This window comes from Seriola dumerili, unplaced genomic scaffold, assembly GCF_002260705.1.
Source record: "Seriola dumerili isolate Sdu_G_001 unplaced genomic scaffold, Sdu_1.0 BDQW01000129.1, whole genome shotgun sequence".
NCBI lineage: Eukaryota > Metazoa > Chordata > Actinopteri > Carangiformes > Carangidae > Seriola > Seriola dumerili.
Window position 1 is genome coordinate 1,081,261 of NW_019174384.1, and position 266,323 is coordinate 1,347,583.

The 266,323-nt window shown below is 42.5% G+C and overlaps 10 protein-coding genes across 13 annotated transcripts in view; 4 read left to right on the forward strand and 6 right to left on the reverse strand.

Annotated features, from left to right (window-relative positions):
• myo3a (myosin IIIA) overlaps window positions 1-38,755 on the reverse strand; it is a 47,326-nt gene extending 8,571 nt beyond the window's left edge. Inside the window, exons 1-32 of the mRNA XM_022748761.1 lie at window positions 38,579-38,755; window positions 36,136-36,270; window positions 28,471-28,575; window positions 27,915-28,014; window positions 23,593-23,669; window positions 20,754-20,899; window positions 18,442-18,507; window positions 18,149-18,304; window positions 17,717-17,758; window positions 16,685-16,811; window positions 15,553-15,669; window positions 14,998-15,102; window positions 14,724-14,807; window positions 13,977-14,179; window positions 12,816-12,914; window positions 12,614-12,728; window positions 11,320-11,446; window positions 10,613-10,823; window positions 10,259-10,406; window positions 8,637-8,790; window positions 8,192-8,280; window positions 7,953-8,082; window positions 7,489-7,571; window positions 7,207-7,248; window positions 5,674-5,754; window positions 5,379-5,584; window positions 5,174-5,285; window positions 4,626-4,788; window positions 4,455-4,541; window positions 4,254-4,377; window positions 2,846-4,163; window positions 2,614-2,758 (exon numbers count right to left, since the gene is read on the reverse strand). Of these exons, the coding sequence (XP_022604482.1) occupies window positions 2,614-2,758; window positions 2,846-4,163; window positions 4,254-4,377; window positions 4,455-4,541; window positions 4,626-4,788; window positions 5,174-5,285; window positions 5,379-5,584; window positions 5,674-5,754; window positions 7,207-7,248; window positions 7,489-7,571; window positions 7,953-8,082; window positions 8,192-8,280; window positions 8,637-8,790; window positions 10,259-10,406; window positions 10,613-10,823; window positions 11,320-11,446; window positions 12,614-12,728; window positions 12,816-12,914; window positions 13,977-14,179; window positions 14,724-14,807; window positions 14,998-15,102; window positions 15,553-15,669; window positions 16,685-16,811; window positions 17,717-17,758; window positions 18,149-18,304; window positions 18,442-18,507; window positions 20,754-20,899; window positions 23,593-23,669; window positions 27,915-28,014; window positions 28,471-28,575; window positions 36,136-36,270; window positions 38,579-38,746 (5,065 nt within the window). The 5' untranslated portion in view covers window positions 38,747-38,755. The remainder of the gene's footprint in view (window positions 1-2,613; window positions 2,759-2,845; window positions 4,164-4,253; window positions 4,378-4,454; window positions 4,542-4,625; window positions 4,789-5,173; window positions 5,286-5,378; window positions 5,585-5,673; window positions 5,755-7,206; window positions 7,249-7,488; window positions 7,572-7,952; window positions 8,083-8,191; window positions 8,281-8,636; window positions 8,791-10,258; window positions 10,407-10,612; window positions 10,824-11,319; window positions 11,447-12,613; window positions 12,729-12,815; window positions 12,915-13,976; window positions 14,180-14,723; window positions 14,808-14,997; window positions 15,103-15,552; window positions 15,670-16,684; window positions 16,812-17,716; window positions 17,759-18,148; window positions 18,305-18,441; window positions 18,508-20,753; window positions 20,900-23,592; window positions 23,670-27,914; window positions 28,015-28,470; window positions 28,576-36,135; window positions 36,271-38,578) is intronic.
• Window positions 38,756-55,354: 16,599 nt separating this feature from the next.
• On the reverse strand, window positions 55,355-62,055 carry LOC111224351 (coiled-coil domain-containing protein 106-like). Of its 2 annotated transcripts, none has more exons than XM_022748806.1 (5): window positions 61,887-62,055; window positions 56,756-56,973; window positions 56,428-56,640; window positions 56,125-56,331; window positions 55,355-56,043 (listed from the first exon to the last, which is right to left on the reverse strand). In XM_022748806.1, the coding sequence occupies exons 2-5, from the start codon at window positions 56,961-56,963 to the stop codon at window positions 55,664-55,666; spliced, it is 1,008 nt and encodes a 335-aa protein (XP_022604527.1). In that variant the 5' UTR covers window positions 56,964-56,973; window positions 61,887-62,055; the 3' UTR covers window positions 55,355-55,663. The 2 variants fall into 2 exon arrangements, with proteins under 2 accessions (XP_022604527.1, XP_022604529.1); XM_022748808.1 differs by lacking the exon at window positions 61,887-62,055 and adding an exon at window positions 59,986-60,051.
• Window positions 62,056-63,350: 1,295 nt separating this feature from the next.
• Window positions 63,351-69,933, reverse strand: LOC111224358 (annexin A13-like). 2 transcript variants are annotated; one of them, XM_022748816.1, is made up of 11 exons: window positions 69,763-69,933; window positions 68,501-68,576; window positions 68,279-68,373; window positions 67,941-68,108; window positions 67,809-67,842; window positions 66,354-66,433; window positions 66,058-66,126; window positions 65,865-65,966; window positions 65,537-65,612; window positions 65,291-65,403; window positions 63,351-64,783 (listed from the first exon to the last, which is right to left on the reverse strand). In XM_022748816.1, the coding sequence occupies exons 1-11, from the start codon at window positions 69,775-69,777 to the stop codon at window positions 64,664-64,666; spliced, it is 948 nt and encodes a 315-aa protein (XP_022604537.1). In that variant the 5' UTR covers window positions 69,778-69,933; the 3' UTR covers window positions 63,351-64,663. The 2 variants fall into 2 exon arrangements, with proteins under 2 accessions (XP_022604537.1, XP_022604536.1); XM_022748815.1 differs by having other exon boundaries at window positions 67,941-68,111.
• Window positions 69,934-86,891: 16,958 nt separating this feature from the next.
• Window positions 86,892-140,516, reverse strand: gpr158 (G protein-coupled receptor 158). The gene is made up of 11 exons (XM_022748789.1): window positions 139,472-140,516; window positions 127,216-127,321; window positions 111,660-111,762; window positions 108,578-108,804; window positions 106,804-106,872; window positions 96,461-96,570; window positions 94,647-94,885; window positions 92,799-92,937; window positions 90,337-90,442; window positions 89,433-89,579; window positions 86,892-88,772 (listed from the first exon to the last, which is right to left on the reverse strand). Exons 1-11 carry the CDS (start codon window positions 140,347-140,349, stop codon window positions 86,892-86,894), a joined length of 4,005 nt encoding a protein of 1,334 aa, XP_022604510.1. The 5' UTR covers window positions 140,350-140,516.
• A 4,243-nt stretch (window positions 140,517-144,759) lies between these two features.
• ptchd3 (patched domain containing 3) lies at window positions 144,760-149,805 on the reverse strand. Its single transcript, XM_022748811.1, has 4 exons — window positions 149,086-149,805; window positions 147,666-147,787; window positions 146,523-146,668; window positions 144,760-146,347 (listed from the first exon to the last, which is right to left on the reverse strand). Exons 1-4 carry the CDS (start codon window positions 149,803-149,805, stop codon window positions 144,777-144,779), a joined length of 2,559 nt encoding a protein of 852 aa, XP_022604532.1. The 3' UTR covers window positions 144,760-144,776.
• A 7,006-nt stretch (window positions 149,806-156,811) lies between these two features.
• thnsl1 (threonine synthase like 1) lies at window positions 156,812-159,876 on the reverse strand. Its single transcript, XM_022748805.1, has 3 exons — window positions 159,799-159,876; window positions 158,210-159,609; window positions 156,812-157,921 (listed from the first exon to the last, which is right to left on the reverse strand). Exons 2-3 carry the CDS (start codon window positions 159,581-159,583, stop codon window positions 157,118-157,120), a joined length of 2,178 nt encoding a protein of 725 aa, XP_022604526.1. The 5' UTR covers window positions 159,584-159,609; window positions 159,799-159,876; the 3' UTR covers window positions 156,812-157,117.
• Window positions 159,877-160,412: 536 nt separating this feature from the next.
• Window positions 160,413-162,651, forward strand: enkur (enkurin, TRPC channel interacting protein). Its single transcript, XM_022748800.1, has 5 exons — window positions 160,413-160,619; window positions 161,066-161,211; window positions 161,320-161,543; window positions 161,798-161,944; window positions 162,266-162,651. The coding sequence occupies exons 1-5, from the start codon at window positions 160,540-160,542 to the stop codon at window positions 162,443-162,445; spliced, it is 777 nt and encodes a 258-aa protein (XP_022604521.1). The 5' UTR covers window positions 160,413-160,539; the 3' UTR covers window positions 162,446-162,651.
• A 235-nt stretch (window positions 162,652-162,886) lies between these two features.
• On the forward strand, window positions 162,887-172,362 carry prtfdc1 (phosphoribosyl transferase domain containing 1). Its single transcript, XM_022748759.1, has 10 exons — window positions 162,887-162,917; window positions 163,074-163,177; window positions 163,660-163,766; window positions 163,858-164,041; window positions 165,578-165,643; window positions 167,856-167,873; window positions 168,636-168,718; window positions 169,060-169,106; window positions 169,814-169,890; window positions 171,779-172,362. Exons 2-10 carry the CDS (start codon window positions 163,145-163,147, stop codon window positions 171,824-171,826), a joined length of 663 nt encoding a protein of 220 aa, XP_022604480.1. The 5' UTR covers window positions 162,887-162,917; window positions 163,074-163,144; the 3' UTR covers window positions 171,827-172,362.
• A 39,319-nt stretch (window positions 172,363-211,681) lies between these two features.
• On the forward strand, window positions 211,682-254,830 carry arhgap21 (Rho GTPase activating protein 21). Of its 2 annotated transcripts, XM_022748809.1 has the most exons (25): window positions 211,682-211,993; window positions 215,803-215,991; window positions 219,516-219,537; window positions 229,687-229,779; window positions 230,682-230,760; window positions 231,540-231,594; window positions 234,166-234,189; window positions 235,849-237,859; window positions 241,625-241,771; window positions 241,886-241,988; window positions 242,259-242,295; window positions 242,650-242,769; window positions 243,100-243,399; window positions 244,517-244,581; window positions 244,716-244,864; window positions 245,317-245,459; window positions 245,607-245,765; window positions 246,135-246,213; window positions 246,361-246,434; window positions 246,616-246,705; window positions 246,790-246,915; window positions 247,011-247,052; window positions 247,328-247,433; window positions 250,126-250,157; window positions 251,886-254,830. In XM_022748809.1, exons 1-25 carry the CDS (start codon window positions 211,682-211,684, stop codon window positions 253,587-253,589), a joined length of 6,261 nt encoding a protein of 2,086 aa, XP_022604530.1. In that variant the 3' UTR covers window positions 253,590-254,830. The 2 variants fall into 2 exon arrangements, with proteins under 2 accessions (XP_022604530.1, XP_022604531.1); XM_022748810.1 differs by lacking the exons at window positions 211,682-211,993; window positions 215,803-215,991; window positions 219,516-219,537; ... (2 more) ...; window positions 231,540-231,594; window positions 234,166-234,189 and adding an exon at window positions 234,849-234,949.
• An 833-nt stretch (window positions 254,831-255,663) lies between these two features.
• On the forward strand, window positions 255,664-259,376 carry LOC111224348 (apolipoprotein D-like). Its single transcript, XM_022748803.1, has 5 exons — window positions 255,664-255,729; window positions 256,752-256,867; window positions 256,976-257,097; window positions 257,920-258,005; window positions 258,867-259,376. The coding sequence occupies exons 2-5, from the start codon at window positions 256,757-256,759 to the stop codon at window positions 259,097-259,099; spliced, it is 552 nt and encodes a 183-aa protein (XP_022604524.1). The 5' UTR covers window positions 255,664-255,729; window positions 256,752-256,756; the 3' UTR covers window positions 259,100-259,376.
• The last annotated feature ends 6,947 nt before the right edge of the window (window positions 259,377-266,323 follow it).

Consider the following 266,323-nt stretch of genomic DNA (forward strand, 5'->3'; position numbering starts at 1 on the left):
TTTTTTTTTTTTGGCGACACATTTCCCCCCCTTCAACTTGGATTGTCTTATTTCCTATATTTACCCAGAATGCCTTTCGAGAGGTGTGAAAATGCATGTCAATTAAAGGTGGGTTTTTGAATACTAATAATACATAATTATATTATTGTATTTTATGTTTCAGGTATAAGCAATGATGCCACTAAACAGTAGCTCTACATTTTATTTGTCACATGCAAAGGTAGTTTATTTTTAGGAAGTTGCGACACACAGTCGGCGCCTTTTAACCCTTTGGCCGTCAGGACGCACAAGGGCTGATTTTTCCTAAATTTTCAAGACATGTTTTGTCCCTTTTCAGCTTTGAGACGAAACAAACAAGCCGTCGTCTTTCGACTCTCTGTTTGGTTCAAACCCTCCGTCCATCGCGCCTCAGCTCTAAGTGAGGTTGGTGATGATCTCTGCAGAAACCTGAGCGCCTAAATAAGACGACGTGACGGTTAAAGAAGGTTAGGCCAACATATGACACACCCGCATCCAACAGCAGGTCAGTGTTTTTCCATCTTGCTGAAGGAGCCAGCTTGTTGTGGTCATTTGTGCGGCTGCTCATCACGAGCAGATGGCCGGAGAGTCGGTGGAATCGATGCACACGGCCGACTGGATTACTAAAGCGACTGCTGAGCGTGATCCAACGCCACGCTACACTTTGACTTTGTTGTGCTTATTGAGCGGCCCTCCATACGTACGGTAGCTTAACCCTGAGGCCTTTGGCTGATTTGAATTTTCCAACAGAGATTATGTGAAACAACCTTTGACACAAAGAGCCCTATAACTATGTAATGACCCATGTTCACCTATTGAACATAAAGCGGGAGGCGTGTGTTTGTGACCGGCTTGACTTCTTTTTTACATGCATGACGTCTTCCATTTGTCATGAGCTGATATACTGCAATTATAAACATATTACAATGACCTTTGCTTGTTGCTCATTATTAATCAGCGTTCACGCCAGGGTGAAGAACACGTGGCGAAAACCATCCATCACGTGCAGAAGCTCTCAGGTAAAGGAGATGAAAAGTTTCTGATATTATTGAACGAGTGGCTCTAAAAGGTCACTCTGTGTTGCTCAAACAAAGTAAAGCCAATTTCACGCACCCTCTTTTTTCTTTTTTTTTAATTCCTGCCACAATTGCCGGAAACGCTCACTCGCAGTAACGTGATTAACATTTGATGACCTTTCCCATGAAGAACATTGTGACTGGCGTTCCTCCGGTTTTATTGTCTGTGTCACAAATGATTCTTATGAAGTTTTATTACGTCAATTAAATTCATGAGGACGGCTTCGGCCTATCGATGGAGAAATGACCTAGTGGGGCTGAAAAGCATCACTTTACAGGGAGTTGCTGTAGCCCTCGGAAATAACACAGATAATTCATTCTGCTTTACTTCAGGCAACGTGCTGTGCTCAAGAACAGCCTGTAAAGGGCAAACATGTCTGTTTATTTGTGTGTGTGTGTTTGTGTGTAAAAATGTTCATACTTCATACATACACTTAATTTGTCATTAAAACGATATGAGGGGGAAATCCAAACAATGCTAGCTGTTTCCCCTCTGTTTTCAAGTCTTTATGCTATGCTAAGCTAAGCTAAGCTAACCGCATCCTGGCTAAATCTGGGCAAGAAAGCAAATATGCCTATTCCCCAAAACCTTGAACGATCGAACACCACATAATGTGTGTGTGTGTGTTAACTAGGTTAGGGTAAATCATGTTCAGGGTAAATAAGCGATTAATAGTTTATAGTGCGACTAATTAAAAGACGAAATGTCACAATAATTATTAGAATTCGACAAGATTCAAGAGACACTGTAAACCTACGCTCTAGATTCTGTAATAAACCTTAAGAAAAAATCCACAAAAGATCAAATGGATTACAGAATAATCACGATACCGTCCAAGAAACTCATTGATCTTATTACATAATTACTTCATTATTTCATCAAGACACCCGAACCTGCGACGGCGGTGACATTTCAGCTGCCATCTCTGATTTCACAGAGACAGTGAACTTTCAATTTGCACCCCCGCCACAAAAGCAATTACACCTATCACCTGCGCAGATGAAATTTTTTTTTTTATATTTGATGACACATCAGGTAGAGAAGGCGCTTCCTGTTTTGGCACTTGACTTTCCCAGGTTTCCTGACCTAATCAAGACGCACGAGAGAGAGAGAGAGAGAGAGAGAGAGAGAGAGAGAGAGAGGACGCCGTCCCTCTGATAACATCACGAGTACGGACAGATTCCTTTCCCCAGATCCTGGATATTTCCATTTAAAGTTTGAACGTAGCCCTGTTTCCCTTTCTTTCTTTGTGCGTCAGGAAATGACTCAGTTCCACTCTGAATCATGTGGGTGAATGTAATCCTGAACTCTCGCTTGATTACCTTGATGATTCAGGGTTTAAAAAAAAAAAAAAAAAAAAAACAGAACCAAAACTGCACATTAACTTCAGGTTCATCCGAGCCCACACTCTGCATTGCATGTATCACCTTTTTATCATCTGTTTTTTCCCCACACACACACACACACACACACACACACACACACACACAAACAGTGAGTCTGTCTCTCTTATCTTACTTGATTGTTGATTCTGGGGAGCGAAGCCATTCATTGCTTTCCCCCTCACAAACATGCCGTTGTTCGCCGGGTTTGATTGATGGGCCTGGATGATTTCATTCAGCTTCTGCTGCAGGGCGCCGAAGTCCTGAGAAGTCTGCGCGATCTGTCGAAAGAGATTAAACAGAAATAATATACGAGTAGGAAAAAAATTATAAGTTGGGGAGGTGACTGGGGAGTAAAGTGGCGTGACCTGTTTTGAGAAGCTCTCTAGTTGCTGAGCTTCATTCTGTGCCGTTTCCTTGTTGGCCTTCAGGTTCTTCCTGTCCTTGTACCCTCTGAAGTTACTCTGGATCTTCACTGCCGCCTGTTCCTCCTCCAGTCTTTCTTTCTCAGCCTCAGTCTCCTCTTTATGTTCAATCTCCACATCAGTAACATCCAGGACCTCCTCCTCGGCTTCCTCTCGCTCCTCTTTACTTCCCCCCTCTGCATCGTTGGCGGCCTCTTCCGTCGCTTTCTTCTGAGCTTCTTTCTCTGCTTTCAGCTTCTTTCGGTCCCGGTGGCCCCTGAAGTTACTCTGAAGGACGGTAGCAGCTTTCTCCTCGTCCAGTCCGTCCACGTTCTCGGCAGATGCGTCCTGCTGGGAGTCTGGCGCCGATTCTTCTGTGTGCATCACCTGTTCTTCCTCTTTTGGAGGTCCTGGTGTAACCTTCGTCTTCTTCTTCTTCTTTTTCTTCGGGATCTTTCCTTCCTCCTCCAGACGTTTGCGCTCCTTGTGGCCGCGGAAGTTACTCTGAAGCACCACCGCTGCTTTGGCCTCGTCTGCGTCCTCTGACTTGGCGTCGCTACGAGAAACTTCTTGAGCTTCTGCTGATTCCTCTTTTTCTCCTTTTTCTGTGTCTTCACTGCAGATTTCCTCTGCCGGTGTCGGAGCTTCGGGAAGTTCTTCCTCCGTGGTCGCTGCGGCTGCTTCTTCTTCTTCTTCACCTGTCGGGCTTTTTCCTTTCTGTTTCTTCGCTGGGATTTTGCCTTCTTCTTGCAGCCTCTTCCTCTCTTTGTGACCTCTGAAATTACTCTGGATCACAGTGGCTGCCTTGGTTTCCTCCTCTAAGTTGACAGCCTCTTCCCCTGCAGCATTTTCCTGTCCATTTCCCCCCGTCTTGACCTCTTCCTGCTCCTCTTTTCCAGCTTCTGCTGCTGGTGCGTCCGAAATCACCGCTTCATCCGCCACCTCTGTATGTTCGTCATCTTCTGGCACCTGTGTGTGATCGCTGTCATCATTTTCCTCGGCTTCATAAGTACTTTCTTCATCCTCCTCATTCTCCTCTGTCTTTGCCCCTTCTTCCTTACCCGTAGGCTCTTCCCCGCCTATTTCCTGTTCCTCTTCCTCCACTATGTTTGGCGGCAGCTCTAGCTCGGCCCCGGCCATCGTCTTTTTCCTCTCCTTGAACTTTTTCCTCTCTTTAAATCCCCTGTAGTTGCTCTGGAGAACCACAGCGGCTTTAGTCTCGTCCTCCTCGTCCTTTGCTTCTTTAAGGGCCTTCTCTGCTTTCTCTTTCTCTTTGGCTTCCCTAGAAAAGAAAATGGGTACATCTTTGTCAGTCAAACAATTCAACATCTTTTTTTTTTTCCAGGGGTATATTGTTTGGATTTTCCCTCACCGTTTTCTTTTGAAGCTTTTCCTTTCCTTGTGGCCTCTGTATCGAGCCTGAATCTTGGTCGCAGCCTTGTTCTTTTCGTCCATCAACTCCTTGTATTTCTTTTTCGCTAGGTAGCCCCTGCAAACTGAAGAGGGAGACAAACAAAACATAAACCAGCAGAACTCACACCAAGCTCGGATCGTGTAGAACGACTGTTCTCACCGGCCTGAAGCTGGGTGATGAAGGCCTCAAACTTCGCTTTGATCTTGTCTTCGGCGACCCTCTTCCGAGCTTTATGACCTCTGTAAGCTGGAGATTAAAGCGTGAATTAGCGCAGCTGCTCCGTGACTCATTCATATTCCGGGACACTGACAGAGCGTGCGGATTACTAACCCGACTGTAGCACCAGAGCGCTCTGTTCCCGCTCTCTCAGTATCCGCCGGTAGCGCTTGGCTCCCAGCCAGCCGCGAACGTACGCCTGGAGCAGGATGATGCGTTGTGTTGCCTGCTGCACCATCAGGTTCAGGTGTTCAACGTGGTAGTACTTCAGGAAAACCTGACAGCCAAGACAAAACACTTTATCGATCCCAGCATCAATGAAGTCATCATTTCAGTGTGTTGCAGTCATGTTCTCCCCCTCCTAGCAACAGCATTATAATTCGCCTGTACAATCACGCCAAGCTGAAATGGGTTTTATTTTGACGTCAGTGCAGTGAGGAAGCCAATGCACCCAGTTAGTGAAAGCACGATGTTCTGATTTGACAATAAAACACAGTGTTTCTTCTCTAAACTTTATCAAACTGGGCCTCAGTGTCTCGTTTAAAGGAGCACGCCACTGATTTCACACCACGCCTCGTGCTCACTATACCAGGCTGCTGCACGAGATACCGTGACGGGGAATACCAACTACCAACGCCACTTCAAACGCAAACACTACTCACCTTAGTCTTCCCCATTGCCCAGCTCTCCAGCTTGGCCTTCTCCAGTATTGCAGCACACGTCTCTGGAGTCCCAGCCGGCTCCTCGTGAGCAGGGAACGCCAAGATGTAGTACCTGCAACAATCAGCGTCATCAGCTGGACACGTCACACACTGACTTTAATCAGCTGTTTCCTTCCTTTTAAAACTGGAGCGAGAACCTGCTGACCTCTTTATGAAGTTGGCAAACAGGATGCGGTGAGAGTAACCCTGCCGCCTGATCTTGGCGGTCTCCAGAACGCCGGTGTAACGCAGCTGAACCAGAACCTTCTCCCGGTCGAACTTGCTGGCCTGGCGATCGTTGTTGGGTTTGATGCAGCGCACAAAGTGAGGCTGCCCCGCCACCATCTTGGACAGCAGGTCCATCAGAGAGTACTAGAGAGACCACGAGAGCAGCGAGGGAATAAAGAAAAACTGTTGCACTGACACGTGAGCAATTTAAAAAAGAGAGAATAAAGTCTTACTCTGAAGTAAGAGGCCACCGTCTGTGTTCTCATGTTGGTGGTTTCTCTCGGGTGGTAGGGCGTGTCTCCCTGTTCGCCCGGCTGAAAAAACATTAAACGTGTCAAAAACCAATATAATTCAAACTGTACTGCCTGGTTTCACTACTCTCTACACTACTAATGCCTTTATTTTTACAACTTTATGGGATAAATGGGAGCATTTTGATAACAGTGCACATAGGCCAACAGAGTAGTTGAGGATAAGGGAGCAAAATAAAGACACTGTGTCAGCTGCAGCCCACCTGTAGATGATTCACATCTTTAAAAATCATAATGGAGGACATGTTTCCATTACAATTCTCAATGCACTTTCATCATGTTGTTTTGTTTTGTTGTTGTTGTTGTTGTTTTTTTGTTTTTTTTTTAAAAATCACCAATCACCGTTTTCGTTTGTACTGTGTCATCGAGAGGCACATCAAGCAAGATTTTTTTTTCAGGCTTGAGCTTTAACTCCAGAGAAGGCTGCAAAAGAGATGCATAAAATAAAAATAAAAAAGTGCCAAATCAAGAGCACGGTCTGCATAAATACAACCTGTCTGAAGCTACAGTCGTACGTTATTTCATAATCAAACACAAGTTATACGATTAAAAACTGCTAGAATTAATTAGGCGTTTACAGTATTTGCTCTCATAAAGACAACACAGACAGCTACATCAACATGAACATCGTCAATTACACACACAAATGTATTAACCTGCTTCCGGCATATATTTGGTAACAATTTAACAAGCTCTAAATCTAATTCTCAGCACAAATACACTGGAGGGAGGGAGGAGGGAGGGAGGGAGAGAGGGAGGAGGGGAGGAGGCACCGTTACAGCAAGCCGTCAGCCTAAGACTGTTTGTAGCGTTTAAAAAGCTCATTGTTGCTTCTTAAGAGCGAAAGCCTTTGATGAGCTTTTTTTTATTTTTTATTTTTTTTTTGTCTAACATATGCAGATGAATGGAAATAAGATTCAAGAACTCATCAAAAACAGTTCATTTGAATGTAGCTACTGCCGATTGCTTTTAGGGGAGCAAACCGCCTCGGGTTTTACATTCAGGCGCCGAAAATCGTGAACTTCCACAGTGTAAACTAATTTACTGAAGAGAGGAGTGTAATCAAGTTGCCAGGAGGAGTTTTTATTTATCTTTATTTATTTTTTATTTGGCCACCAGCAGCCGAAAGAGACTCACTCACTGATTACTGAATGCTTTTAATGCAAAAAATGGAAAGTTTGAATACTTGGCATAAGGTCCTACGTCCAGAAGATGGAGATGCTCGTTATTCATTTAGCGTTTTACAAAGCAAGGTTGCACACACACACACACACACACACACACACACACACACACGAGCTCACGGACATGCACACACACTGTATGCATTAAGGGGAAAATAACAGGCATTAACTGAAACTGGTTCTAATAGAAACACAGGCCACAAGGAGTGAGTGAGGGTCGTACCGAATTTGGTAAAATACGACACAAACTACGTGGAAATATGTTGATTACCTCACTGAAAGAAAAAGAACTGTATAAGGTTAGCACTCCCATCTTTTATGACAGAGATGCAGAGAAAGAGAGAGCGATGAGGAGAGAAGAAGACAAAAAGAAAGGGAAGAAAATAAGAAGCTATAATTACAGTTGGGTAAAACAAAAAGGCAGGAACAGGAGAAGCTGTATTGTAATTAAAGAGCAGCTCTTAGGTGTTGTGGGGTGGGGGGGGTGGGGGGGTAACTTTTTCAGGGGAAGTTCTTGATGCAGGAGATATTACAGTGATAATACAGACAGTACCTTGGTGAAGTTGATGGTGCGTGTCGGGGTCCGCGGGCTGCGCATTGTGTTTATGCCTTTACCCTTGGTGTGGGCAAGGTTGCCTGTGGAAGAAGCAAAGAGGGGATGAGGCTCAGTCGTCTTTCCCTTTTCAACGCCAGTTACAGCTCATTAGGTCAGCGACGACAAAACCGGGCACGCCGTCACGTGACGCCGACGCTTCACTTTAAAAAGAGCGATTATGTGATTATTGGCTTTGCGGTTGGATTTTGACGGAGCCCGCTCTGCCAAGAAGGGGATGCCAGGGCCGGCAAATGCCTGGCAGACAAAAGGGAGGAAAAGCCCTGCTAAGAGGAGGAGTTACAATAGCCTGTTGTTTCACTTCACTTGCATTACTGCTGATTAATTAAAAGGGTCGTGGCAAACAACTTCCTTCTTCTTCCTTAGAAGGTAAAACTTCATTTAAGAGCCGACATCCTCCGTACCCGTTTTGGTGAGCGGATGGGTGACTAGTTTCCGAACCAGCTCGTTCTCCGACGACCTGAGCAGCAGGACGATGTCGGCCGGGAGTGTGTCTCTGTTCTTGGCCAAGAAGCCTGCGGCGTTGTAAATCACCTTGGGAGTGAAAAAAAATATATAAATGATTTGAGTTATATATGAGAAGCCAACACGTGTTAACTGGCTTCAGTTTAAAATGAATGAATCATCATGAAATGTCGATTACCTTTCCGGCGTAGTGGTGAATCCCAAAGCCGAGGTCGACCCTCTTTGGTCTCCAGAAGCTTTTGGTCTTGAGATTATCATCAAATTTCTCTAAAATACCAAATTGTACATCATTTAATTATCGTCCCGACTGGAGAAAGCATAATATTGTTTTTCTCTGCCAGAAAAAAAAAGGGTATTAGAGTTGGTTTCATCCCTTCAGGTGCTGGAACACTTAAATTTCAGACAACCCCTTGAGGTTTGCTTCTCCTCCATCGTCCTTCTCAACAAATTTTGGTTGAGGAAAGTGAATAAAAACTCTCTTTTTGGTACTTTAGAACTTGTTTACGATTGTTATTGAGAAAGACTTTGCACACTTGGTCGGTAATTCCTAGACAAATACAGGCTGTAGACGGTAAATCCACCCAAAAGCAGCTTTAGTTCCCACTGCGGCTGAAATCACTGACCTACGAGGGTCTGGTCTGTGGCCTGCGGGAAGCGACTCTCCTCATCCAGCAGCGAAAGCATCCCCATGGGCTTCTGCAGGAAGAGATCCAGGAGGGGCCGGTTGTCCTCATACTCAATCATCCGAGCGTCCACGTCCTCGTTCAGGTACTCATCCTGCACAGAAAACGGCACACACCTTTTTTAAGACGCTAGATTTTCTTCCTGTTTTGCAAAAGTGACATCCTGGATGTGAGTTTTCTGTTTGATTGTGGTCTGAATACTGAATAAAGTTTAGTGGAAACATGATTTCATAATCTCTTCCTTCCCATCTCTGATTGTTGTTGTTGCCCCTTCTTATGGGAGAAGTTGGGAGACACTGATCCCTAAACTAACGCAGGGAAAATGACACCAAGTTGACCTTTTTTTTTGTGTGTGTGGAAAAACATCTGTCACAAAATAATCGAACCTAAAGCAGAATATCATATCAGACCAGGTTGGATTGAATGTGCAGAGGTTATAAAAGAGGTTAAACAGTTTTTCTATCCAGGCTCTTTTCTGCTGCAGCATCAGACAGATTAATACTGGAAGCATCTGACAACACAAATTACCCAAACTCATCCCTCCAGAATCCAGAGTTAAATCCAGAACTTGTTGCCCTGTTGTGTGTGTACTTACAAACTGCTCTTTTCCCTATTTGGATAACTCTGGTCCGGGGGTGGGGGTGGGGGTTGGGGTGCAAAGCAAGCGTAGCCCTGCACTGTATCTTGAGCTAACCTGATCACATCAGGTTGACTGACTCTCGGGGCTGCTAGCATGACTCAGCAACGTTGCCGGCGACTTCTACTCCGTGAAGAAAAAGGACAAAGTGGGAACAAACAACATCAAATCAGCGTGCCTGTTCTAGCATGAACGGCACGCTGTGAGGTAAATGAAGCACATCAGGAAGTCGGCGAGGATGGAGATAGATTGGGATAATATGTAACTGCATGTGTAAACATGTATGGAAACACAGTGGTGTGAGACTTTTGGACCCCATTGTAGATGAGGGAGTAAATCCATATGAATTAGTGATGCAATGATGCTGCCTTTAATTTATTTCACTCTGGATGTGACAAGGTAGGAGTGCTGTGCTTATTAATCTTCAAGCACAGTGCAGTTCCCTTATGCTCTGTGTATATAAGTATATATATGTATATATGTACATGGTGGCAGTATAGGACAAATGTATTTCTGGGCTTGGTGCCAACAATACCCAAGAGTGAGTTTAAGTCCAACGCTAACTGTCTTCAACTCTTAATTGACCCTCGTTTGGGATGATTTATAGCTCCTCTCCATGGGTGAGACCAAATCATTTAACATTAGCAAACTGTTCTCTGCCCAGCCACCCCCACCCACCGCCCTCCCCAAGGCAACACCCCCCCCCCAACGAGGCCGCACAAGGGGAAAATCGTGAACCTCATTCTCCCGTAAATAAAGACAGCAGCATATTTCACCCTCGCCGTCTCTCTTAAAGCGCAGGGTGACAAATGATGACATGTTATCGCCATTTAGATGGAAATGAGGTAGCACCAAGGTGAAAAATGCACACAAAGGAGGGATTCAAGCGCTCTCTGATTGCGGCGGCGGGGTCGGCGGACTTCACCTGTTCCCAGGCGAATATGTGCTGGTTGAAGTAGAACTGGATCTGCTCGTTGGCGATGTTGATGCAGAGCTGCTCGAAGGAGTTCTTCTTGAAGTTCTCGAAGCCGAAGATGTCCAAGATGCCGATGTTCAGGCCCTTGTCATCCTCTCTGGAGGGTGAGAAGACATGAAACATCAGGCCTTTAAATTCATCCTTCATTTCTTAATATATCTATATATATATATATATTTTTCCAGCAAGTTCTTTTTTATTCTTCGCATACATAAGTAGGAACTCTGCGAGATGACCTCATTCTGCATTCACGACGCGCACATAAACGCACACACCATCACACTCCCCGCTCCTGAATCTCACCCCAGGTGGCTGTCGGGCCGCAGCAGCGAGTTGATGCGGTTGACGATCCAGCTGAAGAGGCGGCCGTAGAGAGCCTTGCCCATGGCGTCCCTCACCTCCGCCGCTTTTTCCACCGTGTTGGGCCTGACGATCGTCTCTCCCCGGGCCACGACACAGTGGGAGGTCAGGGCTTCCTGGAGCTCGTCGGAGCGGATGCGCAGCAGTGAGGCCACTGAAGGGGGACACGAGATGAGGGATGGGATGAAAGTTAACACTCCTAAAGTAGAAGTGAGTGCACGAGTGTGCAAACTTTAAGTGCCCTCACTCACACTCAGGGAGGAGGATGATGTTCTGGGTTCAGATTAAAATAAGTTCCCATCTGGACAGCTTTGTCAATGACCCGTCAGGACAAATGTTTAAATTTAGAAAATATAACGCCTGAGGAAAGTCCTGTCCGGTGAAATCTGCCCATTGCAGATGTACGTTTGGTAATAATGTCTCTGGAACTCTGCACTAGCCCGTCTGTACTGATGGATGATTTATTTCAGAACAATAGTTTCCTATATTTAGCTCCACTCCACCTGGAGCTCTGCGGAGTTAATGGAAAGGAGCAGAAGAGGGAGGAAGAGGAGGAAATTCAGAGTCATGTTTGGTTTTACGTCATCATATACTGAAGTGTAACCATGGCCCCCCTCTCCCCTCTCTCTCCCTCCCTCCTCCCTCCTCACCGTTCTCGAGGACAGAAATGTTGGAGATGTTGCTCTTGTCTGTTTGATGCTCGGTGGCGACCGGAGAGAACTCGATGTCCCCGGAGTTGAGGATGGCGGCCAGGGTGCTGTAAACGCTGCCCAGCTCCTGCAGAGACGATAGACTGTCGTTAGAAAACTGATACCAAATACCGTAACACCCTAATCTCTTCTAATCTTATATACCTCTCAGCTGTGTAGGGATTTGGAGGTTTTGTCTGTTTTTCTATTTTTTATCATCATTATCAACTTATGTAACACAGAAGCGCTTGAGGACTCAGACTAACAAACTCAGTCCTGCCACTTTCATGAAGGTTTGTAGGTGTCGAGTCATGCAAAGCCTGAGAGGAGGCAGAAATGTTCAGCTGTGTAAGGCACAACATGCACTCTAGTTAAATGGAAAGCTGCTGAATCATAGCTGAAATTTCTGCTCTCACCTGCAAAATCATCTGTCCATAATTGGCGAGGTATTGGTGGTAGAGTTTTTTACTAACTTTTGTGCACAGTTTGTGTTCTGACTTTTGCTTTTTAAATTACATTTTCCGTTGTCAAACCAAATGTCCTTTCTGTGCTCAGGATGTCATGTTTTGTTAGCAGCCACAGAAATAGCATGAGCAGCGTTAGCTTCTATAGCTAAATGTCCAACAAACACAGCGCCATTTAACGAGTCTTAATTCAATTTACAAAAACAGACGTTTAAAAATCATCACATCACCAAAAAATGACAACAAAATACAGTAAGAAGCTACTTTTAGTTTAGGAAATAAAAATAAAACCTGTTGGAAATAGTGCTTCTAATAAAAAAGCTCCTAATGCGGCAGTTTGTGTCTCGAAACTGTGTCGAAATAGATAAAAGTGCCTCAAAGATAATCTTCATAATCTTAGTACACATTCTGTGATTTCATGCAAGACAGGACGTACTATAGAAAAGGAGGCTGTTCCTCCTTCGGTGCCAAGCGATTACAGGATAAGTGCTACTGACGTGCAGATCCCAGAGGCAATCAGCTCTTAGGGCCTCATTAGCCTTCACAATGCCAACAGCTGACTGCCTAACATGTGCCTCTGTAGCTCCGTTCCCTATCAGAAGACACCTATAGAAAACCACCTATACACTAGTTTTAAAGCTTATTTTGTGGATTTTTAAACACTGACTTTCATACATTACAGGTATAATACAGGAGTGTAGAGATCATGTCTGTATGAATGTTAGGATCAAGGTTATCGTGGTCGAGACACTTTCAGCTTTTTGCCCAGTGACTGATGCAGTCGTTTGTACCTCCAGGGTGAATCCAATGACTTTGAAACACTGCTCCACTGCATCAAACTGCTCCTTGTAGAAGGTGTTGCTCACTATGTCAGGCCCTAATTTAACGTGCTCGTTACACAGATACCTGCAGTACAAAGAGGAAGCAAAGATCAGGATCGGGGGGGGGAGGTGTTGGCAATAACAGCGTGGGGCCGAGAAATGGCAAACCTACTTAGGTGTTTTGCTGTCGGAGAGCTTGTAGTGGGCTAGCTTCTTCCTGTCAGCCAGGCCGGCGTAAATGTAGTAGAAGATGTGGAAGTTCCTCTCCCCTCTGTCGAGACACACACACACACACACACACACACACACACACACACACACACACACACACACACAGACGTAGCTCAGAAAGCGTAAAAGCATAAGACTGATAAATGTGACTTTGTTAGCGTGTTACTCGTTTGATGTCACCTGTTTTGCTAATGTATGACATGTATGACTGCAGACGTCTGACAAGGCTCAATAGTTACTAGTAGTTTTTACTGGTCGTAACCTACGGAGGCCAAAAAGTGACTAAATGTAGTGAACAGTTAACAGACCGGTCCTTTGTTAGGTAAATAATTATGCTAGCTAGATCACATCACGGCGATATTATTTTTGGATGTGTTGATATTGACATTTCATAAAATAATAAATCATATTTTTGATTTTTCTAAGAAACTTTTGCCACATTTTGTCAGTTTAGTGGCTCAAGTTTTCACAGTCATAAGCTACAATGTCATGTGTTTAGTATTTTATATGTGCATTCTGGTTACTATCCTCCTCACAAATCTGAAAACATCCCTGAGGAAGGGAATTATGAACGAATCTTTTGAAGTACGATTTTTGAATGAATGTGGATCCGTCTTGTTTGCTGTTCTCAACAATTAGTATCTAACAGGCTGAAGAAAAGTGCAGCTACACACCGTGTTTTCAGCCTGTCTGACCCATGCGTCTGGTCTCTAATGAAATACTTGAGTCTGCCTTTGAAGTTCCAGTAAGGACACTCGCAAGACCGCAATCTTTGATCAAACAGGAAATAAGCTAGCCCCTCCACTTGACCCCCGGTCCGCTCCCCAGACACACGATAAGAAGAAAAGGTGGATTGAATGAAAGTGCTGGGTTGAAGGCAAATGCCACCAGTTTGAGATGGAGAGGCAGAGGTGAAAGGAAGAGAGACAGAGTCCATTACGCACTGATCCCCTGACAGCGAGCGGGGAAAATAACCTCAATGTTCTTTCACAGAACAAGAAGAGACGTGATTTACATATCTATGAATGTCACTGTGAAATGACAGCAATGAGCGTCATGAGGTTTCTTACATTAGAAACAAAAAGAAGGAAGTGATATTTACACGGCCTGGTGGATGACTCTGGATTTCTCCAGCAGATACTCAGATATCTGCGCTCCCACCACCGTTCCCCCGCAGGTGAACTTCATCTCCAGGTACTTGCCGAAGCGGCTGGAGTTGTCATTGATGACCGTGCAGGCGTTTCCGAACGCCTCCACCAGGTTGTTGACCAGCAGGATCTTCTCCTGCAGCGTCCGATTATTGGCCTGAAATGAAACGCAGTACCGGTTTAGGTAACGGGGGAAATCAATAGCAGCGGAGGTGATCGTGCTTTTGTCATGAAATGATGCATGAAATTCTGTCGTCTGCCTTTTCTATTCATGTTGTTCCCATCAAAAGTGGCACTGCCAATCGTTTATTTTACTATTCCACTTATAAAAAAGCGAATTGAACTGAAATGGAAATTTCTTTTCAGTGAAGTCGCAAATCATGACTGGCACCAGCTGGAGCTTCAAACAAACTGATAACAGGATGTTGAATTTGGAGGACACCGCTGTTGCCAAGTTTAAAACTGTGATTTCTAATTTCTTGTCATTTCTTTGAACAGTAAACAGTTTTCATTGTTTACCCTTTTATTTACAATATTATTTCACTGCCTTCCTGATGTTTATATTTGGTTTGGTTTGATAGCTTTTCGTAAATTGAAAAAACATTTGCAACCTCAGGCAAAACTTTGTGAAACGAAGAATAAATGGGAATGGGAAGGACATGTCAATGTGATGTTGTGTTTATTGGACCATTATAACTCACCTTCCCAAGAACAGTCAGCTGCTGCACTAACAGATGAGCACTCTCCGTTTTCCCGGCTCCACTTTCTCCGCTGATCACAATACACTGCACACAGGAAGTCACAGAGATTACCATGAAACTACTAATAACAATAATTCCACCCCGTTAATGGAGAAATCTTGATAATCTGACTCCAAAACAAGCGGAAATAAAAGCAACTTTCTGCCCTCAGGACAATGTCGCAATGACAATATAATACTTGTGTCGTGTGTGATGAAATGAGCACAACATTTACCTGGTCTGTGTTGTATGACACCATGGACTGGTAGGCCACATCAGCCACAGCAAAGATGTGCGGCGGGTTAGCCGTACGCTTAGCTCCTATGTACATCTTAGTGTGCTACAGAGAGAGAGAGGAGCGTTGACAACAAAAAGAAAAAGACGTATTTAAAACATGCACAAGAATGTAATGGATGACATACGGTAGATGTTATTTAGAATAAAAATGAACGTTTTCCACCTGTGAAAACTGTCATACATTATATTTTTGCTCTGGGAGGAGAGGAATGAAAAATAGCGACAAACTTGAGGCAAAGACAAACGTGATGATTGAGAGGAAAATACAGTCAGTGAGCTATGGAAGAGGCAGAGAAACAGGGGCAGTGTGTGTGTGTGTGTGTGTGTGTGTGTGTGTGTGTGAAGGTGCAGTTAAATGGGATGCAGCAGACTGAAGAACTGCAGAGGCGCTAATGAGATACGCTGGGCTACATTCGGTGCATTATTGACCAAATGTATTACGAGCACACGTGCGTAAAGAAAAACAAACAAAACAAACAAACAACCCACAGACCTGAGGAGCATATATCTCCATCTTATGGAAAGGATTGACTGCGATGAGGATGTCTCCCACATATGTGTAAATCTGGTCTTTTCCATAGCGACTCTGAAGCTGCTCCGTGACGGTATTCTGGGGGGAAAAAAGAAACCTTGATTTTCAGGTATGTCATGTTTCCAGCTACTTATTCCTGCCTAGATGTCTCATTATAGGGAGATAACTGCATTACAATCATTATTACAACCAAGCAGTCCTTTAGCTTATGTCCTGCCTCAAGTCAAGGCCTGTGACGCCTGTTACGTCAATGTATTATCTTCGTGTCACGCGGTGATTAATCCTCCTGTCTCCGCGCTGCCGGGACGGGTACATCACCGGCAGCGGGGCGGCACAGCCTCCCTCGTACCGGCAGAGCTGCTCATCTTGAAGGATGGGTGGAAATATCCGCCGGCAAACTGAGGCCGGTTGTATCGTTCAATACGTCAATGCGGCGCTCACGTTTGATGGATTGCTCTCGGTGTTATTTGGGCAAAAGATGCCACTGTGCATTTCTCACTGTGCTTCATCAACAGACCAACAGGGTTGATCGTTGTAGTTAACGGAGGGAGGGAAAGAAATCACCATATATATGTAATAATTCTGAATTTATGTGACTATAAATCACAAAATATCTCTGTAAAATGCATGAAAATGTGTTTTGAACAATGTAATAACGAGTTTTTACAGGATATCATAGATCTGTTTCAGATGTAGTACATGTCGTTGTTATGGTATATTTAAAAACAAATAAACAGTTGTCAAAACAATCTCACCACATGGTCCATTTAGTAGCTGTTCTGGAGCTTTTGATTGTTTCACACTACAATGCTTATGTTGATATTTTCATTTTTCAGAGCTGTTGTTGGCTTAAAGGACAAACTATGAACCTCAGCTTTGAAACTCCATCTGCCGAGGAAGCTCATGTAATATCGTAGAAAGCTCCAGAAAAGCTACACAAAAAAAAAAAAAAACCTCATGGTGAGATTATTTCGAAAACTGAACTTCAAATCTCATTATTTTGTTGTTTGTTATTGAGATGTGTATTTATGTCAATCATCATCAGAGAAAACAAAAAATAAATAAAAAACAATCAGAGTTTGGACTTCCTCACCTCATCTAGCACTTCCAGGGTGGCGAGGTCGTCCACCTCGTCGGGGTCAGTCTGTGTCTTCATGTGGCTTCCTTTTTTAGTGTGGATGCGCTCATGCCTGGAACAGGTCGCACAACCAAGTCTTTTACTAAAGCAGTAATGTACGCGACTATATCGGTAATCTATATTCAAATTCAGTACATCATGAAAACATACCACAGTCCTGCCGCTGTTATTCGCTAAGGCAAAGAAGAGCATCTCTTCATTTTAAACAAACCTTAAATAATGTAAATGTAATCACACCTTCAACTAGATAAAAGATTTACATGTAAATATAATACGCTGTAACATAAATGGTGAAAATAAAAGGGGCATCAGTATGCAGCTCACTCCGCCCTCCATCCTCCCTTTGCTCCCTACACCTTGAGATTGATGTTTATTTTTGCATGAAACTGTAAATTATAGGGGAAATTGTACCATTTTAAATATTTACTCCTACAGACATGACTCCTGAACTTTACGGACTGATATCTGTTCACTGTGATAAATCACTTTAAATACAAGCTAAAAGAAGTCTGGACGTATCAAAATGCACCACTATGAATAAATCAGTTTCCTCACATTATGTGTCAGAAATGTATGATTACATCTGATTACCAGCCACATCCGAAAGGATTTATCATTATTTAGCTGATGATGACTGCAATTAATCTCCGCTAAAACGCCATTTGTCTTGAGAGTTAATAACAAACGTCGGTGAGGTTTCGGAGCTCATCGACTGCGCTAGGTTTGGTGTCGTGGTCCTACAATGACAGGACGTTACAGAAAACACAGGAAATAGATATAACAACGTAAAACAGACGACAACGTAAACAATGGCAGCATGTAAACAATCTAAAACCAGCTCATGTAGCTGAACGCAAGTACATGTGCCTTCACAACTACAACAAGAGCTCTGGCTGAGACAAGAGCAACACTACAACAACAAAAAAAAAAAGCCAGTTAGCATCTACTCCTACTGAGGCTTAAAGGTCATATATATGCATGTGTTACCTGTCATTACTGTCTGTGCCTCTGTCTGTCTTTCCATGATGGCTTAAAACGACAGAAATAGGATTAACATTTCATGACTGTACTGGGTGAAACACTTTTCTGGGCCAACGTGTCTTGGCTCATGTGACTCACGTCGCCAGCCTCCATGTCAAGTGAAGCCGGAGCAGGATTGAGCAGTTGTTTATGTGAGGGTGACAGGGCTTGTAAAGCATCCAGCGAGGGGTGGGGGTGGGGGGTGGGGGGGTTAATTTGGATTACACTGCCTGCAAAAGTTAAGCTGCAGCCCTGCAAAGACAACCCTCTGACAGGGAAGAAGTTTTTGTTCTTTTTTTGCTATCGAACACTTTCTGCACGACTTCCGCCGTGTCACAAAACATACGTGGAAATGTGAGAGACATCGGGGGGGGGACACGCGTACAGATAGGAAGGTACCTTGTTTTTTCAATGACTCCTATTTGTTGGTTGAGATCAATGAGTTCAATCAATTGCTTCTGCAGTATTTTCTCTCTGCCGACAGTCTGTTTGATGAACACATGCTGGAGCAGGTCTAGCACGTTTGGTCTCAGCTCGAAGTCCTTAATCAGACATCTGTTAGGGGAGGGGGGAGGGGGGGGGGAGGAAATGCATTTCTCGGATTTATATTCAAAGCGTATGGTTATGTTCTATCAGTGGAATTATTTATTATTCACCCAGGCGTAACAAAACACACTGGCCTCCACACTCACTTGCAGATGAAGTCATTAAAGTCGTCTGACCAGAGCTCCGGCTGGTGGAGAGTAGGCGGAGGGTTTCTGTTTAAAGGAAAGGAACGGGGGGGGGAGAGATAAATGGAGTGATAAGATTCAATGAGATTTTACACGGCAGCGGCCAGAGAGAACAAAAGGCCGAGGTGCAGAGTGGAACAATGGAGTGAAATATTAACACTGGAACCATCAGTAATTGAAACACATCCAGAGATGTTTTCTGCGATGGCACGAGGCAGAAAGCAACAGTCGGCAACATTCGATACGAAAACATGGAACCGGATCTTATAAGCTGGAGGCGTCTTCTCCTGTCAAAATCACATTCAAAAGACACACTCTGGGTTAAGAGGTCAACAGTAACAAGGCCTCACAGCTGGGGAACAACTCAGCTAATTTGCTATAACTCCTTGTCTACTGTAAACCTCTTTACAACAGCGTTCCTGGCAAGTGGTAGGGAAGTCAATGCCGCCTGCTGACGCACCAGGGCCTTTTTCACGCCGCCTCTGACAGCAATAAATTGTTCTAATGAGAGGCCATACATCTCCTTTTTAATCACACAACACGACCAATACAGACGGCAAATGCATGAGCAACTTAAATTGTACAACTATTTTGTTTTTTTTAAGTTTTTAATTCCCTGGATACAAATATGAGGACATATATCAATTATGATATCCAAGTAAATTTTGTGTTTGCCCACCTGTCATAAATTCACTTTACCCGAGGCAAATGCAAATCTTCTCTGTTGCACATAATGAAGGATAAGAGCTCACTACTTTACATGTGCATAACGAGGAAAATTAATCTTTAACCTGCTCCAGAGTGCGACACTGTCGTCCCTGCCTTTCTCTGTTTCTGTCTTTATATTTGTCTGTGATTCACCTGCAGTCCTGTCCACCACAGTTCAGGTTGACATAAGACCTGGAAACATCAGGCTCAAAATAATGCTAAGGCTTGCTAATTCAGCTAATAAAGATGCTTTTCATGACACTGTGTCAGAGAGATGGCAAACTCCGCCACACGCTCAAACTTGTGATGTTTTTTTTCCAGCAGGAACAATGTATGGGATTGTATCACACCATATTAGATTGCTTTACAGTATACGGTGTTGTATTGAGCATATCTGTATCTGTATATATGGTAAAATTCAATTCACAGCGCCGACGGAAATCAAATGTATTTGGGCATTTTAAAGACCACATCAAAATGAGGGTTTTTCCTGTGATGATCCTCAGTTTCTATTCGGCCAGCCTGAATTAAATAAGACAAGGTGTGGTGGAATCGCTGCCTTCATCATGTCTCTTTCCTGAGAGAGAGAGAGAGAGTGAGAGTGAGAGAGAGAGAGAGGTGGGAAGTGAGGAGTGTGAACAGTGAGCCTGAAGCTCTGGCTACAGCAGTCACATAGATTCAGGGAAGGCTGTGTGATGGCTCCTGTGGAGCACGACCCCGGAGCAAACACACAGGACAGCTATGACACAGGAGCTGTTTTTGTGTGTGTATGTGTCTGTGTGTGTCAGGCGCACACACACACAGACACACACACACACCGTGCAGTGACGGACAAAGTGCTGTGCCGTTAAGATGACAGTGGCGGTAAGTGCTTATGCGGCTCGCACACTGGAATCAGGAGACGACAAACAATTATATTTCACCTTCAGCCCACAACAATACACACAGATGAGAAGAGGGGTGGCTGTACTCTCACCCCCTCCCTCCCTCACCCCTCCCTCCTTCACCCCCCTAAACCCAGGACGAATGGGATCAGTGCCAGGAGGGGAGGGGCTTACGGATAAGCCCCTGCCAGCAAAAAAAAAAAAAATCCATTTGAAATGAAAGGACAGTACTTTGTGTGGTGACAGTCTGTATAGAGAAGCGAATCACTGCATTGGGGAGCAGGAGATGGCTTTTCTGGATTGCAGTACAAGCACTGAATTACCCTGTCTTTACCCTCCTCTCTGCCTGCAGAGGAGGGATGTAATGAAAACACACCCGCCGCTGTCTGAGGTTTTTTTTATTTTTTATTATCAGTGTCTATAATCACTTGTTTTAGCTCTGCTGCTGAAAGAAAGCTTGTACGTAGATGCTGACGTGGAATATCTCACCTTCAGTCTCATCAATCATCCGTCTCAATATAAAGATAGGAAATACATCTGGTTAGTAATAAATGAAAATAAATGTTCAATTATGTGTTGTCAAGTAGTATAAACCTGTATTTAAAGATCAATGACAGTGCTGGGGGGGTCAAACTCTCTTAACGATGATGGCAGGTTGTTGTAGGTGCGATGGCGGCTCACCTGGGTATTTTGAAAAGGGCTCTCATCGGGTGGAGGTCGGAGAGCGGCGGGTCTCCATCTCCCAGCTCTATGGCAGTGATGCCCAGGGACCAAACGTCACAACGGGCATCGTAGGTGGAGTCCAGCTGCTGCTCGCACGCTATTACCTGGAGCACAGATCGATAAATGTTGAGTAAGACGCCAATTACAATTCTGTTAATTGTCAAATTAAGGCCAGTAAGTAACACAACTGTGACAGCACCGACAAAAACTGTTTTCAAAAGCACAAAGTTAACCATCAGCAAACACCTCTGTGAATTGTCTTGGGGGTTACAACATCCATTAATCCCTTTGCCCTCAATGGCTTCACCAATTATCAGATCAAAACATTATTACACCTTTGTTTTTGGAGCTCACTGTGTTAAGAAAATCTCTATTTCCTTCATCTCTAAACCAGCAGAAGATCAGACGCTGAGATGAAAGGCCTGTTGTCCTGTTGTCCTGTTGTACTCAGCAGACTCCTGGATTTCTACGGAGTGACGACTAAAGTTGTGAAGTTTGGGGCCTAATTCCCCACGAGGGAGTCAATATTCATGTATTGTTATTGGATTTTGTTATTTTGTCTGCCTTTGCACACACACACACACACACACACACACACACACACACACACACACACACACACACACACACACACACACACACACACTAAAGTAAAGAAGCATGTAACAGTGCAAAATGTCATTTATGGAGTTGTCCAATATCAAAGACACCGATTATAACAGAGGTGGAGTCTACACATCATCTGCTGCAGGCAATACAGCAAAGACACACACACACACACACACACACACACACACACACACACACACAGTCTATCATCAATGTCCTCAGGGCAACATGGCACCCAATCAACAATATGACTCATCTGAGTGGGTGGCATGTGCACATACACATGCACATGCACATACACACACACAGACACACACGCACACACACTATTAGTGTCAAATGTCTGAAATCAATATAGTTTGTGTTGCCAATTCTCAGTATTCTCAGTGGGCATGTATTTATGTACGTAGACAAGACAAGCAGAAAAAAATCATTACCAGATCACGAATACAACATCCTAATATCGTAATACACAAGTACACACACACACACACACACACACACACACACACACACGAAGACAAAATGAAAAGTCTGTCACTATTTTGTCAATGTATGTATGATAACAAAGAAATTCAGTCGTCGTCATGATATCAGGCGAAAAGAAAAGTAACTTTAAATTGTGGTAAAATGTTTCAAGAAAAGACAAATATACACTATAACAGCCTAAATCATCAACGTGTAACCATTCGATATACCTAAAAAAATATATTGTATATGTATATTGTATAATTGTATATGACTCAACTTACCCCTCAACTCAAAGTTACATAACCAAATCTTCTTTAGCAAGAAGGTGAGACCGTGTCTGTTTTTTAATCCAGTGCTGTTTATTATCCAGTCTTCAAGTCTCTGTGTTCACAAAGAACCTCTCAAAAAGAAATAGCAGAAATAACAACACCGTAGATAATTGTTTACAGATCTCACTCCCGACATGAAAAAGCCTCCGGAACCGAAGACTTTATAGTCTAGAGTCCAGCCGAGACTCGTCTCGTTCTCACAACTCTTTAATGAAGAACATCTTACACAAATGACATTAAAATCCTCCAGGTCCTTGTGTCCTGAACACGTCACGCTGCGTTTATTCTAAAAGCGCGAAATTTGCACACAATGCAAAGCTCATGTAAAAATGTCCATTTTGATTGGACCAGTGAAGGTTATTTACTGCAGGGAGGTCGTACATTCAAAACTGGTGCAGGTGCAATGGATACAGAGTGTAGCTGTGTAGAAGAGTGTAAAGTTACCAGTTATCCCTACAATGTAATCTTGATCAGCGTCGAGGTTGCAGATGGGATCGCGCTATGTGTTCACATTTAATCATTTCACTACACAGCCGAGACATCAGGCAAGTTCGGCTGTCGGTTCAGTTGTTATTGGCTTTGTGGGCTTCTTTCATTGCTCGTGAGTCCATGAATTATCTTTAAAATATTGTTTTAATCACCTGACGGTCAGACAAAATGTTGATAATGGATGATACAGATTTCTTTACAACTTACTTTTACAACTACAAATTTCAAATTGTTGTTTTCGGTCCTCTAGCTGACTGTTTATTAGACTTCCGCAGATCATTTTGGAGCCACAGAAGATATTATTTCACATATGCAGAAGCTCACACTTCTGCTTGCAGTGGAAATAAACACCGGCACTGGATGTAAATCTGCTTTAGGATCTTCAGCTGTGTAATTCTGTGTAATACTAGTACAGAGTTTTTAATTCAGACTTATACGGACGTGTTTGGACATTTTGTAAAATAAATACTGGACCATGTTTGTAGAAAATGAGGCAACAAATGCAACTACGTCCCTGTTGTAAACCTGAAGTGAGACAACAGAGAGCGAGGGACCACCTCACTTTATATCATCCCTTATACAACGCAGTTGAAAAAGTTAACCTACCATAAAAAAGTAAAGGATAACGGGATGTGACTGTGTACTGGTATGAATGATCACTTCCTGATGTGTACTATTTTAGAGGCTCTATGCAGTGCCGGTGCAGCGAGCCATGATTAGATAGGAGATGAATGATGGAGGCTGCCCATTCCATTTTCTCACGAACATCCTATTTGACAGTGTTATCTCTTCGATGATTATTAACTGTGGCCCGCCGGGATCTGCTCCAGGCTAATGTAGTGGAAAGGGAGCAGGCTGCGGGAGCGTTTATAGGCCGTTTTTATTTTTTTTTACTGTACCTCAGGAGCCATCCAGAAGGGAGTTCCAACGGAGGTGTTCCTCCTCAGACGGGTGTTCGTCAGCTGAGCAGAAACACCTGCAGGGAGGAGAATTCACAGTTCAGCCATTTTAGCCTCTCGCAGGATCCAGTGCGGACAATTTACACTATCTCAATAACTTCCTTTACATGTGTTTTTTTTTTTCTTCTCTCAAACATCACACTGGCTGTGCAAAGGGAAACAGTAAACAGAAGGGTGCTGCTCAGCTGATATGGGGCTGAGTGGATCTCGTATGCCTCTGATAGAGCTGTCACTATACTGACAAGGAGAAAAAACAAAACACACACATGCACACAGCAACATCAAGCTGCTATGCTTTTCTTTTTTCTCTCCTACAAATGATAGATCGCTTTGAATTACAAATTCTTGTGTCACTGCAGGGGATGTAGGTTTGCTGGGCATTTCAAGAACAAGATTTGAATACAATTCAACTGTAAACAGGCTGTGGCAGCTGGAGACGACATTTCACCCACTCTCAGAACAAGATATTATATGATTTATTAGCTCCATGTTAGCTTTATCTGCCTATATAACAAGAGGACAGAGTCATCCCTCCGACAGTCAAGGCGGAGGTGGATGTATTCAGCAGAAATGGGACTGCAGAGAGAGAGAGAGAGAGAGACAGAGAGAGAGAGAGAGGGCATGTGTGTCCGTATGTGTGCAGTAAAAAGCCTGACAAGGAACACGCTGACCCACAATCGTGACTTCAGTCCAGTCCAGACAAATCAGCGTTACGCCACGCTGCGATGTGTCCCGGGGCTGGCTCAGCCGAAGCAGCCGGCCAGGACAAAACAAAAAAAAAAAAAAAAAAAAAAAAAAGCACAGCCTCTGGACAAAAGCGGCCACCAACAAATAAAAGGTGATCCGCTGATGCAGGGCACGCAGCCGCAGAGAGCACTGTCTTATGAATCTGGAGTGTAGAGTTTGTGCAGAATTTAACTCTGCGGAAGATGTTTCAGACGTGCAGCATAAGAACCGAGAGGGAACGAAGAGGTCGCTCGTGTGAAATGTGTTCAAAACGTGAAACGTGTGCAGACGTGTGCACAACAACAGCGTCAGCAAACTTGTTTCTTGCAAAAAAAAAGCTGTGCATCGCTGTCGGTACAGTAAACACAATGACTCTCTGTTGGTGCTGGTGGGTTTAAAGCCAGGGGCGGAGAGAAACGCCAATGCAGAGGAAAAACGGTTCTGTGACAAATCATCAAAAGGGATTAGAATCATGTGCAGGTGGGGATATATGCATAAGGCTGACACAGACACACACACACACACACACACACACACACACACACACACACACAACCACACTCGCATGATCACACGTCACCAAACCACTACACAGTAACACAAACCCATAGTTCTGCTTGGATGCAGGTGTTTATACAAAGAAACAGGAAACCAAACTGCCAAGGAAAACCTACAATGATCTGATCAAACTTATGGTTTTACACACACACACACACACACACATACACACGTCTTCTCCAATATATTATGGTGAGGATACAGAAATAAAGAGCCCCCTATTAAAGCTCTCACTGCCCCTCTCTTTCCACTACATTAGCCCCGAGTGGAGCCTGGTGGGCCACACTTAATAATCATCACAGAGATAACGCTGTCAATTAGAATATTCATGAGAGACCCATGAACGAGCGGCTCCTCTCATTCTTCCGCCGCTCTTTTTTGGGTCCATCTCTTTGCTATTTTGTTTCTCTGCTGGTGATGAGTCACTGCGGGGGTTTTATCTCCTCAGCTGCTTAGTGTAGCGTGCGCCCCTCCACATGAAAAACCATTAATCCCAGCGTGACGCAGTGCCTGCGTGTAGCGCCGAGGAAGGCACGAGTCGGGCAATTTTTTTTTTTTTTTTTCTAACCCTTCTTCGTCACTCTGCAAGCTTTTACACAAGTTGGGCTTATTTCTAAACTGCTTTCTTTCCTTTTTTGATGATGTCATAACGTATCTGGTACAAACTCTGGTACAGACTTGCAGCCATCTTTTGCGCCTGCGGTTCTCCCGCTCTGCACACGAGCTGACACAGACTCCAGGACGGACCTTTGCTCTTTCAGTGCTGCCAAATTCTAAAGCAGGCGAACACTTCACCGGCCAATGATTACACAGGAGTCCACGTCTGATCTGCTCCAGTTTGCTGCCACCTTGGTTTCAGGTGACTGACATGACATTTATTTAAGAGTCACAGAAAGCTGAGAAATTCAAATTTCTGCATTTAAATGCAGGTTACATACTGTGTGTGCTGCATGCATCATTTTACTATTTTGTAGTACAAATCAGAACTGACAGCCATGCAAGAAGCTCTGTGACGCTTTTACTGCAGGCTAAATGCTAAGATCGGCATGCTAACATGTTCACAATGACATAGCTAACATGTTGATGTTTAGCAGGTTAAATAATTATCATGTTTATCATTTTACTTTAGCGTGTTAGCATGCTAATGTTTGCCAATTTTTTAAATTTTGAGACGTGTTTTGTTCAAAACCTCAAATGTGAATCACATGTTGTTGCTAGAGGAAAAATCAGAGGAACGCCAAAGTGAGTATGAGTCGTCCTCTGGGGGCCATGAATGTCCGTACAAAATTTCATGAGAATCCATCCAGTAGCTGTTGAGATATTTCAGCTTGGATCAACACGACGTGGGGTAACAGAGAGGGTTTGAGCTTCCACTTCACCAACAATGTTTACATGTAATAAATTCTTTCCACAGACACTGTACCTTTTTTTTCTATCTTTCATATCTATTCATTACAAGTTTAGCCGCAGAAAACTGCAGATGCTTGATAAGATGTTCTGAAGTAAACAAGAATCACTAGATTGCAGGAAATAAAAAGGTGAGATGTTGTTTGTGATGCCTGGTTTCCAATCACCTGAAATGAATAGACTCATGTGTGCAATAACTTCTGTGAGACCTTTTCGCACTTGAAACTTACCATAGTCAAAGTTTCTCTTTGTTTGCCGTTTTTATACACACATTTTTTTACTTGTTTACTTTGTTACCGGGAAAAGATGGTAGGCATCTTTTCAAACTTCAAAAACATTTAATAAATAATCATTATAATCATCACTGAATACCACTTCTAACAAAATACTAATGTAAAAGTTACACTAAACGTGTGTGTGTGTGTGTGTGTGTGTGTGTGGGTGTGTGGGTGAAGCCTGTGTCTCCACATCACCGGTGTGTTTGCTCTCCAGTGCGGCGGTGACCATTGGTTACATAATATGTTCAATTATTCAGATGTGTTTGAGCACAGTTATGCTAAACAAGCTCAGAACTGTATAACGTCTAAACTTATCTTGTATCCTCGTTTGACGAACTATACTTGCTCAGATATTGTGTTTAACGTGGGTATGTAAGAGTCTTTACATTTTATTCTTAAAGTCTTCACATCTTCATATTTTCACATTTGACCTTAGATTCAAGGCCACGTATTCAGCTTCACAGGAAGTAGACTAAACATTTAAGAAAACATTTTGAATTACATCTCTAACGTCTTCCTCCGTAAAGACCTCGGGGCTTTACTCTTTAAAAACTGGTGCAATAAACAGGGGTCGAGAATCTCTATGTGACAGTCTTGTGAGAATGGAAAGCAAAAGGTGGCCCGGCTCCATATTAGCAACTTCACATTCACATATTAAGTGATTCCATTAATGCCCCCCCCCTCCCTCATCCTCCTCCCTATATAAGAGCTGTGCACTTCACTTTTGTGCTTCATGGTTAGAAAAGGCTTTTAAGAGAAGCCCGCAATTAGCAGACTAAATGCAAACCTACACACACACACACACACACACAAATACACATGAGTGGGGATTTTATTTGTAATGAAAACAGGCAACTGAAGAAACCTGGGGGGAGGGGGGTGAGTCATCCCCCTGGAAATAGTCAGAATCACTTTGCCTATCATGAGCCTTCAATCCAGGAACTATGTTGCGCCGCTCTGAACGCCTCATTTGGTTAAGAAAACCCAAAAGCAAATCAGGGCAAACACACGATGAATAGCAACAATGTCCTCTGCCGTCTGCGGCAGAATGGAAAAGATAGGGTGAAATGGAAAAGTATAATCGTCCGCCACCTTGTCGGGTTGTGTAAATGTATTCCAACCTCTCGAGGAAACTAATTAGTGGCACAATATATTTGGCAAGCGGCTGAAGGTAAATGGATTTGACCCTCTTCTGTTAAACAGCCATAACATGATTTTCACTGATTAGACGAGGACGGTGCTGAAAAAAAGACACGATGTTAAAGCACATCTTTAAGATGACACATCGCCTACCGAAATCCACAAGTTTGATCCCTCCGTGCGTCGTCAGCAGGATGTTATTGCCTTTGACGTCACGGTGGATGGTCTTGTTGATGTGCAGGTGTTGGAGGCCCTTTGGGGAAAAAGAAAAAAGGGGGAGGTGGGGGTTAACAGCTTTTTCTGGCAAGCACCTGCCTCTAAAATTATCTCGTTTAAAAAGGAGCTATTTGGAAATTTTCTCTGCCGCCAAATGTGGTTTCCTGCCAGGGGGGGTGGGGGGTGGGGGGGTGGTGGTGGTGGTGATTGTTGCTTGACTAGAGCTTCAGCCATTGTTGCGTTTACAACACAAGGGGTTATAATACGTACGCCCCTCTGAGCTGCGCTGCGTCTTCAGGGCAGATTGGAGGGGGCTAGCTGGTTAGCATGCTAACTTCAGTGAGAGAAAAGAAGTGATAGAGACAAGAGTTAACACTGGCGTTGCTCTCGGTGCAACTGTTAATGCTAACGCCGGCTGTGTAGCGATGGCAAAACTTACAAATAGCTCCTTTAGCCTGTTTTCATTGAAGCACTGTCTCTCCTCCTGACTTACCATGAGGGCCTCACGCAAGATATAGGCAATGATGGCTTCATCCATCCTGTCTCCTCTCCTCAGCATGCCTTTGGCCAGATCCGTCACTGAGCCACCGTTGCAAAGCTGCGACAGAGAAAAGCCACAAAGAGCGGAAAAACAATGAGCAAAAACCTCAACATGAGTCAGCACTTATAGCTCGGCTTACACAATGTGCCGGAATCTGGGGCAATCTTAGATACGAAGAATTTCACAGAAGAAACAGCAGAGGATGAAAATGTTTTGATCACCAGATTTCACAGTGAGAAAAGGGGGATGCTGAAAGTAATTCTGTCAATCTCTAGCGGCTTATCTTTCTGAGGCAGCTTAGTGGGAGGTGAGAATCGTGCCCGTGCAGAGAATGTACATTTTGTGAGGAGGGTTTTAAATCTACGCCGTGATGACTAAGCGCGGTAAATATTAAAGACTTACAAATCATCTACAAATTAAGTACATCCCCTTATGTTTTCAGACAATGCCAGGAAATCACACAGCATTTAAAGGCCGAGTGGAAACAGAACGTACTCAGGTGGAAATCAGCATCTTTCAGCTTCTTCTCCTTCACAGAGAGAGAAACATTTCATTTCTGTGTTTATAGGTGTTTTCTTGTGGTGTACTGCATCTAGACATGGACTCCACCGTCAATAGCAATCCCTCTTGGAAAATTACACAAAATTACCCAGTAGGTTGCCAAGGCAACAATAATAACCCTTAATTTGGGCCTTTCTTTGGGAGATGCCAGAGGTGTAGGAGAAAACGAAGAAAAAAAAAGAAGCGCTAAGATGTCAATCACAGTGCAAAAGGCTGGAAATGAACAGAAATTGTAGATACTGCATATGAGCGCTGTTTGTAAACACAGACCTCGTCACTCTGTGTGGTGAAAGACATCATCTACAGACGCATTAAAAACACACACGCATCCCTCCTTCTGCATTTTGTTTGCGACTTGTGAGTGTTTTGCATTTCAACTCGCAAGCGTTTTGTATTAGAGAGGAAATTTCCATCGCAACTCTTTATGTATTAAACACTTGTTCTTTTATAATGGCACTAATTTCCCCACACTTGGAAAATGAAAGCTTAATTAGGCAATAGACGTGCAGTGGTGTGTGGTTACCGAGGATAAGAATCAGTCCCCTGCGGCGATCGTGCTAAAGAGATAGTGCAGCACATATCAGAAAAGGTTAGAAATAAATAACTTTTACAGCACAGCGTTAATACGACTGTAGTATTTTTTTTTTTTCAGTGCACGTTCAAAATGACAAAGCAAAACACAGCACCGGGGCTGAAAATGCAGCATGGTGGTTATGGAGGCAGGATGTTCACTCAATGTAAATCCATGATTTTGAAAATTAAAAAAACATGTTGCATAATGGAACTGTGCAGGAAAACGATGCAATCATTGTGTAGCACGTATGGCTTCCCGTGCAATCCTAAGCAGAGAAGTGCTGACGGGTGCAACAGCAGAGTCATAACTCACATGTAATATTTGTTGTTCTGTGCACCAAATCTCCAAACAGGGACCCATTTTTGTCTTGGCATTATGATTCCACCCACAGGGCTCGACTGCAGTCTTTCTGTGCTACTTGCTGCAGCTAATTGAGCAAACCACAGGAAGCTATAAACGGCTTTGTCCAATTAAAGCGTACAGTGAACACTTTTAAAGATCCTCTCCAGACATGTTTTAAACTATATCAGAAATACTCTGTCATGATTTATAGTTTAGTTTAACGTGATTTTCCCACATTAAAGTGAAAATAATTTTTTTTTAAAAACTGAGGCAGTAAGCACATCTACTCTTACTTCCTCATTGAGAAATTTGGATTAGGTTTTGTGCCCCGCCCAGCACCACTGCTTGCTCTAGGTTGACAGGTGAAAGAGCAGTGCATAGGCAAGACGGTTAGAGGAGGAAACATCGGAGAGACTCAGCCACATCTTTGAAGTCATAAGGTGAGCGCAGTTAATTAGTTATGTTGATTGTTAGTTTGTAACCGGCACTGGCTGACGCACAATCCAAACTCTCACTCTCCGTATACTGACAAAGTTTCGGTGACTGTTGGAAGAGCAGAACGTTTACTCAGATGAGGAGTCCGTTGCGACTGAAATCGGCGACTGGCAGACGGATCAGAACGCTTAGCGTAGTTAGCATCTTTTATTTGTTGATGCTGTTTGTTTGTTCACTGCTTATTTCACTCATGATATGTCTTGTATTATGTTCAAAAATACCATATGGATGTTAAAAAGGTTAAAAACTTAGTAGACTTCATGTTAATCACTGTAGGCACATCCATTTTTGCTTAATAAAAGTCAAACAATGTGTCTCTTTGTTGTAGTTTTGAATCTCTTTGTGATCATTTTGTGCCTGAAGTCATTCGATTGACTTTCTAACGAGATGTGAACAGTCACTTCCGACAGAAACTGTTTCGCAGGGGCCCCATGACCCCGTGGCTCCCTGGGCCTGTGCCTGGTAGTGCTGTTCAGTAATCGGTAATTCTGAGAGCGAATCACAGTCTTTGACCTTGACGAAGCACTGGCATAAGTTTTCAACACTGTGCCCCGTGTCTGTTTTCTATCGGCCTATCAATCTGCCTGTCCATCAGGAGCCCAGAGTGCTGTTGCAGGATGGATGGCGTGTATCTCAGCTGCCACATGGGGAGTTTAATCACTCCTCCTCTCTGCTATCGGACGTGCAGACAAACTGCAGTTAAGCAGAGAATCCCGCCGAGGCTTTTTTTCGCAGACAGCGCTGTGCTCTGACAATGAGCTGCGCCTGACGTCAGTCCACATCTCTGCTGCCATATCACCTGTCATCATTAAATTACACAGGGCAGACAGACAAATCCATATTAATGAGAGGTCCGGTGTCCTAGATTTAGCCCAGCTAAACGCTAGCACTCTCACCTTAGCCACAGAGCCACACATCCAGAAAGTGATGCTCGACATGAACATTAATTATTTGACATGTGATGAAGACTCAAACCTCTGCAGGGTGGAAACGATACGTGAAACCCGGTTTGATTTAATTCTTGTACGGATTAACCAGACTTCCTCTCTATGAAATGAAAGTTTGAGCACAGATGTGGAGACACAATTAGCTTAAGTTCCATTAGACTGCACCACAAATTGTACATTTCATGATGATATACAGCGCCAGTCAAACTTTTGACTGATACTGTACATTATAGTAGCAGCTATGTAGAGATGTTTATGTAATCCATAGTCTGAAAAACATTTGAATAATTCCCTCTGCGCCATAGATCACTCAAGAAAAACACATATACCATCATTGTGAAGCGAAGCAACTACTGATTTTCTTTGACTGATGTGTTTTCCTGCCAACACAGCTTCATCAAAAATAAATACAGCACGTTTGAAGAGGAAAGTCGAAGCCAGTTTGACTGTGTCGGATCACCCACGTACTACAATGTTACAGCGATTCATAGTAAACAGCACAAGTACAAATTAAAACTTTCAACAAACACGTCAATAATATCCAACTATACATATAAAAGCTGAAAGGAGCTACCCACTAAAATGTTAAATACATAGTATGGCTGGTAATTATTTTTGATAACAGCAATTAATGCCACCTAATTAATTCTGAGGCAGTTTGATCTGCCATAAAACAGGAAGTGGCTGCAGTAGAAACTTTTAATATAAAAGACTTGTTAAGATTCACATCTTTCAGCTACATCCTGCACGCGCACGTGAGTTTTCACAGAACGATCAGTTTTCAAAAGAATAACCTGAATACACTGAACGCCTGAGAGGCATACTCTCCATTACAAATGAGGTCAGGTGCTCGTTTAGTCATGCAAATGAAAGTAGTCGATCAAAGACGAGCAAAAGAAGTGGATGAAACAAACGTAAAGATGAAACAAACGGGTCGGTGAGGGAGAAACCCACACAGGTGCTGACTTCAACTATCTTTGATGCGCCTTTTCCTGCAAATATAAACACGCGTTGTGTTTTTATTTGGGGCTGCATCATGTCCGCAGCACTGAATGAAGCGTGTGAGTCCGTGTGAGTCCCTGTGTGTGTGTGTGTGTGTGTGTGTGTGTGTGTGTGTGTGTGAGACGCATTGGATCATCTCCAGAGAAAAGCATTCCCATTGTTGCCGTGGCCTTATCGCTTACAGTGCCATAAAAGCTGAGGTGTCTGCTTTCCGGCACAGTTTATTGAAAAGTCCGAACAGGGAATGGCGTTTTAAACCTCATTGTAAATTAATGACTGCAGAGGTCAGGATGAGTCGGGACAGAGACTGATGGCAGTAAATGAGGTTTATTTTTGACTTTCAGAGACTGTCCGTCACGGAGGCGAAGAGAGAGGACGAACAGCAACGATTGAAAATCGAAGCATCTGGTTTAACTGGAGATGTTGCAATATAAAGACAATGCCAAAAACAAATATAACTACAAATATATCCTTTCAGTTCTTTAAAGCCATTCTGATTTTTGGTTTCTCGAGTTTCTTCCATACTTGCCTTCAGATTCAAGGACGTTCAGGCCTGCATGTGGATCGCCTTTCTCTCAAGTAACTTTAGCTTCATTCACGAGTTTCTCACTCACGACCAAATCCCCAAAACCTTAATGTTTTTATCGCCATTAAATTCTTCTAAAAGTACAAATTTGACAAACTCTGGGCGGGCTGTCAAGTGGTGTTTTTATTCAGAAGTGGCTCCTTTTCTGCATCTCTCCCACAACGACATGTTTAATGTGGCGCTGCAGAGACAGTTTGACAAATTCTTCCAATCTCTGCACAAACTCTCGACGATACCAACGTAAATTTGGTCCTTACAAAAGGCCCTTCATGCCCAGTTACTTCTTCCATTTCCTGTAATGACTGAGCCCATGAATTTTTAAATACTTGATGAGCGCTTTGCCTGTACATAATTCTCTGTGGACTGTCAGAGCTTGTATTGACAGGTTTTCTTTCCTAAATACTTTAATTTAGTTTTCAACAGGTAAAAGCGGTAATTCGGCAAAGATTTCAGGCACCAAAGCAAACGTTAAATGGATCACTGAAATTATGTTTCACAGCAGAGATTAGAAGCTTTTGGCCAAGTATATAAATAGTTTTTTCAATATAATTTTTTCCCCACAAAAATAAATACTTACTTGCTTCTCAGGGCTTGTTTTCATAGATGAGCAAGACATTTTTTATTCACTTGCCTTTCAGAGCTTCCATAAATATGGGCACAAAGTAATGCAATTTCAATTTAGCATTACAACATCGTGACTTTTCATTTTTGCATAATAGAAGATGAGATACATCTCTGGATGATGAGCTTTTAAAAGGTTGGACTAAGCACTGGCCTTCATTTAACAGAGCCTCTGGATGAAACGTGGGAGCTCACAATTGAAATGTGCATCCCCCAAATCTGGTTTTTATTTCCAATTAGAGAATAAAAGTCACTCCATCGTCGCTATCTTTGAAGTATTTTTAAGCTCTCTGGGAGCAAATTTAGACCGTGACACATGAAAGCTCGCTCTTCTCTGCCCATATTCGAACCCATAGAGGAGCACACTACAGGGGCAAAGCCAAAAAGCTTGCACACTCCAATGAGGGGCTAACAAAGTAGAGGATGCAATTTGTATGAATTCTGCTCACAATGAGAGGTCTGCTGTCAGCACAGGGCAGAGAAAGGCTCCTCTCAGCAGAGCTAAAGGATGGAAAATTACAGTTTAGAAAGGAGGGACAGTAACCATGGTGAATGACCACCACCACTCTCTGCTTTCCTGTCCCTTCACCCCTAAAAACCCCATGTGCATCTACTTCAGACCACACAAACACACACACACACACACACACACACACACACACACTCAGCTCCACACAGCCACTTGCTAAACTGTCAGGCAGGGATTTCAGCCTCAGGATTAGCCACCAGATTTAGATTGCTGGCTGCAGATTTTTGCAAGGGAAATGTTGAAAATGGATGAGCGAACCACGGAGGGGACAGGGAGTAAACAAAGTAGCAAGGCTGAATGCAATCCGCAAAGACAATATTTCTATTTTTACTCATAGAAATTGAGTCCTGAAATGTAAAAAAAAAACAAAACAAAACAAACAACTGGCATGATATAAATCTACCAATCAGTACAGTGCAAAACAAGAACTACCTTATCAGATACAGGCCTTTGTTTTCCTGTGCTCTGATTATTCATCATCTTAGATCGTACTTGATATCCGAGCAAAGTCCTCCACAAAAGGTCAGGAGGAAGGATGGCGATGAAAAGTGAAGGAAACACAAGCTGGAGAGGTGAAAACTATCTACTGGGTTAGCATAACACTGCTGCTGTTGATGCAGAACCATTGAGCTTGGATTACAGAAATATGGGCGCTGTGTTCTAGCAGTGCTGTACCTGATAATGGAAAAGGGAACAGGTACACTGTTGAACTGATGGTCACTGCTTTCTAAGTGGAGTCAGAAAAAGTTACCTTGAAACCAAAGACAACACGTGTGTACGCAATCCACTGAGGGTTAGAAATGCCGCATAACTAGACTGGATATTTCAAGATGAACAGAAATGAAAATGTCTCTTTATTGTACCCTTTATGCTTTATATATATATATATATATATATAAACATACACATTTTAAAACTACTTGAAAGACCTCATGGACCATAGCTGTGACACATTTCCTGCATTCTTTTTCCTATCAAACCTCCTCAGGTTTCCTGCCGGTGTTTACCAGACGTCTCCAGGTTTATACTGCTCGCTATCAAAGCAGGAACACAAAATTACACAGTGAAAAAGTCAAAAGGCAAAGAAAAGTGACATCCTCCACTGCGTTGGACCCCACAAACACTTTTCCTTCCTCTGAGGTTGACCTCCATTACATGTTTGTCTGGAAGCTGACATTTCAAAAGGGGCTACAGCAAGCAATGACATATGAAAGATGAAGAACTGGGGACCTGGAGGCAAGGCGGCTTTTTTAGATGAACATAAAGTAGCAGCAGCAGCACCAAGGTCCCCTTGAACTTTTGCATAAAATATCATAAATTCACACCTGCATGTAACCATTGCTGTTCAAGAGCAGGTGCAAGAAAAGCAGTCTAAAAGTCAAATGCAGTGTTGTTTCTGCTCAATCATTCAGTCACCAATTAAACATGGCAAATTGAGCAGTTTAAATACGAAAATCTACCAACCTCAAACAATGTCCTATTATTTCCACCATTTCATCTTATTTTACCCAAAATCCAAACAACAGAAAATAGACTTGTTGGCCTCTGCTCCAACCTATCATTTGTATAAACTAATTCACTGAGACAGCCCCTGTAAACAGAAATCCCTGCTCTCAGCAGGGCGTCTATGACACACAAGCTAACCCCCACCCCCAACACCACAACGATGCTAACTGGCCCGCGACCAAATCCCCCAGGTGGCCTATAAGTAAACTCCTAGACTGCCAATGGTGGCTTAAACTGTAACATAATCCCTGGCCAGATTTGGTCACCACTGCATATACCTGGTGAGACATGCAGTGAGAAGTACAATCGGACCTTTAATTTGCACTTACACGCTCTTTGTCTGCACGGTACGGCCATGGTATGCACACAAATGCTGTTTAAGTCCTCAGTCAAATATATGGGTTGTAACAAACACACAATGGGTTTTCTATTCAAATATGATGAGCGCTCTTACCTCCAGCACCAGCCACAACTGGTCCCCACATTTCACATCCTTCTTGTAGTACATCCCATAGAACTTGACAACATTGGCGTGGTCGGACAGAGCTTTGAGGATGTTGTACTCTGCTTCGATCTCCTCATCTATATCCTGCAGAAACAAGGACACAGATCAGTTTAAAATTGCAATTTTACAAAAGTCATGTTTTCTCTATCTAAAGCTTTTTGCCACTGACGTGTCATATCATAAAAAACTTTTTTTTTTCCTGTTAGCTCTGGACAGAACCAGGCTGGCTGTTTCCCCTTGCCTCCAGTCTTTATGCTAAGCTAAGCTAAAAACTTAGCTGAGAACAGAAATGAAAGTTTTTCCCATCTTGACGTCTAACTCTCACAAAGAAAATGCTGAACTATCTTTTTTCTTGCAGCCGCTACTTCAGGGCAGCATGTCGAGCCTCCATCACTGACAGTGTGGGCGAAAAGGGCAAATCCAGGACATCTTGATTATAGCAATCATGAGATACTCCACCGCTGTATGTTGCACCCACACTGTGTGATAAAGACTAACAAGAGGACAGGACTATCTTACGTAGAAATCTAGCTGATATACATTTAATGTACCAAACTAAGTCAAGCTTTATGTCTGTACAGTTGTATCACATCCTGCAGTGACGATGTACAGTATATTAGATTATCATTTGAGTCTCTAGGAACTGTTCTCTTTACAGTTTGCAAGATAAAACAATATTATACACTATAATTTCTGTAAATGTTCCATCAGTGTATTGAGGTTTATTGAGTTTATTTATAAGAGGACACGTCTGTTGTAGCAGTATAATACATGGTACTCTACCACAGGGATTGCAAGCCTTTTTTTTTTTTTTTTTTGGTTGTCATGGTTTTTATGGTTTTAATTCTCTCTGATTCATCTTGCAACTGCTTTGTGGGGTCATGATCCCCTGGTTGGGAATCACTGCTCAACCCCGAGGCAAAAATACTTCTTAACACGGTTCTTATTCAACACTCTTGAACACACTTCACCAAAAATGAAACTGGCAGGAGAATGAAAATCACAAGTGCTTCATAATCCTGAAACCAAGGATACTCTGGCACATGAAGGGACTTTTCAGTGTAGATATACTCTATTTTTATAGATCTATACATGAAATAATCAGCCCAGCAATCAAAATGGTGGTAATGACGGTCCTCACAGACTAGTGGTCTGCAGATAATCATCTCTCAATAATGAGAAACAGTAACAAATTTATAAAAAGTCTAATGAGACTTTCATTAAGGCGAAGGCTGGATTTAATATATGAAAATAGCTGCTCATTAGAGCTGCTAAATAAGCCATACAGTTCACTGTGCCTTCAAAACAGACAACACAGAGGTCGTTATCTGTCTATACAGGATAGATACACAGTGACAACTTATCAATAATGGCAGTTTTGTTTTATAACTTTACAACAGCTTGGCAAAAGAAAGCCTTTGTCTTTAAAGTCATACAGTAGCTAAACAGTGACCTGTGCTTGTGTTGTATTTCAGAAGACGACAGAAAATGATCTAAATAAATGCTCCGTTTCATTACTGCTCAGAAATGTCTTCCTAAGTAACGTTCACCAACTGGAAAATATTGTCGCTCTCTCCTTTGAAGGATGAATCCCTCCCACACTATCATGTAGTAACATCATGCATCTCTGCTATATGTCAACTTGTTCTTTGCTTGAGGCCAAATTTTGCTGCAAATATGTTTTGGCTCAACGCTAAAGCCCTGCACAAGCAGAGGAGATGAAAAATGATCAGAGGACTGCTGCATATGCACGATGAAGAACAATTCATCAGAAGCAGTTTGCTGAGATAATGCGATGGTAGAAGAATAGTTAGAAGAAATCTCCTCTCTATACGCCCTATGCAGAGAGTAGAGCACAGCAGCATGATGTTTATCTTGTCAAGGGGAGGGCTAATGAATCGGTCGCTATGTTGATGACGTATCAGATCTACCAGAGATTAATAAGCAAATCCCATCTGACGTTGGGCGGCAGGCAGGGGACACACGCGACAGGTCACAGGTCTATCACATATAGACATATATATAGCCTTACACCTTGCAACCTGTGAGCCATTCTATCAAATTTACAGAGAGAAATACTGAAAGTAAAAAAAAAAGGAAGAAGTAAAAATGTTCTGATTTAATCTGTGTTGGTGTCTAAAACTCTAAAATACAGATGCTATAAATGTGACAGGTTTAAGGCCACAAGACAGCAACATGTCCTCCGTGTGCCTCCACCAAGGGCATCAACAAAGCACGAGCTTACAGCTGCTTTAACAAGCACTGACTGCAACACGTGTGGCACACAGTAAGGCATTATGCAAAACAAGTGAAGTTCAGACTAAACTAAGAGAGAGAGTAGTAATACATAAGAAAAAATATCATTCATATTGGACATTCAAAGTCAACTTACATGGATGGGATCCAGTATCTTCACCGCTGCTTTACTTCCATCGATTTTGTTGAGCACCTTGTAGACTTTCCCGTAGGTCCCTTTCCCGATTGTCTCGATGATTTCCCAGGTGTCAGTGGGATCCGGAAAGTTGTCAAAGACAATCGATTTCCCTGATTGTGGAAACATCTTCAGGAGAGATCTCCTTTGAAAGAAAAGCACATGGGTCACTGTTAGACAGGGGGAAGGCGGCAGCTGGGAGAGAGCATTGCATGTGGCCGGTGTGCTTATACTGTTATTAATCAATGTCTGAACAAACATAAAACACAAAGGAACGCAATTATATTGATGCAATAAAATAACTGGTCCACCAGATAATGTTTAACACAGGTCAAACGGCAGGTTAACGTTTGATAATGACAGTGGGGAATGAGTTGGAAGAGCTGGAAATGTGGAACTAATTCAAATAAAAGCTGAATAAAAAGTTGTAGCATGGTCATGCGGTTGTATTAGCTGGATCTCAGTTAGTGGAGACAGACCTCCAAAGATGCTGGTTAGCACTCAAGACAGAGTGTGTGTTCTCGTGCAACGAAACAGACAACCATCTCTCAGCACAAAGACTGTTTGTAGTTATTTGTAAGGCCGATGCTGTGTTATTATATTGGATTTAACACGCTGGAGCTGTAGGTGCTGGGTGCAGATAAACAATACAAAGGGATTAGACTGAGGGATTACAACGTAGGTTGATATTATGACTTTTTTGTATTAGGACTGAGTCATGCTGAAATAAAAAAGGTTTATTTTCAGGACATTAAAAGGCTTAATTATCAAAAATGTAATCTTAATGATCATGGCAATCAGTAATCAGAATCTATAGTTTAAGGTTTGTCATTTAAAGCTTGAAGATTGTCTTTCAAAAGGTGCTAAATTGGGATTTTAAATCATGTTTATACATTAAATTTTACATTAAGTGTATCTGATGACTGAGAACTTGAATACATCTCTTGATGTCAGTTATTTGGTAGAGGGGTGTGCGTTTCCTACTTTCAGGGCCAATCAAAGCAGAGTCTCAATTTCAAAAGCCCATATCAGTTGTCCCGTCTTGTTTTTCTTTCTGCATTTAGATCACAGACGTAACATTTATCAGACTATTTCCAAAAAAAGACAAGGTAATAAATGCACTGTCATTAAATGCAGTAATAACAGGATTGTATCTTTACATGGAAATGTGCAACAGAAAGACAGTAAGAGCCAAACAAATAATGATTAAAAAGGAAACACTTTTAAATTCCACACAAACACACCTTTCATAAATCCTTCAAGTTAAAGGGGGGGGGGCCTGTTTCTGCCTCCACAGTTTTGCAAAAAATACAAACATCACCGAAACTAAAACAACAACAATAGCAGAATGAAGTAAAGCAAACTTACATTGTTCTCTAAAAAAGATGTAGGACATTTTTTCAAAATATGATTAATCCATTTCTGTGCAAAAGGTTAACATGGAAGCAGTGGTAGGCTAGCCTGGCCTGGCTGTGAGTGTGACCCACAGAGGAGGAGCTAACGCCAGCTAATCTCACTAGCTATTCCCCCTGCTCCAGGGCTGCCATTGGAAACCATTGCTAAGAGGTAGGAGATACGCTGGGATTAGCAGGAATTAGCCACTCTTGCAGCATGAGCCTTTCCCTATATAGATGCCCATTCATACACAAAGGAAAGCTGGTTAGAGGCCTTTAGTGCACAGTGCTGCAGAGAGGGCCATTCCTCTTTTTATTATCAGTGGTCACTTTATTTATGTTCAGGCCGGATTGCTACCCAGGGTGCTATCTTAGATTCACTTCCCTGTAGTTATTTTATCTAAACTAGTTATGATCATTTTGATGATTTAAATCAGTTTGACTGAGTTACTGTGAATAAATCACCCAAGTGCAAGATAAACCTGGCAAACACCATCATTATTTTTAGAGATATTATCAGTCATCGCCTATGCAGAGCAATTAGACTCCTATACATGCATCCAGATGTAGGTAATTGCACTCATGTTTGCCTAATGTACAGTGCCTAAGTTACCTGCAAACGTCTTCAATAATACATCACTGCCTCTGTATGTGACAACATGCTGTGACACATGAGACAGGAGGGCGAAACCTAAGGACTCGCACTGGACACCTCCAACAGGAGCAGAGGCTGCAAGGAAATAACCCCTTAGAGAAGACAGAGTGAGTGAGTGTGAGTGTGTGTGTGTGTGTATGCGTTGGGTTATCTAACCTTGTGTAGCCTGGAGCGCTGGCTGGCTGTCACTTTTAGTTAGTTGTATAAGGATGTGGCATTAACCACAGTCTGCGTACAAGTGCACAAATAATGAACTGTATCATGGATGTATAACTGAGCATGTGTTTAGTGTATGAACAGATGCACTACTGTGGTTTTGAAAGAAACAATATGGGTTTTTACAAATGATCATTTTACATTGTTTACATCAGAAACTAAAGATAAATGACAGTGAAAGACTCCTAAGTGGAAATATACTCTTTGATCTGAGCAGAGGTTTAGCCATTTGAAGCTCTTAGTGGAAACGGAGGATCCATTTGGCAAAAAGTGGACACCAACTCGGACTAATCTGTGACACTGATGAGTGGGTTAAAGTTTCGGCTTAACCTTGGCTCAGGAAGACAGCAGGTCTACAAGCCAAGGTAATCTTCCTCGATGGACACATCAATGTCAAAAAGCGAAATACTTTCAATTAGAGTACCTAAACCAAGACAATCCTGTGATAACAGGTGTGTACCTGGCTTTGCCAACATACAAACACTAATAAAAGTATTAAGAGCTCTTTAATTGATAACATAATTTGTTCAGGATTTAGGTTTAGAAAAACTAGCCAAAAATCACAGCCTACATGGTCCAGATAAAAATCTTAAAAGCCAACTATAGCAACAACTAAATTTTAATATTTACCTTTACTGACCTTTGATGGCTGATGGTGAGAGGGAACAAAGCGAACAGAGACGCATACTGTATGGTAAGGATAAAGCAAAGATTTACACACATGCACACACATACATATACTGCACATACAGCTAAAAACACAAAGTCCAGTGTGTTGAGCCACTCCCAGAGTTTGCAAATAAGAAACCCAAATGAAGTACCCACTTTTGCATTTTGTTAAGGCAAGGCAGAAAATAAAAGATTAACACATTTTTAGGCCAGGCAAGAAAATACATGCAGTAAGTTTTTAGTTGTTAGTATTAGTAGCATTAGTGACATGAAAAAGCCGAAAGTCATCATCATACTCACTCTTAAGTGCATTTACATGCTTGGGTATCAGTTGTGGATGATAGCATTAGCAGGCAAGAGTAAAGATGTAGTTCCTGCGTGCCCCAACCTCCTCTGCTATGTATTATACATCAGGAATAAGGAACACAATATTGCAGCGCACACCAAAGTTATTAGGCTCAAGTTATCAGTTTAAGTAATTAATTCTAGGCCAGAGGACGTCCAGTAGCCAACAGCCGATGAGTCTGATAGTGTGATAAATTAGCCCGGAGAAGACAAGCTAACAACAAGCGAGTGCATGGTCTAGAGGAGCGAGTCAGGTGTAACAGGCCATGACTGCACTGGAGCGCTCTCAGCATCGTTTAGCAGTGTCCCATTACACAGCCGCTGCTGGGGAAAGAGCTGCTGTGGGGCTGAGCCAGAGCTGGACTGAGAGTTCAGCTAAGTGCTCTGGTGGTATCTAAAACCCTGCTTCAAATGAACTCAGTTAGATGGAGCATTTTCGCATCAACAAATCATTACCGTTGGCATTTTGAGATATTGGCAGAATTATTGCCAATAGACACAACAATAGCTGCGAAGATCAGCAGTAACTGACCAGTGGATCAGGTTATGGCACAAAAAGCAGTACATGTATGACTAGTAGAACTAGCTAACATTTCGGTTGCTAGCTTGGGTTGTAAAAAACCGCCCTTATCACTCTCTAGTTACACACTTTCTTTGTATTATTAGATCTAATTCATCCCTAAAATCCTCGGTAGAGATTTAACTGTTTAGCTGGCTAACACAGGAGCTCTTGGCATGCTAAGTTGCTGCATAAAACGCAACGTTGGCAGAAAAAGAACAGAAAACAGATAAGAACAGAAAAAACATGCGTTATTACAAGTTGTTACCACATTATTCCAAGGTGGTTAGCCCAGTGCTAGCTAGCTAAACAGCCTATATTAGCTACTGTTGTGTTTCGCCTTTGTAACAGGTAGTCAAAAGACAGGGGCTACAATAAAACGAATAGCTCCTACAAAATGAACTGAATGGATTGTATTTGTGATAATATTGGCTTTTATTTTAATGTAACTGCCAGATGCATTTGCAGCCAATGGTGTAGTCTCCTTTATTTTTAGCGGGCATTCTGCGGGATTGCAGTTGTTTACATGCTATTCAGCTATGCTAGCTTCTTTAGCTTGGCTGTTAGCGTTAGCTTCTCCCCTTCTCTCTCTCTTGCTCGGTGTGTCTTAGATCAACAGGTGAACTTGTTCATCAGAGCGCGGTGTTGTTGTAACTTCAGTGTAGAGGATTGTGACGTTTATTAAAGTGATGTCTGCTGTCTTACCTTAGACACACGGCTCCGGTCGCTAACCGGAGCTGCTCTTGTCCCGTGACTGTTTGTGTACACAGCAGGCGTCGGCGTTGATAGGCTAAGTCTCGTGACCTGTAACCAATCAGAGGGTGCTGTGGGCGGGACACCGCGAAACAAATTTTTTGAGTTTACTGTCAGATCTCCCGACCCGTTTTTTATAAAACCTAATTGCAGAATTGCGAGTTCCCTCACAAAACTATGTTGTTACGTATCCTCCGGCATTTTTAAGTGGTTATAGGAAATTCTGGAGCTTTCTTTGTGTGTATGCGGCTTATACCTACGTATCACGTAGACTACACCACTGTTTGCAGCCATTCTATTTTTTTCACCAAGTGGGAGATGTAACCGCCTCGGAATTACAAAATTACGAGGCTGACTTGAATTGTTTTTTCTCATTCTGCTGCTCGTAATTATGGTTTAAACAAAATAGTACGAATGTGGCGTATTTTCACACCTGTTTACAAGGCTAACATGTAAGTTATAGAAAGCTGAACTCCCTATTTCCACACCTGTTTAGGTTGCAAACAGCTCACGCATGTCGCTTGGTGAAACAGGGTGTTGTAAGAAACATTGTCAGGCACACATGCAAAATATGACCTCTTATTAAGTTATATCCTTAACTGCCACTATGCTAATGATGTGCAAAACAGCTCATTATTTGTCTTATAACTCTTTGTTTACATTGATAACACCTCTGAATTGACAATGCACTCAACACTGTAAAACTTGGCCTAATTGCATCCTTTAACAGCCTCTTCATTGAGTGGAAAAGTGCGATTTCATGCGGCTATGACTTACTCTGCAAATTATTGATTCTGCTCTAACTGTCAGAAACTAATTGCTCTAGCAGTGAGCCTGTTAATTTATCATACAGACTAGCAGATGGCACAGGGATTGTTTTCCTCATAACACTCAGAGGCATGTATCCATCAGAGAGAGAGAAACTCACTGAACAGAAAATCTAACATCAGTGTATTCATCTAATTGTTGCATCAACTTAATTCAACATTTTGGATACACATGGGGAAAAGTTCAAAATGGCATCTAGACCTTTATTGTCACTTTTTTTTAAATACCAGAAACATTAAAATTAGTGTAATTGAAGAAGCCTTTGTATGTCCTGCTATATAAAATAACAAGTTCCCTTGCCTTGTATATCTTTAGAATAATAAGTGGCTCACCATTGACTAAGTTTTTGGTGTCCTTAACAAATAGTTGTGTCCATTTGGTCAGTCTGTTAAAGTCACCCATGCTGCACCTGCACAGTACAGTGGAACATGACCCCATTTTGCAAGAATGTGTGTAATAGCAGGTTGAACTCTTGGGTGGCTCCACACTTGGAGGCCTCATATAGCTGAAATATTGATGGCAGCTTCTCAGCTCAGAGTAACAAATATATGGCTGCTCCTGTTCCACCGCTCTGCTTTTTGCCCTTTCCCTCTGGACAGGAAACAATTTATTATAACCTTAACCTTTTTTTTTTCTCCTCTTTTTTTGGAGTAAGTGTGTGATTTGGCAACCAGAGGCAGTAGCTGGAATATGTACAGCATTATGAATAGAGGGGCTGTTGACCTGAAAAACAACAGATAAACTGAGGGCAAACTGCTCTTGCAATTGATGCTCATACTGTATTTCAAAAGGGAAAGAGAAGAATTAGAAGAAGATATAAAACTCTATGAAATGGTTGAGAGGATCTAATTTTTCATTTTCAAAAGTGGAACCACAGTAGCTCCATAAAACCTCATTCTGTTTTAGGGGCCTTAATAAACCTAGGGCCCATTGATGTCTCTGTCCATTACAAACACACAGTGAATCTATGTCACCCCCCCCCAATGGATGACCCCCACGCTCTCTGTCTGGGAGAGACCCCGCGTGATCACTGTGCCGACTTGAATGTGGCACATCCTCCAGGCTTGGACGACGGCAGCAAAGCAAGCTCATTTCCTGCTCCGCTGCTTTACAAATGACTCCTGGAAGCTGAACCAAAACCAGGGATGGAGATGCACTGATGGCCATAATAGCCGTATGATTAGAGCGGGCAAAGGTCCAGCTCAGTGTGCAGACCGGACACACTTCCGAGCCATTGGACCAATTTCAAGACAGAAAAATAAAAATGATGGAATATATCTATACAAGGAACTCATGAAGGAAATGAGTCTCTAACAATAACTGTGCAAAATTATTGATTTTGTGATCTCTTTTGTGGCAAGCAGCCACAAAATGAGCGGCCTGTAATTTCATTTTCCTAGGATTTACATTTTGTATTTTATCTCAAAATCTACAATATGGTTCGGCAGAAAATTGTGTAAAGACGTTCATGGTTCCCAGATGACGTATCCTAATGACTCTGTGGATCCCTTGACTTTTAGCTACACCATTAAGTTCACAACTGTGGTTTTGAATGAAAAATTTGTCACCTTCAGAACGGATTTGTGACTCCTTTTCATCTCCTGCCATCATTAGCGCAAAATTTGAATATATCGCTTGACTTTTACACCTGACTATAACATCATCCTCAGTTCTACCTGGTGTTAACTGCTTGTCTAAGATGGTAAAAATGGCAAATGTTACCTGCTAACCCTGCATATTAGCATTAGCATGTTATCATGCTACCCTCAGCTTCTATTAGCATTAAGCTGAAAGCACTGCTGTGCCTGCGTAGTAGGTTATCATGGAGTTGTTTGCATGGCTGTATACGGAAGCCGAGAAAGGCCATTCTCGCAAATATTCTTTATATCCTGTTATCTCAAGATAACAACCCATAGCTGTATACTGTTGTCATGCTACTTTTGCTAATGGCGTGAAATTAATTTCCTTCCTCTCTGTAATAGTTGAGACACTGTGTGGTTAGACAAAGCAGAGGTAAACCTTGACATGGACGTATATATTTAATCATCACTGTGTTGTCTTTGATTGGAATATGGATATTTATTATATGAAAATGTCACATAGCATTACATTACTGAAGCCAACATGGAAACAGTCACGCTGTCACAAAACTACAACAACCTATGAATACACCATCTTCTCTTTACCTAATGCCACATATGAAATATTGGATGAGAACCCAAGTGCCACACACACAGCCAAATGTGTGACGTCTTACATAAGGAGTTAATAGGCTTAATTTCCTGACAGGTAACCTACATACTTCTCTGCTGCACGCCGAGCCTCTCACCGACCGATCAGCCGCTATGGTCTCAACACTGTGAGGAATCGTTCTCTCTGACTGACACCGTACTGACGGAACATCTCATCCTGTGAAACACTCATCCCATGAAGATGGCTGCCTGATCGAATAATCCTTCTTACACAGTGCACAGAACTGAACGTTCTCCTAGTTTGATTTGGCTCATGTGCTTATTTCAGTCTTCTCGGTTCATGCCTGTTTCGACAGTGTCAGAATAAAAAGCATAAAAATGAAGACTTTCCAGTGACTTTATGGTTAGAAAATTGTATCCATTTCCATAATTATGATGTAAATGTGTTAAACCTTAAACATATAAACACAACAAATAAACATTCAAACACTTATGTAATCTGACTGGGTGCACAAAAGCTGATTTCCATTGTTTTTTGCAACTGCTTTTTCAAAGCTGCAAAGCTTTTTCTGTTTCCTTATTCATTAGCGAATCATGAAGGAATCCAAATAATTGTTTCTATGCTTATCCTCAGCTACTTGACACAACAACTAATCCATACTTATGTATAAAATTCGAATTAGAAAGATTTAATTAACAAAATGTCTTACCTGAAATTAAAGAAGCTGTTTTCAGACATGTTTTCTGAGCTTCTCCGCTGACAGATAATTTGTGAAATGTTGGGATTCAGAACAGTATAAGGGGTTCAGAGCAATTATGTTGTTGAGAATGAAGTGGCACTAGAACGACAAGCAAGTCATTCAGCTTTGTCTCTTGTAGCCCACTCGTTAAACTCTGCCTGCATTGTTATTGTGAATATGTCTGAACAGTGTCATAAACCAAGGGAATTTTCTTGATTCAGACAGAAATAAAATCCACATTTTATATGAAAGCAGAACTAAACTTGAGTTAATACAAGATATTTTACATTACAGCTGTAACATCTTAGTGAAACTGACTTTTACTTCACTTTTACACTGCACAGAAAAAGCAGGATAAATTTGCATGAAGTCAAAACTTTTTATTCTGATGTTCTGACGGTTTTAGAAAGTGCTGTTCATGTGGATTCTTTCGACTGTGTTTTTGCAGCACTGGTGACTGGTCTGAAGGACAAGCGACAATTCATGAGGGTTGATTGATTTATAGAGGTATTGATTAACACGGTCTCTCACTCTTTGTGTGTATGGACATGTGGGAATCAATGTCCTGACGCCATCTACGCTGCAACCAAGCAGACCCCACTGTTTCCTGCTTGTCTGAATGACATAACTTAATGAATTAATGTTTTGTCCTCCCTTACTGTGTCCTGCAACCCTCAATTTTGAGGTCACATGTAAATATCTTGAATGTCTTGTGTATTCAGACCCACACAGACAGTTGTTGACAGTTGACTCAAAACCTTTGCCCACCACTACTGCTCAAACAGTGCATACAACAGATTAACAGTATGCCACTGTGCCCTTCCTCCCCTGCACTAATCACGTGGTGATCCTCGAAAGCGCTGAGTGGAATAATGGCACGGTGTCCGACACAATCAGGCGAAATCAGAGATCACTTCAAGGAGATTCAAGGGGGGGGGGGGGGGCTCTGATTGTTGACGCCTCTGTGATGCAGATCAGCGGATGGCTGACTGGGTCTGCAGCACCCGAGGTGACTCCGTCTGCGAGGACTGATTGAATAAGGCTACTGATGAGGCTATTGTGGCCGTAGGTACGTGGTGTGAATGCCTGACAGGCCCGTGGCTGGCGTGAATGACTGGCTGCCATTGTAGCCAACCACTGGGCCGTGACTTCCCCAGCTGTGGTATAGAGCATATCATGAGCCACTTGAGTGAGTATTGGGATTGTGCAGTTGATAGAAGTATCATTAGGATATCATTGGCACAACCAAATGCACAAAAGCTCCACCTCTTTTCAGCTGACCCGTAGCTCATTATAACGTTCATGTATTTGGGGACGCTGCTGCTGCTTAGAAGAAGAGTGAAATGACAGAACACAATTTGTATTCTCATCCATTTTTGTTTCTGTCATTTGTGCAGAGGACACCGCAGTGTGAAGCTTGCAGTTTGTTGATTATTTAAGCTGTGTAAATTCAAAAATGCCTTGAGCTGAAATCAGATGAAAAAAAAAAAAAGTCAGCCACATAGCTAATCTAATTGTGGAAAACACAGGAGTATCTTAGGAGCTTTGCTTCCCATGTGATGTTAATGAATTTGTTGCGGGTTGTGTGATGTGAGTCGGGTGAATGACTGTGTATTTATAGCTGCCTTTGATATACAAAAACATGAATTCTCATTTAGATCTCTATAATTGCAGATCTCAACGCAGGGCTTCTTTGAGACGTGTGTTCCCTCCACTCTGCACGTTAATCTGACGTTCACTTTGTGGTTAACTATTTGTGTTCTACAAATGTATAAAGCACAATAACCGCTGTGTTTACACTGAAGAAATCTATTTAATCAGTTAAATGTTTTTGGTTTTAATTAATTTATAAACCTGACAGTGTTTGTTTTTTTTCCAACAAAACATAAACAAGATTAACAGTTAGCACGGTGGTGCTTTGAGCTAGACGCTATCGTTAGCATGCTAACATGCCCACAATGAACAATGAACCAGAACACAAAACTAGCAATAAAAACTACAAAAGCTCAACTGAAAATCCATAAACAAGCCCAAGTGTCCATGTTTGTACAGTTGTACCTTCAGCTAAATGCTAATATCAGCATGCTAACATGGTCACTGTCATTAGTTGAGTGTGTTAGCAAGCTAACCTTTGCTAATTAGCACTAAACACAGAGTCCAGCAGCAGTAATTTGACGTAAAATACTGGACAATTTAAGATTTTTGACTTGATGGCCCTAAATGAGAAGTTGGGAATTACCAGTGTGATTAATAGAAATTAATCCTGTGAGGGACATGAACATAACACATCCCAAGGTAAACCATCCAATAGTTGTTGAAATATTTCTGTTTGGATCAATTCACAGACCTACACTGGCATCCCCAGAGCCACCTCGTTAGCACTGGTACTTCAGTAAGTAAATAGGTACATAAAATACATAATGTATGATGTGAACAACAAACAGCATTTTACCCAATCCGCCCACTCCTCTGCAATCCCACATGAGCACAAACAGCAGGGTTCATGACATGATGCTGAGTAGTCCCAACAGTGACTCATCTTCAAAACAGACTTTGTCCTCTTCCCCAGTGGAGAAGAGTTGTATAACCTGATGATGCAAATGCCCTCTGCTGCTCTTCTGTATTCATTTCCCCTCCCCTGATTTTATGACCGCGTCTGTTTGTGTTTCTATCTTTCAGTTTTTGCATGGAAGTTCTAGCAAAAGTGCTTGTGTTATTAGGATTGACTGCGTCCGGACAAAAATTAATTGGGTGTTTCCAGGGGTTTGGACAAAAAGCCAGTAATACTCACACTTACATAAAAACATGTTTGACTCTTCGGTTAACCTCTAGAGTTTTACTTTGAGGTTTCCCTTCCTCATCTTATTTTGCAGAGCTGGAACTCCCCGATAGAGCAAAACATATTGAATTTAGGATTTGGCTGAATCTGCTTTTTCTCCATATGGCCACAGACATGGTTTTCTCTGTTTAGCACCACTGGCAGCTGCAGCTGATATTCACAGCCATAAATACACCCGCCCCATCACACATGGTCATACCAACAAAAAAAAACAAAACATCCGTAACACAACAGAATACACAAGAACGTGTATTTCTTATGACTACAGAATTCACTGAAACCCAGTAATTAACAACTGTTAACATAATAGAGGTCAAGTAATAGAGAATACACAGAAAAGCCCAGTTTCCCCTAATCTGACAGAATCCCTCGCTCCCGAAATAAAAAAAAGAAAAGGACAAGACTAGATCGGGGTTATCAGATCATCACAGAGACAGTGTGCGGCATGAAATCTCCATCGTACTGCAAAACACGTCTTTCTCACCAAGCGTCTTTCCTTTACTTGCATTTTTTTTTTTCAATAACCCAGCTAGAGGTGAAATGATGGATATTAAATACTTGGGCATTGACAAAATCCACGTCTTCTCTGGTTATCATGCAAATATTCTCCAACATAATGCAAATGCATTCACATTCTGAGTTGAGTGTCTGACTGGATCCGGTCCCCTTCACATGATTTTTTATTTTTTATTTTTCTTGTTTCAGGTCAAAGATTTTCTGGTTCGTCCTGCGTCACTGGACCAGTAACCAACAGGATTTGAGGGTGGGGTTGGGGTTCCTTCATGCTGTCAGCTTGCGTATTCCTCTACGTCACGTACCATCATCTCCTCTGTGTCCAAACAATGCATTCATCAACGTAGCTGTCGTTACTGGGGGAGGGAGAGAAAACAGCCATATTTACAGATGCATGCCTGTGCAGTTCTGCAGTTAGATTTTTAAAAATTTTAATTTCTTTTTCTTTTTACTGCTTACCTTTTTTGTCTTGATACCAATACAATGTACAGTTGGTCAGATATTAAAAACAACCTTCTAGAGCCTGGAGCATACATCCATTTATCATTTTCTGCTCTTTCATCTCCCATGAGTCAGTCTGAGGACACCTGGGGGAGTACAAACCAAAAAAACAGTCAGTGCCTGTGACCCTGAAAATAGAGGTCGTACCAGCTTTACATATTTCCCTCAGTGCAAAGAGAGCAGGCCATGGAGGTGCTAGCCTGTACACAGAAATAGATGAACTCCAGTGCAGCAGCTCAGCCACGTAACACGATCACAGTTAAATGACCGGATCAGTTTTGATTGTTGCACTGTGAGCGCGCGCCTCACACGTTGCGGCCCGAGCGCAGCCATCTTGTTTCTCCAGGAGCGAAATCACACTCCAGGCAAATCATGACTATGGCAGCATGATGTCCCCACCCCGCCTCCAAAACCCCCAGTGGCTATATCGCGGGGGCCGACTATGCATGAATGTGCCTCATGTGATGGGAGGGTGGGGGGGCTTGGTTTATAGGGTCCTGTTTGCCGGATTCCCCCAGAATACATTATGCCCCCCCCCCTGTATGCTTTTAAGCCTGTGAGACTATTATCCAGCAGCCCCCAGTAAGTTCTTATCAGTGGCAGCCAGATGGAGAGCGCACCAGCAATACCTTAAGACTTGTTGATCGAGCGGCGCTGGCAGAAAGGCTGTCATTGTGGAGGGGCTCTTTGGTTTCAGATTAGCATCTTTGCTTTTTTCTCTATTTTATAATTGTCAAGAGAAGTCTCATTAATGACTATTATTTCCTTTGCTGGATTTATCTGTCAGTCTGGACGGCTTCAAGAGATAAAAAAAGAAAAAAGAAAGAAAAAACTGCAGGTAAAAAGAACTGACATGCAAAACATGACGTATGTTTTCCTATCCATGTCTGAAGGCTGTAATAAAAAAAACAGACCCTACACTGTAGTAGAAGCTTTTTGTTCTTCACCCATCAGACTGAATCTAATCAGCGGTGTGAGAGCAAACTGTGCATTGAGGGGTGTTTGCATGATGTGTCAGACGGCAAACAATAGAACATGACAAGAGTGTATTGGATACAACACTGTCCTCTAGTGCCTCTTACCGCTAGCAGCTCCGTGGCGTGCTACACTGAAGCAACCCTGCTGTTATCCAGTGGTCTCATGCAGTAAATAAGACGGAGGATTAGACACTGTGTCAGGGAGAACAAGAAAATGTGCACGTGTGTTTTCTTTCTTTTTCCTCTCGATAAAAGGCTGAAGATGAGACTATGATTGCACGTTGTTGACCGCTCCACCAGTCATCACATGTCACTGCAGGAAAAAGCACAGGGATAGGCATCCACCAGTGCGCAGACTCCGGCCCCCACCTCAATTCTACCACAGGGGGAAATACCCATAATGCACCACTTGATGCTTTTGTATTGAACTGGCATCGCATTGGCGCTCTGACCCACTTTTTTTTCAGCGGTGAGCAGGTTATTTTTGAGATTTTCATTTGCAGGAATACCAAGGGCAAAAGAAAGGTGAAGAATCTCACACACACACACACACACACACACACACACACACACACACACACACACACACACACACAACCTGTCTGTTCGTTTTTTTGGGGGGAATTCAAATCTGTCCGAGCACCTGTCAGTGCTGTTTCTGTGCAGCCCGCCTCCCACCAAAATAAAACAAAAAACGCCACTGGTGTTTAAGTGTGTGTGTGTGTGTGTGTGTGTGTGTGTGTGTGTGTGTGTGTCTACATGAGTAACTGTGATGACTGCTGGTATGTTGTCGAGTCCTCTTGTTGTGAAGACGTCGTTTTTGCTTAGGGGGAATGTATCATTGAACTTAAAGGTTGATCTCGTCTCCACTGCTGTTCTGAAACACTAGACGCACCCTGCAGACAAACTGAAGATATAAACCAATTTAAATACCATGAGTGAATCAGATCACTCATTAATCTGACTCAGTCTATTCTCAAAACAAAAACTGATCTAAAAAAAAAAAAAGTAATGAAGGTCTGAAACAGCGGTGGTTTAAAGAAATAATCTGACATTTTGGGAAACGTGTTTAATTTCTTGCTGAGAGTTACAGTATATGGTGAGACTGACATCACTCTAATGTCTGTATGCTAAATATGAGGCTATAACCAACAGCATGTTAGCTTAGCTTAGCACAAACATGAGGGGAAACAGCTAGCCTGTGTCTGTGAAACTTACACTGACAAATTATGTTTAGTTTGTTTAATTTGTACAAAAACCTACTTCTTGTCAAATTAAGGCGACTGCAGGTGCGCGGTCAGACTAGCTGTTGTCCCTGTTCCCAGTCTTTGCGCTAAGCTAACTGACTCCTAGCAGTAAGTTTCATATTTATCATACAGATATGTGAGTAGCATCAATGTTCTCATCTCACTATCTACAAGACGACTGTCATGAATTTAAAATAGGCAGCAGTTTAACAAGAAAACAATGCAAAGAACATGTAACACTGACAAACGTGGTGCTACATGCACAAAAATGTCACTGCACATCATTAATATTTGCAAACCAACCAGGAGCCCAAGGAAATCCCGACACAAGCTGAGCATTGTTACTCAATATCTTACAGTAATCTCAGTGATTGTGAAAAAGTGACATTACACTCATTGTTTTTCAAGCCAAGAGCTACGTTCCCCCAGAGAGCATTTAAATCAATCGCTCAAGTCTGAGCTCTTTCGCTCCATTACAGGCCCTGTAATCTTTTTGTCTGAGGCGTTTGTTATGCAGCAGGTCTGGCACACGCTGCCAGTATAACAAAACATAACCCCATTCCATTTGAACTCACCAGTTCAAACACATTTTACTTGCACCATTAAGAGGGTGATTGGTGGTTATTACAAGCTCCTGTCTGTGAGAACGTCCAGATGCTCTTTTTGTCAAGGTCAGAATCAAAGCCGGACAGGGAGGAGGAGGAGGGGGTTGAATTTTTGTACCCATCAGGCACTTGGAGCCTCTGCAATGACGCGGCACCTGCAACCAGGAAAGGCACAAAATGGAGTCCCAGCTGGCCCCCTGCACCGGTGTGAGTCAAAAGGCCGGGGGAGGAGGAGGAGGAGGAGGAGAGAATGCTTCAGGCTCGATTAGCTCCACATCCTATCTCCATCTTCAGCTCTGAGCTTCATCACCCTCAATCATTAGCACCAAATTCACAGCTGCCACTCTGGTGTATTAGCAGGTGGGGGCTGCATATTTGTTGTTGCCTTATTTAGGAACATGCTGACCAACAAGGGTGGTGCACAAAAATTAAATAGTCAATGAAATCCTGCACCTTTCTCTAAGTGTCACCTTTTTTTTTTTTTTTCTATTTCAGGATTTGCCCAAAAACCTTCAGTCTTCACTTCATGTTCTGGTGACAGGAGAGCAGAACTGACATTTGCATGCATCAGTAGGTGGGAAGAGATGAGAGCTGGCAGAGATACACCCACCCCTTTTTCTACCGCATGCTGCTGAGCAGACCAGCGTGCACCTGTCCCCTCTGGCTGTGAACAGGCTGCAAGGAACTTCAGGTTGTTGACGGCCGCCTCTGGTGGCACGAAATGTTTCCTACACTATCACAAAAACTCCCGAGCCACCTTCTCCGCCTTCATTGCGGTTTATTCTGGGTTAATAGATGAGACAAAAAGAGATGGAGAAGTGATAGGTAATGAGAAATGACTGAATGAGTTCATAAGAGAAGAGGGTGGAGGTTTGGGGGAGGAAGTGGATGGAGACGGACTGGGGTGTGAGAGGGAACGATAAGCAGATAGCTGGCGTGTGAATGGGAGTGACAGTGACAGAGTCCCATGCAAAGATAAACAGCCCGGGTGCAGCCTCTGTAATGGCTGTGCACGAGTAATTTGTCACTCCACGTGAAAAGCAAACAGCAGGGAAGGCAATGCCAACACTTTGCACTGACACTTACCATCGCCCAAGGATGTCTTACCAAGCTTTCCCATCCGTCTACACAACCGGTGCTGCCCCCTCCTCTGGTCAAGAGATAGTCTAAATATAAAACCATACACAGCTGCATCACGTTTCATCTTACAGAGTTTAACAGAATTATATTCAAGATCTGGGAGTTGATGTGTTATTTTCAGGGCCTTTTTTTCCCGTCCTTTGACCCGGGATCAAGTGATTATGACTCCTAGTCTGAAAGGTTACAGATTCAGTAGCTCTATTAAAAGGCCATGTGCAGAGGTATGCTGTCACATTTTGGTACATGACACTTATAAAACCTCCCTAGATAAAAACAAAAGGAACAAAACTGTTTTTTTATTTATTTTCATTCGTTGGCAGTTCAGGAACATTAACTTTGCATTGAATGCAGCTTTTAAATCTCTCGGTTCAATTACAACCTTTTAATCACAGAATGATGTCAACAAAATGATTTTTTTAATATATAAAGTAAAACAGCTAGTCCTGGAGAATTTTAAATTGACTATCCACCATTTTGGATTAAATGAGAATAGGAGTGATTGGTAAAAAAAGAAAAGAAAAAGATCTTATGTGTGAGCACTGCCATCTTGTGGTTGTTTCTAACACTACACACACATCTTTTAAATAATAATAAAAAAGATCCATTATTTCCAATATTTAAAGCAGCTGTAAATAAATTTCTATGGCTATCAAGTACAAAATATACATCCTAAATGTGTAACTGCTAAAATGCATATTGATATACTGAAAATAATCCAACTTTCTGGTCCCCTTGAGACATAAAGCAACTTCAAGATATGCAACAATAAGACATAAAACATTTAAATCCAGCAGTTCAGACTGAGGGAAAACAAACAAACAAAAGAACATTATTTTGTGAAGGCCCGTAATGTTTCAGGAAATTAAATAATCATCAACCTATTAAAATGCTTTCTGTAGCACCCCCCAGCTGCTGGAGGTGAGAATGTAACACCCTCGGCCTTTTCCCTGAGATGGGCAGAAGCTCGCCGTTGGCTTTCATCTCGTCTATCCTCCTGGACAGGTCGGCGTCGCTGTCGATGACCAAGGTGCACCTTTGGGCGTAGCTGACCAGAGTCTCTTCTCCCTGGCGAAACATGCCCACCAAGGGGACCATGTCTTTGCCGGCCAGGTGCAGCTCGGCGATCGACGCCGTGTTCGCGATGGTGTTGCGGTCGATTCCCAGGTGGCGGAAGGCCTCGCTCATGCTCTTCTTCTTGATGAAGGCGGTCAGGACCTGTTTGTAGCGGTGGATGACGTACTGGACACCTGTGGCTGGTGGAAAGAAAGGACAGAGTATGAGCTTTCGTGCTTGAACGTTTTGAATGTCTGCTTCATGACACGGTGAAAGATTACCTCTCTTTCTGCTGTAGTCCTTCCCTTTCTTTGACCGTTTCTTGTCCTTGTGGTGTTTCCGCCTTTTGTGTTCACTCGAGGCCGCGGACACTTCGGATGAGTCGGACGCTTCAGAGCCGCTGTCGCTGGTGTCGGACGAACTGGAGGAAGCTCTTTCTCTCTTGCGAGATTTGTTTTCTGAGTGCTGCACTTTGCTGGGTTTACTGGCTGTATGATCGACGGAAAACAAAAGATGCGATCAACGAAAATAAATAAAAGCGGCGACTAAATGTACATATGAATTCAGACAGTAGTCTCACCGACCTTCCGTCACTGGACTGGGCGAAGCGAACGTCGGCATGGAACGGTTGCTTGTGAGGTTTTCGATCTGGCTCCTCAGGAACTTGCGGTCCTGCATCAGGTCCTCCACCTGTCTCTCCAGCGCAGCAATGCGCTCCTGTTTGCTCTCCAGCATGCACTGCAGCTTGGTGATAGTCAGCAGCACCCTTGGGGGCAGGCTTTCTACATGTGAGGCAGCTAAAGACAAGGGAACGGGCATGTGGAGAACATTACAACACACGGGTATAAATCCTATAAATCATCTGTAACGTGGCGCGACAACGTGAAAATTAATGCCGACACCGCTGCTCACCTGACATGGCGCTGCTGGGTGTGTTGTCCTGGACGGCGTCTGTCGAGGCTCCTGACTGAAAATTCTCCCACTTGATGATGCGGAGGTCATCCTGCTCCTGCTTCAGCCAGGCCGGAGAGCTGAGCCTGTCCTTGGTCCTCACGGAGCTGGAGTCGATCTCTACGCAGGGGGAGTAACCCGACGGCTCCTGCTGCCACACGGACGACATCTCTTCAGACCTGGGAAAGAGTCAAACAAAGGGAGTGTTAATGTGTCATATCGTGGAGAAATCTTCTCGGTTCAAGCGCCACATTCGTGAAAGGTTTTCCATATTGTAGAAGGTCAAAAATGAGGACTGATACTCCCTTTTGATGGAATGGAAAGACCTATGTATTTTAATTTTAACCCCATCCCTATCTATTTGTATTTCTAAATATATAGCATTAGTAAAATCAAAACTAAAACCTTTCAACTATTATTAACTCCTCTATGCCCTCAACATTTCCATATATATATTGGCTATACGTAACTACAAGTTTATACAGCATGTAATATAGAAATATAAAATATGTTGAGTCAAAGGAACGAGCTTGTTTGGTACAAGCCCCGACAATAATCACGATTATCTTTTTTAAATCTAATTCAGTGAAAATGAAAATGTAAAAACAATCATTCCAACTGAAATCATCACAATCCCTGCCAAAATAATCACAATAAAAAAAAAAAACCTTAATTATAATATAATAATAAAAAACCTTAACAATTACTTAATAATACTTTCCACCATCTTTTTCAAATTACAAAGTGAAAAGGGTGAAATACTGAGTGTAATTCCTTTCAGGACTTTATTTGTTTTCTGTACAGCACACAGATAATTAACAATTGTCAAAGACAGACAGGTGTCATTGGCAACAGGTGTTGGCAGACTTGTCACCTGTCCTCTCTGTGAGGTGAACTCAATATAACAATAAAGCCTGTCGTAAATACACGAGGCCTCACCTTGCCAACATGTTGGTTCAAGCTTAATCACTTTATTGTGGCTGGCGATTCAGAAGCATCAGCAAGTAAGAAACAGTGACTTCCTCTGTGTGAGTCTTCAGTAACAGTCGAAGTGCAAATCCCGGTTCCCACAGACCATGTCGCTGTTTCACACAGACGCATCAACGTCACACAGACATCTCATGCTGCCGCAACGTTTGCCGTCAACAGCTGGCGGCAACTAAACTTGGGGCTGGAGCTGTCTCCGTGGCAACAAGATGCAGATCTCGTAATTATGAGATCCTGTATCTAGTCGTTAAGAGATAAAGACGTTATAATTATGAGATCTTTTCTGAAATATCAAAATTACAAGACACAGAGGTCGTAATTACACGACAACACTGCCAGTTTGCTTTTCTTTGGTGTGTGCAGCAAGTTCCTACACAAAATAATTCAGTAATGCTAAACTGAAGAATGACTCATCGTGTTTTAAAGCATGAATAACGTTTATGTAAGATTTCACTTATTGCATGAATTAGTGCGTCGTGTTACATGAGATCCTGTCGCTCAATATTAAAATAATAAGCGTTACTTCACATGATTATTTATCATGCAGTGGACCATCAAGTCACTGACTGTATGTGTATGTAAATGCAGCTCCTTGTTTCTTTTCAGATCCACTGGTCCAGGGAGGTTTTTATTTTTCACACTTCAACTGCTTCACAATGAATTACAGGTTACACGAATAAACACGTGACGTACCCTTCATATATATAATAAAAGAAGCGGAGACTGTGTCTCGTAATTAAAACTGTCATAGCTCATAATTATGAGAACAGGTGTTTTTTTTTCCCACTGTAAACATTATAATTAGACTTTTACTATAGTTGTTTTGATAGTTATCAAACATGGTGGTATCTGATATCGCCATAACGCCTTGAGGGAACTTTGGCAGAAACATTCACTCAGACTTAAGGATGAACTAATTAGAGTTTGGTGGTCAAAGGTCAAAGGTCAAATGTCAAGGACACAATGACATCACGGTCTTGACCTTGTGAACGAGATATCTTGAGAATTCTTCATGGGAACCCCTTCACATTTGGCACAAACATCCACTGGGACTCAAGGATGACCCCATTAGATTTTGGTGGTCAAAGGTCAAAGGTCAAGGATCAGTGTGGCAGCACAAAGCAACTTTTTAGACATTACTCATGACTTCACTCAGCAATTATGACAAAATTTCACACAAATGCTTCATATTTTATACGACTCTGAATGAACAGGGATGTAACCTGAAACTAGTCTGAGTGGCGGAGGCAGACGACCACGAGGCGGTAATTCTAGCTCTCATGATTATGAGATGGTAAGTCAAATTACAAGATACAGAAGGCATAATTAGATAGATGCAGCCTTCAGTTTTTCTGTTCTGGTTATTGTAATGGGCTTTTATACTTTACAAATACAAGTTCATAAGTTTGTAATATACAAACAACAGGAGTCGGTAAACCAGCTATCTGCAAACTGATATAAAACCAAAAGATTCATTCCATAAAGGCTCATTACGCTGCATTAACTGCCATTAATTCATGCATTCATTTCTGCATGGGAAAAAAAAAAAGATCATTAATTCATGCATGTGATTCTTCATGAATTATGGGAAATGCATATATAAATACATCAACATCAACTCATGCAAACTCAAACACATGAGTCAATGCAGGAGCTGAGGTATTTTATAATAAATGAACTTATAGCCAGCGTGTTTCACGTGTTTCACGTCTTCCTGTGATAACGTGATCACTCAGTTCAGTTAATGACAATCATTGCTGGGTCTGTTTGATTTTTATGACCACAGCGTGCGACGCTTCCACCTTTGTACTTAATAATGGCAGACGAAACTAATAGCGACCTAATCATTTATTAATCCAGAGCCACGTGAGTTCATGATATATCACGCATGAATACATTCATTAGGACACAATGAATCATGCATTAGTTGAGCATTAATTAAGCATGAGCAGTGGATTTTGTGCCCACATACCAAATTTGTTTTAGAAGCAGGCCTCATGCTTTTGTTTTTTTTTTTTTTTACACTGCTTTGTGGTGTGAATAAAGAAACGCTGTGTTTCCCTATCCATTAATATGCTCTTACCACTGGACACATGAATCAGAGTAAGATGATGTAGAGAAAACATTTCAAGTCAAAGTCGAACCTCTGTAGGAAAAATCTCATTAAATGGACGTAAAAGTGTGAAAAATGGCAGTGAACTCACCTCTTCAGTCACTACCACTGTTCGAGACCAGTGCTCGATTTAAATTAGATTTAAAATGCACATGAATTTGCATCAGCAACAAATCCATCCAAACTTTCAGGCCGGATAAAAGAAGGAAGGAGTTATTTCACACCAACAGAAAAGTATTCCCCCTCTTTAAATGTAAACATCAAAAAGAGGCTCCATGCTGCAGAGAATAATTCATAATTCACATTGTGTTTGTGAAGCTGAAGATTGTTGACAGCTTCTGCTTCAAAACTGCAGTGGAATCAAACATCAGAGCTTGTAGCGCGTAGAGACACGTACCCTGTAATTTTCAAGACTTTCATTTGTGCACTTTGTTTTCTCTTGAAACCAGAGCAACTGTAACAGTGGGAAGGTTTAAAAAAAACGATGCAGTTTGGTAAGTAATGGATAACTAACGCTCGGGTCATGATGATGATTTAATGCATGAACTAATACAAGATGTATCATTAGTTAATCCTTAATGGTTCACGATTGTATGCCACTGAATGATTAGTCATTAATGATTAATCCAGTTACAGAGAAAAAGGCCATTTCGACCCTGTGCATTTTGTTCGGCCTCTGAAAGCAGATTCTCATTAATAAATTAAGTCATTTTACAAGAAAAGTGGTGGCACTTATGTATTTTCTTATGATATTTTTCATTGTTGTTGAAAGAAGTGAAGTGCACCTCAAAGGACAATGGTTGACAATGACGATTTATCAGTTAGTCGATCGACAGAAAAATAATCAGCGACTATTTTGATAACTGATCAATCATTTGAGTCTTTTTTTTTTTAATTATTTTTGAGGATTTTCTCTGATTTTCTATATGATTGTATATTGACTATAAGGTTCTGACTGTTGGTCGGACCAAAAAAGAATCATTTGAAAATGTCACCTTGGATTTCTGGAGGATTTTGACAGGAATTTTTCAGTGTTTTATGACATTTAATATACTTTTATAAACGATTAATCAAGAAAATAATCTGATTATTCAATAAATAAACAGTTATTTAAAGTCCTCCTAAACTTCATGTGTAAAATAAGTGGAGTGCTCCTGTAACCAATCACATAAACTCATAGTTACTTGATAATTTCTGACTGGTGAGCAACAGGAATCAATAACACATCCTCCTTTAATTAATGAATCAAATCATCATGAGTACATACATTTAATAGGAATCACTTCAGATGAGTTTTATAACCTTAGTGGAACCTATTCTGGTTGGTGGCTGCAGAGAGAAGCGGTGCATTCAGGTGCTTGATACCTGAATGCAGGATTTCAACCAGATGAGGAAAAAAAAAACAAAACAGTATTTTGCTGGTTTTTGTTGCAGGAAGTGGACATCACTGTTTTATTTAATGTTTCCATGGAGATGATGATGGGACTCCTCTCTTGAACATGTGCATGCTGCAGTATCCAAACACAAGTGAGGAGTGAGTGCTGCAGTGATTAATCTGCTCCCAGCACCTGACATAACGTGTTAACATGAGAATTACTCTCATGTAAATGAACTACTGCAGTCTGAAAAAACATTTTTACATTTTTCAGTGACAACAAATGGGGTTTAAATACTAATAAAGTGCAATAATTCCACACTAAAGTCAGCAGGTTTATTATATCTATCACAAATGATTTATTGCAGGAATATAACCGTGTGTTAATTGGTGGGAATTTAAAAAAAAAAAGAAAGAAAGCATATTTGGTTTAAAAGAAGTTATAAACCTCAAAGAACATACAAAGCTGTGATGTTTAGAGGGCTTAAAGGAGCCAACCATTTCTCCTTGCAGTGCTGTTAATTAGCTCCTACCAAGATGGATGCTAATGACTGTAATTACCAGGGAAAAAGGGGAAAAGGAGCAACAAAGCCAGTGAAACGCACAGAACAACGTACCTTCAAGAGAGTCCAGTGAACGGGGCTGACGCCGGTGATGTTCCTCCGTTTGTTTGGCTCAACGCCGGGAACTCACTTCGTCTAAAACGTCCCGTTTTTCATAAATATAAACAGAGACGAGTAACAAAAATGCGGGACCACAACAGGCATGTCTGAGGGAGGGGCGGTGCCACAGAGCACTGACGAGACGGGAGCACTACGGTGCCTTCAGGTGCTGGACGGAAACTCGTACGTTTCATAACTATATTAAAAGGAAAATCCCTACGTGATAAGCGTTTCTGATAAAATACTTGCTATTTGACATCACTCCCTGTGCACACTGATACCACATTGTGTGTTGCCTGTAAATATGAGTCTTTGCCATTGTTATGCAAACTTGATATGACTTATTCAAATATTTTCAGTTTTATTTATTCAAATTTGTCTTTATTGTTGTTAAATGCTATTTTATTTTAATGTTCTATTTTGCATGTATTTCCATGTGTCTGTGAAGCACTTTGATTTCCCATGTGTCTGAATGGTGCTACTATATATAAATGCCTTGCCTTGCCTAAAGGGAAAATCCTTTTTTAAGCCTCAAGCAGTTACTTATCCCTTAAAATACTTAATGAAACAAAATAAATAGTTGAAATAATTAATAAGACAATCTTAAAGTTACTTTAAAGGTTGTAAACTGTATAATACAGCATTAACATTCATAGCCACATGTCTGGTTGGTTATTAGGGCGATAGGGGTCAAACAACGAGGTTAGTCCAGCCTCAACTTAAAAAATGTACATATTTCCGATGGTACCTGAATGCAGCAAAAGAACGGAGATAAATTTAAAGGGGGCGTGTCCTTTCTCAGACCGTGCAGTGATATAAAAGATAATTTCCACTCACACCTGTGGTGGTTGTTTGGATTAAACACTTTTGACAGGACACATTGTGTTTCATCGGGTTGTCATGGAAACCACATTGACCTGCGCCATGGGTGGGTCGAAGTGCTGCCATGACAACTGCATCATTATGCATTAAGACTTTCCATGGCAGCTGTTATGATTATTCCAACTTCACAAAACCCTTTCACCTGACTCGTCCACACAATGATCGTGGCTTTCATGATTTTATGTGGTTAAATCAGGATGGTTTGACATTTTCATTATTGATCAGTTGTTATCAATGCACCACAGCTTAGTTATCAGTGCAAGGTAACAGTAGAACTTCTTAGACAGGGCCCAAACAAGCCTACAATTAAAATGTTGAGAAATTGGATTATAAATAAAGAACAGTAATTGCAGTTTCTTGAGAAAAGGTTGAACACATTGTGCAGAGTTTAAATGCACAATTAACACTTCATTTTCTACTTGATTCAGTTATTTGTAAAAGGTGTGACAGTGGATGGATGTATTAAAAAGGTCACAGATTCTCACTGAGGCTGCGTATGTTATTTATGTGCAGTGTTAAACACAGTCGGAAGCATGATGACGTTATAGGGAACTTTATTTGCAGTTAAACTAAACTTCTTTGGCTATAGAGAGACAAACACCATATTCCCACGACAACAGCAACGTCACCATCGAATGCCCTGCAGTTCACTTGAGTATCTGCTCGGCTTGTTGCCATACGATTGCAACAGTGGTAATGTTAACAAAGCTGCCTTATAGAGACACACAAATGACAGACATCACTGTCCAGGTGTTAAATGTTTAGCTCACATTAAAAGATTTCCTCTCATATAACCTCTGGCCGACCTCCAACTGGCAACTAAATAATGCTATATATTAATCACTCTATTGTGTTAGTCATACAATACAAACAAATATATAACAAGGTGAGGTGTATTTGGATTTGTCAAGTTTTTCTAGTTGTACTGGATTTTTTTTAAAAAAATGCAACATACTGTAAATCAACATATAGTTTTCTTTCAATAAGCAACTGATAAAATACAATAATCTCTTTTGTGAATGAGCCGTGACGACGATTCAGGGAATCCATTCACATAACATTGCATAGCCTTCATGACATCAGCTCAAATCCCTTCATGACAAACTTTCACATTTCTTCTTTCACAAACTTTCAAGCCACACGGAGTGATTGCATTAGTTCAAACAGCGGTAAAGTGGATCAGGACGAGGAGGGTGAAAGATAATGGCCCAAAGAGCAAAGAATTACTTGATCTAAAACAGAAACAATAATACGTATATGATGATAATGATATAACACTATTGTCTCACGGCGTTAGTACGTGCATCAGCAGAACAACGCACTTATAGCTGACTTGTAAAAACATGTCTTATAATGTGATTATCCTATCAGGTCTCAAACCACCTGATCACATAACTCTCCGTCAAATTGCCTCCGTGTGATCACAATTGGCTCCTGTGAACGTTGGAAATGTATAAATTTTGGTGCTTGTTTCCAGTGACTGAAAATGACTGGCCGCTACTCACAGTTAATGCTGGTAAAAGATGTTATAAGAACCGAATCTAAAAACGGATTCAGAAACGGGCAGTGTTCGACAGACACGGTTTCACACACTGGTTAAGTCCAGTTCAATGTCTGTGGGAAAAAATTAGTTAAAAAGTTAGTCAACCACGTTCACAGTAACTCAGTTTGGACAAGACATGAGCCAAGTTAATTCTTTGATCACTTCCACCCTCCTGCTCTACGACATAATGTCACATGGAGAGACTGTGTAGTGTTAGTTGGTTAGACAGAAAACAGCAGTGCTCTCGGTATAAACGTACTCCGCTGTCTCTGTCCTCCACCTTCGCCACCGCCCGCCTCTCCGGCCCTCAGTGGCAGATAGCCACGAGGAGACGTTTAAAGTCGCCGCTGCACTCGTCCTTCAGGGCGTCCTTCAGAGACACATCATACTTCTCCAGGTACATGTCCTTGATGGTCTCCAAGTCATACTGTCGGCGTAATGAAAAAGCATTAGAAGAGTTCAAGACTGGCGAAACCTACACTAAAGATCGAGTGCCGCAGATTTTCCTTGTGTACTTCAACCAAATGAAATAAACCCTGTGCATACATCTGCGGCTACAGTGAATCGCTATCGGAAAGTGATGAGACAGGCCGGGGCTAGCTGGTTAGCATGCTAACTTCAGTAGAAGAAAAGACGTGATAAGAGACAAGAGTTAACATTGGTGTTGCTTTCCACTGCTGGCGAGTAAAGGAATGAAGTTTAATACTGAACTCGCAACATTTCCTCTACATTACTAAGTAAACAGCTGTTAATGCTAACGTTAGCTATGTAGCAAAAGCAAAACTTACAAATAGCTCCTTTAAATACTGATGAAATAACATAAATGGTGGACATCACCAAAAATCTGATGCAGAAAACAATGGGATTTTGGTTGCACCGGTCGTATTGAACTTTAATTTTACTTATTTATAAAAAAGAAAAGTGATTCCATTACCTCAGAGCGACACACGATGATACGTATAAGGGTGTCCTCATCAGTGCCCGCTCCTTTCATGGCCTTGTGAAGACGCCTGGCAAAGTAGAGCTGAGGGTTCTTAGCGACTCTCACTGTGAGGGAGGGAGGAAAGGTTTTCATTAGGGTCCCACCATCAGCTCCTTTTCTCCTATAACACTAAATAACCTCCATACAGGTTCACATTCTACGATGAGATATATTCAACACTTTGCATTTCATACTAACCAAGAGCGATGTAGCACTTCCTCAGTGTCCCAGAAGTCTCATTCTCGATGGCATCCAGTATTTCAGTTCCAGAGAGCTGTGGAGAGAAAATCACTGGTTAGAATCCGAGCGCTGGCAATGACTTCATGTGGTAACGTTTCAGCTTCCAGGTCCACATTTTCCTCTAGATTTGGTTATAGTGACTAGTGTTTGACTTAAGGTATGTTCAGGACATTTAAAGTCCCGGGAAAATACTGTATAGTACACCAGGGTCATGCAAGATACCAACCCTGATCACTTCACATGCTAGCTGCAGACGACATATCAACTGATACGCAGTATCACCGACCTGCTCGTAAATCTTGAAGGTGGCCTGGAGCTGCAGGTAATTCCTGGAGGCCAGGATGTGGCTGAAGGTGGACTCATCTGTCCCAAAACAACCCTCGCCGGCCTGCATCGGACAATAACTGTTAATTTTCAGGATGAATGAATCTGCTTCGAGACGTATTTTGAAGACGTATCGCAGAGAGAGAACGCAGTACCTCAAACAAGGCAGTAGCATCTTGTTCAGCCAGATCGTCGTCCACGTCGTAGCTCTCATCTCTGTTGCCCTGAAAGAAGCAGATTAAGAGGATTTTTTTTTTTTTGCTGTGCAGAGAGGCCTTTGTCTGACCCAAGCAACCGTATCTGGTCTGAGTGTGTGTGTGTGTGTGTGTGTGTGTGTGTGGGTGTGTTTATAAGCATACTTGGGCACAGGGAGAGTGAGCTCGATTTCAGTCCAGGGACAGATGGGAGGACTTCAGTTACTGGAGTGGAGTAGAAACACGAGGCCACTTACCTCCAAAAGAGCCATGAGGAGGTTTCTTACATCCCCGCTTGTATCTCCCTCGATATCTGCTTCTAGATCCCTTTCATGCACTGAGAGAAACAAAACACAGTGCACACAAAAAGGACAGTCATACATAACTCAGTATATCTCTGTATTTAAAGGAGGTCCACCCTTAGATATTCTTGTACTGCAAGATAAGTTTGACACATTCAGTGCATCCTGCTTTTAATTCGAGTTGATTTAAGTTTCTCTATCAGCCCGCCCTGTCCTACATTTCCAAGTGTGGCCTGTTTTCCTTCTTAAAAGTCCTGATGGATTCCAGCCTGTACAACACAGAATTGTGAGTCTAGTCTTTGACTCTCAGACACCAAAACCTGACATTTTTAGATAACCAAGAATTCAATTGTTCTTCTGCCCCTCACTCGTAAGTGTAGGTGCACAGCTATGCAGCTTCCAGTAAAGGTTTAGTAAAGACGGTGGATTGTTTTTACTGGAAGTAACTGTGAAAAACACCGTTGGATAATGGTGACGATAGCGATTACAGAAAACAGCGAGATTCCATAAACAAGAGTTAAACCAAGAGTATTATTAAAAATGAATTACTATAGCAACAAGGATGCTGGATTCCCAAAAGTATCTATCACCAGTAAAGATCAATATTAAGTCCCTGCAGCAAGTACAGCACATTGATTACTCTAGAAGACGTACACAATGAGTGAAAACTAAAAAGAGTAAGTAATTCAGAAGTTAGCATCGCAAGAATGTCGCTATAGCAACACGTTAGCCCCAGAACACAGCTAACTAGAGGCTAGCTTGGTTAGCAGGAAGCATCTGAGAAAATGATAAGACATAACAATGTCGGTTAAATAGCAACTCGTTCATTTCATTTCAACACAACAGGGTGATCACATTGTGAATAAATTAATTAATAACCATAAGTGAATATAATGAATATAGTGGTTATCAGTACATGTGGTGAAACGTGGCAAAAGTTGGGTGAGTATTTCTATTGAAGCCAAATATTAACGTTAAATTATTCTTTTTTTGAAAAACTATATAGTACATTAGCAGTACTAGAAAGTGAAAGTGAGAAACTGGTATATTTTAGAATATGTTCAAGAATTTATACGGTTCCTTCCACACATTTAAGGCAAGGATGAGAAATTAAGTTCCAGATGTAAACTTCAGATGTTATCACAGCAAACAGGAAGTGGCAGCAGAGTGGGCCTTGACTAAACAACATGTGACTGTACATTACGTGACTTAAGGGACAAGAATAGTACAGTATGTGGTGTGTGTTGGTCCAAATGAGTCACGCTCAGCAGTTTCCTCCAGAGTTCATGATACCAGGAAGCGTAATCGTGACATTTAGTAAGTTGGTGGTTTAAAAACTGCAAATAATGACTTGTATTTCACAATAAAAATACCCGGTGTTATTTCAGGCTTCACTGCTTATCGGCTTACCCTGAAAGTAGCATTCCTTGAACAGTGCGATGTCCTGTTGAAAAGATGAAGATAGAACAAACATAAAGTTAGAATATTTTATATGAAGGAACTCAAACTTCAGTACATTTCTTAATTTTTACATCAACTCACAGCGTTGGTGGCGGTGCAGAGGATTTCCACCAGGACGTCTTCATCAGTGCCCGCTCCCTTCATGGCCTTCCTCAGCTCCTTCACGGCGTAGATGACGGGCGGGTCCAACATGGCGAGGATGGCCTTCTCAAAGTTTCCAGACAACTCGCTCTTCAGCACGTCCACCAACTCCTGTCACAGAGAAACACAATTTAACTTTAATTCAGGAGAAAGGAAAAGAAACTGAGGAGGAATAATATATTTTAAAGCCGAAATATAATCAAAATTGTTCTTAATATAAAAATTATATGTTAAATGACATATAGATATTATTGTGTGTGTTACTGAATGACACTCACATCGTCATACTTGTCAAAATAGGCCTGTTTAATTTCCTGGCGCTGATAAGAACTGCGGTTTGCCAGGATGTCAATAATGGCCTGTTCATCCGTTCCTGAAAGAAAAACAATAAAAGAAAACAGATGCAGCACAATCACAAACAATGTCATTTGTGAGTACAACTTACAAGGACTCTTCTAGAAACTGAAAACAAACATCACTCCCCCTCCCCTCCAACTCACCCAGGCCTTTGCAGGCTTTGCGGATGGCCTTGATGTCGGCTACAACATCAAAATCCTCATAGTGCACGATCGTGGGCTGAGAAAAAAACAAAAGGAAGACTGTGACTGCAAAGCTCATAATGACTTCTCCTGACACATGGTGACGACGTCAAACTAATCAGCGTTTAAGCAAATGCAGTTCATGGGGAATTCATGATAGCGAGCGATTTCAGGAGCAGATGGCGGAGTGGGGGGAGGGGAGGACTGCTATACAATTGCCTTGGTTGAGGAATTCGGTGCCAGAAGTCTTTAAACAAACTTAGTGGGGGCTGTATGGATGCCAGCAGCAGGCAAAGAGCGATGCAGGGGCTCAACAGGGGCCTGAAAAGAGGTTTGAAAATGTCCCCACAGTGGGAATATATATCAGCCTCAGCACCTTTACTATAACAAGTACAATGTAAAGTATTTCATTCTTGTATTGGTTTGTATGAGTCAAAACTTCTATAGACCTCTGTGTTTTGTTATGTAATCACATCATTTTGTGTTGGACCAACACTTTTATTTATGTTCTGAATAAGAACATGGCTGTAATTTGACACTTAAAGCACTTTAAAGTAAATATCAGACTATTATGTAACAATAATATAAGAAAACACTGTAAAAATGTGGATTGGTGCAATTGAAACTGCAGCTTTAAAACAAATGAACACAAAAGGAGAAAGGTGACAAAAAACAACAAGGTCTACAACAACACATACTGTAAAGCTCCACTCATTCATACAGGCTACGCACTCATCTAACGGAGCTGTGCCGAATTCCGCAGGGGAGTGGCTCTTTCCTCTGCGTAAAGCCAGACACGGTTGTCTGTCACACGGTGTCATTTTACTACATTTTGCATCGTCTCGTATTTAAAGAAACACCAGATATAAATGAATGTGGAGCCTTTACTGTGAAATTCAGTCACAATAACGCAGATTTAGCATGTTGGTTGTTTTTTGTTGTTGACGCTCTGCGCAGTAAACTGACGCTGAACGGAGCCACTGCACCGTCCGAGCCACCGTGGAGAGTGAGCTGCTTAATTACACGTGATAATTAAATTTAACATTAACCGTGAAAACACCGGATTTTTAACATCGATTCTGGAGTTTGAATCAAAAATCTTTGATCTATTCATCAACCCTAAACTGCCGCTCGCACTCCGATCGAAGCGCAGTCTGCTGACTGTTGAGATTTGTTTTACTTCTTATTTACCAGTGAATAATAAAAGACATCGAGTCACTGACCTGACAGTTTCCCATCGTGTGGACGTTGGATGATCCAGCAGCTGATGATCTGTTGGGGGGGAAAAAGTCGTGCGGCGGGGATTTTTCTTTTTCTTTTTTTTATTTGGTAGGTGGATGTTTGTCCTCTTCAAACCAAACTGCGGCCCAAAGCGGTAGGAACCAGCCCGTGACGTCACCACGGACCGCTACACCGTCGGGTTAACCATTTACATCCGGTCACTGTTTCATTAACAAACGCTTTCTGTCCGTGGTTGTTATAATCAGACTTTATCCTATGGTGTCACTTAGTAAGATAAATATATCACACCACTGTGTTATTAGTTCCTTATATACATTTATTTATATTTATATATACCTACATTTATATACAGACAAATATACACTCACTTTTTTGAATTCTTTCTACTGTATTTACAATATTTACATGTTAAGTGTGTATCTCAATCATTTAATTAATCATTTTCAGATTAATACATATGACACCAGACGTGCTCATGATTTACACCTTCCAGGATCTGTTAATACTCTATCAAATAGTGTTGCTAAATACCATAATATCCTCTCTTATAAACTTGACATTCATTCTCATTTGGTGAAACAGACGACTTGAGTTTTGTATCTTGTGCCTTCGTTTATCTGAGTATTTTTTTGTAGCAGCTGTGGCATCATTTACTTTTTTTCTGTTTTCTTTTGTATGTTGTCAGAATGTGTTTAGTTTTTGTTTTTCTTAATTGATAAACTGTGATTTAGATGTTTTTATGATAATATATTTTATAATAATAATAATAATAAGAGCAACACAAAATACTCAAAGTTTCCACCAGAAAACTGGCCATTAGAACTGCAATAGGCTAAAAGCTTTAATGTGGGACTGCTGTATCAGACTGCACCATCTTATGAACTGGAAAATGAGTGTAATTCACCAAAGGGTTTATTGGGAATATAAAAGTGATGAGTCGGCATAAAGCCGGCTTCAGTAAGGTCACCACCGAGTCTGAGAGAGAGCATGGAAATTAGTGGTCAGAGTCCTTCAACCAGAGCTTTCAGACATCCTGCAACTCGACTGCACTTTGCTTTAACTCGTGTTGCTGGGGTGATGTGTTGTTGTTTACCATGACCTCTGACCTTCCTGGTTGAGGGGTGCTGCTGTTCCAAATGCTGGAAACGTAAAAACGTCCGAAGTTTACGCTGAGATGAGCTCAAGCTCCTCATGGACTCACCGAGGAGACGATGAACAAAATCTATTTTAAAGCTGGGTGTACAGCTCATTGTACAGAAGACGAAACTAGAAAGAGTAGATGAACCAAAAGGTAGATCCTCTGTGTTCCACAGTATAATTACCAACCTCAGCAGCCTACATCCCTACATTATAATTATTCTCCCACTGAGATGGAAAGCTGCCGCTGCCCTCTGCAATAAGGCCCTTATCCTATAAAAACTAAATACAATCACTCAGTGTGTGCGTAAACTGTTCCAATTAAGAGCCCGCTAACGTCACGCTAACAAAGCCATGCAATTAGAGGGGATGAGTCATCGCTCCTCACAGTGTAATTATCTGACGACTACCTGGTAGATCAATCAGGGAAAAACTTTTTGGACAAATAATTCAAAGTATTCAAGTCGAGGCTGTTTGTTCTTTATGTCCAACACTATAATGAACAAATCAGCGACGTATTCCGCCACGATACGAGTCATTTACAGCGAAGATATATTCACAAACTTTTCTCAGACCTGTGTAGGCCGATGTCATCTCAAACTTCTGCAAGCTCAAACTCTCCAGCAAAGCAGAATCAATCATTTGTGCGTGTGTGTGTGTGTGTGAGCTGCTGAGTCAAACTTTAACCTCCTCGGTCACCTCCCTCTGGCCGTTTTCTGATATAATGCATTCACAACAACATGACATTGACCTCTGACCTTTGTCCACCAAAATCTAATCAGTTCATCCTTGAGTCCAAGTAAATATTTGTGCCAAATCTCAACAAAGAGATACGACATTCAAGAGGCACAATACCGTGTTTTGTGAGGTCACCTCCACCTTGACCTTTGACCTTTGACCACCAAAATCTAATCAGTCTATGCTGGAGTCCTAGTGAATGTTTGAGCCACATTTGAAGAAGTTCCGTCAAGGCGTTACAGAGATCTCACGTCCACAAGAATGGGATGAACAGGCAACCGGAAAACAATATGGCGGCTCTGGCTGTTGCAGCTCCTCAGTTAAAAAATGAACCGCTGTTTAACGCACAGTCAGTTTGGCGCCTTCTTAAATGTTTGCACAGCAAGTTTATTCTGTATTGTGCCGTCAGAATCTGCTGCTGAAAAAGCCCAAATTCCTTTGACGGCTACAAAATTAACATTGCTTGAGGAGTAGGAAGTCCGAGGGGACAATTAGCCCCTCAGTTGTCTCAGTTTGGGGATGTTATGGTCTTCATGTCACAGGGAGTGGAAGGGGATCCCACAGAAGCCTTTATCACGGATCTGTGACGGAAACAAAGAAGAGCTTTCAGAAGCGCCGGCCGCAGAAACGGGCTGCAGTGTCATGCTGGCACCCGAACCCAGACTCATGTTATGACCTCAAACAAAACTTGTTTAGAGTCTGAACGGCTCCCACTGTTAGTAACCACAGACGGAGGTTTGAGTTTCAGCTGCTGCGAGATGAATGCAATATGTGGAAAAGAGGTCAGGTCGGAGTTTTACTTAGGAAAATATTTTGGGGCGGCAAAGTTCGGCAGGAGGTTTAAGGCTCACTGGGAACGTTTTTTAGAGCAAAAGTAAGAAGAAATTTGTCAGGGAGACGTTGACTCTCTCCTAGCACTTGCTCTTTTTGCTATTTCATACTCTGCTTAAGGTTTAATTTAACTTTGATTTTAGCTTTACAATTGGTGATATGATTAAAATAAAATACTGAGCATGACATGATGCAGCAGATATTTGCATTGGACAAAAGGCTGCAGACTGTCTCTCAGTTCTTTCCCATCAAAGCCAGACTGATGTGATCAGGAGACCTTTCTGAGGACACTAGGCTTTTGTTGCACCGAACAATGCTCGGTTTACAAACGCCGCATTGTTCACCTGCTCTTGGGGTAAAATCCCGGCGGTGCAGAGGCTCTTGGTCCGTCTCACTGTGCCCAGGTGGTAGTTCGGTGCACCGCTTCCTGGCCTCCCCCAGACGGAGCGCTGCAGGGTCTCATTGTGCTGCAGATGGCAGGAGAATAGTGAACACTACAGTAGGAATTTTGAGCTCAAACGTGTGATTACTTGGAATGAGAAGCACTAAAACTACACACATTCTCCTTGTGATGAAGTAACTAACTTTCTGTTCGTCAGTGTAATTTCTCCTCCTCTCTCTCTCCGTCTGCTGATGTCTCTCCTCTACCTGCCTGCAAAGGTCGCTGTAATACTGCTTTTTGGTCTCCTAAAGAAAAGAATAAAATACATATCTCACTATTTTTTTATATTTCTTTCCCCCCTGAAATAAAAAAGGGACTTGAACACAACCTGTTTGCTCTGTCTGAGCTCATACTATATGATACTGTGTGAGCAGCTAAAATCACTTGCTACACACGGATCCACGCCTCCATCTAGTGGTCATATTCACCACCTACAGCTTCAAATTGACTTGCAGTAAAAGGTGATGTACGTTTTTATTATTCTCAATAAATCAAATGAAAAGACAAATATACATATTGTGTTGTCTGTCTCCAAAAAGTTCTGATATTACGTATTCCTACTGTTTTCCAAAAACAGTGAGTCCCACACACACACACACACCACTGCTCCAAAAAAATACATTATTCACTCCTGTAAAAGTGCACAACAGTTCCACAGCTGTTTGAGGAAATGATTCAACCTTTAAAATAAATGAAACTACAAATCTGTGAACTATTTTTTTTAAATATTACATATGCTCATGATGCTGCCACTGCCCTTAAACCACAGGATGGTGTCTTCATTTACAAGGTGTTGCTGCCTAAGCTGATAGATGTTATAGTCCTTAGGTAAGTTAAGAGCTAATAATGAAACCACATCAGAGGATGGACTGGCTTTAGTTCCTCATCCCAACTCTGGTTGAAAGATTGAAAAGTTTCACTAGCTTAAATGTGTGATTGTAGTTTAATCATAAATGTATATTTAATTTAAATATAATATGTAATTAAGGCAAGTCAGAAAGTAAAGAGAGACAGGCTAAAATGTGGTGTAATTGGCTTTTCATAAGATTTGTTGACAAAAAAAAAAAGAAAAATGGCAGCGAATTTGTGATAAACTTACAGTGACGGATGCGTGAGCTGGAGAGGTCCTTCTGTGGTCAGAAGCTGCCAAACTCACAGTTCCTCTCAGTGTCAGTAACGGAGGACGGGCTGGGAAAGAAAAAACAATTAAACATTCAACCTCTACAGAAGTAAAAGTACAGTATTGTATTTGATCTATTCACTGCCACAGTACCGTCTCTGTCTATCCATCTACATGTGGTGAATCTGAACAGCCTCAAAACACACGACTTGAATCTAAATTCCACTTCACTGAAACATATTTCGTGGCCCAGAGTAAGTGAGGGCTCCATTTCACTCCCAGAAAATAAATCAATAAATCTGCTTTGTAACCCAGACAGTCTCTTCCACTGAAAGAGAGAGAGAGAGAGAGAGAGAGAGAGAGAGAGAAAAAAAGGCCTTTGTATGAGAGCCAGAGTTATCCATTTAGCTCCCACTGTAGTGAAGCCCACTCATAATAAGTTGTACTATCAGGCTGACTCACGTTCGCTTTCAGGCTTTGACTGCTAAACTCACCATCTCCCCCTCCAGGCCTCCCATGAGTGGAGAGTGTGTGTGAGTGTGAGTGTGTGTGTGTGTGTGTGTGTGTGTGTGTGTGTGTGTGGAGGGGTTGTACTGTCATGAAGGCAGTCATTATAACATTAAGGAGTCTCAGCCTGATGATATAACTAATTCACTGCGTCTGCAATGTGGATTTAATTCAATCTCTTGTTCTTCAGCCATAAACACCTGTCTTCTTTGTTGCACTTTAAACACACAGCAAGCACGATACAAAACATTATTAATGTCAAATCATATTAATTTTGATTAATCTTACAGTCACTGAGCTGATTTTACTTCTAGTCGAAGCAACTGTATCTGACGAGTGAAACTCCAACTCGTACTGTTTCACAAAGCTCATTCTTCACCTTGGAAACAGCAGTCGAGAAAATGACCTCATGACAAGGTCCATTAAGTGGCTGTTCCGGAGCTTTTGATCATATTACATGACAAAAAAAGTGGAAGAAATCTGAAACATATCTGTCTATCTATCTATCTGATTGAACATTGAGTGGACAGTCATATTTCATCACCTTAGAGACGATACACACATTTCTGGAAACAGCTCGGTTTACAGAGGCAGTGGCATCTCCGATGTCCATTACCAATAAACGTATTTAAATCTACTTAGAAAACTATAAAAAGGAGATTTCTTATAATCACAAGCCTCATAATCATCATGTTTAGATGTTGTTTTTAGAATCAGAAGTCAGGAACAGCCACATACTTTTGGCCGCACACTCTTGTTCATATCATAATAGTTTTATTGCCTTTTGAGGCTTCTAACTTTGTAAAGTTTCATTTTATACTTTATCTTTTGAGCATTGTGAAGCACCATGAATACATCATTACACACACACACACACACACACACACACACACGGTATGATTCAGAAATTTCCATCACTGATGCTCGAGAGTGAATGACTAACAGTGTGTAAATGATCTCACATTGGTCCCTGAGAGAGGCCGCCTCGTTCCCATCAATCAGCTGCCTGCTCGCTACCTGGAGGCAGAAACGGCGAAGATAAAGCACAGTTACCTTCTGGAAATTGCTATAATTGAGTGATTAAGACCGATGACGTCAAATGAAAGCTTTTTTTTTTTTTTTTTTTAATTTACAGACTGAACGTTCACTTAGCCTCCATTCACACACATGTCGGCATGACTGTGACTCACCAGCGTCCTGGCCTTGGGCTTTGTGTTTGGCATCTGTGTTTGTGCTGCAGCAGTCCCTGGTGAAAGAAAGAGTGATGACGCTGAGTCAAAAAGGCTGTTTTTTTTATTTTTTCTTTCTTTCTTTCTGTCTTTTGCACCTAATGTAAAATCAAAACAAATTGGATTATTAGATGAGTGGACCTGCCTTTGTCCTCTCTGCGCTGGATGTCCTTTTGTGATGCCTCCACTTTTGCGTAAACAGCGTCCGGCCCACGATTGTTGTCAGAATCATCACTGTAACGATGATGAGCCCTGAAACAATGACATCCACTTACTGAGCTGGATTTCAAGAGGAGCTTCAGTGAATGGCAACTTTTATTTCTGTTAGTCACTTACACGCAGGGTTCACTGTCGTTAGAAACGCAGGAGAAAAGCTTGACTGAGATTTTGGGTTCGGATGTTTTCACCCCCAACGTCAACTCAATCCTCTCATTTCCTGACTTCTCTCTTTTCCCCTCCACATTTCTCCTGCCCTGTTGAAATCAGATGGATTCTCACAACAACACACACTTTACACTGGAGTCAAAGTCAGGCAACAAAAAACAAAAACTATTGTGAGTTGTCTTTTTAGTTAGATTTAATTCTTTCTTTTTGCAATAATGTTCAAGTTTCAATGAGCAGAACTGTGCCGTAAAGACAGAGCAACTTCGAAACTCAGGAAGTGAAATTGAATCCTTTTTTTTAAACTTCATCATATGATTTTAATGGTGTTTATGTGAACTTTTCTATTAAGGGCTTTGATTTTATTTATACTTTACAAACCTTTACTGAGCCAGCTTTGCACTGCTGAAGATGTGCTGGTGACTCCTCATCACTTTCCATGGTGTTTCTAGATAGATAGATACATAATTTACTCAAGTACTGTACTAATCCAATAAATAATGAGTACATTTACATTTGCTTCCTATATATTTCTACTTTTACTTATAGATAATATATTAAATTCAGAACTTTTACTTGTAACTAACAAACAAACAGGCCACACAGTGAGTGAGTGGGTTAATTAAAGCAAATTCCACCAACGTCTTGCTTCGTTTGGTGTCGCTCTTTGGGGATATTTTCCCAGCACCGTGTGATAGACGTGTCCGAAAATAAACATTACTTTTAAATACAGGTAGGTTACATCTAATTAGCCTGGAGTTTAGCTTAATTACCCCCCCCAAAAAACACTCAGTGACACGTTGTATTGAACATATTTACCTGGAAAGTGACGGGTGGTAAATGGTGGGTTGAGAAGGGAGGGGGGCACAGGAGCAAACAGGAGATAAAATGTGGAGGGGCAGAGCAGGCGGTGAATGGAGGGTTCAGTTTGTGCACATTTAAAATCAGCAGAATGAAGCTAATGAGGAAGCGACGTCACCTCAGGACGTCATGACGTAGGGTTCTATCGCCACTAGGGGGCGGTGCGCAGCCGAGCGAGCGCCCACTCTCCCGCCTGCAGCAGGTTAGCAGGTGGTAAAGCCACACAGAGAATGACATGAGTACAGGTTGGGTACATACAGTATATAGGCCAGTACAGGAGGAATGGTAACAAAATGAATCAATAAATAAAAATAAATACCAACAATAATAATAATAGTGATGGAAAATAATATCAAAAATTGTTCAAATCAAAAATTATCGACCAAAAAAATGTGATTAAGGACACTGGACCGGATTTACATAGGCTACAGCACATGAGCCTGAGAGACTGTGAGTTTATGTGGTAGAATTTAATATATTTGTTTATTTGTATTGTGTTTTATGTGTTTTATATTCAAGTCTGTGTGAGTTATGGCTGCAAATTCCCCTATATATAGTTCAAATTGAAGTTAAAATGACAGTTAAAGTGCTGTGCACCTTTGGTAGAAAAAACCCCCCACAATCTTTCTCTGAAGAAATAAAAAGTAAAACACAACTTTACTAAATTTAACACACAGAGGAGTGGGTGAAGCCTCCTTCTGGTCTGGTATGACCAGCAGCTCATAGTGGCTAATGTTAGCTAATGTTAGCAAACTTTAAAAAGAGGAAGAAAACATAATATCTCTGTGGAAGACATGTTTGGCTGCTCTTGAGCAAAGATAACACGGTCTTGCTTTAAGAGGAGTTTGGTCGGCCTAGTTTTTTTCCAGCAAAAAAGAAACTGCAAGATAAACCATTAGCTCTCATAGATGAAACACATGCTCAATCAACAAATAGGAGGAACACACAGCACAGACAAAGCTAGAAACACACAGGCTTCAAGTACAATCTCACAAAGATATGTTGGAGGTTTGGGTGTGCGCGTGACAGGAGCAGGAAGAGGTATTTCTCTGAGAAATGGGCCTCTCTAATTGGGCGAGGTGTCATCGGGGCCCCGGCAGATAATAACAACAATGTCAGGAGAGAATTGCAGCCGGGGAGGACTCATCATTTCAGAAAACACTCTCCCTTTTTCTCCTACAAGGTGTAACTCCAGGAAATTCACAACCTCCTGTCACAGCTACAGGCAACGTAATTGACACTGAGCCTAAATCATCATAATCAGTACACAGAGTGTTTGGAGATAATTGATGGAAAAAGTGTATTCTCACAATGGGATCCGTGTGTCTCTGTTGCTGGTATCGTTTGACTTGGATAAGCTAGATAGTTTAGATATAATTTGGCTCATAAATATCTAATGCACTCCGGTTGTGGAGGAGGGGCCCAGTGAGTGATGACCTCTCTGGTTTCAGTAACACTAATAACAACATTGATTGCCAATATTTGAAGAAGAATTTCATCTCCAAAAAATACTGTAAATCATTTTGGGCCAAAGCCGCTGTTTAAATTTAGTCATTCAATATCAGAGCGCAGTGAAAGTGGCCTCATCCTGTCAAGCAGGGAGATAAATTGCCTATTAGCCTTTTGGGTGTATGATAATTTTGTGCAATCAATCATATTGTAAGAATAGGTGCCAAACGGCTCAATGGAGGCTAATTTTAGAATAATAAAAGGTTGAATTTATAAGGAGTGTGTGTTTTCTTTTTTATTGAATGTGTTATGAGTTATTCCATCAGTATTTTTATTAGTGTTTTCAACACTGTCAGGAAACTGCTTCATCTCCACAGTTGTTCCCATCTGATTACTCACCCTGTTTACCCATGAACTAACCTTTCGCCACGTTTAGACCCCGTCATTGTTCTCCCGCCCACCTGTCGTCCTCGGTGTTCCCGCCCCCTCGAGTCACCAGATCCTCCACTTACCAACACGCCTCGCGTTTATACCCCTGTTGACCCAACAGCACACACCCGCCTGATTCCAGACTCGCTTTGTTTTCTTGTTTCTTCCGCTTCTTCTTTTTCATCCTGATAGTTTTTAGACTCTTAAACGTTTTTATCGTGCGGCTCATGTCTGCTGAGTCTGTTTGTGGGTCTCAATCCAAAACTGTCACACAAAGCAGTCTGCAAACAGGTTTTATTCTTTATTTTTTGTCAGAGCAATAGTCAAAAACCCAAAGAGATTCGATTAACAAGTCTGTAATTAGCAGATAAAGTGGGTAACTGCCCCGGCCCGGGGGTGTTAATTTCTTACATGCAAATATTTAAACGTATGCTTTTAATCGTGACTGTAAGCAGATTAATACATACACACATACACAGTGGACACAAAGAAAACAAAAGATTAATCTTGCCCTGAATATCTGCCTCTGTTAGTTTACAGTAATAAAAGAGACAAAGAAAAACAGCAAATCCAGATATTTGAAAATCTAAAACCAACAAGAGGGATAAAGTGCTTACAGAATATTCATAAAATTGTTTCTGATTCATTCATTCATAACACGAAGCTTAGGCTGCCATTGTTTAAAAAGAAGGGGGGGGCTGTATTCTATTATATAGCACATTGATCCTCCTGTACGGATTCTCAGTACTGAGTAAAATGTGCAGAAGGTGAGAAGAAAGGGTGTGAATGTCAGTTCGGCTCGGATGAAGTCAGTTGCTCATGCATGTTTATGGATATTTTCAAATGACATTAATCTGTCAGTCCTGCAGAGGTGCGTCAGCGGCAGGAGATGTGACGCCGGCTTCAAGGTTTTTTGATGAGCTGTGCTTCCAGTTGTTCGTCTCTCCCGCAGTCAATGGAGGACAATCTTTAACGGGGGCATGAAATTACTCACCGGATGACCTATTCATTATCTTACACACGCATGAGTGCGTAAGTGATCGAACTGTGAGCGTGTGCGCCTTTGAATGCTGCATTTCGAGTATGTAAATGTATTAATGTGTTGTAATGTGGATCATCTGCCAGCCCTCCAGTTGTGGAGGTGGTTAGTGGTGGCGGTGGGGGAGCGTAACAGAGGCTCTCTCTGTGAGTCATGGGTGCTCACATCACCAGGGGCTCCTCTAATGATGAAGCCACCATTGAGGCTGGGGAAAGCTGTGTAGGAGTCCAGACCTCAGTGTGGCTTCAGAGGATGGAGGAACAGGAGCCATGTGGGTGGGTGATCTGCCTACTGGCTGTGGTCTCGAACAAATCAAACACAACAGCTAGGTGCTGCAGTAAAATCACAGGAAGGAATTAGAATTGAGAGCCGTTCTGGTTGCAGAAGAGTGATTATTAAAGGGCCAATTCACCCAAAGTCCAGAAAGAAAAACACAATCTAAGACGATCTAAACTCAAAGGCTGATGAATGTGGCTAGTGAATGGATTTTGAAACAAATACATTTAGAAAATTAAACATCAAGAAAAGGTGTTGCAGCAAATTCAGAAACGATGCAGATTCAAGAACACACGCGAATATACGAAAAACAAATACAACAACGGAAACGTGCTGCAAATGAAAAGACTCGCCGCAGGACGCCAAAACAAAACCATGAACAGCAAACACGCTGCAAATACAGAAACCATGCAGAAAGAAAAACAAAAACACACGAACCTCCAAGCAGCACAACGCAATTTCCTCCAGGCCTCTAGGGGGAGCTCTAAGTGGAACACCTTGAGCTGAAGCTGGAGCTTTGCCTCCAAGAGGTCAGACCTATGACCGGACCTTTGACCTTTGACCTTGGACCAAATGAGAGAATATGTGGAAATGAAGAAGAAGTGACTTTAAACATGTTTGTTTGTTTTTTTACATTTGGACGTTGTTTTTACTATATTGTAAAAGAGCAACAGATAACATAGCAAGCGTTACCGTGCTTACACACAGTCTCTGTTGAAGACAGTGGCAACAGATAGACAGATAGAAACTCTGCTTTCCTGGATACCACGTGGGATAAATGAGAATTTGAGTGAACTGACCCTTTAAAACTTACCACCACATTAAAATGACTGAATGATAGAGACGTGTCCTCACCTGCTGAATGTCTTTCAAATGTTTGGTACAGGAAGGAGATGAAATGAAAACGACATGATTTCTGGGTACTGAAGTCCCTCTGACGTTGTTTGGCACAATATAATAATAATAATAATAAAAAAAAAAAGATGTGAACACTTTTAATTATGTCGCACAGCTTGTGTGTTTCCGCGTGTGTCTGTCTTGTGCTCATCTCTCCCCCACTAGCTGCACCCCACGCACACAACCAACCCCTCTTTGTGAGTCATGAGTCCACCGCGACACATGAGATGTCCTCGACATCCCACACCCTCCCACACCCTCCCTCCCTCCCTCCCCCACCCCTCACTCCTGGCCGTCCCTGCCTCTGAGAGACAGATGAGTCAGCGACGGAGCACGCTGGCTTGTGCCAAGTGATCAGCTTCCTCTCATCTCCCGTCCATCCGAAGCGCCCCCCCCCACACATCTCTGCCCACATGGCCTCACCGCGAAAAAAAAAAGAAAGAAAAAGGCTGTGATTCACGTACCAATCGCCGTCTGAGGGTTTAAAAATAAGTCCTGTCACGCCGGAGGATGCGTCCCGCTGTCCCACAAAGACAACAAAGAGGCGCACAAACATCCAACTGTGATCCTCACATGCGCCACAGGAGATCCAGTTAGTGAGATGCTCAGTTAGTTTGCAGCCAGTGTTGAATGTGTCTTTTGCAGCCACCTCACTGAGAGTTCTCGTCCTGTTATTGTTGAGGTTTTAACCAAAATGCTCAGGTCACATAACAGTCTGATTTATTTTTGGGCAATCTGTGGTTAACTGGGTGGAAAAGAAAGGAGAACTTGAGTCTCCTCCAAGTGAGTGGTGTTTTTAACGGGATTAATAATATTATAGCCTATACAATACAATATTTTACACTAAATGTTTAATATGGAATAGAGGTAAAAAATGATCCAATAAAAATACAGCAGATTTCACATAAACATCATGATCATCATCCTTGAAATGTTATACTTACTCTTTTTTTTGTGCGTGACTGTGATGAATATCAAGTTTCTGTATCTGCCCGTCACAAGTTATTTTCTCACAGTGTTTTTCTCTGATGTTTGTCTATTTTAGTTCCCTGCAGCCGCCTGTATTGATCTTCTATTTATTAGACCGGCTCAAAAAGTGCTCTTGTAAACAGGAATCGATGCTAACATGTTTGCTTTTACACAATACCCTTTTGCAATGTTATTTGGCTGCATCACCGCCTGTGTATTCAGAGATATAAGCACATAAGGGACATAGACACTATGCTCCATGGGTTCCTCCTTAGGCAGAATTTATGGGGTTAAAAAAAATTGATGGATTAATAGAGCAGGAAATAATTTTTCCTTTGGCTCAGGGAATAAATATAATATCCCCTTGGCCAGTAATTATTTTGGAATTGGAAAGTAATGACGCTCAGTTTTTCTGCAGGAGTCTGGAGTCAGCATTTGATACCATCTTGTATCTCCTGCTTCCTGCAGAGTCCCCATTGATCTCTGTTCAAAAGACCACAACAAGCCATGAAAGCATTTCAGGACAGTCGCCAGGGCGCGCATATCCTAAAGTGGTTATGATGCACGAGGCTTTTAAAGGCCAGGGTTTCTCCAACTGCATGTCTACATGAGGAATAAGCAAACAAACCTGAGACAGGGATGGTTACTAGGCAGAAATGCATCATGGGAGCGTCTTGTATCAGCTTCCTGTGGGATTGGAAATGTTGTAGTAGAAATTAAGAATGAAAATCTTTGTTTTCTCAAGGTTTTTCTTCTTCTAGCTGGAACAGCAGAAAAACAATTAAAAAAAAAACAGTGAACACAGTTCATTTTCATATAAATATTTATTGCAGAGGAGGTATCTTTTATGTACATGCTATCACAATATAACACAATATAAATCTACCAAATATTCCCATATATTGATGCTATAAGCTTGTCATAGAGCAATAGTTATAACAAGCACATAATACAGTGGGTTAGGGACAGTATCACTCACTATACAACTTGTAACAGTCCATAAAAGATCCATTTTTTTTCTTTTTTTGTTCTATCAAGGGCAGTGAAACATCGGTCCTACTAATTTTTCTTGAATTCATGCAGAAGCCACAAGAGCAAGATTTACGACGTTACAGCATTGAATAGTAGTAGTAGCAATAGTAGTAGTTGTATTTGCCATCGGGTGACTTGGTTTGGTCACAAGAGAAGAGAGAGAAGTCAGGTTTTTAAAAATTAAAAAGAAAGCAGCTAGCCAAACAGAAGTCACCGTGGTCGAGATCCCACCGGTGGACAAACAAAAAGAAAAAGAGCTACGGGACACAGTGTCGTCTATATGTCGAGATGGTACAAGAACAACGGTGTCACACACACACACTACACACCGGGTGAACCGAGAGGAACGCTACAGCACAAGCACACCACCTGAAGTTATGCTATTCAACAACAGAGTAGGTTGATTGTTGATTGTTATGCAAAAAAAAAAAAGAAAAGAAAAAGTGACGTAATCCTTCGTATAATGGCGGGATATTGCACTGTGTAAGTATTTTATAAGACTATTTTAACTATAATTGTGTTTTTCCTTTGTGCTCCCACCCTTCACCGATCTGTAAAATCTCACGGGCCACGTGTGTAAAAGTTAAAAATCAACATCACTGAATAAAAACGTGTAGTGACACATTTCTTTGCTTGAAAATGCTAGAAAATATTGCTTGTACTGGCGCTTTTATTTAAATAAATATATTGAATTTTACCCCAATCACAGCTGCTTCAGAGCCTGTATGAGCTCAGTCTGAGGTCGTGAAGAACATGTGGACTTTTCCTACAAGGACAAAACAAAAAAAAGAGGCTCGATTTAAAAAATATACAGCATATTATTCATCACCCAGGGCAGTAAAATCTAATGCGGCAGTGATTGCGAAAAGACTGGAGTCAGTTTTTACAGAAAAAACAGAAAGAGTTTTTTTTTTTTTTTTTTTGAAACGGTGCTGTTGTCGCACCAGAGGTCAGGAAATCCCAAATAATAGGATCCCGCATCCGCCACCAGGACGCATATGATGGATGACGCCTAACATCCGGTTTCATAAATATCACATAGATCCACCGAGGCGTCACAATCCATCCACGCGCGGCGGCAGTTCTTCTCAGACACTGTTCCTAAAGGAGCTCATAAAGCAGAGGTGATGACAAATCTCACGCTGAAAGGCAAACACTCCACATTTGAAATATCTCAGACTGGGCCCCACCCTCCCCACCGACCCTCCCCACCTACCCACCAGCGCAGCTCAGCGGCAGGGGTAATTTCTCAGTCGGTGGAGGCAGATATAAGACGTGGCGTCTAAATCACGTTTATGGAGTCTAGCTGTAGAGCACGTTAAAACAAAGTCGGATAAGAGCAGCTACAAATATTTGTCACTGGATCGTTTCTGTGCTACAGAAATTTAGAGTGTTTAATCAAATGAGGACTTGGTTAAAATTCTCACTGACGAGCACTGATTTTTTTATTTTATTATTTTTTTTTAATCACAGTTAGTAAGGACTCCTACAGAGCTTGTATATTTTGTCAAGAGGAATTTGACATCAAATACAGATAATTACAATCGGTGACGACACTCAGTGATACCATGTAAATCTCACGAGATACCATAAAGTACTGTAGATGCTATATTGATACATAGTTCTCCTCACACTGCTGCAAATATTGTCAGCTGTTCAACAGGTATTATTTTGAATATAAGTGGGAAATTATTATTTTTTTCTCACTGTAATCCCAGGATGGATAGTGCATGATGAATATTTAGACATTTTGATACAAAACACTGAACAAATCAAAACCTTCAAAAGGTTTAGTCAAATTAGTAATTGATAACCACATTGCTAAGTCTACTTCGAAAGTTATTAGCATAATCGATCAGTTGGGTTTCAGCCTAGTTTGCATTAAACAGGGAAGAACATGCATTATGCTACTTGTGAACTCTCAATTCAAAAAGGAAAAGAAAAAAAAAACAGATGAATTAACAGCAGATTAATACTTATTCTTGAAATATGAGGTTTTTTTTTTTTCCAGTTATGATATCATTGTACTCACCAAAGTAACTGCTTCAACAAAATCTGACAAGAAAAGAAAAATATGATTGGTGTTTAAAACAAAACAAGCCAATATCTTACTGGCTTTATTTAGAGTCTTGTCCCACCCCCCATTGGAGAAACTATCGGCCAATCAGATCTTTAGAGGCGGGATTAAGAATGGGGAGAAGCTTCAGAGTAATGGCCACAAACACATTGATGCAGCTGTAATTGGTGTTGTCAATCAATTAACAGAAATACCAAACTCAGGTCTGAGCATTTAACTTGATGAGTACAATGTCACTGTCACCAATAGAAATAAAAACCCAAGTTGTAATAAACCACAATTATTCTTTTAAAACAGCGATTTCTATCCGCTGATTTTAAACTGAAATCGGTGGCATGTTCATCTTCGACTTTGGTGTTTGAGACAGAGAAGTTTTACTTTAAATCCATGTACACAGACACACACACACACACACACACACACACACACACACACACTTGATGCAAGCCAAACACATAGACCCATGCTGGATTCATAAACAAAGCTGGTGCAAATAATTTTCCCAGTAGCCCGTCAGAATTTCTCTGTCCCTACTCTTTTTTTTTTTTTTTTTTTAAAACAGTGTACACACGAGTCATATTGACACACATTCAAGTTACTGCTGCTGCTCATATGATCTTCACCGCCCTGAATGAGCTTCGGGAAACATGAAAGCAGGAGAGTGAGTGACTCTGGCATTCAGAAAAGAAAAGTAAAACAACATTATATACTCGTCAACACGTTAACTGCCTTCGTTGACAAGCCGGTTATGGTCCGACTACTCTCCACACCTGGCTGTGCATGCTGTTTATATAATTCACCGTCACAAAATGCTGAAGGTGAAGCCACTTGCTTTTACTTCAGACTAATACAAGACAATGCTAGTTAAGTTAGGCACATACAGTACATCTCAGCAGACTTGGAAGCATTTTTAATCTGCCGAGAACTACAATTAAATAGATCTAAACAAAAAAAACGAAAAACAAAAAAAAAAAAACATGTCTAATTTTGGTTGGTGTGGTGTGACATCCTGCGTGATTATCATGCCATGAAGTTGAAAATAAGAAGACGAAATGTACAAGAAGAACAGAGTCTCCCGTCCTCCGTTCTTAATTAATGGGGCTGGCTAAAGTGCTATAGATTGATTTCCCTTCTGTGTCCTTGCCTCTGCGCCAAGCTTTGGACACAAACTAATAAATTAACTTTACCGCCTAAAGACCAACATCCCTCTTTGTAAATGTTCCCTTAATCTTTGGCTTTCACTTCTGTAGTTTAGTTTACTTCTTATTCTTACACAAAACAATATTTTTTATTTCTCCTCTACAACTTTCTAACGTCACGTCGCGTCCTCGTCCCAAGGAGTGATGATGTCGGTGATGCTGAGAACCATGTAACATGAGATAAAAGTCGCTCGTGAAGTGAAAAGGCTGAATCAAAAGTTGCATAATTCGTCTACAATTTATCTTCAGGATTTTCCTGGAATAATCTGGAATGCTCGTCATGACTTTTGTTTAGTTTTTTGTACATTTTACTTATTTTCAAAATAGGTAAAACCGGAACAAAAACCTCGGAAAGGAAGGCAACTTGTGGAATCTGATCAACTTTTCTTCCAAGTCACCGCACTAATAATAGTAAAAGGTAATATTTAACGATTTCAAAGTGGAAAAAAAAGTATACATCAATAACTATAATTGCAGTGGTCCATTAAGGTTTAGTGTCATGCCTTCTTGCTTGATGTGCTATCCTCAAAGTCCCAGGGACAAACATCTGCCTTTTTCACGGCGCTGACAACCCCGCCTTTGGGATTCGGACTGCTCTGTTTCACTGCAGCAGCACTTTTGTCTGTACCTTTCGTATCCGACGTCTCCTGATAATCCCACGGACACACTTCAGCCTGTTTCACTTTGGCTGCTCCAACGTTTGCGCTTTTCCTTTTTTCTACCAACGGCACCTCCTGGTGACCCTCGACATCCCACGGGCAAACATCCGCCATTTTCTGTTGGCTCGCGTGTTTCTCCGAAGATTTGCTCTTGTCCTTAGCTTTTGTTCTACTTTTCTCATCATCAGCGTCTTTTGATTTCTCTGTCTCAAGCGTTCTTGTGGAAAGCGTACCCTTCTTTTTCGAAGGGGACTCCGTGGTTTTGGAACCTCGAGAGGGACTCGGCGTCCTCTCAGAATTCGGAGATACCGCCGCACTGTCGTAGTCCCAGGGACACACATCAGCTTTTGGAGGTGGTAGCTGGAGTGAGGCTCCGATTTTGGATGAATCCGAAAGGGAACTTCTTCCTCTCCCATCCACTGGAGATGTACCTTTTCTCTGCTTTGTCATATCCGGCGAGCGAGCCAACTCTGTTGTCTTTTGAGCCTCTTCGAAGTCCCATGGACAAACGTCTGCCCGCTGGGTTTTGGCGCTTTCTACTGCAGAATGAGGCGGCTGTGTTTTAGCCTGCTGGCTAGCCTGACTGGATACCTGTTGCTTTGACCCTTCCAGTTGACTAGCATTACTCTCACCTGCATCCTCCCACGGACATACGTCAGCTCGAACAGCAGTCGTCTTCTGAATCTCCTTTGAATTCCTTCCACTTGATGGCGACTGATCGGACGCTCTCTGCTTCTGCTGCTGAGATTTGCCTCCCTTGGTGCTTCCTCCGTGAACCGTTGTGGTTTCCTTCGGCGCTATAGATACGTGCTTTTGGACCTTGTTTTCGGACGGAGTCGGGAGATCTTCCACTTCCCAAGGGCACACTTCCGAGAGGTCGTAGAGGTCCTTTCCCTTGACTGGATCGGAGCAGATTGAAGGCTCGCTGCCGCTCACCGGCTGCTTCATGATCCTACCTTTCGCCGCACTCTGTTTGTACTCAACCGACTGGCTAATAATCATCTTGGGTTGGCATTCATTATCCAGCTCTGCACTGGCCCTTGTGTCTTTGCTCTTTGGCTGACTCTTCTTATTGCTGTCCTCTGCACTCTGGGTCTTTCCTGTCAAGCCCAAAGTCCTCTCTTTGGCACTGGCGATGACACTGAGCGACTTCTGCAGCATGGACGCTCTGGGATGAATCGGTTTCTTGTCTGCGGTGAGGTTATGGGCGCTGGCGGACTTGCAGACCAAAGGAACCGATTCTGTAGATTCACTCGGGACATTTATATTCTCACTAGATTTCTTCTTGACCAGCTTCTTGCCCATGAGTGTATCCAGGAGGGAGCCTTCAGCTGTGGTCACCTCCATCTTGTCTGTTGCCGAGCTGTTGGAGTCTTCACTCTGGTCGCGCACGTGGTCGTAGCTACTGTGGGACTTCTTCAGGGAGAAAACCTTGTTCTTCAGCGTCTCCTCCTTTGCCGGTTTTCCTGGGTGAGGCGGGTCGAAAGGGTTTTTCTTCAACATGCAGATGCTGTTACGATTGCTCCCATGTTCCCCGGCCTCCTTGTCTTCGCGGCTGCATTGCCGGTGCACAGATTCGGGAATCTCGGTGATGCGCCTCATTAGCGAGCGACCCAGCCCTTTCTTGGAGCTGCGCTTCTTCTGGAGATGAGGGTTGTTTGCCAGCATCTTCTTCCTCTTGTAAATCTCCAGCTGTGAGTAGAGTTTCTTCAGCTCCTCCTACACAGTCACGACAGAACAGAACGAAGAAGGGAAAGACAAAAACAAAAGTGATCAGTCTCTTGTAGAAACTCCCGTATCGTTACAGGGTAATTGCAGCACTGTTACGAAGAAGCACACATTCTACTGCACAGAGAACATGCAGTACAAATCCATGACACGTGACTACAAACAGCTGTTGAATGATGCACTATGGAATATCACATGCGTGCTGAGAAAATAAAAGCAGACAGGACAGTCCTGGACAGCGTCAAATAAGGAAACGGAGTGTGTTTTAATGTTAGGTCTGAAACAGCCTCTAAGCTCAGGTCTTTAAATTTATTGTATTTCTGTCGCTATCCCCATCCGATACACTGAATGCTCATGATGTCATCATAACACCACTCCCTCTGGTAAATAGGGGTGCCCAAATCTTTTTGGTAGAGAGACTTCTTCAGCTCTAACAGACAAACGGAAATCTCTGCTCACGTTGGTACGTTTTTCCCAAAGACTGTCACAAGATCTTACGCCACAGCCATTAATAGAACTGAGATGGCCCATTTCGTCTGGTGTCTGCAATGAAGAACTGCCATGGCTCAGTATTTTTGGGAGGATTCAAAAAGAAGGTATCACCAGTGTTATACAGTGGAGACGGAAAAGGCAAACGGAAACGCCTCTTACCCGAATGTCCTCGGGGTCCAGACTGTGTTCGCTCCACGCGGACGTTATGCTGCTGTTTAGATACGACCCGGATCGACCCATGTCCAACTCGTCCTCGTAGGCCTCAGAGGCGATGTCATCTCTCATGTGGGTGCCAGCGAACAGGAACTGGTGGAAAGACATAAAAAAAAAAGAAAAAAATAGAAACTGTTTTCAGTTGAGGACTAAAACACATTCTGTGCAATATTAGGTTTTTACAGCAACAGGATAGTGTGTGTGGGATTGACCTTAAATCAACTACGGTGATCTAAAGTTCACACTTAATATCGCACTCTCACTCTCTTTACTTTAAATCAATCTATTTTACTATTTATAAGAGCAATATATACCTTTAAAAATAGTTTATAACAAGCACCATGACACAGTTATAGGCAGATATTAATGTTTATCAATGTATATGTCAACAAATATAATCCTTCTTGTAGGCGTCCATAAGTGGAGGCTGGTGTATTAGTATATAAATATAAATAATATGAAAGATGATGAATGTCAAAAGAGCAAGTCATAGTTGTGGAAATCTAAATTATGTGTTCAAAGAAGAATTTATAATTATTGACCAATATTTTAAATGTTATATATACCCATATATTGGCTTATAACTACATTATTGTGTTTTATAAACATTTATAAAATGTTCTTATAGTACTTAAAGTGCAGTACCAAGAGGAAAAAAAAAATGCATAAATTACAGTGAATTAAAACGAAATGAAATAAAATTTATTTGGAAATATGAATACCACAATCTAATTTAGCATTTGTTTAATTATAGGGTTGTATTTACTAGCATTCTGTCAAAAAAAAAACAAACAAACAAAAAAGAAAATTTAACTTCGCATTTAGGCAAAAGTAGAAAAATGACTTTTACCTTAGGAACGAGCAGCAGACCCAGTGTAACTGTTACAGTTAAGTGTGTGTGGGTGAAGAACAGTAGGAGCATCCAGTCTGGGTGGAGCTCAGGAGCGAGAGTGAACCTGTCAGGGTGCAAGAAAAGAAGAAACTGAATCCACATAGTGCAGATACAAGAGACATCCAGATGTTTTGTTAATAAACACATCCTAAAACCCCCCCCCCCAAAAAAACCCTTATAATGGCTGACTGTCCAATTGCACGTGTGCACACGTTAACTAGTGTTGAGTATGACTAAATGATGTTGTGATATTCTTACTGCAGTCAAACTCTGGCTGAAAACACATTAAGCCTGCTGGTGTCTGTCTCTCTTGGCTCCAATCTGAATCTCAAAGTAGATTTACACACTGTCTTCTTCTGGGCGTCAAGTCCAATGCCTCATATAACCCTCCACTCGAGTGATCCTTTTGCCAGCAAGGACACAATATTTCCCTCATTCTTTCAGTCGGATTCACAATAAAAAGGGAAGTGACCTTGATCTGGTCACAAGATTCAGCCTATTTATACATCAGACAGTAATACGCGGGGCTGGCTGTGGCGCAGCAGTTGGTGGAAAATGAGATAATTACCAACAGAAACAATAGTGGTTTGAAGAGTAGCTCTAGCCTTTTATTCAAAACGAACTAACAGGCTTTCAGCACAGCAAGACCTCGTGCGCACTAAGGATATGAAGGCGAGTCCTGTCAGATGCTAATTCAACCGCTGGAGAGCCTCTATCCAAGCAAATGTCATCTAGCAGGCTCATTACGTCGTTGAAGTTGGCAAATGGCTAATTAACGAACAGTTACTGTGGTAATAGCTTCGAGGCATGAATGACGGCAAAGGTCCAGCACATGAAATGTCCCGAAGCTTTGAAGTCTTCCCTCCTTCATGTTTTGTGAGGAGTTTCTGTGCAGATGAGGATTTAATAACCTTGGCGTGCTGAATCCTCTCAGGCTGCGGCGTCTCGCCATCGCTCATGCAAAGACTCCCAGCGGATACATCCCCTGCATTTTCTCTCGACATCCCCGTTTGCACCTGGACCCGGCTAAAAACCTGACGCCTATCACGGAGAAAGAGGAAGCCTGAGCTTTAACTGGCCACCGTGGGATCAAATAGCAGGTTGTGTGAGTAACACAAATGGACGCCGGATGCCTCTAACAAGCCCCGGTGTACGGCGTGGTCTCTGGTGGCAGCCAGTCAGAATCAACTCGCCACACCAGGCAACTGTCCAATTTATTAGCGGGTCTCGTCTGCAGAGAGAGAGGCCTCACAACAAAGGCTGAAGAGGCCCATTAAAGGAGATGGCAGAGTAATCACAAAGAGCCAGATGTTCAACATACCATCAAAACTGTTAGAAAACTCAGATTTATTCCAAGAAACTATCCGGCTATACGTCGACGATAAGCAATTTATTGGCAATGGATGTTAATTTATAACTGGAATATGGCTGCCAATAATTCTAGCTGTTTATGCGGTCTTGAAAAATACATAAATCATTCTGACATACTTCATTAGTAAATAATGTGATGGAGCTGAGCTCTCATTTAAGTGGGGGACTCCTGCTAGGAATGGCTGTGGCGGTGTCAGCTGAAACGTCTCATTTATAAACTGCACGGTGCAGCTATTTGACATGAACACAGGAGGGAGAGGGCGGATTTCACTACACACTCCCAGATGAACAGAGGGGTTGAGCATCACGCTCGAGCCTGTATGTGATGCAAATGAGACAATCTAGCAGAGGACATAAACGTCAGAGTGACAACAGCGAGAAGAGACGGCGATATTAAACATGAAGCTGGTGAATGTGACAGCATCTTTATATTTTTATTACTTTATTTGACAGGGACAGCGCATATTATTAACATCTGTATGTTGAGGAGGACAGATCTGTTGGTAATTACGTTTTATCTTCCTTAGAGCAGGTGGATGTGGAGGTTACTGCACCAGGTCTATTGAGATATTGCCAGGAAGCAACTTACACAAAACAGCCTCCCTAGTGATATCTAAATGTTTGTTTTTCTCTCTTATATATTTGTCTCCACATCAAAACTCAAAATCAAGCAAAATTGATGAAAATTATTAAAAACAAAACATTATATTAACAAAACCAGAACCACAAATGAAATTCAATTCACTTGCAGCAGAGATTTCAAACATCAGGGACAAACTTTAACACCCTAACAAGCCTCACTAACACTTCTTTACTTGATCTCCTTGCACTTATTAAATAGATGTAGTACTTATGCAACGCTTTAGTAATATCCATCACTTGTAAGTCACTTAGGATAAAAAGCGCCTGCCACATGAGTAAATGTAAATATAAATGTAAATGTACCAGTTTGTAATTTCAGACGAACCAGCCCTTTAACTCACGTGTCATTTTAATTCACATACGCCCCCCTGAGGAGTCCAGATGTCTGTGGGGGCAGGAGGTGTTACCTGATGACGTAGAATATCGCCGTCAGGACGAGCTCGTTGTGAACAGCGATGGCCATGTAGCGAGGCTCGTGGAACGCCGACGGCACCGTCCTCACAGCGTAGCACAGGTACACCGCCCACAGCAGGAAGAGGAACTCAGCTGTGAAGCAAGGATGAGAGAGAAGTGGTGAACAACACACACACACACACACACACACGGGCCAAGAAAATCATTTCGATGCGGTGCACACAGGCTTTTCAGGCCCCCACCAACCAGCCACTTCACAGTTCAATGCTCTCATGGAGCTGGGGCAAATACAGGTTTGCAGGAAAATGCCCCCCCCGCTCACACAAAAGCTATCAAACTCATTCGTAACAGCTGCGGTTGTATTCTCCGGACAATAGATGAATCCCTGTGCACCGCCATGGCAACCCCATGTGACGTCTCCCAGGTAGCCGGCTCCACAGCAATAAACATGCTGCTTCTTTTTTTTTCCTCCAATGAAAAACCTGTTGCCAGTATTTTGACATTTATGGTGTCGTGTGCTTGAACTGTGGAGCCGTCGGGTCTCAGTGAATCACACGTGCTGCTCACACTGGGTACAACAATGAGCATCAGACGCAAGTGGCCATTAACAGAAGAGTTTGTTTTTTTTTAATGTGGATATCACAATATGTAAAATGAAGGAAAAAAAATCTGCATCGAGAAAATTCTTAAATATTCTTATGTTGAAAATCTGAAATCTATTAATGTGTAATAAATAATTCTTATGTCCTTATTCACATCTGGAAATTTTAATGTCAGCTTCACATTTAACAGATGACTTCTGCTGATGACTCAATGTGAAACCTCTTATTAATTAATAAGAGGAAAGAGGATGATGAAGACCAGCCAATGTAATTCTTTTACAACACTACAACCCCACCGTTCTTCTTACTGCTCTTACTGAAGGCTTACTCATCTATAAAGCATTAGTAAACAATACAGTCATTAAAATGAGTTGACCAAAAAAATAAGCTGTTAACAGAAATATGATTAAGTCTAATGTAATATTCTAGATTAAATGAACAGTTTTGTTGAGGCATTAGTAGAAGAACAATTAATCTTTATTAGTTTCAAACTGTGCTTTCACATGTTGTTTTTTTGAAGACAGTAAAATGTTTCACAATCAGAGACCTGACCGAGTGTGTGCAGGTGTGGATTGTTAAAGCCGAAAGATTTATTGCATCGTGAAAGTGCGCGTTAAATTTATGACCTGTGCGCAAGGTGACGTCAGAGCCGACCCACGTATCCCTATTACCAACCTATTTTTACTTCCTAATGAACAGAGAGAAAATCTGGCCTCAGCATACAGTATCGCAGCACGGCGGCTCGGCCGGGGGTCCATCTGTTTTCCCAGAAGTCAGAAATGGCCGCGCTTTCTCTCTCATGAAGTCTGAGTCAGCAGGCGTAAAAGCAGCATGCAGATTTCCTCAACGCCGAGATGCGGCTCCCCTCCAAGCGTCTTTGATTTCCTCATCCGTCTTTATCTGCCGCTGGTTGCCCTCTCCGCCACGCACAACACAGGAAAACGTCCAAAAGTGTAGCACCGGTGGAGAGGATTAATGTCTTCTTTTGGGAAACATGAGAACATTGCCAAATGTGGATGGAGGCAAACTGTCTTACTCATCCAACTTCTCCTCATCACTCACTCTTCCTCACTCGCTTTGAACTCCAAATGTATCACGCCAGACAAATCACTCTTGATTTTATGCCATGAATACCTCAAATAACCCTTGTTTTCTCACTGAGGTGCACACACAGACTGCAGCGTATATTGATCTAATCACAACACCCTATGGAGGCAGAGGGAAGCTACGGGGGCTTACCAACAGCCATCATGTAGTCCCAGCGATCCAGCAGGCAAATGCTGAACTGCAGCCCGTCGGGCGTGTAGCCCACGTCGATGAGAGCCGACTTCCTGTCCGGGTTCTGACAGACGGCAGATGTCCACGCCACCAGGAACCAGCACACGATGAGCAGGATGATGCCCAGCAGACGCAGCACTCTCCAGCTGGTCATGTAGGGGATCCTCTGGGCTGTCCGGGAGAGGAACACCTTCAGCACCCTGCGGGGCACAGAAGAGAAACTACACTGTCGACGTTGTGGATTATGGCATTTTAAAGAAAAACTGTCAGAACAGGATTCATGAGAGGGAAATCTCACCCTTGCTTTGTCTTGCATTGTTAAGGATCATCAATGATGCAACCTGCCTTGATTGCACTTAAAAGATTTTTTCCCCTCTAACCTTAAAGAAGTTCTTTCTTTCAACCTGGCTAAACCAAACCAAATAATACGGTACGCCCGCGGACAGGTCGTAGGGTAAAGGGACAAGCGACCTACACGAGTGATAACAGGCACTGGAGAGAAAGAGGAAATCTATTTTAAGAGCTCTTACTAAAACACAACAGATACAGATACAGAAACTGCCATCTTTGATGTCTAACCACATTATTGTAGAACATCAGTATGAAAATGGTGAATCTGCAGCGGGATTGTTCTGTGATCGTGAGGGTCTGACACCGAAACGTTGAGACTGTTCCCACCAGAAAAACAGCAGCAGCTTCGGTCACATTTGCAGAGACTTAAAAAGATCTATCTTTATGTTTTTCAGACAAGGAGCTTTTGTGGTTGTGCAAATAATGACTTCTGTCTCCGAGAAGCAAAAGGAGGAAGTAGTTCGTCATTGTTATCGGCGCTGACTAACTTCTAAAAGAGCAGTTTGCAAAAGAACGTAAGTTTTTGAGTCTGGATGTTTGTTTTTTCTTTCAGTCTTTGTAATGCAACGCAGCAGAACAGTTCAACTATCAAATGCATCGTAGTTTACAGCGGTTACTCTTCGCTCTTCTGTGTGACACAGCTATTCTTAGGCTCTGCCCTTCACGCACATTGATGAAGTGTCCACTGCGCTCCCCACTAATGAGCCCCCACCCCCCACCCCCACCCCCCCATCAAAAATTGATCTGAGCAATATGTTAACTCGCACCTCTGAGGGTTTACTCGGCTCTCGCTCGCATTAACCACATCCTCTTAATCAGCATCTTCATTAGGCCTTTTTTTTTTTTTTTTGACAGATTCACCTGACAAAAAGACCCACAGATGAACAATTTCAAGCGCATTACTTTAAATACAGCAAACCCGCTGTCTCATTATCGGCTATTCAGTGCAGGATAAGCCCCCCCCCCCCCCCCCTCATACGCCCCACTGTATCCTGCGGCGGTCCCTTCCCTTCCTCTGCTCTCACACATTCGTCTCCTGGTTTGTCTCTTGCCAACCATGATTACTACGTTATATATGCAGATCATTCGGGGGCAAAGCAACCTGTGTGGCACTGTGTGTGTACAGAGCTTCCGGCGTAGGTCACCTAGGGCGCCACCAGCTGGTTGGGGGGGGGGGGGGGGGAGGGGGTGGCGCCAATCAGAGGAAGAAATATGTTGTAATTTGCTCCTGATCTACTTTTAAAAGTCTGTCACTGCTCGCACTGCAATAACCACACAGTGAGTAAGAATCACGCGAGTAACCAGGTAACTCATGTTCCATGCAAACATTACATGACATGGTACACGCCAGAATAAACCACGGGACACGGATAATCCTGTACGTGTGCAGGTGTGTCCTCAGAGTTGGTAGGTGTGTGTATTACCTGTACAACTTGAGAGTCAGTGTCCCGTAGACAGTAGCGAAACCCAGCATTCGGACCCATCGCAGCAGGATGCATCGGAAAACACTCGGCTGGAAATAAAGAATCCCGACCTGCAAGAGGACAGGAAAAGCTTTAAATAACAAGGTGGTGTAAATACGGAAAGCAAACATAAGTCAGAGAGACGCCCAACTGAGAGCGTTTTCCATCTGGACGACAACGGGCCGCTCCATCATTTGGAAATTTAAAACAAAGTCATGGGAAGTCGCTGCTGGATCGTGCAGTTATGTACAATTCTCTTATATTATGTTAGCTTGCTGAGAGGGTTCATGCTGTTTAATTCACTGTATGTCCAATCACTTATTAACTCACTCCGTCTTCAGATACCTGCTTCTGTTTTTTTCACTCTCTTCCTCAAAACCTACTTAAAAAGTTGTTTTCCACTGATTTCATCAGTGTGTCCCACTTCCTGTTCCTGTAGTCTCGAAATATCAGTTTGACTAAAGTCCCAACTCACTGTCTTCTGGAGCTTTCAGCTGCATCACACTGTCCTCACTAGCTGGATGGTTACAATTTCCTCCTTAACACTGTGTTCTGTCAGGCTGCGGTTTCTTAAAGAGAAACTCCTCTCGACTTTACTCCTCTTGCTGTAAATACATCGCCTGTGTGCAGCCACTGCTGTGATGTCCTCACGAGTCATACGAGTAAACAAGTCCTTAATGAAATGTGCAGTCGGTGCATAATACAGCAGTTAAGCATGAGAAACACTGGCATGTGCTGTGTGTGATGTCTCAGATGTAATGGAAGAAACACTAATGAGATACCAGTGCAGCCATGACTATACCATCACTAACATTAATGGCGGCTGAGCCACTTTCTAAAGGAATTTAATACCTGAGGAAATTCATGAATTGCATTGGCCATTATAGTTAAAACAAGATATGATAGAAGTGCAGTGACATTTCATTACCATCCTTGGCGTTACTAAAAAAAAAAGCAACTCCATCTGACGCTGCTAACATCACAGAAAGCTTGCCCTTGAGACAAGGAGGAGGGCATCCGCCCGTGTTTGCTACAAAGACCTAGAAACACACTGAGATGTTGCCCGTCCATACCGACAAAAAAACAAAAAACAAAACAGACAAAAAACACTGATCGTCTTCCAAAGACATAAAAAGCGCCAAAACAAACACAAAAAAAGAGAAAGAAACAAACATCTGAGGCAACATAATTATCTGTCCGTTGCAGATGTGCAGCGATTTCCCCTGTGGGATTGTTAATGTTAATCGGATTAGCCGAGGCATTAATACGTTCCCTCAGGCAGCGGCGAAGACGCAGGCATGTGGATATTTTTGCTCACTAGGTTCGAGTCAGTTAAGGGACACGGAGGACCCCATGGGAGACAGGGTGGCCCACATCCTCGTGTCTGCTGGAAGACGCCCGGCCGACCAAACACAGAAGAAAAAAAACAACAACTTCTGACTCAAACAAAGCTTGCTCCAGTTGATTCAGCTTTGCAAAGGGGAATGTGGTACAGCAGCAAATAACGGAAAGATGAGCGCTCAGTTGTTAATCTTAAATGCACACAGGGTGTTTTTTTTTCTTCATCTCTTCGCAGGATGGAGGAGCCTCTGAAAGCCTCGTTTCAGACCGTGCAGGAACAACAAAACTCGCCTCAAGCAGAGAGGTTAAAGAAAATATCTAAATAACAATGTGTGGCTGCTCCTCAGTGTATTCATTCTTTTTTTTTTTTTTACAAAATAGAGAGAGGAGGCGATAAAGAGATAGCAGGCCGGGCAGGCGCTGAGCAACTTGCTGACGCACATTTGGGTCCACGGGGACAGAAGAGGGCACAGGAAGACGAGTAAAAACGCACCAGGGAAAAACACAGCTCATGACTCCTTTTTAGATAAACTACAAAATAGCAGCTGGATCTCCGTCACGTGCCAGTTTAAAGCTGGTGTGTTGTTTTGTGAGGAGACAGAAACAGGGAGGGTGTTGTCCCCTCGAGGCCCAGTCCCAAACGATGCGAATGATGTCTCACGGAAAAAGTTTTCAACACGTTCACCAGTTTAGGCACTGAAGGTACCATACCCCAAAAAACACAACCTGTCCCCGGTAACTAGGAAGTACACACCTGCCTCTGACTGGCATTTCTGTCACCTGTCCTGAGAAATAAACCTGCATGGTGGTAAAACAGCCACTAAAGAAGCTCAAGTTCTAGTTCCAGTAACACAAAACCAACAATGTGCTCGCCCTGCACTCTCTGCTCTCCCCAGCTCATCTGATACAATAAGGTAAATTCCCATCCCTCCCTTTGTCCTCACTGATGCTCAAAGCAATGTCAATACTTTATACTTTATTACTTCATTTATATTTTAGTGCATTTATCATTGTCCTCAAACACTGCTACGACCCTCAGACCACGTGATGCTGAGGTAAAATTCATTAGCCACTCGCTCTGGCGCTGCACTTTCTATCGGGTTGGTTTCTGGGAAAAGTCTGGCCCTGACCCTCCGTCAGGTTTCTCTTAACGCCAGCGTGCATAAAAAGTAAGATCAGTTTCTACCCCTCCTCCCCTCCTTCTCTTTTGAAACCTTCCATTAATAATCAATGCTAAGTGCTGGGAATCTAGGGTTCAGCGCTGTGGGAAAGGAAAAGGATCGGGTGTTATTCTCGTACGTGTGTGTGTGTGTGTGTGTGTGTGTTGACGTGCATCCAAGAGTGTGCAGGAGTGCCCGTGAAGGGATTGAGAGGATCAGGGTGCTGCGTACCTCTCTAATGGACATCAATATCCAGGAGACAATTATCAACACACTTACTACTCTTCAGCCTGCCTCTCTCCCCCGTTTGTCTCGTCTCAGTTACAGCATGAGTAAAGGCTTCTGGAAATGCTGAGTGAGCGCTGCTCGCAACCTACCACCATTTAAAACTTGATGATTATTCAGGGTTTCAACAACATCAGAACAGTGGGATTTACATGTAGGAATGTTATTTTTTATTCTCAAATTTCAAGTGTCTCCAATACAAATTAAACAAACCACACATGACGTGTTCATTACAGAGCTTTGTAGGTGCTGGCAGGTGGAATTTAACACCTCTGGACAGTTAAGATAAGCTAAGCTAAGCTAACTGGCTGCAGCTTTACATTTACCACGGAGGCATGAACGCTTATGGATCATGAACAACTGGTTCTCTCTGGAAGTTCTAGTTGATGTTTTCTTTGATTTGAGTCGCCATTTTCTTAACGATGCGCACGGACTGCTGCAGGAGAGACATTAACCTGACAGCAGATGCTATAACACACACACATCAGAGGCTTCAGTAATGCTCTCATGAAGAGCGACTTGTAGGACAGTGACGAAGAAGGTGGGTGAAGGTGAAGTGTTTTGTTTGTGGACAACGACGGGACGCGACGGCTGCTGACGGGAACATCAGCTCCTCTCAGTCAAGTCAGGACACGTCACAGAACAGCTTGACTGAGAACAGCAACAGGTGTCCCGACAGGTTTACGTCTTTAACATGCAGGATCCAACGTTTTAGGATATCTAACGGTGATCAATGTTCTGCTGAAATAAGGAGTCAAAAAAAACAAAACAAAACAACAACAGACAAACACCCACTTACACGTTCAATCAACACTCGGTCACTTAATTTGCAGTTATCTTTCATTCCTAATCATCTCTCATTTCAGTGCCCACCAGCTGGCTCCACACACACACACACACACACGCACGCATGCACGTACGCACACACACACACAGCGTCAGTGGGCTGGTTACCCGCGAGAGAGTGTGTCCCTGTTGGTGCGACGCTGACGAAAGCCAGCCAGCTGTGGTGCGAGCAGCAGCTTTCCTGAGAGCTGTTCTGATGTTGGCTGCCTCTGAAGCTGTGTTTTTAATTTGGTTTTCAGTTATCTGATTATTTTGTCCCTTTGCAAAGGATTGTGGACAGTCTCCGCCCCTTATTGTTCCTTTTATACTGCAAAAAAAAAAAACTACTAAGGAGACAGAGAAGGGTTCGAGAGTAAGTGTGAAGTCAGCTGCTATGTTGTTTCACACTAAACTGACTTGTTTTGTTGCATGGTTACTACTTACAACTTTATTTAGTCGACCATAATTTAAAAACATTTTTGCCGAGAATTATGTTTCATTTGGAGAAAGAAAGAGACGTATAAGTTTTATTAAAAAAGATAAAAGACAACCTGTTATCATATTAACAAGCTAGCATCATCGCTCACTGCTATCAATAACATTTTACTGAGGTAAAGCTGGTTGTACCACACATAAGTATGGTCATAAATAACGACAATATCAACAAGCAAACACTTGTAGCACCATAGAGCAATGTTATATTATAATAATAATGCAGGTTTCAAAATTTTCAAAGATGTAAAAAAAAAAAAATAACTCAAATAAAAAATATTTTATGAAGGAGGGAAATAGATTCAGCACTTTTCTCAGGCCTCAAGGAAGCACAAAATGCCTTTTAGTGAGTATAAACACTGAATGTGAATTTTGTTTGTTTACAAAAAAAAACTCCCGAGGGCACCTTTAAAGTTTCTCAGAGAAGAAATTCCCACATGAGAAAAAGCAGCATAAAATCAAACACGTATTGATGTGTTTTAGTAATAACGATTACTGCGAAGCATGATAACTGACTGCGCCTGCCAGCTTCCTAATAAATGACGAATTTTTCCACAATCAGCGCGTGACACTTTCCTGACGAGCAGCTCAACGGTTTTTGTTTTGTGTTTGTTTTGCACTTGACTCATGTGAGATCAGCAACAGTCAAGGTCGAGATTTTTCAGGTTTTTGACGCACGCCGGCGGTTTCTTCAGACAATGGGCCGACAAAACGACCGAGATAAACGACCTTAACTGGAGTACGACGAAATGTAAACACAGCCGGCGTTAGTGCCTCAAACTTCAAAGTAACAAAAACCCAAACTCTGCCGCCTTCGAGTCCCCAAAGGCTTCATGTGAGGACGATAATACACCCACGACCAAAGTACGACGCCCATCCGGATGCTCCACAGAGCACACACAAATCATTTTGTGCTAGACTGCTTTAGATAATTAGCTCTCGCTCCAGGGCAAACAGGAGATATTCAAACAATAACACTTTAAAAAAAAAATAAAAAAAGGAAGTGGGTGGACTCTTTTATTAGAATAAAGCAGTTAGCAGGATCACACCAAAAAGCTGCCGTGTGTAATTAACTCGTAATGTGTAGACAATAAAAATGTAAATGTGTGAGTGCAGCGACGAAGAGGGTGAAAGCTTTAGGGATTGATCCCCGTTAACAGCGAAGGTCAGGGACTCGCAGGTTATCGATCACGCAGGATGTGAGACCTGTTTGTAACCTAAACAAATAATAAACAACACAGGTGAAATACACATTCGGCTCCTACAGTTGTGGTCATTTGATCCAGGTTGTGACAAATCACTCTGAGTTCCTGTTAAAAAATGTTAGACCTTTGTCATTTTGTCATCTCATATCAGTGCTGTACTGTTAATGCTAATGTTTTTAAGGATTTAGACCATGTTTCCCATAAGCCCTGCAACTTTCGCACTAATTTTGAAAACCTTCATCTGTCTGTTTTGTGACATAAAGCCATTTCCTGTTGAGCCCCCAAAATGTATTTTCCTGCTGAATCACACCTGAAGGTAGCCGCCACTTAACTTGCTCACATTCATTTAATCTATAAACAGATGTGGTCAGAACTTAATAAAGTTAAGACACTGATGCTGTGACCCAAATGGTTTTAATGCCTCTGGTAGATTTTCAAAATTAAGGTTTGAATGTTGAATTATTATCAGGGTTGGCAGCTGTGACGGCTAGAGGCGCAACCTCATACTAATAGAGCACTTACTGGAATGAAAATGTCAAAATAAAATATCATATATTAGTCATCTGTCTGTGATGCAGTATAAACACGTCAGTTTGTAGATCTGAAAACAACTAAAGCCCGAGTGCCGGAGACGTTGGCCGGCACCAGTCAGGAGAACAGACGGAGCTGAATTTCAGCCTTTTGTTATCACAGTTTCTTTGGAAACAGCTTCCAGCTAAAAAGGGGAGAAAAATGACTTTCAGCCATTTAGTGTGTCTGTCTCCATCTGAGTGGAGAATGGGATGGCGCAGCCTCGGGAATCATTCTGTCACAACAAAGCTCCCGTGCTACTTTTAATGTTTTGACATGAAATAGTGACAGCCATCCGGTCCGCCCATGCCCCGCTTTTTCTGGTCATCATCCTCCTGCTCTTCTTCTTCTTCTTCTTCTGCTTCTTTTTTAAAAATCTACAAAACACCTTCAGTATGAGAGAGTGGGAGGGAGCGCTGGTGAGTGGTGGGAGCAGAGGAGAGGTGGGGTGTTGTAATAGCAATGGATCCATTTTTATATGAAAGCCGACACTCACTGCCACACGGGAAGGGCAGCTTTCTGGAGGGAGGTAATGGTTTCTTCTCCTCCTGCCGCTCCCCGAGGTGAGCCGGGTGTAAATTACATCCAGCTTGGCCCTCTGCACAGCGAAGACCAGAGCTCGCCTCCCACAATCCCCCCCCCTCCTCATCACCAACTAGATCTTGAGGGATACACAAACGGACGTATCAGAGAGGGAATAACCTGCCTACATGTGTCGATGCTATCTCTCTCTCTCTCCTTCCGATCTCTTCTGCTTTTTCCATCTCCCGGCTCGTGTAGACAAGAAGGAACACTCCAGCTGCAGCAGTGCATCCTCAACTTCAACTCGGTGACCGTATGTTTTGGGAGACTCTTCAGCACTTTGCAGAGGGAGGAAAGGAAGCAGATGGGGGGAGGCGGGGGGAGAGAGAGAAGGGGTTGCAAATGCACACAGAAACCCTCCAGATCCACTTAAGTCAGATTGAAAGTGTCAGAACAGCTTGGATGGAAGGCAGAGCAGAGCAAGGGAGAGAAATGGCTGGCAGACTGTGTTTCATGGCCTGTCAGGTCAGGATACATTATCCCCTGGCCATACTGTTTCTCATTAGCCCCCTGATGTGCTGTGAAGCCCTGCCTGCCTGCCTGCCATGCATGGCGACGCCCCGCGTTGGGCTGAAGTGCCACCTTGGCCCCAGCTTGGCACCAAGACAATGCTGAGAGTGGACAGGTGGAAAGACACGGACGGAGGGACGGGGCAGGGGGGCGGGATAGCACCCCTAAGACTACTGGTTCGAAAAAAAGAGGTTTTTATTGAGCAGGACGCTCGAAGGATTAACAGAGGAAAACACTGCAGCAAAGACGCTTACAGCACAAAAGGTGCGGGCGGAATTAAAAATAGAAACTTGGCGATTACCACTTTCGCGTATGTGTTAACTTTTATGAATGCACAAGCAGCAGAGCGGGAGGCGTGACATGTCTCACAGGGGGAGAGCATGAAGGGAGAGAACGACGACTTAGTGGCGTCTCTGGGGCAGACTGCACTGGTGCACACACAGATGGGTTGGGAAGGAGAGAGGAGGAAGATAAGTCTCGTACGGTGTGTTTACATGCATTTGAATAGCCTGGTTGTTACAGGCTCACTGCAGCACCTTGACTACACATCAAATAAATGACAAACTTGATCTGGAGTTCTGCCGGAGAAACCTGAATTATTGGTTTATAATGTTCTGTAACACTGAACGTCACATACAAAAACTAAAATAAATACATTTCCACAGCCTTATTCTGTTTCCTGCCATTAACCTTTTTCTTGAATACGTACTCAAAGTAAAGGTCTGTCGGATACGGGTAAAGCAAACACGAGTAATTGGACTGTAACTGTGAGAAAAGAGGACGATTTTGTCTCTTCTCCCAGCTACTGTGACACATGAGCTGCAGTTTAAACAAAATGAGTAGAATCATGTTTAATTAAACCCCCTTTTTGTTTAGTTTTTTGGCATTTTCCACCAATCAGAGTGTCTTTTGATAAGTTGATACCAGGTGGCACCACAATGCAACGCCTCGTGATTCATCACCGTCGCCCGACCGTAAGGGGGCTGGTGACATCTGAAAAACAAAAAACAGGTAGCAATAGCAATCCAAACTCTGTCACTTAGCTCCAATCTGAGCTCCGAGCCTCGGACCATGACGCCGCAGGAGGGCCGATCCCACGATATGTACCACGGGTGCCTGACATGAGGCCAAGTCCGACCGCCCGCGCGACTAAGGGGGATGTTTTTCCGGCTTGATTATGAGCGTCAGCCCACGTATAGCGCCTCTAGGTCCCCCCAGCAGCGTCAATAAGAAGCTGCAAAGAGACAAACGCAGGGCTGGCGAGCTAATCCCGGGATCACATTGTGAATCACAAATGTGTGTCCGCTCTCCCTCTCTCATCTCCACAGCCAGACGGAAATAGCCGGCTTTGGCACTGCCATAATTTTGCCTCTCTCTCCTTCTGCACTCCCTGCACCTCCGTCCTCCCCCTTCATTTCAAAGCAAGGAGGGTGAGGAGAGAAGCGGGGAGGGGGGGTGGGGGGGTGGCTGAAGTTATTGCATGTGACACACTCGGGAGAGAAAAGGAGGGGAAAAATTGCATTACTCCACAAAGCAGAATGCCATGGGAGCAGGATGAGATGTATCTCCTGCTGCTTAATAACAGTGGAATTATTTAAAATAGAAGCAGCGGCGGCGGTGGAATATTTCTGAATCTATATTTAGATTGGGAGTGATGCGTCTCACCCTCGCAGCCGCGGCTCATTCGCAGGGGAGACATGGAAATGCATCAGGGTGGAGATCAATCTAGCGCGCCGCGCAGAGGCATGCAGGGAGATGCTGTTTTCACATGATCAGGCCGAGATGTTTTATCAAAACGAGATCAGTCGTGTTTCACGGCGACCCGTTTCTGCACGGCGGTACAGAGTAATCCAACACTCAGCAGTGAAAGTGTAATCTCTAAACAAGGCAGGGTTTAGAGAGTAACCTACAAAGTTAGGTTCCCTTTGTACAACCTCTATTTTTAGCATCCGCTGCCATCGCCACAACAGCAAGATACAGGAATATCATCTCCTATTCATTCATTCACTAACCGATAACCTGACTCCCCAGCTTACCTTCACTCTGAAGATTTCAAACATTATTACTTTCCAGGACCTTGTCGCAGCAAATGGCATTGATTAGCCGGCTCTAAATCAGTTGGCTTTAATTACACGTAGCCTGCATTGCTTTGCTAAGCATATAGCTCCACATGATTGCAGCTAAATTGCAATTAGCCGATGCCCCCCGAGCGCCGAGGAGGAAGACGTAATGGTGGATTCATGTAAATCAATGGCATGTGGGTGTTGGACAGAGTCTGGTCAGCTGCAGGAATAATTAGCTGCTGCAGAAGATGGTAAACAATGTCAAGGTTTCTGTTTGTTTTTGTTTTTTTTACTGGTGCAAAATTACACTGATTGATTTTCACTGATTAAAGTAGAGAATTACATAATAATGAATTGAACTGATCTATTACACTCTATAATCATCCATTTTTTGGTGCATTAAATGGAGCAAGAATCTCAGTGTCGAATAAAGTGAAACTATCACGATGTAAAACCTTAAAAGGCTGCTAGTATGAAAAGTGCATGTGTACTAATATATGTGTAACATGATGGTTCCATTTTCATTGAAGGATCATTTACTTTCCTGGTCAATTGATTTTTTTGCTTGATAAGTCATTAATCAATTATGTACCAGCAGGTCTGATGGAGTTTGTGTCGAGGATAGACAAATGTTCAAAAGGTTAAGGATTTAAATTTTAATGGAGTTTATTTTCCGCGCCGGTCTGAATGAGCGCGGTCCGTATGAAGCAGCATGAGTGGCTGGTCAACAGATGGTCGTGTTGACAGGCTGCTGAGTTCATTGGCCAGCTCTGTGTACAGTTAGCAGGGGGTCACCAACAAGCCCTTGGATGTTTGTCTCTGCCAGTCCTGTTTCATCACACGTACACCTTGACTGTGAAAACCCTGCTTATCACAGCTCCATACTGCTGTCAAAAAAACCCCCCCAAAAAACCCCCCAAACGGTTTGATTTATGAACCGAGGTTTGCACTATCTGACAAGGCAAACAATCCTGCTCTGTGCCGCTGCTGCAGATATGAAACTTTGTTCGGAGCTCTGATTCTGTTTTAGATGAATGAGCGACAGTGTGAACTGAAGGTCAGACTGAATGCCAACCTTCAGTCAAGGAGAAGAATTTTTTGTTTGTTTTCGATGCTCAAAAGGAGCGCGGCATGAACATTATCAGCGAATACGTCAAGAAATGAGCACATGAAAGGATGAGAGTCTGCGCGAGCGTAAGCACGCTAGCACGCACGCACGCACGCACGCACACACACACACACACACACACACACACACGAAAGTGACATACCGGAAAGTAGAGAAGCAGAGCTCCACACAGGATGGCCTCCAGCAGGACTAGACCTGATGCTCTGATACTCTGACAAAAAAGAAATAAACAACAAACATTACACCTCTAATTTATCCATCATATCTTAAACATGCTTTAATTGATTTGTTTGGACACTTGTTATTATGCAAACGTGTTAGCAAACAGTTGCTTATTTACACATCCAGCAAATACGGAGCAACACTGGATCCTAAAACCAAAACACATTAGCTGAAAGACACTAAAACACATTGTAAAGCTGAGGAGAACTTCAAAGTCAGGTGATAATTCCCTGTGGAGAAACATCACAGTTTACATCACAGTTAAGCATTTGATCCATTGTTTATATAAAAACATTGATTAGAGCAGCTTTGATTTATATGTTCATGTATGTATGTAAGATCTTATGCAGAAAGTCCGATTTTTTTAAAGTATAGAAGATAATTCATGGTGTTGGTTTGCAGCATTTTAATCTCCAAAATCTATATATGTATCTTAAAGTGCCCGTCATACTGCAGGAGGTTTAAACAAGTCTAAAACAGCAGGATATTGTAATAATCCTGGAGGATTTAAAAGGAGGGAATGTAGCTTTCTTCTTCGCTGGTTGAAAGAGAACAAAGCACAATGAAAGCTCCTGCCTCGAGGACTTTTTATAGCCGGGTTCACCATCTCAGGCGCTATCTGTGCACCTCTTGTGGAAGATATTTAACAACGAATTCTCCTCTAATTGACAAGATGCTTGAGGGGGCTTTCAAAAGGGCAGAGGACAGCTGTGCCAGCCGTTTAAAAATACACACAAAAGGCAACACAAACCACTAGCCTCATGTTAATCTTGTTTAAAATATGAAAAGAATAAATTAAATCTGCAACCAAAATGAATTTGTTTAAGAAAATGAAGTGTTTTTATTTATCAGAAAGTCTGTGAAGAGCTCTGAAACTAAGCTCTTAAATTTAGTTTGACGAGATTAATGGGGATTACATGAATGGTCTCTAAATTATAACAAAACCCTGGAGTATCTAAAACGCTCATCTGCTTTATTAATGGGAGCGAGACTTTGTTTGACTCGGACTGATATAATGGCAGCGTCTTCAGGTGTGTGTGTGTGTGTGTGTGTGTGTGTGTGTGTGTGTGTGTGTGTGGGTGATAGAGCAGCGGGACGATCAATGAATGACATCATCAGCCAAGTATGAAACTACAAATCAAATCAACCTTTCTCACTGACACATTTCACAATAAAGATAGATTAGATAAATAATATGATATGAATGTGTTATCTTGAGAAACTTGTGTGTCTTTGTCTAAACCGTAAAAGTTGAATTGGTCAGTGGCCTGATGTATGAATCAGAGTTAAGTGCTTTTCACAGTCGTTGTCAAGGTGCTGACGTTGAGTTGATCTGTGGTGTCTGAGCCGTTTGAAATTATTTCAAAGCTTTATTGTGACCACCCACATATGGATTCGCTCATTTATTCATCCAAAAGGCTTTGATGACCATATGGCCCAGAAAACATCAAACACACAATGACACGATGTTGTAACGGTGAATTGGATGTGTGTAGGTCTCTCGTCCGCACTGCTGAGTTTCTAAAACTTTTGCTCTTTATGGTGACAAAACAAATCCCCTAAAAGCTGAACATGGCTAATGCAGTAATACAAAAGAAAAACCAGAGCCTTAGTGCTTCAGTAACAAGTCGAGTCCTGACTATTACTGACTATATATATGTTAATCTCTGATATGAGCGCGTCATACCGCTTACCTTATTCCGGCGAAAATGGTAGATGAGCACCATGCTAATGAAGACAATCAGCATGCACAGGCTCTGGAAGGAGAGCACCGCCATGCGAAGAGCGCCGTCCTCTCGTGCAACACAGGGGGTGTCGTCCTTACAGTAGGCGCAGCCCTGCTGGCACGGCAGGCAGTCGCTGGAGGACCCCTCGTCCGCGTTGGGACCGCTTTCTGCAGCTTTTCCCTTTTTCCCAATCCCTGTTAAAAGTGAAGAATGTGGAGTAAATAAGGTGTTTAATTCCAAACATTCAAGGCGAACAATCATCTGCAGATTTATTTTAAGGTTGTAAAAAGGTTGAGAAAAGGTTGGAAAAAAAGTTATCTAAAAGTAATGGATGTACAGTTAAAATGCCCAGCTTCTACTTTTATTCTATTAACATCAATTATAAAATTAAATCATATGAATTTGAAATGTGATTGATGGTGTCATTGAAGTGGTATTTCAGTCCTGGCTTTGGAACGACACGACTCTGGGGCAAATAAATCCTACTTACTGTCACCTTTGAGCCGTGAATCATCTCAAGACCTTTTCCTTATAGAAAACTTTTCTGTTTCTTTTCTGACCTTTAAATCTGCAGTTCCAGACACATATCGTATCACATGTTGTCATGCAGTTTCTATTTTTTCCACAATGTTAATTCAGTCTTTGTTCATCAAGTTTTATTTATTTATTTATTTTTTACAGAGAATAGAAACAGATTGTAAGTTTCCATGTTTCTGAATTTTCCTCCGGCTCTGTTGAGTCCTGTATTAAAAGATAAAGGAGATCAAGTTCTTCTATGACAGGCTGAAGCTTCCCGAGTATATATATACGCTCATCCCTCCCTGACCTTACAGGGATTCATCGACATTGTGTCAACACACGGGAGATGGATCCATATGTGTGAACATGAAAAGTCAACACCGCTACACCTCGTTCAGTCACCGGCATATCATACAAGGCTGATGATTGTGGGAAAAAAAAGCAGAGAGGCATGTCTGCACTCAGTTATTTTATCCTGACAAGGACGGGGACGATGCGGGAGTCTATATACAGAGCTGATTGGCTGAAATCCTTAAAAAAATAAAAAAATAAAAATCGAAGGCCACTAAACCACCGACTGCTCCTAAAGGAGTGACAAGTGGAAGAGTTTGGTCACACTGACTTACGGTAAACTAAGGTAAAAATAACAAATAACCAGCCAAACTCAGGGGACAGCAAGAAGCTAGTGGACTTGTTATTGGTTTGTTTAGAAATCCCCTGAGAGATGCCCATATGGTTGGCTAGATAACAAATGGTGGACGTATATATGGAGCTTTTATAGAGGCTTTATTGGAAACAGCCATTGTCTCAGAGATTTGCAGGGATTTTTGCCTTTAAAAAGAAACTGGCCTATTTTTCAAAGCTATGACTCTGCACATCATTGATCCCTTCAAAAGGACTACTTATCTCCGTAGCTGTGAGTCATATCCTTTAGCTCATTCTCACTGGTTTGTGGCACCAACATCTGAGTGACAGTCAGAGGAAGCTTAGATGCAGCAACTTCTCTCTCTCGTATTTATATGCAAGATCCACAGTGGAAGATCACTGGGAGACAAAAGGAAAGTGAGTTGCACTGGTTTTCTCTGCAAAGGAGTGTCAAGGATGTCCCCTTGTGGATTAACAGGCTTGTTATTGGCCCCATGGTGGGCCAGACTGCAGCAGTACGCCTCACTAACAGGCTTGCCTCTCTTCTCTATTATTGTGCTCTCGAATACACACACACACACACACACACACACACACACACACACACACACACACACACACACACACACACACACACACACACACACACACACACACACAATGAGCTTTCATGCAAACTTGCACACACGAACACGCAGCTCAGCAAACAGCACAAGCTGAGGAACAAATTGTGGAGCCTTTTTGCTTCTCTGCGCATGAAGGGGAATATTTTAGGGTTAAAAAAAATAAAATAAAAAATGGGCGCAGTAAAAATAAAAAAAATAAAAAACGATGTAAAAATGAGGAAGTGAGGGGGGAAAAAGGGGCGAGAAGAGGGTAAAACTGAGATAGACACAGAGGAACACGGTGTATGAGGTGTGAGTGGGATGAGACGGGAGGGAAAGTGGATTTAAATGAAAGCACGGCGGAGAGAGTGATGGAGGCCAGGTGAAAACCACTGGGGTTCTGTGTCTGCAAAAGCCTTTTTTAATTAACTCACAGCAGACAGAATAAACTGGGAGAAGTAACTACCATTAAAAAGATATTTCCCATCTTGAACCTGATTAGCCTCCCCAGGTACCGAGGCTACTTCAATTTACAGACAGGGCAGTAACACGCGTCCCTTTCATTAGCACAGTTATAAAATTGGGATGTTATATAATGTAATACAGGAGGTGAAGATATGGCTCTGCTGCCAACAGCTGATGGTCAACTTTGAAGCTGAGTCAGAAAGGTGATCTCATAGCATTCTGTGAAACGAGCTCAAATTAATTTATCTCAAATTAGTTATAAATTTGCACCACTGACGCACATTATCAACTATTATAGGTCCTCCATCTTCCATCTTGTAGACCCTGTGTCAAAATCTAATAATCAATTGATTGTGAATTTTGGCAATTCGGCTTAAATAATTATTTTAAATTATTGATCAATTATCAAGATTTTCTGTAAAGTGCCTATTCAGGACTCTACAGTACTGGTTGGTTTGTGGATGCCTGGGGAAATAATGCAGCTGTCGGGGTTTAAGGTATTTGCCAATAAAAACAAGAACAGTTTGACAAAATAATAACCGAAGGCTCATTTACTAGGTGTTTCCAGGGCTTTCAACCACACCGCATGGACTTCATCAACAGAGTGGACCCTTTAAGTGTAAACTGTTTTGTCAAAGCCAGTTCAGTTTTCCTGGTGTCACATGATCTTGACATAATCTGCTTTCAGGCACATTGATGGAGCCTGAAATTGATTATATATATAAAAAATGGTTAGCACTTTATAACGACACAGTGATAAAATACTATTGTTTACCTGTGATCAATAAAACGTCATTTATTTGTCGTTGACTCACGTGTAAAGCCGTTGACAGCCACTCTGTTGGGGTGGTAGAATCCTTTCTTGCAGTGGCACTTGTACTTGTCTAAGACGAATCCATGACCGTGGATCGGCAAACACTGTGAGGAGGAAGAAAACAAACAAACATATACATCAACGACACAAAGACGAGAAAATGCAATTTATACTCGTATTTCCTTGATAATAAATAAGCCACTTAAATCCAACATTAACACTGAAAGGATTTCAAACTGACTGATAAGAAACCATAAATATTTTTTAAAAAAAGCAATTAAAATATGCCAACACTAAACCAAAAGTACAGGCTGTAGCTGAAATTCAGTGAGCAGGGTGTGAGATCAAATGTTTTGTGAGAGGGACAAGGGTTCAATAATTATTTAAGTTGTGAGATTCCTCGCGCCTTCTCGCCGTTCAATATTAAATTAGCGAAGCCTCTTCCATTCGATTGAAAGTCTGATAGGAAACAGACTGAGGGCTGCTCAGGAAAAACACAAGGGGTGTCGGGGGGCAGCCATGGGCAGACTTTGCGTGCTGCTTGCCAAATTACAAGATATAATTAATGTCTAAATTAAGAACAGACTTCTTTGCATGATTAAAGCGGAACCATTAATTCGATTTCTTATGGGAAATGAGATTCCATATTCTCTTCTGTAGGAACACATTCAGGTCATTGACACAAACCTTCAATTTATTTTTTCTCACTCGTTCTCTGTTTCTCAAACTATATAACAGTCTTCTTCTTTTCTTTTTTTTTTCTCCCCCCCCCCCACACAACGTGAGCAAGTTTTTCTAAGCGGAGATGATAATGACTTATGAATCCCAAGGAACGAACGAAGGGCCCAGAATAGCAACGGTACTTCAGCTGACACTTGACACGCTATGAAGTGTTTGTGACCTGACTGCGAGATCTCGAGGCGAGGCCAGTGGCGGTGTCTAAATGAAGCACCAGTCACTGTGATGCTCTTCACAGCGGACTGGACTCTGCACATCTTAAGAGGCAGCTATTTCTGACTGTCTCTCAAGGTCCTTGGTGAGGTCTGAATGTGTTTTTCAGTCTGAGAGAGTGTAGCCCCCCCCCCCTTCAGTCAAAGCCTTGGAGAGGTCGGCCGGGCCTCAAAAGCACAAGGTAATTACCAGGTTACTATTCAGCGAACAAGTTCCTCAAACAAATTCCACCGAGGAGAACGAAGCATTTAAAGTGGCACTACAGTAATCTGTCGGAGACGCCTCCTCCTTGACTGCCTTGAAAAGGATCCTTTTGATCTTAAGATCGTAAAACCTGTGCACTTTCCCATCTCGACTTTATCAGTGTGTCATCCCTACACCACCTAAAAGACAAGAGTTTTTTCATTGTATGTATTTAAAATATATCATATATAAAGATGTTTTGAATATGTCCACCATCAGATTATATCACTCATATCGACAATGGGGCAAAATACTTTGTGTAATGTAAAAGAACAATAACCTTGAATGTCGTTCTCACTGACCGCTTAGGAAACAGTTTACAACAGGCAGCTGTAATTCAACACATCCTGTGGGTGTCAAAGTGTGGGCTACATGTTATTTGTGCAAATAGGAAGAATGTGCAGAATAGATGGTCCACTCAGTTTGATTTAAACTACTGACATGTGCATTCCTTCATATAAAAAAATAAAAAAAGCTTTAAATGAGCACTGTGTTGCAACGTGAGTCAGGTAACTGATTTCATGTTTGATTTCGCAATAGCTGTCTCCTCAGGACAGGTGGAGCATGCTGCAGCTACTGCCTGCCACTGTTAATATGCCCACCGCACAGAGACACCAGGACAAACAGCCAAAGACAGGTGTGTGTGTGTGTGTGTGTGTGTGTGTGTGTGTGCGTGTCTGTGTGTGTATTTTTCATGTGTGTGACAGGGAGAGCCAGGAATAGCCCTGGCAGTGCATCCTGCACTCCTGCCTGCTGCGGTGATTGATGCGACGACTCGGACGTGGACTATGTTGAACGGGGAAGCAGCCAAGACGGCGCAGCCCTGCCTCCCAGCTACCTGCCATCAGTCACATGTGATCTCAGCGGCAGCGGTCCAGCCTGGAGCCAGACTCATATCAATGGGCCATAAAATGAAGCTTCTGAACCAGACCTGTCTCTGAGGATGTGAGGGGACGTGTAGTAGTGGGGCTGCATGAATATTTCTGTTTAGAGTTAGTTTCTTTTCACAGAAAGTTCTCCCAAAAATATTAATTAAAAAAAAAAAATGAAAATACTTTTTTTTTAATCTTATAAAGGAGCCAATTTAAAGATACCCTGGGGAATCTTTGACTGCTATAAGTGCAAGTATGTGAGCAATGTGATTCACATTCCTCCCAATAGCGTCATATTATTCCACAGTTTAACAAGATGCAAGGAGGAAAGAAGCTGCATGCTCCCAAACACGGATGTAAACAATGTAGGTCTTAAAGAAAATGCATCCAACTTGTTTTATAAGGCTGCAAACAAGGATTACTTTCATTATTGATTAATTTTTACTAATTATTTTGTTTATTAATCTATTAACCATTTGGTCTCTGAAACTTAACCAGCATCATTATAAAATACTATATAGGTCTAATATGATACTTTACAGTAGATTTCAGTCAAATATACACAACATACAGCTACATCTGTTCTGATTGCAAGACAACCTACTAGTTTGAATAAAGCACACACAGGCAGTGACCTACTTCTATATGCCTGACATATGCTATTAATTATGTTTGATGATGTTCTGTTGATAGCTACTCGGGCGGCCATATTGTTCTTTCCATAATGAGCTGAAGGCGTCAACTGTGCTGGCAGAGAGCAGAAATCACATCGAATTAACTGATAATTAATTAGGTCTATATGATTGGGAATAATGCGTTTGACTGCACACAGTCTCTAACGGTTGCTTCTGATAAGGTCTGACATGGTTGCCCTTTAAAACTGATAATTTAACTGTAACATGATGGTGTCACCCACATCACCTGTGGGTGTGGAGGTAAGTAAATGCAATCTACATCATTCATTCTTTATGACAGTCACATGTGAGAGAGACACCCAGAGTTTGTACTGCGGTGTCTCCGGCACCCCAGGTTTCCCCACCAGCACCGCTCGTTGTTGTTTACATCCCAGCTGTGGCGGCTGTCAATCACACACACACTCTGACATGCTAATTGCCATGGTGACGTGTGTGACCGCGAGCGAGAGCCTTTTTATCGAAGTGCGTCACGCTGTCAGACCAGCATGGTCTGCCTGCAACAGAGCACTTACACCAGGCCGCAGGACTCAGAAATAGACACAACACACACTCACTCTCTCTGTCTCTCTCTCGCTCTCTCTCTCTCTGTCTCTGGCTTGTATGAAATCTCTTACACCAGTGCTGTTTGTAACATGAAATCAGATTTTAATCATTAATGCTGTCTTGGTGACAAAGCAGGAACCAGAACCCCAATTCTGCACTGATCTGAAGTAAGTAGAGGAGGGAATAAAACATTGCCAAAAGTATACGGACACCCCGGTCCCAGTGTTTACTCTTCACCTGGGGCTGTTTCTCATAATTTGGACAACACCCTTTATAATTCCAATTAAGGGAAATCTAGTGACCCCTTAAAATCCACCCAGGTTGTTCCATTTGAATTATTTCTACGTGGCTAAATGTGCAAAACTAGATATTAGAAAAAACAGAAAAACACATCTTGTATAACTGAACTACATTCTGCTACGTTTTTTTTTTTTTGCCTTTCCTATCCTGTGAATCATCTCACTTACCCTCAGATTCCTCCTGTGAGCCACTGCTCAACACAATAGTGTGCTTCCAACTTTGTGCCAAAAGTTTGAGGACAGGCCTGTAACTAAAATGTTGGATGGGGAAATGGGAAGTGGCAGTAGAGAGATGACAGGAGGTGAGGAGAGAGGGTGGCTGGGTGTCCACATACTTTTGGCCTTTTTAATTATAGAATCAGTGAAATCTAAATGCCTCCTCTTTTACCATGGGTATAGACTTTATAATATACATTTTAATATGTTTTCTAAATCTTTCTGTGCCATCTAATTTTGTAATGTTTTTGTAAATAGAGGGGAAGTGAATCACTCTACTTTCATTCATATTCATTTTGCTGTATTTGATAGAATGAATTAGTTTGACCCCAGATGACACTAAGAATTTAGAAGCAGACCATCTTATAGTCATTGTAGTTTATTGGTGGTGCTGTTTGAGTGATGGCTACTAGATTCCAATTATTGGCTCCCTTTTTTTCGTTATAACTTGGGGGCTATTCTGGGAGCCATACCATTGACCCTGACCCTACTGTGTGACCTCTGAACTCCACATTGACAGTGAATGTGGATTAGCTTTGAGCATGGAGAAGCCTGGGACATTTTTATTTACTCAATTTGGTGCAGCAGTGTCACTTTCTTTGTGGTTGATGAAAGGTTTTATTTTGGAAAATACATTTCCTCTACTGTGTCGTGTACTCGTGTGTGACAGATGTCAAACCGAGCTAAATTTAAGCCGTGGCTCGTGCATGATATTACATCATGAGATACAGATTAAATTCAATGTAGCTACATATCTACAGTGCATCATTGCATTAATGTACACGAGGCTGCGGGAACGACTGCACACGCTCTTCGTTTTTTCTCTTTCTGCCGACATCAAACACAGCAGTTCTCCTCCATCACCCCTCTGTGACACGAGGCAGGGGAATAAAAAACCAACTCCGAGAGCAGCACTAATTGATGCAGAGGCCAGGCGTCTTCCACCTGACCAGGAAACTAGGAGCTAGCTCAATTCTTCAGGCTAATTAGGGCCTGCCGAGGACTCTCCCTCTCTCTCAAATAAGCCCACGCTCTTCCGGTCCAGCACAGTGCCTAATCAACCACTAATAGGCCTCTGTAGATATTTCCAATGATCCTACAGAGTGCAACATAAACCCCGAGGAAAGCTTATCATCCAGTAATTACAGATTGAACTATAGGATGCACAGAAAGGAGGTTAGAAGGAGAAGACTTGGCTGGAGGGCAATTTACTCTGCACATACAGTGCAGTTGTGTCTGTGCAAGTGTTTGCATGCGTGTGTGCAGTGTGCTGTAAACTGCCAGCTCAGGATCTGTGTGAAGGCACCAGGGAAATTAGACGACAAGCTGGTTTTGTTTTAAAGGGAGAGAGAAAAACACGACGCGCTGTACATGTTGTGTTAAACACTGAAACACCCTGTTGCGATTCTTTCCATGACACTTGGCCCAGTGAAATTTGTAAATAAATAAATGAAATAAATGCTTGTGTTACATTAAGATAATATAATATAGGAGCTGTCCAAAAAGTACCCTCAGAATGGTTGAATTTTATTTCTAGTTTATTACTATATCCCAAAATCCACAACTATATCTAAACAAATAAATAAACTCCTGGTTGGACGGCCACTCGCTGCATGTCCAGAAGTAGTAGTGGAGAAAAAGAATTACCACATTAAAGTGCATTATAAAGTGTATTAAGTCTTATATTAAGTAAATGACATAACCTAACCCTGTCCTCTGACTAACTGCCTGTCATTGAGAATATAAAGAGTACAGTAGGTCCCAATGGTTCACCAGTTAATGCTTCATGATGGATGGGCCCATAAGTTAGAGGAGCAAGACCGTGAAAAGTATATCACGGTTTGTGTGAAGCTGTGTGTGTGAGAGAGAGGGCGAGAGTGAACGTGACAGAAAGAGGGAATGCAGGGAGACTTTTGACGTCAAAATATCTGCTTCAGGCTGGGATCGTACTGATTTTTTTCTTTTTTTAAGATGTCAAGCAGGGACTGGGATAAATAAATTGGTCCTGGGTCTGGCTTAAACCAGAATTGCAGCCCTGCGCATCGCTCTCACTCAGTCATACAGACAAAAACACACAGACACAGCCTATACACAGTGAGAGCAGAGACACTGCAGAGAGCTGGATGGCTGTGTGTCTGCGCTCAGAGGGACAGCGAGACAGCCAGCCAGGCCTTTAAACGAGGTCAACCAGCAGGAGTTAGCCGGAGCAGAGCTGCCCGGGCAGTTGGGCCTCGCTTTGGGCGCCGTCCAAAGACCAGAGCCTAAACACCAGTGAGATAAACACTCGGGCCTAGAGGGAGCTTAACATTGCCATCAAGCTGGGACAAGTAAACACATACAGCTCCTTAGTGCACACAACAGACGCCGCTGGGATATTGCTTTCATAATCATTTTCACAGCTTATGTTAGTGTCAAAGTGAACTGGCCGTGCACATATTTATTCCCTGCACACACAAATAAAATGCACAGTAACGCTGACTCTCGCAACTTGCAGTGGCCGGCAAAATAGACGCACACCACTCATACGCATATGAGCGTAATCGTGCACAAAGTTTTAAGACATCCTCAGAGAAGCGACCGGGGAGCAACGTGTCACGGGTGATGAAGGACGGTCCGCTGACCCTACACTTCGACTCTCCTCATATACAGCAAACTGCAAATAACCATTTTTCTTCTCGTTTGTGAGTTCATAGTTCAGACTAAGGGTGTCATTTTTTATTCGATACACAAACTACCCTTTGAATGTGGGAAAAAGTTAAATATTCCATCCTTAATAACCTGTTCACATCTCAGATTCTCCATAGCAAGCCAAGACACCTGAAGAAGCTCAGACTAGGACTGACGACTCTTTCATCTGATCCTCCTGGATACCTCCCTGTGGAGACATTCCTAGACAAGTCCAGCTGGGAGGAGACCCTGTGGGCAGACCCAGAACACACTGGAGGGATTATATATCCCAACTGGCTTCAGGATCTCCCTGGAGGAGCGAGAGGATGTGCCAGAGGAGAGGGATGCCTGGGCCATCATGTTTATAGCTGCTGCTACCGTGACCTGGATCCAAATAAGTGATGTAAAACGGATGGATGTTCCAACCCGTCTTGTTTTAAGCACCTTGGGTAGACAGCAGGGTGAAGCCAGGTAACTTCTGTGACAGTAAACATAGCCGCTATTAATCTCTATCTTTTTGTCGGTGTCCCGCGCTCTTTCTTTGCCTATTTCTATCCTCTGTAAGCACGCTGCTGTGCTCATTTTACATCCAATCTCATGGGTCCCTAGACAAATGTTACCTCTACATTCCTCTCTTTTCCCATCCTCCCTGGACCGAGTGTTTGCTTTCTGCCTCGGTTTACGGTGTGCTGCTGCTGCTGCTGCTGCTGCAGCTGGGCAGAGCGGATGTAAGACTTTGCCCGGGGGCGAGTGTATTCAAGTCTTCAAAGTGTTTCCATGTAAATTCAGAGTTTCACCATTATCCACAGAGCCAATTAGCGGGACAGTGGTTAAGGAAGGTTCTGCACTGCCAAGGGCCGGGAGCCAACGTTAAAACCAGAAGTGTCCTGTGATCTATCGTCCCTCTGCGATATGGCCAACAGCCCGCAGCCTTGATGTTTCCATCTCCAACAACCCTGAGGAGGCCGGGCCGCGGGACACGGAGCATCGTCGCTGTGTCCAATGGGAATTTTGTATATTAGTGGTTTCATGTATTGGAAAATGAGTAACATGTATCCTTGGATGACAGCATATTTTTTTTGGGTACTGAATGATGAAACAGGAAGTGTTACATAAAAAATATTCTCAAGTATTGTGACCCAGACATGACATGCTACTGTTTGTGTTGCTACAAAAACATTTAAAGGTCCCATATTTTAGATACTGTATATTTGTGGATTTTAAGAACCAAAAATGCCTAAAAATCTCAGAGTAGTTTTACATCTCCTCTCTCAGGCTTTTCTCCGGAGCTCTAATAACAACAGGTCGGTGAGCCAATCAGAAGAGAGGAGGCTCCAACAATGAAAACTTTTACAAACTGTTTCCAAGATGTATCAGTCCATCCATCTGCCATGCTGCAGACGTATCTACATCCCTCTTTATCCTTGAGAAACTCATTAATCTTTCTTTCTACAGTGGAAAGAAATCCACATTTATTGCCTTTTTTCTTTTTTTTCCCTGAGTAGATCTTACTTCCTACCCGAGGAGGGTTGAATCGAGGCTTTGCTGTAGATGGATGAGAGGTGAAATGTCTTCATCTACAACCAAGTCCAGTCTCTCGATGCAACCCTTCTTGGACAAGCGTGACCTGGATGACTGAGACAGCTTAATCACTACAATGCTGCGTAATTCACCCAGCACAAAAGGATTTGCTAAAATTGAAGGGTGAATTTAAGTCTGCTGGTGCACAGCAGTATTCTATTTCCTTCCTATCAAGCACCCTTATCAGCTCTGAAGCATAATCACAGCTTTGGTGCGATCACTGTAGATAATTAGCAATTACCCTATTTATAGGCTCCTGAACATACTCTAATAGGCAACGTAGCAAGGAACGTAGTTAATTAGGATGCTTCAAGCCCTCTCTCTCCACCCAAATCGCTGCAGCGAGATCAGCTGGTTGCAAGGGTCATGGGCTTGGTGTGAAACCATTCTTGACACGTGGTTCCTCATGGGAATCCCTGTTGTGTTTCTAACAGGGGGGGGGCAGGGAGGGGGGGTGGGGGTAGGAGTGGGGATTCCCAAGATCCTAAAAAGACTGCTATTTTTATCAGCGACTACGGCGGCCAGGCCTCACAGATGAAGGGGTAAGCACTTTTTTTCTCGAACGAGTGTAGAGGGAACACTTGGATGGGGAAGCTGTCAGAGAAACAAGCAGATAAACGTTACTCACCATTGCTCAGCTAATGTATCACATTGCAAGCGGGGGACTCGGGGAGTTTTCTGAGCAAGACGGCATGTCGAGTGAAAAATCAAGTCCTACAGTGAAGAGTGACGTGTTTGGATGTGACACGAAACTATGCGTTATCTGAAGAATTCGTGTGTATGACTTTGAAGAAAACACAGCAAATCGGTACATTAAAAAATGAAAATAAAAAATCAATTCCTTGAACACCGTAAGTTTTAAGAAGCCGGTAACATTAAAGATGTGAAATCTCATTCTCTCGTTGTTTTGACAGGAACTTCACCACAGTGTTCAGCAGACGTATAAGGGCGATTAAACTCTGTGAAATACCTCGAGTGTAACTGACCGGAAAGATCATATGGCATAAAACTATAGGGCAATCATTAAGCTGCGGAAAGTAGAGGGATCCAACTTTCCTTAAGTATAAGAACAAGATTAGGAGAACACTTTAAATACTTAAATGAACAATCTTAAGTTTTTATTTTAAGGAAACCCTAAGTAAGACTTAACTTAATGTATTTTGTGCAGCCGTCCCCTGATATTCATCGCTTAATATTTAACAAGGACGCACTTCTTATTCTCCTTTTTGCAAGAAAAGACAGTAATTAACAGTTAGCTTAAGTTTCAAGAAATTAATAATTTAAATTCAATTCAATCTGAAACAGAAGGAAGGTCCTTTTATAGGAAAACTCTGGGACACATTCTTACCCTCAGATGAGGAACTGGTTCAAAAGCATTTAATTATATAAAGTAAATATGAATATAACATTTAAGAGCATGTGTTATTGCTTTTAATGTTGTACCCAGAGTGCTTTTCATTAAGGGAATACTGGCAATAGCGTTTCAGTGAATCCACCATTTGGAAAAGTCAGTTTCTCACAGAAAATGATTTCTAACAGCTCATTATGGGGTCGAATGAGGCCTACAACCTTTGCATGCAAATGAAGCAACATTTCTGATGCTCCAATCAATCTTCGTCCTGTGACACGCTGATGAATGAATTCCAGCGTGGCAGTCTGTTTTCAAAGTGTTTTAAAAATGAATCCCATCAATTCAGCGCGTCACATGTCTTTCTTAGGTTAAGTGAATGAAGCGAAACAAGGAAAAGAGGTGCCGGCAGTTGTACATTACGCTCTTTGTGCCGGCGTCGTGGAAAAGCATGTTTCTCTGCAGCCACTGGCGTCCGGATAAAGGACTTGTTATCATGGCTGCCAATACAATACACGGCCTTTGTCTGATCTTTCTAAATTGAAGGCAGCTGCAAAGTAAAGATTGTAGGACAAAAGACAATGAGATGTAAATCACAGAAACAATGCGTGACGACATGAAAGGCTCAGGTTGTAGGTCACCACTGGGGTCAATGCCAATCATCTGTTTTTCTTTCTTTCTTTCTTTTACCCCTGTCATACCTGTTCATATGTGTATGCTTCCCTTTGTTATCTATGGTAGGAAACTGAATATCTTTGGTTGGTTAAACAACAAGACACCTGAAGATGACATCAATGGGCTGTATGGAAATTATAACAAGCATTTTTCACTATTGTCTGATGTTTTTATAGTTAGAATAAATAATCGATTGATAAAGAAAATAATTATTTTAGTTACACTGCAGGGACACAAATGTAAATCTCTTCAGTCAAATACACACAGTCTTACAGAGGGGACAAAACTCAGGTTGACAAACATTGACATCTTGGGGATAAAAAAAAATCTGCTTGTGCACCTGAGGAGAAATGCTGGTCCCCACAAGGTAAACAGATTGTTTTAAGGGTGAAGACTGACTGCATACAAACATTGTGGGAATGAAAATGAACAGTCTCATGGGGACAAAAACAATCAAAATGTGGTCTCTACCGGGTTAATTATTTATGGGCTTGGACTAGAAGAAGTGTTGGAATCAGGAATATACAGTAGTGTTCATGGTTTGAGCTCGGGTCAGCCTCCAGGGAATGAACGCAAGTTAAAATTATGTCCTAACAAAGAGGACAACAACTGTGTGCGGTGCACACTTGCCTGTTTGCAAGTAAGAGCGAGGCAGAGAAAGTAAAAAACCAGAATGAGAGGCGGAGGGTGAGAGCAGACGCAGCAGGAGGCGGCGGCAGTTGTTCAACACTGATGGCGTTATTAATTCAGCAGCACAAGGTACACGGCGGAGAAATCAGCGTGTGATTGAGATGATAGCGGGCTGGGCCAGGACAACCTTGAGAACCAAGGTCAAGATGTAACCGTGATTCAACAGACAGAGCTGGAATATCCACTTCAGCTTTTCAGCAGCGGAGAGGCAGAAATAAACCACACCAACAACATCAAACGTCCCGCTTTCATGCAGTGGTTTTGAGTGTGTGTGTGTGTGTGTGTGTGTGTGTGTGTGTGTGTGTGTGTGTGTGTGTGTGTGTGTGCATGTGTGTGGGTGTCGTCCAAACAAAGTGTTTTGGAGTGGACAGTCAGACCTTTGCAGTTGTTAGCTTTAATGCTCCAATGACTGACATTTCGATTTGTACTGCTTCAAATTTGAAAAAGTTTGAATCCAAAAAATACATTTTACAAAGTGAATTTTTCATAAATGTATTCTGAAAACTGAATCAGTACTTTATTGTCAGGCAACTGAGCAGCTCACATACCAACATGTTCACAATGACAATGCTAACTTGCTGATGTTTACCGGATGCAATGATTACCATGTTCACCATCTTAGCTTAGCCTGTTAGCATGCAAATATTTGCTAATTAGCTCTAAATGCAAAAGGAAAACATAAGCATGTTGCTAGATAGAAGTCAGTTCACTCAGGTTATTACAATTCATTCTGACAGAAATGTCCCTTTCTAACTTCATAGCAATCCATCCAGCAGCTGTTGAGATATTTCACTCAAAATCACAAATGTCGACCTCATGATGGTGCAAAAGGAGAAGTCAGGGGTCACCAAAGGATTCGTCCTCTGGGGGACCATGAATGCACCAAATTTTATGGCACACCATCCGATAGTTGTTGAGATATTTCAATCATGACCGAAGCGGTGGAGTGACATCGTCATCCCCACCACTGCAAACATTCGATAAAGTTAAAAGTTCACAGCACTTTCCTGTGTTTATGATCAAACGTTGAAATGTTCACTTCTATACATTGACCCTCGCTCTTCTCACTCAGCAGCCCTCGACAAGAAACAGCGCAGAGTCAGGAGTCCTTGTCGTGCCAGCTGGAGTAATCATTCAGGTTATGTGTCACTGCCTTTCACGGGCTACAGTCCCCCAGGGTCCCACCACTTGTTCTGAGCAATAAGCTAATTGATTGAAACATTCATCATCATCCACAGCCACATTCTCGTATGAAAGGTGCCCCCAGGGCGGCAAAGTCCTCGACTTTTGAAGAACGGTGAAACACACTAATGGAAGTGCCATTAGTGAGAGATGAGAGACGAGAAAACGTCAAACCTCAAACAGCATGTATACACCTCTTCAGCGGGAAATTATGTCAAGATTGTAGCTGATAATCCGTGGGCTCCATGTTTGGCTATGTAATGATTTATCTAGATTCAGCATGATTGGTATAAGTCAGAGCCGTGTACTTAATCAAAGAAATACAATGTTTGCTCTCAGCTTAAATCATGCAGCGACCCGTCTGCAGTCAGAGCTGATAATAACATTGATTACTATATATTGTCCTGGACAGGAGCGTGGGCTGGTTGGTTTTCTCCACTGCATGCAAGTTCCTGTAATTTGATGGTAATATATACAGTACCTATTTGCAGAAACGGCTGATTTACAACAACATGGAAATGGTATATATCTCCGCTCTGACAGGCTCCTAAGTTTCACACAAACTCACACATATCACGCTACAGATCTGAAATCTTACTGGGTTTGGGTGTGACTTTTCTTAGCTTAGATTGACTATGGCAGCACAGGGAAAAAAAATTAAATAAAAAGGGGTTTTGTAAATACAATTAGTGGGGAAAGATTGATGGAAAACTGTACAACAGTTGTTGGGTTTTAAAACTGCATCGCCGGGTGTCGAATAGCCACGCTGCTGGGTTATTGTATTTTTCTCGTCAACGGTCCGAACCTCGTTTTGTTTCGCCTTTCTCTGCTCGCCTGGTGAATCAGTCATCCATAGCATCTGCCTCCATCTAAGTTTGGGCTGCCTGCATGCTTGGCTGGGCAAACAGCAGCTTGAGAGGCAGCATGTAAGGGGAGGCCAGGGAGCCGACTCTGACTGGCTGACTGACTGGCTGACTGGAACGACTGCATTTTGTCAGATCCAATCGCTGGAATTGTGGCACTTAAATAAATAAATAATAATAGAAAAAACGCTGCTAAGACGAAGGAAAACAACAGTGGATGTGTGATGAAAGGAATTCATAGATGTTGGATAAATCCTGACGGAGTTGCGCATGCAAAACATAATGCGGAGTCCAAGCGGAAGGTGCAGTGTTGCTTGCGAATGCTGTTGTAAAGAGCATCCGAGGGTGGAATGGAAATGCGAATACGTCAATGAAACACTTCAGTAACTAAACTGCTCCAACACCAACTAAAACAACTGCTTTGTTTCCAATAAAACAAAGAAACGACTCTTAACACGGATCTATAGCAGCTTGAAATGATTGTCTTTTTTATTTAAATGGCCCCAAAGAAACCCATTAACCGACAAATTTGTGCACATGCAGAGGGAATACCTGACTGGGAAAAAATACAGCAATAAAACTAAATGAATCCCTGTTTGCAAATGCAGGGCATCCCTCTCAATGCTGTTTTTATCACATTACCACACAGATACAGCCCTACAAGACTTGATTACACCGCTGTTGGGCTTTCTATTCATAGCTAGTGAAACAACAGCCTCCCACATCACCTCTGATTTACCTGGTTGTGCACTCTAAGGCCAGGAAGGTAGGTTGTTAGCTGTAACGGATACGAAGATGGCATGCTGTAACTCCTATTTGTGCAAGACTGATATTATGTGAGGGGGATCATGTGTTATTTATGAATTATGATACAAACTCCGCCATACACGTTCACAAAAGATAACAACTAGGTTGAAATCAGTGTTGGTCAATGTATGTTCCTCCCTCTGTACCTCTCCCTATCTATGTTGTTTCTCTAGCACATATGATGGTAATGAGCACTCCCTCATGATAAAGCTGTCATGCAAGACAAGACGTATCCTGCAACATGCCATGACCACGACAGCTTTCATCATTCAGCTGTGAGCAAGCATCCTCCTAACACACTCCTGCACTGTAAGCACACAGAGATCATTATTTTGTAAACCAAGCTAAAAATCTATACCAGTAACAATGTGTTTGTCGTCTTGTTGCCTCCCAACACACACACACACACACATATACACACACACACACACACACACGCGTAGAGACACACACACTATGTCAAATGTCTCTGCCATCGACTGTCCATGGAGAGGTGGAAGTACTCAGACAAAGAGAGTGATTAATTATTCAAAGAGGCTCAGTGCAATCCATTACATCACATGCATTATGAAGCAGTCTGATCTACAGCACCTCTTCAGAATCTATCACTCTTAACGATGGAGCTGAAACAGCAGGTAAGAAGTCATCGACCAGCGAGCTAGCTGCTACCGTAGCTACACAGCAGAAAGGTTACAATGGTATTAATAATTAGTGATTTTAAAAAATAAAAAAAATTTAAAAGTTTGTGCTGCCAATTCCCTTATAACATGGTACTACAGGTTGCTAAGCTAACGGCTAATTGTTGACGGAAGCGGAGAAGATTAGCTTCTCTCAATTAATTTTTCTTTTCAGGGAATGCACATCCATAAAAGCAGCTATGATCAAAATATTTACACCAACAAAGAATCTATTTGTATATACAGTAAAACAGGTCACCCATAGTGACAAACTCACAAAGAATTATCACCCGCTATTACGCGTTATAGCATCTTTTAGCTAACTGTCTGGTTCCATAACTTTACTGTTTTGGCTCAGCTTCAAAGTTTCCCCATCTCAGAATATGAGATGTGGTTATCGTCTTAAAAATAGCAGAGCGCTGAGAGTTTTATCATCTTCTCCACGAGCTCAGCCTACATGTTCCAGGACCTTGAGACAGGCTATTTTTCATCTGTATGAAAATTGCCGGGGCTATTTTCTCCTGCCAGTGTCCAACTCTCCAACATTCACATCACTTACATTTTAAATTACATTTACTTCTTGACCTTGTAGACAGACTCTTGAGATTAGGAACCAAGTCTTTAGACTGTATCTCTGCTAGCTGACTAATGAGTAAAACGATGATGGTGAACTACAAAAAACTACAAATTAATGGGCCCAATTGAACCCATTTGTCCACTAAGTATCACGCAAAGCTGTGCATTCGGTTTCAAGAGACAAACGCGTCATATTTCATAAAAAAAATAAGGTAATAACTGAGAGACGAGGTGCAGGTGCAGTGACCTAAACTTACTTCTTCACATCCTTGACAAGGATAAATTCATAAGGTTATTCTTTACAAAGAGATATAACTATCACTGTATATATTTCTTTTAATAAAAACACAAAAAATAAGTGTAACTATCAGTTTTTGCAGATAAATATTGATCTGCTTTGGAAGCAAGTTAAATAAGCTGAAAAGAGATGCTTAAAAAGGCATTTTCATGCACATAAATTTAAAAGCCTATAGTGTTTAGTTAAGTGGTAGCAGGTCGTAACAGTGCCATTAAAGAAGAATCAGATCACCGTCCATCCATCACAAAACAGTACAGATTTAGTGCTTTTCAATTTACTGCCTCGTGGACATGTGACTGAACGCGTGTACGTTACAGTTCAGTTTTCCAGAGCAAATCAATCCTGTGTCTAATCCGCACGTTCGACACACTCACCTCCATAGTGGTCAGGTTGCATCGATGGGTTCCAGCAAACCAGCCGTCGGTGGAGCACTGGTCGATATCAACATCCTGCAGATTAATGTCCACTCGCACCACGCCCCTGCAAGACAGGAGGACATCATGAGGACGGCTGCTGAAGAATTAAGAACGTCAGGGAAAAGTGTATTTGGAGGATATTGGATTTTCGCAGCTTGTACTCTCTTAAAAGTTTTTGAAAAATTACAATATTCTTTTCAGGTTTCCTCAAATACAGACTTTTACGAATTAACTGTTAATATAAATTTGATAGGCACATTATTGGTTGTCAATACTGTGGTAGAAAGACGACGAACAAATCTCAAAAAGAGTGATATATGCTGAAAAACTAAAGAAATCAATAACTAGTGACAGACCAGACAAGTGTGAGATTTTTGCAATTTAAAAAAATTAATAATCAACAATAATATCTCACTACTACAACTTCTAGCAGCAGTGCTAATATAAACAAAAGCCACTGAACTAGTGAGCACTGACATGAGGCCAGAGACAATGTAAGGCTCAGTGTCTGGTTTCATTCAAGTACTGACATAAATAGAAAACCCCATGTTTCTATTTATGCTACAGCGTAACGTATATAGAGTATCTTCTGACCACGGGTTTTCAGACTTGGAGAGTTGAAGCGGGGACACGGAGGGCGACATATGAGGCAAATATGAGACCTTTAATGGTGTCAGCTTGTCAGAAAAAAAATTATGTAAACAAATATAGACTAAAAAGCAGAGGGTTAAAGTTGTAGCCCACTGCTGACTGACTCCATGGAAACAATCTGCTTCTGTTAACCCCCCCAGGAAGGTGGTTGTACAGTAAATGATATAGAAAAATAGCTAAATATATACACATAAAAGGCTATAATGCAACTTAAGGCAAGAATATGGATGCATGAGCAAACTGTATACCAAACGTCCTTTTTTTCTCCTCCTGCTCATCTGAAAGTCAGACAGAAAGACTGTAAACTGCCGATAGATTACTTAACACAACTAAACACTCAGCGAAGGTAGCTGAGGAAGGCGGGAGTCTTTCGGCCAGCTGAGCCAGGCAGGAACTTCTAACAGGGCTGCGGAGGATTTACACTTACTTAAGCTGCCTAAAGGTCTATGAAGAGAAAGGTCAGGATCTGCGAATCTGAAGGTCGGTCTCTCTGATTCGGATGTCTTTTCTACCCAACAGCTGCAGCACGCAGGACAAACCAACAGCCGGATACAGTATACCGTATACTGCATGTGTACACAAGAGAAATAAACAAATATACAAAAAAATAAATAAAAATCTTATTGTGTTTGGTTAATGCATTTCAGACATGTGCAGCTCAACAAGAACCTCTGCGCTGTCTCTCAGCGACCTCAGCCCACGTTCAGGCTTTCCCTCCTGGAAGACTTAAAAATGGAGCACAGCCTGAGGCGACGTGTTGTTAGAAAATCTATACTGGCTTTAAACTTCTTGGAAGACACGCTGTACGACTCTCCAGAGTTACAGCTCTGGAGGACGAGTGTCATGACACCCAGATAATGTGCAGCGATGAGAAAAAAAAAAAAAAAGATCTGATCCAGCATTCACTGTGTGCAAATTTCTCGCAATGATCTCATCATCTCATGCAGATACAAAACATTTGTTCAAAGAGCAGCCGAGACAAACGTGTGACACAGAAGGAGAAGCTGCATGTTTTTGTGTGGTTTAGGACAGAAGTCACCAAAAATACCCTCGGACGGTTTGATCAGCATGATCCTCTCCAAATCGAGCAACTGAATCACTGCTGTAATCTGTTTAATCAGGCAAAACCTGCAGCTGCTTCACTGAAAATAAATCAGTGGCTGACTTTGTAAAGACCTTTAACTCTTGTGATGCTTGTTTGAACATCGACATCCACATGGGTTTTATTTTGTTTTAGGATTAACGGAGAGCAAAGAGAAAAGCTGAGTACAGTCACTAATAACTTTGGATTTATATCCCAATTAAAAGCACTGAGGGAGGCCTGTCTAGACCTCTAGTCTTGAAGTACAGTAAGGATATATGCCAGTCTTGTTTCAAGGATGATTTCCCCTTTTAGCTCCACAACTTTCTACCAGCGATCATTGACTAATAAGGCTTCAATTAGGGTGCGATGATTTGTATTATTAATGGATTTTGCCCCGGTGCGGCTTTGTTAAAGAGCCCTCAGTGGTCTCACCAAGAAATTAATGGAGACACATTATTACCTGGGAAATATTCTCGAATTAACGGCCCTATTCACATCTCATTCTACTCTTGTTGCAGTTTTGATGGATTGGATAAGTGCATTGGGCAATAGTTGTCAACGGTCCACTATGGTCTTCCATCATATCACTTAGTAGATCTGTACTGATCACTTGTAACTATGAAGATGTTATACACATATAATATAATTTAGGCGACGGTCGCAAACAGCCAAGACATGCTCATAGGAAGTAATGTGTTTACAACTCAGTACAAAAGTGTAGCTGCAAAGAACAAATTAGCATGAGCAGCAAAAGCACAATCTCAAACTTCATCCAAGAAAAAAAACATTATATCATTACCCAAACAATCAGGCATCACATCCATTTAAATAATTAAAATATCAATTTTTATCCAGAGTAATCCAACAATGAGTTGGAGCTGTGACACTGAGGCATGTAAACACCTTGTCCCATCTACTGCTGGATTTTGTGAGCAGAGAGAGTGTGGTTTCCATAGTTACGCCTTAGTCAAACCATCTCTTGTGGTGACTAAACAACACACAAAGCAGAAAGTGGCAGAGGATGCTGTCAATGTTGCTTTATCGGTTTGGGGAAGAAGAAGAAAAGGAAGAAGAAGAAGAAAGAGGCAGAGTTCATTCTTATTGTAATTGGAAGAAGAGATGACAGAAAACTAAAACTGAGAATGTGACAAACTGTGAAATTATAAAAGCAGAAGGTTACTAAGGATAGTAAAAAAAAAAAGGAGCACGACTGATCTATAATAGGCCTTTTTTTAATGGCAGACATTTTGACAAGTTATAGCAGGAAAAGCACAGGTGTAATTAATAACATTAATCACAAGGCCGTGAGCGAGCATGCTACAGCTCAGGCTTGCTAATCGTCACGGCTTAGGGACGCTGAGATAGAATGAGGACACGATTAGTGTTATTAGTTACACCTGTGTGTTTGCTGCTATCACAAGTCAAGATGTCCATAAAGCTGCGTTGATGTTGCACAGTCTGATATTTCTTAATAAAAACCTGCCTCTGATTGGCTGCCAGGTGTCTGTCAAAACCGTATAACGAGACACCACAAATATATTCCTCCAGTTAAGAGTTTAACCTGCTCCCTAATTAGCAGGTAACCATAGTGACAGTTTCGTGGCCATATTGCCTGCTAATGCTGACTGGTGAAATAGACGCAAACAAAGCTTAAGCTGACAAGAAACAAACTTTAAACCACTGATGGTGATTTGAACACATCGTTTCTTTTTGTCTGTGGCAAATAAAAAATGGTATAAGTAATAATAAGTATAAACTGACAACTGAGTTTATATTAGTAATTATCAGTTGTATGCTCAGACTGCAAAATGCCTGACTGGAACTAATTGGTTGATTTCGGTGCTGTCCTCACCTGTGAACTGATACACCTGGCAGCCTAAAGATGCTCTTTAATTTAATGGTTTTATCATATATTATTATTTTTATCACCAAATAAGACGTTTTACTCCTCCCCTTTTAAAATGCAACAGGTTTACTCAGAGACACTTGTATTTTTGTCTGAGAACATTTTTACACAGTGATTTTACTTTACTGTCTTTTCATTGACAGTAGTTAGAGGCTGTTGACGTGCTGACGTCAGTGTAGTGTCTCATCTCCAGTCTCTGGAGTTTCAATTACTGGTAGCATTTATTGCTGCTCGGTCTGAACACACTTAATGCTGTTGTTTTCTTCATCACAGTGACAAACTACCTGCTGTACATTTAAACTTACACTAGTTTTGCTTCAGCACTCACAGCTCTCTGCTCCTTTTAGCGACTTTTTACTAATTCAGCTGCTGTTTATGTGCTATTCAGATAAGCTAGTTACTTTAGCTTAGCAGTTAGCGCTAGCTTCTCCCTCTCTCTCTCTCTCTTGCTCGATGTGTCTTGAATCAACAGGTGAACTTATTCATCAGAGTGTAGTGTTGTTGTATCTTCAGTGTAGAGGATTGTGGTGTTTATTAAAACTTCAGTGACGTCTGCTGTCTTACCTTCGACACACGACTCCGCTCGTTAACCGCAGTTGCTCAAACCTGTGACCGTCTCTGTACACAGCAGCCGTTAGCGTGATAGGCTAGTACTCGTGACGTATAACCAATCAGATCGTGCTGTGGGCGGGACTCTCCGCCAGACCACAAGAGTGCTGACTACAGACCAATAGAGCCAAAATAGTGCATTTTTAAATTAATTTATTTTTATCGGTCGTCGGTTAAAGAAAATAACAATATTGATAATCGGAAAATGCTGAGTGTCCCTACTTTATAGTTATTTTTTAAATGTTGGGATGAAGAGGGACGATTTGGTGGGGCAGTTGGAGCATTTGGTGGGGCATTGCTCTAAACTTAATATGAAATAAATCAGCATTATCCAAGTCCAGTTACTCCAACCTAGATCTCCCCTTGTGGGACATTTGGGCCCCCCTGTAGGTCTGGGACCTTTGGGTTGTTGCCTGTTTTGCCCAGCTGGTGATCCAACCTTATAATCCATATAATTGGCTACTTATTACCATGTATAAAAGGAAGAAAAAAGGTATACTGCAGATCACAATTGAGATCCAGTATATGAATAAATTATTTAACTATAAGGCTTATAGCAGATTCATTAAGGTGCATATAAACCCACTGTAGCACTGGCAAATTATTATATAAAGAAACATCTTGTATTATATTGACAAACATTTCAAAAGGCTACCTATTATTGTTTAAAACATGACACAAAATACCATCATGACATCATTTAGTGGTCTATATTTATCCAGCTCTCACTTTCATGCACTCACGAACACTCACATCTACAAATACTGCTGGTGTGGCATGTTCTCTAGGTGCACAGGAGCTGGTTTACTGTACCTGGCTCCCAGCGGACACCGGGCAAGTGCAACGCTCTCTCTGCCTGTACTTCTGTTATTAATAACTGCTGCTCCGGTCCTGCCTTGGGGCAAACTGACCTCGCTGTTTTCCACTGCACTGCCGGTTGTTTTGTTGAGAAATTACCTCCGTTTCAATTCTCCTCTTTACGTAATAAGGGCAAGAAAGAGTCCATTGCAACACACGACACAAGAATGTAACCGTTTGTTTATGATGGAGGATTCATGAAAATGTATGTTTCAATGGCAGCTCAAGCATTAACATTTGCTGGTTTTTTTTCTTTTGCAAAAGTGAGAGTCTATACAACAAAAAACTCTCTTTTTTTCCACAATAGCCTCCTCTTTTTTTCTTCTGCTTCCAGCTCTCCAGGCAATCTTTAGCATCCCAGCCAAAGTGGACATATGGCGTATAAAATAGCTTGTGAAAAAAAAAAAGAAAGGAAGAAAAAAGAGCAAGTGTGCTGGGTCTCAAACAAAGGTGGCGACTTAATAAGCGTATGACACAAAGACCAGATCGCAATTTGAGAGTGGCAACGAGGAACATGGGCAGAGGCATCATGGTGGCCATCAAGGCCCTCGGGCATAAAGACAGGATTATCACAGAGAGCAGGAGATGGTGGTGCCCCAGGAAACAGAGTGCTCTCTCCTTTCATCCTCCATTCTTTGTGGGTCTAAAGGCCAGGGCAGAAAAAAGAGGAGCATCCCACCAACAGGGGCTGGGGTCTGTCTGACAGACCTGTCAGACTGCGCTAATGTTAGCCGCAGCATTATGAAGTTGACTGTAGATGTATCTGGCTAATTGCTTATAAGCTACAAAAGGATATTCATGAAAACATGCTCACGATGAAGGCCTCCATGTGTCCTCTTTGTTGCGAGTCACTCTTTAATGTATTCATGGATGAATTCTGAATGTCAGGTCTATACGCTTTGAGCTGTATGTCTCTATTCAGGCCCAGAAAATGGACTCTGAGATTGATTAGCCCATTTAGCCTCTGCACAGCACAGGGAGCTGTGCTAAAGTCTGAATTTCAACTAAGCGTGGCACCAAAGAGACATATAAAAATACTGTGAGGACAGATATTTCATACTTTTGTCATAGTTCATTTCGTAGTAAATCCATTGCTGTGGCACAGTGGTTAAGACTAATACCAGATCAAGTACAGAATAAGAATCTGTTCTACTAACAGCTGTTGTAAACTATCTCACACAAGACTACAGTGTGATAATATGAGGCTGATATGAGCAATGTAGCTAATCAGTTTGTAGTGCTTTCCATATGTAATACCATTTATATTAAACCCCCCCTCCAATGAAATCAAGTTTTTAATCTTGTTAACATCCACATGATGTTTTTTTATATCAAACAAGCCATATGCTGAGTATTTCCACTTTGGAGTTGCAGTGAACCAATGACAATCTCATAAAAACGGATTCAGACAGCCTGGGTTTCATACATCACAAACTTAGAGAACCAATCCTGTCAACTCGCTAACACTGTGTCAGGTACTGCCAGTTGTGAGCTAACAAGCAGCATAAACAAACAAAAGATGCTACCTATGCTAACTGTTCTGATATGACTAATATTACAGCGTTTAAGTTATAATTATTTTTGATGGAAATTTCCACAGGTGTCACATGACTGACAGTAACTAGAGCATAGTGTTAATTAATGACACAGTAAATTGTCAAAAATACGGCACATAAGTTATAAAACAGAGTCGTCTGCAAGGCTATGTAAAGATTTCATGTGTGTAAGTGGATTTACTGTATATGGTGCATGTTTGCATCCAGCGGTTTCTTCTGAAGCAAAAGCAATAAGCTCTGACATCTCCAGTTACACTGACCGTGTGCACATAAACCAAGAGTAATGTAAAGGAGAGGTGAACATGGACGACTGGCACAAGCTTAAACAATATCCTCCAGCTTATCCATGTAGCCAGAAGACCTGCACGCCCAGATGAACTTGCATGCACATTCCTCCTGCCCCAGTGTCTCGACAGGAACACATTGCTGTCCTTTTAGAAGGGCACAGTTCGCGCATTATGTCATGGAACAATCACAATGCAAGGACCGTGCAGCCCGTCCAAGGAAAATGTCTCTTATGTGATGGAAATGCATTAAGCTGACAGGACGAGCAGAAGCTAATGTGAGTCTAGCCGCTGGGCAGGATGCTGCTTGTCTACCAGCGTTTCAGTGCAACCTGGGTCATTTTATTGAGTTCTGTCGCTGGTCATCAAAGAAGACACAGCGCCTGTAGCGAGGCAGCTGTCACAGAAAGTGAATAAAGACTTTCTTTTTTTTCTTTTGGCGAGCTGGCACTTTCTGTCACAGTTTTGGACTCTTGACACTCTTGTCATTAAAAGCACTATTCATTGATTTGAGCTGCTGACAAAGGAAACCTGACAGTTTCTGTGGCAAACGTTAGCTGATTTATTTTATTTTATTTTTTTTGACTGGAGCTGGTGACAAGTAAGTCACATAAATGGTTCTCGTTTAATTCTGAATGCAAACTAATGCATGCTCTTTAATCATCTCCACCCTATAATGTCCTAAACATCAATAGATTCATCTTACAATTCAACTGTCCAACTTTACCCTGAAAGCGGGTTTGCACCTACTTTCCATATTAAAGTTGCATTCAAATTTGCTTTGTTCTGTATTTTGACTTCATTTAAAAACTAAAAATCATCCAGTAGCTGCAGGATAAGATGGAACTCTATCCCTCTATGGAAATATTAGAGCAAGATACTCTGAACGGACAAAAGGACACAGGGATCTGTGTGGTATTAAGTTACAAGGCTGCATTGTCCTTATGTGTGCTGTATGTTCTTATTTACAATTTTGATTTTATGTAATATTTTGCACTTTGAAGGTTTAGTACAATTTGGGAGATGACAGTGAGTTTCTCTGTCTTTTGCAGACACCTTTTGTCCACACACAAAAAAATTAAAATTAAAAAATTAAAAATTAAAACCCGAAAATAGAAAAATAAATTCCTTTTCCAAAATCTTTTCTAAACTTTCCAAACCCAGCACAGCACAGAGGCGTCATCTATCATACCGCAGCACCAGATTACTAAAGGATAAACCTACAGTAATGATACAGATTTATAATCCTTTGAGAGGCAACTGGATTGCATCAGTATAACACTATGAAATCACAGAGATTATTCCCATCATTAGCTGCATTATTAGGAACATGATATCACTTTAAAACTGCCAGAAAGCCTGTGTAGTTGGATTTTCTGTAACGCTGACATTTACTGGCTGAAGGCTTCGTATTGACAGGTCACCTTACTGAGCAGCGGAGTCCCAGTGACGTCAGCAGTGAGAGAGGGAGCACCTTGGGGATCTTTAACCCTCGCTTGCTTCAGGTTGCACTCAGTGGAAACCAATCCTTCCTGCTGTGAAGTCAACGCACTGACTGTTTTAGCTCCAAATCTCCACTAATTTTCCTCTTGGATGCCTTTTTTTCCCCCCTCCTTCTCTCTTTTTCATCTCAGTTTAGCATCATATATTATCGCACTTAGCCCCGGGAATTGTGGGGTTTCCTTCCTATTTATTTCTGGATGGTGTCCATCTAAGCAGATGCTGCTGGCTCCTCCTAGAGCTCCAGGCCTCCCGCTCTGTTAGACGGCTGGGCGTCCCACAGCAGTCAGGCTGCCCTGACTCTTGCTGCTTGTAGAGCAAAACGGGAAGCAAAGCCAAGCGTAAATGAAGAGGAGTGTGCCATCTAATTAGAACCTGTTCGGCCTTTGGAGAAATATGCTGAAAAATACATGTATTCCTTTACAGTTTTTTAGATAGTTTCAATTAGTTTGCCTTGTTATTCTGCTGCTGCCTGAGTTTCAGCCTCAAGGCAATTAAGGTCTGTGTTGTGAAAGGTGTTTGTTCACCCAACACACACACACCACCTCACATTCCTTCCCTTTTGTTTGCTCAAACTGGCTTTTGCATTCGTGTGTCTGTGTAGGCACGAGTTTCTGTTTCTGAAGTTGGAGTGATCTGCCAATTAGGACGGTACAGTATCATCCAGAAGAATGTCTCAGCCTCCAACAATGGCACAACACACACACACACACACACACACACAGATACACACTGCACACTTGAAAACAGCCAGTCCTCTGTGTGTGGTCTAAGCTGCCTCCCCTGTGCCTCGAGTGCAGCTGAAGAGACAGACGGGAAGAGAAGAGATGAAGTGTGAGAGGTGCGATTTCTTACACCTTCACAGAAACAACAGGTCGATCTATCGCAAACACATGTCCACACACTCCTGCTCTAACAAGTCACTGTAGTTGTTTAGCGCCTGCGTGTTCAACAAACACAAAAAAAGGTAGACAGACTCTTTTGTTTTTGTTCCCATATGCATGATGCATAAAAACTCAAAACAAGTCACCTTGCCTCTTGCAGCACTGTGTCGCCAAACAGGAAGTGGCTGAAGCGTTAAAAGGCTGGAATCAAAATGGCCCATGCAGGGTTGTTGTTCGACATCTTTCATTATTAATTCATTCTTGTATTGATTGTGTATTCATCTGGAAGGGAAACGGAGGAGAGCTGATGTCTGAGGCAGCTATATTAGCCTAGCGTTTCCCCTCCTCTCCTGTTTCCTATCTGGAAGGCTGCTGGGGCACAGGGAGGACGCAGGATCAGCTGAACTGCTACTTTGATACGAGCGTATCAAACACGGCTGATGAGAAAAACAAACTGGCAGAAAGGACAAGAGGAGGTGCCGACAGATGTTTTATGTGACCTTAAATCATTGTATGTGACCCTATAAAGACAAGAAGCTCAGTAAAAAAAAACTAAACATAACTGCACACTAAATATGAAGCCTCAGCCAGCAGATGGATAGCTTAGCATATCCTGGTTCTGCCTACCACCACCTCCACAGTTTGTCTGCTTAATCCACAGAAAAAACCTAAGAGTGAAAACGACAAAGTTGCAGCAATATCCTCCTGGAGTCCTGCACCAAAGCTGAAGTAGAGCCAAGCTAGCTGTTTCCCTAGTCAGCAGACTTTGTGCTAAACTAAGCTAAGCTAAGCTAAGCAGCTTCATATTTACCTTGCAGACATGAGAGTAGTAACGATTCTCTCTTCTGACTCTTACCAGAAAGGAAACAGCATGTTGAACCACTTTACTCATGTGTTTAAAGGTGGGAGGGGCTCCACTATATGGTTTCCCCAATATCTGTGCAATATTTCACTCAACTTTTTTTCTTTTATTTCCACTATTTTTTGATTTCCTGATTGGCTCGTATTAATTTATCCTCCACTTTTGTGACTTGACATGAAAGCAAGAGTTTTGATATTTACTTTGTTAGAGTTAGATGAGAAAATTGATACCACTCTGCTGTCTGTATGGTAAAAGCCTGTTAGCTTAGCTTAGCATAACGTCTAAACAGAGGAAAACAGCTGGCTCTGTCTAAAGGTGGAATAATCTGTATACCAGCAGCTCTAAAGCTCACTAACTGACACCTCATATCTTATATCTGTACAAAAACTAAGCGACTGAGTCAAGCTGTTTCCAGTATTTTTGCTAAGCTACGCTAACTGTCTGCTGGAAGTAGCTTCATTTCTACGGTATATACACATGAGCGTGATATTATAACTCCCAGCAAGATAGCAAATAAGTGTATTTCCCAAAATGTTGAACTATTCTCTTAAATACTTCTTGCACTGGTCTTATATTGGTGTTATTCTCTCCATATTTCATTAGTAATAGATCTACAAGAATAATGTCAAATGTCCTTATTTGAGTGGAGGAAGGAAAGTAAATCTTGAATAGATGTCGCTCCTTTGAGCACAGTGGGTTGTTTCTTTTAGTGCCACTGAACAGACCACTCCACAGGGATGTGAAACAATACAAAACGCCCATGCATGTCACACGTTCGATCTTTTGGAGGGAGGAGGGGAGGAGGGGTTGAAAATGGACAGTGAAACTGCTCCTTTGGCAATGCTGTGAACGCTTCTCCAACACAATCCCTTCAAATCTGCAGCTGCTCGACCAAATCATGAATTTGGCCTCATAAATAAACTCTAAACTGGAGTTGTGGTGTATAACAGATGAGTGTATGGGCTAATTTGCTATCAGATTGCTTCACCGGGAGACTGAGAGTGTGTGAAGCTGCTCTGAGAGGCTTTAGTCTGGGATAACACCAGGTAGCTGATAGCCTGTTACTGTATAATCACTGCAGGTTTTGACTCATTTGCAATCCCTGCCTGCCTGTGAGCGACTTGAGTGTATCAATTAAAGATTCATCGGAGGCAGTACACACACAACCAGAGATCTGGATTAAATATTCATTGGGAAGATGTTGGTCAGGATCCTATGGAGCATTAACTCTTAACTATTCCAGTGCATATCAGGGCCGCTGGCATAAACATGGCACATTATACCAGCAGGCTGCAGCAGGGGTGGCTTTAGGACATGGACTGTATAAAACAACCGAAACATCACACACATTTCAGCATTTCTTCATCTGCTGAAATTGGCTGCTTTTGCCTTATCCTTAAAATTGGCTTTGTCTCATCTCAGGGAGGTTCTGACTCATCGCAGACCTTGCAGCCTCCCATGGAAAAAAAAAAAAAAAAAAATGAAGAGGATAAGAAAGGACACACGACATTTCCTGAGTAGTAAAGCACGCAGCCGAGTGAGTTTGAAAAATGAATTAGGGCCTGTAGCCAGAGGTTTCCACCACTGCTACATCAAGTAACATCCAGAGTTATTTTTAGCATCCCGCCGCCTTGTCAGACTGGAGGAGAGAAGAAAATCCCCCCCCTCCTCCTTTAACAAGAGGAGGCCAGTGGGAGGCTGCGGTATGTTTGGGGAGTGAAGAGAGGCAGGTATGATCACCTTACCGAGCCCTATATGGGTTTATGTGCGAGGACTGAGATGTGGTGGTGGTTAAACCCCCCTGAACTCACCTTTACACTGACATGAGCCGTTCTCACATGAATCTTAAACACAAGTAACAGCATCACAGGTGTGTGTGTCAAGAGGGTTTTTTTCATGGCGAGAAGGCAAAAATGATGATTTGCTGAGCTTGTGTTTGGAATTTGGTTCCTATTACTTTTGTTTTCCAGCCTATCTACCACCAAACCTCTGCTCAGATCTCAAACATCTGTGTGCCTACCTGAATTCAGGGGCCAGGTTGGGCTTCAGGCCATAGAAAGCAGCTGATAAGGTCAAAAGCCACCGGGGAACAAAATTCCCATTTTCACACTCCAGGTAGGGCGCAGACCATTTGACATGTGTCTTGTCCGGGATAAAACTCTCTCCTCTTTTTAAAGAATTGTCAACTGATGTGAAGTCTTGGCTCAGCACCCTCTTATGGAAGCCGGGCTTCTTCCTCTCTTTAACTTCGTGGTACCACTCTGTGTCTGCTGTGCGGTTGTGCAGATAGTGGTGGGCAGTGCTGGACAGGTCTTGGAGGACTATCTCTCCACCGGCCCTGGTGGCTTGGAGAAGCACCGAGGGCCCCGTCACGGATGGATCCGCGCTGAAAGTGACAACCGCCCGGTGAATCTTGGCGTCTCCCTCCAGTATACTCCTGACTAAGGCATGGTACCACTCAATGTCTCGCCGGAGACTGTGCTCCCTGGACCTGTTGGCTTGCAAGATCATGTTGAGGAAGTTTGTGGCGTGCAGCACCGTATCCAGCACGCTGCCCATGGAGTAATGCGGAGTGGCGTGTGACCTTCCCCGCAGAGAGGTGAGCTCGTACCTCCGCGAGCAGTTGGCGTGCTTTAAGGTGGTCGAGTCCCCCGTGTGAAGAAAAGCGGTGACCACCCTGGGGAGATGCTCCTCTATTTTTTGCGCCAGCTCCGCCGTCTCCCCGGGTGGGTGAAGAGGCGCACGGAGATGCGCCAGCTGCCGACGGTGCGTCTGAGCGCCGTAAATCGCCTCCTGTGTTCTGATATCTTCCCCATGCGCGGACCATTCCGCGTATTTATGGTTTGATCCGATCACAAATCCCACTTGCAACAGCAACGACAGCCGGAAAACAGCCATCTCCCACCAGAGAGAGCGTCCACAGATGTTTGTGGGATTGCTGCTCGGAATTACAGTGTCGTCGGGCGGGCGTGCTGTAAAAAAAATAAAAAATCTACCAAATTGCTCCGCTAAACCATCGCTTCACCACTTGTAGGATATTCTTGCAAGCTCCACGCCTCTGTTCTGGAAACCAAAGAGAAAAACGTGAGGAACCCCCTTGCTGTCCTCGTCAAATCCCTTCTTCTTCTTTACAGATGCCTCATACAGCTTGTTGATGTTGAGTATCCGCTTGCAGCTGTTTCCCCCCACCTCTCTCTCTCTCTCTCTCTCTCTCTCTCTCTCTCTCCCTCTCTCTCTCTCTCACTGTAGACAAGACTGTCTTGGCTTTGCTGTGCGGCGGACGTTCTCCTTCTGCGTGTAGGCTACATAGACTGAATCAAGCCGAGGAGGAAGGGAGGGGTAAGGGAGCAGGTTATTATTATATTTATATATATATTTTTTTTTAGGAGGCACCGAGTCAGGGAGCTTCTCACTTGGTTGACAAACGCACTCCGCCCTCTTCCGACCACAACAAGCATTAAGTAAGCCTATACAAGCCACGAAGAGACGCATCGGGAGCCGAGCGCCCTTAAAGCCCGTCTTCCTCATCGTTTCATAGGGCTCCAGAAGCGCCATTGATCCGCGTATGGCCGCTTCTTCTGTCAATCACGGAGCAGCGTTTGGTGGAGCGGTGAGGGAGCTGTCCGGTGCTGAAGCTGATGAAGCGGTTAAGGAGCTGTCCAGTGCTGAAACTGATAGAGTCAGCCTCGGCTGGTTTATCCGAATTAAGGCTTAATTTAGATCAATCGATCGAAGTCTCACATCGGTATTTAAAAGTCGTTTCCCTCTGTTGATCACGTTGAAAACAAACCTTGAATTTTCCAATCTATAGGTGCTAATAATAATGGGCTTAAGCATGTATTCTTTTATATTAGACATACTACACTATGTGGCCAAAGGTATGCGGACACACATGTCCATGTACTTTCATGTGCTTTGTTCTGGGAAACCATCAAAACACAAAAGTAAGGAACAAAATTAAAGAAATGAGATGTGTTTGTCTTATTTAACTGCATATATGACAACAAGATATGTAGTCAAAGGTTTGTCCATGTGGTTTTTGGTCGGGGCTGTTTTTTCATGGGCTGAAGATTTGGCTTCAAAGCTTAAGCATCTTTCTGAGTCATCACTACTGTGTGGGTGTTGGTTTGATCACATTTGATTGACAGTAACCAAACAACAAAACAACAATAATCAGGTTCTGAATCAAATGTTGCTAAATCCCGATTGGTGCACACAAGAACATGACATCACCTTTTTCCAACTGAGCCTCACCCCCCTTCAAAACAGAAGAAAAAAAAAACATAATTTAAAGTTGAGAAATATAAGCATTCAGGGCATTTAAGGCAAATCGTAGTGCTACAGCACCTGGTGGCAACAACATTCCTATGTGAATGTGACAGCACCCCCTGACATAAGGCAAGAGCTACAAAGGAGAAAGGTTTTCTGAGAGTGTTGCGGAAAAAACTTCCCGACCTCAACCCCATCCAACACCTTTGGGAAGAACTGGGACACCAACAGCGAGCCAGGCTTCATCAACATCAGTGGTTGACCTCATGAACACTCTTGTAGCTGAATGGGAGCAAACCAAATAAGCTGAAGAGAAACAACAGAGCAGTGGATGTTTTTATATGTTTGTAATGTTCGGGTGTCTACAGAGTTTGTTTGGAAGTTAAGATACTTTCTGTTTCATCAAATGCTGTGTAACAAAAAGAGTTAACCACCAAGCAAACTATAACATACCAATCCTTAATCATGGTACTAGCATAGTAGTCTTTGTAGGCAACCAAACCTCCATATCCTGATGGCAAGGTGATCTATTTCTTTACTTTGTCACCGAGCTATCAAGAGTCTTTCTCTCTCTCTCTCGTTCTTGTTAGTTCAAGCTCTTGGGTTGTTCTCTTTCTCTCTTTCTCTCTTCCTCTCTTCCTCTCTCTCTCTCTCTCTCTCTCGCTTTCTCTCCTGGGTGTAGGGGCATGTCACGTCACGCTGTGTGGGCTTGAGGCATCTCGTCCTGGAAGCAGGGTGAGGGAAGACAGGCGTGACGAAGGGTGACAGAGCTGGGAATCGGCCTGCACGCTGCATGGGCCGTCGGGGGAAGCTGCGAAGTTGGAACTTGAAGACCTCCTGGATTTCTTGACCAACCTACAGCCGCATCAGACGCTGTTTGCTTGTCTTATATTGAAACCTTGATATGTGCAAGCAAACGGCCCGAGACAGGAAACCCAACAGTTGCTCTACTTGCAACACTCTGAAGAAAATAATTGGGAAAACTTTGAAATTGACTCTGCACTTCTGTCCGTGTCTGTCTGACAGCATTCATAAGTCAGATTGCTCGCGGTGCAGAAGGAGTGGGCTGCATTGTGGAAGAAATAAAAGTGGCTGCTTTCAATTTTGGTCAGTCAGCGCAGAGCTCTGCATCAGTAGATATCAGAAGCATCAAACTCATATGTGCATGTTTGCAGACATTAAGAATTGGAGCTTATTAATAATTAAATATGCATGTGTGAATTTAAAGTGGCTCTCTCTGTAGCTGATTTTGATACACCACAGCATTCTTATTCCTGTCTCTCATTGTCATTGCTGTTCATGTCTCATTAATCTTGTGCCTATATACGCCTGTTGTCGGTGAGCATGTATGCTTATGCGTTGTAAGGTTTAATATGACAGGATCCATTTATTTCCTGCCTTGTCCATCAAGAAAAGCACCAAATATTGTGTAGGAAATATAATATGGCGATCATTCCTGCCAAAATGACTCAGAGAACAAAAATTAAACCCCTGTGAAATCCTAAATAATCTGTAAGTCAGGATGATGATGATGATGATGATGATGAAGGTAGATATAGCACCTTCTTTTGAGGTGTGAACCATCTGCAGGGACAGTCGGTTCTTGATGTTAATACGCTGCCAGTTGGAGACTATGATGAATGTGTAATCATGACTAGTTCCTGAAATTGAGAAATTGTGATGCAGCTTAATTACACACAGTTTGAAAAAAACCGGAAGAGACTATTAGATTATTATTGCCACAAGTTTATAAAAGTTTTGATTAGTGATTATTGTGGGAGATCTGCTCTTCACGGATACACATTATCTGGATGAGTTCATATAAAATATAAATAATATTCTTAAAAAAAGGACAGATTCGAGTTCGTCATTGGTACGTTAACTTGCATTTTGTATTAAAATAATCAGTGCGATTTTCTTTGATGCAACCCATTCACACATTTTATTGTTAATGCTCATGCTCATGTTGTCATTATAATCATTTAATGAACAGTTCAAAGAGTAATTGACTTCACAGTATGACTTTATGAGTCATCTCCATAATCATCAGTGATCAATTGCTCACACTGCTGCCAATAAAAATACAATACCATTACTTATAAAAATTGCCCATTTTATTATGATTGCAGGTTTTTGGGGGTTGAACAGTATATTAAAGGAACTATTAGTAAGTTTTGCTATTGCTACATAGCCAGCGTTAGCATTAACAGCTGTTTACCTACCAATCTTAGCAAGAGCTTCAGCCATTGTTGTGTTTACAAAATAAGAGGTTATAATACGCCCACTGAGCAGCACTACTTCTTCAGGGCAGACTGGACGCTACAGTGACTCAGTATTGGAAAGTGACAAAACGGGCTAAATGGGCCAGAGCTAGCTGGTTAGCATGCTAACTTGAGAAGAAGAAAAGAAGTGATAGAAACAAAATCTTCAACAAAAGGAATGAAGTTTGATGCTGAACTCGCAATGTTTCCTCTAGACTGGTAAGTAAACAGATGTTAATGCAAAATTGGTTTGATTGAATTGATTTGATGAATTGAAATGCCAGTTTCATACTATAAGCTTAGCAAGAGCACACAAAGTAGTCACACAATTCAGTATAAAACAAGACTTTATTGTCATATATAAAACACTAAGCGCTCCATTGAACCATAGGTTTATTATGACATAACCTACAATTAACTATGATTGAAATACACAGCACTAAATAAGTAAATAGCTTTTTACCGCTTCTCATTCCATTCAGCTCATCAATAAAGACAAAGACAAGAAAATGAATATAAAAAAGGATAACTTGCATTATACTATACATCTTCATCTACTATAAATATTTTAACTAAAGGCTTAATTTAATTTGAGTTCTTTGGTATTAAATTCAGATTTTTAACGTACAAAAACTGTAATATGTTTTATACTTTAAAACCTATTTATACTCACTTCTCAACAGCTGACACTTGATGACACTTGATTTGAAAAGTGTCATTCTGAAAAAATGTTTTATTATGGGATCTGCAAGTAACTACCTACTAAAATGCCTGACTACTAAAGCATGATTGTTGTTATAATTTGCTTATTTTCAATTTCTTGTCTTCGCTTTCGTCTTTATCTGAGCAGCACGAGATTGATGTCAGAAATACTGGGATGAAAACGAGGCCGTGAACCATCCCAATAAACATGACAAGAAAGAAGAGCTTAAAGAACGTTCTGAATGTGTGAAACTTGGACGTAGCCAACACTGACACCCCTAAAATGGTGGACAAGGCGCCTTGGAGTATGGGATAGCCTAGATTGGAGAGAGCGTCCACAGCCTTGTCATCGGGACTCTGTTTGTTACTGGAGACGAAGGCGTAGGAGATGTGAGCTGAGAAATCGACAGTGAAACCGATGCAGACGGTAAAAATGATCATGGATATGGAATCAAGACTGACATCCCACAGCACCATAAAACCAGTCACCCCCGCAGTCACTGAACCAATCGAACAAGTCACCCATAATGAGCAGATGGGGTTGGGAATCAGCAGGAGAGAGACGACCAACATCACAGCTGTGATCACGCCGACGTTCTTAATCGTGCTACTCACCACTACGTCGTACTGGTCCATGAAGATGAATTTTTGGTTATAGACTGATAAAGACGCTGCATGGCATCTGCCTGCAGTGGTTCTAAGAACGTGAAGCATTTCCATTTCCATGCTGGCATTGGCAATATCAACAGTCTGGATGAAGAAGCGGGATGCGTAGATGGCATCTCCGGTGAGGTTCACATCTTGCTTTAAAAAAGGATATAAATCAAAAAAATGAGAAAGATTTTTCAGAAATACATCTTTATCATCAAGGTTTAAATGTCTTTCTTGTCCATATGACAAATAAGAGTCCAGCCAGGATGTGTAGACATCTTTATCTACAAACTGAAGCCGTGCGAAGTCCTCTATGCATCCCTGGAGTTGGAACCTCCTGGTCTCGTCCCAGTATGGGAATTCCTCACTTACAATAACCATCACAGATGGACCGTAATCAGAAAAATGCTGCCTATCTTTCCTATTGAAAATTGTAACGTGGGACTTATCAGCTGCCAGATCGTAAAGCTCAATCCCCTGCTGTACGTGGAAACACCCATAAATACTTATGGTTAAATATACCAAATAAAGGAAGATTACAGCTGCTTTGACCCAAGGTTTGATCAAAAATGGGCCGTAGTAATCCTTGAAGAAATTACTCGCCGGTTGTTTTTTTTCTGCTCCAGTGTTCTTATCATAGTCGCCTCCCACGCAGCAGATGTTGTACATCTCAGAACAATCATCAGGATTGTCTGATGGTATTTTCACGCAGGTCAGCCAGTGTCTGTTGCTGGCTTCCCGCCTCCCGTTCAGAGCCAGGAAGGCTCCGAAGAAGGTGATTGTGTAGACGTAACAAAACATGATGGAGGCGCTGGTGTACAGGCAGAACGACTGCACCGATGGGAAGTCGGACTTGACGCCTATGGAGAACTTGAGGACATCGGTCACGGCTGTGATGGTGATGGACATGATAGCTTCTTTGTAAGTGTGAGCCATCCGCTTCGGCACTGGGTCTTCCACGTTGGTGTGCTGCCAGTCAGACACCATTATGAACATGTTGTTGAGGCCAATTCCTGGAAAAAATTGTAAAAGATTTAAGCTAAAAGTTAGTGGTTAACAATTTAAAGCTCTACAAAAAACCACTGGGGCGTTTCGTGTGCACTTAATTTACTTGATGGATGTTGCCGTCCAATCTACAACCTTAAACTACATTATGAAACAAAAAAGGCCAAGGCCGGTTTTTCTCACCGAGTATTAGGAAAGGAGAGTTTGCAACTGTAATAACAAATGGCACTCCGATGTAAAGCAACAAGCCAAAGGAGGAAAGTACAGCCAGCCCAGAGGAGAAGACGCCGAAGACAGCCACCCACACCTTGTTCCTCACATTGTCCAATCTGTCAAGGAAGTAAAGATAGGATGGTATTCTTAAACAGACACGTGCACGTACATAATAAAGATAACAGCATACAGTAACCAATGGACTATTTTTCCAGAATTTCATCTCAACTCATTTTTGGATATCACAAATGAACGAACTTGATGTGTGGTCGGCTGTGGTCAGAGGTGTGCTCTGTTGCACCTTTAACCACACCCAACAGTGATGTCACAGCGTCCTGACACACCCTGCGCAGAGTACACTTATACATCCCCACTGAACAGTGAGAAGTTTAACTTTTGCTTTTAATGGTAAAATGCACTGATAGCCAAACAATCAGCAACATAAAATAAAGACTGTGAGTTACACAGCAACCTCTGTGTAAAGTTTGCTAACGTTAGCGAACACTATATCAAGTAAAACTGTAGCAGTAAAACTCCTGAGTGTATTGAATAGAGCAAGAGCACATTTTGTTTTCTTATGAATTTAACTTTTCATTTGCAAGAGGGTTTAATGTGCCATTTGTTCTTCATAGAGTAAAATAGCTTTAAAACCCACCATCAAATCTTTAATTTACAGTAATAAAAACAAGACTTCTGGGAGCAAAATAATAGCAAGACCTGTAATCCAGTTTAATAGTGTCATTAAAACTACCTACCGTGTGTGAAACTTAATGTTCAAGTTATTGCACAACTCTGTAGTTTATGATACGTTCACAGTCGAGCTGTTGCAGACAGCAGACAACAACTGTATATGAAATGCTCTAATCTACACCTTACAGAAAACTAAATATAAACCAAAACCTCTAAATCTACTTTAAATTTTAAATAAAAATGGAGAATTTTTAAGTTGGAATAATTGTGCTAATGCTAAAAATTGGTATATCACTACATGTGTAACGTGTATATGGCTTTCCTGTATCAAGTCGCACTGATAAACAACATCTATCTGTGTCCCGGACTTGGCCTGCAGTCAGGAAATCGCTCACTGTCTGACAGCCACTGATCACTTCTTACCTCAGGCAGGATATCACCGAGAAGGTGATAGCACTGGCATAAGTGATGAGGAATAAAGGGAAGCCATCTGTGGTGTGACTGTCAATCTCCTCCTGCTTGGATTTGGAGGTGTAGTAAGACACCTACAATAGAAAGAGGCCCAACGTGAGCACTTGAGTCAGAGAAAAGTGTTTACACATGGATGTCATGACCGCAATAAAACCAGCGTGACACAGCTTGGATTTCATGACAAAGCAATGTGCTTGCAACCTTGCCAGCAACATTATCTCAAAAAGGAAGTGTAAAGACCCAGCGGGAGCAGGAAGGCCATAACTAATATGTATAGAAAATGCATTTGTATCATTTTGTTACACTCTACTTATTATAGAGACTCAGCTAATATTGTCCATTTTTGTGGTGTAAATATAATCAACGTGTTATCTTTTTTTATCTCATCTACCTCAGTTGGTTATTTTCTCCAATTCCCCTAAAGACTTTCCACACACCTGAACATATTGTGTTTGGATAAGGGAGTGTGTGTTTGTTGAACATAAACTCCCCCTCAGGTGGATAAAACCCCACCACATTCCCAGAAGCAATACAAAAGAAGACATAAACTAGGTCAATGACTATATTGTGCTGGTTATAGATTTTACACGCAGATGCATAGAGCAAAAAAAAGAAAGACATAAAACAGGCTCATTCTGTAGATACAGACAAGGGACATAAAACAGAGCAAGAGGAGTTTTCAGGTCAAAACAACTATCCAAATGCCTTGTGGCTGCATTGCATTGTGGTATAATGAGGATAAATGCTGATATTTGCTAATATTTTCCATTTTGATATTTGTCCTTGTACAGCCCTGATTGATTAAAGGTGGATTTTTTTTTTCCATCCAAAACCAGGTCAAGCTGCCAAGAGTAGAAGTATGCAAGAATCAGCACTGTGGTGTTGTAATAGCTAACCTCCTTTACAGAAGCTTCCATACCCATTGGAGAGAATCGCAAGTTTTTAAAGCCTTGGATTTGTGTTAAGGTGGATTTTTCCTTGAAGGTCAAGGTCACTTACGTTAGTGAAGCGTCAACATCTATTAACTATGCGGTGCTTTTAAATGAGAGAGCTAAAGTCCAATCGTTTGTCCTTGTTAGTCATATTTTCCCGGAGCATCTGTAACTTAATGGGCTTCCTTTGACAAGCTGAAACATGTTCCAGTGAGTCTGAGCCACCGGTACAGTGTCAAAGCCTCATGGGACGTTTTCTAAATCTACAACCTAACCTAAATAAAATATGTGGTTTGTGGAGAGGGCACTGAAAAGGCCATTACACCATCACTTACAGTACAGTAGTAGATGCACTTTTAGCTTATAGCACATGCAGAGGAAACCCCAGGATGTTTCAGCAAGAAGAAAATACAGTATATTAGTAGCAGAATGATACATACATCAGTGTGTTTGCTGTCCGTCTCGTCCGATAAGAGTGCTTTAAAGCCTCTTAGCCATGATTTGGAGGCTTCAGATGCACTTCCCTGATTCTCCAAGTAGTAAAAGAGTTTTACAGCCCGAGCACTAATGACTGAGTCGTTGGCATCTGTGATGACCCCACCGAGCACAGAACCCAGACACACTGAGCTGGATCTGAATGTAGATACAGGGTAGGTGAAGCTGGTTTGATTGGCTTCGTTAGCGCTAACGATCTCCAGGACGTTGTTTGAGACACATTCTCCGTTGGCTTTTGCGCACAACTCATTAAATCCCAGTCTCCCATTGTCCACAGTGATATTGAGGATCTTATTGTTGAGTCTGACGATGTCCTCAAAGGCAGGGTTCGCCAGGACATTTGAATTGTCGGTCGACACTGCAATGAGGGATGCAAAGTTGCCCTTGTCGTACAGCCTGTCTCCTGAAAACATGGAGTCATTGTAGGGGAAGTTTTCCCTGACAAAAGCTCTTGTTGCCTTTGAGGGTCCTTTCGTGGGTGTGAATTGCTGCTCAAGGTCATTGTCCTCCCTGTCTTTGAGAAAAATGAAGCCTCCGCTGAGTGCCGCTGAGAGGAGAACAGGAATTACGAAAAAATAAAAAGGACAGGAGCCTACAAGTGATCCGAGTTTTTCAAAAAGGCCTGACAGAGGCTTGGCAAGGCAGTCTGTGCGTCTACAGCCCATCTTCAGACGTGCAGGACAGATAGTACAGATGTGGAAAGATTGCATCCTTTTAAAGGCTATGCAGATTACAACACTCTCTACATACCTTTTTTTTTTTTGAAAGGCCGTAAGGTGCAGATACAGTGATCTCCTTTGAAGTCTCATTAGCCAATGCGATGCTCCTTTATTACCCTTATACCTGGAAGAAAAACAACATGGAGAAGTACGCCTGTTTGGTGTTAGAGGTGATCTCATGCTTCTCAGTGGCTGTAAAATGATAAAACTTGGAGATAACTCAAACTTGTAGGACATAATTCAAAGTCTTAAACAGAGATATGATGCAAAAAAGAAAACGTGACTTTATTATAATTTACAGAAAATCACTGGCAAAGATGTGACATTTTATAGCTTTATGATACAAGCATTCACAGGTGTGTCATAACATAAGTAACTATATAACTAAATAAGTTTGTCATTCGATTGGCATTGCTTATGAAGACAATATAACTATGCAGGGTAATAAAATATTGACAATCTTACAAACTGTGTTTGTTGGGGATGAAGTTCAACTACTGTATATGCTTAGTTGCAAACACTAATTTTTAAACATTACAGTAAATTTGATGATTTGATGAAGTACTCACTGGAGATTTCTGGAATTAGGAATCATAGGAATACTTTGGGAACTGATTTATAAACCCCTTCAATTTAGCAACCATAACTTGGCCTGGTAGGTCTGTTCAGCTTTGCATTAAGAGGCTGGGGTGAGGTGTATTTTAGCAAAAACACCAGTGCAAAAGTTGGATTAAATGTTTTTATCAGGTCAAACATATGGTGCAACCATTAGCAATTCCGGCTGAATACAGTAACCAAGGCCAAGAGCACATGTTTGGTTTGTGGGGTACCTACAGCCTTATACCCTCGTTTTTTTTAGCATATCATTTATGTAGCCATCAAGTACATATTTAAGATTGCTTCATTGAGCTAACATTAGCTTAAAAAGCTAGCTAGCCGCAGCTGATCAAGTTTGCCAGCAACAGTTGTCATTTTTAGCCAAATAATGAGTCAGCTTTTGTCTACCTTTGACTGAAAATAACATTTAGTGTTAAATCAGCTGACATTACCACTGTAAAATGCACATGTGCCGTAGGAGAACGGAAAGCTTGTCAGGGTTAGCGACAGTGAGGTGTATGAGTGAACAGTCAATTACAAGAATATCTTGGGAATTCAGCAACGGCCGGCCTCGGTGGATCAACCCTGCCCTCAACATGCAGCATTTTAACCTTTACTTCCACTATATATTTGGAGTGAGAGTCCGAGAGGGTCAGTTTTACACCTCCAAGCCAGTCAGCCCTTCTCTGGCAGTTAACCCCTGTCAGTCAGCTGTCAATCTGAGCCCTGGCGAGTCCTCCGAGACAAAGCTCATATCTCATTTCACACAGATCCATCTTGTGGTCATTGATTTCTCATTCTACGAGTAAGAAATGGATTCTTTTTCCTTCATCACGGAGAGGAGAAGAAGATCCTGGCAGACGGTCGCCAGAAGCCTGATGGAGGCGTCAGTTACATGTAATCTGTTTCAGGACCCTTGGGTTATTTTGTTCACCTTAAATTGAATCAGTGCTTTTTGTCTCTTATCAAAGACTTTCAACAGCAGATAGATACAGATGCACATTGTTCTTCTCTGAGTTTGCATCAAAATGTAAATGAGCTCAATCTGTACTCCAATAACAATCATCGCGTGGTGGCGAGCTCCGGATGACACCTTCATTAGATCTCCTTTTCTCTCCTCCTCCTCCTCACACTTCACAGAGGTATGTTGGGGTGCAAATCAGTGTCTTAGGTAATTAGCTTGGAAGCCTCGGGTGAACATGATGTTGAGATGTGTTGGCTGATTGTTCTGCACTTGCTCCCAGAAAGAAACCATTGATCAATGGAGAAAAACACTTCACTATGCAATAATACTCTTGATAAGAAAGCAGTCTAAAAAAAGCTACACACAAATCTGCACACACAGATACACGCACACTCTTTACACTGTGTTGTCAGATCAGATTCAATTAGTTGCTTTGGTGTTGAGGAGCCAGCTTCCTCCGGACAAGCTCAATTCATAACGAAAGGTCAGACGGTCATAAAGTAGGAGGCTCTAAAGTTTTACAGTACACTATGTTTATATCTTCTTTTTGTTTGTCAGTGCATAAGGTCATATCAGTGTACCTTAATCTGACAAAAATGAGTATGGAGTTTGAAGACACTGGGAGGAAATTAAGACAGACAAGAGACAGAAATACGTTTCTCTTTTAACTTTCTACAGACGTGAATCTCCTTTAATTTCTGGCCAATTTTAATGACAAAAAAAAAAAAAAAAAATTGGCACAAGCCCCAGGCTTTTATATAAGCAGAGTTTAATGTGCAGGCAGTTGTGCTGACAGTGGTCTTATGTGTGAAACTCTTACCTTCCTCTGAAAATATTAATATTAAAATTTAGACAAGATGAAGCAGATCCTGTAGCAGCTGATAAAATCATTAAAAAAAAAAGCATCAAGTCACAGCAAAATGTACCAAGGAGTTCCTCCTAATGTAATAACAAACCTGCTAATCTAGTGAAAATGCAAAAACAAATGGTGCATAAATTGTTGATAGATAAAGATATGTTGTATTTTATAAAAATATTAGAATGCTGTTAGTTAGTGGTTTAATTAGTGCCTGGCTCAAAATAGAGACGTAAACCCTTGAAGCTGCACAATGTTTATGTTCAACCCCTTAATGTAATATGAGACTGTAATAATACAGCGACAGATATCTTCAGTGCTTCCTTCATACTCTTCCCACCTACGTCTTTGCCAGTTCCCCAGCGTGCCACAGTCCCTGCCATGGCTAACCCCTCTGGGACCTTGTGAGGGTGCAGTCATGTGAACTGAACCAAAAAATGCTCCCTCACTGGCTTCCCACCTGAACACTGGCAATGGTGTTTGTCAGAACACCCGGCCAAGGCAGAAGCAACTGCTGCCAAGTACCAACAATTTAACTCGGGTCTTTGCAGTGGTGGGGGAGTGTTTTACCTCTACTTCAGCAACAATATTTAGTGCCAGTATTTCATGCCAACATTTTTAACATTTCTAAATGTGACTGTTTTCTGTGCCAAGATGGACAAGGATTCTGTGTTCCCCTTGTGGGTTTTATTCTTGGCAGGATGGAAAAGCCTCAGAAATAGCATTTGCTTAAACCATAAAGGAACAGTAAAATTACACTGAAACCAATGCAAATTACTTTCTTTAAGGATAAATGAAGCTGGATGATCCAATTCATTCCCATTCAGTCAATGGGGCCATTTAGAAAAAAAGCCACTCCCAGAACAAATTATTGTGAAACCAAATAATAAATACACTATACAAATACAATAAAACTTCAATGCAAGTTTTACACTTTACACAGCCCATGCATGGCTATAGCTACAGGCTAGGCAGCAGAAACAAACTTGACCTATCGTCACCTTTTAAGTTGATATGGTGAATTCTCTTACAGAGCGAGACTATCATTCATCTGGAGAAATATCTGACTCTTTAGCTGCTAAATGCTGCGCTATGTTCACCAGCTAGTCGCTAACTGTGCCTAGCCGCTGTTCAGTGCTGAGCTGAGAATGTGAAACAAGCAGCTCCTTTCACATTAATATTTCATACAGTGCTACTATAACAAATATTCACTATAGCTGCTTTGAATTGCATCATACTGAAGTGTGTCTCCACCTTTCAGCCACTGCAGAAAACATGGTGGATACAAACCCCTGCAAAATCTGGTTGGAGACCCTGTTGAAATCGAGATGACAAAATGAGGACGTGCAAAGTAGTTGGAAAATATACTGATACTGAAGTTATAAACATCTCGTTTAAAGTTTTCCTTTTTACTGTGAAACCCTGAAAAGCCACACTTGTGTACTAAAGTTGTGCCTTTGCCAAATACGTCGGAGTCTCAACAAGCAGAGACAAAAAGGAGAAGAATCTATAGAGTCAGTGTTCCTGGGAGCAGAACCTCAAATCAATCCGGTTCACCGGATCTTCTTTCCAAACTCCTCCGATGCGTTAATTTCCTCCTCTCTCCTTTCTATTTCCCTCCTCTGTGAGAGAGCGGTTTCCATTATGCCACAGGTTCACATTAAAGAGATGGGAACAGGCTGGTACCTGCAATTATCCTTGCTCACCCAGCCGTGGGCCGCGAGGCGCTGAGCAACAGCTGGCTCTCTCCCCATCTCTCTCACTCAAACACACACACACACACACACACATATATATACATGCACCTGCACGCTGCTACCCTCCTCCTCCTCCTCCTTCAGACACTTACCCACCCATTCCTCACATTCACCTGCCAAGCAGCTTGATTAATAAGGCCAACGCTCACAGCCGAAGCAAACCACAGACACAGAGGGGAGGAAGGGAGAGAAGGAAAGAACAAGCGCAGAGTTGGAACAAAGAAGTCAACGCATGCGACCATGCACTATGTAATATATTCATGCATAGGGGGAAAAAAGTGATCAGTTATCCTGTCAGCGTGGAAAAACGTGCACAAACAAATTAAAAGTACAGTCAGAGGGGTGACTGTAAAATATTGTAGTGATTCAAAGATAATAAAAGAAAAAGCAGCCAAAGTCATAATTTATCTCCATGTCCCGCGGCACCTTTCTCTTTCTCTCTATCTGTTTGCCACAGGCCCAATAACACCAGAGCTCAGGTCTTTGATTCTGTCAGGAGCGATGGATCACTTCAAACCACGGAGGCTGCATTCTCGCCGCTGCTCCCTCATCTTCGCAGGAACGCTGACAGGACAAGAGTCGGGACTTCGTGGTGCACTCACCTCTCAAACATACATCCTACTTTTGACACTTTGATAGTCTTAATATGAGGCTTTGGAAATAGATCTGTCTGTAGATGTTAATGGTTTAATTTGACTTTTTCTTTTTCTTTTGGAATTCAGTTTCTACTGTCTGTGATATAAGATACGAGATGAAAGATGGCGTATATACAGAATGGCCAAAAGTTTGTCGACGCTTATGGGCTGGGGTTTCAACAGTAAAATAATAATTTAGGCCAATACCATTTTATATCCTGTATCCTTTTCTCCCAGCCCCTCAGACTGAACCTGGAAACCTCTATTTTAGACAATATTGCGCTTCCAACTTTGTCGTTTGAGGAAGACTCTTCCCTCCTTCAGCTTGATGACGGCATCCTGCACTGAGGTCTGTAAAGAAACAATTGTCCTAGTTTGGTGCAGGAGAAGTTGATCAACCAAAGAAGTCGACAAGCCAAACTCTCGTGGAAAGCCTTCACAGAAGAACCCATGGTTTTTAATCCCATGGTTTTTGGAATGAGATGTTAAACTATGCCATATGGGTGTGAGTAATGACAAACTCCTTTTCTTCCTCAGCTCTGGCAAAAGCACAGAGAGACAGTGATCCAGATCAGAGGGCATGCTACCGAAGTGCTTTGTCAAATCTGGCCCGACTTTCCATCTATTTTCACAACTGCAGTCATAAGCAATCCTGGAGATCTATGAAAACTTATCTTCCTCCCTGCTCTCCTCGCCGCTGCTGAGGCAGCACCTGGATTTAAATGACTCGACTGATGGCCGCAGAGACAGAATTCATTCCTGGACTCTTGTTATGGATGGCGCGACGTCGAAGGGTGAAAAATTACCCAGAGGGCCACTCCGCCCCTGTTCTGTATTACTGTGCATGATGTTTGCTCTGACAGATGTCTGGCAAAAGGAAGAGCAAAGTGCTGAATGTGTCTTTGTCACCAAAGTTAATATCATATCACCAATTTCCACAGGCTATAGATTAACCATCCCCAAATATACCAAGGTCACCAGCAGTATTTTAAACAGTGATTGATTTTTGGGCTCGCTATGGTTGTTCTCAGATTTGCAAATATCTAATTCAATCATCCTTCAAAATGAGTTTTCTTTATGGAAAAATACATAGAAGAATTGGTGTATTAGTTCTAGCTCCAGCTATACTGTAAACTGTCTATGCAAATGAGAGGACACTGACACCACATAAAGGCATATCAGCCTTTAGATAACATCTCTAGTAAATCTCAAGTAAAACAGTTACCTAAGATTCAGTTTCTCTCTCAGGCTGAAGGTTTGTTTCCCTGTTTCTTCCTGGCACCTGGTGATAGCAGGAGTTAACTGGTCATCGTTCCCTCAGGTGTCAGGTTCAGGTGTTTCTGGGATCACGGATGAAGTCAGGAAGGAGGAAACATGGAGCTGAAATCTGAGCCAGTCCCTCTGCACAATGTACAAACATTAACAGGCATTTCACTCATTTTTATTCAGCTGCAGCTTCAATATTAAGACAGTGACATTTAAATTATATTAATTACATTAGGAGTCGTGCTAATGCTGCCGTTCACGCTGAGATTTAGAGTCGAGTGGCTCGACATTTTGGCCAGGCCAGCTGTTTCTGTCACAGCTACACATTTAGCTTAAAGACTTTGAGGGTGCCATCAATCCTCTGATCTGACTCACAGCAAGAACGTGAATAAGCATATTTCCCAAAATGTCAAACTTCTGAATTTATACTGATATTCTGTAGAGAACAAAATAAGACAGGAATTAACAGTCTTTGTTTTAAACACTGGAAAGGTGATTCTTAAAAAAAATAAATAAATAAACCAAGGTAGTTAATGAGTCGGTGGACAATCACAGGACTCTGCAACACCTTTCCTGAATAAAAACAGTTGTAATTTACCAATCAATACATATTACAATAAAAATATGTGGAGATAAAGGGGAACTATACGCTGCCATAGCTCAATGCTTGAGCGTACAGTTAACTTTAAGAACATAATTATCTCCCTGACTGCAGATATTGATTTTAAACTCACACGTTACTGGTTTATTTGCTCTTCTGACTCCCCTTAAAGCAAAACACATAAACTGCTGTTGTTGGTGCTGAAACGCTTCCCACACAGCACAACAGTGGCTGAGCAGACATCCCCATCTAGTGGGCCAGGACTCTGGATAATGATGTTAAGAAATGTTGCATAATCAATAGGCTTTAAATTGAGCTAGAAAACACTTCAGAGCTCCATTACAGTACAATAAAAGTGAATGTGTTCTCCATCCTGCCGGCTCAGCCAGGATCCCGCCTCTTAAATTATGTCAGTTTTATCACCACGCCTGCTTATACCTGGTATTTATTATTTATTTTTATCTTATTTATTCTTTTTCTGTTTGAATTTCTTTCAACTTTTATGCTGTTCAGCAGAATTTTTACATTAATTGAAATTAAATTAGTAATTTAAGGTGGAAATCAACAAAAGCTAAAATGGTTCTACATAACTTTCAAGAAGGAGTCGTGTATCATGCTCTCCACCTCCTCTACCAACACACCATACTCCGCCTGACAGACAGTGTGTGCCCTCCTGCCACTTTCCTTCAGGCATTTCATCACGTCTCTGTGCATCTCTGGTCTGGACGCAGTCGAGCCGAGCATCCTCAGCTGCTCGACCGGATCCTCTGGAATATTGTGGATTTGTAAAGCTTTGAACACAGCGGGAGCAAATTTCCCGTAGTGAGCGGTGGAACAAAGCACCACGGGGCACGAACCGTCCTGCAGCCTGTCGGCCACGACTTTAGCCACGGCCGTGTGTGTGTCCATGACGTAGCCCGTCTGTGCGTGAACGCTCCGGATGGCGCCCAGGCAGTCGTCTTCGGAGCACCAGCCGGCCAGCACTTCCTGCTGTATCCTGCCGAGGAGATGCTCAGGAACCTGAAAGTGCTGCCGTCCGTCCAAGCGCGTGAACAGGTCCTTGACGAGGCGTCCGTCTCCACCTGAGACGTGGTAGATGAACCTCTCCAGGTTGGAGGATTTCAGGATGTCTATAGCCGGGGAGTGGGAGAGCATCAGCGGCCGTCCCCGGAGATCGTACTCACCTGTGGTGATAAAGTCTGTGATGATGCGGTTGTGGTTGGACGCACAGATGACTTTTCTTATCGGGATGCCCATTTGCTTGGCGTACATGGCTGACATGGCGTTGCCAAAGTTACCAGTAGGGATGCAAACATCGATGGGCTCCCCAAACTTGACAACGCCGTCTCTGCACAGATCCAGATAGGCTGAGGAGTGGTAGACCACCTGCAAGAGGAGGAACGTTAACAAAACTTTACTGCAAGACATGACTTTTAAAGTGTAACTGCACTGGTACAAAATGTGTTTCATCTTTCAAATAACAGAAAATAAAAGCACAACAAATGGAAAAACATGTCAGGGCTTACTGGGAAGCTTGAGTAGAGCAGAGACATTGTTAATGTTATTGGTCGTACCTGTGCTTCCCTAGCTATTAGTTAAAGTGTTTGCTGTGGAAAAGCCCTGTTGTGGAAGGAAATCTTTTCGTTGCATCCAACTCAAGCAACATCAACCCACCTGTGGCAACAGCCGTGCCCAGTTGATGGAGTTGGCGGTGCTGAGGACGGTGCCGTACTCCACAGCGAGGTGCCCCGTCAGCCCGGACTCTCCAAACATCCTCTTGATGGTTCTCTGACAGAAGTCAAAGTCTGACAGGACGCTCACGGCCCTGGCTTTTCCCTCCCTGTAGCTGATCATCTGGAGCTTCTGGATCTCACTCACCCCTTCCTCCGGGAAAAACACCAGCACGCCGGTCCTGTGTCTGTCAGTCCCGCCGAGCCTGCTGAAGCCGCTGAGCACTGCGCTGCCGGTGTCTCCGGACGTGGCCACCAGGATGAGGTAGTTGCACATTGGCGGGAGGCAGTAGGCGAAGAGCTGGGGCATCAGCTGCAAAGCGAGGTCTTTAAATGAGGCGGTGGGGCCGTGAAAAAGCTCCTGAACGTACTGGTTGTGATTGAGATGTTTTACAGGTGCAACTGCCTCACAAGAAAAGTTTGAACCATACGCCTTGAACACCATTGTTCTGAGATCCAAAGCACAGATATCCAGCGGGTGGATGCACTTTTCAAGTAAAACTAACGCTCGCTCTGGGTATGACATGTCAGCCAATCTCAGCCATTCACAAGCATCAATCTTTGGGAAGCCATTTTTGGGAACATAGAGGCCTCCATCTGTGGCCAGACCCTCTATAACCACATCACTGAAGTATGTTTTCTGATTGGATGATCCCACAGTGTCACACCTGGTTGACACAAAGGTTTCTGCAGCATGATTTTGATATCTCTCCACAGCCTTTAACACTTTCTCCGCTACTTCCTCCACCGTGTCCCCTGTTCCACACAGCACACGCACATCGAGCCACTTCTCATAAAACTGCTTCCTGTACTGCAGAATATCCCTCATGGATACCCCTGCCTCCTGGCCCACTATCCTGTTCACCTTCATCCTGGTGAGCCTCTGTATGATATCCTCGCTGTCCACGTCCAGGTAGATGACCAGCCCGGTCTCTCTGACGTGCTGCATGGCCTCAGCATGAAGAGGGTTCGAGCCTGTCAGGGAAACAACACACCCAGAGGCAGAGAAGTTACACAAAGCCTGACCTTCCTCCTGTAGAAAACTCTCTCCACCGACTGATGCCAGCTTGGCAGCGACGGGCATCTTCCATGTCGTCTCCAAGACATCGTCATCAACATCAATGACAGGCAGTCCTAGTCTGTGGGCCACTATCCTCCCCACTGTGGTCTTCCCTGCTCCAGGAGGACCCATGAGCAGGATGTTCTTGCCGCCCAGAGCGATGGTTCTGGTGGAAATCCATGATTTTGGTGTTGAAAAGGGACTCAGGTAGCACCTGGCAGCTCTTATTGCAAGCTGACTTACATTCAGTAAACCCATTGAGTCTTATGGCACAGCCCTTTCTTCTGTAAGGAAGAAAATATGGTCAAAGCAGACATTTATATTGCAGATACACTTTCAACAAATGTGTATTATTTACCACGTATTTCAATACAGTGCCTACAGTGGCTGCAATAACTTTGCACGTGTTTTGCAGGCAGTATTAAAAGTGGCCTGTCATCGTAAATGATAGTTTAAATAAGTAAGGCACTCACGTTAAATGGAGGATTCCTGTACATTACCCGATTATGAATGTTTTATGTTGTAAATCGAGTCTGTAGTAACGACATGGTTTGTTTTAACGGATAAAGCACAACTGCAGCACACTCTCTGCAGTCACTACAAACAACTACGGTCAGCCTAGAGGGACAAAATTGATATTTCGGTCATGGCAAGTACGGGAAGCGAAAAAAACACCAGCCTTTTGGTTGCAAAAAAAACCCACCAAACTTTTATTTAATGATTTATTAACTGTACATGCATCAAATGACGTAATTATTTCAAAGCATTTTTTCAAACAAAACACTTTTATAAACATTTTCTATCGCGAACCTCACACTTGGGGTGACCCTTTGCTGCATTCAGGAACATATTAGAACTTCGTAATTTAGTGTTATAAACTTGAAAGTACGAAAATGCTAATTTGGTATCAATTGTTTTTTTACAGAATAAATAAAACGAGTCGTAGCTACATATAGATCGGGTGCTCTAACTCAATCCACGGTCTATCAATTTCATGGAAAACGCGGTCGCAAAATGAAATTTAGTACTTAACAAGCATTAGTGAATGCAACATTTGCCCCCGCAGTTGCCCAGCAACTAGCCGGCAGCGTGTTGTCAAACAAATAACTCTGTCCCAAGGACTTCTAGCTAGTGTTAGCTCGGCCAAGTTGGCTCGTTTAGTCATTAGCTGAACTTAATTAACAGCGGTTTCTTTTTGCTCGAAGTCACTCAACATGTCTGAAGTTGTGCATCCACCCGAAAGCGTCTACAACCTCATACCGAAGGAGGAGGTTCATACTCAGAAACCGCCGATGTACGTTCAAAGCTGTTGCTTGACACGTTAACATTAGCTACACCGGTCAAATTAAGCTAGTTGGTTTAGTTGGTCAGGAAGCTAGTTGGCTGCACCATAAGCTAGTTAATGAGCACTTAAGATGTAGTTAAAAGTCGATATAGAAAATAAGTAACTACAATAATCTATTACACCGATTATACAGTCGAGCAAACGAGTAGTTAAGTAACAGAATGATACTTGCCAACTGTTTTGATAATAGCGAATGAGACCGTTTTCAAGCATATGTAATAGTTTATTGTTGTTGCTTACTTAAGCTTAACTACATTAATCTAACTTATGGTTGAAGGCAGTGCAATTGGCATGTTGGTTAAAGAGGAAAGAAGGGATCCTTTGATTCATTTTATGATTGAATATCTGAAATTATTTTAAAATTAAATGATCTTTCTCCTCTCCTGCCTCTGAAGGTACATGTCCAAGTTTAGACCGACAGTTGTTCTTGAGAAAAAGTCAACCAAGGATGCAATGAGGACGATGGGACCAGCAAAAGTAGAGGTGCCATCCCCAGACAAATACCTCAAGAAGCATTCAAAAGAACCCAAACTGCCTGAAAGTGAGTATTTCCATAGACTATATAACCAATGTGTGGGCGTGCATTTGAGCAATGATTCTGCTATGTATCATCGGAATTTCTTACCTTCATATTTTCATGTTTTCTCAGAAACACAGAGCTCGAAAGAAGTTCGTCACATCTACACTGCGAGAAAACCGGCTGTTCCTGTGAGGACAGACAACCCACCTATGGTCATGCATACCAAGAGAGACTTTATAAAGACAACTACACTGGTTCCAATGAAACCACAGCCGACCTTTGTGGACACCAAGAAGGGACACAAGCAGCGCCTTGAAAATTCAGGACTTGTCCCCAAATACATCAAGAAAAAGGTATTTTCCTACAATAGAACACACAAGAGAAGTTTGAGAAACACAACTTCAGAGACATTGTCAGTTCCAACAGTCAGATGTGTTCACAAATTCACAGCCATGAATGCCAGGAAAACATAATAAGTAGCACATACAAAAACTGAGAATAAATTCCTATTTTCATTGATGAAATGATCCATCTGTGAGGCCTGATTTCATATTTCAATAGATCCACTGTGAACCTATTATTGAGAGTTGCCAGTTTCTGTCGGCAGGATTATGGAGAAGTGCCTGAGTACCTTCTGCAGCGGAGTGAAGAAGAGCAGAGGGCTCAGGAGGAGTATGACAACTTTGTGAAAGAACAGAAGGAGCAGGGAGCCATGAAACACCTGTCTGACGAGGAGCGTCAAGCGGTCGTGGAGGTACCTAAACACATGGCTGCACGGTGGCAATCCTGTCCCTAAAGCAGCAGGGGATCATACAGACATCTGGAACTTCTTGGGGGTTAGGATTAGGGGGTGGGTGGGGGGATTTCATACCTTTGAAGTTTTTAGAAAAGTACTTATTGACCCCCAACAGGTCAGGATGAAATGTTTTCGGTCGGACCATTATGGCTGCAGCAGCAAAATTAGGGGTGTTAAATTACCTCTGAGAATGCTTGAATCCTGATATATACTGTATATATTATCAAAATGACTTTACCGTGACACTGATCGGCTTCCCTCTCTGGGTCCACTATCCAGGGCCTGAAGAAGAGCTGGGATGAGGTGCACCATGAGTACCAGGGCCTCTCGCTCGTCATCGACACCTTGTCAAAGAAAGCCCACAAGGAGCGGCTCGAAGTGGCGATGAAGCAGCTGGAGAACGACATTAACCTCTTCGAGAGGTTCAAAAGCATCTACATACCCATTACTAGGACATAAAAAACACTCTCAGGGATTTACTTTAAGGAATATTAAAATTTAAGCATCAGAAAAGGCCAAACTATTATTCTTTCTGTCTTGCATCCTGTTTTCCTGCCTTGCAAATGTGTTGAATCAGAGAACTTCTTTGCAAAAAGCTGGAAGTAAAGGCTTGAAATCTTGAGAATCCTTTAAAATCAATTTCATTCTGACTGAATAAAAAATTCACAGCATAGAAATTGTGTCACATATTTGTTGTTAAGTTGTTTCATTCTCCCTCAGCGGCTTGTGATGGGGCCACATGCCAACATAGCATCACATGAAGCTGATTATCCCTGTAATTCTCCGCCACTAAAACAACGCTGTCCTTTTTACGCAAATGACTTGAGCATGATCCCACAGGCCATGTGGCTGACCAGGACTTATGTGGATGAGTTCCTGTTTTTTCCACTTTTGTTTAGTGAATGGTCGCTGGAAAGACGGCAACAAAACGGTAAGAAATGCTTTGACACTAAGATTAAGACTAAGATTAGAAATGTCGTGCAGCAGGTTGTTCTAGTTCAGCTGTAGACGGAATTTATTTATTTACTTCTTCCTCATTTTTAGATCCAGTTTATGTCCCATAATTTTTCTGTGTATTCCACTGAAGGTCACTGATACCTGTTTCCTATCCTAATCCTTTGCCTGAGCGGCGTCTTCACCTTGGCAGCGCCACTACAGATGGACAACACAGGGATGAAAGGAGGAATTGTGGTACGTTCAACACAAAGCTCAGTTCATCAAAATATCCAGTGTTAAATTCAGATATCTAAGTCATGGCTTTATATTTTGTGCCATAGTCCGATATTATTTGTTCAGCTGTTATAGTTGTTGTAAGACGGCAACATATTTGCTGTTGTTTGATATTGTAGTACATTTTCTGTTAGTTCCTTTTTAAATCAGAATTTGAAGATGTAGCTTAACTTGGTTGTCAACTGCTTTACATTTTAGTTTTCAAGATTTCCAGGTTTTAGGATGTTAGAGTGCAACTATAAGACTTTTCTTACAACAAAATTTACAAAATGATATAAAGAACAGTATCCATGATTTATTTTTCTGTTAGACCTTAGAAGTTCACAAACATCTTAAAAAGGTACTTACTTTAAAAAAAAAAAAAAAACTTGACTGTTCCCTGTCAAATATCACATGTCTGAGTAGTAGCACCTCCACGCCTAACAGTGAGTTGTGTGTCTTAGATAAAAGATGACTGGCCAGGTTACAGTCTGGACCTGTTCACCTACCCAGAACACTACCACGAAGACATAGAGAGTGTTTACATTCCCCATGGTGTCATCATGAACAGGTAAAACACACACGTAAACACACACAGCAGAGTGAGTTCTTAATCATTTTCCAGTCATTTGTGTTTGCCCTGGTGTGATTTTCTCCTGCAGGATAGAGCGTCTGGCGAGCTACATCATGGACGACTTTGAGGACAACAATATAATGGTGCTGTGCGTCCTGAAGGGCGGCTACAAGTTCTGCGTAGATCTGGTGGAGTTCATCAAAGTTCTTGGCCGCAACTCCAACAAGTACCTGGAGACGCGGGTGGAGTTCATCCGTCTGAAGAGCTACCTGGTGGGTGAACTGCATAAAATCTTTTTTTTATTTAGCCTAAATAAAACATCACAAACTTTCCTCAGATGGCTTCACAACCTGTAGAGCAAACAACACCTATATGCTTAAATACAGGGGTTTATTTTTTGGGCATTTTATAGATGAAATGAATGACAGGTTAATTGATAATCAAAATAATGCTCACTTACAGCCCTAACTTCATGCACCAAAGACACTTAAACATCCCTTATGTAACTCAGGGATGGAGCTGACTTTCGGCTCGGCCACCAGATGTCACTCTTGTTTCTGTTTAGTGAGGAAGCGGCACAGTCAGGCAGGACACCTCAAGGACGATTGATCGTGGAGCAACTGCAGAGCTCATGTTCATGAAAACACCAGATTGGTAATTGGTGCTTTTGTTTCTGTCAAGAAGAACAGATAATGACACTGTCTAACACCTGGAATGTATAAACTGAGGCATTTTCTGTTAATGTTTGCAGTGACATCATTTTGCATTTGTCACCACCGTCACTCGTTATTCAGGGATGTATTTTGGCGCAGAGCAAATCCAAAAGGATCTGATTTATATTTTTCTGCGTGTGTCGTCAGTCCCGCTCTCCTCTCACAGCACACAGCATACATTCAAATAGAGATAGTTTATTTCCTTCCTGGGTCATACTGAAGTCATACTGTAATGTCACGTGTTTTCTTAATAAGAAAGTAAAAAGCTTGAGATTTTACTTTCCAACATGGCTACATGAGGGTAATTCAAATACTGAACAAAATTTACTTCAGTACAACTTGATTTATCTGTGTAGGGGCACATTTATGCAGCAGCCCACCCCCCAGATCAACAGATACAAACACACAGAAGAAGAAAGGGGAAAAAAACACTGTTAAACACAAAACTGGAAACAATCAAAGGTAAACTATATTTGGAAGTAGTCATTAGAACATTGATAAATACATGAAAATATAAAAAAAAAACACATATTCTAAAAAATATCAAAAATAATAAAGAAATACAAAAGCATAACAACATTAAAACAAAAGCAAATCCTCATAATTACATCAGCAAACAACATGGCAGCAAGCAACAGCTGCCATTACTACAGTGGAGGACGGTGTCTGAGTGATGACACTGTTAGTCAATCTCACAGGTCATGATGGAGTCATGTGACCTGCCCCCAGGGCCCGGGATCTCGTCCATGTCACTGTTCCTCTTCATCCAAGTGATGCATCTGTAGCCAAGTGAATCCAACTTCAAAGCTGTCGCTCTTCAAAGCTTTGCTTCCTGCAGGGACAGACTGGGCCTGGTTCTGGTTATGTTAAGGATAATATTTTAAATTCATAGTCACCCTTTGTGCACTTGTCTTCCGTTAATGCTTTCTCGAAAGTTGTACAGTAAATCCAGTAAATCCAGTAACTTAAGTTGGCTGAAAAGCAACCGTGCAGTAAAAAAAAAGTACAAAGTTCACAACATCTCCGTATGATTTTATTGAGTATAATTGCATCATATGCCACATTTTTACGTTCTTGTCTTCTTCTTCTTCCCAGAATGACCACTCAACAGAGGACCTGCACATAATAGGAAGCAGGGATCTGTCTATTCTGCGTGGAAAGGTGTGTGTGGAAAGTTTGTCTCTTATCTTGTAGGGGTCAGTATTCATTCATTGTCAGGTTTAGTAAAGAGAAACTACCTTGTCCTCAAGAGGGAGCCGTCAGTCAAACTGTCAGGAGGTGAACACAGGATACGCCTAATCTGAGGTTTTACACAAGAATACATAGAGTTTATAGTTAATACAAGCACGGACAGTTACATTTTTGTGTACTTATATAATATGCAACTGTGTTACAAATATGTTTTTACTGCCCCAAACTTGCCCTCAGACCAGAACACACCCCTGCGCTTCAACTCTTGAAGCTTTCTCCTCACAATCATCCTCTTTGTGCACATCTCATGAGCAGCACTTTGTTAAAGCGGTTTGCCCTTCACCAGCCTGGCCATGAATCAGACATTTCAGGCAAACAAATGTTCCCACAAGGCAGATTTACTGACTGTTCATCCCTGTTGAGCTCTGGCAGGGAGGAGTGGGGAATCTGTAGAGAGGACACAGGCTGCGGCATCATGAGGAATTATCCCTCCTCGCTACATCATTCTCTGAGATGGACAGAGACTTCACTTACTCAGCTAATATGCCCACACGCATTTGCTTAAAAAAAAAGAAAAGGCTGATATTGAGTTGTCTTAACTGAGCTGTCACTTTGACTTGTTAGCTAAGATGCATTTCCGCTGCGGGTAAAAAGGTCAGCGGGAAAAAAAACAGAGAGGCTGACAGGCACCTTGCACAGAAAACATGAATCACTCCACTTCGTCTGCATCACTCCACGCTCTAGTTACAGTCTCTCACTTTGATGGAAATATTACACACAAACCTCCCACGAAGTCTCATATATTATCTAAAAAAACCAATTATTAGTCATCAGTCTTTGTAAGCCTGATACAGAAATGTTGCTGGTAGATTAGGAGTGTGGTGCTATTGATACCTCCATTAAAACGTATTAATCAGCACCATAATAATGGCAACGTAATGACAGCATAGAAGAAGTAAATGTTAAGTTGAAGACTGGGGTGGCATGAGCAGGCTCTCTGGTTTCCCAGGAGTTATTATGGAAACCTGAGTAGTTTTAAGTCATAAATGTAGAACAGTGTGTGAACTGAAGAAGGAACTAGAGGCATTGACACATGGGTGAACGACCAGTTCCTACTTAGAAAAGAAAACAACTTTATGTTCATAAAGCTTTAAGCCATTTTTAGACATGCTAGCAGCGTAGCTCAAGGGATAGCAATGTCGGTGAGTCAGCCGTGAAGTTTTTAACACACATTCATGCTCCCCAGAGGTTGCATCATATTGACTTTGATGATCCACTGATCTTCCATGTAGCTGCATCATTTGTTCAATATGATTAAATACTTGCAAAACGAATTACGTTCATCTGTACTTGTGTGTTTAGCATTTGTTAGCAAGCTAGCACACTAAACTAGGATGGTGGACATGTTAGACATTGTTCCTGCTAAACATCAGCAGGTTAGCATTGAGCATGTTAGCCTACTGGCATTAGCAGTTACCTCAAAGCAGCCTCACAGAGCTGCTAATGTGGCTGTAGCCACTCAGTCTTGGCACTAAGTCTTAATACTATCTTACCTGGCACCATGACAGATTAGTAGAGAAGTTTTTCAATTTTTCATAATAAACTATAAAATCCCAAACAGTTATGCTATACAGATTCAAATAATTGCCAGTGCACAGTTGTTGTCCAGCTGGCTGAACGGTATGTTTACATTTTGTAGCATGCAGCAAGACAGGTTAGTTATGTTTTCCTCTGTCTACTCTCTCTGAGTGTTATGTAACAGCGTACAGGTGTGGACCGGGAGCATTGGCCGGGTGCCTGCATTCTCTCCGATCGCTCTCCCCAAACCATAGATACTCTCCACTGGCCTCACAAAGAGCCCCACACACCCAGCCAACAGGAACAAGGAGCCATTTGAAACCGTGCAGCAGGGAAAGTGTGCAACACCCGGACACTTAGAAGTGCCTTTTACTCACTGTAGACACAGATGTTCGTTACTGTGGAGGTCAAATGAGTCGTCTGTGCTTTTGTTAAGGCATTGAAAATACTGCCAACATTGTTGCTATAGGTACCATCTCTAAGAAATGTAAATTTCACAGAAACAACCCGACCTTTATTGTCACTCTGCCTGAACAGTGTTAAAATTCAAAAGGTGATGTTTTTCTAATGTGTTTTTCTGTTTTTCTTTTTACATGTTACCAAGTGTGTCCTCATTGTTGAGGTGAGTGTCAGGTGCAAACAATCTTTCTCCCATCTGCTCTGACTTGCAGTCCAGTTTCTCTTTTTAGAATAAATTAATTCTATCAAGCATGCCCTTCAAATTTCCACCTTGTTTGATGCCTTTGACATGTTTCGTTTGAACTTCTTTTAGTTCTTTAGAAAATTAAGAAGCCATTGTGCTTGTAAGAGCCACGTCTCCTTTGCTTCTGGTCTACAAAAGGACAAAAGGAACAAAGTGTTTTGTCTTTGAGATCATGTTTCACTTGTAAAAGTTGAACACATAAGCACACTATCACAAGGACTGTTTACCCATAAGAAGATGCTGTCAAATCTTCAAATGCAAAAAAACTAAAATCATGCCAGTATTTACTTCAACAATTGTAGACAGTTTAGAAGAACCGCTCCAGTGTCGTATCATCTCTGAAAACAAACAAATAAATTTAATCCTCATGTCATGGAAAATTTTCCGTGTTACTTCTTATAAAAAGTGGAAATTTCCTCTGTTTATAGAAAAGCAACAATAGACATGAGACAAAAATGATTCAGCAGATGTAAGAGTGCGTGCAGGAGATGCACTCATTCATTTCTCATTAATACATTAAACATATTTACTCAAAGGGGGAAATATTTGATGGAAAACTTTAGAAAAAGAAATATCTCAGTGTAATTTTCCTCCTCTTTGAAAGTGTTCTGCACTCAAATGTCCCACATCCCTCCCTCTTCATCATCTCTCCCCTTTTCCTTTGCTCTTCCCCTCCCTAAGGCCATAGTTGACACAGGAAAGACCATGAAGGCCCTTCTGAAGCATGTGGAGACCTTTGAACCCAAGATGGTCAAGGTGGCAGGGTGAGCCAGTCATTCAATCATCTGTGTTTTTCCCCACCGGTGGAAATGCCAAGCGTGTGACGAACACTAGAAGAAGAAGATATCGCTGGCCCACAGTCGCTATCTGGTGTCCGTGGGCAGTTCCTCTGGCGCTCCTGCGATCACAGACACCAGATAAACATCTTTCCTCACACATGGCTTGCGTTGAAAGTTATTTCCTCTTTTACTGTGTATGTAACTCTGTCCAAGTGTTAGCAGTTTCTTCTTCGGATGGGGATGCCTTTTTTTTTTTTTTTTTTCAAATTAAAATAAACAGAAAGTTACTGTAATAAATAAACTTTTCGTTTTAACATGTGTTTTAGTCTGCTGGTGAAGAGGGTCCCTAACATGGCTGAACGTCTGACAGACTGTGAGTATTCCTGATATTAATACCACATATTCCTTTTTTAAAGTACAAGTGTCTTTCACTGTAGGCCTACTGTGATTGCTTTGTCAGTAACAGTGAATCATGTGTTTTTGTGATGTTACTCAAAGCTCAAGTGGTTTTCTTAGCAAGTATGGTTGCGCACAAACTTTCATCATTAAAGGAGCTATTTATGAATTTTGCTATTGCAACATAGCCAGCGTTAGCATTAACAGCTGTTTACTATCGCATCTTTTCTTCTACTGAAGCTAGCATGCTAACCAGCTAGCGACTCACTGTAGCTTCCGATCTGCAGTGAAGACGCAGCGCTGCTCAGAGGGCTTATTATAACCTGTTGTGTTATAAAGCCAACGACAGCTGAAGCTTTTGTCAAGCAATAGCCTCTTTAAGTTTGTTTTCTTGAAACTAAATCTGTAGATTACTTGTCCCACCACAGTTAGACAAAAGTCTAGAAACTGGATAGACTTATGAACCATTGTATAAAGCTGGAGTGTAAATACAAAGATAGTTCCATCAGTGTAACTACTACATGTTCAACATTTCTAAAGCAGATGTATATTATTGAAGTAGAGTTGTTGCAGGCAGCTATGACAGAGAAAATCTATAAATGAACTGACCACTGATAATCCATAGAGAAATACTGGATTTATCATGTTACTTATTCAGATCCTCGTCTGTGTTTGTTCTGATAGATGTTGGATTTGAAATCCCCAACCGCTTCGTTGTCGGCTATGCCCTGGACTACAATGAATACTTCCGTGACCTGAATGTAAGTGAGTGAGTCCGCTGACTCCGCTGCACACCGCACGTGACCTTTTGAAAAGCTAAGAGAAAGGGATGAAAGAGACGGGGGGGGGGGGAAACACAGCAAATCAAAGAGATGCACTCCTCTGCCCTGAAACCTAAACTCACCCAATAGGTGTCCTCCCTGCCTGAGGAGACTTTACATGTAGGAAAAGCAGCTCAGATCTGTTCAGCTGGTTTCTGTTTGTATGTGTGCAAGGTGTTTACTCATAACACTGTCATTCAAAGCAGTACTCAGTGTTGTGTTGATTTCTGTCAAGAACTTCAAGTGCTTGTCACTTTTTCTCACAATATCAGCCCAATAATAAACCAGTGACCTACACTGGGTGTTTTGACCCATGTAGTGTGTAATAATGGAAGACAACCCATATCGGCACCCAGGATGTCTCACAAGGCTGCGGTGGAGGACTAGCACATCAAGATTTTTAGCCATGCTAGCAGCTAGCAGCTCAAGACTGAAATATCTCATGAACTCTTAAATGGATGGACATGAAATCTTTTGGAGGCATTCCTGGTCCCGAGAGGATGAAACCTAATGACTTCAGTGATACCTTGACTTTTCCTTCCTTTTTTAGTGCTACCATAACATTGATAAATTAAGATGGTGAACATGGTTAACATTTAACCTACCTAACATCAGCATGTTAGCATTATCATTGTGAGTATGTTAGCATGCATATGTTAGCATTTAGCTAAAAGCACTTCTTTGCCCAGGTATGGTATCACACAGCTACTAGCATGGATGTAGACTCTGGTCTTGTTTCGCCTCCTCCTACCTCATTTGGTGATATCTACCACAAAATCCATGATGCCACGGTTGTTAGTTGCTGGTTGACATTCCCAGAAGTCTCTCTCTGGCCCTTATCTCCTGATCACTTTTGCACAATAATTAGGTTGTGGAAAAACTGCAAGCTATGAATGTCAGGGTTCAAAGTGTCATCAGCATTTCTAACATTTTTCTTGGCCATGTTACCATAGGAATTATAGGCATCTGACATAGTAAATAATGTCGTAGTCCGGCATAAACAAAACAACTTCCACTACTATAGACTGTCTCTCACTTTTACTCCTTTTTGGCCTTTCAGTTATTTTTCTTCTGACTGCTTTCATTGGTCCTTTAAACAATCTCACTCCTCTACAAGCTTCAGGTCAGGCGTGCAACCTTTCCTCTGTTTTTCCTCGCCGCACCCCTGACAGTTCATTTCAAGCCATATTTCTATCAGTCTGAAATTAGTAAATGCAAACCTATGTGAACTCTGCCATTTTTATATCTGCAGAGGCGTGACCTCAAATTTACCTCTGACTCATGTGAAACACTAAGCCTACACTGACTCCCATAGCTGTGTGTGTCTGTGTGTGTGTGTGTATTCACATGGGTGTGTGTGCTGCACAGACTGTATGTACTGTATGATTGTGTGTGTCTCCTGTGCATGTTTGAGGGGGGTGGTATTCATTAGGAAAGTTTGAAGGAGTGTGACCTGTGGAATGTAGAGGTTAGGATCTCATTATCAGGCAGAGCTAAAGCTTCCCTTCTTATCTGTCCTCATTCTACAGAAGAAATATGAGTTGAACCCCTGGTACACCCAAAGTTAGATTAATGACTGCGTCATATTTTTGTAATTTACCTTTCTCTGCTTTCAAATTGTTGCATGCTTCATCTTTTCATACTGTATGCGGCATGTTAAAGCTCTCACAACATGCCGAGATTTCCCAAAGGACAGGGTGACCCTAAACGCATATTTTGCCATCATCATGTGCAACATTTTTAGACAAGATTGATCCATAATGTAATATAGATTTAACGTTAGATAACACAAGCTAATTTTTCTTTCTCCCGCCTCCTTTTCTTTCAGCATATCTGTGTTATCAGCAAGACTGGAAAGATGAAGTACAAGGTGTGAGGGGCATTAAAACCATAATTTATGTCCAGTTTGTGTGCCATCTTCAGCAGCAAGCAAAGGTTCACTTTACTCTCCCATGTCTTTATTCTCCCAACGCTTCAGCGTTAATTTTTTTTTTATCTCAAAGCAGCCAATCCAAATTTTTGGAGGGACTCTTGAATTAAAAAAAAACAAATATTTCATGAGGTGTAATTGTTGCCTCATCACCCGTTTTTGTTTATCGGCGAGATGCACACAAACAAAGAAATTGATAAATGGGAGAAAGAAGCGCTTCCCACCAGGAGAGGACGTTGGTGACAGATGGAGAGAGCTTATGGACGCTGGCATCCTCGTGCCTGGATGACGCCCACTCTGACTCATGGAAAACACACAGTGGGTGCAGCAGGCTGGCGCGAAACAGAGTCTCCGCACCACACTGTATCTGTTTGTTTCCAACTGTAAACAGACCTTACTGGAATAATACATAATATAATAATACATAATACATGAGATTAATATGGCAAAACCATCATTTGTCATATATAACATAATATTTTATACACTAAAAACACACATCTGAACTTGTATTTGTTTATTTTATATTAAATGTTGAACTTTTTTTCTTTTTTTTTTTTTTTACATTTACTGAGCCTCTACAAGTCCCTGCAGCTCTAGATATGCAGACAAATTCCCTGTGCAGGAATATGTATGTGCAGAGTTTGACAGTAGAAAGCTGTTTTCACATTCATCTGCTGAAGGAGGAACGTTTCTCTGTGATCACCTGGAGTTTGAGAAGTGTACGTACGCACATGGTTTTGTGACGTCACAACTAGTTTGGGTCAATCATGGTCCAAATGATTTTTAGTAGATATCTATATCTGTGTTCTGTCTGGAGGAAGTCTATAATGGAAGCTAAACTTTTGAAATGTCAATTTTTTTTTAAAACCCATTATTTCTTTCATCGAACATTCCTCAATTCCTATTGAAAAATAATTTCTTCATTCCACTGAATCGCAGATAAACAAACATTAAGGATTTTGTGTTTTTACAAGGTTTATAGTCCTGCAATTAAACTCTGAGCCCTTGATCTCTGGGGGAGACAGCTCAGTGTAACGGCTATAGAAATCAAAATACCTGCACACTCAGTGCTCTGAACTACAAACATACGAGAGACACACACTCACTGAGGTATTTTCTGTGTTCTGTTGCCATTGTTGGGGTGACTAACAGAGTCAATTGCGCATGTCGACAGACAGACCAGATCATACTTCACTGCACACGGTGTGTACTCGGCGAGTGTTATCATGTGGCTACGCACTCTTTAGTCTTAATCACCTGAAACTCCAAACAGCCGGCACATCACACAACAGGCTTTCATGTACAGAACGAGGCATTATTCTAGCAGTGTAAAGAATTTAGGTGATTTGTGATTACCATAGGATTACAGCACCTCCACTAAAATATGGTGAAATAATTAGAATCTGTTGTGTTTACTCTGGGAAGAAGTGTCACTTAACCCGTGCACCCTTCACTGCTCCATGTAAAGACCACCAAGGTCCACAGAGACTAAAGGCGTTAAGTGAAGGGTCATATATTATCACCACGCTTGTTCCATATGTTTTTGTGTGAATCAAAAGTCAAACTATACCGTGTGTGTGGCTTTTCCTCCTCACTTTTTTTACAAACACGTTTCTAAGCCAAAAAGTAATGGTCCAGCTCCAGCTCTCCAAGTTAAATGACCTGATAAATGAGTTGCTGTGTGGATAATACGAGTGAGTGCAAACAAAAGAGAGTTCTGGGAGGTTTGGAGCACTCTGTTTCCATGTTGTGCTCTCAAAATGCTCTCAGGTTTCACAAATGAAGTGGTAAACAACACCTTCCCTACTACAGTCAGAAGAGCCCTAAATGCAGGCAGGTTTTATCACTTGTCCTTGACCCCTAAGGTGCAGAGGAGTGAGATAAGGAAGACGAAAAGAAGCTCAAACAAAATTACACAGCTTTTTGGTTGTGTGCTATCCGTGCATCTGGAGCCACAAAGACCCCCATTGTACCTCTGGCCGCAGCCCCATGTGTCCTTATCATAAAAAATCAGCACTTGGCAGTAGTGGTTAACTTATCCCAGCACTAATGCCCCCCGCACTGCCCTGGGAACCTGGAGGCCATTGTCTTTCACCTTGATGTTGGGTTTGTTGAAAGCAAGACGGGACAAAAAGCCTTGCAGGTTTCACATGCTGCGGCTTTTGTCGTGGCCCGTCAAGGGAACAGAGGATGGGGCCGACCGCAGAAAGTAGGCTACAGGTAAACTGCGCTCAGAACAAAAGGAACAAAACGGGAATTGTACATCTGAATGGCCACACATCCATGCGTTTGACATATGAAGCCTGTGGTTAGAGACGGAGCCGTAGGATTTGATTTCACCAGCTCAACAGATAGAGCATAATCATTCCAGAAACCAATAATTTTGTGGTCCCCCCTTCACTGTCTTAACTGATAAGATTGATACCAATAGTGCATACAGTGAATATGCTGTGGCTAGCAGCTGGTTAGCTTAGCTTGGCACAAGCAAGGAAGCTGGAAACTAAGAAATATCTAGCCTGGCTGAAAGAAAATAAAAAATAATCCACCTACAGCAGCTCTGAAGCTCACTAATTACCACAGGTATCTCATTTGTTTAACCCATACAAAAACCAAACCATAAAAATGACAAATTGTGGTTTTTAAAAGGGTTACGTGTAGGACTATTTCTTCGCTGGGTGCAGTGACCTCCTGGACTCTTACATATTAGTTTTTGTATGTCTTAAACAAACAAGACACATGTATAGGGTGTTAATTAGTGAGCTTTAGAGGTGCTGATTGGTGTAATTTTCCACCTTTAATCAAAGCCAGGCTAGCTGTTTCCTCCTGCTACCAGTGTTTGTGCTAAGCTAAGCTAACCATCTCCTAGCTTACAGCTTGTAGCCTATTTGTGTATTTCCCAAAAATAATGTCAAACTATTACTTTGAAGTTAGACAACTTCAGTGTCCTTCGGTATGTGTGCTTCTGCTGCATTTAAGATGAATAGACCAGACTTCATTTAAAATCTAGGTCATTTATTTGATCAGAAGTTTTAGCCACGCTAAAAGATTACAGTCTTCGTTCCCACTTTGGAACTTAATGAATACTGCTTCACTGACGCATCTTGGTTCACAAATAGAAAGAACATCCTCCCCAGCGTTCATTGTGTTCCAATTAGGGACTGGCTGGCCAGAGGGCTTGATAGATTGACTGCTGCTGGGTTTCATCCAGTCATCAAACTCGGTGCCAGATCCACTTACACAACCTGGAGTGGGGAGTGATCTTCATCCTCTTAAACTCTCAAACTCAACTAGAGCTTAAACAAATCCTTAATGAATGAAATTATATATGTTGAGTTTAATGACGGTAGCCTTGCCTGATGAGTGTTTGTGCATGAAGGGTTGTTGTAAACCGGTTTCCACAAACATAGCATGCTGTGCTGCAGAGTCATTTCCACCTGTCCTAATCGTAACGCTGCTGGGCTTTGAACTTGGACTTCATGTGATGTCCTAATCCAGCCAAACATTTTGCTGCCACGAGAGAGCTCGTAATCTCTCTTCTGCTAAATGTTTGAGTCACTCTGATTCTGCAGCTACACATTTGGTTTAAAGGAAATAGGAGCCAGTGTTCATACCGATCTTTTAATACAACTTTAAACAGAAACTACAACCATGCTTTAGTGAACAGTGAACCATACAAGGCAGCACAACAACACATACAACTACACAATAGACAAACATACAGTCATTACAGTAGACTACAAACTGACAACAACACCTCATTGATCTGAACTCCTCTGTCCTCACTTTGCCATTCATAAAAACAACACTGCACTGCATGCACGCCTGAAGCTCCAACAGTGCTGTGCACACAGGAGAGTGTACTGATGGAGTGGGCCAAGTCCTTATTTTGGGAAAGTACCACAGAAACAGAAACCAGTAAAACTGTTTTATGGTTTTCTTGTGAATTTTTATACACACGTGTAATCCATAGAGTTACAGATTGTGGTGTTGTTTGTGTGGGAAAACAGAAATACTTCATTCCTCTCACTGCCTGCTGAGTTTAGTCTCTAATGCACAATTGAACTTTATGTCAAATCAATACAATCCTCTCTCTGCATTAATAATGTGCTACGGGTTTCATAAACAAATTGCATTAAATGAAGAATACGGACCTCATGTTTACCATCACATAATGCGAGAGTCCCACTTACATCAGTTTAAGTTGTCCATTGTCTGGACGAGGGTGCACCAGATCTTTAGACAATAGCTCTTCTCTGAAACCAGGGAAACCTCGCCACAGTATGGGTCAAAAGAGTCCTATTGTCCTATCTTCTATTGTGCCGCTGGAGTAGCCTGCAAACAGAACACTGTCAGCCTTTGTCTTTGTCCGGATCAGCTGTGCAGCGCTTTTTTTTTTTTTTTCATGCTCTGTGGAGTCCCATGTGGCTGCCATGCCCTACATGTCACCATAATAAAGTTAAGGACACTGCTGTTACAGTTGATAATGGATAGACAAATATGTTTCACCAGTTGAACGTTAGGAAATTGGAGAGCTCAGCATATGTGTGGGCCTCAGGGTTTTTTTCCCTGCCGTTTACAATGATGTCCCTGTGATTGCATTTGCTCACTTTAAACGGTCTGAAAGGCTTAATGTCAAAGTGTGGAAATTAAGTGTTTGTCAGCTAATGGCTAGCTGTTTATTTAAATGTATTGTGTGAGTGTGTAGTGTCACTGAATACCAATCATGTTCCATTAGTGCTGGAAGTATTCAGATCGTTTACTTAAAAGTAGCAACACCACCATGTAAATATACTCTCCTACAAGTAAAAAATCTTACTTATATGCTTATTATTAGTATAGTATCAAGTACACAGAAATGTACAGTGTTTCTCTCACAAACATAGTGGAGTAGACGCATAAAATAACTAAAATAAAACGGTAAATAAAACCGTAACTCTAATGTGATATGAACTACGCAAAAACATGACAAACATTCAACAGGGTTCGGGAAAAGTAGTCAGATTTTTAATTTTAGTAATTCACAAATACTCCTTTACAAATAAAAGTCCTGCATCCAAAATTCAAGTATCAAGAGTAAAGTTACTCATTTTGCAGAATTGTTGCTTTTAGAGGTTTATATTGTCATAAATATTGTTTTTGACGATATGAAATATCATTGGCTTATTATTAAGTAAAAAACATTTTTATTGGTCCAACCGGGCCGGCTGTAATTTTAACTACTTTAAATAGTGTTATATTTTTGTCGCATATTTTATAAGATGGTGATATGCTTTGTGTGAAAATGTTATATCTGTAAATATTCTAGTAACTGTGGCTCTTAAATACATGTAGTGGAGTAAAAATTAATATATGTAATAATTTGTCATCAATTAAGTAAAAGAACAAGTTTCTCAAATTTTATTTAATTCAGAAATGGAGTAAATGTACTAAGTTACTTTCCACCATTGCTCTCAACTAGATACAACATAAAATACTAGGTTTCTATAGGAGTAATACAGGAATACTATAAACATCACTGATTTGCAGCCAGTGACCAGTATGGACCAGCTTCCACTCTTTATTGGAATTGTTATGTAACAACATCTCCAATTGGCCCGCTTCAAAATTCCAAATTTAAACTGCCGATCCGATTGGACGACGTCCTGCGAGGGGGGCAGGCGTAGGGGCGGGGCTTCGGCAGAGTCAGGAGATTCGTCAGTCTCTGTACAGATTGTCGCGCCGCCAACCGGGGACCACGTACGAGTACACGTTAGTTTTTTTTTTTTTTTGTTTCTATTTCGACTATTTTAGCGTCAAACCAAAGCTCGGAAATGAAGGGAAATGAATGAACACTGGAGGTTTAATTTTCGTCGGGTCTCCCTGGCGAAGGAATGCACACTGGAGGGCGTTTACCATGTTTTTTCCAGTGTGTTTTTCCTAACAGGTAGTGAGCCTCAGCGGTCAGTCAGTGTAGCTCTGAAAGGAGACTGAATATCCCGCTTTGTAATCTCTTGACAGCCTTTTTCTTTCTGGACCGACCGAGGCTTTTTTAATTTTTTTTGCTCTCCTCAGAGAAATATGGACAACGCGTGCGTTTTCTCGTCTGGAAGTCGTTTTCTGAATTTGTAACAGGTAGGTTTTGGTGTTTGTTTCACAATTAACAGCCACAGCAACAACCTGTCGTCCGCCTGGTGATCCTGTATTTGTCAACAGCGACCCGTAGTAACAACCGCAAGGGGATTTTTTCTTGCTTAAAGCGAGTGGAAAAATAAAGAGAGAGAGAGAGTATTTATCTGCTACTGTATCCGGGCTGTGTATATTTAGCGTTTGGCTTGATTCATGATGGCTGGTGTGGCGCTTTTTACACCGCAGCCCTGCATGTCTTGTTGTGGTGCACTTTCTCTTCCATACAGAGCCGTGAATTCTGCTTTTATTTGACATGCATGTCTCGTTTTGTCCCTCCCCCCCCACCTGTGTGCAATTTATATTAATTACAGAGGTGTCACTCTTAAAAGCATTTCTAATCAAGTTTATAAAATAATAGACAATAACCTCGACTATCCACCTGCCATTACTCACTTTTATTCACATAAACTCTCCATCCATTGAACTGGAACTATTATGAATGTTTACCATTCATTTCATAGTAGAACAAGCTTAAACTCATGTTGCACCGTTGGAAAATGACTAAAGTATTACTCTGTGTACTCTTTATATTGGCCTCAGTGTACTTTTATTTTTATTGCCCCGATGATATCACTGTTATTTTTATAAATTAACTAGGATTTAAGGCATTATAGGACCTTTGCAGAGGTATTATTTGGCAGTGTTATCTTCATTTAGTGTTGGCACAGTTAGGAGGTTATGCTGTCCTTGGATGACCAGGCTCATCATAAATTTAAGGACTTGGAGCTTTGATGTGACATTTAATGCCTGTAGTATTTTTTTTTTTTTTCAAAAGTGCATTTCAGGGTGTCTGTTGTTTCTTCTTGCACGGATATTGGGGTGTGTTGAGATGCAAAGTTGAAATGCAAAGTGTTGTTAGTCCTTACCCACCGGACTTCAGCTCTGTGACCTGCATGGGACAGGATCAGTGCACAAATGTTCATTCTCTCCTGCTTTTATTTTACTAACTTGTTTATTTCATGTCCAGATTTCAACCATTGACGGACATGACGAAGGAGGACGGTGTGGATTAGGATCTTTTTTCCTTTTTTCCTTTTTTTCCCTTCTTGTTTTTTTTTTTTTTTTTTTTTCCTTGGCTTCATCCTCCTCACCTCAATGTGGGCTCTTAAGGACTTCTTCCTCCTCTGTGGTTTGAAATGAAAAGATGGCAGCACGTTGGAGTGATTCACTACAGGACAATGAGGAGCGTAAACACAAAGCCGTAACTCCGTCTTGCGAGGTAAGACTTTTGGAGAGAGATGTGTCTGGAGCTCAGGCTGTTGCAGTTCACTGTACAGTCTGTTCAAGCACTTGTTTATGAGTGTGCATGCTTGTGCAGCTCCGGCATGGTGGCTATTGATTCTTTAGCTGATAAAGTGTGCGAACAGCTATCTGTTGACACATAATGTGTATAGATTGGAGTCTCTATATTTGAAACAGTGGAAGCTTTGTGCTACTTTACTGGTGTGCAAAACACATGCATGTGGATTCACCAGTTATAGCTATCACCTGAATAGCTGTGAAGCATCCATGAATACCATCAGACTACTTAACAGCTGTAACTTCATCAGCTGTTTACAAAGGTGTTCTCACTTTCAGAAAACCCGTGACATGCCGCACAAGTTACAAAGTGTGTCATGCACTCAGAGGGAGAAACAGAGCGAGTGTGAGCTAAGTGTTGCAGCGAGCTGCCAGTGTTTGGGGTGATAGGGTTCATTTTTTTTCCCCACTCTGACAACTGGTTAAGTGCACAAAGACAGTTTTGTACTTGCTGTGCTAATCTTACTGGGCCTTTTTGCAGGTCTGCATGCCAAACTCTCATAAATGGCACATTGTAGAGCTCATCCTTTTCCTCTTATGCACGGTAGCTTCAGCTGTTACATCATCGTAATCATCATCATGGTCCAGCGAGGCTTGATGCATGTCATAACAGCATCGCAGCGGTGGCATGTTTTGGATTAATCCATCATCAGAAAATGGCAACGGTACTGTCTCTGCGCTGTAATCCTCTTACTATGTCAGAACCAGCTGAGGATGGACGGCATAAATCTTTGGGAACGGGGTAAGGCAGCGTCAGAGTTTATGAAATGTTTGATGGGAGCGAGGGGGAGCTCAGAGCACAGGTGTTTGCTAATGTTATTTCCTAAAAATAGATCCTAATTAGAAGTTAAAGCATGATTAGTGTTTGTCAGAGCCAGTGAGGAGAACATCTGCATCGGTGAAAGTGGTTGCTGCTTCCTGTTCAGTTCCGTGTGTCGTCTCATTGTCAAATGATAAAACCTTTTTTTTTTTCCCCTTTCTTCCCTCCGGTCGCAGCGAGTGTCACTGAGCTGCGGTTTTCCTCGCATCCGTTCCTGCTAGTAAATGTTTTCCCGTAACATCGTTTAACTTTCCCCCGCTGATTAAAACTACAGCTCACCACAGCATAAAGAACTCCCAGCTGTTGAGCAGAAGCATCAAAAATACATAAATTACTTCTCGATACAAGCTCCTTCTCAGGCTCCGATACTCTGCAGCTTTACTCAACTTTAAATCAGCTGGACCCACAGATTTTCTTAGGGCAGTTCAGCTTTTCCGATTGGAAAATAGGCGTCGTCAACATAAGGATGCCGTGTGCAGAAAGACAGCAGCAGATTAGAAAACTGGACGTTGCAGGTGCATTTGATTTTATCTGTTTCTGAATAATCTTTGAGGACCGGAACAATATTGCCACACACCTCTACATCGCTGTAGAAGACGTGAGTCACCTGTGAGTCAGTGCCAGCGTTTAGCCTGATAGTTCGCATCCTAAGGCTCGACGCGGGAGGGAGGCGGGTCTTTTATTGTCTACCTGATGCCTCCTACAACACAAACACAAATCTTGCCCAACTTTCAAGCTTCACTGCTCATGAACTGCCCCCCCCTCCACCTCCCACCCCTCACCCTCGGGCTTTAATGGGAGCTGAAACCCCAGGCGGGAGGAGGCTCCCCTCTCTCCCCTCCTCCCCTGCATCATCCTGGCTCGCTAATGAGGGAGATTGCAAGGAGTGTCTTCTACTCTCCCCCCAACACACACACACACATACACACACACACACACACACACACACACACACACACACACACACCCACCCCACCCTGCTACCGTCAAGCTATGGTAGCAACACTGGGGTAATTTAGGCACAGCTGCCCCAGTCATTAATAGAAAAACACCCCACGTGTATAACGTCTGCCTTTCTCTCTCTCTCTCTCTCTCTCTCTTGGCTTCATTCACATTCCCTACCTCACTCGACCCTGGCGTCACACTGATACGAGCGGGGTGGTTATGAAACAGCTGAGGCCCCTCAGTTTTATACATCTTAGAGAACGACTTGAAAATCAAAGTGACTTTCTTCTCTCTTGTAGAATCAGGGCGGCAGCTAACGATTATTTTCATTATTCATTATTAATAATTAAAGTCCATAAAATCTCGGAAAATAGTGAAAATGTGTGTGAAGTCTAATAAGTTCTCTATTATTATTATTATTATTATTATTATTTTTTTTTTTTAAAGCAAAAATGCCAGAAATGCTCCAATTTCCAGCTTCTCCATTGTGAGGATCTCCTGCTTTTCTCTGTTAGATGATTGTGAACTAAACATCTTTGGGTTGTGGACAGTTGGTCAGACAAAAGATGTGTGGTGGTCCAAACAATTACTCGTTTAATCAAAACAAAAAAATCCGCATATGGATCGATGCACTAAATGGGAGTCAGTCTCTGCCCATATAAGCACTCGGTACTTCTCTTTCGCTGCTTCTCTTTTCTCTCTTCCTCATAATTTCAGTTTCATATTTTCAGTTTTAAATAGATTCTTGGCACAGCCTGAAATAAAAGCATGTGTCGCCAGACCCAAACCCACATGGAAAAGAATCACAGTGGATAAAAGAAAAGTGGAGCATTAAAAAGAAAAACAAACAAACACAATGCTGGAACCGTCCAGCATGTATTGATCATTGCCCTCGTTCATGTTGGGGAGGATGGGACCAATGGCGATGTTGTGAGTGCTGGTGATGCTCTCTGGTCTAAATATAGCTCCCCCCCCCCACTACCACCACCACCACCACCACCACCACCACCACCACTGAGCAACATGCTTGTCTTTCACCCGTCCTCTATTCCCCCGTGTTTTTTAGTGATGCTATATTTAACCCATGGAAAGATGAATGCTGTGCGCGCTGGAGAGGGAAAAAAAGAATCACCGTACTGGAATCGCTGTTCGTTTTTCTCCTGGATGGAGACGTGGATGTCGGTCAGGACAGTATCATTAAAGGGGTCGGGGAATGCGACAGTGGTCAGCTATGGAAACTTGAAGGCCTCGATGTCAGTGTCTTTCCACATACATGCCCAGCTGGACACATTTAGCGTCAAAAGAGAACTGAAATTTCCAGCGTCACCTCCCAGCCCCTAATTAAGCTTCCAGTCCGACGGTTTATTTTAGTCACTGCAAGAAAAAGAAAATCTTTACCAAACACGTTACAGCGTCTCCAAAAAAAAAAAAAAAGGAAATGACCAGTACATTTATCAGCGTTTAGAGCCGTGGCAGTTCATCAATCAAAGCGGCGACAAAATGATTTTCATTTGCATACATTTGAAAGGCAAATGTGCCTCGTGCAGCACATCCAGGGTTCTTTCATATTCAGCAAACAAGACACTGACCTGGACGTGACCTGGCTCCTATTTTAGCACATACACTCACAGAGAGAGAGAGAGAGAGAGAGAGAGAGAGAGAGTCAAGAGTGTCTCTGAAGGGTTTCCCCCGGTTTGGAAAAACCAGATCTGCCTCACAGTTCATCGTTATTACCGTCAAACTGAAACCGGAGTGTGTGTGTGTGTGTGTGTGTGTGAGTGTGAGTGTGTTTTGGCATCGCTCATCGGAATCGAACTTCCCAGCTATTGTCGCTATTTTTTTTTTCCTGGAAGAGGCAAAAAAAAAAAAAAAGAAAAAAGGAAATTGGTACGCGTGCTGCGTCAGACTCAAGGTCACCTAAAATATGTGAGCATATGTGTGTCGGGCGGCCACCTTATCGTTTCCTCTCATTGGGATTGGGGAGGGGTGTAGGTGTGTGTGTGTGTGTGTGTGTCATCCCTCAGTCTGCTAAAAGACCAGACNGGGGGGGGGGTTGCAGATGCAGGCAGACAGGCAGAACAGAACCAGTCTAATGCTTAGTGAGGCTGAGACACTATCCATTACATGTGCCCAAGGCATCTCCGTCAACACTTGCCCCCTATCTGGCTCCAAGACATGACATACACTNGATGGATGGATGGATGGATGATGGATGGATGCATAGAGGGAGGAAGGGAGGGAGCAGGAAGGAAATGAGGGGGAGGAAAAAAAAAAGTGCCACCCTTTTTCTTTTTCTTCTTATCTCTTTTTTTTTTGTTCTCTCTTCTGCCAATTGGCTCAATGTCACAGCCTCTTCTGCCTGGATGCCCCCACCCTTTTTTTTAAAATAACAAGAAGGGAGGGAGGGTTGGGGGGGGTAGAAAGAAGATGGTGCGTAGGTGAGGGGGGGGGGCGGGGGGGGGGGTTGCAGATGCAGGCAGACAGCGCAGAACAGAACCGAGTCTAATGCTTTAGTGAGGCTGAGACCTAATCGCATTAATGTGGCCGCAACGGGCATCTCCGTCACCTTGCCCCTCTCTGGCTCGCAAGACATGACATACACTAGTCAGCGTAGTGTGTGGTGTGTGTGTGTGTGGTGGGTGTGGTGTGTGTGTGTGTGTGTGTGTGTGTGTTGTGTGTGTGTGTGTGTGTGTGTGTGTGTGTGTGTGTGTGTGTGTGTGTGGTGTGTGTGTGTGGTTGTGTGTGTGTGTGAAGTGCATAAAGCGCTCAGTTTATCTGCATAGCATTACTTCTTAAAGCGGCATTCACACTCCTCCTCCATGCTGTCATATTATACATCCTACAGGCTTAATGAGCCACAGATTATGTAACGTGCCGAGCAGTGGCTGGTAGATGACGAATATATATGGACTGTTTTTACACGTCACATGTCAGATGACGGAGGAGACTTCTTCCTATGACTTTCACTGTTTTTATTCTGTGTGTGTGTGTGTGTGTGTGTTTTTTTTTTTTTTTTTTAATCGTGCCTTATGTAACAGGGTGTTATCAGGACATATCTTAAACCGCTGCGTTAGTGTGGGCTCTGAGGGTCTTGGCAGGAAACCACATTATTTCCTGTCAGCATCAGCAGTGGGAAATGAACAAGGGCACACTGATGAAGGAATGATTTCATGAATGGACGTGCAGAGAAGCCGCCGAACGTCTGTTCTGGAGGCTTCACTTCTCTCTCTCTCTCTCTCTCTCTCTCTCTCTCTCTCTCTCTCTCTCTCTCTCTCTCGGAGCGGCCGCTGGAAGCTTCTCAAGTTCAAGACTGAACTTATAAAAGCAGGTCGACTCTGACAGTAAATATAGTCTCTCTAAATTGACCACAACCGCTTTATTGCTGCCCAGCAGTTATTGCTTGAACCACTGCTGGATACATGTCGTCTGTGAAAAAGCCACAACACGCTGTCAGTTAGAACCGGCGATGTTTTAAAAAGTTTTTGCCTTTTTTATTTGGACAGTTACAGTGAGAGAGAGGGGAAAGTAAGGGAGGGAGGGAGAGACAGAGAGTGTTTTGACTGTCTTGTTAATTAATCAGTAATTTGTCACATGCAATTGATTTCGTCTGTTTTATATAATAACTGTAACGTTAACTGAATATCTTTCAGTTTTGGACACATAAAGCCATTTGAAGACAAAAAAAAAAAAAAGGAAAGATGAATTAATAACTTTAATAATCTTTAGCTGAAGCTGATCAGTGGCTCAGTGCTGCTAAACTCCCACCAGTCTTATTAAACTGCAGTGAATCAGGCTGATGACTTCAGTGTGTAATAACCTCCTGTCTTCTTCACTGACTTTAATAACGTCACTCGTCTGTCAGTCACCCCCCCCCCCCCCCCCCCCCCCACATGACGTCCGTAGAACGAGGTAACCGTAACATGAATGAAACATGCACGCGCTCTCTGTTGTTTTGAATACAGTCGGATGGCGTGTGTGATCAGAGAGCGCCACGAGATCCATAACTCGGTATTGATTGGATTATATTGGCCTCGGCGTTGGGGTTGCAGGACGCACGCTTTTACTCTTTACTTCCTGGCTTGTGATTGGGGGGGTGGGGGGGTTGTTGTAGCCGCAGCTTGTACACATGTTGCTGCTTGATGTCACAGCGGTTTTCTGTGCACATGTTACTCAGACATTTGTATCCTATTAATTCGACATTTTATGTTTTAAATTATTCCAACATGAGACAGGTTGGATGCCCAGAAGTGATGCCTTTTTAATTAACAACTTGTAGTGCTCTTAACGAAGCAGCAAACGATGCACATCCTCATTTATTGATTTGTGAATATTTTATAGGTTTAGTCATAACATTAAGTTAAGTCTCTTCATCTCGTCTGGACCATTAGCCTGTATTTTTTTTCGTTTTAATGAGGTTTGCTCGGCCTGGATTCGTTTGTTATACCGTAGGAAGATTTGCTCGTGTTAATCCCCTGCGCTTCTTAAGCGTGTGTCATGTTTTGTTCGAAGCGTGTACGACGGCAGAACGAGGGGTTCTGGACCGGTGTGTTTCATTTAGCTGAGAAATCTGGCAGTGTGGAGACAGCTGTGTGTGGACTGACATCACAGCTTGAGAGTCTTGTGTCTTACATGTTGTTTTTCCCCTGTGTGAAACCGCAGCTCAGATTGTCTGACAGCAGTCCTGACGTGCTTGTTTTTTAACTCTGGTATGAGAGTGAGGACGTTTTCCAGTAACTCGTACCCGCTGGGGGCCGGGCAGTTTTTAAGAGTTATGGGGTGGGGGGGCTGGCTGGCAGAGGGAGAGCAGTGAGCGATCACCTCCCCAACTGGTCTTTTGATAGTGTGTTGTGGGGCCCAGGGTTGTTGCCATGTCTGGTCACCGAGTGTGGCCTGTGGGACTTGGCTGACCTTTCTGACCAGACTGTGTGTGTAGCCTCCTGACCTAACACAAAGTCTTGTGTCTGAATGATCACTCAACTTGTCTTTACCCTTCTTTTTTGTTCCTCTGATATGTCTTTCCAGTTGCTGTGCAGGATTTGGAGTCGCTCTAGAATCGGGCCTTTTTAAATGAAAGCTAGATCGGACAGTTTCAAAGGAACATGGCGACTTCGTTGCTGCACCTGTGCAGCCGTCACAGTGGTTGTGTTGGTTTTAGCTACAGCGGATATTTAGTTCTCCTGGTCAGTTGACATCCTGTGGTTCCCTGTAAGAAAGAAAGAGACAGGTTATTAAAGATTTATGAAGATCTTAAACCCCACCTCGGGCTGCTCCTCGCCGCTAATTGGTCATGGCGTTTCTCATACGAAGTGAGCTCAGAGCATCTCGCTGATGAAGCCGCCTCACAGCTAATGTCACAATCACAACCATCTGGACGTCATGCAGCATCAAAGGGTGGAGGGAACATAAACAATCCCAGACAACTATTTACTGGCATCCAGTAGTTTTCCTAATTGTCTCTTCGTGCATTTCCGGCATATTTTCCTGTCTCGAAAAGCTTGATTTCTTTGACATCCCACAGCGAGAGGAAGTCTTTAACTGGACGTTCATTTACTTTAGAGAGCTGACTTCTGACGTGGGATTGTGCTCTGTGGTGGTGGGGGCTGCGGCACGTCTTCCTCCTGCAAAGATTTTTTTTTTTTGCAGAGTAATGAAATAAATAACTCCCGCTGCACAGTGTCCTGTTTTAGCCAGGTTTGGAGTTTGAGGCAGAGACTGCACAGTCCTCCTCTCTGCAGCTTTTCACAGGACACCATAGACAACTTTAAACCTCTTGAGGTGCCACGAGCCTTTGTTGTATTTCAGCTTTAATGTGAGGCAGCGGAGCAAGGTGACAGAAACCTCTGCCTCTCCCTGGCTGTGTCCTGCAGAGAGACAGAGAGAGAGAGAGAGAGAGAGAGAGAAGACAGGAAATCATTCTGTCCCTGGGTATGTCCTGCATTGCGGCCTGGTGCATGTTGATTTAGAGTGAGTATCGGCTGCTCCGATGCTCAGGCTGCCTCTGCCTGGTACCGCCGCAGAGACAAGCGCAGGCAGGCACAGACCGCCGGGACGAGACACCGTCACGGGGAGACAGAGACAGAGAATTAAAGAGGGACGGGTCCTGAGACGCAGAGGCAGATGACAAGAAGAAGTGGTCGTCTTTTAGGCTTCTCTTGCACCGGCCGGTCTGCATTTTGTTGCGTAACCATAGTGATGCCTCTCCTGCACGTCGATACCCAGGTGGACTGCTGATAACTCTTCTCTGCTGCTCTCCTCTCTCTCAGGACGCCTGTGTGTGTGTGTGTGTGTGTTTTTTTTGTTTTTAGATAATCCGCTGAGTTTTTTTTGTGTAGCATGAATCATTAACACACTGTTAATGAAGCGCGTCTGGGGCGACGGCCACAGCTGACAGGATGCCTGCTGGGCTCCCAGATGGGCGCAGAGATGCACCCTTTGCCTTCTGCCGATGAGTCCCCCTCGCCTCCTCGTACCCTCCTCTCCGTCAAGGTGGCACAGAGGAGCGTCGCTGCCAGCGGGGCGCCGCGGGGCACAGCGGGGTTCGGTACACACAGCTGAGGGGCAGGTGTCTGGGCGGCTTGGATTTCTTCAGTGAAACGTAAAAATGGCTCATCTTAAAGTTCTCGATTGCATGATTAACAACAACTGGGGCCTGATCTGCAATCTGTACTGCGCCTGGAACAATCAGGTCAGTTTTCCTTTTCTTCTTTTGGGCAAGAAGGAGATTCTTTTCTTCTGTTTTTATATTACTTTTTGCTTTTTTGCAGCAGTTTATTGATTGTAAGAAACGAGGGCAGAGAGATGTAAGGGCCCTGCCGTTCACTTTCTCTCTACCTGTAGATTCTTGGTCACCTCTCCTCACCCTGTCCATGAGCTCGCCTTCCCCTCTGTCCCCTGTTGCTCCCTGGAGTTCTCCAGGAAAGGCATCCCTGACATCTCGGGTATTAATAGCCAGCATTCATTCAGTAGTGCAGTGGTGGAACTGGAGACTGTGGAGCGCTTGGCACGCTGACCTCTGAGTGTCCCTTCTAACACACACACATGCGCACACACACACACACACGAAACCCTCATGTAGCCTCAGGTGGCTCGACACTAAACTTGATTTTCGAAAAGTGATTTAACAAGTGATTCTTGGCCCGAGGACTCGTTCTCTTGGCTCCAGTACAAACAATCTCTCATGGAGTCATGGAGATATTGTCGGTAAATGTTAAGTGCATGTGATAATGCTGGAAATGTTCATGATCAGTTTTCAGACTTAGATCAAAGGCTGCTTGGTAAAAACACTTATAATGGGATATGTTAAGTACAGGGGTGCAGAGGTCGAAGCCTTTCCGTGTTGACGTATGTGCGCTTGCATCTGAGCGTATGAATATGTTCCCTCTTGTCATACAGTGCTCTTTGTGGCGCTGTATCCATTTGTCTCCATATGCACAGAAGTCAACTTGGCACCCTCGCTAACACTTCATATCTCTGACATGCCTTTTCGGCTATTTCACTGGATACTGACACAGACGGCTCATTGTTTCGTGTGCGCGCCCCCTTCCTCTCCCCTTTTTCATTTTGCCATGGAATGCCTGATGTGAGGAGTAAAGAAGTCTTGCCGTGTCGAGCAATGCGGCAGCGCTGCTCTCTGGCCTGCCCCTTCCCCTAATTTAATTTTAGCAGTGCTGAAAATTGTTTGTGTCTCGAGCCGAACTGATAGGCCTCTGTTTTCCAGAGAGCCTCTGCTGTCCGAGACGCTCAAAACGGCCCTTTGTCCGCCAGTGGCACGGCACCGAGGCCTCATGAAATATTTACAGGCCAACACCTGGTGTGAGACGGAGAGAGAGAGAGAGAGAGAGAGAGGAGCCAGGGAACCAACGAGGCTGCCACCAATAACTACGAGGCCACGGCTCTATTAATATGTCGGCCTCTCATAAATGTTAGCATTCTCACGAACAATACCGATCATTCAAGTCTCGATCAGACAGCTGTTTAACAATCGGTCGAGTAAATTGAAGAATTATCATCAGATTAACTGACAGTGAAAATACTTGTTAGTTGCAGCCCTGAAAAGATTATAGAGGTTGTAACTTCTGCATTATACTACATTATGTCCCGCCCCACCATATGATGTTTTCGTTTGACTTTTGAAGCGTAGCATGTTCAGGCTACATCATTTCAAATTCTGGAGGCTGTTGTTTCTAACTAAAACAATCATCAGTCCACATCCTGGTTGTTGTGTGCGCCCTCGGATATTCTCTGACTTCCCTCCACTTTGTTCTGAAGAGTAGCTTTGACATGACACTCGGGGGGGGGGGGTTAAACAGGAGAGTCTGCGTGTCAGAGGGCGCACTGTTCTGTCAAAAACCTCAAAGAGCAAACCGGGATTAATAATTCATAGATGAGGAAACCAATTATACAGGGCCTTGCTCGCATCTGGGTGGGGTGACCCCAGGGACTCTAATTGGCCCACCTGCTCTCTGTCTCTGGTGAGGTGGGGGGGGGGGTTTGGCTGAGGTGGCTGGGCTGGATGGAGCGGCGGTGTGTGTGTCCTCTCTCTTTGTTCGGACGCCTCTGGCTCGGAGCTCTGAATGTGGGGGATGGCTTCCTCTCTGGGACGCTGGTAGCCACCTCCACTGACGTCCCCGTAGTGATGGACCACACCCAAACACAGCAGGAGGGAGGGGCTTCCCATGTGCCCCTCAATGCTTTGTTGGACTAAGAGACGATTACAAGACAAGCAGGAATTAACAGAAAATAATTCGATAACTAATTATTATTTTCAACATCATTTAATCTTTGCAATGTTTTTGACTAATACGTTAATAAATCTATAAAATGTCAAACATTTGTACTGACAAACAACTTCCCAGAACCTAAAGTGACGTGAGTGATGCCTTATTTTGTTCAAACAAAAGTCTGAAACTATATAAAATAATAAATTTAACAAATTATGCTTGAAAAATTAGTAAAATTATGTGTTTTTTGGAATAGTTGCACATTATCGTCCTGGTTGATCAACTAATCGACTGAACCAGACTGAACATTTCCGCACCATAAAATACAAGAATGTGCTGTCTGATTTAAAAACTCACTGATTGATCATTTTTTCAAGCAAATTGCCAAAAAAAAAACAACCACCGGTTCCAGCTTCTCGAAGGTGAAATTTGCTGTTTTTAGTCTGATTATCTTCGGGTTTTGGACGGCTGATTGACTGAACACAGTAGCGTACACTAGAGCAGAAAGTCGCCCTCGGGGATTTCTTTCTTTAGACAGTGATTTTAGCCTCTGATGTGCATCAGCCCACCATCGTCTGGTCTTCCTCCCTCTCTCTCTCTCTCTCTCTCTCTCTCTCTCTCTGTTTGTCCCTTTTCTCTCCTCTCTCCTTCCATCTCCATTTCTCCTTTTGTGGAGAGGAATTCCAGGCTGTTGGCCCACACAATTGCCCGTCCATTAGCATATGAAAGCAGCCGAAGGGCAGCAAAGTGAGGCGGGAAAAAGGGAGGGAAAGGGGAGAGAGTCATAAAACTTACAGATCAGTCCCGAGCAGACATCACAACTTTAATCGGCCTCATGCCTGCACATGTGGCTATGTGGCACATAATTCCCCCAGGGAAGTCTTTTATACTCCAATGCAAGAGGAGCAGAGTTTGTCTGCTCTGACAGTTTGGTTCCTGTGGGTTTATTCATGCACACTGTTGTCTGTTGAACTATGTGTGTGTGTGTGTGTGTGTGTGTGTGTTTGACTGTTGTGCCTGACAGTTTCAGCATGTCAGTAAAAAAAACTGACAAGCTTATCTTTTCATTCACGGGTTGTTTTCAACTCACCTCGATGGTGATATCACTTTCTCTCTCAGGCGTAAAATCAATTAATCTAAAGGATTCGCTTCACTGTCTTGATAACTCAATGTGCTCCTGACTCAGGCCACGTCCAGTGTTGTGTACATGTGAAACTTACTTCTCCACACAAATGTTTGCAGGTAATTTTCTGCAGTGTGTTCTGCGCTGAAACATGAAAACAATAGGAAAAACAGCTGTGCTCATATATCTCCTCTTTATTTTTTATTGTGTGCTAAGACGTGGGACTGACCTGGTTTGTTTTGCTGAGTCTTAACAGTTTAAAACTCTTCTGCACAATCACTGTTGTACGTCACTGTAGCAGATCACACAACCACAATCATACTACTGCAAGTTGTGATTCAGATGGTGAGGGTTTTTTTCAAAATAAAAGTTTTTGGGGGTGTGAAAAACTCCTTCTCGAACGTCAAAACAAAAAGAGGGAAAGACACGCTTTGAGATGAAGTCACCTTACTGTCGGACAAGGTGTAACGCATGTGTTGTCTCAGTGACTTTGGACGTACTGAGGTGTCAAACCGTGGAGTAATACCTCCCACTGAGACAGGTTAATGTTTACACACTGAGGGCAGCTTCAAGCTCCGTGACGTATGTTATCTGAAGATACGTGAAACCTCTGACTCGCACCTCCCCCCCAAGCGTCTCGTTACAAGCAGCACTCAGCACTTATTGAAAGGCCCGGTTTTTCCTCTAGTTAATTTATACTCGCAATAACATGTTGATCTGGAAAGAAAAACTAAATTACTGTCGAGGTTTTAGTAGAAAAGATTGTCAGGATGCCAAAGATTGTTCAGCTTTGATGAATCAACTTGTAGTTTTTACTCGCACCACGGAAAATAGGTCACATTTGATACACCAAGAAAATGTAAGATTATCCCTCCTGTGGCTACTATTAGCTGTGCCATTGTCACAGCACGCAGCTGCAGACCATGGAGGGTTTTCTTAAAAAATTTTTTTCCTTCTTCTTCAGTGTAGACTCGGGACACGTTCGCCTGTGGCTGCAAATTTGAGCCGCACTGTTGTCCTCAGCAGTTTGTAGTGAAAAGCGGCGTGAACAGAATGCTGATTCACCTCACACTTGCCACAGTAACCTCCCCCCCTCCCCCCTCCCCCCTCGTCCACACAGAGACATAATCCCTACGACATATGTGCACACAGCGCCGCGGTAAACATGCAGTGATGCCGCGGTTGTTATACTGCAGAAAACAAGTCGTCTCCACCAAGAAAACACCTCGTCCTTGGAGCGTAACCTTGGCAACACGGAAAAGGAATTCACATAAAAACGCCTTTTCTCCTATCATTTTTTAAGAGTATGTTATTCTTTCAAGCCGCAGAGAGAGAGAGGGAGAGGGAGAGGGAGGGAGAGAGAGGGAGAAGACGGTGGAGGATGTGAATAAGAAGTAGCTGGATGCTGCTGAGCCTCCTTGGCCCGCTTCATGTAAAAACTGGCTTGGAAAAGATGCAGCTCTCTTTGGTGCAATGCAGACAGGGCGGGGAGGAGCCTCGCCAGTGGGTGGAGCTGTGCGAGCATGAAGAGAGTGTGTGAGGTGTTGTTTTGTTTTTGCTCTATAAGTGTTTACACACTGGGTCTTTTGCCCACACACCCCTCCCCCCCTTTCTCTTGAAGCAAGGTTGTAAATATCACTGGCATACTGAAGGAGAAAATGGTTGCTATGGAGTTTTTTTTATATATATATATATATATATTTTTCCCCTCATGTGTTTTCTCACTGTTTGAATGCCAGAACGGCCACAGTGGTGTGTGCGGCACATCTAAACTCATCAACCTACTAAGAGCAGTTACGTCATGCAAGACAGTCAGAGGGTGGAGGAGCGGTGGAGCAGGGGGAGGGGGGAGGGGGGAGGGAGAGCCGTAACAGCAAATCCATAGATCACTGGTGTGTGTCGGTCACCTCCTCTATACTCTTACCCTCTCTGCTAAGTAACTGCTATCACAGCCATCAGAATAAAACACTCGTCCGCCACTATCTCGTTTCTCATTTAGCTGAGATGGATGGATCAATAAGTTTTCTAGAACAGACTGGTTGTAAAATAAAAAAAAAAATCTGAAAGTCTGAAAAACTAAATCCCCATCATGCCCTTCTCCTGTCCTTCCCGCTCTTTCATAAGAGGAGGTGAGCCCGGCATGTTTTCCATGTCTTCCTCACACAGCCGGGAGGCATCGCTGTAAAAGAGCCGCTAATTGGCTGCTGTGTTCAGTGCCAGGGCACGGGATTGGCCGGGCAGCACAGGCGATACAGACGGTGGGTGATAATGATGCCCTCTGTCCTGTATCAAGTCAGCCTGTGTGTGTGTGTGTGTGTGTGTGCCCCGCCGCTTTGTTCTGATCCTGATGAAACGACGCCACATTAGCATTCAGAGCAGCTCCTCACCTATGCTCCTCTGACGGCGTGACAGAGATGGGCTGAGCCCTCGTTTACTAATCAACAGTGATGAATTGCAAGCAAAACCAATCTACCAGTGTCACAGCAGAGGTCACGGTGCCAAATTAGCTAGTTTTTCCAAAACTGTATACCTCTCTCTGTCCCGCTCCTGGAAATCTAATTCGCTGCCATTGTCTGTCTTTATAACACAAATGACATCCATCTGTTTCTGCCTCACTGTTTTCCTTTTGGCTTTTACTTTTTAAAAGGGCCTGTGCATGCATGCCAGAGAGAATGGCTCACTAGTGTTTACTGTGGTGATGGAGAATGCAGTGGACACTCCCTCTCCGTTATATGGGGCCCTAGGATGATTAGAAAACAGTCTGATAGAGGCAGACAAAAAGGGAAAAGATGGTGTGTGAAAGGAGAGAAGATACAGATCCTGAAGTAAAGTGCTGTGAGGTGCAGTACGAAGAGTCAGCAATAAGGGACAGGAGATGGAGGGAAAGAGGAAGAGATGAGGAGTATGAGGTCTTTATTGTTTCCAGCTGGGCCCGGGTGTGGTCATCATGGCCTGGAGACCCGCTGCGTTCAGCTCTGGTCCGAGTCCTCCTTCACGGTCTCTGATGGTTTCTCTGTGTGTCGTTTTGCTTCGGCATGTGGTCCTGCACGTGTCCGGCTTAATGGGGATTTAATTGAGTTGTTGTTGTGTGATTATTATTATCATTTCATGATGAAATATTTACATTCTGGGATTTTCCGTGCAGATTGTGAGGCAGGTAGTTGCGACCTCCCGGCTGCAGGATGTGCATCATCATCAGCTGCTGCGGTGGGAATCAAACCGGTGCCATAAAATAAAAAATAAAAAAACAACAAAAAAATAAAACAGAAAGCGGAATTTGTGTTTCCATGCTATAAATTGTATTGGACACTTCCTCAGTTTTTTTTTATTGTTTGCTGTGACTACCAGCAGTTTTTTTTTTGACATGTTTTATTGCCCGTTGAGGGTCAACTAACATATATCCACGTTGTCATCAGTGTCGTCTCTGTCCATGAATTATTTTTCAAGCACCTGCAAATGAATCATTAGTTGTGTGCAGACATTCCTCGTCACCGTGTTGCGCCACATTTTTGAAAATAATTCAACAAAGTGTACAAAATAGGATGTGGGGGGCGAGGGGGGGGGCAACAAAGACATCCATAGCAGCCAAATATCCACACACAGTTACGGGAAGAAAACAGCCGGCCAGATGGACTGTGAAACGGCTGCATTAGTGAAAATGCCAGTTAACATGGCTTGAATTGTCTCGTATTAGCCAAACCAAATTTACAAAGCATGGATTCAATTACATAACATGATGCTACACTGAAAACAGTTGCTTTTGTGATCACTTTGATGGATAGAGTCTGACAAACAGGGGACGTGGGGGTGGTCAGTTTGGTTTCTGCTCTGCAGGATTTAGTTCTGGCATGTATGAAAGATAATGAAAGTGTCGCTGACAGGCACGTAGCCGCAGCGCTTATAAAAACGCAGCTTTCTAAACCAAAGTATGCAGCCCTCACCGCGCAATCCTCCCCTGGCAGGCTTTCGGTGCAGTCCTCGGGTCGTGTGGTTTTTCCTCTTCTCTCATCGCTTCATTATTCAATTAAGCAGTAAAACACATGTTAAGCTCAACATTAACCGCAACCGAGGATCCCCCGTCGGGACGAGAGCAGTAAAGATCAACCTTGGGCTTCTCGTATCATGCCCCATCAGGAGAGATGAGACTCTCGGCCTGGTTTCCATTTAGAGCCCCGGCGGACGAGGACGATGCCGCTCGGCGGGCGCACCTAGTAAATACCTTTTGGTTTGTATGGTGTGACTGCAGAGAGCGAGGTTGCCAGGTCTTGGGGTGGATGAGGCAAGAACGGATTGAGAAGGAACCACAGAGCCAGGAGGAGAAACGTTACCCTAACTGGAGGAGACATTTGGTTTCTACTGGTTGTGGTTACGGTAGAGGTTGATGGCTGTAATCTGAAGCACTAGATCTGTATTAGCCTTTGAGTGTGTGTGTGTGTGTGTGTGTGTGTGTGTGTGTGTGTGTGTGTGTGTTGAGGCTAATGGGGTCAAGAAACAGTCGGGTCTGAAGCTGCGATTCAGGTGCTGGGATGCTCCCATCAGGCCGTCCCATCAGTCCCAGTGGGGCCATCCATCATCTCAGCTCAGTGGGTTTTCTCTTGTCTTGATTTGATTGATTGCTCATGGGTGGCACCAGTGGACATGTGGCTACACACGCACGCACGCATGCATGCACACGCATGCAATGCAGCACACAGGCAGCAGTATCACATACACATTGCATAAATTCACACACCTCTCAGACGCACTTATTCTGGGCCTTTCCACAGTCTCAACATTCCTCTGGCCGTATCTCACCGAAGGCCCCAACTGCTTTTAATCAGTTGGGTCACGAGGCGCTCCAGATGGGCCTCAGTGTTGGGTGGGACTGCCGGGGACGTGGTTGAGGAGGAGGAGGAGGAGGAGGAGGGGGCTTGAGTTCATAATAGTCAACATATTTGTGCCCCCCCCCCCTCTCCTCTACATCCCCTCCCGTCCTGTATTGCGTCACCCTCCTCAGAGACCCGTGCTGGACAGCTTGCGCTACACTGGCCCTCGCCGTATTCAGCGCGTGCGTTTCTGAGGCTCCCCACTTTTCCAGCATTTTACTAGCTAACATTTTCCATCGCCAGACTGCATGCTCCGAGTGTTTTGAAAAGAGCACTGTGTGCTTTTTGGAGAGCGTCATCGCAGGATGTGCTTTTATAGTCTGAGGAAAGCTGTAGGTGTGCATTGCAATTTAGTAATTTTTTTTTTTTTTTTCCCTCCCTCAGATGTCTGTAATGTTGAGTTCACTGAGTACACAATGTCTTGATCTAGACATGTGGCCCATATAGTGAAATATGTGCAGAATGTGCCTGGAATCTCTTGTTGCTCAGTCAGGATCTGCCTAATCAGGATAGGAGTGATAGGTTGGTTGTTCAGCATCCCACACACGTCCTCTCTAGTAAAACAGTGAGGAAGAGGACGAAGAAGAAAGAGATCCAGAATGTGCAACCGGTTCAAGACATCACCAGTCTGAAGCTAAACCGTGATGGGAAGGATTCTCCAGGCAGGTGTAATATTATAACGCTTCCTTTCTTGCAGAGGAGCCGAAACAACAAACAGCATGCACACGAACACGCAGAGTAATTTCATCCCTTGTTGTTGTTTAACTACCATAATAGCTGGTCTTTGTGAGCGTGTCATTATACCGTCTCGTGCTTTGATTCGCTCCTTGTTCAGTCTTGCTTTGACAGTGTGTACGACCGTTACCTGGATACCGTACTACTAATCTCCCCTTTCCTCTCTCCCCCTCGTCACCCCCCCCCCCCAACAGTGCCGAGGTCTCGCGTTACAAGGGGCTGACGTCGCCTCAGTCTCCAGCGCAGGCCTGTTGCGTTAATACTCACGAGGGCGCACGCCCCGGGGTGAAGGTCACAACACATCCGCGCCGCAGGAAACGTCTGGAATAGCCTCGCACAGCCGCAGTCGTGGGGTTGCTCCTCAGAGCTCATCCCCAGCGGAGCGGTTCCTGTCCTCATACCGAGATGTGGCTTTAGATTTCAAGAATTTGGCAGGACCTTGAGCTCAGCAGCTGCTCCGTGATGCCCACATGGAAAGCAGCGTAAGAGAGAAAGAAGGGGGTACAAGAATAAAGGAGGAAAGAGCAAAGTTAGGTCATATCTTAGGTCCCTTTTTTTTTTTTAAACTAAAAATGACATCAGAGGAATTAATTATGGCGGGAGCAAAGGAGGAAATTAGCTGATCCACGAAGAGAAGCATAGAGAAACCACGAGTCAACAGCCTTTAAACCGCAAACACACTCCTTCCTTCCTTCACCTTGCCACCTACAAAAGAACATATTTGCTGTTTCATCGTGGACGACTCGTTGTCCTTTCTGTTGCAAACTTACCACCGACATTATGTTTTGCCAGCCCAGTTCACTGCAGTGAAAGGCCTCAGGCAGCCCAGCAGGGATATAATGTGACTCCTGCCACTATTCCTGACGCCACGGTGGAACATTCCTGTCGATGGGATTGACTTGAGCGAGGGTTCGCCCAGTTTAGCAGCTGATCTCAGCTCTCCTAAAAGGATTAGAGTGGCTGCACCTACAGGGTAGACGTTGGGCATCCCTGGACGGTCGCTCGCTGTCTGCGACTTGCACGTCTTGCCAAGCTGTCCTGCACTCACCTGCGCTCTCGTCCTTGCCAATATAGACGCCCTAAACCAATGAGCTCGGGATTTAGCTAACCCCCTGCTACCCTCTCTCTCCGTCTCCTTACACTTTCTCCTTGCTAGCCATTTAATCGTGACTCGTTGCCCTGTCAACAATCCCCAGCCCTCTCACCGGTGCCACTTGGCAGGTTGATGGCCACTTCAAAGACAGTCCACATGCCACTGATAGGACTTGAGCAGCTTGTTAGATTAATCCATCTGCTTTCCTCTCTCTGCTATCACTTGCCTTTTCCTTGACTGGAGAGTCAGGCAGGTTAAAGGCAGGAAGCTCTTTACTCTGACGTAACACGACTTTTTACGGGAGGATACATTTATAGCCAGGAAGAATAAAAGCCCTGTCTGTGTGATGTTCAGGACAGACCTGATGAGTCCCGACAGTTGCAGAAAGCCAGGCATGATATTAAAAAAAAAAAAAAAAAACACATTTATGGTTTGAATCTGTTGTAGATTTATGACATGCACTAATTTTTCTTTAAGTTTTTGCCAATTTCCCTTAAATAGAGACACCTACCAGCCTGGTCTGGGTCAGTGCAATATTACAGACGGAGGCAGGGGCTTCATATGTCCAAGTCTCCAGTAAGGCTAAGTGTCTTGTCTGGTGTTTCTCACATGTAAGACCTTTGACCTTTGACCTTCACCTTGAAACCTAATTTCATTTTACATGCCAGTGAGAGCTCAGTGTGTGTGTGTGTGAGTGTGTGTGTGTTTTCTGTTGAGTGTTATTATGTGTTGGAGTCATACAGGAGTCCTCTCTGTCCCCTGTAGAAAATCATCCACCCTCCGTCCAACAGATTAGAAACCGATTTAATGCTTAATCAGATGCTCCAGCTCAGCCCCCACCACCATCACTGACTTCTTCTCCTTCATGACACACACACACACACACATGCTCATGCATACACACTCCTGCCCCTCCTCCCACCCACACGAGCCAAGTGACAGTCAGTGGAGTTTGCTGGTGAAGCCATCTGGCCCTCAATCTGGGCCTGCAGCACCACGACCACCACCAGCAGCACCACGACCACCACCAGCAGCACCACGACCACCAGCAGCAGCAGCAGCAGCAGCAGCAGCAGCCCTGTCTCTCCCTCTCTTACACTAACGCACATGTGCCACATCCCAGCACAAACAATAGGAGCTGAGTCACAGTTTTGGATGTTCCACTGGTCTATGTGATTAGTGCGTATTTTTAGAAATGAGCAGTTATTTCATAGTTTTGTTAGGAGTAGTTTTAATTGACATTTCCTCCAGCTTGTTTTCGTTTGTTTCTTTTAAGAGGTAGATTCCGTTTATTTGCACATATTTGCACGTGTTTCTGTACTACATGTGTACTGTTGTATTTTTAATGGCTGCTGCAAGTCGAGTTCCCTTTTCAAGGGACAAGAAAAATAAAACGAAATAATTAATAACCGTTGAGAATTCCACTTTCGTGCCTGCGATGAGCGGAAATATTCAGGATGTTTCTATGAGAAATTTTAGTCTCCAGTAGTACGGTGATAATAGTGCTCATAAAAAAACAGGCTGTGTGTCTCTCTTTGGATACAGTTGTGCAGCAGTGCATATAATGGGCTTTGGCTGGTGGTCTGTAAAAGATGCGCCGCAGTCATGAGGACTGTGTGGTGGTGCATGTTTAACACCGGGCCTGCAGCAGGAAGGAGGAACATCAAGTCCACCGAGCTTTGTAAAGTGTTAATGTTTGGACCTTTTTTTTTTTTTTTTTTTTACCACGACGAGTCGCATCAGATGTCAGAGCAACGTCCAGCGGAGAGAGAGACGTCAGTAACTTGGTGCCAGGGGACGGCTGAGCAGAGGGGAACTATGCATATATCGACTTTTACAATGATGTTTCGGGCGTTTAGTTGTTGTGTTAATCTGAAATGACTGAGTTAAGTGTCGTGTTTTATGGACACATGCTGATGATTTCAAGAGTTGAACTTCATCTGCAGCTTCTTTGCAGTCTCATCCATGCGTGCTTCTTTTGTTTTTTGCAGCATGCACCCCTAGATGAAAATAACTACATCTGCTCCTCTGCTAACGTGTGACGGGAAAGTTAAGAACACATAAAAACGCTCATTGTTAAGCGGCGTCTCTAAAGGGTTACTCATCAGTCGACTTGGACTCATTTACCCCCAGATTAAGAAAATACAGACAGACAGGCAGACAAACACACACACACACACACACACACACACACACACACACACACACACACTCTGATGTCAGCCCTGTGGATTCGGGGGTCTCGGCCCCCCTGGACAAACATGGGAGGAAAACATTCCAGTGAAGAATGGCTGAGCTGCTCCACGCTGCGAGAGGTGGAGAGCTAAATAGTCTTTTCTTCGGCTCATCTGGCCTAGGTCCTCATTACATAACTGGGTTTTGTTGGACAGACACACAGAGTACAGAATGGAACAGGCCTAAGAAAAGCAGGGAGTGTTGTAGCTGTAGCGAGGCTGTGATGTCAGCCGTTAAAGGAGATGCCGCCTGGGTAAACAGTCGGCACTGAAAGAACTCTTTGATCCGGTTTGATATCAGTGTGACGGGCTCTTTCTGAATGAAACGGGACGGGGGAGTATGTCTGTCGCTACGTCACATGCGCTCCGGCTTCTTGTTAACACGCGGACAGACATCAAACGGCATCAGCTCCAGGACTATTCTCCGCAGAGTGACGTCAGCGCTCAGCTGAAAGGCGACATTCTTCCCTCCTCAGCTAATACAGGACGTTACTGTTCGGTCACACCTGCCCCGCCCTGTATAAATCCCATGTCTGTCTGTGTGTCTGCAGCAGGTCACATGAACCCTCTTGCACCCCGCCCCGCACAGCAGTCCCGGCTGACGTTAGCAACAGCTATGCGGCGTCCAAACCATTTTCCATCCAGAGTCCATCATCTCCTGGGGGGGTTCTCAGTTTATCTGCATTCCCTTATTTCACCCTGGATTCATGGCCTTATCTCACTCATGACCCGTGGCGTCCAAATTTCTTCCCAATTCTCGCCTCCGTTCCCAGCTGCTTACGTCACGTTTGTAAGACCCAAAACCTGTCTCCCTGCAGTGACTCCAGTGAGAAGTACCAGCTGACACCAGACAGCAGCTCAGACGTGATCCGCAGAGTTACTCAGGCTGTAAATCAGACCTGCATCCTCTCCGAGACGCTGCCAAATGCAACTCGAGAGGAACGCCTTTCCCTGCGGCAGCACGGGACATATTTTTTATTTTTTATTTTACTTGCCACATCACAACTGGTTGTTTTTGGTGACACATTGATTGATCTGCAGAATGAAGATCTAAACCACATTGTGATGACTGTGGGCTGTGCAGAGATTTTAAAGCCCTTAACAGCGTCCAAACACCAGCGCGGCCCCTTTTGATGAGATGCAACATGATGTCACTGAGTCATTTTCTAGGCGTGCGTGTCAACGTCTTAATTGATGAAGCTGCTGCAGCTAGGTCTGAAGTGCAGCAAAGGGCGCCTGGAAAAAAAAAATAAAAATAGTGGGGAGGGGGGTGGGGGTTAGAAGACACACCCATTGGCAGGAAAGTGAGGGATGAAAGGAAATGGATAAAGGAGGATGGGAAGGCAGATCTGCAGTACTGTATGTGCTCAGACTCAGGCCATGTTTACACTGGGGAAAGCACCATGGTGTTTTCCATGGACCATCTCTCCTCTGTCAGACGCTGCAGACATCCACCGTGACTCAGTGCACATTTTCTTGAACTCTTCATCTCTCTTCTTTTTCTGTCTGTTTCTCTCATTTTCTGTTTCGCCGTTTCTCCGTCACTCTCTCCTTCTCTCTCTTTGCTGGATCATAATAGCGGTGTAATTTACAGCTCTTGGTCAGCCCGGGGCTGTGTGTGAGCGTGTGTGTGTGTGTGTGTGAGTGTGTGTGTGTTGTTTAAAGGGCGTGTCCCACAGCCCTCATCAGTGTTGGCTCCAGTGCAGAGCGCCTCTATTCATAACCAATACCAGATCTGTCCCATACCAAATCTGTTACAGTCCACCGAATGCCTTCACAATAACGCAATGGCATTAGTATTGTAAATTAAATGTCCTTTAGTTTATATGTTTGAATGCTCACCGTTAAACAAAGTTAAATAATGGCTAGAGCATCAAAACCCTTCTTTATGAGAGAAAAGAAGCACTGCAAGTCACTTTTATTTTAATTATTCAGTTGACATTTAATTGTGTAGTCTAGAAAATATCAAAACCAGTAAAAAAAAAAAGCCTATGAATCTAAAGTGATGGCTTCAAATAGTCTGTTTTATCCAACCAGCCGGCAAAACCCCAAATATATTCACTTTATGATATAAAAGAGAGCAAATCCTGACACTTTAAGAAGCTGAAATCAATGAATAATGACATTTTTTTGTGATAAATTGCTCAAACATTGATTATTAAAATAGTTTTAGATTCATTTTCTGTTGATTTCTCTTTCAGCTCAGCGTTTGCATTAGAGAAAACGCTGCACACGGAGCCGTCCTTCCTCCGCAGAGCTGTGTGTTGACCCTCTATCATGTGGGACGACTCGCAGCGGTGATAATTACAATCAAGAGAGCAGCAGCTGCTGTTTTGGCTGCAGCCTTCAGCAGCGTACTGTAGCTAGAACACATGTTTCCAGCCGCCGCACGTGAGAGAGGTAAACACGAGATTACCAGACGTGGCTAAAGGGTTCATATCGACTTGAATGTTTCATATTTCATCGCGCTGTAACGACTATTTTTAGAGTTCGGGAGCGTCTCGGCAGCCGCTTATGAATTTTAAATGGCAGTTGTGAATATTTCACCGGTCGACCAGAATAGCCGGGGCTTGATGCAAGAGATGACATGTTTGGCATTTCCTGAGTGGATGCAGTCATAGGTTATTGCGTACTTCTTTGTCCTACCTTGTGCACGTCTGTAGGGCACGTGGTGTTCATGACTGATGCGATTGTTTTTTAATAAATTAATAAATGTTTAAAATACTTTTAAGAACTTCAGCTGCAAGTTCCCAGAGAAGATGTAAGAATGTTTTTAAACCTATATTTGTTCAAATTTTGGGGAAACTGGCACCATGAAAAGTCTGTTGAATGACAGACAGGTATCACTGGATTACTTTACTACTGTTAGCATGGCTCATTCTCCATAGTTTACACACGTCAGCCCTGCATTAAACCGGCCCGGTTTACAACCCGTCATACAGCTCTGTGTGCATTAATTACTTCAACGCCTGCTCCGCCAGTTCAGCCGCTGTGACGACCTGGACTGTTTTACCCCCCATTTGAATGAATCAACATCTTCGTGAATGAGATTTCATTAAGCTGAGCGCCACAGAGCCGCGTGTATTCGTCTGCCTGGGCCCCGGCTCTCCCTCCATGCGTGTTGTCGCCCATTACGCCGTAATTATGCGTCCGTCAGGCATGTGTCTGGAATGAGTGGACCCTCCACCCCACAGCAGTCCAACCTCAAAACCTCAGCCCAGGGAATTCCAGGATCAGCTTACACCGCTGCTATATGGGCTCTTTATGAAGCATGCGGCCACGTGCTAACGGCAGTGTCGCGGCTTGTTAAAGGAGCCTTTCAGACGGCTGGAAAGGCTGACTGACTTCGTTTACATTCAGGGCGGACAGGTTAGTCTATACGTCCCCGTTCTCAAGCCTCAGCAGCCTCGCTCCTTGAATCAGGTGTTTGTCCCTGTGTCTGGTTAATGACGTCTGTGTGGACTTTCCAGACGTGGCGACGGTGGTGGCGGTGGTGGTGGTGGTGGTGTAGGGTGTTGGGTGGGTTCTGCAGAGAACAGTGCTGTCTTATAAAGGGTGAATCCCGCTTCACTGGAGGTTCAGCCGACCCCACAGTGACGCTCAGATCCCGTGTCTGACGTGTTGAAACTGACCCATTCATGCCAGACTGCTCTCACAGGTTAATCCCTGCTCATTCACACAGCACCTGCTCCTGCTACTGTAGTTTACACCGCCGGCCAGTCCTCATGGAAATAAAGCAGTGTGTTTACCAAATGGAATAGAGTTTATTTTATCAATGTCTTTTTGTTTATTTGAGCATTTAATGAAAAGGTTAATGCAGCAGCTTATACCCTCGATTTGATCTTTAGAGTGCTTTCAGTCACGACATCTATTCATGGGTTGTAGTTATTACAGTAGGGACTGCAACTAATGGCTTTTTTTATTGTCAGTTCATTTGTTGTTATTTTTGTCTGATTGATTAATTAATAGTTTAATCTAAAAAATCTCAAAAAGTTGTGAAAATGCTAAAGTGTCACTAAAACTCAAAATATGAGCATTTTATAATCATATAAAAAGCAGGAAGGAAGCAAACAGCTAATTAATCAAAAATGTTAGCTGATCAGTTAATTGTCTAATCGTTTGTTAATTCTGTAATAATTGAGGTTAATGGACATTTTAACGGGGCAAACAAAAAGTTTGTTTGAAATTGTGAAATTGCATCTTCCCTCTCTGCCAAGGAAAGGTTAGCAGCTGTATGGAAGCAGCGCTGCAAAGCCAGGTCAGATAATACACGTTAGCCCCGTTGAGATTGACCCGGGACAGAGGCTAATCTCACATCAGCGTGTCAGTGTGACAGGAGAATAACTGCGTCTTCATTAGCGCTTTCCGATGATCCCAGGCTCTTCCCTCGTCTCACCTCTCCGAAAACAGCGTGGTTCCTCCCTGAGGGGGAAACTGTCTGAGCGAGGAGGAGAGATGCAATAATTAAACATCGACAGACACCAATGTTTTTTTTGTTTTTTTTTTAATTCAAGAGGTGTTTGAGATGGGGTGGGGTTAGGGCTGTCATCAGAAACATATTTGCTCCTTTTTCTCGCCGTCTGAGAGCAGCTGCCGAGGAGTGAATGCGCAGGCTACTGAATGCTTGATTGGCAGAGGCATTTGTCTGAAGGTGTCTAGGGACCTCTGGAGACAATTGTCCAGATCAAGCAGCGCTCCTTCACCGGGGAGTTTGCTTAATACACCAAGCTCATGCAACCCCTCCACCTCCTCCTCCTCCTCCTCCTCCTCCCTTCTGCCTGGGCTCAGGGCTTTTGTCTTCCCCCATTAGTTTTTTTGGGAGAGTGTCCAGCCCATAGCCTCTCTCCTCGCTGCAGCCTCAGCTTCGCCTGGAAGGAAATCCCCTCTATTTTTTTTTTTTTTTTCCTCTCCTGAACATTTGAAGCTGTTGTGCTACACAGATGGTCTCCATAGCAAACTGTGAATTTTGATTGTTGTTTTTGCCAGTGGAATAGAAGTGATGCACTGGCTCATAAATACATCGTGGGCATGACTCACGGGGAGTTTTAACTGGTAGCTTTTGGAGTTGTTGCGTCACGGCTTATGTTTGATTTGGACGCTTCTTGAAACGAAAAGAAAGCTGGTGCCAACTTCCTCCTCACAACCGAAGCATGTATGACAAAAGGCAGTTATTGTATTGCTGGTGGATTTTAACCTTGAGGGCTTTTAATGGCAGCTTTGACATTTATTGTAACGTGAACCTATTCTTTTGTTAGCTGAGTAAAACCATTAGTTCTTCCTTGAAGTTTCAAGTTTAACTGTGATACAAATGTTAGTTAGCCTGACAGATACTGGATACTGATCTGATATCAGAAGTCATTTCTCAACAAAAACACGTATTAAATAATCAGTCTTGATATAGATCCCTTACACTTCTTTTATACATACTAACAGGATCTTTTACAGTTATAAAATCCTCTTGTCACTGCTCCCCGGTGGACTAAAGGTCATAAACACCAATACTGATACATCTGCAATATGATCTACCTCCAGTGGCAACCAGTGCACTCATTACACTTCACATGTGTTAGGCCTCTAATAGATATCGAATCCCAAAATCTGCAGGACATAAAACCGCAGCTTAATTGCTTGATTTATATATATTTTTTATTTTATTTCGTGTTTTTGAGGCAATAAAATGTGAAAAATTTATCGCAAGAGCCAAAAGGTGACGTCTTTATAGTCTTTGTTTTGTCCCAGTTATTCAATTCACAGTGATGATAAACAGAGAAACTTTGTAAAGCTTCACGTTGCTTGATTCATTATTTAAATTATCAATCGTTTATCTAAATTGCCAGTTGATATTCTGTCAAACAACCAACTGATCAACCCACTAATCACTACATACAAACAAACCCCGTGAAACCTTATCAGGTTGCGGTTTGTGCAAGCTGCTGCAGTTTTGTTTGTGTTTAAACGGACCAAAAGCAAAAAGCTTGCCATGCAGCCTGTTTCAGATTTATTATTTATTTCAGTGCTTTAAGAAAACAGTTTATATTATCCCCATCTGCAAACAGCTTCTCTCACTCACTTTCTTTGACTTTCTTTCCCCTCCAGGACAGAAAGTCTTTGTATGTGCGCGTCCAAAACACCCTCCCTCTCTTCCTCCCAGTGTGTTGGCAGATGAAAGTGCTGTAAAATTATATTATAGGCCCTCGTATACAGTTCCTGACTCCAACCAACATTGCCTCCTACACCCAAGATTATCAGCCTGAAACGAGATCTGTCCGCTCCGGTGTCTGCCTGATGGGCTCTGCGCTCAGTCCGCTCCCTCTTTAGGGTAGTCGATTGTGGGGTTCATACCCCTCAGTACCACCCCCCCACCCCCTCCGAGGGCCTGTATGAAGAAGGGCTTTATGGGTGTGCAGTGGTGTGGGCGCGTAGTCGGAGCAGTCTGTTCCCTGGCCCTCATTAGCCAGTCCTTTGTTACAGTAAGCCATACCTCGCGGAGCCCAGATGCAGCATGTCCAGATTAGATCTTACACCCGCCAGGAGTCCTGAAAAGCCACCCCCGAATCGAGCCTAATCCTCCTGCAAGACTTTCTCTTTTCTTCTGGCTCTCTGTACCACACACAGTCTCACACTCACACACACACACACACACACATTCACAGCCGCAGATACATAAAGTTGGTCACACACAAGGACCAATTGAAGACTTCAAAATTACTCATTGTAGTTTTCAGAGCCTTGTTGGTGCCTTGTGTCTTTAATCCCCATCCAGAGATCCTGTCAGCTGCTTACCGGCGACCCCCCCCCCCCTTTTTTTTTTTTTTTTTCTTTTGTTACACAAATCAGAGCTGCAGATAATCATCTAATAAATCCTCGACTCCAACATTTGAGTGGATTAAAATGCAACAGCGTCATGAAACAGCCTGGTTTCCATTGTGTTGTGTTCTCCATAAATGTAAACATCTGAAACAAGTTTCACAACTCAGGGAAATACAATTTTGGCTGCAAGTTTTTTGTTTTTTTTGGGGGTTTTGAGGATGTTTCTGCGGCGAGCGTTGGCGCATGAAGTCGCTTAAATGTAAAAGACAGAACAGGAACTTTTCCTCTCACCAGTTTTGCTTCTTTCCAAATCCACAAACTGGACTTGTGTGTTTTGGTGTTTCAGCACACCATTAATGTGATTTCAGCTTAAAGACTGATGAGTGGTCTTAAACCCCCCCCCCCCCCAAAAACCAATCCATAAAAACAGCCTTGTCAATTTCTCCATCCTTGTCTTTATTTCACCACAGCCACAGTCTGGATGTTGCCTTTGGCCCTGCATGTGATGTTGTGTGAAGCCACAAAAGCCATTTGCAGAATTATCAGCGGGGGGGGGGCGGGGGGCTCCAAGACCAACTTTGCACTGTGCTGGGCCCAGCGGTGAGTGGTAACGGTGCAACAACAACGGAGGACACCCTCTGCCTTCTACACCGGTTGGTAGAATTTCACAGGCGTCTGTGGCCGCGCTTCAGTTGATTTTATCAACTGGACCACACTGGTGTTATTTGTTGTTGCTGCTTTTCTTGGACGGACAGCAATGTTCACAATTTACACCTCTGTGTAATCTCATAAAGTTCTTCAAAGCATTTTCCTGGCTGGTGTTAAAGAGCTGCGGCCAGTTTAGTGTGTGTGTGTGTGTGTGTGTGTGTGTGTGTGTGTGTGTGTGTGTGTGTGTGAGAACATGGACATTATCCCATTAACCTGTTGCTGCTTCTATCTGTGGTGTAGCAAAGTCAAATTTAAAACATTTGGGTTTCGTCAGTGTTTGACAACCAAAATAAACAATGTGAGGATGTGGGAAATTGCGTAGGGTCATTTTCTGAATGAATCAGTAAATCTAAAAACAATCAGCTGATCAATCATTAATGGAAAGTGTATTTTTGATTGTAAAGCAGGTCTAGGTTCTATATTGATACTGTGAAAGTATCAAAGTTCAGTCCACAGAGAAATGCACACAGCCTGTATTCAGAAGCTGAGCTTTAAAACCAGCCGTCAGGACTTCCTGTAACTTTGTGATGTCACAACAAAGCAGTCACCGCTCTCAGCTATGCCCCCAATCCCAGCCCACGTTGACCCAACTCTCAATCTTACAGGATTTGGTTTGTCTGAGTGTTTCAGCTGTAATCTGTTGTATTTTTATTGGATCACTCAGAAAACAGTCAGCCAATCAGAAGAGAGGCTCAGAGCCTCCTCTCTTCTGATTGGCTCACCGACCTGTTGTCGCTCAAGCTCCAGAGAGAAGCCTGAAAGAGGAGATGTAAAACTACACTGAGATGCTTTTTTGGCGCTTAAAACCACTAATATAATCTTCTTATGGATCAACACTTCACATAAAATACAGGACCTTTAATATCCTTTTAGCATCATACATGCATCTTTGTTCAAATATCTTAATACAACACAAAACGAAACTAACAGAAACACATGGCTGAATCGGTTCTGTGGCCTTACGAGCAACTGAGAACTTTTCTCTCCCTCACCCCCTGCCCACTCACTCGCTCACACATATCATTGAGTTTTCAACTAAATTGTGGATCAGATAAAAGCTTCTGTAATCACCATGTGTTTAAACTACTGGGAGCCGCTCCAGCGACAGTTAATTTCAGTGCAACTTCAGCTGCTATTATCGCAGGGACAGACCCGGGTAAGTGGCTGTTTCTCCTGCTCACTGCTGCACAGATGATACGTGTGTCTGGAGAGATAGGAGCATTTACACCTTCGACATCTTACCTAGAATGTGCCTTGACAGTCAGAACACGAGTCTTCGGTTTACATGCAGAAGATGACCTGCATTATCCTAAAAACTGTATCAGTTCTGCCCAGATGTGAAAGTGTGACCCAGTTCCCCCCCCCACCACCAGTAAAACAAACTGAGCACAGCCAAACCCAGAACACACACTCACGCAAATCCTTCCTTTCAGATTTTTGCTCTGTGTTTGCACATCGAGCCGCAGCAAGCGTGTCCATCCGCAAGCCCGCAGGATAATTATCGACCCCGGCGTTGGTTCGCTTCAAAGGAAGTCCGAGGAAGTGAGATGGATCGCCAGTTTCAAGCCTTTCAAATCACCTCAACACTCCTCGCTGGCCTTCGTGACACACTGATCTATACACAAACACACACACACACACACACACAGAGAGACACAAACCTTGAAATCACACAAGCGGCCCACAGTCCAGTGGCCGACATTGTTGTGGTCTGGTTTGTTTCCCACGGCAACAGCATAATATTTCTGGGCGGCACGTCTCATTTTTTTGTGTCTGCATGGCACCAAATCCCACGTCTTAGCCAACAGGAGTTCCACTCAAGGATCTTTTTTCTTATCATGTGTTTTAGATTTGCAAGAATTCAGAGACACATATAATATAATATAATATAATATAATATAATATAATATAATATAATATAATACAATATATATTATATATATATATATTCGTATATATGATGTGGTTTGAAACCCTACAACAGTCTGAAACGCATTAGTGGAGATAAGAAGTATTGTACCTCTAATATGTAATGTAGGTTTGTAATAGTTTGGTTGTAAAATGGAAACAACACACATGATGTTTTGTCTGTTTCACTCATGAACGCAGCAGACTGTTTATGGTTCTTCATATACGACTGTTCTTGTGAGACTTAATCCTTGTTCTTTTTGGTTTCCACAAGTCAAGTGTTCTCGACCGGCGGTTGGTTTGTTCGGCGGCTTCTATTTCTGCCATCGTCTTTTCCGTACAGAACACCACATGCTATATTGAGCCGGGTGAATGTGGTAACAAGATGCTCATAACCCAAAACGCTGAGAAGGGGAACATTCCACCGCTGGGCTCCTGATGTTGTTTTCACGGTCGCTGCTTGTCGCGGACGGCAAATATTCCTCACAATTGAAAATAGACTGGTATTTACATTTTCGCCGCTCATCCACGGCGACGTTAACTGCTGACGGATGTGCGTTAGCTGTTGTTGGAAGTGAACCAGTAAACTTAAGCGATTAGGGGGGGAGGGGGGGGCGCAATCTGTCTGACTAATAACTTCGCCCTGGAGAAATAAGGAGGTGTTGAAATGCAAAATGAACTAAAGGCGGATGTGCGTGGATGTGTTCATCGTTTAGTAACAGGCCTGATGTTGCTATTGGAGCAGCACAAATGCTCCAGAGAGCCCCTGAGATGAAAATGTGATTAAATATTAAATTGATGTTTTGGCCCTGCTCTCTACCAGAGAGATTTACTAAAAGGTATCAGGGCTGAGTCCCAAACATCTCACTGCTCCTGAAATAGAGGCGGTTGCCAAGCCTCTGTAGCGTGTTTGTTTACCTCGAAGGATTGAGGACTTATTCCCTCGTGTACACGGCTCGGCTCTTATGTAACGCCACAAGGCAAAGTGTGAGGGAAGACCAGGAGGTGGAAAAGGTTTAGATTAACGCTGTAATTCAGAGATAGTGTATCACTATCACACTCATGTTGATTTTTAACTGTTATATCGCAACCAGTTGTCCCTATTGTTCCTGTTGGTGTCGACTCACAGTCAAGGCGTGTGAGTAGTGTTTTAAGACATAACCTATATAATAAGTAATATACCTTTTCTTTTAAATATTAAAGGGTGGATACTTCAGCATAAATGGCATAGCAACATCTCGACTGGTTTGCATAAATAATCCCTGAAATCTGAAACTTGTCTTCGCCACAGTGGACAACAGTTAATTAAGAAAGATTGAACCAGAGGCTGGGGCTGCAAATTAGCTTTAACTAGATGCTTATCCTTACGTTTATAGATAAATAAATAAAGGAATTATCACAAAATATACAGGAGTCGCTGTGTGTTCATGCACTTACTGGTCGCCTCTCTGACCACCATGTGTGCCACACAGGCATTAGGTTCTTTGTAGTTGCCAGATGAGCTGCAGGCGTGCGAAGGTGGGCGGGTTGGCTGTGCATTTTTATTATTTTGTGCCTTCTAGATTTCACAGAACCCATATGCCTCCTTATCTGCATTAGCCCCACTTGACTTCTCCCACTGGCTGTGAAAACAATCCCAGTTATTCCCGTCTCCAGGCAGAAACCAGCTTCTTGGTGTCTGTGTTTCCTTCTCTAAGAAACTTTTTTTTTTTTTCTTTTACTTAAACCCACCTTTGCCTTGTTTAGTGTGTGTGCGTCTTGTCTTTCTCCCTTTCATTTGTTCGTATGATTTATTGACGAGCCCGCGACATGTGAGTCTGTTTGTGTGCACGTGTGTTGGCCGACGCACAACAGCTAAAACTTTTAAAGGTTGGCAGCGGAAGAGGTGAGTTAGAGAGAGAGGGAGGGAGAGAGAGAGAGAGGGAGAGAGACAGATGAAGGAGGCAGGAAAGGAAGAGAATTCACTTCAGGCTGCTTCACGTACGTGTGTGTGTGTGTGTGTGTGTGAATGTGTGTGTGTGTGTGCATACTTCAGAGAGAGTTTTGTGTGGTGAGTGGGTGGGTGCGTTAGTCAGTCGGCCCGGACTCTCTGCAGTGCACTCAGCCGCTGTGCTCCGCTCCTCTCGGCTGAGTGGAAACATCATGTGTCTGTGGGACGTCGTGAGGACCAGCCCTGTTTCTCCGAGCTGAGACCAGAACAGTCAGAGGACGGACGGGCTGAGGAAGAGAGGAAGGCAGCAAAATGAACGCCGCCACAAACTTGGAGTAGACGACCCAGAGGAAAAGAAGAGGGACACCAACAAGCATTTTTGAGGATAGTTTTCATCCTTTGCTGCACCTCTGGTCCTACCATCCTCAGACTTTGGCTATGCCATGCTGGCCCAGAGGAACGGGCTCCCTCCGGGCTGTAAGCCGGTTCCGCTGAAGGATCACCCCGACCTGCGGGACGTGGACGTGAACGCCGAAGGGTGCTGCTCCCTCTCTCCCTCCCCGTCATCCGGGGGGTGTCCCTGGGCTCGGCTGGCCGGGGTGGACGGCTGCCTGTCGGAGCCGTACTGTCTTTGGTTCCAGCTTTTGGCCAGAGCCTACTGGGGTGAAGTGGAGCTGGGTCTCACCAGTCCCAACCGCAGTGTCTCTTGGGCTCGGCTGCGGGAAGCCTCCAGGAAGAACTGTGTGCGATCTCGGGTAAGGACAGTTATGGAGAGCATCCTCTGGATTTGCCATTTTGAGAATGTCAGCTTTGAGGCGTTCAGGAAGACCCCTACTCACTCGAAATATGTGTCTAAGCTTTATCAGTGTCTGGCAGAGGCATATAGGTTTACATAGGAAGCATTTAGAGAGGGAGGAGAGGTGAGGGGCGGCTGCACTTTGTTGTGCCATCTGAGGAATTTTGTGTGCGTCATCCTGCTCTACAGCAGCAGGGTAGTCCTGTTTCACCAACCAATATCTTTTGTAATGTGAACGTGAGTGTGTGTGTTTTGGGTTTTAGGTTTCGTTTATTGTTATTGCTCCCTGTGGTGGACTCAGAGTGACACTTTGCCGTTTGCTGTCAGAGGAAGATATTGTTTATTTTCCAGCTGCAGCCTCATTTTCAGAGTTTCTTCAGAAATAAAAATAACAGCCATTACTTTTTTCTGTAGTATGGCTTAATGGAATGAATTCATTGTTCAGTGAAGGATTAAAGTGGGGGGGGGGCTGAAGGCGTATTTTCCTATGTTATAGTGAATAAAGATGACTAATGTGGTCAGAGAGGGAGAAATGTTTGGAGAGGAAAAAGCAAGAGTGAGAGGGAGTGAAAGAGGTAGATTCATGAGGTCAGACGACCCGGGGTGACTCACCGATTTAGAAAAAAGAAAAAAATGTGTGAAGGAGAAAAGCTGAGTCCACAAGTAAATGCCATTCAAATTCACTCACACACATAAAGAAGCAGGAGTAGACATGCAAATGCACCGTCCTGCAGGCTAAGGCACCATATGGCAGCGCACACATCAAACCCTCACTGGTGACTGTTGTGGTGAACAGATTGCATGCATAATTGATGAGTATTTTTCATGTAATTGTGTGTGAGCTCGTTTGCATCAGATTTACAGTATTGTACCTTTTTTGAATATGACCGTCTCTCACTGAGGCATTGTGGGAACGTATGGCAGCTCACACTGTGCTCTGCTGCTGCTTCTCTTGCTGTATAATTCAACATGTTATATATAGAGATGGAAAGTGTGTGTGTGTGTGTGTGTGTGTTTGTACCTCAGCCATGGGGCATTTGAGCCAAATGGCTTAGCTATTGCATAATACAACATAAATTTTTAAGCGTGAAATCAAAACAAACAGCTGACTTGGACTGTGTCAGCTCCTTTCCCCCCTCCTCCCCTTTCTCAGTTACATTATGGACTGTGGCTCACTTCCAGCCCCACACCACTGGGTATTGGTGGTGATTTCACCAGTCATACCATTAAGCCCACACCCATCCCTCTCTCCAGAGGCCTTTACATCTGCTGCTCCCAGACAGGCAGAGGAGAGGTGTGGAGGGAGTGAGCCAGAGGGGCGGCGGTGGGGAGAACGTCTTTGTTTTGGATCCATACCTCAGATGTATTTTGGTAGGAGAAGAGCTCGCGGAGAGAGATCTGGGCCGAGGCCCGAAACTCTTGGCAGGCTCGCGCAGCCCCGGAGTCACTGTGGTAGTGTTAGCAATAACCGCTAATGCACGCCCTGCGGTGCAGTGGTTCAGCTCCATCGTTACTTGGATGATGGATGTGACAGAAGTCTCACTGCTCAGACAGCTCTCAGCAGCGGGGAGAGGTCAGAGTGGCTTTCTCAGCGATGGCGTTGTGATTAAGAGTTACAGAATATGTCCTGTTGTATGTTTTAGGGTCACGATAAATCTGGGGGAGGGGGGTTTAAAAGCTTTGGAAAGGCTGGAGAAGAAATCCGAGCCAACACAACCCCCTTCCCCCCCAATCCCAATCCTCATACCCCGACTCAGGGCAATACTGATGATGTATCTGGTGCTGTGCTGCCAGTGAGAAGATTGAGATACATGTGCACTAGCTACACATCACTTCTTAACTACAAGTGGCTCATACACCGTTGTGTTTGTCAGGCATTGTACAGATTGCATTTATATTATATTATTTGGAAGATTCATAGAATTGCATTGTTACAAGGCGGAAACCTCCCGACGACAGACGACATGTTTTTGACTAATAGATGTAAATCAGTCCGTTTGCGCTGTGGGATTTCTGCTGTTGTGATACAGACTTCACAAACAGGTTGAGCTGTGCTTCTACATCTCTTTAAACAAACCGCTGTCACCTGCGCATCTCCGTCTGCTGTTCACAAACCAAAAGCAACCTGCAACCATGAAAAGTGTCAAAGCAAAAGTTGCAGAAAATTCCAAACTGTGTGAAGTAGCATCCTGGCTAATGTTAGCTAACCGCGAACCATACGGTTTCACAATAAAAGCCGATCACTACATTCACCTTAAACATGCTGTTATTGTGAAGCTTCGTGCAGGAAGTGGCAAAGTATCCTACAGTAGCTTTACGCACATTAGTGCAACTGTGCAACATATTAAATTTGATTCTGTGTGGTGTTTTAAAAAGTTTATCTTGGTGAACTTACGTGACCACCTGTGCTGTGTGTATCTTAGTCTTTGTAACATCATCTTCAGGAATTGAGGGTCGTGAACGCAGCCCCGTCGGGACTCACTGTATTTTCAGCGTTGCTCCAGTGGCTGTAAACACTTTTCGTTACAGAACATTTAAAATTTAGACTTGTGCGGCTGATGTGGTGCATATGTTGTGTTATTTAGGCGCGAACGCAACGTTACGCAAGCCGTTTTTGCCGCCAGCATTTAAAGGTGGTTTTTATCCTGTGTTAGTCACAGTAGGAATGTAGGAATGTAGAAGATAAGTCTGTGATCATGCAAACTCGCCAAATAGCTCTGAATGTGCATTAACTAAAGCCACATGTACGGTTGTGTGTGGCGCTGAGGGCCGTGCAAATGTGGCTTAAATGACAATCCTGATTATTTTGACACATATTGGGATCAGTGATTTTAACCAAAACGCAGGAACTAAATGATTTGACTTTGATTTTTTTCAGCCTCTGTCACCAGTTTCCATTGAAGAATATCAGGTGTGCTGAGTGATAAAAGCACAGTGTAAGCTGAGCCTCACTGGATGTGCTGGTGGATTATTATTATTATTATTATAACTGAGAATATTTTGAGCTGTGTGGCATAAAAATGTATGTGAACTAAAAAAAAGAAATTACAGAGCAAGTCCAGGAAATGACACAGTTAATCAGTGGAATAATCCCACGATGAACCAAATGCTTGAAATGTGCATCAGTCTGAAAGAAGATGGCAAGTCAAACATAAACAAAAACACAGACAATGAATGTCTTATCGATTATTTATGCAGCACGAGGAAACACCCTATTACTAATCTCTTAACAATTAACTCTCTTGTGTCGTCTCCTCTCTGTTTCCCGAAAGCACAAACCTTGACCACAAACTGACACCTTGTTATTCAGCAGGAACAACAGGGGACTTCTTGTATTTTTAAATCAAGATGATTAATAAGATCTATGCTGAGCCACAGGCTGTTTCATCTGTGACAACACACTTTGCTTTGTTTTCATTGAAACCCTCTTTGATTTACACCGTTACCAGGGGTGAAGTCAATGGAAGGATTGTTCTTTCATCGGGCTGTGAACACGTGGAAATGGCAGTTTTACAATCGGTGTGTCATTATTTTCACAACCACATTTGATTTCAGTGCATCATCTGAAGCGGTGGTCCCCAACCTGGGGGTCGGGACCCCCCACTTAAGTTGATCCCAAGATGAAATTTTAGGAGGCGTCATGATGATTTAAAGGGAAAGAAAGATAAAAAAAATGTTCATGTTTCCACAAAATGTTGAACTGATCTTTTGAAAATAAAGGTTCTGAAGGTTAACTCTGATTTTCCTGTTTGTTCATCGTCCTTTCAGGCCAAGCAGAAGGATGGGCGCGATCAGAGCGAGGCGTCGGCCGCCGCTTCTCCCGGCGCCGAGGAGGAGCCGTTCTCCTGGCCGGGGCCGAAGACGCTTCACCTGCGCCGAACCTCCCAGGGCTTCGGCTTCACGCTGCGGCACTTCATCGTCTACCCGCCCGAGTCCGCCGTCCACAACTCTCTGAAGGTGACACGACACCGTCTCTCTCACCCCCTCCGACGACACTCGGAGCTTCATAACATCTGATGCAATTTAGAGCTCAGTAATTCTTTAACTAAGCGAAAAATTTGGGGTAAAAAAATACACTTGTGTTTTCAGAGTAAATAAGCTTTTGTTGAATCAAGTGATGTAAGCTGGAGGTCAGCAGGAGGATCTGACTTCATTCAAGACACTGTCACACAAGTCTAAGCAGAAAGGGACATTACATTAGAAACAGATGAACTGATCTCAGATCACTGGCAGCTTCTCCACTTGTTTTAGGAAATGAAACTTGATTTTGATGTGTGCTTTTAAATACCGTTGATTTATTTATTTTTTAACTGTAACGGATCATCGGACGTACCTGCAGCTGCATCACTTGTTTAAACTGTTTAACGTGGGTATTAGTTTTTTGATTTTAACTCACTGAACTGAGGCTTTCGCTCCAAAAACCTGTCACTTTGGTTGTTTTTGCTTTCATTGCTGCTTCTTGTCCTCTGTTCTAACTCTGGCCTCGCTGTCAAGGCCCCGAAAATTATAACTACTGGTCACTGTTCCAGATCCTAATCATGAAAAGGGGGACTTCATTTAGCTTTTTAGTGTCTGCGGTGATTAGAAAGCTGCAGATTTGTGTGACACTGGGGGAAAACAGAGTCGAAATTATGACTTTCAGCTGCTGTTTGAACGCGGCCCCAGACAAACACCGGTGTATTTAGTGCTGTTGGAGGCAGCAGAGTCCATACTCCTTAATAATCTCATACAGTTTGTAATATATGCTAATTTTCATAGTGAACTGCTTTGTACTGAGGGTGCAAAAAATCAAGCTCAAGTGCTGTTCTTTTTGTTTTCCCAAGACGTTTCACCACCGTCCGCCACTTGTTGTAGTTGCTGCACACTGACACATGAAGTGGATTCAGTTGCTTTATTTGATTATTTCTTGAGTTTGACAGAATATGAGTCTGCAGCTGTTTTGATTATAAATGATTGAAGTCAGTTTTTAAGCAGAAATGCCAAAAAAAATGTAAAAAAAATCACTGGTTGTTGTTTCTCAAGTGTGAATGTTTCCTGTTTGTTTTAGTCCTGTCTGGTTATTTGTTAGTCACACAAAGAAGTAGCTTGAAGACATTGCTTTGGGCTATGGGAAATATTTACAAACCAAACAATTAAATGATTAATCGAGCAAAGAATCATAATCGGAGGCACAAACAAACGAGCAGCGAACGTATTGACACCGTCAGGTTTTCCTGCTTGACCACACCTCGCTGCAGCTTTGTGTGTGTTTTAGTTACACAATGAATGAAATTAAATCCTCACTTTCAGCCCTAATTTTGTCACTTCTTGAAAAATAGACACACGACGTACTCTAAAACCTGTTTGAATTAGCATGTAGCACGTAGCACTTCTGCTATTTTAATGGTAACTGTAGCTACACATCCACTTTCAGATCGCCATGCAGTTGTGTCTGGCCGTCACTGAACAGAACACAACGTTTTAGTTGTACTGTAAGGTTAATATGAACGTGTAGTGTTAGTCTTACAGCAGGGTTTTTTTTTTTTTTTTTTTTTTCCCAGGGGCTTTTTCTGACTTGTATCATCCCACCTGGGAACTGTGCCAGCCGTCCTCTGGATAACATCAGAACCAATCTGCCCTTTGGTATTAATCCTGCCGTGACAGCACTTCCGGCTCCTAATGGGCACAGGCTAACACAGACTAAAGGGCTTTGGGTAAATACGACAGGGCTTCTCTAATGGGAAAACGCGCCGGTGCTTCGAGACAGCTTCCTCAAAGCTTATCGCGGCCTCCCTTGTATTAGTTTTTGTAAGTGATAATTCAGGATAAGTTCGGTTTACTTTTCTGTGAAGTGTATTTTGACAACCTCCTCTGTTTGCACAGAAGGATTTCCTACAAAGTTAGCATAGTACGTTGAGTTTATAGCTCTTGGCTTTGGTTGTGCATGTTGAAGGAGAAACTATGGCACAACAGTTAGGATTTTCAGACATTTGTGTATTCAGACAGTTTCTCCCAGCGGCCTTCTTGGGTATCACAGAGTTGTTTTGGCCACTTTTAAGTCCCATCTGTGCTTCTGTTATCTCACTGAAACTTGTGGATTTGCATTCAGCTGACATAAGATACATACCAAACAAAATTAAGGCAGTGAATGCATCTTAAAGATCTGGCAAGAAGCGGAGTTTAGCATAAGCGTAAGCAGTTGGCACCGTGGGTTTCATTCATTAAATGTCATTGATATATATGGAATTTCACAACTAAAACAAACTGTTTCTCAGCAAATGTTATCTGACTCTCAGCCAGCTGTCTCTTAGTCTTCTTATCATAAGATGGGATTCTGGGAAATGTTCAAACTGAAACCTTTTAAATTTCAATCCATCAGACCACACTCAACTGTACGAACTCTAACCAGTTACTCCCATTACGTAACTCCCAACCGACGAAGGGGAGGATAAAAAAAGAAAAAAGAAATCCTCATCCTTGTAGATTCATCGCATTTCATTGTAATTACTTTTTAGGGTCTTGGATCGGAGCTCTTGACTAATCACACAGTTTGAGGATATTGGGGTTAGCCTGAAGAGGGTCTTGGCCGTCTTTAAGGAAAAGCCTCGGGGGAGCGGGGGAGTCTTAAAGGATCCTCGGAGAACATATGTGTCACTGAGGGGAGGTGGATTAAAGCAGGAGTGTGTGTGGATTTTTAACTGGAGCTCTGGGGGAAATTAAGGTTTTATGTGTTGAGGAAATAACACACAAACACGACTATGAAGTGGCTTATTTTTTTCTTTTTTCCTCTACTGGTTGCTCTGCACTGTCATGAGTCTTGCCCCCCCCCATGAGACCTTTGCCACAACTTTTCCAATTAGGCAGCTGTTTAATGATAACGAACTCTCTTCTCCTATTCTTCATTCAGTGCTGAGAAAGTCCTGCAACACATTCTGATTATCAACTAATCTGTTAATTATTGTTTTAATAAATTGGTTAATTGTTTAGGCCTTTAAAATGGGATTAGGAGTATGAATAACACACTATTATGATCCTTATTGTAAACAGATTTCATCTCATGGTGGAGTGGATATGGTCCTTCCTCCTTTTATGGCTGTGGAAGTGATTTTTATTAATAATTATAATAATATATAGATATATAATATATTATGATGTTATTATTTACTGCCTGATTGTGGCAGCTCCTGACTCCTGACAGAGTTTTTTCTTTGGTGGTTTGGTTTGTTCGATCGATTATGAAATTCGCTGGCAGTTAGTTTTCTCTTCATCAGCTGATTGATTAAATGACAACTGGTTAATTCTTTTGAGCACTACTTCTTCTTGGGTTTTGGATAGTGGGATGGGTGGATGGGTGACGGAGTATGATGCCTTGTGGAAAAAACATGATCTGTATATGTATTTACATTATGATGTCATACAGTCTTTACATCAAGTTAGCTTGAATTAATCTCAAAGAATCAAATGAAATAAAACGTCTCTTTTTTCTTCTCTTTTTCTTCCAGGATGAAGAGAACGGCAGCCGAGGTGAGTGTGTGAACCTGCACTTCTTTATTTTGAATTGCCGCATGCATCAGAGATGTGCGCTGTGAGCCGGGGCCTCAGGTGCTGCAGTGAGACGAGCACAGAAAACCATTTAGTCTCAGCTATTCTTCGGTAACTGTGCAGAATAGGGATTGAATTAGGATTGACAGCCCCATTACGCTGATGTATTCTCACTCCTAGACTGAATTAGATGCATTTTGAAGACGCTCGTCGTCAGTATTGGGAGTTCGGAGCCACCGATAAAGCTTTGTAACCGCACCGTTTAGACCAGGGAGTGGCACTGAAGCCGGTGAAAACAACGTGTTGCAGGTGAAGCTCTCTGTCGGGGCAGACGGGGCAGACGGGGCGGCGTGGCGCTGCACTTGTTTGTGTGTGAGTCTTTAGTCCTCGCTCTTCAGAGTGGCAGTCAGAGCTGTGCTGTGAGCTTGGCAAGGCCTCGGCATTCCTCAGAGCATCCGGCTCGTCGGTCCAGACCTTCAGTATTCTGCTCACGTCTGCGGCACAGCGTGAATGCAGGAGGATTGCTCTGCTGCGCCTCATTAGAAGCCTTCTCCAACAGCCCTCTAACACATCTCGTGTCAGTATCGCATATAGAAACCCAAAGCACACTCGTGCACACACACACAAACACACACACACACACACTAGAAATAATCTTTTACACGTTTTATTTGAATATGCACTTTTTCTGTTTTCGAGCGATGTAACACAAAGGCGATGTTTCCCACTTTACATACGTTGTTTTTCCTCATCTAAGCTCAGTGTTTGGTAGATCTGTCTTTTGGAAACATCTTGGTTCATTTCTGCCAGAAGCGTCAGTTTTTTTTTGTTTTTTCTTTGTTCAGCTGTTTGTGTAGCTTGTGAAGCATCCAGACCCCCACCAGGTGTGATTCCGTGAATTCTTATGTCATGAGTGGACAGTGAGAGTGAAGAGTTCAGCGTTTTTGAGGGAAAGTGAGCGAAAGGTCTTTTGTGATAAATCTGACTCTTAAACGCATCTGAACAGGAAATTGAGAGATTCCTCTAAGTGTCACTCATCATCCCTCTTGGCCCTCGGTGTCACATTCCTCACACTAACCCCCTCCCCACCCACTTTAACCCCTCCACGTCCACCCTCTTCATTCAGCGCAGGCCTCGAAACATTAAACAACACACACACACACACACACACACACATGGGGCCCTGCTGTGGCAGGAGGAAACCCTCCAGGGAATAAGTGCGGCTACGCATTGTTGCTTTTTATGGACTTGGATTCTCGTATGTGACTTTACCTAAAACTGGTGTGACTGTGTGTGTGTGTGTGTGTGTGTGTGTGTGTGTGTGTGTGTGTGTGTGTGTGTGTGTGTGCATATGTCATTAAATCTGATGTAGTACGTAAGTGCATGAGGACCATTCAATGCAAAACTCAGTACATGGTGAATAATGATCCTCTCCTGAAGAGCCCCCCCCCCCACCCCCCCCCCCCCCCCTCCCTGCCACTGCCACAGGAAGTCACTTGGCGTGCTTCCAGTCCCTCATAAATCCGTCTTTGCCTCTCAGCAGGCTCAGAGACCAGGGCAGAGGTGACGATGCTGACAGGTAGCAGAGCGAGCGTCAGGTACGACAGGAATTTTACTGCAAAGCTGCAGCTAATAGCGACAAAAATTAACAACCAACCAAATAAAACCATTATTATAAATGTTGTAACGGTGAAAACAGTTTATGTTGAGTTTTTCACTCGTACTGAAGGTTTGGTTTGTTCCATTATAGAGATTGAGAAACTTCCTCCACCTCAATTATCCGAAAACATGTACGGCGACAAAAGCCGACAGCAGACTTCAGAGTTCAGAAAGTTCAGAGCTCTCACAACAGCATGTGAACGCACCACACGCACAGACAGATCGGCCTCCATAGCCTTCACATGTTGTTAGAACAGGTAAATACATTGGCAGGAAGAATGAACTTGGACATTTCTTCTCTTCACGTCGTGCTGAGTTGTTTCCGTGTAGTACTTTAGCATTCATATAACTCTGGGCTGCTGTGGCTCAGGTGGTGGAGCGTTTAAGAGTAGGTGGTTCAGCCTCTTTAAGCAAACACTGAACATTAAACTTTTGAAGACACATTTGAAGGAGCCTTTTGAAATGGGGCGCGGTCGTGGTCTTTAAATGCAGCCTTCGCCGCTGGATTGAGACACGGCTCTACTCTTCCTCAGCAGATTGGGTTTGCCGTAGTTCGTTTGCTGTAATTGAATTGTAGACTTCAATTTTCCATTTTCCTGAGCACTTCAAGGACTTCTCGTCCATGTTGGCTTAAAGACTCATCATTGACCTTCTTAAATCTCAAATGAATTCGCTGTCTGTTATGAAACATGTGGCCACAGACTGCAGGAACTGCCGACCGAGCTTCTAGACAAATCACTGACTACAAATCGTCACCGTTGCCATGTGACGACCGAGCACGAGCACACTGCTGGTCACAATCATAGCGAACGGGACACACCCCAAAACACCCATAACATCATGGAGAAACCACGTGAACACACACATGGACCCAGACACATAATGCATCCCATGTGCTGGGTTTATTTTAATGTTTTATTTAAAAAAAGAAAAAGAAAGAGTTGCATTCTGCTCGAGTCCGTCTGTGATGTTCGCTGCTGCCTCCTCAGCCTCCCGGCCGCGCTGCAGCACAGTTTATTTGCTTGACTCCGGGCCAGTGCGTGATGAGGCTGTTGGTGTTTGGAGAGAAGGGGGCCTGCTGACCGCATGTTGACTAGCTGGGTGTTGCCGCTGGAGACACTTCAAACCTCCAGAAAACACACACACACACACACACTGATGTGGATACACACATAAACAAGCGTAAACATTGATGTACAGTATGTAGGTTCATAGTGGAGACAGGAATGATAGGGCTTACTTTGTGTGTGTGTGTGTGTGTGTGTGTGTGTGTGTGTGTGTCTCAAGTATGGATGTGTTTATTTCCTTTAACAGCGGTTGTGTACATACCAAACGGTTGTTATCCCAAATCTTGCTCTCTCGATCTCACTTCCTCCCCTCTTCTGTCCGTCTCTCCCCTTCCTGTATCTCTTTTCTCCTCAGCTGTGTGTGTGTGTGTGTGTGTGTGTGTGTTTTTTTTTTTTTTTTTAGCTTTTTAGTTGTCGAAGGGGCAAAAAAAATCCGAACGAGGCGTTTTCGAGTTCGTGCTCACGAAGCTGCGGTAACTCGGCGCAGCGAGAGAAGCAACATAAAAATTTCACCATCTGTTCAAATATTTGTTTTTCATTCAACGTGAAACACTTTTCTCTGCAGATACCAGTTTTATTCCCCCCCCCCCCCCTTTTTTTTTTTTCTTTCGTCAGGTTTTGGTTCGTTCCCATAACGTCTGCAGAGGGAACGTAGAGCAGCACAAGCAAACAGAATTCCCCAGAATTCTCCAGTGGGCTTTTTTTAATGCCCCACCTTCTTTAACAAAACTGTGTCCAAAGTTTTCTCTCTCTCTCTCTCTCTCTCTCTCTCTCTCTCTTCTTGTTTCTTTCCCTGTCTGCTCCCTCACTGTGGATGATGACTTCTTAAAGCAGTAATTTGCTTTTCTTTCTTAGAGTTGGACGAGAGGATTGACACCAACTACTCATTAAGTGTAAGGCTACAGCCATGGTTAGCTTAGCTTAGCTTAGCACGAAGACCGGAAACAGGCCGGACACGACTAGACTCCAGGTAGTTGGTAGAAAAACTACAACTTCAGCGTTTTCGATAGATTTAAAAAACGAGATTTCAGGTGTTATTTAATATGAATAGTCAAATCTAACTCTCAAAATGTTGAACTAGTCCTTTAAGTTTCTCAGCTTTTCTTGGCCTTATTCTGCACTCATGAGATTTAACTGTTTGTACATCATACTGGGGTTTTTTTGGTTTTTTTTTATGTCATTCTGGCTGCAAGTTCCTGACCAGTGTTTTACACTCAGATGTTTTTTAAGTTGAGTGAGAGTAATTGTAAAACTGACAGCTTGTTTATTTAGTATGACATACACCCACGCACCTAGAAGCTGCAACATCCTGACTCGAGTCATAAAAACCTTTTTTAGGCAAATATCCAAACACAACTTGTCTGTTTACCCCACTTAGTTACTGTGCTGTTGAGATGCCTATCAAGCGCTCCGTTCTAGCATGACTCACATGCAGCGTTCAGTGATAACAATGGCTGATTTGCCACTTTTTAAATTCTTGGTAATTTTGGAAACAACTGGAGGTCGACAAAAGAGAACGCTTTTCATTTCTATCCGGCAGCTGTGGATTTTTTTTTTTTTTTTCCTAAAACGATAGCCGTCACTCGCAGACTTGGCCAATCCACGCGATCCATTCCTGTCACTTTTGCTCCTGTGTTTTTGGTTTTTGTAAAGCTCTGAAGAAACAGACGCCACCCTCAACCCTCTTTTAAAGAAACAAACAGCCAGTTGGCTCCTTTAACACATTTCTTGAAGGAAAGAGACGGTATTTTAGGCTAAAATCTCCCCATCTGTCTCCAGATGTTTGTCACTTGTTCCCTCAGTTGAACTTTAACTCCCTTGGTAGATAGTTTGGCTTGTTTTACAGAAAGAAAACAAAACATTGAATCAACTTTTCTTTTTCTTTTTCTTTTTTTTTTGCAGTGCGGTCAGAGTAATGTCAGTACATATCCTCTTTCCCCTGGGTGGGTTTCGGTATTTGGAATTCCTAGAAAAAAAAAAGTGATGGAAAGTACTCCACCACCTTCCTGACTGTGGTGGAAAAAACACCAGGTGTGTGTGTGTGTGTGTGTGTGTGTGTGTGTGTGTGTGTTTATGTGTGTGTGTGTGTGTGTGAATCTGTGTGTTGTTGATGAGCAGAACAGTGGACAGATGTAAGCTGTGTTGGTGTCAGGCCTCGGACTCTTACAGTCGCGGAAGTGACTTATTTTGAAATGATCCCCCGTCCTCCAGGAATTCAGCCGTGCAGGGTGTTACATGTAAACACAGACTCTATTGCTAGTATTTAGTCCACTTAGCTAACACTAATGCAGTCTAATGCAACAGCTCTGCGGTAAATCCTCCTTCATGAAGGTTATACTGGGAAACTGTTTGAGAGAGAGAGAGGTGTTGATTCACCTGCATCATACCTCCATCTTTCCCAGCTGATACCCTCACTGATATATTGGTGTCAGAGTATCAGCCGATTGATTATAAGACATTGCAGTCCAGGTATGCCAATTTGACATTCCCACAGTGTCCACTTCCTACCCTTTTTTTTTTTTTTTTTTCCTGAGCTTTCATCCACATCTCTTCCTCAGCAGATGGGGTTTGTTCAGTCGCCGTCATGTGATTTCCTCTCATCTCTCTGGCACCACAGATCGTGTTTGAACAGACACAGGGGTTACAGCAGCCCCTGTGTCTGTCCATGTACAGCTACCTGTTATCAAGTGACCGAAGTTGCACATACGTGGTTGAAAGCTCTGGAAAAAGACTAGTAAGCAGACATTTAGATTTTTGTGTCAAACTGCATTGTAGGCTGAATTTGTATTTGTGACGTTATTACAGCTGTCACTTTATCCCCAGTGAAGTTCACTGTGAGATCAGCTGTTTGTGTCGTGTGTTATCTTTTTAGAAAACCTTAGAGATCCTCACTAGAAATGTTCCTCCACATTACCTCCTTATGTTAAACAACAAATACCAGCAGAGGTGTTGTTACCAGATTTCTGACATTCGCCTCTCAAGCATCAGTTTTGTTTCTGTATCAGTCGGACTCTGTTCCTGTTTCTCAGTAGTTTATTTAAATGGAAGGACAAACTCCTGACTTCACACTAACGGCGATGACAGGGGCTGTAAGCCGTGTTGACGTACCCTCCTCCGGTGTGTGCTGAGGTCTCTGACATAAAGCGCTGGCTGTTTACAGAGTGCAGTCAAATGAGACCTGTCCGTCTCAGACTGGCACCTAAACGTCGTTTTCGACATCTGACAAAGTCTGTTGACTCAGTTCGCACGGATGTGGGTTTGTTAAGTATTTCAGGGAGGTCAGGATTCGGGTACACAGGTGTTGTAGCGGTAGTTTAAGCTTTCAAAGCGGAGCTGTGTTTGGACTAGTGTGTGTGTGTGTGTGTGACCTGTACACAGGATTCATGGGAATGAAGGAAGCAAAGACAGAATTACAGTATTTATTTTCATGGCTTCATCTTCAGCCGCCTTACAGAGCAATTCAGTTTCTTCAAGCAGAAGTTTGACAATAAAACACGCTGTGCTTTTGAAGGAAGTTGGGAGTTTATGGATTTATGTGAAGTGTATTTATGCTTTGACCTTCCCACACTATGGGGGGGGGGGGATCCATGTGCCAGGATCATGTGCCTCACATTTTCATATCTCTCTGCTGGAAGAGACCTGACATAGATAGCCATCTAAAGACACACACACAGTCCTCCTCCTCTTCCTCCTCTGTGTTTGAAGTGTGGGGGGAAAGTTGGAGAAGAAAACACTTCTTCTTCTCAGTATCACAGCGAAGAACAAGCAACACATCTGCATAGGTGTTGGTGTGTGTTTGTGCACCAGTGCATTTGTATGCGGGCGTGGTTGTTTGCAAATGTGAGAGTGACAGAAACGCTGAAGACCAGCGAGTCGGACAGAGAGGTATTACACAGGGGTTAATTCAGAGAGCGGGCAGCGGGCCCAGCCCTGTGTAGAATAACATTATCTAACCCAAAACAACGGGGGAGCGGGGAGCTGGCCCACACAACCAGGCCCAGCTGTGCAGCCGGGGACGACAGCCAAGCCAGAGCTGGTCGAGGCCAAAGAGCAGCGCTGACACTCAGTCACTGCTCGACCGGACCAGGAAGAGCTGAACGCAATTTACAGGCAGGAAAAGAAATGTTCATATACGACTGAAATGTGACTCACGGTGACGTTTGAAAACAGAAACCAACAAACCAGTGAAATAGAAAAAGTTGCATCAGAGTTTCATTGTGGCATTTTGCAGATAAACGTGTTTTTAGTTATGTTGTTGATTGATTCTGTGTAAATACCTGAAACGATTAGTCGTTTAATGAAGTAGTCAATCAACATAAACCAAGATTACTAAATATTTACCTGTTCAACCTTTTCAAATGTGGATTTTAGACTATTTGGATAAAAACAGCCTTGTACTCTGGGAAATTATATATTTTCTTACCTTTTTTTAAATTTTTTATTATTATTTATAGACAATAACAATAAGTAATCTGCCTATTAATAAATAATGAACACAACAGTTAGTGGCCGTCCTACTTATAACACTTCATTTTGTATTTACAATCTTCACCTTTCACCTTTGTTCCATCCAGTTTGAACAAAATTGTTTAATTATTTAAGTCAGGTTGTGGCTCATCAGTGCACCTGCATGATGTCATGTGACACACTGCAGCGAGTGAAGCGTAAAACCTTATACACGTGGGTTACCGTCCATCAATGCAACGTTTGTCCTGAGTGCCACCCAAGAACAGCCGCGGTTGTGAAACTCATCCTGTGTTTTGGAACAGCCGAAATCGTTCTGAGGGCGTGCTGATGTATTTCATTAATCCACACGGTAGTTTATGCTTTGATAAGACAGTTGGGAGCATTAAAAATGTCCAAAGCTTCAGATTTCCACATTTAATCCTGTTCATCCAGCTGCGGGGCACGGAAACTTCCCCGATCCAATTTGTGCTGCAGAGTTGGAGCTCGGTGAGATTGGCTCTGGATTGGGAATCTGCAGAGGGGAGGTAGAGACGGGGGGGGGGGTATTAGTTGACATCTGCACCTCCAGCACGCCTAGGTCACATCCGACATTGTGTCAATAATGTTACGCATAGTTGCATCATCGCAGTGTTTCACTCTTGCTGCTGCTCAGGTCGTCCAGTGAGATCAGAACCACGGTGAACAAGAAGGTGAACACACGGAGCCATTTCATGTGCTCTGCTGCCTCCTACTGGATCAAAGAGGCTCCTACAACTTGTCACTCAGTCTCTACAGTGACCTGACTTCACAGCGAGTGAACGTGTGAGGATGCAGTGACACTTACCGCAGCGTAGACTGACTGTGGAGGCCTTTCCGTTTTCTCTAACCGCCATCACAGTTTTGATGGTGATGGTTACATTTTCTCTGCGTGGTTTTAAAAAAGGTCAGAACATCAAAGATCAATCAGTCAATTATCCGCTGAACTCTCTTTGCTGATGCTGTAGGTGATTGATTATGATACGGATGATCTGTAAATCGAAACGCTGCGGGTCCTGAATGTTAAACCTCTGCAGTGACATTTCCAGCCACATGATGGTGGTAGCTGAACGTACTCGTCATCAGAGAGAGGAAAAGGACATTTCAGGTGACGTGTAAATGTTACAACACCCTGTATCCTCAGTGGTACAGAAGGAAAAAGGGGCTTGAGACTGTGATGCTACAAGTTTGAATCCCTCCTCCCCAGCATCACCTTTTTGAAGTTTCTCCTCAGCAACACTTTGAACCCACGTCTGCTCCAGTCCGGCCGATCAGGGCCCCCCCACACACACACTACACACACACACACACACACACACACCGCTGATTGCACTGTGCACCTCTGGGTCATGAATGCATGTATCTGCTGCTGTGTGAACATGAAGCAGGGCATTCATGAAAAGATGCATCTGTGCTTAGCCTTCCCCTGAGGAGAGAAGGGGGGGGGGGGGGGGTTGCTTCGTGGAGTTGCAACTTTGGCCTACAACAGGGTCTGACTGGGCTGTAAAAGGCGGCTGAGGCCAACTGAGACTGAGGCTTATGGCTCAGGGAAAGACGATTTGACTTTCTTAATCAGACTCACAAACTCAGTCACTCAACAGCTGCGTCTTCTTTTTTTTTAAACAGATATACATAATGATTAGTGATCTTACATAAAGCCTTCACTAGCTGCGTTTCCTCCAGCCTGCCCACCAGCTCTTCACACGGCACGGCGTGCTGTTTCTCTGCACGCCATATGAAACCATCGTCCCTCGTGGCTCGTCCTGCGTGTAGCCCCGTCGGCGTCCTCTGACCTCTCCTCGCTGTTCTGCAGCTCGGGAAAACGTCTGACAGCGGAGTAGAGTCATTGAAAGGATGAGTCGAAGGGACAGAGGATGTGTTGTAAAAGGGAGGGATGAACGTATTGTTTGGGGTGTCAATGTTTTGAGAAGAAGAAGTTTTCCTTTCATTTGTCTCAGGCGACCAGGAGAAGCATGTATATTTCATTTACAAGAGCTAACACCAATGCTAATGCTAATGCAGAACCGAGAACAAGGCATCTTGTATATGTGAATGTATATAATGTATATGTGTGTATAAATGAATGTGAGAAACAGTCTGGTACACAGTCGTTTAGAGACAAAACAATTAGTCGATGGACTGAAAATTTAAACAGTTTTTTTTTTTTCAGTCTCCAAATGATGGATTGAGAAAATAACAGGGCAGATTAATAACTGTTATTTGCAGCCTGACAGTTGTATAATTGAGTTGTCTGCAGGTCAAACTCGGGCACAATGTGAAAAACTAAAGCTTTTGCTCTTCAACAAACCTCAGATTTTTTTTGCTTTCAACTGTGTTGAAATGGTAATAAACCACTGAATCTTGAATATTGAATATAGACACTTTTATTCAGGCACTGGAGGGATGAAATTTTGCGTGTGCTTCATCGGACTCACTCGTGTTCAGAGAGGCATCTTGTTTTTTTGTCCTACAAACAGTCCCAACCTGAATATATTCAATTTATTATCACATAAAAACAGGAAGTTCTCAATTTTGAGAAGCTGGACCTTGTAATTTTTGATGCTCAAAATAGTTGTTGGTAAATCTTCTGTCAATCAACTAATGGATTAAGTGACTAATTGTTCCAGCTCCTTGTAATTTTGTGCCTCTTAGTATCGACAATTAAGCTTCTTTTATTTTCATTTTTCAATTTCTTTTGTGAATCAGAAGCAGAAGCATCTTCTTCATTTGCAACCACAGGTGCAAATAAAAAACCCAAAAAAAACCTCAGGAAATATGTGCACTGGTGCCACGATGTTGCTGCGGTTGAATTTCCAGTTCCAGTGTGATATGGCCTAGTTCTGACTCTGCTGCTGCTGCTGCTCTTCCTCACTGTGTGACCAGTCGCCTCGGTGCGTGTGCTCTCTCTTTCTTTCGTTACCAGGGAGACAGCGAAACCGTCTGGAGCCAATGGACACCATTTTCGTCAAGCAAGTGAAGGAGGGAGGCCCCGCCCACGGAGCTGGACTCTGCACAGGTCCTAGTTCTGACTCACACACACACACACGCGCAAACACACACACACACACACACACACACAGTCTCTATGGAGACTCCTCCTGATAACTGGTAGATCCTACGATTAACTGACTGTCTCACATCTGACCCCGAAAACGCTGTTTGATGCCAAGATTTCTTCACGTCTGTACTGTAGGTAATTCCACTTCCTTGTAACCTGCCAGGAAAAACAGAGATGAGTTACAAAATAACAGATGGCTCCTTCGTGGGAGGTTGAACAAAGTGTAATATGCACACTGTTATTCCAGCCTTCCCTTCATTCTGTTTTTCTACACCTCCCACTTTACTCTTCTTATTAATCTGTGAATAATTTCAAGTTGTAAAGGATAAAAATACTCCCTTCTGGTGGAAAAAAAAAAAAAATGAATCTGCTCCTTTTTAATTTCCCTGAAATGGAGGTGACAGCTGAAGTGTACTGCAGGCATTACGCCGGGTTAGCACTGTGTATTACAGGAAATGTCAAGAGGCCTGGACAAACCCTGTAAGCTGTATGCTTTTATCTCCTCTCCTCTCTCCTCTCCTGGGACGGGGGGGGGAGTGTTTTCCCACAATTATCCAGTTTCTCTCCTAAACTCACCTTCTTGTAAGATGGCCATCTTTAGAAAAACTTGAATGGATCCTAACACGGGGACCTTTTTAAATAAACTCGTATTGGTATTCTGCTTTGATGTGTAAAAAGATGTGTGTTTGTGCTGGAAGAGGCAACTGCACAACGGTTTACTTGGTCAATAATCGTATTGACTGGGCTCCAGGTAATTGTCCCGAACAGTTTGAGTTCACAGACCCAGCAGCGCAGAGTCCCGTCATGCCGCTGTGAGCAGAGGACAGCAGGATTGTAATTTATTCTCTCCGTCTTTCCAGGGGACCGTATTGTGAAGGTGAACGGAGAGAGCATCATCGGGAAGACCTACTCGCAGGTCATAGCGTTGATCCAGAACAGGTAAGGTCGCCGTCGCTCTACGTTGCATTACACCCACTTGAATTAGAGCTTGTTTGTTGGTGAAGCAGCAAAGAAAACTTCAAGCAAGGCAGTATCATCACCATCATAGGAGATCTGTAAGACTACAGTTAAGACGGTTATCTTCTTTAATAATAAGTTGATTATTTTGTGTATAAAATGTCAGAAAATAGTGAAAAATGTGTGCTGCCGTCACAGAAAAACTGCTTCTCCTTTCTCAAAAATGCACTTAAATGATAAATTAGTTAACAAAACCAATGCCAATTAAGTTTCTGACGATAAACTAAACTCTCTGCGTGTCTGGGGAAACGATAATCTACAGTGGGAGTCAATAGAGGGCCTGCAGCAAATTTTGGGAACGTTAATCCGGCCCTGATTTGAAGAGAAAATATGCACAGTGAAAGAGCCAGACTGACTCAGAATCTGGCGCTCAAGATCTAATCTCTTCACTTCCAGCGCTCCGCCGCATGTTTGTGGACTAATGACACAGAACTTTTCAGGGGAAACGCACAGTTCATTCAGTGTTTTTACGGAGAGAGTCGTTTGCTTATCGCAGACACGTATCGCACTCCATTAAAACTGCAGCTGTTGAAGGTCATGTCTTGGAGCTCGTTCTCTTGAGAAGCATCAGTACTGTTTTGAGCCTTGTGTTATAACAGTCCCTCTCCCTCTTTTCATTTCTCTTTCTCCCACTTTCACTCTCACCCCCCCCCCACACACACACACACACACACACACACACCCACCCTCACATCTATCAGCGATGCCTCACTGGAGCTCTGTGTGATGCCAAAGGATGAGGACATTTTGCAGCTGGTAAGCGTTCATTCATTAATAAATATTGTACTGAGTATACCTTTATTTTATTTGAAGCAAGTCGTCCATAAACACCCACAGAGATTATCTGCAGTTTTAATGCCAGAGCTGTTTCCTTTTTTTTATTTTTAAGATTAGGTTTTTATTTCACTGCTATTTAACCGTGTGATTAAACTGCCTTTTTCAACCTGGGGGGGGGGGGGGGGGTTATCTTGTCTGTATCTCGTTTGTTCGTTTAACCTCTATTTAAAAATGACAGCTTGTGGTTTCAGGAGGAGTTTAAAGTCTAAGTCTGGAGATATTTCATATTTAGCTTAATGTCACAAACAGACAATGAATTGATCCGACTAACAAATGAATGTGTGAATATCCAAACATCCCCTCCCTAAAACCACAGATTGTCACTTTTACATTAATGTGCAGGTGAAACAAACCAGAAACAACAATGTAACTGTTCGTCTTTCATGTGTTTGGTAGGTGACAAGGCCCCGCTAACTGTTTCCCTATGTTTCCAGGCTTTATGCTAAGCTAAAGCTAAACGTGTACTTCATGCACTCTCACATCAGTCTCTCAAAAAGGAACGCACACTGTTCGTCTCCCAAACAATGATCTCGACTAGCTATCTATACCTACATCGCTGATAAGCTTCTGGTTAACGTGAGCTTGAGTGATTCATAGACATTTCATTAAACTGTCCTGACAGGAGTGAGTGGGCAGTTATTTAAATCATTAAGATTAGAGCTTCACCTGTGAGGAAACAGGGTTTGCTTTTCTAAGCACTGACTCAAGCCTAAATTCACTTTCTTACTGGTTTTGATTCCCCCCCCCCCCCCCGACTGCTTCCCATCACCCGGATGAGCTCAGCGATGCAAACAGCCGGCCCACGCCATCAGTCAGGGTCCAGAGACCGACAGACGATAAAACAGCGCCAGGCCACGTCAAACCAGTCGCCACACGTTTTTCACCTCTGTTTTGGGAAATTCTCTCTCGGAGCAGAGAACGGAGTCAGATCCCACTGTGTTGCTAAATTCCTCACATAGCTTGTTAGCTCGGCCGCGGCTTAGCAGAAGCCACAGAAACTTGCTTTTGGCGTTTCTGGAATGACTGAGCACTCACAAGGCTGAGGGTTTTCTAAAAGAAGCAAATTGGCCTTTTTATCTCCCCGTTGAGAAACACACGAGTTTAAAAAGTTAAATTTAGAGCTCGATCTGCCGGATAGGGGTTGTTTTTTTAAGTCTGCAGTTCTTTACAAAGTGTCTGCTATAAGACACGTTTAGACTGTAGATGTACTGAGATTCTGTATCAAAATAAACTGAAGGAAAAGAGAACACAAGGTGCGATTGAACTGGTGATTTAAAACATAATTAATCCTCATTAGTAAAAATCCTGATACTTTTTGTCACCTTTTTTTTTTTTTTTTGCAATTCTTTATTTAGTGGATGATTAGAAACATTTCACCAGTTACAGAAATATAGCCCTGCTCCTGAAAAGCCTTGTATTTTAACCCACGTGTGCATTAATGTGTCCGGAGACAATCCAGTAAGTTATCTACATTTCAAGACAGGAAGAAAAAGACAAGAAATATATATTACACCTACCAAACATACACGAATAGGTGTCCAGCCTGACGGACAAACAAACCAAGGTTCAAGGTTTGTTATCCAGGAATTTATCCATAGTGTAGATTTCATTAACCATCTCTGCATCTACATCTGCATAAAGCGTCTATGAAATGATTGTTGTTGCTGTGGAGTTCACACTCAGAGGAGTCCATTCATATTGTTTTGGTGAGATGAGCGAAGGCATGCAGATGTGTCCGTGTGTGTGTGTGTGTTTTTTTTTTTTTATGTGTGTGTGTGTGTGTGTGTTTTGGGAGACATCGAGCCCACTCACTTACCGGAGGGGCTGCAGCTGCAGTCAGCTGACTCCCTCTCAGTGCACTGTGTTTACAGGAGTGAGCGAGGGAAGGAAGCGAGCGCAGATCAGGAGAGCGTGGCGTTTTTTTTTTTTTGCGCTTCGTGCCCAGAAAGTGAACATATATGACAGAGCGGCGTCCGAACAGACCGTGCGAGAGGCTGGCACAGAGGCGGAAAGGACGATAGTGGAGAGTAGCACAAATGCGAACCCAGAGAAGGGGGGAGGGGAGGAGGGACCACAGAGAAGAGCAGGTGAGAGTGACAGAGCGAAGGAAAGAAATGCTGAGTGTGTTGGGTGATGGTGGGGGGGGTGACAGCGGTTGTGTTGTGGGCGGAGGAGAGAGTGGGGTAAGAAGAGGAAATAATGGGGATGTGCAGCCACTCAGAAGATATTCAGGTCTGTGAAGGACACGAACACAGCTGAAGTTCACCTCCACTCTTCTTCTCTCTTATTCTTCCACTGTCCGACTGCGATACATCTCCGCTCAGCGTTCCCGCAGCTGGGATATATATTTAGCCTGTGCTGAAGTTACCTGTCTCACCTCCATCGTTGGCGTTTGTACCTCTCATTTCTCTGTGTTCACCTGTTTACTTCTCTTTATTCCCCTTTTCCCCCCCCCTCTCTGCTTGCCCTTCTCTAACATGTGGACTGCAGTTTTCCAGGGATATCACTGCTCTGGTAAGAAGGGAAACTGTACTAACTAATCACTTTTCATGTAAGTGTCTCTCTCCAGATGATTCACAGCTTTTATGACAAGTTGAGCCACTTTGAGAGCTTGTATCTTCCCCTTAAAAACCCCATGTGTATTTTCCCTGTTCAGCAGCATGTTTACTCTGGATTAATACATGCAGGTTTTCTTTTTGTCTGTACCTGAGTAGCAGGTTGAAAGAAAAAGATGTGTGCACTGGGAAAAAGAAATGCCCTGACATCGTCCGTCAGACACGAAACAGTTTCTGTACTTTCCTTATTCAGGAAATTGGCTTCAATTCTAGAGTTTGGTTTATGCAAATCCAGAGGGAGGCACCCGGCAGCAGGCTCACTGCTACTGCTGCTGCTGGTGCAATCGTAACTTGACACCTTAGGAAGAGTGCCATCGATTAAAGTCCAGCACCATAACTCTCTCCCCTTTCATTTTCCCAAGAGCGTTTGCGCTGAAAGGATGTGGACATAGAGCACGTTCAATACGCAACTAGGAGTTTTCTTTTTTTATCTGAAGACGTCCATGATGACACTTGAGTGGAGAGTGATCAGGGTTATCACGAGCAAACTTTGAGTGTTTTTCTCCAAGTTTTAATCAAGGAAAGTACCTTAGTTTCTGCAGTGACGGTAGAGTTGTGGAGCCATGCTGACAGAAGTAGCATTAGCTGCCAAAGGCAGGCAGAGACGTCCCCCGTTCTCCCTCTCCTCATGCCTCAGGGTACACTCCCCGGTACCAACGGTAGGTTAGCCTCCGCCAGCTTAATCCTTACTCCTGGCTCCGTGGGTGGGTTCATTCTGGACTTTCCAGCCTTCTTTCTCTACTTATTTGCCTTTCTGGCTGTCCCTTTTTTCTTTTTTCTTTTTTTCTTTCCCCCCACATCTGTTTCCTCTCTTGGTAGTTCATTTGTATCGTGGCATACTGTAAAATTTGTTTGCCTTCTCCTGGGAAAAGATTGAGGAACGGTTAAGAACAATAGTGGTGTTTAGTTTGGAAAAACCGGAGTGCTGCGTCTCTTTTAGCATGCTGTTGTTTTATTTATAAAGACAGGCAGAATCCAGTTGTGTGTGTGTGTGTGTGTGTGTGTGTGTCACTTACAGTTCTCCGAGGGAATGCAGGGACGGTGTTTGTTTTGCTGATAATCTCATCATCTTAAACAAAGACTCTTGTCAATAAGTGACACTCGGATCACCACTCCTTCTCTCACTCTCACAAAGTGTGAGTAAATACATTGCCGTGGTGCGGTTGAAAATAAGGAAAAGATTGAGACTGTAGCTTTAAAGGGAGATGAAGTCATAGGTGAGATGTGGCAGTAAATTTCTCTTTTATGGGTAGATGAGATTGCCCTAAAGTTCAGTTGTAGTCTCCTAACAGGAAAGTGAAGAAATGAATTGACTGAAATAGAACAGTCTTTGTATTCGTGGCTATTTTCGGATTTGAATTTGCGGCGGTTGCTTTTATTGCTCAAGTCTGATCGTTTCACAAACAGCGCTCCCTGTTCTGTACAAGTCTTACAGGGAAAGTCTGATGTATCCTGTCCCTGGGTGGGGGTCATGTTCTCCTGGGGTTTAAAGTGATCTAGTTTAGCTCTCAAACCTCTCACCAACCAAAGTGACATAATGTCCCATAATCTCTTGCAGGCATATTCCCAGGATGCATACCTCAAAGGAAATGAGGCGTACAGCGGAAATGCCCAGAACATCCCCGAGCCCCCTCCCATATGCTACCCTCGGATAGAAGTGAAGGCTGCGGGCATGGCCCAGTCATCAGAGCCTGCCGCGGTCAGTGAGACCCCCCGAGGGCCGGCTCAGGGACCAGGAAGACGAGGCGGGACCGCTGAAAAGAGCTATCGGGTGGAAATCCCTGTCCCGCCGTCCCCCCCACCCCAGCAGACGTCAAAGTCTCAGACCGTGGCGTGTGTCTGTAATGACAATGCGAGGACAGTAGCCATGCCTCCTGATCCGGTCGACAGGGGGTCCCGGGTGGCTCGGGCTGGCCCCAGCCACAGGACAGAGGAAAACCGGTACGGTTCTCCAGCAGATTCTGGCTCAGCCAAACCCAGACCCCTTATCCCCTCAGTACCGGGGGGCGCACAATTGCAGTACCCCTCTTCCCATCCCGTAGAAAGCCCAGTCTACTCCCCTTCTTCAAGTTCTCGACCTGGTGCGCTCTATCCCGACCCCTTATCCCCATCTGTACGGGCGCCTCTCACTGTCGCCTCACCGGACACGTTCTCCACTGCCAACTCGCCCAGCACCAACCACTACTCACCCTCCCCCACAGCCCCTTCCACCTCCCCACACCAGAACATCGACTGGAGGAACTACACCACCTATAAGGACTACATTGATGCCAAGAGGCTGCACACGTACGGCTGCCGCACCATCCAGGAGCGCTTGGACAGCTTGCGTGCAGCTGCCAATTCTACGTCCGCCTACACCCAACAACGTACGCCTCCGCCTCCTCCTAGCACCGGTCAGAGAGGGGCGCTGGGCTCGCAGGTCAGACAGAGGAGCACATCCAATGACCGAGGGATGGACGCAAGCAGCCAGAGTACCGCAGTGACGACTCCGTTGCGTAGCGTCTCCCAGGAGAGGCTTGGAGGTGGATCAGAGAGGACGGTACTGACCAGGAACTGGCCTCGGAGCGCTTCCCAGGACGCTCTGCCCTTCTCCACCCCGACAGGAGTTACCAAACCTCGGGCGCGGTCTTGTGACTACCTGGTTCAGCAGCCTGCAGAGTCAGGCGGGGTCGACAGGGCAGAGTTTGAGGACAGGCTGCTGCTGTGTCGGCGAGAGGACGCCAGAGCCGGCAGGCAGGGAGCGGGCGTGAGAGTTTTACCTCATCTAAACAGGAGTCTCACTGGACAGGAGGATGAAGGGCGAGGGAGTGGATTATCTAACTCACCGTTAGCTGCTCCTGTGTTTACTAAAGGTACGACGGATTCTCTACTACCATCAAGGACAGACGGTCTCATAATGAGACCCTCGCGTCTGCCTGTCAAAAACGCCATCTCAGACCCTTCACCTGCCTTATCCTCCAGTAAAACCACAGACCCTCTTAAAGACCAAAGAGCTGCCGTCATGGGCAACCACCTGGGCTACCCCTCCCCTCTGCACCTGCAGCTCAGGGGCAGGGCTGACAGTCTGAAAATGGAGAGCAGGTCGGAGGCTGGGTTGGCAGCCAGGTCCTCCTCTTGCTCTGGTCCATCCTCTAAACTGCCCATGCAGAGACAGATACAAAGCGGAGTCGTCCCCGCCTCCTCTGGTACCTCCGCCACTAATGGAGCTGTGACCCAAAAGCCAAAAGTCAGAGACACCTCCAGCTCCAGCAGCACACCTGCACGGATTAATGGCGGTCTCGCAGAGGGTGTAGAAGGACCCGATGCAACGGTAGTGGTCCTAAGAAGGGACAAGAACTCCGGACTCGCTCACATCCGCCCTCCGTCCTATGTACTAGCTGTCAAAGACAGCCAGGCTGGAGCGACTCACAAGTCGCCGCCGTTGGTGAAGGCCGGCTCTGCAGATGGAGCGATGTGCTGGATGTCTAATGACGGCTGTCGCGAGATGCACCTCAGGAGGCTGGGAGACACGCGGCAAAAGTCTGGCTCCAATAACCTGGACGACTCCCTGGATTCGATCCCTTTCATAGGTAAGACTGCACTAATCCCCAAAACCGCCGTCTCTGAAACCTTGTTTCTATAGCAACAACAGTGACAAGGGAGTCCTGTAAAATGTCACAGCATGTTTGTATCAGTGACAAAGTGTGTTTACGCTTGAAAGCATGACTGACTCTGGAGTCATCAGGTAAATTTTATATCAAATTATAGCATAATATATAAATATTCATACATATACAGTTAAACCTGAGCTTTGAATCTTGATGCTTTTATTAGTACAAACCTAAATTTACTTGTAGCATCAAGTATTTAAAAGTTGGCATCAGACTCTCTTGATCTTGTTTATATATTTCCTGATATTTCCAGGAAACGTTTCCAATTTTAGACTCTATGTTGATAAGGGAAATTCCCTATACAGCTGCTTTTTGCTAAGAGGCATTAAGAAATTATGTGAAATGAAAAGGGCTTATGTTGGAAAAAAAAAAAAACTTTAAAAGAAAATTGTTAAATATGGAAACTGAGATATCACATAAGCACTAATATTGGACAAATTGAAATGATGCTTCCCCCTCTTACGTAAAATACTGTAGATGTTCTGTACGTGACAAGTGGGCATTGTTTCCATAGGCCAGATCGTATTTCCATCAGGAAATTCTATCAGGGGTTTTACTTGGAGCTCCAGCTTTCACACGAGAGAAGAACTGATCTGCAGTTGCAAAGAAAAGGGTGTGTGTCTCTTTATAGTGTGTGAATACCTTGTGACAGGCAGTTAAATTACATTTTTATATTAGCAGAAACTCCTGTGTCAAAATCCACATTTTAATTGGGCCTAGCTGGTATTTCTATCCATGATTAGCTATGTGTGTAACCTTGAATTGTCTCCCTGTGCTGTGGACACACACACACACACACACACACTCACACACACACACACACACACAAAAAACAACCTGAAGCTTCCTTCTGCGCCAGGAGCCTTGTGGATTGAATCACAAGAATACACTTACTCACTAATCATGTGTAAGCTTGTTCATTGTTGACCTACTTATGAGACTACAAGGAAATCTAGTTCCCGGACGTTTTATTCAAAGTGTTGGTCAGAAACACACACACACACACGATATGTACATTGTTTAAATGTCAGTCACAGTGATTACAGAGTGTTTAAAATGCGAAAATGAATTAGTTCTTTGTGGCATTGTGAACTCAGGATGACACTGTGTCAGGTGTGTGATTATGTGTTAGTGTGACACTGTACTGCAGGCGACTATGACGTATTCAAACCAGCCTTTGGCATATGAGTAGGACAGCACAGACACATACAGTCACTAGGTACACACACACACACACACACACACACACACAACCGCTCCCTGAAATGTCTCATATTCCCCTCAGTGTTGTACAGCAAGAGAAACCTAAGATCATCATCCTAATGGACTGTGACATAACAGAGAAATAAGAGGATTCCTGCAGCAAACGGTCTCAGTTCGATTTCATAGTACACTTCCAAACAATGAGAGCAACAACTGCTGGATGTTAAATATCTGCCAAACATTTTGTGCTGAGAACAGAGCAGGACTGGAGCTGCTGAAGCACATGCAAAATGTCACGTCCCCTCTTGTTTATGAAGACGAAGAATCCTTGTTTCTTGAGTTTTTTTTTTTTTTTTTTCTTCTTCATCCTGAGTAATTTACTTATTGTGGTGTTTAAAATGAAGTTGATTGGCGTTGTTTGAAGTGGCTTCCTCTGCGTCTTCCCACATCTGTGCCAACTTACTGGCAGACAGAAACCTAACAAGCTCGAACTCAACCCGGCATCCTCAGCTGTTTCTTCATTGGTGACTCATAACCAGCCAATGGGAGAAGCTCTTGTATCTCTCGGTGTCCCAGACCCTGCGGGGGGTTAATCGTATCCTCTTTTAGCACCATTTTCCTCCAGTTTCCCTCTAGTCCCATCCCCTTCGGTTTTGTTGCATTTGGATCTAGGTTAGATTTTATCATTGCACATCCCCGTGTTGTTTATTTAACACCAGTGATGTGAGGCTGTGCCTTTTTCCGGAAAACATCAAAGCGTGTTTTTCTTTTCTCTTCTTTTATTTTTCATGTCGATCACGTCCGGTGGTTGTAATTTGACATTTTGGGAAATATGTTTATAGTCTACAATTAAATCATTATCTCACTCACAAGCTAGAGCCAGGAGCTGGTTAGCGTAGCTTAGCATAAAGACTTGAAACAGGGGGGAAACGGCCAGCCTGGCTCTATCCACAGGTTAAAAAAAAAATACACCTCTAAAGGCAACAAATTAATATGTTACGTCTTTGTTTGCTTTATACAAACTTCATATCAGAAGATTTTGTAGAAAGAGAAGATAGAAAGATTTATAGATCTGCATTTTTGTGCAAGTCTGTTCAAAGCGAAATCAGTCTCGATGCCTGAAACCGACGCGGTACGTGTCAGACATCACTGGCTGCCGCCGTCTTCCCAGAAACAGAATTAGAGGTATACAAACAAGTGATTAAGTGAAATGGGCATCTGCCTTGCTTGGAAGAAATGAGGGCTGTTGGTGCCATGGGAGATGTCTTTGAGGTTGGTTTGCAAGGGGGGGGTGGGGGGGTTCACGGCAGTGATCTGTGTACAACTAACAACCAGGATCAGATGTTTCACATTAAATTGTGCCATTGGAAGTCAAAAGTTTTGCATCAGTTCACTGGCATCTAGAGGAATTGAATCATTCAGACGTGTTTTGCTCTAGTTCTTTTCGACTGGCGATGGTATGATTTGCAGTGGAGGCTGTGTGGGCTTTTTTCATGAAGTTAAATAATAGCGACAGTTGCATTTCATGAGACGGATTTATAAAGATTACGGTTGAAACCACATTACCGACAAGGGATACTCTCTCTTCCTGTCATCACAAGACAACAGATATGAAGTGCTACAATACTCTACTTCATTCTAAGACAGTGTCTAAGAATATAATATTGCTTGTGTTACATTCAGTCTCGCCTGTCTGCCTGCAGCACCAGCCGTAGATATGATTCATTTCAAGTATTTGTTCGTCATGCGCGTCTCTTAATTTGTTTTTAGGGCTTGCCATCCTGCTGATATTGCATATCAGATGTTATGACACACTGCTGTCTGTGATGATGTAATGTTAGCTGACTACCTTGCATGTGTGTATTGAAAAAGGGGAAGGTGTACCGGCTTTATCTTTGCAGCAACGCCTGTCTGCTGGTTGACGTCGCGTCCCTGTCGGTGTCACTTTGCTTTAGCTCCATTCCCCCTTATCACAGCGTTTTACAGCTGTGTGCTGAAATGTTTATTCAAGCTGAGATAGCAGAGATGAATTACACTTTGTTTTTTTTAATCGTTTAATTTGCAATTTGGCGTTTCCTGTTGCAGTTTACATCTGACTTTATACCAAAGGTGTTCGCAGAGTTGAATCCTGCTCATCTCCAAACCCCTCCACCTTTGGTTCAAGGCAGTTTACAGCGATAAAGATCGAAGATTCAACACTTGAAATTCTTAGTAATTTTTGAAACAACGGGTCCTTGATTTCGGACAGAAGAAGACAAAAGCATGTGTCTTATTTCCAGCTGGCGACTGTCGATTTTGTCGACTATAATGACGAGATTTTTATCAGCAACATATTTAAGTTGTCGTTAGAAAAACGGCGTCTCTGGCTGGTTCATGTTAAACTGAGAACATGTAAAGGCGGCCTCACGCCTCACGCCCCCAGTTTGTGCTCCAGTTTAGCTGAAGTGTTGTAGCTAAATTTCCCTCTTTTCTCATCCTCAGATGAACCATCCAGTCCCAGTCTGGACCTGGACAGCGCCCCCATTCCCGCCTCTGCTGTCATATCTGGAGCACCCATCATCACCACCATCCCGCCCAGCCCCACCTCTCCATCCCCTCTCATTCGACGACAGCTGTCACATGACCAAGGTATTTTCATCTATTATTACTTATTTCTTATATTTGTTTCTGTGACAGTTTCTGGCATTTGACAGTACAAGCCTATGGACACTTTCAAATGATTGTTTGACCCTCTCTTAATAGATTCTCTCCGTCTCACAATTATTGAGTCAGATTCTGGTACAAAAACTGAGCGGTCCAAGTCGTACGACGAAGGTCTGGATAACTACCGGGAAGAGAGCAGAGGGTAAGTTGTATAACCACAGCAAACGTCATCACATCATTAGAAGAATGAAGGATTGCGGTTGGTTCGTTTTCCTTTCACACCAGAGAAATAACTGCACCGAGTGTTAAAGCTCCTTTTATATCAGATGCTGAGGAAATGACTCTAAAGATTACTTACTGTCACTACTTCTGTACCATTTATTCATCTCTTTTTGACATGATGAATATCTCATTGTGGAACAAAACTACAGTCATCGTATAATGTTTTTTTTTTTCTGTCTCTTCCACTCAGGAGGTCTTTAATACCCGGCCTGAAAAGTCTTAGGAAGGTGAGTCCTGTCTGCATTTTTATCAGCTGTGCGCACCTGTTTCATGGCTGTTTTATCAGCTCATTAGTTCACACCCAGAAGATAAAAACGTCTACTGCTGAAGTTTGAATATATTATGGAAAGTAGGGACGGCTGTAAAAGCAACATCAGGCGTTTTAATTGGTAAATAATTGATTCAGAGGGCGCAGGAGCATATTTCTATGTGTTTCATCAACCTTCCTTCAGTTTATCCTTGAAAACGTGACATTGAGACATGGCCAGTGTAATCCTTGATCTCTCAGTATTTCCATTTCTTTAATGAATCTTTCAGTCTTTTTTTCTAAAAGCTTCCTGTCATGTTTTGATGAATCACAGGCAGTGGACAGGTCATCGGAAGATTCGGGGTCCAGGAGAGATTCTTCATCCGATGTCTTCTGCGACGCCACCAAGGAGGGTTTGCTGCATTTCAAGCAGCTCAACACAGACAAGGGCAAGGTGTGTGCACCGCCTCCACGCAGCCCTCGTGTCATGTAACTCACACACTGACACAGAAAACGTAGTATACACCTGCAGATCCGTGTGCACACAAACACACACAAACACACACATACATATATAAGCCTTACATGACCTGTAACTTGGTTTATAAACAGTAACAGGTGTCACCTTGTTTGACTGTATCCTGCCTTTGACCTTGTTGTATAAAGTCTCATATTGTCCTCAAGGCAGTGATTTTGTGTTGTGATGCCAACAATAGCAGCGTTTTTGACATAAAAGATTAGTTTAATTCCCTCCATTTTGTTCTGTAAAACGCTCTTTCTGCAGCGCGTCGGAGGCGGTATGCGCCCATGGAAACAGATGTACGCCGTGCTGAGAGGCAACTACCTCTGCCTGTATAAAGACAGGAAGGAGGGGCAGGCCCACGCCAACTGCCAAGCAGTGGACGAGCCGCTGCCGATCAGCATCAAGGCCTGCCTGATCGACATCTCCTACAGCGACACCAAGCGCAAGAACGTGCTGCGGCTGACCACGTCGGACTGCGAGTACCTGTTCCAGGCCGAGGACCGAGAGGACATGCTGGCCTGGATCAGAGTCATACAGGAGAACAGCAACCTGGATGAGGAGGTAAGAAACCGTGCACTCAAACTGCCGAGGAAGTCGATCAGTTGTTGCGCAAAAAAAAAAACACTGGCACAAGACGTGGCGCCTCGTGCCAGAACCACCGGCATGAGTGGCATGTACGAGCGATTAGTGCAAGTACCTACAAACAGAATTAAAGAGCGGTTCAGACCTGTTGTAGGTCTCTGGGTGGTTCTGCAGTGTTTTTCTTAAAATTTTCTTTTCTCTTTTACTGGCATACTTTGGCACGGCGTCTTCTACAGTTCACGAGGTGTCACCGGGACGGACGCCTCGGGGTCTTTATGCCGGGTCACCGTCCAGGTGCAGGTCCTCTGTTATAACACTGTTAGTGTAACATTACCTACAGCGCTGCGTAATATTCTATTGTCCGTTTCGAGGACTGTCTCGTCCTCTTGGCCTCTTTCCATCTAAGTCAGTGGCCTGTTTAAGCTTTAGAAAGATTATTATTAATATTATTATTATTACTATTATTTCAGGTCATCTAATAGAGCTACTTACACTGCTAAATTTGTGATCATCTGCTGATTTTCCAACAGCAGAACTTGTTGAAGGTGTGAAGTTCCTCTTTGGTCACATTTTTTATGAATGAAACTTGCCCACAACTGATTTTAAGGAATGTCAATGATGCAAATAATCAGAGCTCAGTTAATTGACGGAACATTAATCTGCAGCTATTTTGATGATCGATTAATCGTTGGAAGTTTTTCAAGATAAAATGACAAAAATTGTCTCATATGTTGGTTGGACAAAACAGGACATTATATAGACCAGTCCAAAACATTATGTCACATATAGTGAAAATACACATGGGATGTTTCTTGCTGTAAACTCACTGTGTCTTAAAATAGTCGAGCCCCCCCCCCGCCCTCATTAGAAACTTAAGCCCGTCTTCTTTTGAGGGCCTGACCACACTGTCCGCACTGTGGCATTCCGATGGTCTTACCTGCGTCACCTGATAGCAGCAGGTTATATAAAGATCCATTATGACCTGTGAGGGGGGAACTGTTGCACCTGATGCCTTAACCGTCATCCTTTGTGTCTCCGTTCTGTTCCGCTCCCCTTTTTCCTTCCTTCCGCTTTTCTGTCTTTTTATTTTTTGTAGAACGCGGCCTTCACCAGCCATGACCTCATCAGCAGGAAGATCAAGGAGTACAACACCTTGATGAGGTAAGGCCAAGTACAGGGGAAGGGGGGGTGGGTGAGAGAGCTTAGGGAGGGTCCTCACACTTTGGACAAGTTCACACAGAGACCTGTGGCAGTTAAAGCTCATGTAGCGTCTGTGTCCTCGTCTTAACGCGCAGCCCGACAGGCAGCAAGACCGAGCCGTCGCCCAAACCTTCTCGCCAGTCGCTGAGCATCAGACAGACGCTGCTGGGAGGCAAAGGAGAGACCAAAGCAACAAGTCCACACTCACCCAAACCTGAGCAGGAGAGGAAGAACATGCACAAAGGTGGGACACAGTTTAGTTTCTTGTAAGCACTGTAATCGGTAACATTTCCTGTTATTATATTCCTATTTCCTATTTATCATTTATAAGCAGTATATAAAAATGGTTTATAACACACTGTAATATAGTTGTCAGCAGATATAAAGTATAAGATAAAGTGTTTATTGATGTAGTTGTCAATAAAGTTAACACCTCCTGTGGAGCATCTAGACCTGGATGCTGGTACCTAACAGATAATGAATGACATCATAATTCAGTTGTAATTACATAAAATATGTAAAATAAATGAGTCTTTATAGAAGTTATAAATAACACAATAAACAACCCAAAAAACCTGCTTTTAAATACATTATACTGTGATATAAACTGTTCTGTTTATCTGTTTCTGCAACAGATAATCGACACCATCAACACTGAATTAAACTAAATGTATTTATTTTGCACCGTGCTTGCAGATGACACCAGCCCTCCCAAGGATAAAGGGACGTGGAGGAAGGGCATCCCAGGGCTGATGAGGAAACCTTTCGAGAAGAAGCCGTCTCCTGGAGTCACGTTCGGAGTGAGACTGGACGACTGTCCTCCTGCACAGGCCAACAAGGTGTGTACTGATTTTGAAAACACAAGAAGAAGAAATGCATCGGTGCAGAAATCCTGATGGTTTTATAAAGATGTCATCTTGCTTAAATTCACTGTGATGTTGTATACAGTCATGACACACTGTTTTCTTCGTTCATGCATCCTCTAGTTTGTGCCTCTGATTGTGGAGGTGTGTTGTAAGCTGGTGGAGGAGAGGGGGTTGGAGTACACGGGCATCTACAGGGTCCCTGGAAACAACGCTGCCATCTCCAACATGCAGGAGGAGCTCAATAACAAGGGCATGAATGACATCGATATCCAGGACGATGTGAGTGGCACTTCATCGATCCGCCGTTGCTTTAATTAAACTCTCCTTGAAGTCAGCGCCGTCCTTCATGTGTCTGGGACAAATGTAACTGTATGCCAGGAGTGAAGGATATCTAAAGCTGCAGTTGTATCTAGATGTGTGCACACAGAGCAGTAAGACATTCTCTGCAATGCACACTCACCAGGGATGTGTTATTTAGCAGTATTTACAGATGTATATATCTATATTTATGTAATAATTTTGCACCCAGAGCGACGTTTAGCAGATGCAAAAGCATAATATGTACTCCAACTTTAATTCAGGTTGAATACATTTCCACAGTTTCTGCATAATTAAGCATCACACCCTCTTCATGTTCCTGTTTTGTAGAAATGGAGGGACCTCAATGTGATCAGCAGTTTACTTAAGTCTTTCTTCCGTAAACTTCCAGAGCCGTTATTCACCAATGGTAAGTTGTTGTTTTTTCCAAAAGGTCATGTGCGCCATCTAGTGGCCAAAAAAAAAAAAAACGATAACTACAATCTAGAAAAAATAACCTTGTTTTTACCTGAAAGCTTTGCTGGGGAAAAAAATGAATCTTCTTTTCCTCCAACAGACAGATACACAGACTTCATTGAGGCCAACAGAATAGAGGATCCAGTGGAGAGACTGAAAGTGCTCAAGAGGCTGGTGAGTAGCTTCAACACACATTTCCTCTCTTTTCTTGTAGCAGTTATATATACATTTTATTATTTCTATTATTTATTTAGGTTCTTAGTTAGTTTATCATGTGCGGTGAGACGACTTCTCGACTGACTCATTGACACACACGTCCGTTAATCTTTGTGTTGGTTCGTCTGCTTCCTCACAGCTTCACGAGTTGCCGGATCATCATTACGAGACCCTCAAGTTCCTCTCCGCTCATCTGAAAACTGTGGCTGACAACTCGGAGAAGAATAAGGTATGTTTTTTTAAAGCTGACATTATTATTATTTTCATTAGAGAATCATAAATTAACGATAAACTTTATTTCTTGTGTTTCCAGATGGAGCCGAGGAACCTGGCCATCGTGTTCGGTCCCACTCTGGTGCGCACCACCGAGGACAACATGACGCATATGGTCACTCACATGCCGGACCAGTACAAGATTGTGGAGACGCTCATTCAGAATGTGAGAGTCAGACCTTTCAGTTTTCTCTTCACTGATCTTCATCCTCGCCTGTAAACTGTAAAAACTGAATCTCTCATCCGTTCTCTCTCCTCTAGTACGACTGGTTTTTCACTGAAGATGGAAATGGAGAGCCAGTGGTGGGTACAGGCGTCACAGCCGTTCAGTTCTTTCCTTTCCGCTCTGTCCTGTCTTAGGTTTGACTTTAAGCTTCTTCAGTTCAACTGAATATAATTTATTCATTCCCTCCAAGTGAGTTTGTAAATAGACACAAATAATTAATTCACACACACAAAACTTGGACTTAATTTATAAAAAACTTTGTGGACATTTCCAACTACAAATTCTTCTCCAACGTCCTGGTGAATCTGGTCCCTAACGTTGTTGCGTTTGCCCCCCCCCCCCCCCTCTGCAGACTGTCTCCCAGGAGGAGAGCGCGGTGGAGTCCCAGCCCGTCCCCAACATCGACCACCTCCTCACCAACATCGGCCGCACGGCCACGTCGCAGGGTGAAGTATCAGGTAACGCGCTGCCTTTGGCAGACCGACTGTGTGGTGGGTTTAACCTTTCTCTCTGCCCTTTCACTGCTGAGCGCTGCGGTCAGAGAGAGACCCGCGGTGTTTTAAACCAGCGACAGATGTTGATGATGTAACGCTGCTTCTTCCCTAGGCCAAGCTTCCCCTTTGCTTCTTTGGCTGTTGCCACTAGATAGAAATGTCTATGGCTAACCATGAGTCCAAATGCCTGTGTGGGATCCAGTGGACAATTTATTCGTGTCAATCAAAAGATGCAATAAATTGTCGTGTTTTTCATTTGCTTTCAGAGATCTCCCCCTCGCTGCTGTTAGTCTTGTAAATGATTAATAGACCTAGATGTCCGTTTTTTCTTTTTCAATCATCCCTCTGCTCCTTAATACCTTGTTTTGGTCAGACGCCACTACTGGGCTGTGCCCCCCCCCCTCCCTCTTCCTTTTATCCTGCCTACTGTTGCACTAATACGGCATGTTCTTTCCCACGTCAAATCAAATAGATGTTTTTACAGTGAAAGGCGACCTCTGATTCCTCTGTCTCTAGTGAGGCTCTGTCGGGTGTCCTAAAGGCTTTCCCAGCATTCACACATACTGATCTTGACACAGGCCAAGTGGGAGGAGTCTATCACACCATGATGTCACTGATGGACTCTATAATGTCCGTGATGGACAGCTGGAACTGTAGGAAGAAGGAGGATTGTTGCCCCCAGTGTAGCTGCCTAGTCTGCAGGAACCCGCAGTTCCTTTAAAGCGCCAGAAACGCCAAAGAGAAAAACAAAACGAAGCGAAGCGTTAAACAGAGAAACCGTGATGAAAAGAAAAGAAAAGAAAAGAAAAGAAAAGGTGGAAGTGAAGCGGCTACACGGTACTGTACGGTGTCCGGTGTTGTGGGTTTTTCTATCAGAGTATACCTAACACGGGCCGGTGCTACTGTCTGAACGGCTCTCCGCTGTCTCTCCTCACTGTCCTGCAAGCTTGCCAACGGGAGAGATAGCATGGTACGGTTTCTACGTCACAAGTCAGTGTGCACCTGCGTATTGTGCCATCATCTGTATTGTAAGGGGTGTATAGGGGGGCTTGGCTATGTCACAAACAAACAAAAACAAAAACAAAAACAAATTTTAGTTTAGTGGCTGTGATTACAGAGCAGGTGAGGACTGATTATAGCTTTTCCTTGCTGACACTCTCTCTCTCATGTAGTGTCCACTTCTTTCATATAGCTAGCCCCTCTGTGACCCCCCTGTCACTTCTCTTTTGATTTTTTTGATTTTTTTTTGATTTTCTTCCATAGCCGTCTCTGTCATCACCGTGTCACTGTTGTCATGGCAGCTCATGTCACCGCCACATTTTTTTGCTTCGTCGAGTCAGCTACTAAGAAGTTCTTTGACAGACAGTTCAGTCAGTTTGAAGCAGTTTGATTCAGGCATCGTTTTCATGTGGCTGCTGGTGTTTAAATCAGTGGTTCCCAACCTGGAAGTCACATGGTAAATCCAAGAGGTTATGAGATGATTAGCAGGATAGGAAACAAGGAAAAATTAACAAAATTAGGTTTATTTTGAGACTCGTAATTAATCTTTGTCTTTTCTTTCCTTGAGAAAGTGAATAGTTTGACCTCCATGCCTCTAAGAAATATTCAAATAAAACAATCTGAGGAGGGAATGTCACGAAAACCATAAACTCAAGGATGAAGTGCTTCTTTATAGGTTCAGAAAATTCACTTCTATTAAAACCAAAACAAACCTTTTTAAAGATTTCTAAATCTTAAAATCTTAAAAATGCTCATGAAAGGTTTATTTGTAAAACAATAAAAATGGAAACACAAGTAAGCACTGTAAAAATATGTGAAATATTTAAAAGAGATTATTCAATAGCTTTGTGAAAGAAAGATGCTGATTTTGTGAGTCTAAGTTCATCGGTGCCCAAATAGTAAAAAGTAGAAATTCTTTTTTCTTTTTAGCCAAAAGTGTCAGGAACATTTGAGAAATGTGTTTTCTTTTGTTACAAGAAACAAAAACATATTTATCAAAGTCAGGCATCGCAAAAAAAATACTGTTTTGTTATTGGTAGAGAACCTCAGGAATCCGCACGAGCATTGAAACATTTAAACTAATTCCCAGCCTCATCTGTCTGATTCCAGATGTTGTCACCAGTAAACGTTAGGACAGGGTGTGCGTCCGTTCATCCTTGTGTTGCATGGCACATTATCTGCTCCGCTGCTCAGTGTATCTGTTGTGTTCATCGCTGAAGTTGCACTCAGTATCACTAAGAAACTCAAAGAAGAAGGAGATTAGACGAGTCCACACTTCACTCTGTAACTCGATGTTCAGGTGTGTGTGTGTGTGTGTGTGTGTGTGTGTGTGTGTGTGTCAGAGTTGGGAAAGAACGTCACATGCCGTGTAGACGTGGACCTGAGTGTAACGTAGAGCTCATCTGTCCCTGTGTGCTGCATGGCCTGTCGTCTGCTCACATGTGCGCTCCCTTTGTCGTCATCAGTCTCATCTGTCGTGCGTTTTCACCCTCCACATCTCATCCACATGGTTCTCTCCTCCTTTTATTTTATTTTATTTTTTGTTTTTCTACCCCCCCCCTCCTCTCTGAATCATCACCAACATGTTGCACTTCATGTGTTTATCCGTGTTGTAATACCATCTAACATGTCCCTCATGTCTCTCTCTTACCCACAGATTCACCGACTAGTGACTCAGCTAAATCAAAGGTGAGTGTGTGTGTGTCCAGTGACATCTCTTCTCTCTCAGGCCACTGCTAGTGTAGGATGAAGGGAGGGAGGGAGGTATGTGGTGAGATCGCCTCCACTTCCAGTCAAGATCAGCGTCAAACTTACCGCAGCGAACAGTTAAAGCTTGTTTCACCCAAATCTCAGTAACAGATCATGTTCTACATTTATTTCAGATGGTCTCAGTTCTATGTGTCTGAGGTTTGAGATGTCCGTCTCTGAGGTGCGGACGGAGGTATATTGTGGCGCTCGCAGCTTTTTGAGAAACTAAATCTGAAAACAACGTTCCAGCAGCTCTTGACTTTCAAGACAAATATTGGCAATCAGAAGTAGAAATATGGTGAAATCCAACATCCAAACTGTTTGGAGCTTTTACAACCAAAAACAGCACGACATGAAATGATGCAGGATATACTCACATCCAGGTCCAAGTGGAAATAGTGACTGAACAGTTTTGAAAGTAACAAGGAGAAATTGTCTCTGGAAGCACATGAAGTTCCACTCGCCTCCCGTTGTACCAGGTGAGAGCAGAAATCTTAAAACTTGGGCAAATAAAACCTTTTTTTGCATGACGAGATACGACCAGAGCAGTGGTTCCCAACCTGTGGGCCGGGGGCCCTCTGGTGGGCTGTGAAGGTATTGCAAGTGGGCCGACAAATCATTTTGAAAACGGTACAATTTTGGTGAAAAGATGCAAGTATATAAAAAAAATAGATATAAATGTTTTTGGATCGAAAACATAAAAAAACCCAAAAAAACTTCTCTATCACTGTGATGAGCCAATCATAGGAAGTTTGATATTCTCACCTCCAGACCACATCATGTACTTGTTTGTATCTCAGTCTGATTGAACGCTGAAAGATCACATCCACGGCAAAAACCGGAGAATTAAAACAGATAGCTGGTGAGAAGGACATGCGATCTCTCCCCCTCCAAACAAAAAAGAGAAATTGAGCTTCCTCGGTTCAGTCCTGAATGTTCGATCATCATCATTAAAATAAAAAATGCTCTGAGAACGTATTATTTGAACGTATTGTTACGGGGTTGGATGTGAGCCGCTAACATTTTTGAGATTTTCAGTGATTTGGTAAAGGTTGAGAACCACTGCGCTTGGGCTGAGTAAGAAAATATGCATTCTGTAATTTGGGTGAAACAATCCTTTAAGTGTCTGCAGCATCTAGTACAAGCCAGCCTGTGCACCCAGAGAGCCACAGCTTCATTAAAAGTCCAGAATCATTCCTGCTGAGTGACGTAAAGTTAACGCAGGTTAATGCAGTGATCAGACGTGAGATCCTTCAGAATGTGCCGTCAGCAACAGCAGCCGCTTCTCATCGCTGCACTGCTGTCACAGCGTGGCTGCTTCTCTTCAGCTTTATCGCCACATCATCAGCCAGAGCTCAGGCTCGTGCAGGGACGCTTCAGTTCATCCTGTGCTGCTGCCGCCGCCGCTGCTGCTGCTGCTGCTTCTGCTTTAAATCCGGCATGGAAACAATACTGTGCTCCCTGTTACTGACGCCTGCTAATGTCCCTCTCTCTGTCCACTTCTCTGGTTTGTGGTGCTTCATGGGAGCAGGTGGAGTACAGATTTAAGTTTCAAGACAGGGGTGAAGTTCTCTTTGATATGCTCCCTCGTGATTCGCAGCATCAAAAGATCTCATTTTGGTTTCCTCCTGCTCTCTCTTCTCTCCCTCCATCTTTCCCTTTCTCCAGGGTTCCTGGGGCTCAGGGAAGGACCAGTGCAGCAGAGAGCTGCTGGTCTCCTCCATCTTTGCTGCAGCCAGCCGCAAAAGAAAGAAGTCAAAGGAGAAGCCGCAGCCTAGCAGCTCGGACGATGATCTGGACGCCGTGTTCCCCAAGAAGGAAATCCCTGGCCAGAAGCCGAACCACCACCTCCTCCTCCTCCAGGCTGAGGCGCAGAGCGAGGCTCGTCCTGGTCCCAACGCAAAACCCAACGCCAAGCAACAAGTCCGGGCAGAGGAGAGGAAGGAGAACGGGAGAACTGTGGAGCTGACACCTAAAGCCAAGAGAGAGCACAGAAACTCCTTATTCCTGAAGGAGAAGACTCCACCCAGGCACTCGTCACCTTCCCCCTCCCCGTCCCCGAACATCTCTGGCTCTCCGAACATCAGCTACCAAACGGCTCCTCAAGGGAAGTCCTCCCTGTCCGACCCCCCGTCTCAGCTGGATGAAAACACCTCAGACCTCGGGACCATGAGCTCCGGAGCATCAGTGCCACGCTCAAGACCCAAAAAGTGGACTGCGGGCGCGTCCCCCGACCTGCCTGCAGTAGCGTGCACCGGACTGGGAGCAGGTGCAGGAGCGTCCGCCGGCGCAGAAGTGAGCTCCATCACCTCGGACTACTCCACCACTTCCTCCATCACGTTCTTGACCGGAGCGGAGTCCAGCGCACTCAGTCCGGAGCTGCAGGGCGGGGAGGAGGCAGACGACGAACGCAGCGAGCTCATCAGCGAGGGACGACCCATGGAGACGGACAGTGAAAGTGACTTCCCGGTCTTTGCCCCGGGCGGCGGCAACAGCCAGTCGACGCCCTGCCCAGAGCAGAGTCAGGAGAAGAGTGAAGCAAGAGGGGGTGGTGCAACAAGGGAGGGGAGCACCACGCCAAAACTGGAAGCTCGGCGCCTTTTTCCGTCGCACAGGATGATTGAGTGCGACACCCTCTCCAGACGGTGGTCCCTGAGACAGAAGACAGACAGCGAGTCATCGGTGGAGGGTGTAGCTGGAAGCGGCGAGCGCAGCGAAGGCAGGACAGAGTCTTCCACGCGCTTGTCTCGAGTCCTGGAGGTGATGAAGAAAGGGCGATCCACAAGCAGCCTCAGCTCGTCTTCACGCAGCGAGTCGGAGCGCCCCGAACCGGCCTGGCACCTCAAGATCACCGAGCGGCTGAAGTTCAGGTTACGAACATCCGCTGATGACATGTTCACCCAGAAGAACCGAGCTCCGGACGCCCGCAGCAAGAAGAAGAACATCCGGCGGAGGCACACCATGGGCGGGCAGAGAGACTTTGCAGAGCTGGCGGTCATCAACGACTGGAGGGAGCAGGGCGGGGTGGACCAGGCGGCCGAACTGTCGGCTCTGGACCGCCTCAAGCCCAGATGCTCCTCCGAGGACTTCTCCATCCGGGACTGGATCGCCAGAGAGCGGTGCAGAGGCTCCGAGTCGAGCGTAGAGGTCGCACCAAAAGCCGTGCCTGAGGATGATCACGCGGACGCTCAGGACGTCGATCCTGAAAGACCTCCACCTTCCGCGTCCCCGGGCGCGCAGCCACTAGCGGGGGAGCACGTCAACGGCAGCGGGCTGCAGGGTAAAAACAAAGCGTCGCTCGGGGCAGACGCTCACCCACACAAACTCTCTGGAGCACAAGTTGTCCGCTCGCGGTTCTACCAGTATCTGTGAAACGGCAGGAGCGGCTCTCGTCTCGTGCGTCTGTGAGGAAAAACAAAAAGAGAATGAATGCGTAATCGTACGAATGTGGGTATTTTAGCTAAGGTTACTGCACAATATTTTTTCTACAAAGTATACTTTATGTATCTACTGTACATACTGTGTATAGGCTTCCATGATTGTTACTGGAATAATGCTGAAGAGATGTTTTATGTGTGTAATTCCACTGACTCGTCGGCCATACTGGAACAGACACGGATAAAAACACGGACTTCCTCCTTCGAGACTGAACTCTACTAATGCAAGAATGTGACTTTGCTGTTGACATGTGATGTTGATAGGACAGAAATGGACTCTGAAGGTTGTTACGCAGCACTAATGAAACGTAAAGCGTCGACTTGACTCTTACTGAAGAATGAAGGAGGAAACCTTTTTACTAAGGAATCATGGTTCAGTTCTTCCTATTATAAACGGTATGAAGAATGTATTACTCGCTCCTTTTTTGGACTAACACTAGTTGCTTGTGACAATATTGTCATTTTCAAAAACAATATGTATTTTTTTTTTTTTTTTTTTGCCTGTACTTGAAGTTTGTGGATATAATGGAGGGCTGCTTTCTGAGCTGGGTGCTGTGGGGAAGTTTGTTTTTTTCACAGTACAGTCACAACAGCCAGATATTAGCTTGAGGGACTTGGAGGGTTATTATAGTTTTATCAAATAAAGACTGAAAACAGTAATGAAATGCTGTTACTACAGTATGTAATGCTTGGTACAGTAGTTTTTATTTCCAAACTTTGTCAAGTTATAGTCCAAAAAGTAAGTTTTTACATGTGTTTTTATCTCAAGAAGAAAAAGTGCCTCGTTTTGTTTTTATTTGTTTGGTTTTTTAACTGTTTTTACCAACAGTTGTCAAGACAAGAATGAATTTAAAAACATTTTTAGGGGAGAATAATTTCACAGGCATTCCACAGATTAGTTTTTTTTTCCTGTTTAGTTAAACTCAATTCAAATTTATGTCAGTGTTTGTTTCATTTAGTTTTGCTTCGTTTTTTTCCCCCTTTGTCTTTTCAATGCAGTAAAATGCATGGGCGCTTAAACCTGGGAGAAAAAGAAAAAACAACAAAAAAAAACAGCAAACTTATCTTTGAAACTGCATGAGACAATGTTTTCCTGAACATCTCGCCTGTGTACAGCAGAACATTGGTGCAATGCTCTCCCTCAACAAACACTGGAAATAAATAATCTTTATTAGATTCTCATGTCTGTCTGGTCTCATTATTTTATACGCCTGCAACATCTGGGAATAAGAATAATAGAAATCTTGTTTTTAATCGTTGCCAAATTAAATAGAAATAACATGCACATAAAATAAAAATCAGAAAGTGACATTGGAGTTGATGAATGGTTGACAGCGGCTTGTGACTGGCATGCTCGTTCTGACTTTTTGGTTGTGAAATTTATAGTTATGTTTCAAAGATCAGGATTGTGACTAATCAAATTTCTTTCTAAACAGTATATAAACGTGAGGAATGGAAGTCATAGTGTTTGACAAAGACTACATTAATTAACATTTAAGAATGTCATATCTACTTACAGCTACATTATACACTTCAGAGACAGCTGCGGTTTGTGGAGTAACTGATTGTTTTGTTTTACTTTGGCGCCACCTGGTGGTAAAATGAGGAAGTAGGCTGACACTGGCAAACGGCAGACAAATGGACAAGACAAATGTAAATACATCTCTTGTAAACAAATTCGATGAGGTGCAGTAACTTCTTGAATAACTATAATACATAACGGCTATATCCATCATTTCCATGGCGATGAAGAAGTAAATAAGTGAGAGTGTGCACTGCTGACAGAAGCACACACACTCATAATTCTGTGGGACTTGGATGGATAAATGATTTAACCCTTCACACAGTCTCTACATATACACTATTGTGTGTGTGTGTGTGTGTGTGTGTGTGTGTGGGAATGTGCGCATGATGACAATTACCTAATGAGCTGCCTCGTGCTGTCAGAGTGACGTAAGGTGAACACACACTCACCCTGTGTTTGTCCCGGCTGCTGGTAAAGACTGTGTGTGAGTCTCGAGCTCCTCAGACGGAGTGAGCTGCAGCCTCAGACCTTCACCTGACACACACCTGAGGTAAGAAGAAGTTTCATTTACGGCTTGTGAATTATTCTAAACTGCAGTGTGCGGGAGATGAATGATTATGGTAGTTTTATGGTATAGTTATTTATGGAATATGATAAAGTTTTTAGATAATACTCTGTTGAAACACTGATTGTTTTCGGCTTAACTAGTTTTTCACTTGGTTTTATCTTCTGTGTTCCTGATTCAGTGTTTTATAGAAACATATCACAACAATAGCTATTTCTTTAAAATCAAAGGCTAAAATCCTTTGAGATTATTTTTGTTAATATTTGTTAAACAACAATGTAAAGAAGTAGCTGACTGGTCTATGTGAAGGTACAGGTGTTGTGTTAAACAAGAAGAACAGGTGTGGCAGCATGTGATGTTTTGTAAAGAGACAAAAGATGCTTCTGCATGTGACACAGACAGAGAAATGGCCTGTTTGTTCCACTCCTATCTCACTAGTCAACTGTTTGACATCTCTATAGGGAACAACAGAAGCTGAAATGTAAATGATTTCAGGTATGCAAATATTGTACCTCAACAACCGTCATGGCTTCAACTGGCTTCAGTTAACACCGAGGTTTAACCCTTTACAATGAAGTTATCATGGCCGCCCAACAGAAACAAACACACACACTTCATTCAGGCCTGTGTATACACAACTACACTTCAACTGACTCGACAACATTATAAATAAAAATTATTATTCTTGTTTGTACAAATTAAATAATATAAATAGTTATTATAATAATTATTACTAATACGTATTATAATATTATACCTATATACTCTATATTAACAACTCAATTACAATCAATTTTAGTACCTTAAAAATCACAAAAAAAGCATTTCAGTGTCACATCCGGTCAGTTGCTGATTTTTGCAGCTACAATATTTGAGTTCAAATTTAAATTCATATTCAAGCTTCTGTTATGCTGTGGTATTGTGCATGTGTGGCATTGCTCCATGCTATATACCGATACTTTACAACATTAAATACCGTAAATAAATCTCCCCTGTTCCCCCTGAAGGAACCATGTCTGCTGTCTACCTTCTCCTGCTGCTGCTCCCTCTGGTGTCAGCACAGACCTATCACTGGGGTCCCTGTCCTACCCCCAAAGTCCAGCCCAACTTCAACCTCCAACAGGTAACACACACACACACACACACACACACACACACACAAACACACTGTGTATATACAGTACAAATTATGCAGTGAAATACACAGAACCAATAACGCTCTCTGTCACAGTATCTGGGAAGGTGGTATGAGATTGCAAAGCTTCCTGCGTCCTTCGCAAGAGGAAAGTGCATTGAGGCGAACTACGCCATAAGGACAGATGGTACCATCCAGGTGCTGAACTCTCAGTTCTAGTGAGTATTCATCGACACTTGGGCCGCACGTTTGTGTTAATTCTGGCTGAATATATATGGCCCGTATAACTGTCAAAATGCTACTTGAAAAAATTTGGACCAATTCTGGCGTACACACAGAAAATTCTCCGACTGTCTGACATGGGCCAGACTCGGGCCGATGACCAAGCGTGTAGGGCCAGAAGCTTTCATAAGAAGAGAGTTTTCAGTTTGGGATAATTCACCGCAACTAAACAGTCAATGCAAAGTCAATGCAACCAATGCAGTGGAGTAATGCTCAGTTATGTCTAAATTTAAATGCCCATTAAACAATGAAGTGCTGCACATACCGTTGAGTGATCGAGCGGTGATCCAGTGATCCAGTGCTCTACAGTCGACGCTGGCACCAACACCAATAGTGAAATTTCTACCTGTGCACTACATGTGCTGTGCTACAGGCACAGCACATGTCTACACAGAGAATAACAATAGCACTCTGGTGGCTTTAGCAGCACATTTATTTGTAGTGTCACAGGTTATAACATTAACTATAGTCAAGTTTGTGTGGAGTTTGTGGACCAAAGAACAGATGATGTGGGGTGTAGGGACCCTGAGTTGATGCTCGAAGGCCTGGTGGTCAGTATGGAGTATGTTTATTATTATCAAACAGAAGGAACACTGGATAACCACTTCCTTTTGTGATGAAAGATGATAGAGAATTAATCCTGTCTTTATGAGTGTTTGACTTGAATTATTATTGTTATTTTATTATGTGCTTTGATCCCTCAGTTCAATGAACTTAAAATCCACTCATTTCTTTCTCTCTTCCTCCCTGTGTCTCAGTAAGGACAAGGTAAGGGTGGCAGAAGGGACAGCAATAGTTCAGGACCCGAGAGAACCTGCCAGACTTGGAGTCAGCTTCTCATATTGTAAGTTACTCTTCTTCTTCTTACTCTTTTATCTTCTTCATTGTCTTTGTTTTTGCCATCACTACTGTTCTTAGACAAACCCAACCCCTAACTCTGTCATCTTTTGAAGTCTTGTCTTTCTTTTTATTGCTATAAGTAGTTGAGGGTTTTCGGAATAATAACCTTTCCAATAATTATAGTAGTGAGATCATTACATAGTCCCTTATAAAACTGAACACAAGCACGGAAAAGAAAAGTAAGTTTTTTGCATTGCAGACAGCAGCCCTTCCACTCATCATGGAGATTATGTGGTTAAAGAGCACACATACCTCATGAATGACAATATTATTGGCTGATACATGACACAGCAGCCTCACTGCATTAGTTATGTCAATGACAATGAGCCCGTCTGTCCGTGAAAGCCTTGCATCAGTATTTAGATCTCAGCAGATGTTTGTGTCCTTTTTAGCAGACTTGAGCATCACATCATTGGCACAGCTCTTAAGGTGACGAGGTTCAAATCTCACTGTGAGTGTAAATTTTTAGATTTTACAACGATGATTGATTATCCATCAGGACTCAGTGCTTGGTCCTGTTTTATTCTTTATCTACATGCTTTTCTCTACACATAAGTTACATCTTTATGCAGACGATACTTGCGTTTATCTTAGCTGTGACCTTAGTGGAAATCTCTGTCTAAGCACTGTGGTCCTTACTCCAACTATGTAAATCCTACTGTGATAATCGTGCTCTTGGTCTTGACATCTACCACACCCTGGGTAAACATCTCATTGCATTGATTGAAACTCTTCATTGGAAAAACAAAGTACAATAAAAGATTCTAATCATCATCATTTTTCTCTCTGTGACTTTTGCTCCTAGTCACTCCCTACAGCCCATATCTGGTTCTGACCACTGACTACACCAGTCTGTCCGTTGTGTACTCCTGCACGGACATCCTCCGCCTGTTCCATGTTGAGTACGCCTGGATCCTCGGCAGGTCACGCTTCCTGCCTCCAGAGACGGTGCAGTACGCCAAAAACCTGCTGACCAGCGAAGGCATCGACCTGTTCAGGATGAAGGCCACAGATCAGACAGGCTGCAAGGATAACTAGGGACAGATGGAGTCTCCCATTCACTGAACTGTAACCAAGCACAGTGGATGTGGCAGGGCTTGACACTTATATAATATTAGGGCTGTGCAGTGTAGTATGAACATATTGGGATCATGATACTGTTACAAGAGGATGCAATTTTTTTTCAGAGAGCAAGGTGGTTCAGTCGGACAAGGTGTTGTATATCTGCATCTTAATGTTGTTCTTTTTTACATTTTAGAGTTGCTAAAAAAAAAATTATGGGAAGAAAAAATAAAACTTAATGATACAATTTTAACAGTTATCCATGTTTATTGCAATTTATTTTTATCTCAGTATGATTTGCTTTGATTTCTATTATTCTTCTAGCATCATCAATAGTACAAGAGTACATCCACAAAAACTAGTTCAATCACCATCTTTTTAATATATATCTTTATATTTTAATTCTGTAAAATATATAAAATTTGGTCAAAAAACGTCATAGTATAGTAAGGTATGAAAATGTCAAAAAACATTATAGTATAGTAATGCATGAAAATGTCTTAGTATGTTACGGCATAAAATTCTCAAAAAACATCATAGTATAGTAAGGCATGAAAATGTCAAAAAACGTCATAGTATAGTAAGGCAAAAAAAGTCATTAAAACGTCATAGTATAGTAAGGCAAAAAAAGTCATTAAAACGTCATAGTATAGTAAGGCAAAAAAAGTCATTAAAACGTCATAGTATAGTAAGGCAAAAAAAGTCATTAAAACGTCATAGTATAGTAAGGCAAAAAAAGTCATTAAAACGTCATAGTATAGTAAGGCAAAAAAAGTCATTAAAACGTCATAGTATAGTAAGGCAAAAAAAGTCATTAAAACGTCATAGTATAGTAAGGCATGAAAATGTCAAAAAACGTCATAGTATAGTATGGCATAAAATTGTCATAGTATAGTAAGGCGAAAAAAAAAAAAAAAAAAGTCATAGTATAGTATGGAATAAAAATGTCAAAAAACGTCGTAGTATAGTATGGCATAAAATTCTCAAAAAACATCATAGTATAGTATGGATAAAAATGTCAAAAAGTATAGTATGGCATAAAATTCTCAAAAAACATCATAGTATAGTATGGATAAAAATGTCAAAAAGTATAGTATGGCATAAAATTCTCAAAAAACATCATAGTATAGTATGGATAAAAATGTCAAAAAGTATAGTATGGCATAAAATTCTCAAAAAACATCATAGTATAGTATGGATAAAAATGTCAAAAAGTATAGTATGGCATAAAATTCTCAAAAAACATCATAGTATAGTATGGATAAAAATGTCAAAAAGTATAGTATGGCATAAAATTCTCAAAAAACATCATAGTATAGTATGGATAAAAATGTCAAAAAGTATAGTATGGCATAAAATTCTCAAAAAACATCATAGTATAGTATGGATAAAAATGTCAAAAAGTATAGTATGGCATAAAATTCTCAAAAAACATCATAGTATAGTATGGATAAAAATGTCAAAAAGTATAGTATGGCATAAAATTCTCAAAAAACATCATAGTATAGTATGGATAAAAATGTCAAAAAGTATAGTATGGCATAAAATTCTCAAAAAACATCATAGTATAGTATGGATAAAAATGTCAAAAAGTATAGTATGGCATAAAATTCTCAAAAAACATCATAGTATAGTATGGATAAAAATGTCAAAAAGTATAGTATGGCATAAAATTCTCAAAAAACATCATAGTATAGTATGGATAAAAATGTCAAAAAGTATAGTATGGCATAAAATTCTCAAAAAACATCATAGTATAGTATGGATAAAAATGTCAAAAAGTATAGTATGGCATAAAATTCTCAAAAAACATCATAGTATAGTATGGATAAAAATGTCAAAAAGTATAGTATGGCATAAAATTCTCAAAAAACATCATAGTATAGTATGGATAAAAATGTCAAAAAGTATAGTATGGCATAAAATTCTCAAAAAACATCATAGTATAGTATGGATAAAAATGTCAAAAAGTATAGTATGGCATAAAATTCTCAAAAAACATCATAGTATAGTATGGATAAAAATGTCAAAAAGTATAGTATGGCATAAAATTCTCAAAAAACATCATAGTATAGTATGGATAAAAATGTCAAAAAGTATAGTATGGCATAAAATTCTCAAAAAACATCATAGTATAGTATGGATAAAAATGTCAAAAAGTATAGTATGGCATAAAATTCTCAAAAAACATCATAGTATAGTATGGATAAAAATGTCAAAAAGTATAGTATGGCATAAAATTCTCAAAAAACATCATAGTATAGTATGGATAAAAATGTCAAAAAGTATAGTATGGCATAAAATTCTCAAAAAACATCATAGTATAGTATGGATAAAAATGTCAAAAAGTATAGTATGGCATAAAATTCTCAAAAAACATCATAGTATAGTATGGATAAAAATGTCAAAAAGTATAGTATGGCATAAAATTCTCAAAAAACATCATAGTATAGTATGGATAAAAATGTCAAAAAGTATAGTATGGCATAAAATTCTCAAAAAACATCATAGTATAGTATGGATAAAAATGTCAAAAAGTATAGTATGGCATAAAATTCTCAAAAAACATCATAGTATAGTATGGATAAAAATGTCAAAAAGTATAGTATGGCATAAAATTCTCAAAAAACATCATAGTATAGTATGGATAAAAATGTCAAAAAGTATAGTATGGCATAAAATTCTCAAAAAACATCATAGTATAGTATGGATAAAAATGTCAAAAAGTATAGTATGGCATAAAATTCTCAAAAAACATCATAGTATAGTATGGATAAAAATGTCAAAAAGTATAGTATGGCATAAAATTCTCAAAAAACATCATAGTATAGTATGGATAAAAATGTCAAAAAGTATAGTATGGCATAAAATTCTCAAAAAACATCATAGTATAGTATGGATAAAAATGTCAAAAAGTATAGTATGGCATAAAATTCTCAAAAAACATCATAGTATAGTATGGATAAAAATGTCAAAAAGTATAGTATGGCATAAAATTCTCAAAAAACATCATAGTATAGTATGGATAAAAATGTCAAAAAGTATAGTATGGCATAAAATTCTCAAAAAACATCATAGTATAGTATGGATAAAAATGTCAAAAAGTATAGTATGGCATAAAATTCTCAAAAAACATCATAGTATAGTATGGATAAAAATGTCAAAAAGTATAGTATGGCATAAAATTCTCAAAAAACATCATAGTATAGTATGGATAAAAATGTCAAAAAGTATAGTATGGCATAAAATTCTCAAAAAACATCATAGTATAGTATGGATAAAAATGTCAAAAAGTATAGTATGGCATAAAATTCTCAAAAAACATCATAGTATAGTATGGCATAAATTTGTGAAAAAATGTCATTGTATAGTATGGCATGAAAATGAAAGAAAATGTCATAGTATAGTATGGCATAAATTTGTGAAAAAACGTCATAGTATAGTATGGCATAAAAATGTCAAAAAATGTCATAGTACAGTATTGCATAAAAATGTCAAAAGACGTCGTAGTATAGTATGGCATAAAAATGTCAAAAAATGTCATAGTATAGTATGGCATAAATTTGTGAAAAAATGTCATAGTATAATATGGCATGAAAATGAAAAAAAACATCATAGTATAGTATGGCATAAATTTGTGTAAAAATGTCATAGTATAGTATGGCTTAAAATTGTCAAAAAATGTCATTGTATAGTATGGCATAAAATTCTCAAAAAAAGTCACAGTATAATATGACATAAAAGTGTCAAAAAACGTCATAGTATAGTATGGCATAGAAACGTCTTAGTATGTTACGGCATAAAATTCTCAAAAAACGTCATAATATAGTAAGGCATGAAAATGTCAAAAAAACGTCATAGTATAGTATGGCATAAATTTGTGAAAAAATGTCATAGTATAGTATGGCATAAATTTGTGAAAAAACGTCATAGTATAGTATGGCATAAAAATGTCAAAAAATGTCATAGTATAGTATTGCATAAAAATGTCAAAAAACGTCGTAGTATAGTATGGCATAAAAATGTCAAAAAATGTCATAGTATAGTATGGCATAAATTTGTGAAAAAATGTCATAGTATAGTATGGCATGAAAATGAAAAAAAACATCATAGTATAGTATGGCATAAATTTGTGAAAAAATGTCATAGTATAGTATGGCATGAAAATGAAAAAAAACATCATAGTATAGTATGGCATAAATTTGTGAAAAAATGTCATAGTATAATATGGCATGAAAATGAAAAAAAACATCATAGTATAGTATGGCATAAATTTGTGAAAAAATGTCATAGTATAATATGGCATGAAAATGAAAAAAAACATCATAGTATAGTATGGCATAAATTTGTGAAAAAATGTCATAGTATAGTATGGCATGAAAATGAAAAAAAACATCATAGTATAGTATGGCATAAATTTGTGAAAAAATGTCATAGTATAATATGGCATGAAAATGAAAAAAAACATCATAGTATAGTATGGCATAAATTTGTGAAAAAATGTCATAGTATAGTATGGCATGAAAATGAAAAAAAACATCATAGTATAGTATGGCATAAATTTGTGAAAAAATGTCATAGTATAATATGGCATGAAAATGAAAAAAAACATCATAGTATAGTATGGCATAAATTTGTGAAAAAATGTCATAGTATAGTATGGCATAAAAATGTGAAAAAACGTCATAGTATAGTATGGCATAAATTTGTGAAAAAATGTCATAGTATAATATGGCATGAAAATGAAAAAAAACATCATAGTATAGTATGGCATAAAAATGTCAAAAAATGTCATAGTATAGTATGGCATAAAATTGTCATAGTATAGTAAGGCGAAAAAATGAAAAAACGTCATAGTATAGTATGGAATAAAAATGTCAAAAAACGTCGTAGTATATTATGGCATAAAAATGTCAAAAAACATCGTAGTATAGTATGGCATAAATTTGTGAAAAAATGTCATAGTATAGTATGGCATAAAAATGTCAAAAAACGTCATAGTATAGTATGACATAGAAACGTCTTAGTATGTTACGGCATAAAATTCTCAAAAAACGTCATAGTATAGTATGACATAGAAACGTCTTAGTATGTTACGGCATAAAATTCTCAAAAAACGTCATAGTATAGTATGACATAGAAACGTCTTAGTATGTTACGGCATAAAATTCTCAAAAAACGTCATAGTATAGTATGACATAGAAACGTCTTAGTATGTTACGGCATAAAATTCTCAAAAAACGTCATAGTATAGTATGACATAGAAACGTCTTAGTATGTTACGGCATAAAATTCTCAAAAAACGTCATAGTATAGTATGACATAGAAACGTCTTAGTATGTTACGGCATAAAATTCTCAAAAAACGTCATAGTATAGTATGACATAGAAACGTCTTAGTATGTTACGGCATAAAATTCTCAAAAAACGTCATAGTATAGTATGACATAGAAACGTCTTAGTATGTTACGGCATAAAATTCTCAAAAAACGTCATAGTATAGTATGACATAGAAACGTCTTAGTATGTTACGGCATAAAATTCTCAAAAAACGTCATAGTATAGTATGGAATAAAATTGTCAAAAAATGTCATAGTATAGTATGGCATAAAAACGTCTTAGTATGTTACGGCATAAAATTGTCAAAAAACGTCATAGTATAGTATGACATAGAAACGTCTTAGTATGTTACGGCATAAAAATGTCAAAAAACATCATAGTATAGTATGTCATCAAATTCTGAAAAAATGTCATAGTATAGTAAGGCATAAAAATGTCAAAAAACGTCACAGTATAGCATACCATAAAAATGAAAACAAAATGTCATAGTATAGTAAGGCATAAAAATGTCAAAAAAAGTCATAGTATAGTATGGCATAAAAATGTCAAAAAACATAATAGTATAGTATGGCATAAAATTGTGAATAAACATCATAGTAAAGTATGGCATAAAAATTTCAAAAAATGTCATAGTAAAGTATGGCATAAAAATGTGAAAAAAACATCATTGTATAATGAGGCATAAAAATGTGAAAAAACGTCATAGTATAATAAGGTACAAAAATGTCAAAAAAAGGTCATAGTTTAGTATGGCATAAAATTCTCAAAAAGGTCACAGTATAGAAAGGCATAAAAATGTCTTTGCATAAAAATATCGAAAAAATGTCATAGTATAGTAAGGCATAAAAATGAAAAAAACTATGTAGTATAGTAAGGCATAAAATTGTCAAAAAACATTATAGTATAGTAATGCCTAAAAATACCAAAAAACGTCATAGTATAGTATGGCATAAAATTGTCAAAAAATGTCATAGTATAGTATGGAATAAAATTGTCAAAAAATGTCATAGTATAGTATGGCATAAAAACGTCTTAGTATGTTACGGCATAAAATTGTCAAAAAACATCATAGTATAGTATGTCATCAAATTCTGAAAAAATGTCATAGTATAGTAAGGCATAAAAATGAAAAAAAATGTCATAGTATAGCAAGGTATAAAAATGAAAAAAAATGTCATAGTATAGTAAGGCATAAAAATGTGAAAAACATCATAATATATAATGGCATAAAAATGTGAAAAAACATCATAGTATAATAAGGTATAAAAATGTCAAAAAACGTCATAGTATAGTAAGGCATAAAAATGTCAAAAAACATCATAGTATAGTATGGCATAAAATTCTCAAAAAAAGTCACAGTATAGTAAGGCATAAAAACGTCTTTGTATAGCACAGCATAAAAATATCAAAAAACATCATAGTATAGTATGGCATAAAAATGTCAAAAAAAGGTCATAGTTTAGTATGGCATAAAATTCTCAAAAAGGTCACAGTATAGAAAGGCATAAAAATGTCTTTGCATAAAAATATCAAAAAAATGTCATAGTATAGTAAGGCATAAAAATGTCAAAAAAAGTCATAGTATAGTATGGCATAAAAATGTCAAAAAACATAATAGTATAGTATGGCATAAAATTGTGAATAAACATCATAGTAAAGTATGGCATAAAAATTTCAAAAAATGTCATAGTAAAGTATGGCATAAAAATGTGAAAAAAACATCATTGTATAATGAGGCATAAAAATGTGAAAAAACGTCATAGTTTAATAAGGTACAAAAATGTCAAAAAAAGGTCATAGTTTAGTATGGCATAAAATTCTCAAAAAGGTCACAGTATAGAAAGGCATAAAAATGTCTTTG

Bases quoted from the DNA above. Each gene is read 5' to 3' on its own strand.
- prtfdc1 (XM_022748759.1), top strand. From the start codon at position 163,145: ATGGACAACACAGGGATGAAAGGAGGAATTGTG. The intron at 164,042-165,577 runs GTGGGTGAACTG...TCTTCTTCCCAG, and splicing joins TCCGTCTGAAGAGCTACCTG to AATGACCACTCAACAGAGGA. The intron at 169,107-169,813 runs GTGAGTATTCCT...TTGTTCTGATAG, and splicing joins GGCTGAACGTCTGACAGACT to ATGTTGGATTTGAAATCCCC.
- LOC111224348 (XM_022748803.1), top strand. From the start codon at position 256,757: ATGTCTGCTGTCTACCTTCTCCTGCTGCTGCTCCCTCTGGTGTCAGCA. The intron at 257,098-257,919 runs GTGAGTATTCAT...CCTGTGTCTCAG, and splicing joins GTGCTGAACTCTCAGTTCTA to TAAGGACAAGGTAAGGGTGG. The intron at 258,006-258,866 runs GTAAGTTACTCT...TTTTGCTCCTAG, and splicing joins TGGAGTCAGCTTCTCATATT to TCACTCCCTACAGCCCATAT.
- LOC111224358 (XM_022748815.1), bottom strand. The intron at 65,613-65,864 runs GTCGGTGATACT...TTCTCTCCACAG, and splicing joins CCTTCAAGATTTACGAGCAG to CTCTCTGGAACTGAAATACT. The intron at 64,784-65,290 runs GTAATGGAATCA...TTACGCCGACAG, and splicing joins TCATCGTGTGTCGCTCTGAG to TATGACTTGGAGACCATCAA.
- ptchd3 (XM_022748811.1), bottom strand. From the start codon at position 149,805: ATGGGCTGTAGACGCACAGACTGCCTTGCCAAGCCTCTGTCAGGCCTT. The intron at 147,788-149,085 runs GTATGTATCATT...TTTCTATTGTAG, and splicing joins CGGACAGCAAACACACTGAT to GTGTCTTACTACACCTCCAA. The intron at 146,669-147,665 runs GTAAGAAGTGAT...CTTCCTTGACAG, and splicing joins TCGGTGATATCCTGCCTGAG to ATTGGACAATGTGAGGAACA.
- gpr158 (XM_022748789.1), bottom strand. From the start codon at position 140,349: ATGGCTGTTTTCCGGCTGTCGTTGCTGTTGCAAGTGGGATTTGTGATC. The intron at 108,805-111,659 runs GTGAGTCAACGA...CACTTTTAACAG, and splicing joins GGCTGTCAACGGCTTTACAC to GGATTGGGAAAAAGGGAAAA. The intron at 88,773-89,432 runs GTAAGAGGCGTT...GTGACTGTGTAG, and splicing joins TGGACCCCGAGGACATTCGG to GAGGAGCTGAAGAAACTCTA.
- arhgap21 (XM_022748809.1), top strand. From the start codon at position 211,682: ATGCTGGCCCAGAGGAACGGGCTCCCTCCGGGCTGTAAGCCGGTTCCG. The intron at 241,989-242,258 runs GTAAGTTGTATA...TCTTCCACTCAG, and splicing joins TACCGGGAAGAGAGCAGAGG to GAGGTCTTTAATACCCGGCC. The intron at 243,400-244,516 runs GTAAGAAACCGT...TATTTTTTGTAG, and splicing joins ACAGCAACCTGGATGAGGAG to AACGCGGCCTTCACCAGCCA.
- enkur (XM_022748800.1), top strand. From the start codon at position 160,540: ATGTCTGAAGTTGTGCATCCACCCGAAAGCGTCTACAACCTCATACCG. The intron at 161,212-161,319 runs GTGAGTATTTCC...ATGTTTTCTCAG, and splicing joins AGAACCCAAACTGCCTGAAA to AAACACAGAGCTCGAAAGAA. The intron at 161,945-162,265 runs GTACCTAAACAC...TCCACTATCCAG, and splicing joins AGCGTCAAGCGGTCGTGGAG to GGCCTGAAGAAGAGCTGGGA.
- LOC111224351 (XM_022748806.1), bottom strand. From the start codon at position 56,963: ATGTCGTCCGTGTGGCAGCAGGAGCCGTCGGGTTACTCCCCCTGCGTA. The intron at 56,332-56,427 runs GTCGGTGAGACT...TCGATCATACAG, and splicing joins GCCCAGTCCAGTGACGGAAG to CCAGTAAACCCAGCAAAGTG. The intron at 56,044-56,124 runs GTAATCTTTCAC...TCTTTCCACCAG, and splicing joins GGACTACAGCAGAAAGAGAG to CCACAGGTGTCCAGTACGTC.
- thnsl1 (XM_022748805.1), bottom strand. From the start codon at position 159,583: ATGGGTTTACTGAATGTAAGTCAGCTTGCAATAAGAGCTGCCAGGTGC. The intron at 157,922-158,209 runs GTGGGTTGATGT...CTCCTCTTGCAG, and splicing joins GGGCACGGCTGTTGCCACAG to GTGGTCTACCACTCCTCAGC.